Source organism: Leucoraja erinacea, chromosome 3, assembly GCF_028641065.1.
Source record: "Leucoraja erinacea ecotype New England chromosome 3, Leri_hhj_1, whole genome shotgun sequence".
Classification (NCBI taxonomy): domain Eukaryota; kingdom Metazoa; phylum Chordata; class Chondrichthyes; order Rajiformes; family Rajidae; genus Leucoraja; species Leucoraja erinaceus.
Window position 1 is genome coordinate 33,910,072 of NC_073379.1, and position 288,358 is coordinate 34,198,429.

Below are 288,358 nucleotides of genomic sequence, written 5' to 3' on the forward strand. Positions count from 1 at the left end.
AAAACAGTTAATTTTTACACTGTTAAAATATATATTTTGAATTTACTGTTTGCAAAATGCTGATACTTTGCACAGACTGTTTGTGGATCCACGAAAGAACATAACCCAGCTGAGTTTGTATGTGCAGAGAATATCAGTATGGTATAGATGCACAGAATTAGTATCGATCTGGAGAATTAAATGTTGATGTATTTTTCCTAGGGTATTTAATTATTCAACAATATCCAATTTTGCCAAAATGCTAAAATGATTTAATTAAACAAAAATAAAATATTTAGATTCAACCTCCACACACAAAAAAACATTTGGGTTGTGTAATGACAGGGTTATGGGCAATGGTCTGTTTTTGTAACTCTCCTGAGCTATTGCTAGTAACTGAGTCACTGATGGGATTCTACTTCAGAGCTGATGGCTGCTATTAATGGGAGAGATGTTAGGTTCAAACCAGACACTAAGTGATCTGTACAAAGATTTAGACATGAAAACAGTAAAGAGATGGAAATAGTTGACTTTGTGAAGTCACTGGCCATAGCTCCGACAGCAAATTATGTTCTTTTTCGCAGAGTGAAGAAGTGGCCAATGCGAAGTGTAGACAGGATAATTGGTGGCGTCGGTACTATCTTTTCCACAGACGTCACTTTTTGTGCATGTTCTAGAACAACATACAGTGGAGATTGAAGGTTGAAATGATAGTGTTCACCCTTCAAGAATGTTGTAAGGTATCTTGGATGGCACTATATTTTCAGCACTGAGATCAAAAGTACAAACCCAACAAAAATATGAAATGATTGAGGCACAACGTTCAAAGCTAACAAGTGCACCATCTATGCTCTCATTCCCCTCTGACCTTATTTAAAAGTGAGTTACAAGCATAGAAATGTAGACAACCATTTTCTTAAATATTCTTAAAAAGGTTTTACATGTGTTGGTGGTGTTAATTCAGTTACTAAATGAAATACAAAATCACCACAAATAATGTAACACAAACCTTTGCATAAAGATATACCATAGGTTTCAATCCTCAAAGATTCTCTTAAGGTTACATTCACTTAGGTCAAGATGGGAGCCAGTGAATATGCTCTTCAATGTTTCTGTCTGTTCTGCTACTCAGTGCGATGTTTATTTTAATTCCATCTCACTGTTCTGGCACTTTATATTCTTGTCCAGGAATTTTACAAAAACCTATCAATCAGTGACATAAAATAATGACAAATAACTTATCTATAAATATTAACAATTTTTTGCTGAGATCGATAATATTGGGTGGAAAGGCTCCAATAATTTTCAAGCCCAGATTTGCGGCAGGAAAGATTTTGGGCTCCCCATTCGTGATTCAATAATCTTTATATTGAATCACGATTCAATTTCAGGCTTCAGCAAGCTCGCTGACAATCAGGAAAGTAGGTGTGGAAGTATTAATAAACTAGCTGACAGGAATCTAAACACAAGTAGATATGAGTGGATGTGTAGGACGGAACTGCAGATGTTAGTTTACACTGAAGATAGACAAAATGCTGGTGTAACTCAGCGGGACAGACAGTATCTCTGGAGGGAAGGAATGGGTGACGTTTCGGGTCATCTTGGATATGAGTGAAGGAAGCAGAACTTCAAAGCAGCAGTTATTGACACTCTTGCTGGAGCATTGAGGATGAATTGGGAGAGGGATTAATTGGGAGACAAAAGATCTTCATTATCCAGGTAAAGAAATGCACATATTTATTAGTAGTTGTTATCAGAAATAAAGACAGAGTGATTGAATTTTGCAAACACAGTTAGTTGCAAATCCTACCATAAGTTCATTTCATCTTAACAAGTTTAGACCCTTTTCTTTATTCTCTAAATTGCATTTTGTCTGAAGTAATCTGAGCTATTTTTGGTTATGGATGTGCATCTGTTATCCAATATCTTTACAGTCGCATTATCTGAAAGATATCAATAGGGTCACCTTCAGATATAAGCCAGATTTTTTGTTTCAACATGTCCCTAAATCCTCCTATCCAATTTCTTAGAATACAGATGAAGAAAGCACCCAGTTAAACAAACTCTGTTAAACTGTCTCCTTATAGAGGAGGCAGACATATCAAGGAAGTTTCAATGCTGAGCAAGTTTCAATCAATATCAGTTCACTGAGTTAGCACCATACACTTCTTATGACAGTTTTCAGTTCAGGTTTAGATTTATTATTGTCACGTGTATTGAGATAGAGTAAAAAGCTTCATTGTGCATGCTCTCCAATCAGATCAGATAATACGATACATTAGTACAATCAAGTCACATGTACAATAGGTAGAGCAAAGGAGAAAATACAGGGTGCGGAATACAGTTTTTAATATTGTTGCACATGAGTGAATCCTTGCTTTTCCTCATTGCAACACTTCCCGTCTGAGTTTGGATAAAGATTGTTTTTCAGCTTTCGGTTCAAGAAAATTGGCGTGAATGAATCTGACTTTGTTTTACATTCCATTCCAACAATAAGATGACAGGATTATCATAAACAATCCAGCCCAGAGCCCAGTCCTAAGTATATGTTTATTAAACACTGGGAAATGATAAGTGTTTGCATATTTTTACACTTAGAATTACAGAAGTATAGAAACCAAGATCAAGTATCGTCCATACAACCATTAGAGTTTGCTCTGTCGTTCAATACCACCATGGCTAATCCTCCTTTTTATTACCATATACTCACTCATTCCTTGATCCCATTGTGTCCAGAAATCTGTCTACCTTAAGAGGCATAGAGGCATACGGCATGGAAACAGGCCCTTCAGCCCAACTCGTCCATGCTGACCAAGATGTCCCATCTAAGATAGTTCTATTTGCCTGTATTTGGCCCATGTCCCTTCACGCTTTTCATATTCATGTAATTGCCCAAGTGTCTTTTAAATGATTTTATAGTACCTGCCTCAACTAACTCCTCCACCTCTCACATGATATAACCACCACCTTCTGAGTGAAAATGTCATTAAATGTTTGTATTAAATCTTGTCCCTTTCACCTTAAACATATGTCGCCTTGTTTTTGTTTCCCCTACTGTGGGTAAAAAAAATCTCTGTGCATTCACCCCTACCTATTCCCCCCATGATTGAATAACTTTGTCCTAAATATAATCAGAATTTTATCCTGCACTGGTTTCTACATTTCTACATGAAATCCCAGGAATCAGCCTGACAAGCCGACACTGTACCTCGTAATGGCAATTGTAACTTTTCTTAGATTAATGGGCCTGACCCACTTAGGCGACTCTTTAAGCGACTGCCAGGGACTAGTTTGAATGGAATTCACCTACAACACCTGGCGACAACCTACGTCAACCTACGACAGCAAAAATTGTCGCCACTGTCGCCAACATTTTTCAACATGTTGAATATTTTGCGGCTGTCGCCTGCAGTCACCTGCAGTCACCCAAAAAATTGCCTAAGTAGGACAGGCCCATTATGTTTTTTGCTGTCGTAGATTGTCGTAGGTGGTGTTGTAGGTTGTCGCAGGTGAATTCCATTAAAACGAGTCCCTGGCAGTCATCTAAAGAGTCGCCTAAGTGGGACAGGCCCATAAGGAGACACAAAGCTATACATAGCATCCCAGATGCTGTCTTGCTAAGACCCAACGTAATTGTAGCAAGACATATTTATTTGTGTATTCAACGCCCGTGCAAAGAAGACCAAAAACTATTTGCCTTGTTAATTATTTGCTACACCTGCATTCTTGTTGATAGTAACTGGTGTATGGAGATATCATGATCTCTTTATATCTTAATCAATGGCAAGGCAAACATTTATTGGTAATCCCTAATTGTTGGCAGATGGGGACAGTGGGACCCGGTGGGAGGAGTGGGATGCTTTTAAAAACGTGCTAGTTAGAATTGAAGACGTACATCTTCCAGTTAAAGCAAAGGGCAAAGCAGATTTTAGTAAGGACATATGGATGGCAAGAGAAATTGAAGCTCATGTCAGGAAAAAGGAGGCATGGGTCAGTTATAGATAGCTGGGATCACGTGTAACCTTGGAAGTTTAAAGGACTGAAGAGCATACGCAAGAAGGAAATCATGATGGCAAAAAGGGGGCAGGACATATGTAGCTCTGGCAGATAGTAAGACCGAGGTAATTTAAGATATTTTATAAGTACATTAAGGGAACAAGTGTAACTGGAGAAAGAATAAGTCCCCTCAGAAACTAAAGCAGTCATCTATGTGTGGAGCTGAAGTAGATGGGAAAGTCCCCAATGAGTATTTCTCCTCTGTTTTTACCACGGAGAAAGACTTGAAGAATAAGCAGCCTGAGACAGATAATGGAGATGTCTTGAGTACAGATCATATTACACTTGAGGAGTGCTGGATGTCCTAACATGTATGAAGATAGATAAACCTCCCGAGCCTGATTGGATATAGCCAAGGACACTGGGAAGCTATAGAAGAAATTGCAGGAACCTTTGCTGATATACACAAATCAACATTAGACACGGTGAGGTGCTGAATGACTGGAGGCTGCTTAACATTGTGCCTCTATTTAAGGAAAAGCCTGGGAAGTATAGACCAGTGAGCCTAACATCCGTTGTAGGTACATTACTAAACAAGATTCTGAGGAATAAGCTGTATTTGGACAGACAAAGGCTGATTAGGAATAGTCATCATAGTTCTGCACAAGTGAGATCATCTCATGAATTTGATTGAGTTTTTTGAAGAAGTAACCAAGAAAGGTGACGAGGGCAAGGCCATAGACATTGTTTATGTGGACTTCAGCAAAACCGTTGATAAGGTTCCAGATGGTAGACTGCTCGGGAAGGTCAGATTGTATGGGATTAAGTGAGAGCTAGCTCACTGGGTACAGAATTGGCTTTGTGGCTTCTCCATACATTTTTAACCATCAAAACATTGGACAAGGCTATTTTTGCCAAGAAGCATTCCAACATTGTTTCAATTTTCCCCACTATATTTGCACTTGTGATGACACCTTCAGCATGCATGACATGTTTTAATTACCTAATCACCGAAAATGGTTCAAAAAGTCATAACTTAGAAGTTCTAAGTCAGAACCTTCATATATAACTTACAATTAAGATGAGGAATGTACCCTATTGAAAGTAGTGGACAAGGGAAACATTAAAGAGACTGGGGAAAATCTATGTGGATTAGGCAGCCATGATCCCATACCTGGCTGGCAAGGTGATAAGAGTTGTGTGCACATCATAGACCATCAGTTCAGGTGCAGTAGGACGTCATGAATAGCTACTGCATCCAGATTCATCTGCATCTCAACATTAGAGTACCACTGGATTCTGATGGCCTAGAGACAAGAGGAGGGTCAATATTCCAGCATTTACATCCATTTTAAACGTAAGCCTTGCTGTACTCATTCACACATGAAGAACTGTGGTGACATGTTGCAGTGTAGCTGCATCATGACAGCAAGAGGTGCAAAAGGAACAACTGAAGAAAGGGCTAATAACCTTCATGATGACATCGTAGTCTTTTTGTTCCAACAAAGCAAGCGAGAAATGTTTACATTGCTATTTCATCTTAGTTTAAACGGAATTTTCCCCCAGAAAGTGGCAAAGGAATTTTAAATAGCACTAGAACAGGAGAAAGTGGGTAGGAACAAGCACAGGCTTTCATCTAAATGAACCTATTCCAATATCCACTTTAGCTCTCGCTAGCTGCGTTGATCTGTAAACCTTAGAACCAGTGCTTAACAAAATTCCTGCCGTTTTACTAGCTGTATTTTTATGGGGGAGTAGCTTTATATTTCTGTGACTTTTTATGTTGGAGAAGATTACCTCAAATATTATAAAGACTTGTTGACACAAACTATCTGCCAGTTCTGACTGCCAGTTATTTGTGGTGCCTCATCCAAGCTTATTGCTTTTAATTCCAATCCTCAAAATTTCTCATCATAGTTTTTTCTTCCACCAAAAGTAGGATTTCAATGTGATAGCCATCACACACATATAAAATTACAATTGAGGCCATTCATTTCATTATAGTCTTGTTGAAGATAAGAGAGCTCGCTAGCCAAATCCCACTCCCAGTTCTCGGTCCATAGCATCAAAAGGCCAGGCTCTTCAAATGCCCAGTCTGGGGATTTCATAAGATCATAAGACATAGGGACAGAATTCAGCCATTCGGCCCATCATTTCTGCTCCACCATTATGGTGATATAATTTTTCCCTCCCAACCCCATTCTTCTGCCTTCTCTCCGTAACCTTTGGCAGCCTTACTAATCATGAATCTATTAAATCTCCATATTAATGGCCTCCAGAATTGTTAGTGGCAATGAATTCCACAGATTCATCACCCCCCTCCCATTAGTACGGAGATTTTGCATTTTTCAGCTTGAAATTGTGCAATCTGGTGCATACTGTAGTGAGTTTTTTAACTTACACTTCAATGTAATATTTATGCTTTAAATTGGATTAGCTATGAATAAGGTTAGGCTAAATTACATTCCTAATTACATTCCACAGTAATGTCAGGCTCTAATCAACAGATGCAGCACATGAATGATCTTTGTGTATTCATGTATGGAAATCAGATTATAATCAAGCATTTGACCCATGTTGACCAACCTGGGTCTCACTGCACACTGGGTACTACTCCTGACCCTGACTCCAGTTGCATACCTTCTCTCATTCCTGACCCTGAGTCCAGCCTTACACCTGGCCTCCTATTCTACCCTGATCATAGCTGCTTACCTGCTTAGGTTCTCAGTGCTGAACACTCCCATTGTCCCTGCTTTGACTGCACACCTAGTACTATTCCAGAACTTGACTCTGGATGCACACTTGGCCTTGCTCCTAGCCACTCTGCCCTGACAATATCTCTGGCCCACACATAAAGCCCCATATCTGACCCCCTGGACTTAACCTATTATGTCCAAGTCCACAGGTGCTTAACTAATGCAGTAATCATTTATGGGGCATTTCTCTGACCAAATTTTGTATAACATAATTTGCTACATCAATTGGCTTCCTTGTTATCTAACATGCTAGTTATATTGTCAAATAAGTCATCAATTAGTTGAACACAATTTCTCATCCATAAAATTATACTCACTCAGCTGTATGTATTCTGTTACCCTTTCCTTCATTTTCTTAACAAACTGTCCTGAAGTCACTTCACCCCCAATATTTCCAGTATTTTGCCGTCTTCCTCTCAACTGGGACTTTTCCGAAATGCAAAGTCCAATAACAATATATATTTAACCAATAATATTATATTTAATGTGATCTTGAGACTACATAATATTTATGTGATGTTCATAAATCAGCAATGATAAAAAGATCTTTGTTTTGATTGCACCTACCAACATGCATCCATTATTATATTACAGTTAATATATACTGAGGGCAAATTTTTGTTCCAATGGCCCCCATTCCCAATTACTTTTACATTGAAGTGATTGAAATCCAAGTGAAGTTTAAATGGCATCAGAAAAATAAAACCTCCAGAATGGATGATATTCATTAAGCGGTTGGTTGGAGTCAGTATCAGCACAATTACTATATTAAACTTTGAATCTTCAGATGACCTGGTTCAAGCTAAAACTAAAGACAAATAATAACCTCCTCACACATTCCCCTGCAAGTGTCTCTGGGGGGGGGGGGGGGGGGGGGGGGGGGGGGGGGGGGGGGGGTTAGAAATAGTCAGTGAGGTAAACAAACATAATAGTTGAGTGGCAAATGACAATAGTGCTACCTTCACAATATTTAACTGAAGGAACTAATGGGTTATCTGGGCTGTATGTTGTGACAGCCAGCCTGACACCTTGCATTTTATTTTAATAGCACACTTATCCCATCCCCCTGGATATTCCGCATTAATATATTAAGGTTTTGTCATCTAATTACAAATCAGGCTAATTACAAATCAATAACATTAGCCAACTCTGAAACACGAAGCGCTGAGCATTGGGATCCAGACATCACGGACAACTGGCCTCAGTTCCCCGCTCATGCCTGGCAGTGCTCGAGGAGGTAGTTGAGGCAGGGACTATCCCAACATTTAAGAAACAGTTAGATTGATACATGGATAGGACAGGTTTGGAGGGATATGGACCAAAAGCAGGTAGTGTAGCTGGGACATGTTGGCGGGTGTGGGCAAGTTGCGCCGAAGAGGCAGTTTTCATGCTGTATCACTCTATGACTACATTATACCTCCCCAATGCCTGAATGGTTCAAGATCAAGTGGTCGAGTTTTATTGCCATATACGCAAGCTTAGAAACATAGAAAATAGGTGCAGGAATAGGCCATTTGGCCTTTCGAGACGAATATTCAATATGATCATGGCCGTTCATCTAAATTAGTACCTCTTTCCTGTTTTTTCCCCATATCCCTTGATTTAGCTAGCCCCATGAGCTAAATGTGACTCTCTTGAAAATTTCCAGCAAATTGGCCTCCATTGCCTTCTATGGCAGAGAATTCCACAGATTCACAACTCTCTGGTTGAAGAACGTTTGTCCTCACCTCAGTCTTAAATGGCCAACCATGTATTTTTAAACGGTGTGTGGCCCCTGGTTCTGGACTCTCCCAACATCGGAAACATTTTTCCTGCAGTTACAGTAAGTGAAAATCTAGCAGGCAAGCAGGATGCTTTCTCCAACCATCCCCATTTGAAGGCCAGTATCTTCCACCGGTTCTACCCAGTGCTTGGAACCTCCTTCCAGCAGCCACTGGTTGTCCTCCAGGATGCAATAAGCCGCAGCCTGGTCCATGCCAGTCACCAGAGCGAATTCAGCACAGAGACTCTCACGGCAGCGGTGAAATGCATCCGACGCCTCCGACAGCCCGGGAATCTTGCACTGAAGCTGCTCCATGGCCGGAGCTACAGCAATTGACTTGCCAGCCCAGCAAACACTCGCCAGTCCCGGATCCCTGTATGCATCTGCTCCTGCCTCTGCTTCCATCCCTCCCTCCCTCCGTCACGGCTCTCCAGCATCCTCAACCAGGTTGCTCAGAACACAGCAGCGCCTCGTCCAAAGCCGGAGATATTGGAACATGTCTTGCCAAAGTGCCCCCCCCCCCAGCCCCCCCCCCCTGTTCCACAGCCATGTACCTCTCTCCTGCCACTCCCCCGCCTCGCTCATGTCAGCCGCTCGCCCGCCTCGCTCTTGTCAGCCTCTTCCCGCAAATCCTTAAATTCCGAATGCCACCAGGAGCAGGACATGGCCTTACTTGCGGCGCTGGGTGACATTTATTCACTGCCTGGTCCTCCAGGATGCACCAAGCCACAGCCTGATCCATGCCGTCACCTGGACGAATTCGGCAAAGAGACTCTCACAGCAGCGACGAAGCACTTCCGACGCCTCCGACGGCCCAGGACTGTTGCACTGAGGCTGCTCCATGGCCGGAGCTGCAGTGAGCGCCTCGCCAGCCCGGCAAACACTCGCCAGCCCCAGATCCCTGCTGCTGCTTCTGCTTCCATTCCTCCCTCGGCCCCGGCTCTCCAACACTCGCGGCCCATGCAATTGATATGAGTTTTGACATTTTCGTAGATCACAGAATTTCTCACGACAGAACGTGAGAAATTTGTGATCAGCGTGAGAGTGTGAGAATTTGGCCAAATGCGTGATTCTCACGCTCAATGCGTGAGAGTTGGCAGCCCTGAGTCTATCTAGGCCTTTCATTATTCAATAGATATCAGTAAGATATCCCCTCATCCTTCTAAACTCCAGCGAGTACGAGCCCAGAACCTCACCCTATCAAATTATCCTCATACTTTAACCCAATCATCCCCGGGATCATTCACGTAATCCTCCTCTGAACCTCCTCTCCAACACAGGTGCATCCTTCCTCAGGTATGGGGCCCCAAACTGCTCACAAAATTCCAAATGTGGTCTGACCAGCGCCTTATAAAGTTCGTGTTACATACTTGCTTTTATATCCCAATATCTCCATGTCTGGTCTACTGTTGGACTCTGAACTCGAGATGTGTTATGAAATGCTTTGCAATGTTAAAGAAATGCAAGAAGATGTTCCCTTATTAGATGCTGGCTTATTTGCAGCATAAGGTATCTTCTGGTTTTGTCGTGTCTTTCATTTGCACTACTGTATTTCTGTGAACCCTGAATGGAAATTCCTTTAATCATACACTCTGCTCCAAGATAAAAAAAGTATTTTACTCAAATTTCAACTTTCCGTCTGAAGGGATGGAACCCAACCCTCATGTCAACGTCACGTATTGTTTTTCTCCAGAGACGTTGCTGAGTTACTCCTGCACTTTGTGTCTATCTACAATTTTCTGAAGTATTTCTCACCAAATGAGGCAAACATTCTGATGCAAAATATTGCTTGGTTTCGTGCCTCGTAGGCTTCGGCATGTCATAAAAACAGAGGATAGACACCTATAGCTGGATAAACTCAGCGGGTCAGGTAGCATCTCTGGAGAAAAAAAGAGCAGGTGACGTTTCGAGTAAGAGACCCTTCTTCAGACCTAGGACTTGAACTTCCTGAATTCTCAGACCAGCATAAAGGGCATCGAAAATAAGAGGAGGGAGGCATATAATCCCCGCGATAAACCCTGTTCAACTTGCATATTAACAATGTTTATGGTATTTTTGCAACATGCACCGCGTAGTCTTGCATGTGCAGGGTGGCTGATAAACCCTCTAACGCTGGGACTGATTAGCAGAGATGTTTCCCTTGTTCTATCCACTCCTCTTCCCCCCTCACCATTGCCACAACATTTTTCTGAAGTATTTCTCAGTAAATGAAGCAAACATTCGGAGGCTGAGGCAACTTTTACCCCGGGTTAAAACCGATTGAATCTTTCCCCTTCCCTTCAGCTCACCACGTGCTTCCTCCAGCAGATAGCGAACACCAAAACATATGAGTCTGCAGCGCTGGGAGCGCGTCTGACCGATAGTAACCTCGCGATTTCGATCAGCTGTAGGCGAGCTACTGGAGGTTAAAAAAAACCTCGCTTGTGCTTGTAACGGAGGGAGAGAGGCAGACGCACAACGGAGGTTGTACAACCTGCAGCCCTTCGCGTTTATTCACCGGCACTTCTCACTGGAAATGACAAGGGACTGAAAACAAACCTGTATAGAAAGGTGAGAGATTCCGTCTTTTACCGCTTGTGCTGGATTTCTTAAAACAAAGAAACTTTAACATCGCTCCTATTAAAATGGGAAGGGGAACCTTTTGTTTCAGTTGGGATGAATTCTCCTCCATCTGAAGGACATTAATGCAAAGGATTTTATTTTTTTTCTTGTTTTAAGGCGTGGATTAAATTGTGTTTTAAAGAACAATGGAGATGTTGTATTTGGTTGATAAAAGCTTACTGATTCTTGAGTGCTCATCACTGTTAAACAAAGCCATGCTAATCGGCACCCTGTTTCATCAGAAGTGTGGGAAGTTTTTTAATTAAACTTTGTCGGTCGAAATGATTTGCTGCATTTTCTAACCCTGCGAACAACAGTCCAAGTTCATTTCATCATTTTGTGTTTCTGTGCCATTATTATTTTAAAGAAAACACACCAGCCTCTAGTTTTAATGATGATGAAACTAGAAGCTGTGTTGGCATTAGCGAGGAAATGGCTTGGCACTTCGCGATGTTTTGGTTCCTACAGTCGGGGTGAGAGGGGACATAAATATCACCAATTCTTGCTATGTCGTCGTGTCGAAAGAATAAAGTGGTTCCATAGAATCACTCCGAGTTGCAAAGAGGAGCCTGTGAAAAAGTAACTCAAATACTTTAGTTGGCTTTCCCTTCTTTATTCTATTCCCATTGCAAAATATCCTCAGTTCCTCTTTGGTGCAAACTTCTTGTGAAACTACAGAATGTATTTAAGTATAAGGGGTACTGGAGTTGAAGTGCCTTTGAAAATGTCTGGTGCGGAGAGGGGGGCATCTTTCTTACAATTAATCATTTCTTGAAGCGGCAACTGTGTGGGAAGAAACTGCAGGTGCTGGTTTAAACCGAAGATAGACACAAAATGCTGGAGTAACTCAGTGAGACAGGCATCATCTCTGGAAAGAAGGAATGGGTGACTTTTCGGGTCGAGACCTTCTTCTGAATTTTGTGTCTATCTTGAAGCATTAAATCATTTATCGGGTTTTGCCAGTTGCACAGCCCCTGATCAATTTAGTAACCAGACACGTGGTTTGCTGCTGGTCAATGTTTGCGTTATTGGTTTTTTTTCAAGATGCCTGTCGCGTTCTAAAGTAAAAGACAATTATATAAAGAAAGGAAAGAGAGATTGAGGATCACAGGTGACAATGCTGAGAATGTGCACATTCTAATCCATGTTTTACAATTGTCCGGGAATAATTTTGCACTCCCTTCCTGGGATCTGAGTAGATGCGTGGGAAAGTCCTCAGTTAAATCTTTTTTTTAACGTTGAGCAATTCATAAAGTATTTGAAAAGCCATTTAAAAACCATGATTTTGCCAATGTAAGTGAATGGGGAAAACTGCAAATAAATAATATTTAGACTTGCTAAGTAAAGCCCCAAGAATTATTATTTGGTATTTATAATAAATTGTCTAATATTATAATTTTACCAAATGATTTACTATGTACTTGTATGCAAACATGTATTTGTCCATTGATTCGGTGATACAAGTATTTAAAACAAACTGAAGAGCTATTTAACTCGCTGAACCCATCATCTCTCCAAATAACTATCTGTAATGGCCATGCAAATGTTCCTTTCCTGAGTTTGTACCTGGATCATAGCTGAAGCTTAGCATTGACCATACACTATCTGAAATGGTGGTGGTTGTATTTCAAACTGTAACATTACGATTGGGATAGATACTGGTTTCAGATGAAGACAACGCATTGTCATTGGAACAACCAAAATGGTGATTGATTGGAACAAAAAATGTTTTAAAGAATATTTTGCATTTATAGAACATCACTCACAATTTCCCAAAAGGTTTTGCAGCCATGATCACATTTTTCCATTGTCCCTTTTGTACTGTCAAAATGAGAGTTGATCTATTCACAGCAAGGTCCCAGAAATAACACTGTGATAATAATCATCTGTATTCTGTAATATTGTGAGAAGAATGAAGATTGGACCACATAGAAAATTACCACGTGTTCTCTGAAATATTGCGATGTGATCTGTACGTTAAGCAGAGAAAGACTAATGAGCCCCAGTATAACATCTCATCTGAATGGTAATACTTCTGGCAATGTGGCGCTCTTCCCACCTCGTTGTATTAGCCTGCCTACTCGAGGCTTCAAGTTGGATCTTGACCCCACAGATTTCCAGCTCAAACGTCAAGGTTATTCGTAACTTAGCCACAGCTGTCAGCCAAATACAATTTTTTAATAATACTTTTAATGAGGTTATTTCTGGTTGGGAAAAAAAAAAAAATATTCCGTAGGATGGGAAAACTCATTCCAGGATAACATCCGGTAAACTATCAGGGTAAGATAGATTCTAAAATCGGAATTACAAAAACTTGGGGGGGAGGGGGGGGGGGGGAGATGTCTTCTCTGCCCCCCCCGGGTTTTCCGCCCCTATCTGCTACCATCGGTAAACTACCACATTTTCAGCAGATTCAGCAAATCATGGGTCGTCGGGCTGGTAGCCCTGCCGGGGAAGTGGCACCTCGGCCCCATGGGCAGCCGGAAGCCTCGGTACAACAAACAATAGGTGCAGGAGTAGGCCATTCGCCCCTTCGAGCCAGCACTGCCATTCAATGTGATTATGGCAGATCATCCCCAATCAGTACCCCATTCTTGCCTTCTCCCAAAATAACCTGACTCCGTTATCTATAAGAGCCCTATCTAGCTCTCTTGGAAATATCCAAAGAATTGGCCTCCACCGCCCTCTGAGGCAGAGAATTCCACAGAATCACAACTGTGTGGTTAAAGTATTTCCTCGTCTCTGTTCTAAATGGCTTACCCCTTATTTTTAAACTGTGGCCCCTGGTTCTGGACTCCCCCAACATCGGGAACATGTTTCCTGCCTCTAGCGTGTCCAAACCCTTAATAATCTTGTATGTTTCAATAAGATTCCCTCTCATTTTTCTAAACTCCAGAGTATACAAGCCCAGTCGCTCCATTCTCTCAGCTTATGACTGTTCCGCCATCCCGGGAATTAACCTTGTAAACCTACAATGCACTCCCTCAATAGCAAGAATGTCCTTCCTCAAATTATGGGACCAAAACCCTAATTTCAATGTGATCTTGGTTGATCATCCCCAATCAGTATCCCGTTCCTGCCTTCTCCCCTTATAGAAAATAGGTGCAGGAGTAGGCCATTCGGCCCTTCGAGCCTGAACTGCCATTCAATATGATCATGGCTGATCATCCAACTCAGTATCCCGTACCTGCCTTCTCTCCATACCCCGTGATCCCTTTAGCCACAAGGGCCACATCTAAGTCCCTCTTAAATATAGCCAATGGACTGGCCTCAACTACCTTCTGCGGCAGTGAATTCCAGAGATTCGCCACTCTCTGTGTGAAAAATGTTTTCCTCATCTGACCCCTTGTTCTGGACTTGACTCTGCTATATTGACTATGCCCTGACTGCTATTTTTAAGAGTCCTATCGAGCTCCCTCTTGAAAGCATCCAGAGAACATGCCTCCACCGCCCTCTGAGGCAGAGAATTCCACAGACTCACCACTCTCTGTGAGGAAAAAGTGTTTCCTCATCTCCGTTCCAAATGGCTCACTCCTTATTCATAAACTGTGGCCCCTGGTTCTGGACTCCCACAACATCGGGAACATGTTTCCTGCCTCTAGCGTGTCCAAGCCCTTAACAATCTTGTATGTTTCAATGAGATGCCCTCTCATCCTTCTAAACTCCAGAGTGTACAAGCCCAGCTACTCCATTCTCTCAGCATATGACAGTCCAGTCATCCCAGGAATTAACCTTGTAAACCTACGCTGCACTCCCTCAATAGCATGAATATTCTTCCTCAAATTAGGGGACCAAAACTGCACACAATACTCCAGGTGTTGTCTCACTAGGGCTCTGCACAACTGCATAAGGACATCTTTGCTCCTATATTCGATTCCTCTTGTTATAAAGGCCAACATGCCATTTGCTTTCTTCACTGCCTGCTGTACCTGCATGAGTTTTATTGTATTGGATATTGCTGCATTGGATATTGTAAAGTAAGAGAGGGAGTTAGGGCGATTTAAGGGAAACAAATCTTCTGTAGCTGTTGTCAGTGGCAGTGTATCCCAAGCAAAACATGGACAGAAAGAGAGAACTTTTGGAATACAGTTCAGCTTTCATTTGTAATTAAAAAGCGCTGGTCACACCTTCAGAGACATGGGTTCAGTCCTGACATTGTGTCTTCTGTGTGGAGTTTGCATGTTATCAATGCAACCTTGTGTGTTTGCATTGAATTGCTCCAGTTTCCTCCTGCATTCAAAGATGTATAGGTTGGAAAGTTAATTGACCACTATAAAGCGATGCTTGCGGATAGATGAGTGCTAGAATCTAGAAGAAGTTGATGGGAATGTGGGAAGAATGAAAAATTGAATTAATATAGATTTATTATAATGGACGGTTGATGATAGAGTGCGGTCTTGCCTCCCGTTTCGGCATTGGGGACCTTTTGAACTAGCTTTATTTGGACTTAATTGGAGTTTATCTTGCACTAAATGTTGTGTACTTTATCTGTACACAGTGAACGGGTTGATTGTAATCATGCATAGCTTTTTTGACTGGATAGCATCCAGACATAGCTTTACACTGTTCCTTGGTACTCACAACAGTAATAAACTAAACCAAATGTTTGGCATGAACCTGGTGGGCCAAAGGGTCCGTTGCCATGCTGTATCTCCTTATAACAGAGATCTTGGAAGATTGTGGGGCCAAAGATGTTTACAGTAATTGGGTGGGTAAGCCCTTGGAGTGGATCAGTGAGCTCTGGGGTGAAGAAAATTTGAGCACGTTATGTTTGGGTAACTGACTTTTGGGTATGCTCAAGCTCAAGGAGGTTGCACGATAGGATGCTAGTCACGAGTGTATGGAAATAATTAAATCTAGTGGTAACAAAGTCATGATTCAGGTTTTCAGTAGAACATAAGCAAAAACGAAATCTTAAATTGAAGGAAAATGCTGTGCATCTGCACACCAAGCATGCAGTTTGTCTCATGCAAGAAAGGGGCCTAGTTTGGATAATGAACAAGTGTCACATGTTGTACAACCTTTGCAGAGAAATCAAAGGTAAAAGCAAAGAAAGGCCATGAGTGGTGTGGAAGATGGAGTATTGAACTAAAGAACCAGAGTTTAACTAGCTAGTACAAGCCCAGATTAGGTTTGGAATTCCATGTCCAATTTTGATCCATAATGAATTCAAAAAGACTGCCAAGTACCATTAATTGAAGCATTTAAAATGGTAAACATCCTGTGTCAACTTTGGTTAGATCTTATTTGGAGTAATGTGTCCCATTACAGAGATATGAAGTCCTTTGAGGATGCAAGAGTTTATCAGCATGCCGCCTGGGTTAGAGGGTATTGCCTGTAAGGAGAGATTGAGCACTATTGAGATTATTTTTGCTGGAGTGTAGAGGCTTCGGGGAGATCTGATAGAAGTTTATAAAAATAGGAGAAGCATAGAGTACAGTCATTTTACCCAGGGTAGAAATGTCAAGTGCTTGTGGGGATAGCTTTAAGATGAGGGGGGAAAGTTTAAAGGTGATGTATGGGGAAGTTCTTTGTACAGAGAGTGGTAGGTGTCTGGAACACACTGCCAGGAATGTTGGTGGAAACAGTGTTTTAAGAAATTTCAAATGGCACATGGATATGTAGGGAATGGAAAGATATGGATCGTGTGCAGGCAGAATTGATTAGTTTATGTTGACATCATGTGGGGCAGAGACATCATGGGCTAAAGTGTCTGTTCCTGTGTTGTATTGTTCTGTGTTCTATGTCTTTGTGGCAGACTATCTCAATTGGGCAGCTTACAGAAAATGAGCCATATGCCACAGAAGCATAAGAAGGTTTGTTCTTTTGACAAGGGGTTTCAACATGTGGAATAAATTAGTAGATTGTGTGATGAGCGGTGATTTTCTGTAACAGTAAATAGAGTTGGGTGATTTCCTTGTTGTGACTAATTTTGTATAGTAGAGAAAAATATATATAAATTGTTTGGGTATGTAGCTCATGGTCATAGTTTATTTTACTTGTTTCAGTGAGCTGGTAGGATTTTCCCAGAACTATATCGCTTTTGCCTTGGCCTAGAATTTTCTTATCTGTCTTTCACCTTTCCCAGGAGATTATTTGATTTTTTTTTTTGCTGAAGAAAGTACTGTGGGCATGATGTTGAGGTGTGCAGTGACTATTTGTGCCAGGTTTAATTTGCTGACTAGCAGTTTTCAATCTGCCATTTTATATTTCAATAGGTTTATAGAACATTTTACCAACTATGATAATCTTATTTTCATTCCAATGAGGCATCCCACATGCAACTGCAGTTAAACATTCCATGGTGTATGTAGAAATATAATTATTTTGGGAACAACTTCAAGAAAACAATGATATTTTACTTAGTTATTTTTCTGAAAAATAAACTTGGCGTAGAACTTTTTAATTGTTTTAATTTTATGAACAAGAAATATATTGGAATACTTTCATGATTTATGCCAATTAAATTAAAACAATATTACAAAATGTAATGGGTATTATAATATTACATTGGAATTTTACATTGCCAGCCGTATTTGCCTTCGTTCTGGATCCCATCCTGATGACTGTGTCTCTGATACTGCAGTGCTCCATCAGCACTGTGTTGGAGTGGCAGCATAGGTTTCTGTCCTTAAGTTGATGAAGTCAGTCTTGAACCAAATGAGGTGAGAGTATTTCTTTACTCACAGAACCACAATTATTTCTCCTTTTTATTCTTTCACTGTTGTGGGCCTCACTGCCAAGGTGGTGGCATCTGCCTTCTTGGCAATTAGGTAGGTTTCTGGGAAGTTAAGAATGAGACATGTCATGCTCGTGATTCTCTCCACCAGAATCCATCTTTAAAGACCAATAATGAACCACATGAAATGTTATATCTGAGAGTCGGGTAGCTTCATGATCACTAGCACGGACACTGTTAAAAATTGTATTTATTTAATTAATGCCTTTTATGTTTACCAGCTGCATTGCTGGGATTTGACCTCCTGTCTGGTTCATTTGTCAACATGTATGGATTAGTAGATTGGTAAATGACTTACTGATACAGTGCGGAAACAGGCCTTTCGGCCCACCGAATGTGCGGCAACCAAAAATCCACATACAGCAGCCCTGTCCTACTCACGAGGGACAATTTACAATGTTTAACTAAGACAATTAATAGTACATCTTTGGAATGTTGAAGGAGCCAGGGAAAACCCACTTGGTCACGGGGAAAACATACAAGCTCCATACAGATAGCATCTGTAGTCAGGATCGAACCTGGGTGTCTGGTGCTCTAAGGCAGCAATTCTACTGCTGCATCGCTGTGCTGCTCCCTTTTTACAATTTTGCCAGATGAAGATGGGATTATTTTGCACTGATTTATGGATTTATTGGATGAATGGATTTATTCTACTTCTTGCACAATTCCCTCAAATCTCATACAGCCATAATACACACAGTCTGAGTATGATCAGGGATCCACAGGGTGCACATTTTTAAATGTAGGGCTGAGTTGAGAGTGCTGCTTAAAAAGGACACATGGAGATCTTAGCTATTTTGATAGAACAATGGTGAACAAAAGCAATGATGATACTGTAAGTCTTGAACTGAATACGATACACCAGTTGAGACTTAAATCTTAGTTGGGTCTCATTTATTGCATTCAGCCTGAATTGTTTCCGTCCGATCTGGGAAGAGGGTTGAGACAATTTTTTTAATAATTGGGCAAAATTGTGAAGGGAATTGCTTTAGTATACATTGAGAAGCTGCTTATATTGGCAGATGGTTTGACAATTAGAGAACATCGATAATTGGCAAAGAGCAGATGAAGAATCAATTTGTTTGAGGGTGAAGTTATTATGAATCGAAATATCACAGTGAAAGAAACACCAGTAACTTTCTAAAGAAGTTGAAAGCAACTGCAGATACTGGAATTTTTTGCGAAGAAACTAAATGCTGGAGTAACTCAACAGGTCAGGCAGCTTCTGTAGAGGGAAAAGAACAGACGATATTTTGCTCACCAAGCTTCTCTAGCACAATATTTTTCTCTTCTAAAGGAAATTGGGTTTAAACTGAAAAAAAGTTGCTGTTTCTTTTTAACTCTACTTATTACTTTATTGTCATTGTGGTGCATACAATGAAATTCAGGCACACTTCCTGAGTGGAGCTCAAATGTACAAGATAAAAAAATACCAATAAAATAACAGCAAAATAGTGAGAAAAATAAAAATTGTTCATACTCGCATGCACATGCTGTGACATATACACACAGTATCATACACATTATGCCTACATATGCACCCTTACCAGAATATAAGATATTGCACTCAGGAGGTCATTGTCAGAATATAAGATATTGCACAGAAGAGTATTATAATAATAGATATTTTAAAGGAATATATCAGTATTGCACAAAGGTAGGTATTGTACAGTATAAATATTGACATGGGAGGGGGGGGGAGGGTTGTTTAAGAAGGAACTTCAGATGCTGGAAAAATTGAAAGTAGACAAAAAATGCTGGAGGAACTCAGCAGGTGAGTGTCACACTCATTTCACAAAAAGGGTCTTGATCTGGAATGTCGCCTATTCCTTCTCTCCATAGATGCTGCCTCACCCGCTGAGTTTCTCCAGCAATTTTTTTACTGGGGGAGGGGCTTTCAGTGCAGAGTTCAGTGTGGTAATGGCCTTGGGGTAGAAACTGTTTGTTACGTCACTGTTTGAAACTGTGTGGTGTGCGCTTTGATGGACCTGCAGTGCTTTCCTGTGGACAGAAGGGCAAACAAGTGATGTGCGGGGTGAGATGGGTCCTTTAGGATGCAGGATGCCTTCCGCAGGCAACGGAAGCTATTGATGTCTTCCAGGGCAGGCAGATGTGGAAAGGGTAATGGCAGAAGGCACTTTCAAAGCGATAGCACAGGCATAATGAGGAGAATGGCCTCCTCTCTGCCATCAGATCCCATGATTCTTTAACCACTTGAATGAATGCGCAGTTGAGATATTCCACAGTGGCGATAATGTCTTGGGCAATGCTGCACTTCCTCTTTACAGTAATAGAATATTAGACTTGCTTTGCATTTGTCCATAGCTAAATTGGACTATATGATCCGCCAGATGAGAGACTATTACAATACACTGGAAGCTGTCTCACTCAGAGTTATAAGTATCTTGCTGCACAGTAACAAATTTGATCATGAAGTAAATTACTGAGGCAGGAAAATTTGCTGCTAATGGACTCCCTGATGGTATTGGATAAAATGCAATCCGAAAACGCAAAGAAGAGAAGATAATTTAATTATATTAAATGCAAATTTTATTAAACGCAAAGAAGACAAGATTATTTAATTGCATCTACATGTGTATACAGCTATGTTAATAATTTTTTGTAAGTCTGTATGTTTTCTGAATTCCTGATTATAGGTTAGTTGAGGTATGACAGAATGGCACAAACACTCACTCCAGATTGCTTTAAATTATGACCTTTGTAAGCAATCCTTAACTTGCTTGGGATAACTAAGCAGCTATGTGTGATAATTACACAATCAAAGCTTGATAACAGCATTGGTTGCTTAAAACTTAAATGCTTAGATTAGAACTTTTGTACATCCACAAGGAAAGCAGATCTGATATGTTTGCAAATCATCCCATGACCTCTTTCCACACTCATCCAGCCATTTCCACAAAGCAAGACAAGACCATTGCCTTGATTTGCAGCATTATTTTTGGAAAGAAAGCAATTGTTTAAAATGTGTTGGTAGTGGATTGATTATTTTTAATTTGATGAAAATTAAGATTACCAATTGAAAAACGGTGCCTGCTAAGGTGCCTATAGTTGCCTGTACATCTGAACTGAAGATGTGAATCTCAGTGAAAAATGATAGGCTTGTATACAGTACTCATTATCTTGCAAGACAGCCCATGGTGCTTTCCAACTGGGGTGTTACTTTTTGAAGTACAGGTGCACAACCTTTTATCCGAAAGCCTTGGGACCAGACACTTTTCGTAATTCGGAATTTTTCGGCTTTCGGATTGGAAGATTTTTAGCGTAGATTTTAATGGCTGGCTTAGTGGTAGCCTTTACAATTCCTCAACACAATCCACAGTGACTATACCTCATCAGTCCCTATGTCTTCCCTCGCAAGGGACTGAATTCCATCCCTCACCAGCAGGGCTACCCCACCTCCTCTTCCCACCTGCCTGTCCTTTCTATGGGATGTATAACCCTGAATATTAATTTCCCAGGCCCGATCCTCCTGCAGCCACGTCTCAGTAATCCCCACAATGTCATATCTACCAACCTCTAACTGAGCCTCAAGCTCATCTACTTCTTATACTTTGCGCATTCATATACAATACTTTTAATTCCTTACGCATCTCACCTTTCACATCGATCCCTATTACACTTGGCCATACTCTCCTATCCCTTTGTGAGCTTCCTTTCCGGTTAATTCTGGGGTCATTAACCATCCCTTTACTCTCTTTCCCTTTAACTCCATCCTTGACTATCTCATTTGACACCCCACCCCCGTTATTCAGTTTAAAACCACCTGTATAGCAGTCGCAAACTTGCCTGCCAGAATGCTGGTCCCCCATCAGTTACGATGCAATCCGTCCCTTTTGTGCAGTTCCCCTTTACCCCAAAACCGATCCCAGTGATCTAAGAATCTAAATCCCTGCCCCCTGCACCAGTTCCTCAGCCATTCATTCAGGTCCCGTATTCCCTGTTCCTGCTCATGCCAGCAAGAGGAAGCAAACTGGAGAAAACAACCCTGGAGATCCTGCTTTTCAGCATTTTTCCGAGCTCTCAAAAGTCACGCTGCAGAATAATCTTCCCCCTTTCCAACATCGTTTGTGCCAACATGCACTACCACTTCCCGCTGTTCATCTATGCCCTTGAGGATTTTCTGCACTCTGTCCATGGCATCCTGGATCCTGGCACCAGGAAGGCAGCACACCATCCTCGAATCCCGTCTGTTCCTGCTGAAACCCCTGTCCGTACCTCTCCTAATGAACTCTCCAACTACAATAGCGTTGCCTGACGTTGGCCTCTTTGGTTTTGGCTTAACAGCCCTTTTTGCTTTGCAAGCCAGTCCACCGCTCAGTGTGATAACGTCTTCTGTCTCGACAGCTTCTAAGTGTGTGAACTTGTTCACAAGAGGTACAAGACCCGGGGACCTTTGCATTCCCTGTTTCCCTCCCTTTCTCACTGTCTCCCACCTTCTCTCTTCCAGTACCTTAGGTGTAACAATCTTACTGTAGGACTTGTCAAGGAACGACTCAGTTTCTCGGATGAACCTGAGGTCATTCACTTGCTTCTCCAGTTCCCCAACACGGTCCTTCAGGAGCTGTAGCTGGATGCACTTCTCCCATTTGAAGCAGCCGGAGGCACCAGCAGTGTCCTTGACCTCCCACATACTGCAAGCATCACACTGAATCAGCTTGCTTGACATCTCCTTTTTCGTCTTTCCCTCTCCTGTATTTTGCATAGCCGCCTCTCCCCAGCCTCCTCGCCGAAGACTCTCAAGCCAAAGACTCCCAAGGCACATCCCACACAAGGCCGCTCCCTCACTGCTGCTCCCTAAGAGCCGTCCTGCTTATATTGACTGAAAAATTGCCTAATTTACCAATTTACAAACCAAATTCCTCCTTTTTAAACTGTTTTCCCCCTCTGACTCACTTCTAACTCTCCTCCCACTCTGGCTAGAGCCAATCAGTGCTTTCTCCTGCTTCTCTTTGTTGCTGTTGCTTCAAAATCCACGGGGGTTCTTGTGTTGGTTGAGGCATGCGTATTGATCAGGACACATTGGAGACATCCCATGATGTCTTTTAAATAGATGAACAGCATTATTTTGGAGTTAAATAGAATTGTGGAATTACCTTTGGACACAAAGACTTTTTGTCCTATTACCTCAATGCCAACTCGTGGTGGAGCTCTCTTATTGTTATAATCCTCTCATTACCTGATAACCCTGTCAATTATTTTCCCTTGAGTGCCATTCCCCTTTTTCAAAGCTGGTGTTGACTCCATTTCTGCCACATTTAAAAAGCAGTGCCAAGGGCCTGTCCCACTATGGGGACCTAATTGGCGAGTTTAGAAGAGTTTGAGCTCAACACAAACTCTCAGCATGATCGACACGTGGTCCTAGGAGCACAGTAACTCTCCTGCATGCTCGAGAGAAGTTCCCGCATACTCGTGGCCTCCGTTTGGTCGGGATGCACAAAAGCATATTTTATTCACAGCGTTAAATAATAGGATTAATGGCCAGTGAATTTAACCCAGACTGTTGAAACCAGCTGCTGTTTGGTTGGGCGCAGTTTTAAATTATAATAGCAATTATTGTATCTATCTACTGTAGATGTGTGGTGTTAAGGAGTATTTTTTAGTATGCTGAAAAATTGTCCACGAGTAAAAATTGGTCGGCATGGAAAAAATCGATATTGCTTTACTCGTAGGTTTGGTCAAAGTAGGTCGTAGTAGGTTGGCATGTTATTTGTAGTAAATCAAAGGTAGTCGTAGATAGTGTTAGTATAGTCAAAGGTGGTCGTCTTCACTCTCCACTTTCGGCGTCCAATTTTCCTGTGAGAATCGGCGAGTAAATCATAGATAGTCGAAGCTAGTCTTCAACATAGTCGAAGGAGGTCTTTTATGTGGTCGTAGGAGGTCTTCTACATATTCGTAGGAGGTTCTCTACACAGTCGAAGGAGGTTGTAGGAGGTGTTCTACTTCAGCGATACAACAAGACCATGACACTCTCCTAAACTCGCAAATTAGGTCCCCACAGTGGGACAGGCCCACACACCCTGTGCAAAATTACTCTCTACAAAAAAGGATTTCCTCCCTTTGTGTCTTTTGCCCTAAACATTAAAGCTGTGCCTCCGTTCCTTAAACAATCCACTAATGGGAATGTTTTCCCTCCGTTTATATATCATTTTGCATCACTTCAGAAAATCAGCTGAGCAACTTGCATTATTCATATGACCCAATTTTATTGATCGGCACACATGAAGTGATGTCGGCCATTGTGCAATTCTCCTCATGCCAATGGTCCAGTTTCCTGTGGCTCTGCCATCAATCGCTCACTCCAGCCCTCTTCAGAGCATTGCCTAGAAAGTAAGCCCTTTGTTCTCCTGGGAATGCCTGTCATCGGTTGCTCTTTGAGGAACTGTGTTTTTGCAGTGAAGCATCAGATTTTGAAAGAGAGCAGTAGGGGCCTCGTGCTACTGTCAAATCCAGAAGACCACACTTCCAAAAGTTCAGCAACTTCTCAATGCTACCACTGGATTCTGGAGGCCAAGGAAAGTTTTGTCCAATGACAGTATTTCTGGACTGATTTCTGTGGTGGAGTGGCCACATTTGTAAGGAAGGGACTGGATCTCAATGTTTGTTTCATTCCTTTCATTGGGCAGACAATTTGGCATCATCAGGTCTGAGACTTTAAGGAATCACTCTTTAGTAGACAAGCACTGGTACATTAAAGCAGAAATTGTGCATAACACTCGTATGCTTCAGTAGCTTAATTTGTAATCTCAAATTGTTGACATGGTTAATAATCAACTTAAAATTCTGACTACGCTCTAACAGAAAGTACACAACATAGGCATCCTCCTCCCCCAAGGATTTAAAAAAACCCCTGCAAATAATGAAAACCAAAATAAAAATCGAATGCCCAGCAGATCCGGCAGCATCAGTGGAGAGAGAAACGAAGTTACAGCTCAGATTGATGAAAAGTCTTTCGCCTGAACCATTAACTCTTTCTCTCTCCATAACTCTGTCTGAACTCTGAATATTTGCAACATTTTCCATTTTTTTTCCTCCTCAAAATGTGGTTAATATAATATTACAACTTTTAGCAGTCCTTTTTAAAGGTGTGACCATTCCTTCTTGATTAAGCTAAACAATCATGGCAGTATAATTGGCTAGCCATCTATTTTGTAAGGGCAACTTTAATGAAATAACTTATCTAAATGGATTATTTGCACATTTAAAACAACATTTCCTTGTCCATTATAGGTACACCAATCAAAAAGATTAAAACATTTATTTGAAACATTTTTAACTAGTGTATAATAAAGATTTAAAAACAATAATAAAAATGGACAAGAAAAGGCCATGCAGTCCCCTAAAGGGCCTGTCCCACTTTCACGACCTCTGCCAAGTTTGCCCTAGACTCATACTCGCAGCATGGTCGTCACGAGGTCGTAGCAGGCCATGATGCTAGTCGTAGGTACTAGTGGCATCAAGTAGGTCGGGTCGTTTTTTCTCACATGATGAAAAATGTCCACGAGCTAAAAAGGTCGTGAATTAGGTCGTGATAGTGGGACAGGCCCTTAACTCACCTCGACTATTTAGTACTGTAACTGATCTATAATTCCACTTGGCTGCATTGATTTATATTCCTTCGTGTCAAACAAATTCTTTAACATCCCATTAAGAAAGCAGTTCTGTGCATGAAAATGTTTTTTATCTTCATTCCTGAAAGTCTTGGCTCCAAATTCTAAGTTAGTTCAAGAATCAATAATAGTTGAAATAATTTACCTAACTATTCAGTCGTTTTCCTCCTTAATATCTTGATTTTTTTTAAATCAAATTGCTCTTTAATAAAAAAATTCCAGAGACTTAATTCCTAGCATGTACAATCCCTCCTAATTTAACCTTTGGAGTTCAGGTGCCTTTGAGATAAATCTGTGTTGTAATTTCCCCATTATCAATATTTCACACCTAAGGTGCAATGGATTTAAAGTACTCTAGGGGAGGTGTAACCAGGGATTTGTGCATCTTCAGTGAAATGTCTACCCAGGTGATTTTCTTGTGGTGCCAGCTTGGTGTCAAATTGATATGCAGCTCCATTATCTTTTCAAAATGGATCTCCGAAAAATGTTTTAAAATTGGCCTTGTAGACTGCTTCCCAAAAATCAATGACCAAGCAAGTTACATCAGTGTAGGAAGGAACTACAGATGCTGGTTTAAACCGAAGATCGATACGAAATGCCGGAGTGACTCAGCGGGATAGGCAGCATCCCCTAAGAGAAGGAATGGGTGACATTTCGGGTCAAGACCCTTCTTCATCTTTATCTAAGTTATCATTAGCATAGCTGGTTTGAAAAACACAAATTATTGATCATCCTTTTTCTCCAAATGATTTCAAGCCCTCTGCAAAACATTACATTTGGATAAGTTGTGGGAATGTTGTTTATTTACTGAAATATAAAGATTGGTGATATAGTTAATTGAGTAGTAATTGGTGGAAAATTCATACAATTAACTTACTGCAAGTGATAGTGTCCAGATGTGGAAGTAATCATGGGCATCATGTGATAGAAATACATCCTTAACTTCACCTGTGCTATTACTGATCCATTGTCAAAATGTAATCTGGATGCAGAAATAACTCATTCATGTACATGGCATGAATAGATAGTCTAAATACTGTTGTCAACACACGTTGATCGGTAGTTTTGACAGGAGCATTGTCCAAGCACAAAGTAACTGCTTTGCTTTGTAAGTTGCTGTAAGCCATGGGCAGTTTGAAAACAGTTAGAAATTGCAAGCTGTCCTTAATATTTTGGACTGATTTTGAGGTCTCACTTCTGTTACAATTACTGGCGAGCCACAGTTCAGTGGGCTAGGCTGTACTGATTAGTGGCTGCATCTCTGACTTCCAGTCGAGACTCTTGTCCTGATGAACACTCAGCTTGAGTATTTGCAAATTATTATGGGAAGGGCGGATCACTTGTTTCCGCTGCCCTTCTGCCATCTCCCACAAGTGAATTTGTCCTAAGTACCTGCAATATGTGGCCATAAAGCTAAATTACGTAAAACTGGCTGGAAAGTTCAAAATGTTACAGTGTGATTCCAGATAGAGCAAAAGTGGCCTGATTTGCATCTACTGATCTTGGAGGCAGTCAAAATATGGAAACTGGAGGAAATATGAGCTTCTGATTCATTGTACATTTTCCCCTGACTCCAGATGTGTGCAAAGTGCATCATCTGCCTATGAATATGTGACTAAGAACTTGGGCTTGTGAACAATGACCCTGAGCCTCATTACAACAAGGCAGGAAACCACAGACAGAGGAGTGGGAGTGAGCTGGAGAATTTGTGGCAGGCATCTGGATGATCACAGTCACTTCTGCAAATAGAACAAAAGGTCTAATGTAAGCTTGAGGAACATCATCTAATTGTCCTCATTTTGGCATGTTGCAGTCTTAATAACTTGATCCATGCTTTCCTGAGTAAGGCTTTCATCAATGGGTTGTCCAAACCTCAAAGGGAATCCTATCGTCAAAATCCCTAATGATATTGAATTAGTGTTGATCGGCATTAATTTTAATGGTAAACAACTAGCAATGTAATTTGATCTAGCATCTGAAAGATAAGCTAATAATGAAAGACGTCAGGTAGACAATGCTGGAGAAACTCAGCGGGTGAGGCAGCATCTATGGAGCGAAGGAAATGGGCAACGTTTTGGGCCGAAACCCTTCTTCAGACTCGTCAGATGAAAGATGTCAGTATTGTCAAAGTGTAACAAGTTGTATATGCATCACTTAGTGTTGTTTTCAAGCTACATCCAAAGAGAGAGGTTTTCTAAAATGGATCGAGGTGCAAGGGAGAACCAATGAATAAAGAAACTAAAACAAATATACCATAACATATCATCCTCAAAAATGTAAACAAAATTGATCTTCAATAGATATACAGATAACTTCTATATTCATATAATGAATATTTGTCACTGTTAATGTCTTGGCCAAGACATTCGGCACCACAGTGACCAATTTTGGATGATATATGGACAATGCGTGGTCTGTTATGACACTGTCACTGATCATGTACTGCTGCACCACAGGTACATGCCACATTATAGAAATATCATTGGCATTTAAGCTGCTTTAAATTTCTTCACACTTGCATGCTATATTGCTCATGGTCCAGAGCTGATGAGAAGTTGCGCAGATACAGAAGTGATAATAAAACCAAAGCAACACTATGCAAACTTGGAACTGTTCTAATAACAGATGCATTGGGAAGGACTTAGCAGGTCAGGAAGGAGAAACATAGTTTATGTTTCATCAATGCTAATGGTGGGCATTTATTCCGCATTGCAAACTGATGAGAGCTTCCATCAGTGCCACCATATTTTTATTTCAGATTTCCAGCATCTGCAGTTTATTTTTTAAACTTTCATTTCTTGTTATTTTGTATCTGGACAATGTTACAGTTAATTTCTGGTTTATTCAGCTCCTCAGTGTCACAGTGCTGGGGCTTCATAGAGAGGGAATATGTCAATAAAATATGCATGTGTCCTAAACTGTCAATAGCTAACAAAACTCTTTGCATCAGGGGGATGGAGTATCAGGGCGTTTGAAAACATGGTAATGCCTCCCACTACAGTATGGGTATGTTTCTTCCAAAGCAAGGTGGGGGTCCCAAAGGAGATAAGGTCATAAATAATAGGAGCAGAATTAGGCCATTCGGCCCATCAACTCCACCATTCAATCATGGCTGATATATCTCTCCCTCCTAACCCCATTCTCCTGCCTTCTTCCCATAACCCCTGGCACCCGTACTAATCAGATGTGGTTTGGATCCAGAGTAATTGCTGAGATTCAGATTTAGATCAACGTGTTAAATTCCCCAGCATGCAAAGAAAATCCTTGTTCACATGACACCCACAAAGAAAACAGTATGATAAACACAACAATAAATACAATGACGAGTGCAAAACAGCAGAATGGTGCGAGATTGTAGTGCAAAAAATATTAAAGCACAATAATGGAATAAGTGAAACAGAGTTATGAGTAAGAGTATGTGGCAGCCCCTCTAGGATTGGAGCGTGAAAGAGGTGACAGGTTCAAGTCTGATAGGAGTGTTGAAGAAGCTGTTGTCTGGACATCTCAACTTTCAAGCTCCTCGGAAGGTAGGAATGAGAAAAGGGAAAGTCCGGTGTGGCAGGCATCCTTGATGACACTTCCAGCCTTCCTGGTGTGAGGCACTGTGAAGATGGATTTGATGGAAGGAAATGATGAACTGTTCATTACTCCGAGTAGGTTCAGGTGCTCAAGAACTCCCTATATCATGCTGAAAAGTAGTAGTTAGAATAGTTTCTATACCACATCTTTAGAGGTTTGAGGTTCTTCATGGGCATGCCAAATCTTCTTGAATGCCTTCGAAAGTAAATATGCCAATGTACTTTCTGTATCACTGCATTATTGTTAAGGGACCAGGCAAGGTTGCTGGTGAAATGGATGCCTCGGAACTTGAAGCTGTCAACTATCTCTACAGCAGGTCGGTAGATGGGGACCGGATTGTTTTCACCCCCGCGTTTCAGAATTAGGTTATCATCCTGACACCAAGCTGCAAAGATCTCAATCTGTTTTTCTCTACTGCATCTCATCATCATTGCTGTTCCTGGATTTCAGTTATGTAGAAGATGTCAGAACAAGGTTTGTTCCCTTTTTCTGACAGTTTGATTGGTCTTAGTGATTTCGGTCATTTTCTTCTGTCTCTATTGTACCACTTTGCTGTTAAATATAGATTTTCATCTTGGCCCTTTGATCAGGAAGCCAAATTATGTGGCCAAATTAATTTAGTTTAAAAAAAAAAATTAAAAAATGTAATGGAAAGAGCACTTAGAAGTGAAATTATACAGAAGTCATCAGTGGTGGTGACCACAGAGTTGCGTTATGTCATTGTCAATTACTGGGAAATTCTTGGCACTGATTTCACTGACATATCAATATCAATTGACACTATTGTGTCATCCAGTAAGTGGAGGAAGAATGAAATAGTATGGACGGGCTCATAGTAAACAGTTGACTTTAAACCCAATGCAACACGGAGACTGTAGCATTGTGCTGTCTTTCAAACAGGTTTTTTAAAGGGAGTTAATGCTCTCTTCTCCGTTAAGTGTATGTTAGCATAGTTGTTTACTTGTTTGATTTGGACCATTTCATCTGGGGATATTTCCAAATCTCACCATTGCAAACAGAGGATTCAATTTCAAGTATATAAATACATTTGAAATAAAATCCATCATCAGTACTGGTGATAACAAAGTCAGGGAAATGTTATATTAAAAAACCGTTCCCAAAAAAAAAGTTCCCAAATGAAAGCAAATCTGTGGTATATGAATTGCAAATATGCTTATGTCTTACTTGCCCTCCGAAACGGGCAATAAATGCTGGCGTTGTTAGCAGTACTAATATACAGTGAAAGAACCCACTGCACAAACTGAAGAAACATTGGCCGATAAATGCTGGTGCCCTGTCAATAGGAAATGTTTCCGGTGATGGGAATCAAGAGCTGCTCTTCCAGTTCAATTATCGCCTCAGCATAGCTTCACACAGTATGACTCTAAAATGAAGGAATTTAGCAGAGATCGACATGGCTTCCAGCAAACCTTGGCGTTCTTTTACGTGTGTTCGGATCATACATATCTGCAGTGATATGATGAAAGGTGGGGTGAATCCCATTGTGCTCGGAATTATTCCATTTACTAAATGCCATCTATGTCCTCGCTATTATTGAACCGGAAATTTGCTGAAAGCTTGCACCACGTTTAAAAGCCTGAAAATTATGCATTTTTTTGTTTGAGGTACAAAGCCAGAGTCAAGTTTGGATGTTTGGATGGTGCTTTCAGAAGCCAGTATTGGCACTGAGATTTTTGTTCTTTATCATATTCTGGCTGTCAAATGGCTCTGGTCCCTTAATCACCTAAGAAAAAATAATAGTATTTTTTAGCCCCAGCCAATTGTTCGTGAAACTTTAATATGATCTACTGTACCTTTACTATCAGTAGCAAAGAGATGATAATAAACTGCAGTTTGTTTAATTCAGTCAGGTGAGATAACAGCCTATTTGAAACTTAGCAGAGCTACACGTTCATGCCAGAGTCCATAGTCTAACGCAACTGCAGTGTTGAAGTAAAAGATTTATTTCACTGGAAGGGTGACCGATGAGAAGAACATAGTGTTAGCATGCAATGGTAATTTCAAGAATTTATTTTCTGATTTTGTTATGCGATTTATGATTGGAAACTGTTTAATCCAGGTATAACATGAATGATATTGAATTAGGAGCTTATCTAATGCCATTGTATGTTACTTGCATTTTCATTTCATAGATGTGAAAATTGGTGGATAATATGCAGCTAATCTATTACCTATTTTCTAGTATTGCACTGTTAAAATGCTCCTCTTTTGTTAAAGTTAATTTAAAAATCATCATGGAAAGTCTTTCTTTCTAAATGTAGGGCTGCTTCACTGGAATATGCATGCTGATGCTATAATCTAACTATATAATTGCGAAGTAGTTATCCTGAAGAGCCCAGGTTGTGATCAGTTCACATTAGCACAGCCTCGCTGTACCCTGAGGAATAATTGTGGAGGTGAGCCACACAGCTTCTGTGCTCAGTTCTAAGACAATTGGGTGTCATGAGACATTTTAGTTGGACATCTCATGGTAGGAAATATAAGATAATTGCCATTGAAGTGTGTTTTTATTTGGTTCAGACTGAGGAGCCACCAGAAAGTTTAAGATTTGTTTGCTTTGGAACAAAAGCCAGATTTTCATGAACATTATTTATTACGCATAGGAAATGTAGCTGGTCAGAATCATTTTCCAATGTGGCCTTTTTAATCTTCTGTCTGACTTTATCTCAGTATCATGGATTATTCTATCGGTTCCCCTTGCCTTAAAACACTGACTACACTTCATTGACTCTAAAGCTCTATGAGACATCCAATGACAATAGAAATGCACAACCTGATTTTTTTTGATCTTTTTTTTATGCTTTAATTATTATCTCAGCCTGATAGTTGTAGCTGAATCTGAACTTGATTCTCAAATTGCTCTGCTCTAGTAGATGTCAATGAGTAAGGATCAGGCATGGGAGGGTTGGTGGTTGGGCTTGACTGATATTTGCTGACCAGCCAAACATGAGTAGAAAAGTAAGATGTGAAGAGGATATAAGGACGCCACAAAGAATCATTGGTGAGTTAAATGAGTGAATACAGATGCAGCAAATGGAGTACATAGGAACATTGTCCATGTTGGCAGGATGAATGTAGAAGGAGCATATTATCTAAATGGTGAGAGTTTGTTAAGCTCTGAGATATAAAGTGACATGGGCCTCCTGATGCATGATGTGCATGATTATTTTGGAGATACAATAAGTATTTAGGAAAGCTAACAGTATGTTATTTATTGGTAGGAAATTGAATATAAAGGGAGAGATTCTGCTTCAGTTATATAGAGTATTGTTGAGACCATATTTGGTGAACTGCTTTTGATACTTAATGTGCTGGAAGCAGCTCCGACAAGATTTACTAGACTGAGCAAACCACTAAAGGAACTCGGCATCTGTGCACGGGAATGTACAGACAACACTTTGTGTTGGAAACCTTCTTAAGACTGATGGACAATGCTTCGGGTCAGGACTTTTCCTCCGACTGATAGCCAAGACTGATATCTGGAATGGTGGAGGATTGGGTGAATGTAGAAAGGATGTTTACTGTATTTGGATGGGTTAAAAACAAGGGAGGCATTATTTAAAAATAAGAAGAAGCTCTTTTAAAATCAAGATGAGGAGAGTTTTTTTTTTTTACTGAAGTGCGATAAATCATTGAAACATTATTCTTCAAAGGGCAGTGGAAAACCTTAATATTTTTAACGCAGAGGAAGGGAGATGCTTAATATAACTGAGGGTTGAAACTTTATTGTGGTTAGATGAGAATGTGGAGACTATATTCAGATCTTCCATGATCTTATTTAATGTTGGAGAAGGCTCAAGGAGCTAATTGGCCTACTTTGTATGAATGTTTTTTTACCCCACCCAATGTAACCAAGGACATTGTGATTAGTTGTTGTTCTTGTCCTAATTTCAGCTGAGGCCGGGACATGCTGTGCTTGGAAAAATAATGAACAAATATCCTACTATCTGGCATTTAGCAAAAATCTGTGAAAATCAATTGGCTTCACCAGTGAGAATTCAGTTTGTAAACTGGATGACAGAACTTCTTCAAAGGTGTAATAAGCCCAAGGGAAATGTTTGTTCCATGCTGAACCTGAATCAAAAGTTTTGATCAACCAGGATACTGTGTGCTTAATTAAATGGGGAAACACAATGGCACATCTAGTAGAGCTGCTGCCTCATATTACCGGAGAATGGGGCTTGGGTGCTGTCTGTACAAAGTTTGCACATTCTTCCTGTGACCATATGGGTTTTCCACAAATGACATCCAAATGACTTGCTAGCCAGGTGGTTAATTGTCTACTGCACATTGCTCTAGTGTGTAGGTGAGTTGTGGAATCAGGGGAGGGTGGGGGGGGGGGGGGGGGGGGGGGGGGGGGAGGGGTCAGTACAATGTGAGGATAATTAAAACATTTAGTTAATGTATGATTAAAGTAAAATGAGTGGTCTCTGCTCAGTGTGGACTTGATGTGGTGAAGGGCCTGTTTCCAGGCTATATCTCCGTACAATTTTCTGATTGCACTTAGAATAGAATAGAATGCCTTTTATTGTCATTGAAACAGCTTGGTTTGAACAAAATTGCATTTTCTACAGTCTTAACATTGCAACAAAAAAAACAAGACCCACACATAACACACTTTACACAAACATCCATCACAGTGAATCTCCAACACCTCCTCACTGTGATGGAACGCAAAAGTTTTATCTCTTCCCTTTGTTCTTCTCCCGCGGTCCAGCAGTCCAACGGCAGCATCGAGGCGACTGGGGCTCTCGATGTTAAAGCCCCTGGCGGGCGAAGGTAAGTCCCGCGGCTGTTAAGCCGCGCCGGGCGATGTTAGGCCCCGCTCCAAGTCATTTAACCCTGCGATTCCGGCGGGAGTAGTTGCCGTTGCGGGAGCTCCGAAAAGCGATCTCCCACCAGGGACCTGCGAGCTCCCGATGTTACCGTCCACCAGGCCTGCGGCCAGAGCCTCTGAAGCTCCGAAGTTGTGTCACAGCCACGCGCCACCACAGCTCTTCCCGTTCTGAAGACGGCCAGCTCCGCGATGGCAAATCCGCAGGCTCCGTGACTGGAATCCTCATGCTGGTTCCGGCCGGAGGCCGCCGCCGGCTCCACGATGTTGGTCCCAATGACATCGGAGACCCGACAGGAAAAAAGTCGGGTCCCCATACAGGGAAGAGATTAAACAGCCTAACCCCCACCCTCCACATATACACAGCGAAGAAAATAATAAAAACTAGACTCAAAACATACATTTAACGAGACACAAATTTAAAAAAAAGACAAAAACGGACTGCAGTCGAGCCGCTGCCGTTGGGCGCCACCGCACCACAAGAGTGAATGAACAGAGAAATGTTTTCTGAACTCCAATTATCCACCTAACCTTTTCTGTATTTCATATTGAATTTGAGCAACTAGACCTGATATGCTCAGCTTATGGTCATGAACAGCTTAAATGGCCTGTCCCACGAGCATTCGACTCCATGCGGCAAGCACGGCGTAAAGGGCCGGTCCCACCAGCATGCGCTTGCATGCGGCAAGCACGACCAAACCAGAAGCGGGGGCCGCGCGGAGGTCGAGTGAGTGACATGAAGTTCGAGTGAAGTCCGCTGGAAGTTTGCGCGTGACGTATGGCGTCGAGGTGGCTGCGGGCCGGCAGGCCATTGCCGCGCGGAATTTTTGGACAGTATTCAGTTTTTCGGAGCCCCGCGCGATGTCGGGATCAGCTCCGCGCAACTCCACACGGCTCCGGCGATCGAAGTGGGACCAGCCCCACGAGGCCGTGCGGCTCAAGCGACCACGTTGGGTCACGCTTGCCGCATGCAGGCGCATGCTGGTGGGACCAGCCCTTTAGGTCACGCTTGCCGCATGGAGTCGCATGGTCGTGGGACAGGCCCTTAAGGGGATAATAAAATCAACATTGCTCCATCTTTTAATCACCTCCTTTAATACCTCGTGGTGCCAATCTCCATTTGATAATACTTGGGAGAATTTAAAATGTTACGGGTCCAATGAATATATGATGTTGTTATTCTCCATCGAGTCTTCTGACTAGCAGAAGTATTATTGATACATTGTTGGGTGGGTAAATTTAGATGGCTTGGCTCCCTGCCTCTATAATATTCTGTTATTCTAGATGTTTAATTGTTTTAATACTGGACATAGACCTTGTTCGCCCCTCTCAACACATGCAATATCCTCCAGAAACATCACTTTACTTACTGCCCAGAAGACAGACTATTTCTAACATACAGGCTTGCTTCATTTCTGCTACACCAGTTTGGCTGCAAAATATAAATTCTCAAAAATAATAATTTGTTGACTACAAACTATTTTAGAATACTTTTTGAAAGAACTCCAGAATAAAATCTTGAGAAAGTGAACGGTGTATTATGTCTAATTTTCTACTTTTCTAAAGGGTGGAAATCTGTAGAAATTATCAACCCTAATCAATGATGAATTCACAAAGGACCATTTGATATTCCAAGAAGGACAATTACAATGGTAACATGGTTTAATTTGGCAATTAACACAAATCTATGGGCAACAGCATCTTATACTTGTAACAAAATACACTGGAGGGAAGACTTTACAATGGTTATCATTGGCTCTTTGGATGACAACCGATAACGGATTACAATCTTTGCTGATATTGCTTAATATATGGGTGCTTATGATTCTTTAGTTACAATTGATGTTGGAGAAATGTTGTTGAGCTTGCCAGCGTTGAGAGGTATTTGCCCATAGGTATTACATGATGTTCTTTTGTTCTTGCAGTGAATGAGCGGCAAACTCTCTTCTACACCTGGTGCAGCTGGTTGGAAGACATGGCTGGCTTCTGGACCCAGTTGGGTCTATTACTGTGGAAGAATTTCACATATAGACGAAGACAGACAGTAAGTCAGTCTATACTTATGATCTCAATAATGTGAAGTTACTGGAATTAATATTAAACAATGCAGTAATTCTCTAAACTGATCAACTGCACTATTTCCTGCACTATTCTTTGAGGTAGCCTCTGAGCTGCTGGTGTGTTGATGGCCCTTCAGTGGGAGATATTGGGGGGGGGGGGGGGGGGGGGCTATTCTGCTATTTACTGCTATTTACACTTGACCTTCACGTGTTCTCAATGTAGAGACTTGAGGTGTTCCATACCATTCCATTAATTTCTTCCCCTATTTTGAGTGGCCATAGGCCAGACATTTCCATAACAATGTTACAATGTTTGAAGGAGATTTTGAAAATGTCCTTGATGTGAAATGAAATGTAAACAATGAGCAATAATCCCTGGTCCACCCATCCTGTCTCACAGTTCTGATCTGTTGTGTATTACAATATATCCTCAGTGATCTTTTGGAAAAGGTTTCAAACCAAATTAAAAACCCAGCCCTAATTTGGTGATATAAAAAGTGGAAATAAGTGGATATCTGTGTGATTGTTTCCCTCCACCACCCTCATCTTTTACTTTTACCCTCTCCAATTGTGTTTTTTATACCTCCCTCTTTGACAAAGTCTTTGGTAATCTGCTCTGGAGCTTTTTGGTTGGTAAAACCTTTTCAGATGTTTTAACCATGTTAAAGATATGATGTTATTGGTGTAAGTGTCACTGTGCAATTTATTTTGGTTGCAGAAGGGAAGAAAACATATAAATGTAATTGAAATAAATCACTGCTGTAAACCTTTGTCTTGGATAACAAATACTTCAAATTGTGTTTAAATCCTGAAAAAAAAGGTATTGGAGTTTGGTAATGCAAACAGGAGTCTTCATATTTTGCTGAGCTTTATTGTAATGTGTGATCAACTAGATATATTTTTTGTTTGATTTACTCAAAGTAATGACAAGCCATTGACCTCCTCAATGTATGCACAGAATCAAACCATACATGGCTATTGAACGAGAGGCTTTATGTGGTGAGAGGGGAATGTTAACCTAAGGATTGCTAAGAGGATTGTAGGAGGGGGGATTGGGATGAAAGGACAGCTATAATAATATAGTTGGGAACTCATGGGCAGCGAATTGTGTGATGGTCTGGACAACATCCACAATCTAATCGCCCTTCCATTTATACTTTGTGCTGCCTCGGCAAGGCCAGCAGCATAACCAAAGGCGAGTCGCACCCTGGCCACTCCCTCTTATCCCCTCTGCCCTCAGGTAAAAAGAATAGAAGTGTGAAAACTCTCGCCACCAGATTCAGGGACAGTTTCTTCCCAGCAGGCAACTGAATTGGTCTACCTCAACCAGAGAGCAGTTTTGAACTACTATCTACATCTTTGGTGACCCACGAACTATCCTTGTTCGGAATTTGCTGGCTTTACCTTGAACTAACATTATTCCCTTATCATGTATCTATACACTGTAAATTGATCGATTGTAATCAAGTATTGTCTTTTTGGTGACTGGTTAGCACAAAACAAAAGCTTTTCACTGTACCTCAGTACACGTGACAATAAACCAAACTGAACTGAAATTGCTGTTCCTTTTGCTTGGCCCATATTTCAGTCTCAGCAGGTAGACAGAGATGTGTTGTCTTGGTTTGAGAGTGGGTTTAACCTGTGGGACTCCACATAAAGGAGAGGACTAAATGTTCCTTTTTTTGAGTTTTACTCTTATTTTCAACCTGTCTGGATTTTGAGGTGTATGATCAGTTATGCAGCTCAGACACTAAACTTTCTATTTTGTGATACAAGGCAGTGATGCTGCATATCATGAGTTATGGTTTTTTTTTAAAATATGAGCCAGTTTTTTGTCCATAATAAACCAAATGCCATTATAGCTTGGGAACTGAAATTCAATAGCTTAAATAAATTTGCAGAATACATGGTTCTTATTATTAAAATTGGCCATGATATGATTAACAACAATCACACAATCTCAAATGGTTCTCCAAAGTTATCATTGTCTGCAGTCTGTGATTACAGACCCAAACAGGTAAGAACAAAGAATAATTGAGATGGCAAATAATTCCAGAGGCAATAGTCTTGTAATTTTTTCCAAGTTGGACCTTGGGATGGGGAAATGTTACTGTGATATGTCAGCTACAGAGTTACCACCTCTGTCATTGCTCACTTCTAGAGGCGACAACACTGGGGAAATATGAATGCATTGGAGCCGTCTCCGAACATTTGAGGAACCTAATTGTGCTTGAGCCTCATGTTGCAGACCTAAAATCCCACTCTATTGAAGCCTTCAACCACTCACATTATACTTGACCTATGGATAGTATGTTACTGCCTGCTGGCAACTGTACTAAAGTTGCCCAAACTCAGAATGCTTGAACTCTGCTAGTTACAATAAAGACCCATCTATATACCTTCATTGGATTCAGACATGGGTCAATGATGCTAAAAGGGCAAAAACAACATCCCAGATTTCGAATCCATCCATGAACATTGAGCTTACAGATGTTCTCTTTGTTCAGTGTAAACAACTAATTTCTATTTAAAGAATCCAGATTTGCTGACAACATTTTCCATGGTTGCCTTTTATTCTGAGGATAGCCTCTTATGTACTCTAAATTGTATATGTTTTTGCAAAATAAAATAAACAGAGGTAATTATATGGTATACTTGCTGTATTTTCTTGCAGAATATGCAGATATAGAGAGATGAAATCATTCATGCCTTTTGAGGAATATGAAGCAAGCAGAAAATAACTTAAGTGGGCAATTAGAAGTGCCAAAGGGGCCATGAAATGGCGCTGGCTAGTCAAAATTCCAAGGCTTTCTATTAAAACACAAGAGTAACCAGGGAGTAACAAGGAAAAAGGAAGGAATTGATGCATGGAGTTCATGAGGAGAATTTTGTGTCTATATCACCAAGAAAGAACAGATGGAGGTTTGTGAGATCAGTGTGGGAATAACAATGTCTTTCTGCTTGGACAGATGAAGGTCAGGAACTAGGTGGAGTTGGGGCTCTTGACGAGCATCAAGGTGAAGTCCCCTATGGAAGGCAGGTCCAGAAGATTAAAATGCATGGGATCTATGGAGACTACACCTGGCGATCACTGGCGAACATGTGGCGACAAACTAGTCACCTGTAGTTGCCTAATCGTCTAAGTGGGACAGGCCGATAAGAGTCAGGAAGTCTTATTGCAGTTTTCTAGGACTTTGGTTAGGCAGCATTTAGAATATTCTGTGCAGTTTTGGTCAGCTCATTATCAGTAGGATGCGGGGGCTTTGGAAACAGTGTAGAAATGGTTCACCATAATGCTGCCTAGATTAAAGGGCATTAACTGCAAGGAGAGGTTAGAGGCTTTTTAATATGCACATAGATGTACAGCGAAAGGAGGATATGGATCATGAGCAAGTTGAGGAGATTAGTGTAGACTGGGCATCATGTTCAGCATATAGATTGTAGCCCAAAGGGCCTATTCCCATGCTGTAATATTCTATGTTAGCATTCAGAGCAAAATGATATGAGTATAGGAGCAAGGAGGTTCTACTGCAGTTGTACAGGGTCTTGGTGAGACCACACCTGGAGTATTGCATACAGTTTTGGTCTCCTAATCTGAGGAAAGACATTCTTGCCATAGAAGGAGTACAGAGAAGGTTCACCTGACTGATTCTTGGGATGTCAGGACTTTCATATGAAGAAAGACTGGATAGACTCGGCTTGTACTCCCTAGAATTTAGAAGATTGAGGGGGGGACCTTATAGAAACTTACAAAATTCTTAAGGGGTTGGACAGGCTAGATGCAGGAAGATTGTTCCCGATGTTGGGGAAGTCCAGAACAAGGGGTCACAGTTTAAGGAGAAGGGGGAAATCTTTTTGGACCGAGATGAGGAAAACATTTTTTTCACACAGAGAGTGGTGAATCTCTGGAATTCTCTGCCACAGAAGGTAGTTGAGACCAGTTCATTGGCTATATTTAAGAGGGAATTAGATGTGGCCCTTGTGGCTAAAGGGATCAGGGGGTATGGAGAGAAGGCAGGGTCAGGATACCGAGTTGGATGATCAGCCATGGTCATATTGAATGGCCGTGCAGGCTCGAAGGGCCGAATGGCCTACTCCTGCACCTATTTTCTATGTTTCTATGTCATTGTGCAGATTCAGTGGGTTGGTGACATTCCAGACAACTGCATGCACTGGTGAACCAGGGTGCGAGGTTTTAGGCTGGAAGCTATTTCACCGGGTTCTGTATCGGAATTACTCACTGAACTTGCCATAAATTTTCCCTTTCATTTACACATAAAGTAGATAAAACATATTTGAAGATTCAGAGACTAATCAGAATGCAAAGCTCTGATTGCAAAGCTCCTGAGATGCTAAAAATAAGGAGATTGTGTTTATCTGTTAGTTTTCCTGTTTGCTGCCTATGGAATTGTACAATTTCCTGTGTTCGCTGAGCACATCCTTAAATTATACACTCTGGCATATGTCCCATAAAAGGGTCAGCTACTGCCTGAAAGGAAGGGGAAGACTCTTGATAGTTCAGCCAGTCAGTGAGTGTGAACTGTATAGTGGTGGGCAACCCACTTCCATGTTGTAGATAACAACATCCATTTTCTTCAAGTTATTAAATCAGTAGAAAATGAGTCCTTTCAGCCATTGTGCTTGTGCTGGCTCTTATTACTAAGTAATATATTTGAATTACCCTTTCAGCCGTCCAGACCGTTTCAGCTCATGAAATAAAAACATTTCTGTTCTAATTCTTTTTAAAATTATGTTGATTCAGAATCATCTGGTTTCAGACTGAACAGTTACAATATGATGGCAGACAAAAATGCTGGAGAAACTCAGCGGGTGAGGCAGCATCTATGGAGCGAAGGAATAGACAACATTTCGGGTCAAGACCCTTCTTCAGACTGATGTGGTGGGGGGGGGGGGGGGGGGGGGGGCAGGTAAAAAGAAAGGAAGAGGCGGAGTCAGTAGGCTGTGGGAGAGCTGGGGTGGGGAAGGAGGGAGAAAGCAAGGACTACCTGAAATTGGAGAAATCAATGTTCATACCGCTGGGATGTGAACTACGCATCCGAAATATGAGGTGCTGCTCCTGCAATTTGTGATGGGACTCACTCTGGCCATGGAGGAGGCCCAGGACAGAAAGGTCGGATTCGGAATGGGAGGAGGAGTTGAAGTGCTGAGTCACCGGGAGATCTGGTTGGTTATTGTGAACTGAGAGGAGGTGTTGGGTGAAGCGATCGCCAAGCCTGCGCTTGGTCTCACCGATGTAGAGCAGTTGACACCTGGAACAGCGGATGTATAGATGAGATTGGAGGAGGTGCAGATGAACCTTTGCCTCACCTGGAAAGACTGCTTGGGTCCTTGAATGGAATTGAGGGGGGGGGAGGTAAAGCGACAAGTGTGGTATTTCCTGCGGTTGCAAGGGAAAGTACCAGAGTGGTTTGGGTGGGAAAGGACTAATTGACCAGGGAGTTACGGAGGGAACGGTCTCTGCGGAAAGCCGAAAAGGGATGAGATGGGAAGATGTTGCCAGTGGTGGGACCCCGTTGGAGGTGGCGAAAATGTCGGAGGATTATCTGTTGTATGTGACGGCTGGTAGGGTGGATGGTGAGGACAAGGGGGACTCTGTCCTTGTTACGAATGGGGGGGGGGGCTGGGGGATGGGGAGTGAGAGCATAGTTACGGGATATAGAGGAGACCCTGGTGAGAGCCTCATCTATAGTTGAAGAGGGGAACCCTTGTTCCCTAAAGAATGAGGACATCTCTGATCCTCATCCTGGGTGCAGATGCTGTGTAGACGGAGGAATTGGGAGTAGGGGATTGAGTCCTTACAGGAAATAGGGTGGGAAGAAGCGTAGTCCAGATAGTCATGGGAGTCAGTGGGTTCCATCGTAAAGGAGTACAATATGAAACTCCTTTATGATTTTGAATGCCTCTGTTAATTTTTTGTTTAACCTTCTTCTCTTAGCTCAGATTTCATGAATTTAGTGCCATTTCAATGCCTGACCACTAGCACCACTGATTCAAGCTTCTCAGTTTTTTAATTTATGAATAACGTCACAGTGGCTAGGTTGGAAAACTTTTGAGGTCATGTTGCTGTAATAGGCATAATCTTTGCAAAATGTACAGAAAAAAACCTCAGATTAGATCCACAAGGATGTTGCCAAATCTGGACATGTTTAGTCATGAGGAGAGATCTGGACAAGTTTAGTTATGAGGAGCGATTGGCTAAAGCACCAATGTTTTCTTTCTCGCAAAAAGGCTGAGAATGTATTTAAAAGTTTATAAAATCGGGACTAGACAGAGTACAGAGTAAAGGCACAGTTCCCTTAGCAATGAGGTTAACAACCAGTGGACATTGAAGCAAATAAATGGAAGGATTAAAGGAAGATTATAACAAACAATTATTTGGTCATTGCGTGTCAGTGTCCAGAACCTGAAAAGAAGTGCCTGAAACCACCTTGTGTTTATTAACATCATAATTGAGAATTTGTGCTGTAATCTGGACATGTTATAGACTGAAAATTAGTCTAAATAATTATTTATTGAATAATAAACCGTATATGGATATGTTGTTCCTCTTGTAAAATTGAGAAAATATGTTTTTATTGAAGATCAGGCATATATCTGGTCGATACATTTTGTGGGGTTTTTTTGGCTGGGAAGTGATATCAAAGGCCACATTAAAATTTATAATTTTCACTTTGAAGTAATCTGACTTTTTTTTTCCATATTAAGAGATGAATCAATCCTGAAACACATCCATAAGATTAGCTATAACTTTGCTCCTGTATATGTGACGGAACTTGGGCAAAGGTCATGCTACACGCAGCATTCTTCAGTTCATCTTTATAGTCTTAGAACCTATAAAGAATATATCAGAAAAACAATTAAGTGGAGACACAAGGAACTGCAAATGCTAGTTTACAAGGAAAAACAGGGGGTCAGACAGCTTCCTAGAAGGCATGAATAGGTGGGGAGCCTTCAGTTTGATTGTAGTAGGGGGGAGAAATGTTCTTCACTTCGACGGATGCATAAGAATTGGTACAGCCATTATATAGAACTATACGTGTTGTAGCTTATTTTCATTGTGTTCTATTCATGATCATTGGATTTAATTTTTGTCAATTTTATTCTCAACATGATGTTGAGTCGGAAGGTTGAGCAGTGTAAACCCTGTATTACTCCTGCATTAAAGAGGTGATCTGCCCTCACTGTATCTTTGATGTGCACTATATTCTACTTATCCCTTGTTTAGTTTTATAGTTTTTATTTTACTATGTAAGAAGCAACAGATTTCAAAACATTTACTTACTAAAGCCTTTTCCAGGGACCACGTGAAGATTCACTCAGAAGTACTCTATTGTATGAATATTGTTTCTCTAACCAAGTAATTCCCTCTCCCTGATCATCATCTGCTTTGATCTGTGCTTTTTGTGTATTGTACGTTCTTTCAAACCTTCCATATCTCACTTTCCTTTCTTCTGACTAGTCTGAAGAAGGGTCTCGACCCGAAACATCACAAATTCCTTCTCTCCAGAGATGCTGCCCATCCTGCTGAGTTACTCCACCATTTTGTCTATCTAGAGTCTATTGGAGTTCAGCAAACTATTCCTCAGTAGGTTAGCTAATGTCTATTTATATGCCTACTGTTTATATACCGAATATTGATTTATGTGCTGAATTTAATGTTCGTTATGGCACAGTTTGGAATTAATAGTGACTCTCTTTTAAACACAATGAAATGGCAGTCTGCTTTCAGCAGGAAGGAGGACATTGGATATTTTTGTAATGGTATTTCACCGGCTAGGTTAAGGAAAGAGTATTTGCAAGGGGCCAGTGAAGCCTACTTATACATTTTTGGGTATTAAATGGGGCATTATTCATAAAAGCCAAGAAAAGTACTGAGACACTCGGTTTGTATTTTTCAGTGAGCCCCAGAATGATCTGCATGTTCGCAGGCTAAATTGTTGGAATGACAATCCGCCAGGGATATTATGCAATGGTCTCTGTTAAAGTTGTTTAGTTTGTAAAAGGAAAGGTGGGCTCAATCACGATGAGTATCTTTGTCAATTGTTTGCAGATATTCAGTGTCTATGCTAGCGTGGGCATTTTGTGACCTGTCATCTCACCTTCTCTTCAAGAGGAGGCAAACCTGAGCAAAATGGCTGCCAGGTTGGTGGGCTGGTTGGTGGTGGTGATGAAGAGAGTTATCCAGTTAGCGATCTTAAATGATAAGTGCCACCAACTCCTTGTGTGAATTCTTCCAGAAAGCATGCATCTCACTATATTAATGTTTTTTTTTGTATTGTTTTCAGTTTCAGCTGATGATTGAGATAGCGTGGCCACTTTTTCTGTTCTTCATATTGATCTCCGTACGACTCTCCTTTCCTCCTCATGAACAACATGAATGTAAGTGCTAATTATCTCAGTGGCCGGGTATTTCCAGCCACAACCTTCCTATGATGGGCACTCATTCAATTTTTGTTCTAAACTTTTGATTAAATGTTTGATTGCTTTCATGTCATATCACATGCAAATTGGGACATTTCTGGACAATTCTGAAGTCAAACTGTGCTAGTTCTGTCTTCAGTGATAGCTAGAATCTGGTTAAGCTCTATATGGCTCCAGACACACCAACATCATTGCTTTTAACAGTCCTCTGATATGTCTTGTTGGTTAACAAGACTGGGCCGCAGGTCATCCAGGCCAACAACATCCACATCTACTGAAGAGTGAAATAATACATTAAGAAATACTTTAGTTTTTGGTGTTTACTACAGGAATGACAGTCATACACTGATCACAGACAGTCTAATTGTAGCGTAGTGATTTACAGGTTGGTATTGCCCGTATTTTGTGCAGTCGGACAGTACAATACTGACCTTGTACATTGCTCTCAGCACTTTGCCTTCTGCGTGACACGCTGTACAAAAAGGGTAAGCAATTAGATAAGCAATTACAGATAGCTGATATTTATGACTATTGGAAAAGGGCTGGGAGGAGTGGCTTCTAAATGCTGTGCTAACCTTTCATATTTAACCTACTTTAATCAATTTCACCAAAGCAATTTAGTATGGAGCTATGTTAATAGTCAACCTGCTGAGTTGGCTGTTATTAATCAAAAAGGATTGTGTCTAAAGGGAATGTCTGTCCTCATTCCCAAATATAATTGAGAATAAACCAGCTTTGACCCTTCCAAATAGTACACTGTTTAGAACATGTACTCCAACCAGAGGCTTCCTTGTATATGACCATTTAGTGTGTTGCATCATTTTGTTATTCTAAGTTTTCATGAGTCTGTAGAAATTTCAAGAAAGGTGCAAAAGGAATGAATTGGGAAGATAGATTTTAACAGTGTTGAATGTGATGTATCTTGTAGTGATAGTAGATGGATGATGTTTTCACTTCTTCAAAGGTGTGGAATAGAAATCGATGTAATTACTGAAAGGAATATTATCAAGAATTATAAAATCAACATGTCATGGAAAGGGATACTTTGATCCTTCAAGAATATGCTGGTTCCTTGCATCCATCCTGCATCGTGTCCTCATCACTTAAAGACCATACCCCATTGTCCTCAAACCATAATTATTGGGAATATCACATATGTGAATCAATCTAGACTTATCACGTTGTGCACCTTGTTCAAACCTCCTCTCAACCTTCTTGGTTCCAATGAGAACATCCCAGTCTCTCCAGTCTAACCCCAGAACACAAATGCTTAATTCCTGCAATTATTCCAGTAAATCTTTTATTTCCCCACTACAGAACTTTTACATCTTTCTTAAAGTGCAGCAGCCATAATTAGGCTCAGGACACTAGTTGTCTCTGTGTGTGTCTCTCTCTCTGCGCCTCTCTCTGCCTGTCCCTGCCTCCCCCCCCCGCCCCTATTTCAGGACTAAGTTCCAAAACGGAGAAAGTGAGATGAAAAAGTTATTTAAAATTGCAAGCAAGTAGTAGGATGAATAGATATGACAAAGGGAACATCTGCAAGAGTGAGACTATTACATGGGTTAATAAGGCAGATAGAGTGTTATTATCCTTCTTTATATATAGTCTATGTCACTAATAGGGCAATGGCACATGGCCAGCTGGTTAGGCTATAAAAAGTAAGGGAGAACACCTGAACCTAAATCACAGATTGACAATGGGAAGGAAAGGCTGGTTCTGAAAGAGAGAACGAGTTACAAAAGGCTGGTGAATTTGATGTTGAGTTTGAAAGACTGCAGTGTGCCCAGTTGGAGGATGAGGTGTTGTGGTATCTTGCTGTTAACTGCAATTCTCCTCATTGTTTACCACATCTGTGTCATGCACAAGTTTTGAAATTGTGCCCCACGCAACATTATACGAATGATTAATATAGAAACAGCATCGCTATCCAGCATTTACCACTGATCACACCTTCCACCAATTGGTACAACAGGAATGAATGAATGCATTCTATCTATAACTGGAGCAAGCAGTTATATGATATAGATACATCACCCATTTCTGGGGAGCATCACTATCTAATTCCTTGTGAAGTGAGGAAAATCCCCAGTAATAGAAATCTCTGGTGTAAATGCCTTTCCATATAATGAGTCACTGATCTGTGCACTGACTGGACAGCATAATATGCATGGCAAAGGAATACCATCCCCTTAATAACCAAAATAAATGGATCTGGATGTAAAAACAAAAACGGGCCAAGACAAACTCAACTGCAATAATTTTCTATTCTTTTTTTTTTGCTTAGGCCACTTCCCAAATAAGGCAATGCCTTCTGCCGGGACTCTGCCATGGATACAAGGCATCATCTGTAATGCAAACAACCCCTGCTTTCGCTATCCAACGCCCGGTGAATCTCCTGGAGTTATTGGAAACTTTGACAAATCAATGTGAGTCAACTTTCGAGACACTAATACATAGTTTGCAAGTTGATAATTCTGCATATTAAATGTCTCAAAGATCTTTGGCAGCTTTTCTGTTTAATTAAAAACCATTTCATTATGATGGAGACACAAGGAATTGCAGATGCTGGAATCGTGAGCAAAACCTGAAGTACCGGAGTAACTCAAACAGTCAGGTAGCGTCTGTAGGGAGAATGGACAGGCAACATTTTAGGTCAGGACCCTCGTTCAGTCCTGACCCAAAATGTTGCCTATCCATACCCTCCACAGATGCTGCCTGACCCACTGCGTTATTCCAGCACTTTGTTTTTCTCAAGCTTTAAGATTGCTGCATTAAAAATATAGTTTTTTACCAAAGACTCATTCATCTGGGTGATATGCACGCTAAAGTTGATAATTTGAAATCTTACTTGGTAATGTAGACCACATCAAGATGTACATGATTCTTGTTCACATCATTCGTACCAATTCATCTTTATGTGATTAAAGACAAATAGGTGGGAAAACCCGTTGGGTCAGGCAGCATCTGTAGAGAAAAATGGACAAATGACATTTCAAGGCTGAGACCGTTCTACAAAACTCTTGAAGGTTGTGGAATTGAAATGTCTGTCTATTTCCTTCCACAATGGTGCCTGACCTGCTGATTTCTTCCAGTAGTTTTTATTTTGCTCCAGATTAGTTCAGATAAATTAGTGGTGTCAAAAATATGGGATCCTGAGGTGGATTATCCCCAGTTCCCCATAAAATAAAGTCCTCTACGTAATATAGAGTTTAGGGAAACAGCGTTATTAGAGAAATAGGCCCATCAGCCCAGCGAGTCCACATCGACCATTAATCACCCATTCACACGAGTTGTAGGTTATCCCACTTTCTCATCCACATCTACACACTAGGAGCAATTTACAGAGGCCAATTAATCTACAAACCCACATATATTTGGATTGGGAGGAAACCCATATGGTCACAGGGAGAATGTGAAAACATGTATACAACACCTAAGGTCAGGATCAATCCCAGGTCTCTGGCATTGTGAGGCAGCAGCTCTTTCCGCTGCACCACTGTTTTGCCAACTGTGGTAGGGCTTAAACTCTAGTTTTCCGAGCATTCCAACACTCGTTATGGGAATCTGAAGCCGTCTGCATTTGGTCACATGACCAACACGGACCAGAGCTCCAATAGACAGAAGAACTTTATCTCAGTTGCCTGAGCAAAACTTGAATATATTGATTCATGTTTGCCTGTCATCTGTACTCCATTTTCAATATTTGGTCCCATTGAGATTTTTGAACTTTGGCAGCAGATTAGTGGAAGCAATTGAGGGTGAATAGAAACAGATGGGAATTATTTTTTATGAAATGAATAACTGTAATCAGTGATCATTTCTTTTTCCAACATTTGTTTTTTTCTTAACAAGAATCTATCTGTTCATGTTAAATTAAAGAAATTAGCTTAAGTATAAAAACAAAGTAATGCAAAAAAAGTATATAGAACTAATCTGTATTAGGGTGACTAAGTGGCTTTTCTCATTCATTTCAAGATCCCGTTGAAATGTGGGAGATTTGGCAGACTACCAGCTATTCATATTTTAAACTAAAGCCAAGGAATCTACAATATTGCATGAACAATTCTCAAATGAATAATCTTTGCAAAGCTGAGGCTCCATGCAATCCATGATTCAATTTGAACTCTATTGATAGAAATTACTTCTTTTGACAGGAAGGGGATTCAATCTGTACGTGTTCTGACCTGTATTTGTGTTTATAGAGATGGGGTTGGTTACTTTAGGAGTGAATTTAGGCAATTAAATAATTTTCCATAATTAATTTCGCAAAGAATATCAGTACACAGCAGTGTCTGACTGCAGAAAATATTAAGCAATAGAAATCGCCAATTTTTAAAATCATTTTAAACTTAAATCATATTGAAAATGTAATGTTATTAAAATTTTAGATTATCAGACTGTGTAAGAGTGTGCATAAAATGTGTGGAATGCAAAAGGCAAGACGACAGTTGTGTTTTAGTGATCAGCCGTTGTTAAAAAGATATTTGTGTCGGTTTTCAAGAAAAGGTATGTAATACCAAGTTGATCTTTCTATTTTGCATGAAGCCATTCAATCATTATTTTTCCCATTCTTTGCAGCATTTCCCGCCTGTTTCTCGATGCCAAGAAGATAATACTGTACAGCCAGAGGGATGGCAACATGGGAGCCTTCCACAAGCTATTTGAAGCTCTGAAAAGATTCAGCAACTCTACTCCAGGTACTTTGTTCAATAATTGCTTGTTCTTATCCAGGCTAACTAGTTACCTTAAGTCTTTATCTGGATTTAAAACCAGTGTTTGGTGCCTCTGACACAGTAGTCAATCAAGACAATGCAGGGGGCAGAAAGATGGTTTAACATCATATGTACACAGAGCTATTTGGACAGGTGACTAAAGTCTTTACGAGAGTGGTTCTAAGCAGTATTCTGAGCAGGATATAAGAGAGGTAGAGAGATTAAGCTTTAGACCCAGGAATCTGAAATGACAATGGTGGAGTAATGAACATTTGGGATTCTAAAGTGTCCAGATTTTTGAGGCTTGGAAAATCCTGAGGATTGCAGAACTATTATTCAATAAGTCATTGTATTTTCATATTCACAGGCAAAAATGTTTTGTGTGCTGTTGGGGGAAAACTCCCCTCCAGATTTGACCAACTTACAAAATTCCTAAGGGGTTGGACAGGCTAGATACAGGAAGATTGCTCCCGATGTTGGGGAAGTCCAGGACAAGGGGTCACAACTTAAGGATAAGGGGGAAATCCTTTGAAACCGAGATGAGAAGAACTTTTTTCACACAGAGAGTGGTGAATCTCTGGAACTCTCTGCCACAGAGGGTAGTCGAGGCCAGTTCATTGGCTATATTTAAGAGGGAGTTAGATGTGGCCCTTGTGGCTAAGAGGATCAGAGGGTATGGAGAGAAGGCAGGTACGGGATACTGAGTTGGATGATCAGCCATGATCATATTGAATGGCGGTGCAGGCTCGAAGGGCCGAATGGCCTACTCCTGCACCTAATTTCTATGTTTCTATGTAACTGTTGTTTGACTCTCCCAACCTTTTGATTGCTACATTTCATTTTTGTGTGCACTATCCTACTTGACTTCTCTATTATAAGTTAGGATGGAAAGCAGAGGACTCTTCCATTCCAGATAGTTATGTCCTAGTTTCAGCCCAACTATCTTGTGTGCCACTGAGAGAACATAACACTGTCAGATATTGCATCTATTAAAGGAATTGCTAACACACGGTTCAATGTATTTTCTCAACTGGACATTAGGCATTATTTTGAAGAAGAATAGGAGAATCAGAATTAAAGGACAGTCTTATAGGAAAGAGATGAGGATGAATTTATTTCATCAGGAGGTGGTGAATGTGTGGAATTCTTGGCCACAGAAGGTTGTGGAGGCTTTTGGTGGATAGATTTAGGGCTAAGCAGGGCTCTCACTTAACTTTTTTTCCCTGTTGCCAGCCGGGCAACCTTGGCAGCTTTTTATGTTGCCAAATGACAGTTTAGGTGGTCATTTAAGACGGTTTGCATGACGCGTGTGATAATGTGCTTGTACGAAGTGCGTAGTTAACAGACGGAATTATGCTCAATGAAGCATTCACATATTATTTTTGCTTCAAATAAAGTCACAAACTAAACATATTCACCAATCAAGACATGATATATACCACAATGACATGCAGAAAATTATAATACAGTATCCCGACTCTTTTTACACATTGCAATTCATGCAATTTCTATTAGTTCTTTCCACTTCCAAACAAAAATGTGGTTGGATTATTCAGTGTATAATCAACCCGTGTCAATAAATCCTGGACCATGGTCACGTATATGCTTAACCATGCACACTACAGATTGATGCAAGCATGTTTTCTGTGAAGGACCAAACATTACCATGACATGGCCATAGCATGGGTCGTTATTGCTATTGTTACAGAAACACTCTCACTTCCCACATAATTTATCCATAACATTTTATGATAATAGCTGTTAAAACCGACTATACCCATCTGACAGGTTAAACATTACACTAACTGACAAGAGATGGCCAAAGGACATAGCTGCAGCAAATGTTCTTTTGGTAACATGTTTAAATGTGTCAAAACGCCACATTACCGGACATTCAGATTAGATGTATGTGTTGTGAACAGTAATGAAGATACACAGTTTGTACGCAAAAAAAATATATTGATAAACGCTGTTTTCATCATTCCAACTTCAGAATTAACGTTAAAATTTCAACTGAAATATCTCCTGACCAAATTTATGATGTATATGACCGACTGTAGAAGTAAAACCTGGATAAATCCAATGTATAGTTGTGAATGTTGCTCATTAAACAACTAGAGTACTGATACTCCATATTAAGACCATTGATTTGCCTTTAAAATGAATTCTGTAATAACGTGTCAATGGTAGCAGTGACAATCGAACACTGCTGTTTTAATGTTTCACGTTTTCACAATTTAATTCATCCATCTTTATGGACTAAAGCAAATAATAACATTGGGATTGCATTTGATTGCATTCCATTATAAAACATAGTCAATGTTCACACTGAAAACATTTCCAGCACAATAGGGTCGGGGGTGGGGGGGGTTGTGAATCGGTGTGGGGTGGATAGATGGCGGTGGGGGAGGAGGGGAATGAGGGCAATTGGTGCAGAATGGATGGATTGAGGCAGGTGAATTAGTATGTGTGTGTGTTGGAGTATGTAAAATTATAAGGAGAGAGCACGGGGCATGTCAGTGGTGTTGAATGGGGGGGAACAGTACAGGATGAATGGGGTAGACAAAAATGCTGGAGAAACTCAGCGGATGAGGCAGCATCTATAGAGCGAAGGAAATAGGCAATGTTTTGGATCGAGATCCTTCTTCAGACTGTTCCCCCCCCATTCTTCTTAAATGGGGGGGATCAGTACAGGATGGGTGGAGGGGGGGGACAGCGCAGGATAAATGGGGGGGGGGGGCACAGGATGAATGGGGGGAATCACGCAGGATGAATGGGGGGGGGAGCGTGCTGATAATGGGGGGGGGAGGGGTATAGGATGAATGAGGGGATCAGTATAAGATGAATGGGTGATCAGTAGAGGATGATTGGGAGGTTGGCAGGAGAATCAATGCGAGGTGCATCGGGTGGAGGGGGCCATACGAGAGAGAGAGAGAGGGGAAGGGGCAGAGGAGATGGGGAGGAAGGAAGGCAAGCGCTCCTCAGACAACATTGCCCCGCTGCCTTGGGATCTCCTTGCCACCGCCTCCCCTCCTCCTCCTCCTCCAGCCATCAGCAATGTGTGGGGCCGAGCGGTGCATCTCAAAGATCCTATAGCTATAGAATCTTTGGTGTAGCTGCTTCAGACGGCGGAAGGAGGCCTCCCCCTCCCTCCCTGCGAGAGGGTTTGTTTTGAAAGTGGTTATTGCCGTTAGCGGATTTGCAAGCAGCGGTCACTATCGGGGCGTGCGGGAAGAGGAGGAGATGGAGCCGCTGTCGCGGCTACTTCTGCTGCTGTGTGGGGCCTGTCATTCGCTCTGACCCTTCATCACCACGCACCTAGTATCTTTGCCCCGCAATTCAGCCGTCGCCGACACAAAATATCACGTCCCTTTTCTCCAGAGATGCTGCCTGACCCGCTAAGTTACTCCAGTTTTTTTTATGTTCATCTTCGGTATAAACCAGCATCTGCAGTGCCAAGCCGGGCAAAATGACTCGCCGTTTAGGTTGCCCGGTGGAACATTGGGTGGTCATTGATACCTGGGCAACCATTAATTTCGAGCCCTGCAGAGATAGATAGATTTGTGATTAGTACGCGTGTTAAAGGTTATGGGGATTATGCAGGAGAATGGGGTTAGGAGGGAGATAAAGATCAGCCATGATTTAATGGTGTAGGCTTGATGGGCTGAATAGCCTAATTCTGCTCATCTGTTTAGATCTTATTACGTTATCTGGTGATGATCATGTTGGTGTTAATAGGATGTTACTGTGTCTCAATTTCCAACATTGCAATGCCTGTACTTTACAATGACTAATTTGCTTGCTATGGGGAAATGTTGACCTGAAAGTCACATTATAATGAAAACACTGTAAATAATCAGCAGGACAGGCAGCATTTGTGAAGAGAGAAAAACCTGAGTTAATGTTTCAGACGATGACCTTGTATCCGTTTTGACTCAAACAGGGAAGATTAGATATCTTGGCAATTTCTAACAGACCATCTCTCATCGTTCCAATAATGGTTTTCCATCTCTACCGCCCTCATTCATCTCCCCTCTATTTATACTCCTGCAGACAGATTGGTTTTGACTAAGCAAACATTCATCAACCTTTCTTGGATGGTGCAAACCATATTAGTACCACCTAAATCTGTTTGTCTCCTTCCTCTCTTCTGTTCTCTCCATCTTTTCTCTCTTTGTTTTCTCATTTTTAATCAACATATAAAATCATTTTCTTTCTCTACTTGTTGAATACATCCACTTTTTCCTGCTATTATTTTCAGTTTCCAACATCATTAGTCGAGTTGTTTATCTGTAATTAGAAATGCTTCTTTCTGTGCCTGACACTACTGGAGTCACACAGCACAGAACCAAGCCCTTTGGCCCAACTTGTCTATGCCAACCATGATTCCCCATCTGAGTTAATCCCACCTCCCTGTATTTAGCCTTAAACCTTTTTGTTGTGTCCATGTACCTGTCCAAATGGCTTTTGAATGTTGATATAGTACCTGCTTCAACCACATCCTCTGACATCATGTTCAAGAAGGAACTGCATATGCTGGAAGATCAAAGGTACACAAAAATGCTGGAGAAACTTCCGTCTGAAAAAAGGGTTTCGGCCCGAAACGTCACCTATTTCTTTTGCTCCATAGATGCTGCTGCATCCGCTGAGTTCCTCTGACATCATGTTCCATACATCCACCGTCCTCTGTGGAAACATTTGCCCCTTGGTTTTGTATTAAATCTTGCCCCTCTCGCCTTAAACCTATGCCGTCTAGTATTTGACATTTCCATCAAGGAGGCGAAAAACCTGAGACTTTCTACATTGTGAGGTTATCCACTTTGGTAGCAACAACAGGAAGGCAGATTACTATCTAAATGGCGTCGTTGAGAAAAGGGGAAGTACACAGGATCTGGGGGTCCTTGTTCATCAGTCTATGAAAGTAAGCATGCAGATACAGCAGGCAGTGAGGAAAGCAAATGGCATGTGGGCCTTCATAACAAGAGGAATCGAATATTGGAGCAAATAGGTCCTTCTGCAGTTGTACAGAGCCCTAGTGTGACCACACCTGGAGTATTGTGTGTAGTTTTGGTCCCCTAATTTGAGGAAGAACATTCTTACTATTGAGGGAGTGCAGCGTAGGTTTTCAAGGTTAAATCCAGGATGGAGGTTCTGTCATATGCTGAGAGAATGGAGCAGCTGGGCTTGTACACTCTGGAGTTCAGAAGGATGAGAGGATATCTCATTGAAACATATAAGATTGTTAAGGGTTTGGACACGCTCGAGGCAGGAAACATGTTCCTGACGTTGGGGGAGTCCAGAACCAGGGGCCACAGTTTAAGAATAAGGAGTAAGCCATTTGGAACGGAGATGAGGAAACACTTTTTCTCACAGAGAGTTGTGAGTCTGTGGAATTCTCTGCCTCAGAGGGCGGTGGAGGCAGGTTCTCTGGATGCTTTCAAGAGAGAGCTAGATAGGGCTCCTAAAAATAGTGGAGTTGGGGGATATGGGGAGAAGGCAGGAACGGGGTACTGATTGGGGATGATCAGCCATGATCACATTGAATGGTGGTGCTGGCTCGAAAGGCCAAATGGCCTACTCCTGCACCTATTGTCTTTGGCTATTGTCATTGCTCTGGTCATTTTATAACTTTCTTGGCTTCTCCAAAGAACACTCCAAAGAAAACAATCTACACAGTATTAGCTTTATCCTACCTTGCCCTTCCCTGTGCTCATCATGTTGAGATTTTTTATAGAACAGGGTGAACCTTAACTCTTGAAATATTTCAACTTTACCTGTATCCACATGCCATAAACAACTTGGGAAGCCACTTTAGCCCATCAGATCTGTGCCAGTTCACAGAACAGTCCCATTGCCCAATAATATTCCTTGCAGCTTATTTTCCTCATGCTCTCATCAAGGCTCCCCAGACTGTTACCTATCACCCGCACCATGGGCAATTTACAGTGGCCAATTAACCTTCCAACCTGCATGTTTTTGGGATGTGGGTGGAGGCTGAAGCACTTGGGGCAAGCTCTCATGGTAACTGGAAGAACATGCAAACTACAAACGGATGGCACTGGAGGTCAGTATTGAACCTGGGTCACTGTAGCTTTAAGCCCGCAGCTCTGCTTGCTGAGCCACTGTGCAAACCACTTGCAATTAAAGCAAGTGTAGAATAACTCGGAAAGGATTAAGGGCCAAGCCATTTGCTCCCATCAGTTTCTGGCTTGTGGTGCAAGTTAAAGCTATCCTTTTCCTGAAAAGACGTGACACATAACCTAATGTGATTTAAAAAATAATAGTTTCTAGAAGGGATGTTTATCTAAGTCCACTGTCCTTGCCCTTAAACCCTTTGACTGATTTGAGATAAAGAAGGCATAGCATGGTATGATCTTTGTGTACACATCCAGCTACTTCTGCTTTGTAATATCAGTCAAATAAAGTACGGGGTTTGTGTGCTCTTTTATCTAATTTATTTATTTATTTATGTTAGAAGTACAATAATGTGGTACCACAGTACCTAATACTTACTAACATATTACATTTCCTATCCAACTTCTTATTTTTAATTTAATAATAAAACAGAAGGAAGAAAAAGAGAGATTATCAGAGTGTTGCGTGAAATAGTAAGATAGCCCAAAAGAAGAAAGAAGTATGCGAAAAGAGAGAGAGATGGAAAAGAAGAAGTAAAAAGAGAAAGAAACAAGTAGAGAAAAAAAAAGATTGAAAGCGATATACCTAAAATGTTACCTATTTAATGTAACCTAATGTGATTAAACTAGTTCCTAGAAGGGATGTTTATCCCAGTCCACTGTCCTTGCCCTTAAACCCTTTGACTGATTTGAGATAAAGAAGGAGGCGTAGCATGGTATGATCTTTGTATACACATCCAGCTACTTCTGCTTTGTAATTATCAGTCAAATAAAGTACGGGGTTTGTATGCTCAGTAGAATTCTGGCCAAAGTACATCCGGTCCAGATTTGAGGAACAAACCCTCAGCAAAATGCTATGTTGTGTAATCTGTTATCTTGAGTTTGTGCTGACTGGACAGTAAACATCCCAGGACACAGTTTGCTTCCATGCCAAGAATAACACTGCATTCTGCAAAACTAACAAGAGTGTGGGTGGATTTTAATTCCCCCCATTTAAAATTATGAATGTCGATTGTGGTAGAGGAGGATTGGCAGATTTGGGACACACTTCCACCTTATCCAGTATTCCAACTTGTTTGTGATCTCTTTCTCTCCATTGTGAGCAGAAAGTGAAAGGTTCTGGCACTCATATGGTGCTTTTAATGACCTCCCATGAAATAGCTGTGAAGATCGGAAACTTGGAAATAGGACAATTAATTTTCATCTCTGAAGTCCATAATGCACCAATGACCATATGAAGTTCTTTATGATGTCAATTATGGGATAACTATCAACTCTGGACTTTGGGATCCCTGTTTTTTCGTTTACGTCCAACATGAGCAGATGTGACTTCAGTTTAACATACAGTAATGTACAAATGGCAGCAGCTCTTCAGTACAACCTACTGAGTATTTTCTGTGTTCAAAACACTTGAATGGCACTGAACCTCAATGTGCTGATTTAGAGGTTTTAGGTGCCTTGGACTGGGTCACAGTTAACACTGCCAGTGGAGCATTAATGCCATTGACATGTGGCTTGCCAATGTATACCTAGGGTTTTCTGTATTTGTCTTCCATCTACATGCTGATGATTACTTGAGATGAAAATCCACCCCAGTGTTGTAGAATAGAGATGCTTCCAGGTTCCACTCAATTTCTTCTTGAATCGACAAATAGGCAGGGATAGAGATAAAGTGTTGCAGTAACTCAGCGGGTCAGGCAGCATCTCTAGAGAAAATTATTAGGTGATGTTTCATGTCAGGACCCTTCTTCAGACGGGGATGGAACTCTCAATTCCCTCGGACATTGAGGGAAGTTAGTGTAGAAATAGCAGGGGCTATGACAGAAATATTTCAAATGTCATTAGAAACGGGAATAGTGCCGGAGAATTGGCGTACTGCGCATGTTGTTCCATTGTTTAAAAAGGGGTCTAAGAGTAAACCTAGCAATTATAGACCTGTTAGTTTGACATCAGTGGTGGGCAAATTAATGGAAAGGATACTTAGAGATAATATATATAAGCATCTGGATAAACAGAGTCTGATTAGGAACAGTCAACATGGATTTGTGCCTGGAAGGTCATGTTTAACTAATCTTCTTGAATTTTTTGAGGAGGTTACTCTGGAAATTGATGAGGGCAAAGCAGTGGATGTTGTATATATGGACTTCAGTAAGGCCTTTGACAAGGTTCCTCACGGAAGGTTGGTTAAGAAGGTTCAATTGTTGGGTATTAATGGTGGAGTAGCAAGATGGATTCAACAGTGGCTGAATGGGAGATGCCAGAGAATAATGGTGGATGGTTGTTTGTCAGGTTGGAGGCCAGTGACTAGTGGGGTGCCACAGGGATCTGTGTTGGGTCCACTGTTGTTTGTCATGTACATCAATGATCTGGATGATGGTGTGGTAAATTGGATTAGTAAGTATGCAGATGATATTAAGATAGGTGGGGTTGTGGATAATGAAGTAGATTTTCAAAGTCTACAGAGAGATTTATGCCAGTTGGAAGAGTGGGCTGAAAGATGGCAGATGGAGTTTAATGCTGATAAGTGTGAGGTGCTACACCTTGGCAGGACAAATCAAAATAGGACGTACATGGTAAATGGTAGGGAATTGAAGAATGCAGGTGAACAGAGGGATCTGGGAATAACTGTGCACAGTTCCCTGAAAGTGGAATCTCATGTAGATAGGGTGGTAAAGAAAGCTTTTGGTGTGCTGGCCTTTATAAATCAGAGCATTAAGTATAGAAGTTGGGATGTAATGTTAAAATTGTACAAGGCATTGGTGAGGCCAATTCTGGAGTATGGTGTACAATTTTAGTCGCCTAATTATAGGAAGGATGTCAACAAAATAAATAGAGTACAGAGGAGATTTACTAGAATGTTGCCTGGGTTTCAGCAACTAAGTTACAGAGAAAGGTTGAACAAGTTAGGGCTTTATTCTTTGGTGTGCAGAAGGCTAAAGGGGGAACTTGATAGAGGTCTTTAAAATGATGAGAGGGATAGACAGAGTTGACGTGGATAAGCTTTTCCCACTGAGAGTAGGCAAGATTCAAACAAGGGGACATGACTTGAGAATTAAGGGACAGAAGTTTAGGGGTAACATAAGGGGGAACTTCTTTACTCAGAGTGGTGGCTGTGTGGAATGAGCTTCCAATGAAGGTGGTGGAGGCAGGTTCGTTTTTATCATTTAAAAATAAATTGGATAGTTATATGGACGGGAAAGGAATGGAGGGTTATGGTCTGAGCGCAGGGGTATGGGACTAGAGGAGAATACGTGTTCGGCACGGACAAGAAGGGTCGAGATGGCCTGTTTCCGTGCTGTAATTGTTATATGTTATATGTTATAATTGAACTATTTTTGAAGGTAGTAACTCGCATTCAAGCCACGGTGCCTGGTACCACAAATGTATCAGGACCATTTATTTATATACAAAGACCAATACAATCAGTTAGGTTATATACATACCAGCTTCTACAATTAGTTAACTATTTGCATTTAAATGTATTTTTTAAATTCAGTCAGTCATGAGATTATGCAATCATTTTACCTATTCAATCACTAGCCTTCAACAAGCTGTGCTACAACAATTACAATTGTAAATGGTATTTGTTGCAATGCTGGAATTCTGTCTCTTTAGCAGCCCCTCAGTACATGGGATCAGTTGTTTCCACTCAGAGCTTTCAGGAGACTGATGAGGCTAATCTGCGGCCTCTACCTTGGAGGAGTTGGGAGTTGGCAGATGGGATGGGTGGATTGGGTGATCTGTGAGGTGGTGTGCTCATTCTGTCATTATGTTGGGGTTCCATGTGCTACCTGCTGAAGGAACCATGGTTCTCCGTGCAGTCCCAAAAACACATTAAGCAGCTGTTGGCCTGGGAATCCCAAGTGTCAATGGGGATGTTTCATTTTACTACGTAGCTTTACTGAATACCATAAACAATCACAACAATCTTTGGCTTGTAGAGACAAGGAACTGCAGATGCTGTCTTACAGAAAAGGACACACAGTGCTGGAGTAACTTAACGGGTTGGGCAGCGTATATGGAGAACACGAATGGTCTGAAAAAGGGTCCCGACCCGAAACGTCACCTATCCGTGTTCTCTAGAGGTGCTGCCTGACCCGCTGAGTTACTCTGGAACTTTGTCTACCAATCTCTGCTTTGATTACTTCCTCAGGCTCCATCTTTGTGCTTCTACTTTTGCCCCATCTTTCATCCTGATTCCCACCTTGTGTTGTTGCCTTCAGATTTATCCCTTCTTAAGCCCCTGTCCCACTTAGGAGACCTAATCAGCAACCTCTGGTGACCTTGCCCGCCACCCAAGGTTTCTATGAGGCCACCGGAGGTTTTGGTCACTCGCCCTAATGGTCGAAAGTGGTTTCCGCGTGGTCGAGGCTTCATCTAGTTTGCTGCTATTTTTTCATCATGATTAAAACCAGCCTCTACTAAAAATAGGTTGCCGTTTTAAAAATCGATAATTTTTTAGTCGCAGGTCTAGTCGAAGCTGGTTTTCTTCATAGTCGAGGAAGGTTTTCAACATATGCGTGGGAAGTGGTAGGAGGTTGCAGGTCACCTCGACCCTGTTTTTTTTTTTTTGGGTGGTGGGCAAGGTCACCAGAGGTTGCTGTTTAGGTCTCCTAAGTGGGACAGGGGCTTTACTCTCTTTCTAGATCACCTCCATGGCTTTCACTCTGGTATGTTTCTTTTCCTGTCTGTCCTATGCACTCTGGTTATGCTGTGCTGGGACAAAATTAAAAACTACCTGTCTATGGTGTATGATCCACAGAGCCTTGGAACTACACTCTCACTTCAATGGTGTCCTTTTGCAAACATTCTGCACATGATTCAGTCTATTCAATAATAGTGTAAACATGAAAAAGCTAAGAGGAGCTAAATTATTTCTGATAAATCGCCCTGTATTAACATCTGCAGGCTCGATCATTATCACCTCACTGCAGGACTGCAGTGCTGACTCTGCAGTTTCTGCCTTACTTTTAATCTCCTGTGATGACGTATCTATTTTTGGTTCTTGCCTCCTGTTCAAATAGATTGCAAACTCTTTCGCCTGCTCTTGGGGATTGTGATTAACCCAATGGGGGTCAGGAATTGCTGCATCACTTTTGATAATATTACTCCGAATCAAATGTGTTCCATTGGAGAAGAAGTGTCAATTAAATGCCATGTAATGACGACTTTCATCTGTAACTATTTCTTCTGCCGACTTGTTACATTTTCTGTTCTCGATTTGGACAATGATCAAGGTGTGAATTGGATTGTGTTTGTGTTTTCTGAGACCCTTGCTCATCAAGTATCACATTTTAATAGGTCGGTATTTTGGTGAGATCGCTGTAGGAAGTCATGCCAGTCAGAGAAGCACATTTCAACGATTGTGTAAGGTGTTGGTACAAGACATATTCATAATTACTCGTTAATCTAACTCTTAAGTTCTATGTGGTTTGCCATGCAAATGATGTTAAGAGAATCAAGAATATATGGATAAAGCAGGAAAGGGGTATTGAGATAAAAGGTCAGCCAAGATCCTGCTGTAGAGTGGTAAGGCCGAACCTTCTGATTTTCAAAAGAAGGCCTTGCTGGGTCAGCCATGATGTCTGTGATCTTTACAAAAGTAGCCATTTATCCCACATCCCGAACATGTGCTGCTGGTTCCGATTCACCTTCCAAATCTACTGCTATTATTTTAGCCACACTTGGTGCTAACATTAGTCTAGTAATAGAAGTTGGGCTAATTGGCCCATAGTTGCCTGCTTCTTGCCTCCTCTCCTTTCTGAATAAGATTATCTCACTGGAAGTGTTCCAATCCTTTGACCTCCACATTGCCCCTCTGCACAGAGGAGGGATGGCAGAAGAAATAGTTACAGAAGAAAGAATTGTTTTATTGAAAGCCAAAATCTGAATTTCAGAATTTAAATGGTTGCAAACTATAAGATGACAAGCAGATTTTCTGAATGCACTAAGATCCTATCACCACTAGTTTGAACAATCCACGTCTATTAGAACATTAGATTCTGGAATGTTCCTCAGCAGTGCTTTGCCAGATGTTTCCCAATCGTTCTCCAGAAAATGTTCTAATATAATAAAAAGCTTTTTGCCGCCTGTCGAAATCCAGTTGCAATCTGCTTAATCATGGACTCATCCCCATCAATAAAGATATTGAGCAACCCTTCATCACAAGGAGAACAGCGTTCCAATATTTTGTTCGTTTCTGCATCTTGTTTATTAGGATACAGAAGACTATTGCATCGGGTTCATGCAAACACCAAGTAAAACATTCCCAATTGTCCCATTCAACCTTTGTACCCCTGCAAATTATTCTTCCTCGCATCACCAGCAAGTTCACTGTGGTTGTTTTGCCACCTACCTGCGTTAAACTGTAAATTATAGCAGCTAATTAAACTACCAGCATGTTTTGGATGTGGGAGGACCCAGAGCACCTTGGGGAAGATGACACGGTCATGGGGGGAATGTGTAAACTCCACATATGCAACTTCAGAGGTCAGGATCAAACCTGGATCCCTAGCACTGTGAAGCTTGAACAAGAGGAAATGACTGGATACTGTTCTCAGTATGATGGAGTCGCCAAGCTATGTCGAAGAGGGCATGGCCACAATTGGATTGGTGGTGCAAGCAAGAGATGTTTTCCTTTGTATTAGAGAGGAAATATTCTGAAGAAATATATTCTGTGAGAAGAAACAAAGTCTCAACAGCAATTGAAAATGCCACTGTTGTAACTGTTGTGCCGCTGCGCTGAGAAATTTAAAATAAATTAAAAGATTCAATATCAGAGGAAGTGGTCTGCTGTTTAAAATCTTGCTGCGTTATAGATAGAGATAGAGTGAGTGATACAGTGTGGAAACAGGCTCTTCAGCCCAACTTGCCCACACCGGCCAACATGTCCCAGCTACACTAGTCCCACTTGCCTGCGCTCGGTCCATATCCCTCCAAACCTGCCCTATCCATGAGTCACTCATGCAGCCCCAGGGTAACTTACGCAAGCATTTATTATCACATCCTTGCATAAAACACTCGCATTTTCAGGAAAAGGCTTGCTGGGGGTCTATTGGAGAAGGTCTCATCTTCCAGTGTGATTTGCCTATCTAAACCACTGGTTACAGACATTGGCCTTAGGTGGGATTCGGTACAGGTGCATCCACGCAAGTTTAGAGAAGGAAAAGTAAAATAAGAGCCAACATAAATGGAAGTGAAAATAGGGATCCTGGGGACCAGGTTGTGGTGGAAGGATGTTATTCTGGCTGGAGGACCTGTGGATTTTCGCAGGGATCTCTGCTGGGACCTCCTTCTGTGCTGTGATACATACAAATGACTAAGGCCTAAATGTAGATGGGTTGGTGAAAACATTTGCAGACAACACCAGCATTGCTTGAGTTATACACAGTGAGGAAGGATGTCAAAGTGTACTGTGGGATATATATATATATATATATCAACTACAGAAATGGACGGACAAATGACAGATGGTATTTAATCTGTGGAAATGTGAGGTATTGCTAGGAGATCGAATGTAAGGCAAAGTTACATAGTTGATGGCAAGTTGCTTGATGTATGGGGGATTTGGGGGTACAGATCCATTGCTCCCTGAAGGTGGCAATGCAAGTAGATAGAAGGTGTATTGTATGGTATGCCCAGCTTCATTAGTTCTTGCATGGATTGCAAGAGTCAGGAAGTCATGTAACTGTTTCATAAAACTTTGTCCGCATTTGGAATTGCATGTCGTTCTGGTGGCGCCATTACAGGAAGGGTGTGAAGGATTTAGTGCAGAGGAGGTTTACCAGTATGTTATCTGGATTAGTGGGTATTAGCTACAACGAGAGGTTGGACAGACTTGGATTATTTTCTCTGGGGTGCTGGAGATTGAGTGAGACCCAATAGGAGTATATAAAGTTATGAGAGCCACAGTTAGGGTAGACATTCAGAACCTTTTCACAGGGCGGAAATGTCAAAGATTAAAGAGCACAGCTATAAGGTGAGGGGACCAGTGTTTATAGGGGGCTTGTGGGGCAGTTTTTTGATACAGAGGGTGGTTGGTGCCTGGAATGGACTGCCATTATTGGTGGTGGAGGTTGATATGACAGTGACATTAAAGAGGATTTTAAATTGACATATTTATGGAGAGGAATGTATTGTGTGCATGGAATTGGGTTATCTTGTCATCATGTCCGGCACATAATCTGTGGTCTGAAGGACCATTTCAGTTCTGTACAGTTCTATGTTCTATGAATAGATATAGGCCACTCAGCCCCTCGTGTCTGTCCTGCCATTCAATGTGATTTTGGCTGATTTATGCTGGCATGAACTCCAGTTCCCCATAACCTCAAATTCCATGATCTTTAAACATCAATCTATCTTCTCCTTAACTACATCTAACGATCTGGCCTCCATCATCGAAAGATTCACTACCTAATAAAAATAAATGTTTCTGGTACCTCCATTTTAAATGACTGGGCCCTCATCTTTCAGTTATGTTCTCTTGTCCATGACTCTCCCACTCGTGATGCCCTTTCAACATCTACCCTGCCAAGCCCCCTTAGATCTTTTATATTTCAATAAGGTCACCACTATTTCTTCTAAACTCCAAGGAATACAGATTCCAACTCTCTAGCCTCGCTTCAAAGGACAACCATGTAATCCCAGCAATTAGATGTGTGAGTCTTCTTTGAACTGCTTCCAATGCTACTATATCTTATTTAGGTAAGGGAACCAAAACTGTGCATTGTATTGCAGATGTGACTTCAGCAACACTCTGTACAACTGTAATTAAACCTCCCTAAACTTTGTAATAGAGGCCACTTGTGGACCTGCCTGCCAAGCTTTTGCGATTCATGCACAAGTACACAGATCTCTGAACCACTCATAATATGTGTTTTGATTCCTCGTGTCTAAGTGCACGACTTGCACCTCTCCACATTAAACTCTATTTGCCTGTTTTTCAATGTATCTATTTGCCATTTACAGTCTATCTGTATCCCATTTGCAGAATCACAATGTCCTCGTCTCAATTTCCATCTCTCTTTGGAGCATCGGCAAACTTGGAAACCTTACATTTTGTTCCTTCCTCGGGTCACTAATGTAACAAATAAACATTTGAGGGCCAAAAATCAATCCCCGGGGTGCACCACGAATATATCCCGTCAGAATGAAAAGGACCCATTTATTCAAACTCATATTTCTTTTTATGTCATAGCCAGTTTTCAATGCCAAGTTGCATAAATGTGGTCTGCATTTCATTGTTTCAAGCAAATCGAATCAAGATGTTTTAAGTTTGCCGCCTTTCATATGAGAAAGTAAGTTTCTCAGACTTTTGCAAGAGATTCCACAGTACAGATCTGTAGGAGAAAAGGTTAATAGTGCAAATAATTATTTCTACCACAGTTACTTATAGAATCTCTCTGATCATTATCAAAATACATATTATGGGGGCTTCCATTGTATAAAATGGCTGCCTTACTTGCAATATTGAAATCATCATGACACCTCAAAGACAAGTTTCAAGCACATGCCGAATGGATCACACTGCGACAGAGCAGGATGAATAACATCCCAGAAAGGACCACTTGGGTTATTGGGCAGGGCCCTTAAAGCACGACAGGGCAGGATGGGAGTTGAGCAAAGATTTGGAAGGGGGGGAGATTAAATGAACTTGAACTGCATTTAGAAGAACATTTTTCCCCAGTGTGTGGCCAATATTTTGTGGATCAATATGGGAGGTGTGAGTGAGATGGGATGGGGATGCATTTCTTTGTTTGATTTTTGTGAATGAGGCTGAAAAGTCAGATTGAACGTAGAATAAATACTTTTGTAAAAATGATCATAATTCAGTTAGGTTTGGCATGGTTATAGAAAAAAGCAACGGTAAAATAGGAGGAAAAAAGGTTTTGAATGCAACAGGAAAGCATTTAATGATGAGATGCAAGGGGCTTGGGGTAAACATTCTTCCAAAGAGAAAGGATCAGACTGCCAAATCCAATAAACCCTGATGGTAAGATGCATAGAGATTAAGATAAGGCAGAAAATTGAAGTTTACGTCCGACCCTCAACACAGGACCACCTCGAGGCATTATGCGCAGTCCCCTGCTCTCTTCTCTCTACACCCATGACTGCAAAACCAGGTACAGCCTCAACACCAATTTTAGACTCACCAACGATGCCACCATTGTTGAGCGAATAATGGATGACGATGAATCAGAGTCATGTGCCAAAGGGAGATTGCAATCTGATTGAATGGTGCCAGAACAATAATGTTCCTGTTAGTGTTAGCAAAACCATGGATCTGATGACTTAAGAAGGAGAAAGCCGAGGATCCATGAAGCTGTCTTTATCGATAGGACGATGGTGGAGAGAGTCAACAGCTTCAAGTTCCTGGGCATGCGTATCGGTGAAGATCTGTCCTGGTCCCAGCATGTTATTGTAATTATAAACAAAGCTCAAGAACATCACTACTTCCTTCGAAGATTGCGGTGATTTGCTATGTCACTGAATACTCTATCGAACCTCTAGAGGTGTATAGGAGACGGCAAACAGACTGGTTGCATCCTGGCCTGGGTTCAGTAACTTGAACAGGAACTAAGGTGACTGCAGAAAGGAGATACTGCTTGGTCCATTACCTGTGTGGATCTCCCGATCATCGAAAGGGATCCATTGGAATCTTCTTAAATCCCTTCACTAAAAAGGTGATAACGTGATTCAGATAAACACAAATGAAATATTGGATAGGATAAACAAAGTGGAAGAGGAATTATTAATGGGCTTACCATCTTTGTAAGTAAATAATGCACCAGGCCCAGATTATGTATTCACCACGATGTTAAAGAATCAGGAAGACATTGCAAAGTTTGTGACTCCTTTTATTTGTCAATACCTTCTGGCAATAGAAGTGGTGTTAGAGGATTAGGGGTGAACAAAATTGCTGGAAAAACTCAGCGGGCGAGGCAGCATCTATGGAGCGGAGGAAATAGGCAAAGTTTCGGCCCTTCTTCAGATTGAAAATTTGGGTTCTGTTAACATTGTATTGTTGTCACAATAAGGTAGACAAGAAAAATCATATTATTAATAGCCAGATAGATTATCTTTGTTGGTGGAAAATCATTGGAATCCATTCTAAGAGAGCATATGAACCATCTGGAAAGAACTGATTAATCATGGGCAGCCAATATGGATATCTTTCAAGAGGACATTGTGCTCAATTAACTATTGCATTATTGGTGACAGCAATGAGGAGATGCATGAGGCTTTTAATGTCATCAATGTATTTGACAAGGTCTCACGTGGATAGCTGATTGCAAAGTATAAACCTGTGAAATTCAAGAGAGTGTGGCAGATGAGATACAATATTGTGTCAGTGGCCAGAAGAAAAATATTAAGGTTAATGTGTGTTTTGTGACAGGAAGTCCTGTGAAGTTCTGTGGGTTTCAATGTTTGGTACTTTGCTTTCCGTAGCATTTTTATGTGATTCAAAACTAAAAGTAAGAAGCAAAACAAAGACGTTTGCAGAAAATGCAAAAATTGTGTGTTTGATTGTATTGCATTTGTATTGTATTTTAATGACCACACAGCCAGGCTGGTGGAATTTGGGTTGTCAGCAGCGATACAATGATAAAGAACACACAACCACAATAAAAAATGTAACACAAACATCCACCACAGCATTCATCACTGTAGTGGAAGGCACACAAATTTGGCCAGTCCTCCTCCATTACCCCCCCCGTGGACAGGACCAGAGTCCAGAGTCAGTCCAGGATCGGGTCTTCCTCACCGGAGACCGCGGCTTTAAGTTGTTGTAGGCCGGAGGCCGGCGGTCGAGATTTAAAGTCTTCGCCGCAGCCAGAAGCACCAAAGACTGCAGGGCCGGCAGTCGAAGCTCCCCTCCAGGGGTGTTGGTAAGTCCATGCCGGCCCCGCGGTAGAAGTTGGCCGCGGGCCGGCAGTGATGGCTTCTTCTTCCCCCGGGAGCTCTGCAGACCGCGATTTCAGGCTGCCGGCTGCCCCGGGCCAGCGAAACGGAGAGCGCTCCCCTCCAGCGAGCCCCAGTGAGGGCTCACCCGCTCCACGCCGAGAGTCCACGCTGCGCCCGCCGCTGAAGCCCCGGGCGCGTCTCCGGGAAAGGCCGCGCCGATCCTTGATGTTAGGCCAGGCGGGGGAGACGACCTGGAAAAAAAGTCGTCTCTCCATGGAGGAGGCGACCAAAGCGGTTTCCCCCTTACCCCCCCCACACCACCCCCTACACAAAACACACAAAGAAACACTAAATACATACTTTAAAACATACTAAAAAATAAGAACAGAAGAGATTGAGGGGAGACGCAATTCAAGAGTCATATTGTCATGTGTCCCAGATAGAATAATTAAATTCTTAACGACCTGTCCCACTTGGGCCGTCACTTATGCAACAGGCCGGTAGTGACTGACGCACGACAGTCCCGCGAGAGTTGCGTACGTCATCATGCATCCGCATGGAGCATCCAACCGCCTGGAGCGGGTGACGTCATTTGAAGATAGGAATGGATGATGTTTCGGGTCGAGACTTTTCTTCAGTCTGAACGAAGGGTCTTGACCCGAAACGTCACCCATTGCTTCTCTCAAGAGATGCAGCCGGTCCCGCTGAGTTACACCAGCATTTTGTGTCTATCTTCAATCTTCTTATCCCCGCTCCGGGAATAGGAGTGGGGGAGGATTCGGATCTGCAACGGCTGTGAGCCCCAGGCCGAGTTCGATGATCACTTGACTGCTTCTGCTGCTGTTGGAGGTGAGGCGTTGCGCCATGCCAGGGTCTTGGGCCTGTCCCACTTTAGCCGTCAGTTACGCGACGGGCCGGTGGCACGCAAAGATTTCATTCAGGTTGAAGTCCACACTCCTCCACACCACTCCATGCGCCCATCCCGCACTACCCATGCACTACCCACACGCTAGCAGGTCGTGTAAATGGCGCGCGCGAAAGACAGCCAAGTGGGACAGGCCCTTTACTTGCTGCAGCACAACAGAATATGTAAACATAGTACACTATAAACAATATGATAAACGAGAGAGAGAAAATAAATCAGTTTTTGTATACACACACACACACACACACACACACACACACACACACACACACACACACACACATACATGCACACACACTTATTTTTGAGGTTGGGGTGTGTAGTTATTGAAAAACATTTTCACACAGAGTTGTGAGTCTGTGGATTTCTCTGCCTCAGAAGGCGGTGGAGGCCGATTCTCTGGATGCTTTCAAGAGAGAGTTAGATAGAGCTCTTAAAGATAGTGGAGTCAGGGTATATGAGGAGAAGGCAGGAATGGGGTACTGATTGTGGATGATCCACTATGATCACATTGAATGGCGGTGCTGGCTCGAAGGGCCGAATGGCCTACTCCTGCACCTATTGTCTATTGTCTAATAGCCTGAAAGCTGAAGGGAAGAAGCTGTTCCAGAACTTGAACGTTACAGTTTTCATGCTCCTGTATCTTCTTCCTGATGGCAGGGGTGAAATGAGTGTGTGGCCAGGATGGTGTGGGTCTCTGATGATGCTGGCTGCCTTTTTGAGGCAGCGACTCCAGTAAATCCCTTCGATGGTGGGGAGGTCAGAGCCAATGATGGACTGGAGTTCAAGTTGCCAAACCAGGCCATGATGCAACCAGTCAATATGTTCTCTACTATACACCTGTAAAGGTTCAAGAAAATCCTCTCTGATGCATCAAATCTCCGCAATCTTCTCAGGAAGTAGAGGCGTTGAGATGCATTGAGATATATAGAATTAGCTGGGACTAGATAGATGAACTCTTACCAGAGTGGTCAAATATCAGGGGCGTAGATTTAAAGTAACTGGAAGGAGGAATTGTTTTTTCTCCTACAAAGAGTGTTGTAGGTTTGGAATTTGCTGCCTTTAAGGGTGACGGAGGTGGAAATATTACATTTAAACAGTGTCTGAGTGTGTATTTGAAGAGCTGTGACCTACGGTGCATTAGATTTAGTTAGAATGTGGGATTAGATGGGGCAGCCCTTCTGAGCCAGTAGAGAAGTGTGAGCTGAATTGTCTGTGGTGTTAATTTTGCACGATTGAAACTCAATTGGTTGAAACATGCTTTTGGATTTGCGATTCTCCCATACATGTTGTTTTAATCACAGTCATCTGCAGTGCAGGTCAGGTCAGGTTGGTGAGGTTGTTGTTATATGTAAGGAGCCCATTCGTGTGGCGTAGTTCAGCAGTTTTTGTGCCAGTGTTTTGGGGAGCATGCTCTTCTGTGTTCTCTCAGCTCAAGCTTAGAAAACTGCAGAATATGACAAGATGGGAAGAAGCTACTTCCTCTGCTGTTCACACGAGATGAGGTGCTGTGGTAAAACATACAAACATTGAATGCTGCTTCGGAAGTGTGGTTCTGGAGTGGTCAAAACCAAAAACTCAGAAGGGAATTTTAACTTGCGTTCGTTGCTGCACTATATTATTAAATCATGCAACAAGAGATGTATTTCTGCTTCAACCAAAATAAATTTAGGCCTTTAACATTTCAGTGAAATCGCCATTTTTAGAACGATCGCGTGAGAAATAATGATCGGTAAGTGGATGACATAATGGTGCAGCTAGTAGAGCCACTGCTTCATAGCTCAGTGGTTAAGGCTCAGTCCTAACATCCGAAACAGTCCATGTGGTATTTGCACATTCTTCCTGTGAGCACTTTGTTTTCCTTCTGGTACTCCAATACCCTCCCACATCACAAAGATATGCGGATTGTAGGTGAATCGGCCACTGCAAATTGTCCCTGGTGTGTAGGTGAGTGGTGGAATCTGTGTGGAGTTTGGGGGGAACATTAGGAGAATTACATGGGATTAGTGTAAATGGGTGGTTGATAATTGGTGTAGATGATCAGCTGTCGGGCTTGTTTCCAGGGCGATGTAGCCCTATGAGAATCTTATTTGGGAACATTAAATAAAAAAGCTTTTATGGTTTGAAAGCTGAAAGAAATTTGTCATCTGTCATAAGGCTGTGCAAATGTGTTATCACTGCAAACGAGTCATGTTTGTAGAACAAAGGTTGGAGGGTGATTGTGATAGACGCTGACACTAGCACTTTTATCAAAAAGCAGGAACAATGAGTTCATGCCATCAGCTGATGTTGAGGTCAGTATGGCCAGTTTGTTGGTGTTTCATGTGAATCATAGGGTCACAGTACAGGAGGACACTGTCCTGCTGGTCCTATCAAACAGCAGAGGGGCTTGAAGTATTTTCAAGGTGTTTTCCCTGGTGTGTTGCTCCCTCTCAAACATTTTTTTGAACCTCTGTTGGACGTCAATAGACTTCCAGTAATGGACAGAAATGTTAGCGGCCAGATGGAATAACTTGAATATGAGGAAGATTACCCTATTTAGATGAGTGCAAAATATCTCATGGAGTGGGTGTAGTGTTAGTGAAAGTTTAAAAAAACTTGTAATACCTGGTTGTTTCTAACTTAAGCCAGCTGCTTCTTCTCCTCATAATTGATGGAAAATTGCTTAGCCAGAGCAACAATTGTGATTGCATTATAAAGGTCATGTATGTATTCATAAAGTGCATATACTGTAAATCACACATTGGTCATCTCAGAATCCATAGAATTGGAATGGAAGCAAGTTTTGCTTAATCTCTTGTATCTGTGCAAATACAAGTCTGAAGAAGAGTCTCGACCTGAAACATCACCCGTTCCTACTCCAGACATGCTGCCTGTCCCACTGAGCTACTCCAGCATTTTGTGTCTATCCTAAATACAAGGGATTATCATTCATAAGCAGTGTATTCATAAAGCACTGGAGAGATACAGCTGTCTGCGTAAAATTTTCCAAATCCACCAAAAGACTAAGATAATCAATATTGCCATCCCCTTCCTAATCAATGTCCTCAGCACTAAGGTCCCAGTTGCATTCAATCAGTCCACTGTACAGGTCTCAGTGCATGCATGCAACATCGAACTCTCATTCTGAGCTACTCCATGACAGGAGATTTCCAGAAGAGAGATAAAACAACATGTGTCTTCATTAAGAAAGTGCAATGTCCCAACCAATCTGTGGAAAGTCCTGGCCCTTGCCTGCTCAAAATGGAGAAGAAACGTTCAGGTTTAGTACTGAGAATGTCCAGTTCCTATTGCCACAAGCAAGCAGAAATCCAGTTGAAGAGTGTGTTCCACCACTCAAACTACCCACCCACCTATGCCATCAAACATGTCCCACTCCGCCTGTGTCACCCTCATTGCAGTACCGTCATTGGCCTCATCAGCTACCTCAGAAACCGTAAAGCAGAAGTTGAAACAAACCGTTCAAAGCAATGACCGATAATAATCTCCTCTCTCGTTCTGACGAATTGTAAGAAGAAATGTTATCATGGACTAGAAGGGGAATGAATGCACACAGTCTTTTTTCCCCATGGGTTAGGAAACCAAGGCCTAAAGGATATAAATTTAATGTGAGTGAGTAAATAGGAACCTGAGAGGCAACGTTTCATACAGAGAGTGGTATGTATAGAAAACAAGCTGCCAGAGGAAGTGATTGAGGCAGGTACGATAACAAAATTAGATTAGATTAGATTAGATTAGATTAGATTAGATTAGATTCCTTTATTGTCAACATTTAAAAGACATTTGTACAGGTACAGGATAGGACAGGTTTAAAGGGATATGGGCCAATTGTGGGGAAATGAGTCTAGAAGGACACCTTGATCAGCATGGACGAGTTGGGCCAAAGGGCTATTAGATGAGAACGTGGAAGGTGAAGATTCCATCACAATCCAGGATGGATCCCAGGTATGGACAAAGTGAAGATAGAAGGAACTGCAGATGCAGTTTTACAAAAATGGATACAAAGTGTTGGAGCACCCTGTGGGTCGGTCAGCATCCAAACCGAAACGTTACCTATCCATGTTCTCCAGATCTGCCTCCTGATCTGCTGATTTACTCCAGCACTTTGTGTGTTTTTTCTTATGGACATAGTGAAGGTTGGTAAGAACAGGAAGAATGGACAAGTACCTCTAATGAGAAGCAGGGTGGGATGCTTCACCGTATTAAAGACACAACACGCAAGCTGTAATTGTAAACAGATGCCATTTTAGCAATCTGTTTCCCTGTGATCACCAACATGTTTTGATTTGCATGATGATTCGCAAGGATTCTGCCTCGTAAGCATTGAAGAGTTGAACAAGGCTTCAGTGACTTGTAGGTCTCCTGCTGTTCATATAATGAACAATTGTTTTCCCATCAAAGTTGCTTGAATTCAAATTGAACTGACTCGGCTATCGAGACTCGCTCCATCGCCCAGGCAGAGAACTAAGCTTGGGTGTAATCTGATAGCGGCAAATGTAGGCTGGAGAGCAATGACCGATAGTAACCTCCTCTCTCGTTCACATTGCTCAGCTCCAGGGAACGAGGCGTGTTGCTCCTTCAATCATCAGCTGAGCTGCCAGACTGGGACCGCTGCCAAAAACTGCTTCGAGCAGCAGCACAAAGGAAGCGCTGACTGGCTGAAGCTGTTATGTTCGAGCAACATGCACTTTCCTCCCACATAGAATCTTCAGAACAGCAATGCCATGAAACATTTATGAACACTAATGCAAATATATTTTAAACAGAAGTCCCACTTCCCTCATTCCATCAAGCTGTTCATTCCTTAAACTGCTTTGCCTCGCGTTTTTCGGTTGGGACACTCCAATTAGACAAACTCTTTTAAAATATTTTGGGCACCTGTCCCTATAACTTTAGAGATACAACATGGAAACAGGCCCTTCGGCCCACCATGTCCACGCCGACCAGCGATCCCCACACACTTACACTATCCAACACACACTAGGGATAATTTACAATTTTAGCAAGCCAATTAACCTGCAAACCTGTACATCTTTGGAATGTGGGAGGAGCTCCCGGAGAAAGCCCACACAGGTCAAAGGGAGAACATACAGGTCAAAGGGAGAACCCCCCGGGTCTCTGGCACTGTAAGGCAGCAACTCTACCGGTGCACCACCATGCCGCCTTTGGTGTCAGGTCAAGAAGTCATATGCTCCCTACTGGCCCCTATATCTTCATGCTTCCTGGAAATGACTTGGGCATTAAAGATGCTCTCTACTTATGACCAAGAGTCTCTCGGGGTTGAGGGTAATTTACTTATATGCCATTTCCATGGGTTGCGAGGTGGCTGCTGAGGCTAATGTGTGACCTACAAACTCTGCCACAATAGTGCATATCAGGTTAGATAGCTTATGCAATGATCCTTCCACCATTTTTCCTTGACTACCTTATGTTCCCAGCAGTGGGATCTCAGTGCTACTTTGAAGGTTCCCTCTATATTTTGCTCAATCATAGGCGAGGAGTTATTCGGGATTTACACATTGTCAAGGAGGCTTTGAGAACATCCTTGTAGTTTCCGTCTGGCAATCTCTTGCCATGAAGAAGCTCAAAATAGAATGCTTGTTTTGGGAGTCTCGTGCTGAGTATGTCTGCCCATTGAAGCAGACTGAACATAATTTGAGCCTCACTGCTCGATCGTTGACCTCGGAGGATTTACTTATCCTGCTAGCGGATATGTCCGGTTTTCCCAGGACAACAATGGTGGCTCTTCGTCTGTTCTTTAAGGTGATCGCTTTAAGTAATTCATGGCCTCATAACATGAGGACAAGGATCACTGTAGCTCGTGGTGAGGTTAGTGTTAGTTTGGAGATCTTGATCACCAGACATTTTTTCATCTTCTATCCAGAGTTGGCATACTGAAGGCAATGGTGAATTTCATCATCTGCCTTTACTGAGACATGGTACCCAAAACATGGGAAGTGGCTGATATTTTCCAGGTTTCCATGTAGACGGTTATTGTTGGAGGCAGATGTTTTACAGTTGGACCAATGTGGTAGAGGATTATTGCATCGTGGGTAATAAGTGTGTAGTACAACTCCTCAAATGCTTCAGTAAATGAGTCAAATGTGACATGGTATGTGATCTCCAATATGCAAACGGAGACGGCTATTGTCTGTGTTCTGCACCTCCGTGATGGAAGTTCGGATGACCTTGCTTGTAGAGTGAAAGTCTCCTTTGGATTACTTACACTCCAATGGGAAACTTGCTGGAGACAAGATGCAGCATTAAGGCATCAATTATTGAGAGGGGATATAGGGCAATGACATAGGTCTGCCTGACTGAGTGTTATAGACTATTTGGTTATGGATAGAATTGTATACAAAAGCAAATAATCATTACTGTAAGGAGTGCCAATAATCCCTTTCAAACTGCCGGAAACAACTGCACACTCCTGTTTGGGGGTGGTTAATGCCAGTTGAAAAACGTGAAGATGTTTTGATACTGTGCTGAATGTCCTACTCTCCCATCCCACCTGTATCCTAGGCCACTCTATCCCAATCCCCCCCCTCCCTCCCTTCCTCCCCTGTGCACAATTCCTATTTGCTTGCCGTTACTGACATGCAACTTTGCAAAATGCTTGGCATGGTAATTTTCTTATGATGTAATCTGAAGCTGTGGATCATCATACATGGAAAAAGTATACAGCTGGAATCCAGCCGACCAGATTCTGTTCTGTATTTACCCAGTATGTTGGATACAGCCAAGTTCAGTGGCCTTCCTTTCTCCCCGATATTGAGTCAAGTTATTTTTAAGCGGAACAGCAGCAATCTGACAGTAGTGCATGCTGTTGTGTAAATACTGTATCTTGAGGCTGAATTTCTACCTTGACTTAAACTGCTAAACCTGTTTCAGAGGTTTTACACCTTTGCAACTTCACAGATTGTGAAGTTACTGTTAAAACATGCAACTGCTCTTGAAGGAAATGCAGGCTGCGAGGTTACTGTCGGTCATTTCACATGCTTGTACAAGTGACTGGCATCTTCCTGCGCATGGTCCATCTGTTGCTATGAATATTAATGAGTTTCTGTTTGAGTCTAAGCGACGAACACAGCCGCTGTGTAAACTATAGTAACCCCAAAGAAGTATGCAGAGATCATACACTCAATTCTTTAATTGGCTTAATGTCAGAAGTTTTTCATTTATTTTTTCTTAACTTGCCAGAAATTCAGTTACATTGGAGAATAGCTAGGAATGCTCTTCTGAATGTGCCAACTTCTTATTTTAAACTGAGATTTAACCGGTTCTCTCAAGGGGTTGTGAAAGATCCGTGGCATTGTTTTAAAAAGCTGTAAGAGCATTATTGTGAATGCCACTGTCCCTATTTAAAGCTGACATCACAACACTGGAAGTAAAGGTCTATCACCTTCACATTGTTGCTGCGTGCAAGCTGGCTTCCTACATCACAACCACGACTGCACTTCTAAAATACTTAATAATTGGTATTATTAAGTGAAGCCCAAAAATGCAGGGGTAAAGATAAGTTTACAAAGATTTTCTTTTCAAACCATTCCCCGAACTCAAAGCTAAAGCTTGGTCTCATCAGCTGGTAACAACAGCCCAGAGTTAAGGTTACTTGTTGGGGTGCTCTAAAGGAGAGACCTAATGCATAACTTGAAAAGCTGTATAGGATCCTAAGAGGACTTGAAAGGGTAGGAAGGAACTGCAGATGCTGGTTTACAGCGAGGATGGACACAAAATGCTGGAGTAACTCAGCGGGACAGGCAGCATCTCTGGAGAGAAGGAATAGGTGACGATTGGGTTGAGACCATTCTTCAGTCTGAAGAAAGGTCTCAACCTGAAACAATAGGCAATAGGTGCAGCAGTAGGCCATTCCGCCCTTCGAGCCAGCACCGCCATTCAATGTGATCATGGCTGATCATCCCCAATCAGTACCCTGTTCCTGCCTTCTCCTCATATCCCCTGACTCCGCTATTTTTAAGAGCCCTATCTAGCTCTCTCTTAAAAGCATCCAGAGAACCTGCCTCCACCACCCTCTGAGGCAGAGAATTCCACAGACTCACTACTTTCTGAGAAAAAGTGTTTCCTCGTCTCCGTTCTAAACATCCCCTATTCCTTTTATCCAGGGCAGATGCTGAGATATTTTCACTTGTGGGAGTGTCCGCTTTTCTCATCAACAAATTTTAGATCACTTGTTCCGTAACATACTGTTCTAAAAGCAATCCCTGGCACACTCCACATATTCTTCTTAAACAATGCTCTTGCCAGTGAAACACAGAAAACTGCAGCTGCTGAAAATCTTGAACAAAAATAAATTTAATTTCTTAATGATATGCTTGCCAGATGATATGTCCAAACAAAATGTAGATTAACATTTCCCATGGCAATTACAGTTCCCTTCAAATATGCCCCAGTAATGGTCCAACCTATTGAGAGGTCACATTTATGTCCTCTAGATTACTTTTATCTGTGTTGTCTTTCCTCTGCCATTTCCTGATTTTCACCCCAAAATGTTTTTACATAACTAGCTTCTTTAACATGACTCGACACCACTCTGATACCTTCCTTGTTTAACAATGTTACTCTACCTTCTTTCTCTTTTGTTCTGTTCTTTTGGAACATTGTATAACCTGTAATATTGAACACCCAGTATGGCTTATTAGTTTAGTTTAAATGAGCAAGGGACGCAGTGAGGTGAGTAGGGAGAAGACGTTTTCCTCCATAGAACTTGAGAGTTCCAAGCAAGAGTGATAACGGCGGGAAAGAATATGTTCTTTCAAGCCTTTGTACCTTCTGCCTGATGAAAGAGGGGAAGGCGGGGGGACGTGAGTGTTCCTTGATTATGTTGGCTGCTTTCCCGAGTCAGTGTGAAGGTGTGGGGGATGTTTGGTTTGTGTGATGGACTGGGCTGTGTTTGCAACTCTGCAATTTCCTGCCATCTTGGGCAGAGCAGTAGCCATACCAAGCTGTGATGCGACTGGATAGTATACTTTAGTCACCCCTCAGCATGTCTTTGTTATAGCAATTGGATCATATTAATATATTGCTATCCGTGTTGTCAACTCATCTCTCTTATTGCAAATGTAATATGCCTTTTGATAGATCTAATTTTCGGTGGGACCTATGGTATTGCATTCAGTGTAATAGTGATTCATTTTGTTGGGGGGTATCGGCCCTGCTCTTATTATTTGATCACTGATTGTGTATTATTATTTGTGCAGATCTCAGGCTCCAGGATTTCTTAATCGAGAATGAGACTCTATCGGAATTTCTGTACCAAAATATGTCATTTGATCGTTCCACGGTGGATAACATCCTGGATGCTGATGTAAATTTTGGAAAGGTAAAAACAAATGATAATAATCCCAACAACAATAACCACTTTTAGCTGTCTACAATCCACCATAAGACTTTGCGTCTGCTTACAGTACTTTGCATTTGCACTAATCTTGCGTAAAAGGAAAACAAACCAGGATTAAGTCAGTGGGCCAGGCAGCATAGTTCCTGACTCGAAATGTCATTTATATCATTTCCCTCACTGATGCTGCCTGACCCGCTGAGTTCATCCAGCCATTAGTTTTTTTTAGGAAGGGGGGGACGGGACTGCATCTCTTTGTAGATCTTCTTGCAAATATACGCTGCACACTGGGAGATAGATGATAAGCCCATGACCAATCTTGAGTTACAGTGCTACCTGCTGAGCCAAACACACCTTCAGAAATACTAAATTCTGCTTGGATCGGATCTTTTACAAATGGTTGTTAAAACCAATGAAGCCAATCATTTTGCAAGAGCTCACCTAGTAGACATTAATTCAGTAATTCAATGTGTATTTTATGTGGGATACATACAACAAATAATTACTGGTCAGAAATAAATAGCAACAATGCTTTTAAAACTCTTTAACTTGCAACCACACAATATGAAATGTGGAAGTAGATTAATTCAACTTAATATTTACATGACTGTGAAAAATTGCAGGTTTACCTTGGGTCATTTGGACATCTTTTTAATTAACTATCATGCTGTATTCTCATTTCAAGTCTAAGGTGGCAGTTAAACTCTGCCATGACATAATTAGTATCAATTCTGCCCACTTGGAGGTCATGTTAACCTTGCAGCTAACAAATGATGCTATATAATCATTATGTTTTAAATTTTTACTCAAACAAGATTTGCCACGTGTGATAAAGGTTTGGAGTTGGTAGATTGTGTAAGATTAAATGATTGGATAATTATGTTTATGGTGCAATTAATTTTGATTTGGACGCACTAAGTTAAATGGTTGTCAATTTGATTTTCAAAGCTACAGAAGATTATCCATTTTTGTTGTACAAGGATGTTAAAGAATATTATGTAAATTATGATAAATATGGTGGAATTAAAGACTAGTCAGAATTCAATTTGAATAGAGGATCAAGCTCGGAGTTCTATCAATTTATTATATTCCTTAACATGTTCAGTATACTGTCATTCACTGACTTTATTGCATGGAGCACTAATCACAGTGACAGTAGTGCCATAGTAAAATCATGAAACATAAGCTTTCTGCGCACTCCGGACATAGAAAGCATTAAGTATTATGTCATTCATTTCAGGTTATTACAGTTGGGCAAGGGTTGCAGCTGAAAGACCTTTGCAATGACACGAAGCTGGATGACTTTGTTATCATTGGAGATCCTGCTACTGCCACACGCGCTCAATCTCTCATTTGCACACTGCCTGACAAGGAGCTAAGAAGAGTGGAAAGAGCTTTTTTTTCCAACTTGGATATCCTAATGTTAACCAAAGTAAGTGATTGAGTCCATTACTCGGCCTGTACATCAAACAGGGATACAATTGGAGAGAGAGAGAGGCCCATAATGCTGGAGTAACTCAGCAAGACAGGCAGCATCTCTGGAGAGAAGGAATGGGTGAAGAAGGAGTCTCAACCTGATATGTCACCATTTCTTCTCTCCGGAGATGCTGCCTGTCACACTGAGTTACTCCAGCATTTTGTGTCTATCTTTGGTTTAAACCAGCATCTGCAGTTCCGTCCCACATAGGGATGCAACTGGACTTTCTATGATAAAGGTTTGGAGTCCTGTTGGTCTACATACTTTAGGCTTCCACTGGGACCGGGGAAAGAACAAGGGATGAGGAAAGCTGGGGAAATGGAATTCTATTTCAATGGCTATTTCTTGCTGAGAAACACAATATATCAAGAATGAGGACATGCCTGAAGGAGCTAAAGATGGCTAGCGTTACGTAAAGGTGCCAAGGGTGAGACAGGTATTTAAGGCATTGTCCCAAAGACAGGTGCTGCCTCTTTTCAATTGATTGATGACCCAGCAGTGCAACTTCTTCATCCATCGAGTGGGTCACATAGATAGTGACACAGGAGAGTGCAGATGCAGGAATGCTGGAATATAGAACAGTACAGCACAGGAACACGGGCCACAATGTCTGTGCCCAACACAATGCCAAGATCAACTAATCTCATCTGCCTGCACACTGTAGATCCCTCCAACATATCCATATCTAAAAGCCTCATAAATGTCACAATCGTATCTGCCTCCACCACCACCCTTGGCAGAGTGAATCTTGAGCAAAACACAAAGTACTGGAGGAACTCAGTGGGTAAGGCAGCATCTGTGGAAGGGAATGGATTCAGGCTGGGACCCTTCTTCAGAGCGATGGACTAGGGGTGAAAACTCTGAAGAAAAGTCCCAACCTGAAACATTGTGTGTCCATTTCCATCCACGGATGCTGCCCGACCTGCTGTGTTCCTCCCTCACTTCCTGATTTGAAGACAATGGTGTTGTTACATGATAGAGAGGCTCAATATGGGCAGCACATCGGCGCAGTGGTAGAGTTGCTGCCTCACAGTGCCAGAGCCCAGGATCTCAGGTTCGATCCTGACTACGGGTGCTTGTATGTACGGAGTTGGTACGTTCTCCCCTTGACCTGTGTGGGTTTTCTCCGGGAGCTCCGGTTTCCTCCCACATGTCAAAGACATACTGGTTTGTCGGCTAATTGGCTTGGCATAATTGTAAGTTGTCCCATGTGTGTATAGGATAGTGTTAGTGTGCAGAGATCACTGGTTGGCATAACCTCGCTCTGCCTAAGGGCCCGTTTCCACGCTATATCTCTAAACTAAACACTAGACTCTTAGTTACTAAATTGAAATGACATAGATGGACATCACCAAGGAAGAGCTGCAATGTCAGAGGAGCCTGTCTTTGGACAAGGCATCAGAGATACCACAGAGCTGTTTTGAAGAAGATGAGAGATATTCTCCCTACTGTACGATTGAATATTCCCATCAGACTAATTACAACATTCATGGTGGATGAAGAACTGCTGGTTTGAGCATTTTCAATGCACCAGTGGTGAGGGAATCAATATTCAGAAAGGAAGTTAATCAAGAGAGAGTTTATGTGAATATGTAAACAGGAAGGTGGCAACAAAGGTAAGTAAGACCTGGAAGGAACAAGGCTGGTGAATTAAAAGCAGTAAACAAAGAAAGGGCAGATATGTTAAATCAATCTTTTGTGCCAGTCTTCACCATTGAGGACACTAAGGTTAAAGATGGTTTAATTTCAAATTGCAGGGAGGAACTTACAAAAATCCCGAACACAATGAATAAAGTATGAGAGAAAGGCATGGTGCCAAAGGGGAATAGATCACCGGACTGATGGCTTGTGTCCCAGTGTTTCTCTTGTGTTCTTGTGCTGAACTTTAATGCATGCTTAAAGTTAAAGACAGGCTGGACACTCTCTAATGGATGGTTGTCATTACCTGTGCACATTTGTTGTTATTTTCCTTCCTTTCTTTTACAGAAGGGAATGGCCATTGATCCTCCTGCAACATTAGAAGTTGTTAATGCCATGGACTCGGTGTTTAAAAATCTCATGATTCTCACTCAAGAGGTACGATGACCTAGCAGCTAAATTAGTAAGTTTGGGAACTGGTAATAGATGGTGCCCAGGAGACCATTGTTGATATCCGCAATACTTTATTTTACACTTGGTGTTCCTTTTGTGAAGAGGTATGCATGGGTTCCTGTGCCATGTGATAGTATGTTTGTGTGTGGCAGAGTTAGTCGGCTGGTCTCATAATGTAACTGCACCTTTCTGAGATGTTTGTTGTTTTTCTTTCTTTTTGGTGAACTTCTGAAACAATTAAAGTGAAGATGATATTTTCCCCTCCATTCCAGTGGTTCAGTCTGCCACAGAGATATCCAGAGCACCCCAAGCATAATCCACAAACAATGGTTTCGATCCAATCATTAGAAAACGTGTCTTGCCAGTTGATCCTTCCCATTTCCAACAGCTGTGCCTCTCCTTAGGAATGCCAATTTAGTGTTATGGTATTACAGTTCCCGACTACAGACTCGGGCCTTTGGGAAATTCATTTATAATGAAACCAAAAAATGCTGGAAATACTCAGCAGGTCAGATTGCACCCATTGGAAAAACAATCAGAGTTATTGTTTCAGTTCCAAAACCCAAATTGCATTAACTTTGCCCAAACACAATGCATATGGATCCTTCACAACGTCAGCACAGATTGTTTTTCTGCCTGTATAAAGTAGATTTAGGCAAAAGGGCAAGGTACAAAAGATCATGGGTAGGTCTTCCCATTGTGGAACTCGCCTAATTTGTCCTCTTGGATATCAATGGGCTTTACATAAGGTTTGCTTGAAAACAGGCCATTTATCTGCTCAGGTAAACTAACTGATAGCACTCGGTATAAAGGTCAAACCTATGCAACTCTGCTGCAATATAATGGGGGCAATTTTAACCTGACACAGCTAACAGGAATCTGATCAAAGTGGCATTCCTTTCAATGTGTGGGTTTTAAGGCTAGTGCATTGCTTAAAAATGCCCGTATGGTAGCCTTTACCTTTGCTACTAATTTGACATACCTAATTAACCCATGCATGAAGAAAATACAGTTGCTTGGCTACAGGAGGACAGTTCCTGCTTACTTGACTTAAAACTGCTGTGACTCGAGTGAAAAACAAAATGTTCTTGCCAAATGTCAGTGATGTAATGAGTTTGGGGTTTGTGATTGTTCGTCTGGCCTTCTTGCTGCTTTCCTCGGGTTGCGATACAATATAGTTCATGAGTTCATATGTCACAGGAAATTGTCATTCAAAAAAATAAAGTGGATATGCACAAAATACCGATTGGCCCACATTTATGTATGAGGCAAATTCTTCTCCCCTCAGTCTTTAAGATTCAGCACGGAAACAGGCCCTTCGGTCCATCGAGTCCGCGCCAACCAGCGATTACACTGTGCACTAAGGCTATTCTGCACACTAGGGACAATTTACTGAGGGCAATTAACCTACAAACCTGTATGTCTTTGGAGTGTGGAAGGAAACCGGAGCACTGAGTGAAAATCCACGCAGTCACAGGGAGAATGTACAACCTCCATACACACAGCAACCGTAGTTAGGATCTCTGGCGCTGTAAGGCAGCAACTCTACCACTGCGCCATTGTGCCGCCCTAGTTTTTGTGTAAACCATCATCTGCAGTTTGTTGTTTCCATATTCCTTGAATCCCTTCCTTTTTGAAACAAGTGATGGAAATCCTAAAGGAAACCAGGAAATGCTGCAACTGCTCAAACGTGGAAAAAGAAACTGAAATGTTGACTGTTCCTCTCCCCGGAGAAGCTGCTTGACTGGCTGACTGCTCCCAGCACATTTTGTTTACATTTTAATTTTCTCTTCTGTTATCCTTCCTATATTTATTGAGCTTTTCCTCAGAAACATATTCTTATCAAATACAAGTTTTCATAAGGTCATCGGGAATAGGAGTAGAATTAGGCAATATAACCCATCAAGTCTACTCCGCTATTCAATCATGGCTGATCTATCTCTCCATCCTAACCCTATTCTCCGGCCTTCTCCCCATAAACTCTGTCACCAATACTAATCAAAAATCTATCTGTCTCTGCCTTAAAAATATCCATTTACTTGGCCTCCACAGCCTTCTATGGAGAGGAAATTCCACAGATTCACCACCCTCTGACTAAAAAAAATCTTCCCCATCTCCTTCCTAAAAGAACGTCCTTTAATTCTGGAGCTATGACTTCTAGTCCTAGACTCTCTCACTTGTGGAAACATCCTCTCCACATCCACTCTAACCAAGCCTTTCACTATTGTGTATGTTTCAATGAGCTATGTTGGAGGGTTCACTCCCATAGTGAAGACAGTGCTACTAAATTTCCTGTTGGATTTGTTAGTGACCGCCTTACAGCGATGGCCCTTGGATCTCCCTGTTGGCGGAAACATTATTTGGTTAGTCTGCTCTGTGAAGAAAACCTGAACTGAACTTTGTTGCCTTCCCTCTCAGTGGGAAACATTGATTTCCGCTGTGGGGGGATGTTTTTATGTTTTATGTTAAATTCTATTGTGTTGTGTTTATCTTATTTGTGTGCTGCATGGTAACTCAAATTTCACTGCACCAATTGGTGTATGTGACAATAAATGTCCTTTGTCCTTTGTACATCACCGTTTATATCTCTTGTTTCCCTTTACCCGGACTCTAGTCTGGAGATGGGTCTCGACCCAAAACGTCACCCATTCCTTCTCTCCTGAGATGCTGCCTGTCCCGCTGAGTTACTCCAGCATTTTGTGTCTATCTTCGGTTTAAACCAGCATCTGCAGTTCCTTCCTACACATCTCAGCCTTTTCTGATCTGTTCCCTTGTTTGTTGTTCTTTTGCCTGCTCCCTGTTGGCACACTGTTTGCATGTTTCGACACATTACACTGGTGCTATACTCTATCGTGTCTGCAACATTTCTTTGTTTGATCTTTCATTAATTGAATAGTGGCTATTATCCCAGCACCTCCCCTCCCTTCAACACGAGGTTTATGAATTATGCATTTTAATTGGGCAGGAGCCTTCTGTCAAATGAACTTTAGTAACCCTGCAGTACAACAGAGGCTGACAAGCCACAAGGTTATTTCTGGATTAAGATTTTACAATGTGGTTCCATATCCTTTTCCTTTCTGGTCCATGTCACAGAAAATAAAAACACCAAAAACAAGTAAACCGGCTACAAACACTGCTGCATAAAATGTTGAATATATCTATTTTTTCTCTCTGTTGCATGAGTGTAAATGAGCAGAAGTAGGCTTTCAGTATAAGCATGCTGCAGTGTCAGGTTACACTTTTCCTGTTACACCACTTTGGCTTGCCTTTGTCTGTTAAGAATAATTGAAGCCATGTGATATCAAATCAGCTGACGTGGCCACGTTGTCCCAGAAAACACTATCAAGGAGAACTTGCTTTTCATTTGGACTTCTGCCAACTGCCAGTTAACTACATTTCTTGTACTGTCAATCAGACCATAAGACATGAGCTGGTGTTAACTAAAACAAAAAATGCTGGAGGTACCCAGCAGGTTGTGTGGCTTATGTGCAGAGAGAATCAGATTCAAAAATTCAGGTCAATCACCTATCACTGATTCCAACTTAAAATATTGACACTGTCCTCCCTCTCCCCCTATCCCTTTTCCTGCCTCTCTCTGTCTGTCCGCCTCTCTCTGTCTGTCCATCTGTCTCTGTCTCTCCCTCTCCCTCTCCCTCTCCCCCTCCCCCTCCCCCTCGGCATTTAGACTCAGACAATACACAGAAACACAAATTATATGTAGGTTGCATGTAAATTACACATAAATTCTACCAGAGAGAGAACAGAAAAAGACTGTATAAAAAAGATATTATTGCAAAAGCACAATTTATAAAATAAATCTATGGTAAGACAACATGGAACTGTGCAGCACATGAACAGGCTCTTCAGCCCACAATGTCTATGTTGAACATGATGCCAAGACCAAATCTTATCTGCCTGTTGTACATATTCTATATCCCGCCATTCCCTATGTATCCATATGCCTATCTAAAAGTCTCCTAAATGCCTCTATCGTATCTGTCTCAACCACCAAACACAGCAACGCATTCCATGCATTCACCATCCTATGTGTGAAAAATAAAAATGCCCCACAGATCATTTAAAAACTTTGCCCCTCTAAACTGCTTCACTGATGAAGGATTTTGGCCTAAAACTTCACCCATTCCTTCTCTCCAGGGATGCTGCCTGTTCTGCTGAGTTACTCCAGCACTTTGTGTCCATCTTTGGGTTAAAACTAATCTGTCCTGCAGTTCGGTGGACGGGGAGGTACCAGCTTTGCTCCTGGGTACACAGAGTTGCTAAACCTCTCGATTCCCTGTCTCTCTGTCTGTGTACAGCTGACTGAGGTTAAGAGTTGGAGCGATATGAGAAGAGAGGTGATGCTGCTGAACAACGACAGCTTGACGGGGTCACCACAGGAGCTGTACCAAGCCGTGTCGAGGATTGTGTGTGGGCACCCAGAGGGCGGAGGCTTAAAAATCAAATCCCTGAATTGGTACGAAGACAACAACTACAAGTTCCTCCTGGGCAGAAATAGCACGGATGAAGAGTCCTCGCAATATGACAATTCAACAAGTGAGTGTCTGCCAGTAGTCTTTGCCACACAAGTAAAAGTTCTTGTGTAATAAATAACTGATGTGACAGGCTGAACTATATTGCAGAAGGTAAGAGAGAGAGAGGGGGTGTGCCAAATTAATCATAAATAATTGCCAACTTTGCAGGAATGCTGTGGAGCTACTAAGAATTTAAAAAAAAATCAGAAAGTAGATCAACTTGTAGGGGGGGGTGACAGTGTGTGTGTGTGTGTGTGTGTGTGCGTGCGCGTGTGTGTGTGTGTGCGTGCGTGTGTGTGTGTGTGTGTGTGTGTGTGTGTGTGTGGTGAGGGGGGGCAGGGAAGTTGAAGTCAAGGAACATTACTACAAAATGGATGATTTGGACAAATTCCTTCATTGGTGCGAAAGACTTTTGAAATGGGAGATAGGCTACTTGATCAGGTTGGGCTGTTAAAGGCAGGAGGTCAAGTGATGTAACCTCCTACAATATATCCAGTCAGAGATGGTGACCCTCACTATAGAGAATCAAGGAAGAATCTTAATGTTACACAAAAAAGCTGGAGAAACTCAGCGGGTGCAGCAGCATCTATGGAGCGAAGGAAATAGGCAACGTTTCGGGCCGAAACCCTTCTTCAGACTGGATCTTAATGTGTCGTTCAGAATACACATTAAGCAAAGGCCCCATCTTTCCTCAGTTAGCAGTTGCAGTTTACAGTTTAGGTGACTGTCGCATATACTGAGGTACAGTGAAAAGCGTTTGTTTCGTGCTGTCCAGTCAGCGGAAAGACAATACATGATTACAATCGAGCCATTCACAGTGCATAGATACATGATAAGGGAATAACATTTAGTGCAAGGTAGTGCCAGCAAAATCCGATCAAGGATAGTCCGAGGGTCGCCAACGAGGCAGATAGTAGTTCAGCACTGCTCTCTGGTTATGGTACCACAATCAGAGGTGGATGCAAAATACCTCACAGCCAAATTTTGATGAACAAGGCTGATGTTGAATCCCTCAACCAATGTTAAATAAATGCTTTTGCTGGAGTTTGATATTTGCATATTGGATGTTGTACTTACACCACTACTGTGGTGCCTCAATTGATTCAAAGGAAAGGTTCTCACTGTCCCGCACAGGGGCATCCTGAGGTCATGGCAGGTGCGACTGGAAAATAAGTATGTTGTCTTTCTTTTCCCTAACCTACCTTCTTTCTCGTTTTCTTTTATATTAATTTTTCTCTCATGCCCTCCTTCCTTTCCCTCTCTCTCTCTCTCTCATCATTTATTTTATCTTCGTTTCTTTCACTTGCAACATATTTTCGATGAGAAATATCACAAAGTTAAGTTGCAAATCATTTCCAAGAATAAAAGTTGTTTTTCCTTTTAAGCTCCATACTGCAATGATTTAATGAAGACGTTGGAATCCAATCCCATGTCAAAAATGATCTGGAGGGCGATGAAACCATTGTTGATTGGTAAAGTTCTGTACACTCCAGATACTCCTGTAACCCGGAATATTGTCAAAGAGGTAAGCTTTCTTATCTTATGGGAGAGATAACCATGACCTTTTTTTTACATTTTTAATTCAATTTTGTCTCAATCTACCCATGTTTCTTTTGGATACTTTTCCTATTGGGAAAGCAACCTAATGTGATAAAATGCACTCAGTTAGGGCAAGTTTCAGTGTGATTGATTACCTTCAGGATACCAAGCTATCAACCCATGTATAGTCATAGAGTGATACTGTGTGGAAACGGGCCCTTCGGCCCAACTTGCCTACACCAGCCAACATGTCCCAGCTACACTAGTCCCACCTGCCTGCACTTAGTCCATATCCCTCCAATGATGGGGTACTTACTTGTCCATAATGCAATCCGAGCTTTCAGTTGTTTTGAAAAGATAATTGGCCTCAGAGTGATTACATGAGTGTAGAATGTACTGACATTGTGAACGATGTAGACAAGCGCTTTAAATTACAAAGAGATATTAATGGATTGAATGAATAACCAAAACTGTCGTAAATTTAATACAAAGACATATGGACCGACAAATGACAGAACAGAGTTTAAGAGGGAACTGCAGATGCTGGAGAATCGAAGGTTACACAAAAAAGCTGGAGAAACTCAGCGGGTGCAGCAGCATCTATGGAGCGAAGGAAATAGGCAACGTTTCAGGCCGAAACCCTTCTTCAGAAGAAGGGTTTCGGCCCGAAACGTTGCCTATTTCCTTCGCTCCATAGATGCTGCTGCACCCGCTGAGTTTCTCCAGCTTTTTTGTGTAACCAATGACAGAACAGAGTTCTATCTAAAAAGTGAAATGTTACAAACAGTTGAGTTCCAAAGAGTCTTGAGAGTCCATTTTTATTGCTCATAACAATATAATGAATGATACAGAAGGTAATCAGAAGAGCTATTCAGAAACTGATTTTCTATTCCAAACTGCAAGGCAGTAGAAGCTATATTGCAGCTGAGACCACATCTAGAACATCAGTGAGCATTCCAGGCACCGTACCTTTAGTAGATACTGTATATTGCCCTTGGAGAGAGACGAGCATAGATTGCCAGTATAACATCTGGGCTCCAAAAATCAGATTATGAAAGATCATGCATATTCTCTGGAATTTAGAAAATATAGGAATAATTTAATTGAAATATCTAGGATATTAAGGGGAACCAATAAGTTAGAGAGCACATAATTATTTAGACTAAAGATAGACATAAAAAGCTGGAGTAACTCAGCGGGACAGGCAGCATCTCTGGAGAGAAGGAATGGGTGACGTTTCGGGTCAAGACCCTTCTTCGGACTCTAACTTCAGACTGGTTGGACAGTCAAAGACATGTGGGCAAAGTGAGCTGTGAAGGTAGGAAACATTCTTACACACAGACGGTGGTAGAAATTTGGAATTCTCTTCTGCAAATTATACTAGTGTTAATTTAAAATTTGCGAGATAAAAGATTTATTTAACCAAAAGTATTAAAGGATATGAGAAAGGGACAAATATCATATAATTGAACGGGAGCAAGTTTGATGACCCATATGGCCTTTTTCTCCCTTATTTTCCCATCTTATTTCAAGGCTCCTTCAATGCTATAACTACAATCTAAGCTTAGATTAGATCACTAGTGATTAAACTGTAAATGTTTTTTTTTTGTATATTGTAAATATTATTTATTATTTTCGACACTCTAAAATCAAGAAACCAAATAATATTTGTTTTTTGTTCCATGCTCATGCCACAATTTTTGGAATGAGATGGCAGTGATCATTTAAGCAAAATTCATCCATCTATGGCTGTCACAAGTATGTCTGTTTCTCATGTATATCAATAGTGTTTTTTTTAAATTAATTTTAGGTTAACAAGACTTTTCACGAGCTTAGTGTCTTCAGGGAAGCTGGAGGGATGTGGGAAGAAGCGGGACCAAAGATCTGGGAATTTATGGAAAAAAGTCAAGCCATGGATCTGATTCGAGTGAGTACTGGTTTTGTAATATCGATCAGATAGGTCAACCTGCTTATGTTGTCAATATTTGTCATCAAATCATTGATTAATTCTGGCATGTCCACATGTCCACCCTGTCATGACCCCTCAGTATTCCCTGTTTTGAACAAGTGTCCTCTCACCTTTTGTGCTGCAACAGAATCACGCCCAGTCTATCCGACCTTTCCTCTTAAGCCACCGTTCAGTTCAGAATGGTCTACCTTCCCTGAACTAATTTGAAAGCACTAACATCATTAAAATAAGGAAATTGATATTTGACAATACTCTAGATGTGATTTTGATATAACAAGGAGAAAGGAACTGTCCCAGTGGTAGGATGGACAATAACAGTTAAGTTCAGTTAATGTGTAATTTCCTCTTCTGCTTCTTTTAAGAAAGTGGGTTAAGAACTTACTCGGGCTTAGCAATATATCCAATTTCTCCCTCTCTCTCTCTCTCTCTCTCTCTCTCTCTCTCTCTCTCTCTCTCTCTCTCTCTCTCTCTCTCTCTCTCTCTCTCCCTCTCTCTCTCTCTCTCTCTCTCTCTCTCTCTCTCTCTCTCTCTCTCTCTCTCTCTCTCTCTCATTCTAAATGATCATGGCTATATCATCCCTTTCCCCAATGAAAGAGAAGGTGGATCCAAAGTATTTGTCCAAAACGTTATACACACCATCTACCTCTATACTCAGGGAGTATACTTTAAGCATCCCCCCTCTTTAATTCTTGTTCTGTAGTAATAGAGTACCTCAGTGCTTTGCTCCCCATTGTTTATTTTTATATTGTAGCCTCTTTGTAATTTCTCTTTGAATTTCTCCCTTGCAATACTGCACTCCAGGCTTTCTGCTGCGTTGTCATAAGTATTTGTCATAAGCTTCCCATTTTTAGTTTTTATTTTATCCATTTCATTTTATACATTTTCCTCATCATCGCGGGCTCTACCACTGCTTAATTCTCTTTGTTTAATGGCTATATTTCGGTTGTGAACCTTCATGGTCAACTCCAACTTCTCTGAAACATTTCTTTGAAGATATTGTTCCCAGTCTGCTTGTGCTAAATCGCATCTCCACCAAACTTTTGTTATACCCCTCATTTGTAGTGTATATTCCCATCTTATTTTAATCTTTTTCAATAACTATACTGAATGTAATTGGATTATGATTTATACTGAAGTTCTTTGCTGGTCATTTTTCCATATGCCAATCTCCACTCCTTAAATCTATCCACTACTGTCTTTTTTATTGGGATTTTCACATACTGATTAAAGCAGTTCTCTTGAAAGCACCTAAAGAATTGTGTTCCATTAGCCCTCTTTGCACAGGTACTGATCCAGCTAATTTTGTTGCTTTTGGATCTCAGAAATTTGAACTTTTACTTCCCTCCTTTAGTTAGGGAGACCCATCGTGCACTGTGAAGCCCCTTTGTTCATTCTTCAGTTCATCCCATACAAGCCTCATTTGTTGATCCTTGTGTCTTGTATAATTTCTAAAAGAAACACCATTCTGCCGTGTAATTTAATTAATAGAGGCATAGAATTAATCAGTTTATTGAATCTGCATCTCCCCAGCTAGTTGTGCTGGCGTACATGTGTGCTTGAGTTTGATAGTGTTGGTGCCAACATTGTGGCAATCTGTGATCACTGAGATACACCGGAGCTTCATTATAATACCCACAGCTGCGAACATTGGCAATTAATCAATGGGAGCTGCTGTGGATCATGATTGAAGGCATATTCTTTAGAAACCAGCTTTTTAACTATATTACTAATATAATGTTTTCTTCATTATTATTTTCTGAGGGTCCATTGCAGACAAGCTCATCTGTCCTTCTTCATTAAGCCTTGTGGGTTTTTTTTTACTTCTAATCTGGAAGAAAATATCTCAAATGAAAATCAGCACATACAATAATGCAGCATTCCCTCAGTGTCAATCTAGTCTTCTCGTGAAGTGTCTGGAGTGGTGCTTCAACCCCACAACATTCTGACTCGGAGGCTAGGGAAGGAATTCTGCTATTCTAACCCAACTTGTTCTAGATGGGACTCCAATCCCTACATTCACAGGAATTTAGAAGGATGAGAGGGCATCTTATAGAAACATATAAAATTCTTAATGGATTGGACAGGCTAGATGCAGGAAAAATGTTCCCGATGTTGGGGGAGTCCAGAACCAGGGGTCATAGTGTAAGAATAAGGGGTAGGCCATTAAGGACTGAGATGAGGAAAAACTTTTTCACCCAGAGAGGTTTGTGAATCTGTGGAATTCTCTAACACAGAAGGCAATGGAGGCCAATTTGCTTGATGTATTCAAGAGAGAGTTAGATATAGCTCTTAGGGCTAACGGAATCAAGGGATATGTGAAGAAAGCAGGAATGGGGTACTGATTTTGGATGATCAGCCATGATCATATTGAATGGTGGTGCTGGCTCGAAGTGGAGAATAATAATAATAATAATAATAATAATAATAATAATAATAATAATAATAATATATTTTATTGTCATTGCACATCAGTGCAACGAGATTTAGTATGCAGCTTCAACCGATGAAAAAGAAAAGTAAAATAAATAAATAAGCTGTGTGTCGTGACCATCCGAGGGAGACAGTCCAGGGGGGATGGGGGCACTCAGCAGGGCCGGTTCAGAGCTGCTATAGCTCTTGGAATAAAGCTGTTTGTGAGTCTGGAGGTTCGGGCGTAGAAGGCCTTGCAACGTCTGCCGGAGGGAAGTAGTTCGAACAGTCCGTTACAGGGGTGTGATGAGTCTTTATGGATGCTGGCGGCCTTCCTGAGGCACCGTGTGTGGTAGATGCCCTCCAAGGCTGGTAGCTCTGTCTCAATGATCCTCTGCGCTCTGTGGACGACGCGCTGAAGAGCTCTCCTCTCCGCCTCCGTGCAGCTGAGATATCACACAGAGATGCCATATGTTAATATGCTCTCTGTGGTGCAGCGGTAGAACGTTGTCTGCAGCTGGGGGGCAGACCAGTCTTTTTTAATGTCCTCAGGAAGAACAGTCGTTGCTGTGCCTTCTTGACCAGTGCAGCGGTGTTGGTGGACCATGTGAGGTCCTCTGAAATGTGAGTTCCCAGAAACTTAAAGCTGGACACTCTCTCCACACTTTCCCCGTAAATGGAGATTGGGGCGTATTCTCCATTACGGGACCTCCTGAAGTCAATAATCAGCTCCTTGGTCTTGGAGGTGTTTAGTGACAAGTTGTTACGTGCGCACCAGTCCGCCAGGTTCTGCACCTCCGCCCTGTATTTTGTTTCATCACCGTTGGTGATCAGCCCAATCTCTGTTGTGTCGTCTGCAAACTTCACGATGGTGTTGGTGTTGAATGCAGGAACACAGTCGTGAGTGAAGAGGGAGTAGAGCATGGGGCTTAGTACACAGCCCTGTGGTGTGCCGGTGCTCAAGGGTGATAGTGGAGGACAGGTGCGGGCCCAGTTCCACTGCCTGCGGTCGCTCCGTCAGAAAATTCAGGATCCAATCGCATATCGGCGTGCTAAGGCCTAGCTGGTGGAGTTTGGTGGTGAGCCTGGTGGGGATGACCTTATTGAATGCAGAGCTATAGTCAACAAAGAGCATCCTCACATATGTGCCCTGTCTGTCCAGGTGAGTCAGGACAGTGTGATGAGCCAATGGCCTACTCCTGCACCTATTGTCTATGTTTCTATGTTTACATCACATGTGGTTCATGGATTGTAGACCCAATGCTACTCTGTCTTTAGAGTTCTAACCAGAGGTCTACGATTTCAGATTTCCATTGTCTGCAGTTTTTTTTTATTTCCACTGGCTTCTTTGCACCATGACCCACAGCATCCTCCCCCCCCCCCCCCCCCCCCCCCCCCCCCCCCCCCAAATTACCATTTACTCAGCTGTCAGCCGTGGAGTGTTAGAATGAAAGCTCCGATGTGCATCTCAGTGATTACAGATTGCATCAACGTTGGTGCTAACGTTAGGTTTTTGAAAAGGTTCAGCAAACCTGTTGTGCAAAAGCACAACTCAGGAGGCAGCTCAGATCTAAGCCTTTCAGCTTAAAGAGAGATAGCAACAAGTGTTTGCTAGCACACAATCCATAACGGTCTGAGCAGAAAGTCTATGACTGATTGCCACCAAAGTGAAAATATAGGGTGAGCACACAAAACGTCAGGCAAGTTAGTGTAGCTTGTTTACCATTGTTAACCTTTACCCTAGTTACCATACAACACCAAGTGCGGGGAAAATAAGTCATGGAACTTAAAGTTCTTTAGTTCAATCATTAACAAGTTGATAAACAGTAAATATTGCAAGAGTATTTGTAGGGTGGTTCCATTTGTGAGCTGTTGGTCAGAAAGCCGAAGATTTGGGGAATGGGTGAATGGGAAGAGTCAGCAGAATGACATGAAATTTGGGAATGTGAAACATAGATGGGGGCTGCCCCTCCCATTGTCCTGAGGCCACACTGAGCCATTGCGTATTTTCCTGCCCTGGAGTCCCATGACTTACTGCATTGTGAATGTTTACACACACAGACATGCTGAGCAGGTGTGTGCACATACAAAACAGACCCCTACCAACCCTCACCTATACCACACTGCCTAACAACAACCTCACCAAACTGTTGTTAAAGAAAACCGTATTACCATATTAATACACATTGTACATGGAATCAAGGAATATGGGGAGAAAGTGGGAATGGGGTACTGATTTTGGATGATCAGCCATGATCATATTGGATGGCGGTGCTGGCTCAAAGGGCCAAATGGCCTACCCCGGCCTACTTTCTATGTTTCTGTTTCTATGATAACAAAATATAATGTTAGCTTCATTCACCATTAACTAATGCATTGTAGATCACCAACAAGCATTTCATGTTCTAAGGACAAATGTGTTTCCCTCATTCCCTAGCTTTGCTCAAGAAGGGATTTGAGATCCTAAGTTATTTGGTTTTATTTAGAAGTCGGTTGTCTGGTGAAAAACCCATTTCGAAATCTAAAAGTATGTATTCTGTTGCATTTAAAACAAGCCTAGTTAAAGAAAGGCAGGTGTGAAATCAGGTTTAATGTTGATTTTTCAGGCATGATATTTTCTCAGTATACTCTTTCTTTGAGTAAGTAGGCACCCAAGTTAAGTCTGGGTTGTAACCGAAGAGCATATCGTGCACCAAGCAGGGATTCTTTATGCTCAGTGGACTTAGTTCAACGGCTTCTTGTCCCTGGCCCTCTGCCTTGTATTGCCCTCTGCTGGACAATGCAAATAATGTATGTTGCAAATTTAAAGGCATTGCTGCTTTTCGGTAATAGCTTCCTTACTTTGCTCCTTTAACAAAACAAGACAAAACATATTGAAGTATGCGGCAGATTGCTATCAAATTGGTGCCATGCCTCACACTAAAATAGGGTGAATTTCTACTGATGGAATGAATTATGACTGAATTTCCTAACGGTTCAATAAGCCTAGGAGTATTGCGTACAGATTGCTCCATCAGGAAGGACATTTGCCATAGCCAGTGCAGAGAAGGTCACCAGACTAAACTGTCTTATAGGAAGACTGGAATTTCTTTACTCTCTAGAATTTAGGAGATTGAGAGGGGATTGTAGAAACTGACATAGATGCCTAAGATTGCTCCCGAAAAGCCCAGGACATTGGGTTTAAGGATAAGGGGGAAATCCTCAATACAGAGGGAGTTTATGCTAAGCTGGGAAGGTCTCAAGTGGCAGATCTCTTCCAAAGCTGAGATGGTGGGAACTTCCTTGTCCTGCAGAAATGAGGAAAGAAAGTCAGAGGTTTCCACTGAAAAGTGTTTGTGAGTGTACTTTGATATGATTCCTTCTCCAGTCCTTTAGCACTCCATGAGATGACATGAAGAATAGGCACTTTGTCAAACCATCAGCAACAGTTTTTAATATCATTGCCAGAAGAAGGGAAATTAGTGTTTTTTTTGTTGTACAATATACTTAAATAATCAGGAAAGCACTACCTAAAATGTGATGGAAGCTAATTCAATCGTATCTTCCAAAGGGACCAGGATAAATGATAGGGTGGCACGGTGGCGCAGCGGTAGAGTTGCTGCCTTACAGCGCTTTCAGCACCAGAGATCCAGGTTCGATCCTGACTACGGTTGCTGTCTGTATGGAGTTTGTACATTCTCCCCATGACCACATGGCTTTTTTCCGAGTCATCGGCTTCCTCCTACACTCCAAAGACATACAGGTTTGTAGGTTAATTCGCTTTGTATAAGTGTAAATTGATAGTGTTAATGTGCGGGGATTGTTGGTCGGTGCAAACCTGATGGGCCGAAGAGCCTGTTACCGTGCTGCATCTCTACTAAGCTACACTAAATATTTGAAAAGAACAATTTCCAAATATGTCTTATAGCCATTGCCCACTGTAAAGATGTAATTTGTTTCTCAACCTTGCTTATCTTCGCAGAGTCTATTGAAGAAGCAGGCTATGGCTGATTACTTTGATGCAAAGTTGGCTGGAACCTCTTGGACAGTCAATGACATCTCCAACTTCATTGCTAAATACCCAGAGGAGGCTCAACATTCAAATAAGTCAACATATACCTGGAGGGAGGCATACAATGAGACCGAACAGGCAATTCACACAATTTCGCTTGTGATGGAGGTGAGTTGTAAGAGGTTTAAGGTATGCTTCTTGGACAACACAATAGAATCATTTGTTTTGTGGTTTGTGGGTGCTGTTTGGTTTTGGGTTCCAGAGATAAAACTACTCTACCACAGAGGAGAGCCAGGTTTAATACCAGGCTAATAAATGGTACCAGAACTGAGAGGTATTATTTATTAGCAACAACTGAAGAGGTTTGGCACTTTTCTGTTGAAATTTGAATGGTTGGGGAGAGGTTGTAAGTGTTTCATATTCTAAAAGAGCAGACTCTCATGTTGTGAAAACTAGAGTAATGGTCAGAAAGATACTGTAGTTACTAAAAATCTAATAAGGGTTTCAGAAGAAACAAATCTACCCAGACAGTAGTTGGAATGCGTATTTAGAAAAAAGTTAGACATATTTGAAGCAAATATTGTTCAAAGGTAAGTGAGCTAAATATATGAATGAGAAAGGAATAAAAGACTATGTTGTTTGATGAGATCTAGAAAGGTTTAAAGAGACTAGTGTAGAGAATTAACATTAACATGACCATTTTAGCCAAACAGCCTGTTTATGTGCTGTACATTCTATGTAATTCCAAATGCAGTTCTGAGAATTTACCCTTAGACTTAATTGCTACAAATCTAAGGGTTTAGAACACATTTTGCCAACTCTTGCCATGTGTAGTAGTGTTCTTCAGGAGGGAGAAGGCTCCTTATTACAAGCAAGTCTTTAGATTTAACAGCTCAGAGTGATAATTGTGCTCACAGTAATCATCACTTGTTACTGCCCGCAGTGTATAAAATGGGACAAATTGGAACCCGTGTCCACTGAGGAGAAACTAATCAACAAATCCATGGAATTGCTGGATGAGAGTAAGTTCTGGGCTGGAATTGTGTTCCTTGGCTCTAACTCCAACAGTACAAAGCCATCAGAGCACATGAAGTACAAGATTCGGATGGATATAGACAACGTAGAACGGACAAACAAGATAATGGATGGGTAAGGGCTCAGATAGCTGCAATTAAGGCATTTTAAGATGCAACAATTTTAGTTAAAAATAAAACAAAATTTCATAGTCATGGCAGCTTGCTGCATTGTCTTGCCCTTATTGTTCAGAATCACTCATGTTCCTAATGTGGCGTTTTTCCTGAAGGTACTGGGATCCAGGTCCACGTGCTGACCCTTTTGAAGATCTCCGTTACATCTGGGGCGGCTTTTCCTACCTGCAGGATATAATAGAGCATGCAATTATCCGCACTGTAACAGGCAACAAGGAGGAGACGGGTGTATACATTCAGCAAATGCCATACCCCTGCTACGTGGATGACCTGTAAGTTCAAGAGCATTAGTAATAACTTGGCATCCTGTTCTCATGAACATTGAGAGTGGAAGGGCCTGTTCCTGTGCTGTACTGTTCTATGTAAAGTTCCATGTTCCAATTGAGTGGGTGCTGTTTTGCCCAGCCGACCTCCCATAATATAAATTTCCCAAGATGTAGGAAAGAGTAGACAGCTTCCCCCTTCTGCACTGACTTAACAGTCTGAAACATACGAGAGAGCAGAATGCAGTGCTCCTCCTGAATTTTCTTGCAGGGAACTGTTTGGCACTTCCATCCAACACTCCACGTGCACCTGCATCTGATGCAGACCAGTAGATTGATGTTTTCATTATGTTTACCTGACTTAAGGGATCACAAGAAAGTTCACTCACTCAGCAATTGTTTGAAGAATTCCAAAATAAACAAATTGTTCTTCTTCTGCCATCTTACCTTAGGTTTCTTCGTGTTTTGAGTCAGTCCCTTCCTCTATTCACCACTCTGGCCTGGATATATTCGGTGGCCGTGATAATCAAGGGGATAGTGTATGAGAAGGAAACAAGGCTGAAGGAAACCATGCGGATCATGGGACTGAGCAGTGGCACCCTGTGGCTCAGCTGGTTCATCAGCAGTTTGATCCCTCTGCTCATCAGTGCCGGCTTGCTGGTAGTAATTCTAAAGGTAGGTGGAAATCTACCAGATGGTGGTTAATTGAATAAAAATATTTTGCATGAACTTCATCCTTTATTAACTCATTTCCATTAATTTGGCATCATGGGTAGCATGGACGTTCAGGGCCGATAGGGATGTACCTGTCCTGTATTTTCAACTGGCATCAGTGGATGTTTCTATGGACTTGAAGGTGACTGCAAGGATGCATGTCATTGATGCTGATACTGTTTTGATGTTACAGATCTGTTGATAGTTCAGATGGGTACCCATGGATGTTCCCCCACCTTCATAGTCCAGATATTCAGAATACTGGTGTTGAGAAACAGTCACAGATTGCTATAGAGTCAGGCAAACATGGGAATTCAGAGCAGGAGTAGGCCACACAACCATATAAGCCTGCTCGACTATTAAGTAAAATCAAAGCTGATCTGATTGTAACCTTAACTCTGCATTCTCATCTACTCTTAGTAAATGCTTTCCCTAGCTTATATGTTTTCTACCTCAACCTTAAAAATATTCTAAAATTATGCTTGCACCAACCTTTAAGTTAGAAAGACTCGTGGCCCTCACAAAGCCAAAAGATTTCCATGTACATCTTAGAAGGATGACCTCTTACTTTTTGTAAACAGTGACCCCCCCCCCCCCCACCGTTACTTTATCCTGTGAGAACAGAAAGGGTCTTGATTAAACCTCTCAACTGAGACTCGTAACTGTGCAGTATTCCCACAGTATTGCACTGGAAACAATACTATGGCTTTTTGACACAATGAGATTGAAATGTTAACCTGGATGCTGCCATGGTTAATGCAATCAGCTCTACTATTGTGTCATATTTCAACATTCTAATTTCATGGCAGGTTTTGAAAATACTTGATGTGCAATTTAAGTAAATGTACCTTTTAAACAATCAGTTATTTGGTTTTGGAAAGAAAATAGTTCCTTCTTTCCAAGCTATTATTTGGAATTCACCTGGAATCAATGACGTTGTTTGTGCTTGCATCCAAATATGACACTTACTTTTATTGCATTTACAGAACAATTCAAATGTATTTGGAGTTTTTTGCTTCTTGGTGTTGCATTTAAAGCATTAATTAAATTTGAAGGCTGTTTCTTTCTACTTGTTCTTTCAGGAAGGGAATATCTTGCCTTACAGTAACCCATTTGCTGTCTTCACGTTTCTCGCGGTGTTTGCAGTGGTCACCATCTTACAGTGTTTCGTGATCAGCACAATATTCTCAAAGGCGAACTTGGCAGCAGCCTGTGGAGGGATTATCTACTTCACTCTCTACCTTCCTTATGTGCTGTGTATGGCCTGGCAGGAATACATTACCTACCCGGTCAAAATCTTTGCTGTAAGTAGGTCATTTCACCAAAATTACAAATGCTGCTACACAATCAGTTTTTGAGGTAGCGTTAGCTCTAGGGAGAGATTATGTAGTATTGTAATTCAGTAGTATTGTGTGGATCATCTTCTGATTCAAATATCTCTAAATCAGTAGAAGCATGAAAGCGCATATTCCCTCAGGTTACAACAACAATCTGCATCCAACTGTGCAGATTGGATAATGCCTTGCTGAAGTACATTAAAAGTGATCACTGATAACAGGAGTTAAAAGTATCCTTCATTAGATGTACTCAATGTAAAATGAGTACATGCTTATTTAATAACACTTCATGAGAGCGCACGCACTTTTATTTTCCTACACATGAAGGGGCCCTCATTCAGACCATTAAACAAGGCTGTATCTGATGATGATATAATGTGGTTCCTGAAGATGGTGGTTACAAACACACTTGTCAATGTTTCTGTTACTTTTCCCACTCACCCTCTTGCACTATTCATTTTGTTGAAAGCAAAGTTGAGACGACTGAGCTTGTTTTGTGGTGCTACTGCGTTAGAATCAAAACACCTTGTCATTTAAATGTTGGAAACACTCTAGAACAGTGAAGATATTGTTTATTCACCATTGTAATGTACTGTGTACGGCATGGCAGCCAATATATAACTAATGCATTCACACAAGGCACAAAAAATATAATGGGCAGATGGTCTTTTCGTCGTGTTAATTGAGGAATGCAAATTTGCCATGCCTACTATGTGTACCACTGGTGACTAGTGGTGAAAGATCTAGCCACCACCTCTGAATTTTTTTTTTTTAAATGGTTAATTCAGCATCAGACACCCCCTCATTTTCGCACAACAATGTCAGGGCAAGATTGTGCTCAAGGCTATGGAGTGAGACTCCAAATACACAAACTTTGGAATATTTTCTAGCTTCTCCATGAGTGATTTTAGTTGTGCCCAAAGATATTCTGGGACCCATTTTCAAAGGAACTCTATCATTACCAAGATGGTTGTGCATCCACTTGGCACTGCAAGATCACTTGACTGGCTGGCTGACCATAATTCCATCATCATCTTGTGTTTGCAGAGTCTCCTGTCACCAGTTGCATTTGGCTTTGGCTTTGACTATTTTGCGCAGTTTGAGGAGCAGGGAATCGGCGTCCAGTGGACCAATCTCTTTGTACGCCCATCGAAAGGCAATGAGTATAACATCACCACATCCATGATCCTCATGATGGTCGACACTTTCCTCTATGCAGTTATGACCTGGTACATTGAGGCCGTGTTCCCAGGTATGGAAATATTCTTATACCTCTCCCTTCTAACAAATTGTAGTCATCATGTAAAGGCCATTGTATCCTGGAATAATTTTGGCCATTTACCATTCCTGTGTTTTGCGCATGCATTTCTAAATCATTTTGCGCCACAATATATAAAATTATTTTTGACATCACTGCATGAGCCAATGTGTTGGAGGTGGACAGGATTTGTGGCAAGACTCACAGCAGCATCTATTTCAAAGCAAACCATGTCTGTTTGTTACAGATCATATGGCTGTAAATGGTTATCACCCAACATTTAATATGAATAAAAGAAGTTGGGTTTTTAATCTAGGAGCACAATGCAGGTACTCTTATGACTCATTCTTCGTAATGATTTTGTGGCTTGTTTCTTATGCAGGTCAATATGGTATTCCCAAACCTTGGTACTTTCCTTTCACCAAGTCCTATTGGTGTGGAGATCCAGTTCAGAACATCAGTCAGTCTACATATGCAAAGAGCGCAGATTCACGAAGTAAGTGGTTCAGAACAACTTTAAGAATGTAACATTCAATTTTTTTGTTGTTGATATATTCTTAATATAATTATTTCTGTTGTAGTATCTCCAGCCATGATTCATAATCAAAACAGACATAAATGTAATTGGATTCTTCACAGCTCACCCTCCTGGTCCAGTTTGGTGTCTTTAATGAAATAGTAAAGTATGGAATACTCTGCAGGTCAGGCAGAGTTATGGTTTCAAGTCAAAAACATTTGGATTCTGTTCGTCTCTCGTTAGATGCAGTCTGGTCTGCCAACTGTTAACGTCATTTTGGTTTACTCCATAAGTTTTCACAAAGGTTACACAGCAAAATAGTTGTTAATGGGTTTGTATTCCCACAGTCTTGATAAACATGATTAAAGCTCTCCATATATTCAGCACTAAAACTCATTACAATCAGTTCCAAGTCAAGGGGAATGAGGGTTTTGATGTAAGTTTATCAAATCACTAGAATAAGGACTAGGAGTTACTAATGGTGACTATAAAGCAAGTGCACTATCATAAAGCTAAATCTGATTTGGTATGCCCATTAGCAAAACATATATCTCTTGTTATTATGTTATTTAACTATCCTCTGAAGTGTTATAGGAATCTGTTCAGCTCAGGGAATAGGCATCATATGTTGGCCTTGCATTCAATTCTGTGAATTAAAAAAATGTATCTGCACCTGAGGAAAGTTTCATTTTTTTCAAACGTACAAAATGCAAGCCACTCATCTTATGATTTAAACCATGCTATTCTCATAGGAAATGGTATTTATGAAGATAAACCTGAACGGGTTTATCTTCCCTCAACCCTGACTCAAAATTTGCTTACAGCACTCAGTGGGCCATGTCTTAGCTGTGGAAAGAGAAACTAATCCAAGCTTCAGGGGCAGTGATTATTCATCTGAACTTTGTTTTGTTTTTCTCTCCAGAGGTACGAATGACCCATCGTATATTTCCAACATTTTCTGATTTTACTTCAGATTTCCAACACCTGTGGAGTTTTTATCCTGTGCCATGAAGTATTGTTTGGGATGAAGTTACTCAGTGGTTGCATGCTATATGACCTCTTGTTCTCTTTCAGTCTGCATGGAGGAGGAACCAACTCATCTTAAACTTGGTGTGTCCATTCAAAACCTGGTCAAAATTTACCGAGATGGCAAGAAGCTGGCAGTGGATGGGCTCTCACTGGGCTTTTATGAAGGGCAGATCACATCGTTCCTTGGACATAATGGTGCTGGCAAGACTACCACAATGTAAGGAGACGGGAGAATCAAATTGTCATACGCATTGGGGCCGGAACAATAAAATCTATCTTTGCTGCAGCTTAGCAGGCACATTAATGCAACACTACAAATACATATACAATAAACAATAATGCAATAAATTATGTTATTCTAGGTAATCAGACTATAATTGTGCAAACTAAGGTCTATACAGCAGTGTAATCTTATACAAGGTCCATATTGGTTCAGTACTGAGGTAAGGTTATGGTTAGGGTTGTGCAGTGTGGTTCAAGAGCATGGGAGGGAGCTGTTCTCGAACCCGGAGAGAACCTGGCCGGCACAGTGGCGTAACTGGCAGAGCTGCAGCCTCACTGCACCAGAGACCTGGGCTTGATCATGATCTCGGGTGCTGTTTGTGTGGATTTTGCATGTTCTCTCTGTGTCCGCGAGGGTTTTCCCCCATTTACTCCAATTTCGCCCCACATTGTCATCTGTATATTGCCCCTGGTGTGCCGGAAGTAGATGCAAAAAGTACTGTGTCCCGAAACAGTGTTTAGGCTCTTGTATCTTCTTCCCAATAATTGCAGCGAGATGAGAGTGTGGCCAGGGATGTGCGGGTCTTTAATGATATTAGCTGTCTTCTTGAGGCAGCAGTTGTTGTAGATCACATGTTCTTGTAGATCAATGGGGATAAATGGATGCTGTCTGGCAAGTTACCACCTCCAAGACTAGATTTAAAACAGCCTTTGCATTAAAAATACACACTGCAAGGTTCTGTTATCCAGGACATGCCAGACATATTGGGTACATTTAATCAGATGTGCAGATTAATTAACAGTTATATTACCCAATAAATGTATCACATTAAAAATTAATAATTTACATAATAAGAATAGTCTGGATGTATAAAATCATAGGAGGAACACCAATATTAGTAGCAACATCTGAACTACACTCTGGGCTAAATTTACCATGGAAACACCATACACGTTCCTGCCCATATTGCTCTGCATCTGAAAGATATATCACTATTCCTTCATTGTCAGTGGATCCAGTCCTGAAATATTCTAATGAGCAATGTTTTATCTTCTGCTCTGTAAACAAAAAAGTTCATTACATAGGAAATCTTGTGATGTTGACATCATACTTGATAGAAAATGTTTCAGCAAGCCAAACCTGATTTAAAACAAATAGCAAATAATGAGGGGGATTGAAGTGTTTACATTCAAATGCTTAAGTTTGTTTAACATATATTGTAAGATGGTTTTTGGTTATGTAGAACATTTATTTTGATGCAATTCCTTACGTTGTCAATTCTTGATGCAGATCAATACTGACAGGATTATTCCCACCAACCTCTGGAACAGCCTATATACTAGGCAAAGATATTTGTTCTGACCTGAATTCCATCCGGCAAAGCCTGGGAGTGTGTCCGCAGCACAATGTCCTCTTTGATCTGTGAGTACAGTTAATGTATCTCTCTCTCTCGCTCTCGCTCTCGTTCTCACTCTCGCTCTCGTGCGAAACAATATTGCTGGCAAGGCCGAGAATTATTGCCCTACTCCAAATGCTCATTGGAAGGTGGTGGGGTGGGCCATTTTGTGAACCACTACAACCCGTCTGGTGAAGACATTCCCACATTGCTGTTGGAGAGGGAATCACAGAGGCTTAACACAACACTGTGGCTTGACAAGGCATTTCAGATCAAAACTTTGCACTAACCACATCGCTGTGGGCCTGGAATAACAAATGCCAGTCTGAGGAAGGAAGAGGATAGCAGTGATTCATTTGTGTTCTATAAATCAAACCTTACCACCTTATGTATTTGTCATATGATTCCCACTACACATCGGTAATTTTAAATATATCAAACGGTCAGCCATTTCTCTGTACAAATTCTCCCTGTGAAGCCCTTTTGGTTCGATCCCTCCAGTTTATAACATCTCTTCAAATAATGATCCCATTGATTGTCCCTAAATAGTGCTATTCTTCTGCGACTTCTCCACTAAATAACGCTGGTGGAAACCATAAAACTGTCAACAGTGATGATCATGTGTTGTAAGACTTGTTTTAGGTGCAATCTTAATTACAATATAATGGATTATGGTTTAACATTGACTCCTCTGTGTGAGCTTTAAATGCGGGCAACAGTGGTTAATACAGCAGCCGGAAACACCAGATCAATATCACATAAATGCCTGGGATACTGCTAAGTTAGGCAGGAACTTCTTTATAAGCAGTCACTACCACAAACACTCCCACTTTAGACCACCTGAGATCAAGCCCAGGCTGCATTTCAATACCAAAATGCATCTCTTGCTCCCATTTCTTGCCACTCAGGGAGTGGACAGTGGCAGTCTGGGCTCAGGTTGTCACCTACTACTGGGATCCCTTTCTGGCTTAATCCCTCCCTTCACCACCTCCAGTTTAAATTCCAGTTGGAATATTTTGGAGGACCAAGTAACCAAGAATCAAGAACCAAGATCAGCTCCTCTCAGCTTGATTTCCAACCACATTGCTGGAGCTGTGGCCCAGCATTACCCAATAGATGATGCAACAGAAAAGCCACTAACATACTAAAGAACAAAACATGGAGTAAATATATGAAATTGTTGGGATTTATGTCAACAGATTTTGTTTTGTTTTTCACGGTGCCTCCTGCCAACTTTCTGTTAATTGCACATTTTAACTTAAGCAAGAGAATGGACAGCCATATTGTCTTGTGTAACCACAACCAATTCAACTATCTAACTGAGGTGATGAGAAAAGGATCTTAAATGAACCTCGTTGGTTTCTGATATTTTTCTCTGCTGTGCCTCGCCACAGCTGAAATGAAGACTTACGTTACTAATTTGTTGGAAGTCGCTCAGTTTTCCAACAAATAAACATTGTTTGTGTGTTGGAAAATTGACCATCTGTAATTGGTCCCTGAGCAGAGTGCTTGTCAGGGCATCAACAGAGGGCAGCTGAGAATCAACCACATTGAATAGATTTGGAATTACACATAGACGAGGGAAGGATTGCTTATTTTCTTCCATGAACTGAATAGGTTTTTAACAACAAACCCATAGTTTGTTGGTCAGCTTTACTGGTAATAGCTTTTTTTTTACATTAAAGTAATCTATAATTGAATTGAAGTCCTCAGCTGTTGCAATAATTATTTGATTTCTGCATATTAGTCCAGAATGTAACCTCTATGCTGCCGCACCTCTGTGCATCATAAGAGTTCACAGGGTCTAACATTAAGACTGTTGTGAATCAATAAGGCTTACTGTCGAGGAGCACGTCTGGTTTTATGCACGGCTCAAGGGGCTGTCGGCAAAAGAAGTGAAGAGAGAAGTGGAGCAGATGGTCCTGGATGTGAAGCTGCTAAACAAACGCAAAGAAACGACCAACAAGCTTTCAGGTAGGTTATTTCTCTTTACAGTGCAAAAAGTGACAAGAACGGCAGTCCATTTATTTATTTGACATTTCTACACTGTAACCAGTCAATTGTCTTTGATTAAGACAATGTTTTACATGTGAAGCATCACATCTATTCCTCTATTCAAAGTATACCAAAGTATAGCAAGGTACCCTGAGGTCTTATTGGTTCCAAGTTAAGCTTAACACATCTTGTTCTCAGAAATGCCTTAAAACATTAAAGGCACATTAATCTCCCACTGTTGATAGCTGTCATTTGAATCCATGTCTCCCCATCCTACCATCATTGCTTAATATAGGCAATGTCTAAATTAGTTTTCATGATACCATTGGTCTAAACCTACACAACCTCATCTCAAGTTTACTTCCCAATTATCACACATTCAAGTCTTAGTCTCTCCTCAATAGTTCAATGTACTGGGGATCAGTGCGACTGCTTTATGTTCCACTCTGCCAAGTGCCTGAGGGCTGCCAATATAACCAATTTTAGGTGCATTTTGTAATTTAATTGTTTAAATAAGGAACAGTAGCAATGAGTGTAGAAAAATCTAAATCCGCACCCATGACCTCCCATGTCAAAAGCAACCCCAAAGTCAGAACCTGCTGGTCACTTCAATCAGGTTCATATCCATCCCTGGGTTTTATGTTGGATAGCTTGAAAAAGCTAGTGCTCTGTTTACTTAAAGTTGGGGTGTGCATGGGATCTTTGTGATGTTGGAGAGGATCAGTAGGGCAATCATAGAGAAGCTGTATCCATTTAGAGTCATAGAGACTTATAGTTGAGAAACAGGGCAAATCATCAAGTATCTAACTGTACTAATCATATTTATCAGCGACAATTTTGTCTACAGCTGTCTGACGAATATTCAAGTACTTAAATGTTGTGGGAGTGCCTGTGTCCTACCTCAAAGAGTAGGTAAACACAATAGCATAAATGCGTTTAAGGGGAATGGAACAGGAGGTTTGCGCTGGTAGAGTGAGAGGAAGCTTGCGTGTAGCATTAAATGTCCGGTACCATTATACCTGTTGGGTAATGGCCCGTTTCAGTGGTGTACCGTCTGTGCAGTCCCATGAGTCCTTACAAAATGGTTCTAACTCCTTCACTACATCACTCTTTCTGAACAGCTTTATACGATTAGTTTCAGTTTAGTTTATGGGCAGTTTAGTTTATTGTCAATACAGTGAAAAGCTTCACTGAAGGTTTGAGGATTTATTATGCAGAAGGAACTCATTTTTAATCACGCGCACTAAAAGTGCATGCAAGTATGTCGGACACTGGTTGCACCCAAGTCTGTACAAAGATCCATTGAATTGACTAATTCAACAACTAATAAAACACTCTTGACTTAACTAAAAGAGTGTTTTATTGTCATATGTCCCAGATAAGACAATTAAATTCTTGCTTGCTGCAGCACAAAAGAATAGGTAAACATAGCACATAACGGAAGATTAATGCTGACTGTTGGAAGGTGAACCTCCCCCCCCCCCGCCCCACCACCACAGTGCAGTGTACTGAGATATAACCCGAACAAACAAAGGAAATGGAGCAGGCAGGAAATATCCCTTGTCTGAAGACATGCATGGGGCCATTGTTTAATGCATAATAGTTGTTGAAATATGTTTATTAAAGCTGTGCAGATAATCCACAAGGTTGTTGCAAATTTCACATAAGTAAATGAAGTACTCTCTTATCCCCGGCTTGATCTGACGCAAATGCCAATGTTCCCTCAGTTCCCAGAAGCAGCCCAATGGTTGTGACGAAAACGTTTGCTCACAGTAGAGGCTGGAAAGAAAGAAACTGGCCGGCCTCCAGTTGATGTCTTTACTCTCCCACTTGGCAGGGACCCAACATTTAGAATGCTGGGAGCCCCATTGTGGCATCTCTCCAGGTCCTACTGGAGCAGTCTCCTCCATGAAATACTGCTTGGAATTAAGTCACAAATCATTTGCAGCTGCCAGCTTTATTAAGTGTACAAAGTGTGCAGCCATAGGACTGCTTGTCCCTGGTGTACTTACAGTACTCTTACAAGGGTTACTTGAGTTCATTGGCAGCAGAAACTGAGGATGGAGTGTCTTTCCTTTCAGTCAACGGACTTCATTTATTGTGTAGGAAAGAACTGCAGATGCTGGTTTAAATCGAAGGTAGACACAAAATGCTGCAGTAACTCAGCATGTCAGGCAGCATCTCTGGAGAGAAGGAATGGGCGACATTTCGGGTCGAGACCCTTCTTCAGACTGACGTCAGGGGAGGGGGTGGCACAAAGATAGAATGTAAAGACTTCATTTATTTATGGGAACAGAATTTGCATTGTCATTTTCATTGTACTGATGTTGATCATTAAAACACTTTACATTTCATGATCATTTTAACTTTCATTTCCCTCAACTAGTTTTCTAATTACTCTTTTCGTACAATACTGGCCATTGCTCGTGTGCAATGCATTGAACGAGTCAGGGCCATTCTTTCCATTAATAGCACCTGTCAATTTACACTCTACTGGAGGAACAGTGGAGCTCATACCCAAAGTCAAATGACACCCAGTCTCTGCCATAAAAAAGATTTGTTTTGAAAAGTCTTCCCCTTCCCTGCTTGAGCAATCTAGCTTTATCATTCAGGTTAGCTACAGCACCCTCCCTCACTAGGCCTTTCTTGGTATTTATCACTCATGTATATTCAATCTAGTCGGTGTACTCCATATTTATACCACACACTGACCTTCGCCCTATTCCTCTGCAACTGTAAATATACCCTATCTTTCCTTTAACTCAATTGCCCCTCTTTGTAGCACATGGCCAAGCCATTAGGCATGGGAATTAAGTATTGGCCTTTCCAGTTATACCCACAACCAGTGACTTCTTAGAAAGAATCCTACACCATGCCTTCAGTCTTTCCTCTGGATGGCATCTCATACGGTCATAAGGAATAGGAGTGGAATTAGGCCATTCGGCCCAACATCTACTCCGCCATTCAATCATGGGAATTGTTCTGTCGGAACATTAAAGCGCAATTCTTGTATATTTTGGAGTTCATAAAGTGTTCTTTATTCGTTTTGGTAATTTAACTTCACATTGAGATTAACGCAGTGACTTTTGTTTGTCTAACAGGCGGGATGCAACGCAAACTTTCAGTGGCCCTCGCTTTTGTTGGTGGCTCAAAAGTTGTCATCTTGGATGAACCAACTGCGGGAGTGGACCCATACTCCCGCCGAGGAATATGGGATTTGCTGCTCAAATATCGCCAGGGTAAGACCACAGCAAAGGTGCAAAGTGATTGTGTTTTTAATATGCGTCCTTTAAAAAGGCCATACAGCATAAAATATGGTCACTCAGTTCATCATGCCTGTGTTAATGCCCTGTCCCACGATGCGAGTTTACCCAAGAGCTCTCCCAAGTTTAAAAAAAAAATCAAACTCGTGGTAAGTATGTAGAATGTACGTAGCGGGTACGTCGGAGCTCGTGGATCTCTAGTAGCAGCTCGTAATGCTAATGGTAGGTACTCGGGAAACGAGGAAACTCGTGAAGTTTTTTCAACAGTGTGAAACATTTCCAAAAGTAAAAAAAAATACTCGTGATGAATTATCACGAGTTTGATTTTTTTTTTAAACTCGGGCGATCTCTTGGGTAAACTCCTATCGTGGGGCAGGGGCTTTAGTTGGAAAATAGTTCTCTGGCCTCATCTCACCTTCAGGCACTTCATCCAATCATTCTGCAGGTCAAGGCTTTCCAAGTATACACTCGGGCACTTTTAATGTGCTGAAAATTTCTTTGTGGTGGCTTTTGGCTCCTCTGCTAAAGGATATAGGGCTCTTTATCAGAGCGCCTGCTTATTTTAAGCACCTCAGTTGACTATCCTCAGCCTCTGTTCTACAGAGAGCAATACCAGTTTATCCAATCTTTCTTCACAGCTGCAATCTTCCAATCCTGGCAACATCCTTGTAAATCTCCCCTGCACTGTTTCCTGTGCAATCATTTCTGTGCTGTGATGTGGTGATCAAGATTCAGTCTGTAAATTAACAAGTGCTGAGTACAGTAGAGACAAGGAACTGCAGATGGTGGTTTACAAAAGACAATTATAACGAGCCAATTAACTTACAAACCTCTACGTCTCTGGCGTGTGGGAGGAAATCGGAGCACCCGGACGAAAACCCACAGTTACAAGGAGAATGTACAAACTCCATATAGACAGTATCGATAGTCAGGATTGAACCTAGGTCTCTGGCGCTGTAAGGCAGCAACTCTACTGCTGCATCACTGCTTTACCCAAAACTTAACTCACTAGGTTTGCAATGAGGCACCAAGATACGAGGGTGAAATTCACACACATATGGCTTAAATGCATGTATATGAAAGCATGTTCGTCATGGTGTGTGATGTTTCTACAGGGAGGTAAGGCCCTTCATGAGAGATACAATCATACAACCTAATTCATGATGAAGGGCCCAGTACTGATTCTGACCTTCAATGCAATACAGTAGCTTAAATGTCTGCAGATTTGTACAGAATGTCTTCAGGTGAATAATCAAAGTAAAAATATGCTGCATCGAGGAAGTATCCCAAATCCATTGCTTCCCCCAGGTCGGACTATCATCCTCTGCACTCATCATATGGATGAGGCGGATTTGCTGGGAGATCGGATTGCCATCATTTCCAATGGAAAGTTATGTTGCTGTGGGTCATCACTGTACCTGAAAAACCAGTTGGGAACGGGTTACTACCTCACCCTGGTCAAGAAGGATTTGGAGCCATCTCTCAGCTCCTGCAGGAACAGCAGCAGCACCGTGTCCTACCTGAAAAAGGTAAGTGGGCCTTACATGGTTAATGTGTGAGGAGTCGGTGGCCAGAGTTTCCAAGACAATTCTTGTAGTTGGACTGAAGATGGAGGCGCACCTTTGCTCAGTCCGCCTTGGCCTATGCGATCTTCCGGTTGCCAAACACCGTAACTCCTCTTCCCATTCCCACACTGCCCTTTCGGTCCTGGGCCTCCTCCATTGTCAGTGTGAGGTCAAATGCAAATTGGAGGAACAGCACCTCATATTTCGGCTGGGCAACTTACAACCCAGCAGTATGAATATTGATTTCTCTAACTTCAAGTATCCCTTGCATCCCCTCTCTCTTCATTTATCCCCTCCCCATGTCATTGTACTAGTTTCACTGTCTTCCTGGGGAGTTTCATTGTCTGTATAACTCGTTATTCCCTAGCCCACAGCCAACCATGGACTGTTTCCTTGATCAACGTTACATGTTTGCATTTCTTTCAATCATTTATTCAATATCTAACTGTATCACCGTCTATATCTCTAATTTCCCTTTCCCCGACACTTATTCTGAAGAAGGATCTCGATCTGAAACATCACCTAGTCCTTTTTTCCAGAGCTGTTGCCTGGCCCAATGAGTTGCTCCAGCTTTTTGTGTCTATCTTCTTTTATTTGGACTGATTGGTATATATTCTATTGGTTTCTTTCGCAGGATGACAGTGTTTCTCAAAGTAGTTCAGACGCTGGACTTGGCAGTGATCAAGACAGTGACACTACGACAATAGGTAAGCACAACCCATTCGGTAGCAATTCAGTGGGTCCTATTTACAGCAGCACAGAATGGGTTGGGCATTTTTATAGTTATATTATTTTAGTACTTCTAAAGAAACAAATAAATATCAGCATTAATTAAATGCTGTTCAGAACATCAGCCCATTTACGAGTTTTATATAGCTACTTCCGCAATGTAGCCACAGTTGTAATACAGGAAAGGCAACACAGTTATGCACCAGCAAGCTCCTGCAAATGCCAATGTAATAATGCTAATGCAATTTCATTTTGTAACTTGGAGTGATGAATAAATATCATACAGGACACCTGAGATAATTACCCCTTCTTCAAAATCAAGCTATTTTTTTTGTGTCAGCATGAAGAGAAGTGGCTTTTCTGACAGAAGGCATTTCCAGTTGTGAAGCAATCCCTCAGTCCTTAATGCTAGTCTGGGTGTGTCAGACCTGAGTGCGTTGGACATCTGTTGAAAGGAGGAGAGGCGTCCAATCCCTCAAATCTTATCTTTTAGGTTGCAGAATAATATAAGCATAAGGTAGTCCAAATAGATGCCAGTGTTGGCTGTGACCCCACGCTCACCATGGCTGTCCTCTTCTCAAGAGTCAAGAGTGTTTTATTGTCATATGTCCCAGATAGAACAATAAAATTCTTACTTGCAGCAGCACAACAGAATATGTAAACAAAGTACTCTGCAAACAATGTAATAAACGAGAAAAACAGTGCAGTATGTGTATATATATATATATATTATATATATATATATATTATACACACACACACACACACACACACACACAATCTGCCTTTCAAAGCACTCTTAATCGAAGGATGATGTGGTCTATCAAGCTCAGTCCTTTAATTTATTAAAACTTAATGGGATTGCCAGTAAGACCAGTACTGTCGTCCTCCAGCATTATTAATAACTATCCTCTTTTACTCTCCGTTTTCTAGATGTTTCGGCAATCTCCAATCTGATCTTAAAGCACGTGGCAAATGCTCGATTGGTCGAAGACATTGGCCATGAATTGACGTACGTGTTACCTTATGAGGCTGCCAAAGATGGTGCTTTTGTGGAACTTTTCCATGAGATGGATGACAGGCTCACTGACCTGGGAATTTCTAGTTACGGAATTTCTGACACCACCCTGGAAGAAGTAAGCATTCTAAACTCTCCGCTGCATGTTCGGTTTTAGCCCAGCCATCTGCTCTTTAATCCATCAGCACTGACAAGGACCACACCTGACTGCGTTTGGTATTGTCTTTGGGTAGTGTCATGAAAGTGCTGCGAAAAGGGTTTCCGCTCTTCGATCTGTTGCGACATTCCCTTTACAATCTGCAACGTTTGATCGTGTTTGATGCCTGAAGCAAAATCACGCAAGCTTTCTGTGCCTTCTGCTGAGACTGATTTAGACTCAGACATGAGGCCCCTGCAATAGAATAGCTGTTCAAACTTCATATTCTAGGATGACAAATGATAAAGTGCCACTGGGAAACTAAAAGGATTCCAGCATTTAAAGCATTGCATCACTATTCGGGAAAATGCAACAAAAGCATGATGTTGGTGAGGAGGATGGACGGGGAATTATTTTCAGCATGGTTGTAGAAAAATTGTAATGATCATGAATCAACCCACTGCTTTTGAAAATCCTGTTCAGAAGACTTCAAAGTTTAAATATTTTGCATTCACACCAAGGAGCCAAGACCTATCCACACAGAAATACAGTTTGCAAGAAAATTCCTTCCCTAATTAATATTTAACACTCAGTATGGAAGAAGAATGCTTTATTGCTTTTCCGAGCCTAATGGTTTATAGCCCCCTATGTAACTCTCACCTTTGCCCGGCCTATCTGTGATTTTACCCGCTCATTACATATTAATCATGCTGTCTAAGCAAAAATATATCTCCAATTTTATCTAACATGACAAGAACTGAAAGATTTAAATGTCAAACTTTTTACGATGTGTAAAACCAGCAATACCACTTTATACATCAGTGTAACCCCTTCCCTCTCCCCCACCACCCAGTTTCCCATTACTCCTGCATACAGGTCTCTATCCACTACTACTGCTCGTGTTCCTTTCCTTGATCTCCAACCCTTTCCTCCACTGGGAACCCCATTTTTCTTCTTGCCCCACTCCCTCATTCCCTTCCACCCAATTCTTCTCCCTCCGATTCCACATTTCACTCCCCATTTTACTTATCAGATTCCATATCTGCACCCTTTTGTTTGGAGTTTGTCTATAAATGCCATTGCAGTGGCTGCAGGCTTTCTGATGGGCAAAGTGGGAACAATCATAAAACACATCTTGCCTGGAGCAGAGCTTGACAAGTTAGGTGCAGAAAGGCAACATCTTCTGAAACAAGGATCATAACCTTAGAACGAGGGTTGTTATGTATGGGGATTTATTCATTGAAAATGTCTTAGTAGTGTCTTAGAGGAACAGGAGTGAGAAGCTGCACTGTTTAAATAATGAAAACTAGGCGATAACCATTATGCACATTTCCAGAAAATACATTAAAATGTATTTCTAATGTTCTTTATCTTTTCTATCTGCAGATATTTCTTAAGGTTGCAGAAGATCATGGAGTGGATGCTGAAATCTCAGGTAACCTCATGTGTGCCGAGTTATTTGACAATCCACACTCTTCCCTGCCTCAAAAAACAAACAGACTGCCGGCTGGGCAGCCACCGTACAGCACCCCTAGTGGTATTTCAGAATAAGGTGAACAAGAAGGGTCTCGACCCAAATGTCAACCATTTCTTCTATCCAGAGATGCTGCCTGTCCTGCTGAGTTACTCCTGCATTTTGTGTCTAAATAGTAGCAGAGTTGTCCTTTAGGCTTTTGCCTCTGACTTCATAAGTGCCCATCAAAATTTGCCTGTATTCTCCAAATCATTGCCATGAATCGTTAAGTGAAGGTGGCTGTTACGAAGTCCACCTACTTCTTTAAAATGTGATGGTTGTAATCTGTTTTTTTATTTTATTGGATTGGATTAGCTTTCTTCTAAAACACAGCTATAGCTCTTACCTCTGATACACTTTCTTTTCGTTTTAGGGACAGTTCAGATCTTTTGGACTTAACCACATGGTTGGGCTGCCCTTGTAAAGTCACAGAAAATATGTCACATTCAGAAGCATATCATAGTCCTTGATCAGTATCCCCTTGTAATCAAGTATTGAAACATTAATTTGTTAATTATTCTTTGTTTCATGGAGCCTAAACAAGAAACAAAAATTGGCAAAATTCTAAATTATAACTAGCACTTCTTTTATTTTATAATTTTCAGAAAGAGGCGCAATAGGTGATACCAGTATCTATTTGCCATCCCTAATTTCTTTGAAGGGGTTGGGATGAGCCTTCTCTCTAGTTAAGGTGCAACAACGGAGATGATGTGATCACGTTCAGGATTTAGGCCCAGTGTCAATGAAGGATTTGAAGATGTTTCCATTTTCTTGAAGCCCTTGTCCCCTTTGGTGTTAGGTGTGGAAGTTGCTGATGAAGAAACCTTAGCTAGTTGGTGTCATGCATTTTTTAGATAGCATGTATACCGTAGCCAATGTTTATATTCGCAACTGCAACATTAACAGCTTCTAATCCTTGGTCACCCGCAGCATTTACAGGGCAAAAAGGCAGCAGCTATAATGTCACTGAGTGTCTTGGTAGTTAGCTAGCTTTTTCTCATTTAAGATTGTCCTTTTCAAGTTTTGTAAATATAAAAACCAAGCTCGCACACTGTATCTCACTGAGTTAAGGCTGCCCTAACCAATTAATGTGATTTCACTTCAGATGGCACAATCCCTGCCTGCCGAAACAGGAGATCAAGGTTTGCTGACAGACAGAGTTGCCTCCGACCATTTACCGATGATGACGATGTCAATGAAGTGAATGATTCAGAAGCTGACCAAGGTAAATACAGAGCTGAAAGATGGTGTATTGTCATAACATGTCTTCCAAGGGTACATAAACCCATGGCAACCTCTCATTTGTTAAGCTCCATTTTAAATTATATATAGATGATCTTTCCTTACCACATGCTAACACAGAGCCCTGACAGTCAGGAAAGTCCTGCAATGATGAGGCTTACTGTTCATCTCATTACTGTACAACCAATTTGATGCTCCTATGGACACTTTGAAAGGACCGTCAAAAGAAAACAAAAACCTTGGCAGATCAGCCATATTAAAGTGAAAGGTACACTTAAAGCCAAGAAATACTTGCATTTGTAAATACTTACATTTCATGTCCCTCACAGCCCAGTGCAAAACACCAGTGAAGTACTTTTTAAAATAAGGTCTCTCTTGCAATGTATGAACGAACCATGGCAACCAACTCCTATATCACATAGAGTGAGTTCACGAGCAAAGAGCAAGGAAATATATCCACAAGTTACCCTTGCATTCCCTCTCTCCCCATACCTCCTCCACCCAAGTCGTACCAGCATCCAAGTTGTCTTGTTGAGTCTGATTTTCTGCACTCTTTCTCACCGAGGACACAGCTAACAATGGCCTATTTCCTTTATCATCATTATTTTTTTGCATATCCTTCATTATTTGTTCTTTATCTCACTACATCACCATCTATATCTCTTGTTTCCCTTTCCCCTGACTCTCAGTCTGAAGAAGTGTCTTGACCCGAAACATCACCTATTCCTTTTCTCCAGAGATGCTGACTAACCCGTTGAATTCCTCCAGCTTTTTGTGTCTATCCACATTTCACCCTCATTTCACTCACCTTTTGGGAAAGTAGGGGAGTGAAAAATTACCCTGGTGTCAGTTTGTGTAACCAGAATAGTCCAAGTGCACTTTTTTTATACACCACTACTGTATGTGGAAAATGTTGTTAATCGTCTCTCAACTCCCATTGCTCACAGTTACGTAGACAGTCCACTTAAAGATAAAATAATTGAAGATAGTTGAGCATTTGTTCTTAATGCCTTTGATATCATTCAATTAATTCATGGCAAATATTTAACCTCAGCGCCACTTCCTTACACTTAACCTCATATCTCTAGCTTCTCTTTAATGGCCTGTGATTACATTAGGCGGAGAAGAAAGTAGACTGCCACAGTTCTCCTGTTATCTCGACATTCTTTCACTGCTTTATTGAGGTGGTTTATGATCTTTTCCATTCACCCTCAACTTTATCATTCTCGTGTTTCACAGGAATTAGTGTAAAGTGGAAATTAGGCCATAGATACACTCTCTGTGATATTGATCCTTACACTCAGTTTTTAGCAGCTTGACCGTGGAGCACAAATGTTTCCAGGTACAGCACCTCAAATGTTACACCCCCGCGGTATGAACATTGACTTCTCTAACTTCAAATAGCCCTTGCTTTCTCTCTCTCTCCATCCGTCCCCCTTACCCGTTTTCCTACCAGTCTCTTACTGGCTCTGACTACATTCTATCTCTGTCCCGCCCACTCCCCTGACACCAGTCTGAAGGGTCTCGACCCGAAACGTCACCAATTCCTTCTTTCCAGAGATGCTGCCTGTCTGAGTTACTTCCGCAATTTGTGTCCACAAATGTTTCCAGTTTCTTCTGTTCTACCCTTCCACTCTGTTTAAACTATCATCATTTAGCTGTCTTTATTGGCACTAACAGAGTTTCAGTCACAAGTGTTAACTCTTGGATAATTCATTAAACCAAAGACCCCAACGACCATATGTGTGCCCTTTAACCAACTTCTCCATTATAGATTATTTTGTGATCATAATGTTACTTCTGGAACAAGTTAGCTACGGTGTTTCTGATATCATAAGAGTGATTAAGTTTCAAACATACATTGGCTGTAAAACTCCTTGAAATATTTTTGAGGGATAAATTACACTACATTATTTTTAAAGAAAATAAGTAATTTTAGTGTTACTTCTTTATCATTATGTTTCAAGATCATTGAGATTGTTATGGAGTAACAAATATGCACGTGAATTGTTTTATTTCGAGTGATTACATTTTGTTGCACAACAGGAATTGGTACTTCTGTGTGCAGTTAAAAGTGAGCAATTGGTTATATTTGAAACATTCTTGGATGTAGTTGCAGAGTCTCGGGAAACCGACTTCTTGAATGGGCTGGATGGGAAAGGATCCTATTCTGTGCAAGGCTGGAATCTCATGAGACAACAGTTTGTGGCATTGTTCTGGAAGCGACTGATTTATGCCAAGCGTAGCAGGAAAGGAATCTTTGCTCAGGTAAGCCTGCTTCCTGTTAGAATTGATGGAACGGGGTGTGTAGACCGCTGTCAAAGGTTTCAAAGGTCTTTTATTGTCACGTGTACCAAATAAGAAAAAGTGATATACAAATTAAAATACAGCCATACTAAAAAAGCAACAAGACACGCAACTACATAAAAGTTAACATAAACATCCACCACAACGGATTCCCCACATTCCTCACTATGATGGAAGGCAGGCAATAAAGTCTAATCTTCTTCCCTCACTTCCCCCAAGCTTCCACATCGAGGCGATCAAAGCCCCCGTGGCTTGGAGTTCCTGATGTCTGTCTCCAACCAGTTCGAGAGCTCCACGATGTTAGAGTCCACAGGCTCCAGCGGTAGAGCTCAGAGGTTGATCCTTGGCAATGGGGCCACAAGCTCACTACGACTACTAGTAAAAAAACGACTAATCTTTGTCTGACAATACCATAAAGATGCATTTGTCTAAAACAAAACACATCATCTACTAAACACAATCACCCCCCGATCGCAAATCCCTCTTCTTGGAGATCCTCTGCTGTTGTAGCAACTGGAAACTGCTTATTTTCCAATAAGCTATCTTTAGAGTACAGTTGTGACCATAATGTTAGTCAAATATTTGCATTGTTAGTCTGGTGTTAAAGCAAAGAAGGTCAATTAACTCAGAGGAGAAACAGGGAACTGCAGATTTGATTACAAAAAAAAGACACGAATTTCTCGAGTAACTCATTGGGCCAGGTAGCATATCTGAAAAACATGGATAGATGACGTTTTGGGTCAGGACCCTTCATCAGACTGATTGTGATCAAGTGTGGGAGAGAGGAAAACTAGAAGAGAGGAGGGTAATGACAAAGCCTGGCAAGTGAGAGGTAGATACAAGTCAGTGGGCGTTGATAGGCAGATGGGTGGGGAAAAGCAGAGGTGAAAAGAAAAAAGGTGTGAAATAAGGCCAGAAGGAGTGTGAATTGTGAAGCCAGAGGAAGGAATATAGATGGAAGAGGAGAGGGCAGAAATGGGTGTGCATCCTGGTAGGGCACAAGTGGGGGGGTGAGGGGGGGAGAGTTATTGATGGACTGAGCATATGTGTTCGACAAAACAGTTGCCGAGTCTATGCTTGGTTTTGAAGATGTAAAGGAGGCTACGTCAGGAACGGTGTGTACAGTCGAGGAGGTTAGACGAGTTGTCTCTCTGTCTTGTTTAAAGACAATAGGTTATGTTAAGGAACATCAAATTTTAAATGAGAGGATGGGACAAATCTCATGTAAACTGCGTGCAGTAATGCTTTGGAATATCAAATGGACCAGTCTGATTTTTGCATAAAAGAAGAAATTTGTTGTTTTCTAGATTGTGCTTCCAGCTGTCTTTGTGTGCATTGCGCTGGTGTTCAGCCTGATCGTGCCTCCATTCGGTAAATATCCCAGCCTGGAGCTGCATCCCTGGATGTACGGAGAGCAGTACACATTCATTAGGTACGTCTTCAAATGCACACACCGGTTACAATGGGCTGAGTGCATTCCTGTTAAACCAAGGCCATTTGTTCAATGGATCTCAGAAAGAATCACTGCTGCTCAATTTGGAAAATGATTTCCAAGCTATTTAGGATGAGCAATAACAACAGACAAAACAACAGTTGTGAAGAGCTGAGATTTAAATGTTCTGACTATGGCTCCAGAGTTGGTTGTCATGAATTTCAACCAACCTGATATCTGCACAACTGTCATGAATTTCTGTTTTATGAAATTGCACACTGCTGCTTTATAACATTGGAACTGCAGGGGAGCTAGTTGCTTTGAGTCAAGCTCCTGCCAAATTAATAATGGTGGTTCCACATAATCCGGGTTCTTATATCAAAGGATGGATAATGGATCCCTAAAGTCATTGGCAGCATGGATTATGAAGAGGATTTGGGGAAGCTCTAGGAGGATGCCAAATTAAGGAGTGAGGATGTGGCAAGTGGAATAGAACGTGGAAATAAAATGTATCTGAGACCTGTTGTAGGGTTGACAATAATAAAACAGTGTTCAATAACCATGTTAGAATATTTTCCTAAGCACTCCATAAAGGAGCAAAGCAGCTATTCATACATATCTGGCATGCAAGTTGCATCTGGTTGAGCATTGAAAGTGTCCATTTTGTTTGAATTATTGAAGCTCTTGTGTTATGTTTGGCTCTAATGGGAAATAGTTACACATCTAAATTTATAATAGGCCCTGTAAAACAGCGATGGACTGAGACGGTGCAGAAAATTATGGTTTCGCTGAGTGAAGATAGTAAGCGCATATAATTTGAATCCTTAGATGTGGATGCCAATTATCTTTCTGCCAACTAGGTTACCCCCTCCATGGTCAGACATACCACTGACTAAGAACCTTCAGTTCATAATATAAGAACCATTGAGGTATACAGCACAGATGGAGACCAGATGCTGCAAAGTTACTCCAAATGTACCTAATCAACTGAATAAAAATTATCCCGCTGCTAGAGTAGGATTGGAGCGTACGTCTCCAGATCACTAATCCGCTGGAGTTTACCACTGGATGAATGAGATTTGAACGTCCGCTTTGATCTGCAGTTAACTGGCCTTCCAGTGAGTTAGAGTGTTAGGAAAGCTAACTCAGCCAGAAGATAAGAAAGAACAGTCAACAAAAAAACAGGTGAAGAAACATACAACAATAACTGTATGATTGATATTTGCCAAATGATTGTGCAGGAAAGGGTGAGGTTGATTTTATTGTTTGTGCAGATCTTATTGCTTGCGTAGCTTACCTTGAGATCACTGATCTTCCTGTTTATCTTCTTTGCAGTAATGATGCCCCTGGAGATGCGAGTATAGCAAAACTGATGGATTCTCTTGTTAATAAACCAGGATTTGGGACGCGGTGCATGAGAGGAGACCCTATTCTGTGAGTACATTGCTGATGCTGCGATATGCATATCTTATAAAGCACACATTGGATTTTGTGTGGAAAGAGGATCTAATCCTAGACATATTAATACCTGAACCCGTGTAGATTTAGTTCTGACTCAATTACTGAAAGTCATATCAATTAGCCATTCCCAATGCAAATTGATTTAAGCATAACTTACTTTAGACAACTCCCACCCTCCCTCCCCCCACCCCCCAACCTCAGTATGTTGCCAGGAGTGATGGTGGAAGCAAATGTGATAGTTGTGTTTGAGGGTTTTAGATAGGCAGATAAATGTGGAAGGAATGGAGGGATATGGATCACATGCAGGCAGAGGAGATTAGATTAACTTGACATTATGTTCGGCACAGACACAGCGGGCCAAGAGGCTGGTTCCTGTGCTGTACTGTTCTATGTTCAATGTTCCTCTCGTGCAGCACGATGCAGTTCCCAGAATGTGTATTAATCACTGTCCCAAAATTACCCCGTAAATCCCTCCAACTTTATCCCAAGTTGGGAAGAACAAATCCAAGTGATTCTCTTACATCATATTTATCCTCAATTTATATCCATCTCCATGGAAACTGGCCTTCGGGCATAATTTTGCTCAAACCAATCAGTTTGATGAAGGTAGAGCTGATGTTCTTACTCTGAATCCTGATCCACATTGTGACTTCCCAATAAAAATATATAACAGGGACTGAGCAGATTGCTAATCTCTCTGCAAGAAAAGTGGCATCTGAGACTTGATCTGATGCAGTTCTGTGAAATTAGAACATAGTCATAGAGAAGGTCCTGCCTGTAGGTAATCTAAAATATGGGAGAAAAAGCGTAAGACTATCATTGATAAGTCAGCAGAAAAGTGAGAGCATGCAACTTTGTGCCAAAAGAGATGAGACAAAAGCACCAATGCATGTATTGGAAGGTAAACTGATATGTGAGAGAAAAATGAAGGATATATTGAAATGAAGTCATTGTGGAAGAGAATCACATGAAGAATCAACCCGAATGGCCTGTTTTTGTGCTCTCCAACCACAAATGGCACATCTGAGTATTTATTCAATGAATGGTCTCCTGTCCTTTGGATCATATGAATAGCAGTGGATTGTGTTGATTAATGGGCTGCTCATTGCCTTTTTGCCTGTGTTGTCAACTGCACCATGATGCTTCTCTACTAAACCCAGGCTGTGTAATTATAACTAAACTGTCTGACCAAATGCTGGGAGATGTCAAGATAAATAGTTGTTTGTCTTGTTTATTGCTTGTCTCAGGGATGTTCCATGTAAGCCCACAAATGAGGAATGGATTACACCACCTGTATCAGATTCCGTAATGGACATCTTCCTCAAAGGGAACTGGACAATGGAAAACCCTTCACCTTCATGCCAATGTAGTGATAATGATGTGAAGACGATGCTTCCATCATGTCCTCCAGCAGCTGGTGGGCTCCCTCCTCCTCAGGTTTGGAAACTGTTATTTTTGATAAAGCTAACCTAGTTTAAGAGTGCTAAGAACCAGGGGCCACAGTCTCAGAATAAAGGGGAGGTCATTTAAGACTGAGGTGAGAAAAAAAAAATTCACCCAGAGAGTTGTGAATTTATGGAATTCTCTGCCATAGAGGGCAGTGGATGCCAAGTCACTGGATGGATTTAAGAGAGAGTTAGATAGAGCTCTAGGGGCTAGTGAAGTCAAGGCATATGGGGAGAAGGCAGGCATAGGTTATTGATAGGGGACGATCAGCCATGATCAAAATAAATGGCGGTGCTGGCTCGATGGGCCAAATGCCCTCCTCCTGCATCTATGTTTCTATGTTTCTAATTGACTTCATGACTATTTGGTCATTCAGCTTCAGTTAGATCTTGAGTATAGTTTGGATTAATGAGTTTTTTGGCAAATTAAGAGCCATCACCAAGAAGGTGAATTGTGTTTGAATTGGGTGTGCATTATAATATTATTAATCATGCTCTGAATACCTGAAGATGGGCCCTGACCTGAAACACAGCTGTCCATTTCCCTCCACCGATGCTGCCAGGCCAGTTGAGTTCCTGTAACACTTTGTTTTTTGCTCAGAATACCTTTCTTTTGAGGGTAAAATATTAATAGAAAATGAAAAATATAGACACAAGGAACTGCAGATGTTCGTTTGCAAAAAGGACGCAAGATGGTGGGTAACTCAACAGATCAGGCAGCATCTCTAGAGAACATGGATAGGCAATGTTTCATGTCGGGACCTTTCATCAGACTTCTCCAATGATGCTTCTTGACTGTTACTCCAGCCATTTATGTCCTTTTTAGAGAAATATATATTTTGGTTAGAAATATAGCTTTTTTGTCCACCATTAATAATATGATATTTCTGCCTATGATTTGTACCATAGGGTGCACTGCTTAAATTGATGGATATAATTAGTTTAATTTTATGTCAAACTGTTCATTCTTGTGCATATTGCAAATGCTTAGGTTTCTGCAGCATTAAACCTCCGCAAATCCAGCCATAAACCCCACTTCCGGAAAGTTAAGGGGCTGTCCCACTTTCACAACCTAATTCACGACCTCTGCCGAGTTTGCCCTTGACTCGTACTCGCAGCATGGTCATCACAAGGTCGTAGGTAGGTCATAGCAGGCCGTGATGCTAGTCGTAGGCACTCATGGTATCAAGTAGGTCAGGGTGTTTTTCTAGCATGATGAAAAATGTCCACAAGTAAAAAAGGTCATGAATTAGGTCGTGAAAGTGAGACAGGCCCTTTAAGCTATTTTCAGCTCTATCTTAAAATGCGTGCTTTACTTATGTAGATTATTGGAAGTAAATATGACAGCAACGTGCCTACAATGAACTGTTTTGCAATCACTGAGACGATTAACATTCTTTATTCCTTTCCCATCCTTCTAGATTAAATTGAACTCTACGGACATCCTTCAGAACGTGTCAGGCAGAAATGTGTCAGACTACCTGGTGAAAACATATGCACAGATCATTGGTAGAAGGTAAGGTGAAAATCTTTTTCAAATCATGTTGTTGATGCACAGTGAGAAAAGGGTTGCACCAGATATAACATAATTGGTCACAAGTTCACGCTATAGTAGAATTAGACCTTTCAACCAATCGAATCCACTCCACCATTCAATCATGGATCTCTGCCTCCTGAAGCCATTTTCTTGCCATCTCCCCATAATCCTTGACACCTGCTCTAATCAAGAATTTGTCTATCTTTGCCTTAAAAATATCCACTGACTTGGCCTTCACAGCCCGCCATGGCAATGAGCTCCACAGATTAACTACACTCTGACTAAAGATATTCCTCGCCACCTCCTTTGTAAAAGAGCGTCCTTTAATTCTGAGTCCTAGACTCTCCCGCCAGTGGAAACATCCTTTCCACATCCACTCTATGCCTTTTATTAATAAGGTTCCCCCCCCACTCAACCTTCTAAACTTCAGCGAGTAGAGGCCCAGTGCTGTCAAACGCAAAAATGTTGAAGTTGTAGTATTCACATTTAATTAATATTTGGCTTGGTGCCTTTAGTTTAGTTTAGAGATGTCTTTAGAGCTGTTTGTTTAGTTGAGAGATGACAGAGATATAGTTTAGAGCCTTTGAGTGTCTTAATCCCATTTTTGTTTTGTATTTACAGTTTGAAGAACAAGTTATGGGTGAATGAGTTCAGGTAGGTCTGCATCTAATTGCTATACCTTATGGGCTTGTCCCACTTAGGCGACTTTTTAGGCGACTGCAGTAGACTATGCGGTCGCCACATGTTCGCGGGTGGTTGCTGGGCAGTCGCCTTCATGGTCGTGAGGTGTTCCTGCATTCTGGGAACTAGTCGTGGCCTCATTATGGTCGCCGTGAGTTTTGCAATATGTTGAAAAATTAGCGGCGACCAGAATGAAGCTGCCATGGAGAGTCGCGAGAATTCTCGTGCTTTAGGTGGGTCGCCAGGAGGTCGAAGGTTCTCGTAGGTCGTGGCCGGTGCTGATCGGTGAATTTCATTGGTTCATTGGGGGGGAAAAAAAGTAAGCAGTAGTTTTCAGAACCAATGATAACCAACCGGTAATGTTAAATGTCTGCCGAACTTCACAGCCATGTATCTCTGGCTTATTAAAAGTTGCCTCCACTCCTTCTCCAACCCCCGTCTACTCATCTCTTTGAAAGGACTTACGTGACCCTTCCTGTACACTGTGCTTTCACCATGTTAATTACAGCGCCCACCTTCTTTTCATCGCGGTGTGTGTCTGTATCACATTGGCTTTGCACCGTATGAATTTCACTCAGACAGCGCTCCACCCGTTTGACCTGTCCCCCGCCCGCATAACTGGCTGGTAAAGGAAGCAATGTGTGTGTGTTCCACTCTGACAGTCGCAATTCCAGTCGCCAGAAAAATCGCCTAAGTGGGACAGGCCCATTAATTGATATTATTTTAAAATCTTTAAAAATAGAGCAGGAGATATAAAGCAGATTGTACTTATAAGGGAGATAAATATAGTTAAAAAAAAAGTTAAATCTATCCAATAATAATAACTGGACTGAAAGAATATATTAATTGACTGGTGTGGTTCACTACCAATACAGTTATCCCAGGTGGTGCCTTTTTAACACTCATTCTCACATTTCAATTTACTACTTCATATTATCTTTCAGTCCGTGGCCTCAATTTTCCTGACAGAATGTTGCACATTTACTCTAAAGTTGGAGCATCCACGGCCCCAAGGGTATAACATTCTAAAGTTTCATAGACTTGGAGCAAATAATTGGCCCTGTATTTCTCAATCGCCGTTCCCTTACGTGCAACATAGCTTTCAGATTTAGAATCACCAGCCCAAAGAAAATTTGTCTCAGCTTTTACCCCCTCTATTATATGCTCACACTCTTGGGTGGCTCAAAGAGGACACTTTTTCTTCTCAATCAGGTCAGTGTTGAACATGGAAGATCTTACAGTTTGTGTGTGTGTGTGGAGTGATTCCGCACAGAGCATTATCTGAATATATTTAGTTTAGCTGAGAGATACAGCATGGAAACAGACCCTTCTGCCCACTAGCGATCACTGCATATTAACACTCTCCTACACACACCAGGAACAATTTTCACATTTACTAAGCCAATTAACTTACAACCTGTACATCTTTGGAATGTGAGAGGAAACCAAAGATATTTGAGAAAACCCACGCAGGGCACGGGGAGAACGTACAAGCTCCGTACAGACAGTACCCGGAGTCTGGATCAAACCCGGGTCTCCAGCGCTGCAAGCACTGTAATGCAGCAACTCTACTGCAGTGCCACTGTGCCACCTCTAAAATATCAAAATATTTGAGGGCTTGTTGTGACAAAGGAACTTCCACTCAACCAGGCAGAGAAGCAACTAATGATATGTACTTGTTTCCTAGGTATGGCGGGTTTTCACTAGGAGGAGAGAGCTCTCCATTGCTGGGTTCACGTGAAGAGATTACACAAGCCATACTTCACTTAAAGCAAGCACTTGATTTACCGCAGGTTAGTATTGGATATTTTGCAGTCAAACCCTCTGTGACATTATTAGCCATAGTGAAAAAAACAAAACTGTTTTGCCAACAGAAACACAGTTTCTACAGTGTATACTGAATTATGAGTTGAGTTACTGCTGCTCCTAAGCCTTGCTGGAATGCCCCTTTGTTCCCTGCAGCTTGTTCCCAGCACTTGTGCCATGGGTGCTTTAGGCAGGTATGCAGACCAATGATAATGGACCTTCAAGTTGGATAATCAACATTTATTTCAATCTCTACGAATGTGTAGGAAGGAACTGCAGATGCTGGTTTAAACTGAAGATAGACACAAAATGCTGCAGTAACTCAGTGGGATGGGCAGCATCTCTGGAGCGTATGAATGGGTGATTTTTCGGGTCGAGACCTTTCTTCAGACTGAGTCCATTCCTTCTCCCCAGTGATGCTGCCTGTCCTGCTGAGTTACTCCAGCGTTTTGTGTCAACCTTTATTTCAATCTCCTTGAGGGAAATTAATCCTCCCTCTTCCCATGTTTATGGTACTGACAGTTAGTGCTGTGATAATCAATGCTGCAGCCACAATATCATGGACCAATTACAATTACTTTCTTTGTTTTCTCAATGTTAAGACTGCTGATGAGGCCAGGAGTTGGTCCCTGGCTGCCCAGATGCAATATAATAATAAAAAGCACATGCGCTGCTGTTTTAATAATCAGAATGCAAAAGCAAGAACGCGAAGGAAACATTTTAGAACAATATTGAACTGACAGCAATTGGGGAATTGCAGTTGAGAGGGCTTTGGTTCAATGAGTCCTGATGTAGGTTCTCAACCCGATATGTTGACAACTCCTTTCCCTCCATAAATGCTGCTTGACCCACTGAAATCTTCCAGTGGTTTTTTTTTTTTTTTTATTTGCTCCAGATTACAGCATCTGCAGTCATTTATGTTTCCATGGTTCAATATCTTCTCTGGTTAGAATGATATTCTTGTGATCTGATTAAACCAGTAACTGCAATGATGAAGGGAAGGGAGTTTAAACAAACTGTTCTGTTTCCAGCTAAAATACGAAGCGATGTATATATTGTGCACAAAGGACATGTTACCAAGGAAGAATTTCTAAACTTTCATAGATCACTTTTGGAGATAGTCTGTACAATCTTTGAGATTGTGCACTAATCAAACTTGGCGATTCAGTTTCATAATATCATACCAATCTCTCGAATGCAAATCATGTAATGCCCTCCAATCCATTGTTTATTTCCTTGTTGTACCACTGGCATGCTCTTTTACTGGGGGAAGGTGAGTGGCTATTTATTTCTGCATCCCACTGATAAGCAACCTCACCTGGAGATATTAACAGGATTGAGACCTGCTAAAGCTTATGCTTTTTGTCTACAGGGCAGTGCTTCAGAACGATTTATGAGTCAGCTCCCCAAGTTTATGTCTGGACTAGACACAAAAGACAACGTGAAGGTAAGACGTCACCTCTTGAATCCAGCTGTTCTTCCAGTCAATCATTTAAAAGCCTGTGTCCTCCAAAACACATTTGGAGTTTAGAAACAGAACAAAGCTGAAATTTAGAGAAATAATAACATTTGTCCATAATGTTAAGTTAGTACTGTCATTCAATGTGATCATGGCTGATCATCTAAAATCAGTACCCCATTCCTGCATTCTCCCCATATCCCTTGATTCTGTTGGCCTTTAGAGCTATCTCTAACTCTCTCTTGAATACATCCAGTGATTTGGCCTCCACTGACTTCTGTGGCAGAGAATTCCACACATTCACAACTCTGGGTGAAAATGTTTTTCCACATCTCAGTCCTAAATGGCCTACCCCTTATTCTTAAACTGTGACCCCCTTCTTCTGGGGATTTTTTTCCTGCATCTAGCCTGTCCAATCCCTTAAGAATTTTATATGTTTCTATAAGATATCCCCTCATCCTTCTAAATTCCAGTGAGTATAAGCCCATTCTTTCATCATACAGTATGTCGGTCCCGGGATTTAACCTGGTGAACCTACGCTTCACTCTCTCAAGAGCAAGAATGCCCTTCCTCAAATTATGAGACCAAAACTGCACACAATACTCCAGGTGTGGTCTAACCTAGGTCCTGTACAATTGCAGTTGGACCTCTTTGCTCCTATACTCAAATCCGCTCACTATGAAGGCCAACATGCCATTTGCTTTCTTCACTGCCTGTTGTACCTGTATGCTTACTTTTAGTGACTGATGTGCATGGATTACAGGGCTTATTTTGCATTTTGCCACCTGTATCAGCATTACTAGGGCAAAGCAAAGATTTCTTCTACTCTGTTTGAGTAATCCAACCAGAACTACTGAGTTTGTGGGATTGCCCAAATCCCGATCCAGTTCAAGAAGAAATGTCCCATTGCCTTTTTAGGTTGAGAGTTTGGATTGAGTGGATAGAATGATATTTTCTTCGGAGGCAAGGTGATTCATAACCACAATGGGGGAAAAAAGGATGATTATTTCAGTCTAGATTGCACTGTCCAAAATTAGTGGTGGAAGCCGTTTCATCAGTAACTTGTATTACTTTTGTTTTACCAAATTACTGCAAAATGCCTTAATGCTCATGTAAATGTGATGTGCTTATAATTTCTGAAAATAAATTAGAGAAAAACCTGTTGGGAACCGCAGAACTGAAGATGTGATCTAAACATTAGAGTCGAATCGTTGAGGTGTGAAGTTAGGAATCTCATCGACAGAGAAGTAGAGAATGCAAACATACATCTCTCTTCAATTGATGGCAGCTGATGCTGCGTCTGTTATTAACTTTAGACTTTGCTGGCTCATGCTATTGAGTGAGGAGGAGGGTTGAGGAAGAATGGTCATAGTGATGGCAGAGGTGGCGATATGTCACATCACACACAAATCTGTCATGATCTTTTGGAACAGCAGAACAGACATAAGCGATGGATGGTCTAATTGTGGTGACCTCCAAGTAGTCTACTGCCAGTCATCACTAGGTTCAGAGTTATCGATAGCAACACTGAAGATAGACACAAAATGCTGGCGTGACTCAGCGGGACAGGCAGCATCTCTGGATAGGAGGAATGGGTGACGTTTCAGGTCATGATCCTTCTTTGGATCTCGACCTGAAACCATAGATAGGCAGTCTAATAACCGATTAAACTGGAACCAATCTAGAACTGGAACTGGCTACATAAGAAGAGAAAAGAAAATGGGTAATGAGGCAAAATACTTGATAAATCAAAGTGCAAGAAAATTGGGGCAGGTTAAATAAAACTTGCTAGGCACTTGCAATGTACAGCCCTACCTCTGTCACACTCCCCTCTCCCTACCACATCATTCATCCTTGTGTTCACCATGCTGCAGAGATAATGTTTTAAATTGTTTATTTGGCTTTGCCCTTCAGATCTGGTTTAATAACAAAGGCTGGCACGCCATAGGAGCGTTCCTGAACATCATGAACAATGCCATACTGCGCACTAATTTACCAGAAGGAGAAGATCCAAGTATGTATGGAATCACTGCCATCAACCACCCACTCAATCTGACCAAGGAACAGATCTCTGAGGCTGCCCTGTAAGTATCTGCTTCACTTTGAACCGCCTCAAGATAAATTAAATCATTCTCGCTTAAGACCAAAATCATGCTTAATAAATATTGCATGGATTTTTTTAATTTATTTTTTTAGTCAATTTTAATATCTGCCCTGGATTACCCTCAGCAGAAACTTGAAGAAAAAGACTGTCGGTACAAGACATATTTTAATCTGTTCATGGAATATGCAGTAAAAGTCAAATGCTTTCAATGGTAGAAATCTGAAATAAAACTGTAAATACTTAGCAAATCAATCAGCATTAATGGAGCGAGGGACAGATTTATGATCAATGGCTTACATCAGAATAGCTGTGATGAAAAATCACTGAACTGAAATATTGACTTTGTTTTTGTTACTACAGATACTGCTTAGCCTGCTGATTATTTCCAACATTTTATTGTGAAGTAGGAATAGTCCAAACTCCTTGTGCTGCCAACGATAGTGATATCTATGTAACAGTGATAGTAAAAGGACAACAAGCTAGTCTGTTTCCCTTCGACCTCTCTGTCGTGACATTCCTTTCGCACTGATCTGTCATAGAGTGATACAGTGTGGAAACAGGCCCTTCGGCTCAAGTGCCCACACTGGCCAACATGTCCCAGCTACACTAGTCCCACCTGCCTGCGCTTGGTCCATATCCCTCCAAACCTGTCCTATCCATGTATCTGTCTAACTATTTCTTAAACATTGGGATAGCCCCAGCCTCAACTACCTCCTCTGTCATCTGAAAATTGAAGTTCATTGGCAGACATTAATCCACAGGATTCTTTTGATTGACCAATAATTATACAAAAATCAGAAGGCAAAAGCAACCAACGAGTTATAGAAATGTGCGTTTGATCGAATTAGCATGGTGTTATATGAGGATAACTCACTTTGCTGATCTGCAGAAAATGTAACAACAATATTTTACCAAGAGAAGAGCCCTTTTAAATGTCATCATAATCAGGGCAGTGTGTTGGCACATAGCATTCGAAAACTGACAGAATAAGAAGAAATATAGATCTAACAATAGCATTAGAGGGGAGGGCCTCAGGCTTTGAATGCTGCTCAATTGTAAGAGGAGATTTGCAGCTATGTTTATAACTCCTTCTCTGGGCTTCACCGGCGTACTATTATAGCCACTCCAACATTTGTTTCATGTTAATACCTATTTGATAGAAAAGCAAAAAAGTTTAGATATTGTAAAAATGGAAGCAGACAACACTGGAAATGCTCAACAGAATAGGCACTATCTACAGCAGTGGTTCTTAACCGTTTTGGCACCAGTACGTGCATATGCAAACAAAATACTGTATGTGGTATGTACCTTTGTTAGGTTCCTAAACATGGGCTCAACAAATTGATATCTTATTTGTGTCCTATTCATGACCCCTGGCAAAGCCCCAAATGACCCCCCATAGGGGGTCACGACCCCCAGGTTTAGAACCGCTGATCTACAGAGGGAAAACCCAATTTGGTGTTTCAGCTTTCATGACTGTATGGCAAATCAAATTCCTTGTATGTTGGAAAACATAATTGGCTAATACATTATGATCTAAACTCTCTTCATTGCCTAACTTTGGATGGTGTGCTTGTTGCAGAATGACTACTTCCGTGGATGTTTTAGTTTCCATCTGCGTGATCTTCGCCATGTCCTTTGTTCCGGCGAGTTTTGTAGTTTTCCTGATTCAGGAGCGCGTCACCAAAGCCAAGCACCTGCAGATCATCAGCGGAGTGAAGCCAGCCATCTACTGGCTAGCCAACTACATGTGGGATATGGTAAGTCAGTAACTTTAATCACCCCTATCGCTCAGAAAAAAAACTCTTACTCAACCATGTGCAGCTTGTTCCAGGGGGAATTGGACAGATATTTGAAAGGAAATATTTGCAAGGCAATGGGAATAAAGGGAATAATACCCCAACTTTCCTTCATTGGTGCTCGACGACTGTGCGGTTTTATTGCAAATTATCATCCCACCTAGGCTTTTCCTACTTGAATAAAGGCCCATGGAAGAGCTGAAAAGGTGGACTTTATAAACATTATAAAGGCAGGTGCACAGACCAAATGGGAGAAATCCACCAGATGTTTGTCAGCCTTTGAGGACAAATGCACAGTTAAATATTTTCTTGATACAGTGTGAAGCCAGCGTATAGTCCTTAATTCACTGACATTTGAAATAGATGAAAACACAGTCCTTGATCTCTTGAGGTAGGAGAGCACTGCTGTATTCTTCATAACTATTGGATGGCTAGGTATTGCGCATGTTACCAAAAGTACTCATGTGTAGCGATGAGTTTTGTGTCCTAGTATTTATCCAAAAGTCCATTGAGGATCAAGAAATATTACTCTCTGGAGGATGCCCAACGAGTGCCACACATTGTGAACAATTTCAATTCATTCTTGACTCTTGATCATCTCCAAAGTGACTTGCTCCTTTAATGATGTCCATGTGTCCAGTTGCTAATGACCCAAACCTCTTCATTCCATTTATCTCCTTTAAATTACTCTCTTAAAGCTAACTCTTTAAGAAATCCTGTATAGCACCTGCAAAACATCCTCTTAGCCTCATCGTCATTTTTTGTTTGATGGCATTCTTTGAATGCACCGCAGGACATTTTGTTTTGTTAATAGCTTTGCATGAATATGCCTGCGATTTGCAGTTCAGTATTATAAAATAAATTGAATGGATGATCATTGGATGCTTATTCGTATTTAATTAAGGCACACATGGTTCAAAGAACTGTTTACAGTGAATGATTTCTATTTAGTCATGTATGGTAGAAATTTCTCCTCTTGCTAAACGCATGATGTAGATCTACTGCCAACCATTTCTGAAACTAAATGAATGTCATTGGATTTCAGATGTGGAGTTCATTGTGGGAATGTTGCTACATCATCCATTTGGGTCAGGCATCTAAGGATGAGCTTCGATTCCATGAGTGATCATGGTTTCATCAAACTGAAACATATTAACACTGAAATTTTAATAGAAAATGTTGCAAACATTCAGTATTTACAGACGGAGAAACAGGGTTGCTGTTTCACTTTGGAGACTCCTCAACGACTGCAATGTTGACTTTGGTTCTCTCTCCACAGACGCTGCCTGGTCTGTTGAGTGTTTACAACATTTTTATTTTTTACTACAGACTTTCAGCATCTGCAGCTTTTGATTTTCTGCACAATATTGCAAGTGAGCTAAGAGTGTAGAATTAGAATCCAAAATATTTTATGTAAGATAAACCTGTCGATGGATGTCTGACTAACAAAATGTTGTGCTTGTGCTTCTTCATAGTGTAACTATGTTGTTCCTGCCATCCTCGTCGTCATCATTTTCATCTGCTTCCAACAAAAATCATACGTTTCCTCCACCAACCTACCCGCGCTGGCTCTGCTTCTCTTGCTATATGGGTAAGTCAGGATGTTGTGGTCTGGAATATTGAGCTTGCATGTGAACGAACAAAATACCAATAGTGCTTCAAAAAGCACACTCATAACTTTCATTCAGATATTCACTTGTTATAGGAAAATCTTGGCTTTGCCGCACTTTTTTAGGAAGGTTTGACCTTGTACTCCCATTATCTCCCACAATGCTCAACATCCTCCACTTATGGCAGAATTCACCAAGGTTGTCACTTCATTGAACATCACTTTTAAACTCTGCACTGACTTCGTTCTCAGGCGGGGAAAAAAAATCATCCAAGGAAATGCCCTGAAAATTCATCCAAAAAAGGAGACAACAGGATGTAAAGGATGGCATCAATTTTCATTCAGCTGTCCCTCTATCTTCTATTGTGTTTAATTGTTTTAAATCTAACCATGTGGAAGAGCAAGCATCGGACCCATCACTCTCTGCTTCAGAAGCAGGAATGACAGCACTCAGCATGCCATCAGAAATGCTAAGATGGAGTAATTTGTTTAGTCTGCACCAACCATCAGTCATCCTATTACACTAATTCTACATTCATTATTTTCTTTATTCTCCCTACATTCTCATCCCAGATTCTACCTCTCATCTATACAGGAGGGGCAATTTACAATGGCTATTTAACATACCAACCCACATGACTAGGAGGTGGGAGGGAATTAGAGCACCCAGGGAAATCCCACACAGTCACAGGGAGAACTTGCAAACCACATGAAGATAGCACCTGAGATCAGGATTACAATCAAGTCTCTGGACCTGTGTGGCAATGGCAATACTATCTGTGCACTATGTCGCCCCGGTTTGTCAGTTCCTTACAAATGTTTATCTCTACTTACAGGTGGTCCATCACACCTTTGATGTACCCAGCGTCCTTTATATTCAGAATCCCCAGCACTGCCTATGTAATTTTAACCAGTGTGAACTTGTTCATCGGGATCAATGGCAGTGTGGCAACTTTTGTCCTTGAGCTGTTCAGCAACAATGTGAGTCATTAAACACTTATTGTTATTAAATGATCAACTTTTCATCACATGGAACAGCATTAAGCTATCCGTAGAATATTAATATTAACTAATATATAAAGAGATGTCCTTAATCATATGATTTGGGAAACTGTCTGTTGACACAATTTAATTATTGTAAAAATGGAATCCTGTTTCAGATTTATCTGTTAGATGAATGAATGAATGCATGATTGAATGAATGATTGAATGAATGAATGAATGAATGAGTTTATTGGCCAAGTATTCACATACAAGGAATTTGCCTTGGTGCTCCACCCACAAGTGACAACATGACATACAGTGACAGTTAGGAATGATACATAAAACATTAAACATTAATAATATAACATTATTGATTAAACATGTGCATTAAATAAAATACCAGAGCAAAAAGAGGCTACGGATTTTTGGTTATTAAGTAGAGCTACTACTCGTGACAGCTTTGACAGTCCGGAGTCACTTTCCAGAGGGAAGTAATTAAAAGAGTTTGTGGCCAGGGTGAGAGGGATCAGAGATGATTTTACCCGCTCACTTCCTGGCCCTTGCAGTGTACAGTTCGTCAATGGAGGGAAGGTTGCAGCCAATAACCTTCTCAGCTGATCGGGCGATTTGCTGCAGGATGGCGTGCTTGGTGGCTGAGCCAAACCAGATCATGATGGAGAAAGTGAGGATAGACTCTATGATGGCCATATAGAATTGAACCATCATTGCCTGTGGCAGATTGTTCTTCCTCAGCTGTCGCAGGAAATACATCCTCTGTTGTGCCTCTTTGACTGTGGAGTCGATGGTAGCCCCCCACTTAAGGTCCTTGAAGATGATTGTACCCAGGAACTTAAAAGACTCCACAGATGTGACTGTGGTGTTGTTGATGGTGAGTGGGGTCAGGGGAGGGGGAGCTCTCCTAAGTCTACTATCAATTCCACTGTCTTAAGAGCATTGAGCTCCAGATTGTTGCGATGTCACCAGGATGCCAGCTGTGTCACTTCCTGTCTGTAGGCAGATTCCTCCCCATCCTGGATCAGTCCAATCAGGGTTGTGTCATCCGCAAACTTGAGAAGCTTGACAGAGGAGTCAGTGGAGGTGCAGTCGTTGGTGTAGAGAGTAGAGGAGAGGGGAGAGTACGCAACCTTGCGGTGCTCTTATGCTGAGCGTTTGTGGGTCAGAGGTGTGCTTTCCCAGCCTCACATGCTGCTTCGTGTCTGTCAGGAATCTGGTGATCCACCGACAAAGGGGTTCAAGCACAGTCAACTCGGAACGTTTGGAGTGTAGTAGCTCTGGCACAATGGTGTTGAATGCAGAGCTAAAATCAACATACAAAATCCTCACATATGATGTATGATTGTGTGCAAAGTACCATTTTCTGATTTGACCCACTGCAATCAGCAAGAGTTATATGCATAATTTACCTTAAGCAATTTGTACATATGATCAATGTGTGATAGTATGATAGTAATAACTGCCAACAACACACATAGTCATATAACATTGGGACAAGATTTTACAAATAATTCAGTAATACTGGAAATGAAAATAAATCATTGTTAGATTATTCTTGTAATAATGCAAACTAAATGCATGATAATATCATTATCATTGGAACAAGTTAGATGCCTGATAATATAAGATTATAGGCATGACATATATGATAGAATAGCATCATATCACCTGTGGCAGTAGGACTTATGCATGGATAAACATAAGCAGCACAGAAAAACCTGGTGTTCTTTGAGCTAGCCAATTAATTTAGTTTAGTTACACGACTGCCTTTTGATTCTGCTATTATTGAGCTTGGTAATTACAGATATCTCCCTTTCAGTCTCTGAAACTGGCAAATGCTTACAATTTCAAGGTTGTCACTTCAAATCTGCTTCACTGCCACTTTCTGGCCTGTGTGGTCATACAGTATGACTCGAGGCAATGGAATACGTGTCTTTGGTTGTGGCTGTCTTAATGAAGATAATGCGCATCAAATCCCTATTTCAATATTTCAGCACAACAAATAAAAGTTGATAATAATTTTCTGCCTTCTTGTACACATGGCACTTACAATAGATGGTAATTAAACACATTTTCAAACATTTATTTGAATTAATGAAAGAGTTGCTTCTTGTTTCAGAAACTGAACAGCATTAATGAGGTTCTGAAGTCTGTGTTCCTGATCTTCCCTCACTTCTGCCTGGGTCGTGGGCTGATAGACATGGTGAAAAATCAGGCAATGGCAGATGCCTTGGAAAGATTTGGTGCGTATTGATTATTTTATTTTTGAAACCCTAATTCTGTTAAATTTTGAAAAGAAACTGTCTTAAACTATAATCATTGTACTGGACACATTGACATTTGATTTTGGTCTAGTATTTAAATGTCTTGGAAATTTTAAAGAGCTGACTGTAACACAAGTGTGACTATTTACCATTTCCATGTCGTTGCCCCCAACAATCACCCAAACCCTTGCTCCCAACAATCACCCACCTCACCCCATCAACTTACTTTTTTCCAGCAACCTCATAGAGTCATAGGGAGATACAGCACATAAACTGGCCCTATGGCCATCAAGACTCATTGATACGTGCACATGTTTGCAATGTGGATCGCCCAGGGAAAAGCCACACATTCACAGTGAAAATGTGCAATCCCCAACCAGACATCTCCAGAGGACAGAATTGATCCTGGATCGCTGCAGTTGAGAGACAACATCTCAACCAGCTGCACCACTGTGCTACCCAATATGCTCTTGGTCATCTTCGAACATTAAGTAGCCCGGTTGCTCAGTACTTCAACTCCCCCTCCCATTCCCAATCTGACCTTTCTGACCTGGCCTCCTCCATTTCCAGAGTGAGGCCCAGCGCAAATTGGAGGAATTGCACCTCATAATTTGCTTGGGTAGTTTACACCCCAGTGGTATGAACATTGACTTCTCTGATTTTAGATAGCCCGTACTTTCTCCCGCCTTCCCCCCTCCCCTTCCCAGTTCTCCCTGAAGTCCTACTGTCTCCGCCCATTTCCTTTCTTTCCAACCCCCCCCCCCCCCCCGACATTTGTCTGAAGAAGGGTCTCAACCCGAAACGTTGCCAATTCCTTCTCTTCATAGACCCCGCCTCACCCGCTGAGTTTCTCCAGCATTTTTTGTCTACCTTTGATTTTTCCAGCATCTGCATTTCTTTCTCAAACTTGAAGTAGCTTGGGATGGTTTATGATGTGGGGTCTGCCTTATAGGTCCATGGTGCTATTGTTAAATGTTCTGTTATTGTGCAGGAGAGAATCGTTTTGTCTCCCCACTTTCCTGGGATCTGGTCGGAAGGAACCTATTTGCCATGGCTGTGGAGGGAGTGGTTTTTTTCATCATCACAGTGCTGATTCAGTACCGATTCTTTATAAAACCAAGGTAAATGTTGCCAAAAGTTCATATAGTTTGATAAAGCAGAGAGGGAGGAGATTTATGTGGAGCCTCACACCCATTTAGAATAATTGGAACAAAATGCCTTCTACAGTGCTTCAGTGTAATAATGCAATGTTTGGAAAGACTCTAACCGTTATATCACTACTTTTAAAACAAAACTAGAAAAAAAAGATTAAATAACTTTTGTTATCAATTAATATGTTTGTTCATAGTTATGCTTGTTTTATCAAACAAAGGACGCAATCCAGTAAGTTAATGTGCATATGGAAGCCATTATGAAGGGAAATTGCTACCTATTTGAAAACATTTGGTTAATACAAGGTTATATTGAAGAATAAAATGTTGGTAAAACAAAAGTAGCAGACAGAGAAGATGTCTGGTTTGCAGCCATCCAGTTAAATCATTCACTAGTATATGGTGTTGTTGATCATGGAGCGACAGGCGGACATGAAGTGTTCTTACCTTTTTTGATGTTTGTCTAGACCCTCATCCGTAAAGCTCCCAATGTTGACTGATGAAGATGAGGACGTGGCGAAGGAGAGGCAGAGGGTTTTGAGTGGTGGGTGCCAGAATGATATCCTGGAGCTGAAAAACCTCACCAAGGTGAGTCACACACTGTGCTTTTTGAGTAAAACAGCAGGACAAGTTCTAATTGACACCTTTGTAAATGTATCACGCCTCATAACATGTATGTTTCTGTTCCAGATCTACAGGATGAAGCAGAAACCTGCTGTTGACAGACTTTGTGTGGGCATCCCTCCTGGAGAGGTAAGAAGTGACTAGAGACATAGTCTGTACAGCCGAGAAAGAAGGCATTTAGCCATGCATTGCTCAACCTCCAAAATAGCCGCATCATTTTCCCATAACCCTTGGAAATAACTTGTCTTCAATTGAATGTCCAATTGCATTTGAAAAATGTTAAATCTAACTTAGCCACCCTTACAGAAAGAGCATTCCAGGTCTGCCACTCCTTCTGGCAGCTCATTGCATACACCCTCTGTATGAAGAAGTTGCCCCTCAGGTTCCCCTTAAAATGTCCCTCTCTCAGCTCAAATCAATGCCCTCTGGTTTTAAAGTTCCCAACCCTTGGAAAAAAACTGTAACCAGTCACCTTATGCATGCCCCTCATGTTTTTATATACCTCTTTGAGGCCACTCTCAACCTTCTACGTTCCATAGACCAAAGCCCCAGTCTATCAAGTCTCTCCAGTCCTGGTAACATTGTTGTGAATCTTTTCTGTAATATTTACTGCTTAATGACCTCCTACCTACATGTAGTAAGGTGACTAGAACTGTACACACGAGTCCATATCTTGTACAGTTGTAAAATGAAAAGCTTCTTGTATCAAGCCTTTACTCCACATTTGTTATCACGGAACTTATTCCTGGGATATTCACATAAAAGCCCAATGATTATACTAAGAATGAAAGAAAGTGATTACATTTCCACTTGGCCTTATGATCTGGAATGAAGGAATTTAACACATTGAGTTTATATCAGCGCACAGAACAACTGAATTCCCTCGCAAATTTTCCCTACAACCTATTCTCCCTACATGCCCACCTGTAATGACAAGATTCTATCAACTTAGAATTTACAATGACTACTGTGTGAGGTAGGAGAAAAATGGAGTACATGGAGAAACCTGTGTGGTTACAGTGAAAAGATGCATAATCCTCACAGATAGCCTCAAAGCTGAGAATCAAACCTGCGTTGTTGACTTTGTGAGGCAGCAGCTCCACTAGCTGTGTGACTGAGCTGTACATGATTATATGATTCATTTCAAGTTCAAGTTCAAGTTAAGGTTAATAGTCTGATAGCTGTGGAGAAGAAGCTGTTCCTGAACCTGGATGTTACAGATTGCAGGGTCCTGCACCTTCTGCCTTCCACCTGAAAGCAGCGGAGAGATGAGTGTGTAGCCAGGATGGTGTGAGTCCTCGATGATGCTGCCAGCCTTTTTGAGGCAGTGACTTGGTAGATTCCCTCGATGGTAGGGAGGTCAGAGCCAATGATGGACGTTTTATCAAAGCAAAATAATCTGCCAATGTAGAATTAGGAATCTGAGCAAGTTCTGATGCTGATATTTCTTTTATTCCAGTGCTTTGGGCTTCTGGGGGTGAATGGTGCTGGGAAATCCACAACCTTCAAAATGTTGACAGGTGATAGTTATGTCACAGGAGGGGAAGCTTTCCTGAAAGGATCCAGGTAGGACTGTGTGGCATTCATCTTATATTTTTACTGTTCAAAGTTCATTGGTATACAGTGCCCTCCATAATGGTTGGTACAAAGACCTATCATTTATTTATTTGCCTCTGTATTCCATAATTTGAGATTTGTCATAGAAAAAAATTACATGTGGTTAAAGTGCATATTGTCAGATTTTAACAAAAGGCAATTTTTATACATTTTGGTTTCACAATGTGTGTTCCCCCCATTTCAGGGCACCATAATGTTTGGGACACAGCAATGTAATGTAAATGAAAGTAGTCATGTTTAGTATTTTGTTGCATATCATTTGCATGCAATAACTGCTTGAAGTCTGCGATTCATGGACATCACCAGTTGCTAGGTGTCTTCTCTGGTGATGCTTTGCCAGGCCTGTATTGCAGCCATCTTTAGCTTATGCTTGTTTTGCGGGCTAGTATCTTCAGTTTTCTCTTCAGCATATAAAAGGCATGCTCAATTGGGTTCAGATCGGGTGATTTGCTTGGCCACTCAAGAATTGACCTTTTTTAGCTTTGAAAACCTCTTTGTTGCTTTAACAGTATGTTTGGGATCTTTGTCTTGCTGTAGAATGAACCGCCAGCTAATGAATTTTGAGGCATTTATTTGAACTTGAGCAGATAAATGTGTCTATACACGTCAGAATTCATTATGCAACTTCCATCAGCAGTTGTATCATCAATGACGATAAGTGAGCCAGTACCTTCAGCAGCCATACATGCCCAGGCCATAACACCCCCACCACCATGTTTCACAGATGAGGTGGTATGCTTTGGATCTTGGGTAGTTCTTTCTCTCCTCTAGTCTTTACTCTTGCCATCACTCTGATATGTTAATCTTCATCTCATCTGTCCACAAAATCTTTTTCCAGAACTGTGGTTGCTCTTTTAAGTACTTCTTGGCAAACTGTAACATGGCTAACCAGTGGTTTGCATATTGCAGAGTAGCCTCTATTCCTGTTCATGAAGTCTTCTGTAGACAATGGTCACTGACAAATCCACACATGGCTCCTGAAGAGTGTTTCTGATCTGTTGAACAGGTGTTTGAGGATTTTTCTTTATAGAGAGAATTCATCTGACATCAGCTGTGGAGGTCTTGGCCTGCCAGTCCCTTTGCGATTAGTAAGCTCACCTTTCTTCTTAATGATGTTCCAAACAGTTTATTTTGGTAAGCCTAAGGTTTGGCTGATGTCTCTAACAGTTTTATTCTTGTTTCTGAGACTCATAATGGCTTATTTGACTTTCATTGGCACAATTTTGGTCCTCATGTTGATAAACGGCAATAAAAGTTTCCAAAGGTGATGGAAAGACTGGAGGAAAGACTAGGTGCTGAGAGCTCTCTTATACCTGCATTATTGAGGCAATTAAACATACCTGAGAATTACAAATGCTTGTGAAGTCATGTGGCCTAAACATTATGGTTCCCTTCTTCTTGCGTACGACATGCAGAGCCTAAAGTTCTATTTGATCTTATTTGATTGTGCACGCCAGGTTGATTGCATTCGTTGAAACAGGGCGGACCACATGAAGGTTGCAATCTCCCACCCCATGGTGCTCTGAAATGGGGGAAACTATGTAAAACACAGCTGTAATTTTTACATGGTGAAACCAAAATGTATAAAAATGGCCTTTATTAAAATCTGACATTGTGCACTTTAACCACATGTGATTTATTGTTTTCCTATTACATATCTCAAATTGTGACGTACAGAGGCAAATAATGTCCCAAACATTATGAAGGGCACTGTATACAGCCATACAGCATGGAAACAGGCTCTTTGGCCCAACTCGTCCATGCCGACAAAGACGCTCCATCTAAGCTAGTCCCATGATTTCATTATTTATCTGCTCTGTAATATTTGGTAAATGTACTTTATTGCTTGGCTTGTAGCACAAAGTTTGATAAATTAATTTAGCTAAAATCACTGGCTACTTTCAGGATCCCTTCAGTAACTGTGCCTTCATCCGTTCCTTGCCCATATCCTGTGTAATGTGAGGATGGTGTCAGCTGGTGCACCAGTGCATGAAAACTGTTCACACAAAGCCACGATGATCATCCAACATGCCAAGTACAACCTCTGGAGCTTGCCAAAGGCTCAGATTCCTGTATATTCTATTTGCCGGACTGGGCCAAGGCACTTTCTGGCAGAGTATAACGTGCAGACCACAGCCTTGGATAGAAGCAGTTGGATACTTTAATGGATTAGCACAGCAAATCAGGAGGGAGAGGAATGGAAAGCGGTCACCTAAGCGCCAGTTGTTATGGAGGATGGTTGCAGTATGATTAATTAAGGCATGTTTCAATAGCCATTTTGGAAACGGGACTTAATTTTTCATATGTATAACCATTTCTCCAATAAAGGTAGAAGATGTGAGATGGCCTGCTTTTCAGGTCTTGCGGTTAATTTCTCCCTTGGTATTTAGACCAGCTGTCAGCCCCTGAGAACACAGGCTTGGTCGATGAGTTTAAACTGTGGCCAAGCCAAATCTGTCTTTTCTATCAGTGCAAAGCTAATTAGATTTGTAGATAATATACCAGAGAACAGGAGATACAGGAGGAATGTGTATGAACTTCTCATAGCAGTGCATCTCAGATTCCCTTTATTGTAAGGATGACATGTGCACCACGAGCAGGCTTCTGAATTAGAGTCAAAATTGCTTTCCAAAATTACTTTATCTTTACCTAATTTAGTTGATGTAACACAACATGATCCTAAACATGAAAAAGGGTCTCAACCCAAAACGTCGCCTATTTCCTTCCCTCCATAGATGCTGCCTCACCCACTGAGTTTCTCCAGCATTTTTGTCTACCTTCGATTTTCCAGCATCTGCTGTTCCTTCATAAAAATGATCCTAAACATGATGATTTTTCATCTCAAGCTTAGAGATTGCTCTGTCTTGTACTATATTCCCATACAGTAGATTATGGGGTTTTTTTTCAAAAGGAAAGCATGTTACAAAGAACTCATTAAAAACAAATGGCTTCATCTTGCTTTTTTTGTTGTTCCTGCAGTATTTTATCCAATATGCAAGATGTCCATCAGAACATGGGTTACTGCCCTCAGTTTGATGCCATCAACGAACTGCTGACTGGCCGGGAACATCTGGAGCTTTATGCTCTCCTCCGTGGAATTCCCGAAAAGGAAATCTGCAAGGTAAAGTAGTGTGCAACAGGCAACATCTGAATACACATCATCTCTCCGAGTAGCATTTTGCTCAGAGTTTGTATGATTTATTGTCTATTGTCTATCAGATCTCACTGATTAGCAGTTTTGGGAAAAGAGTGCAAGTAATTTGGGACTACTCACATCTTTGTGGGTTGTATGATGATTTGTAGCAAATTATCTGTGTGCACTGACGTATTTTCTGCCCTCCAGATCGCTGAGTGGGGGATCCGAAAGTTGGGAATCATTCAATATGCTGACAAGAGGGCTGGTACCTACAGCGGAGGCAACCGGCGCAAGCTCTCCACTGCCATGGCCTTGATTGGGGGTCCTCCTGTTTTATTTCTGGTGAGTAGTTTCTACCATTCACTGACTTTTATTTCCTTATGATATGAAATTGAAGGAGGTCACTTCAGCCCATCAAGTTTGTGCTAGATCTGAGACCAATCCCATATCCTCTTTAATTTTCCCTATAACCTGTTCACACCGTGTTCTCATCAATACCTTACCGAGATCTAACACCTAAATACACATTAGGGGCACGTCTTAAAGTTGCCAATTAATGCACTAACCTGCGCCTCTCTGGGATGTAGAAGGAAACCAGGGCCACTGGGAAAATCCACAGTGAGAATGTGCAAACTCAGCACAGACCACACGAAAGGTGAGGATCAAATCCACATTGTTGGTGATGTCTGGCGGCAGCTCGACTGGCTGCGGCACTGCTAGCCATTTTGCCCGCAGAGCTGAACCTAATGCATCAAAAACGAAGGATCAATGCATCTAAATATAACACTCACAATGAAGATATTTTGATAGAGATTATAAAAATAAATCAATTCTATGGGCAAGAAAATCACCCAATGAGCAATACCCATTTAATTGCTACAAGATTTGAAGCAAAATAAGAAGACGGCAAATTTCTATAATCTGTAGTACATTTTCCAAAAGGGTGAAGAAATGAAACAACTAGGAGATGATTAATGTGACCATCAAATTTATCTTTTAAATTTCAATCTACTCGTTTCTCTAAATTCACCATTGGGGAAACATAACACCTGTTAGGTGACCTAAACTATCTATGAATCCACTTCTTTTGAATATGTTGGGTTCACAATCACTGACTGATATTTAATCAGAGCCTGCGTTGTTGTCAAAAACAGGATGAACCCACAACGGGGATGGATCCAAAGGCACGGAGATTCCTGTGGAACATAATTCTCCATATCATTAAAGGAGGTCGGTCGGTGGTTTTAACGTCACACAGGTGAGTGGCAAACACCAGAAATATTACATCTATTTTCTCCTCTGTAATTATTCCCAGCAATGTGCCTCATGGAACTTCATAGTGAAGATCCTGGAGGTGCTGAGGACATGATGGTTCTGGGCAGGAAGAAGTCCTGCATTTATATTAAATATTGCACCTTGTAGAATATATACCAATCTGCATTTCACTATCACCTGTTTTTTATGCTTGCCAAGGAATTTGCACTTACTGAGTAGCACTGAGAACACTCTATAGTAGCCATTCACCATGGAACATAATTATTTCCTCAGTTGCTGCAAATATTTTGTTAGTTGTTTGATTCAGTTAAAAGAGGACAAGGCGTATGATGATTCTGTAGTTATTCACCTCGAGTGTGGCATCACATACCCCAGCAGCACTGAATAGTGAGCAATATCAGCAGAACCACTTCCCGAGTTATATATATATTTATTCTTCATTGTGCCAGCCTCTATGCTGTACCTGCATTCTAGTCCTTAGAGCAGCATGGCATCAGAATTATGTTGATGTAGGGCTATTAATATTTAGCTAACACTATTAACAACCACTGCCTGATTATATTTGTATTTTCTCTGTACGTTTTCAATGTACAGAAAGGGAATTGAAAAAAGGGGAGCAGTGGGAGGAACTTAGCAGGTCAGGCAGCATCTGTGAAGGGAAATGGACAGTCGACATTTCTGATCGAAACCCTTCATCTGGACGGAAAGAGTGGACAAAGTAACCAGTATAAACAGATCTGGGAAGGGGTGAGACAAGAGCTAGTAAGTTATAGCTGGATACAGCTGAGGATGGGTTAATTGGAAGGTAACAGTCAGTTAGCGAAGGGGAGGGTGGAGATAGCAATAGAGGCTGGTAGGTGATGTGGAGAACCAATGGCTGTAGATTCTGTAGGAAAGGAGGGTGAAGAATGGAACTGAATGATGAGGGGTGGTGGCAGATAGGAACAGAGGGAGTGGAGTGGTGAGCAGCAGGGGAGAACTGGATCTAGTGACGAGTGTGTGGAAGAAGGGAGAATGAAACGGGTTGATAGAGAGCTGGCGTTTGAGGTAGGAAGAAGGGTGTGTGAGAGAGAACCCAGGGTGCATAGGAGGAGAGAGAAAGGGACAGAGGGGATATGAATTATCTGAAATTGGAGAATTCATTCTTCATGCTGTTGAGTTGTCAACTACCCAGGTGGAATATGAGGTGTTGTTGTCTAGTTTGCACTTGGCCTCCTCCCGACAGTGAAGGAGTCTGAGGACTGACAGCTCAGTATTGGAATGGAAAGGGAAATTGCTTGCAACCATAAAACATGCTGTGTTTTTCCAGCAGCTCTTTATTGTTGCAACAGATTCCATCATTTGCAGCCTCCTATGCCTTCAGGAAAAGATAATGTTTTCCCTGCACAACGGAGAGGATTATTATTAACATATACTTTTAAGATGTATGTTGTGTGAGTGTACGTACATACACTTGTGTAACAGAATATATGTATGCAGAAATCAATATACACCAAGTTAAACATTAGCTGTATAACATATGTATATAATAGCATTTATTTATGTATAATATGCATGACTATTTAATGTAAATACAAACATATAAACTTTTATTCATTGCATGTCTGTGAATGGTATTCAGTTTTAAAACTTGAGACTCTTCTGCGGTGCTTGGGGTAGAACTTGCAAAAAGTATTAGGCATCCCCAAATCACTGACATAATTGATGTGTTGTTTATCAATATGCAGCAACTCAGCCCTTGCCCCAAATAATTCTGAATTCAAATTGACTGCTTATAACAAAATGTAGAGCAGTGTCTCCACTGAAGTTGCAAACCTAATGGCCTTCACGATTTGTTTCCATACAGCATGGAGGAGTGCGAGGCACTATGCACACGAATGGCAATAATGGTTAATGGCAAATTCCGATGTCTGGGCAGCGTACAGCATCTCAAGAACAGGTAAACCCCTCAATCTTCTTTTAACACTGAAGCTGATGCATCTCAGAAAGAGGATTATTGTCTCCTGCTTATATTTGTTCAAAGCATCTCTCATTATTTATCATTGGGGGAAAATATCAAATTGATAGAAAGTATTAAAAATAGGTTTAAAAATATTTAAAAGTACAGGTGCACAACCTTTTATCCGAAAGCCTTGGGACCAGACACTTGTCGGATTTCGGACATTTTCGGATTTCAGAATGGAAGATTTTTAGCGTAGATTAGGTAGGTAGCGCGGGCGGCTTGAAAAGTCTGGAGCAGCTGCCTCCTCCCCGGAGACCGGGAGAATCATTGCATAAATGTTAGTCAGTTAGTTTGGAGGGATTTTATGTGGTGGTGGTGGTGTAGGGGTGAAGGGGGAAACTTTAATTCTTAGTCCCCTACCTACCTGGTCGGCGACTCCCAACCTCGCGGAGCTGGGGGCTCCGTCCGGCCGCGGGCGGCGCCGGTTGTAGCTCCGACCCCGGCAACTCTACCCCTGGCTGCGAGGCGCTCCAAATCCAGCGCGGCCCGCGGCCGGACGTCCCAGCTCCGAGAATGTCGGGAGTCGGCGGAGTCGCAGCGCTGGGATACCAGCGGGGAGCAGGCAATGCCTTACCGGGTCGCCGTGCGGCAAGCTCCGGAGCGCTGTGGCCGCCTTCTTCCAACATTCGCGGAGCGTCGCTGGATTTGGAGCCGCGGAGCTGGGGGCTCCGTCCGGCCGCGGGCGGCGCCGGTTGGAGCTCCGACCCCGGCAACTCTACCCCTGGCTGCGCGGCTCCAAATCCAGCGACGCTCCGCGATGTTGTGTGTCGGCGGCCACAGCGCTCCGGAGCTTGCCGCACGGCGACCCGGTAAGGCATTGCCCGCACCCCGTTGGTATCCCAGCGCTGCGATGCCGCCGACTCCCGACATTCGCGGAGCTGGGGCGTCCGGCCGCGCGGCCGCGCTGGATTTGGAGCGCCTCGCAGCCAGGGGTAGAGTTGCCGGGGTCGGAGCTACAACCGGCGCCGCCCGCGGCCCCACCGGCCACAGCGCTGCGGAGCTTACTGCACAGCGACCCGGTAAGGTATTGACCGCTCCCCGCCTCTCCGACCAGGTAGGGGACTAAGAATTAAAGTTTACCCCTTCACCCCCCTTCACATAAAAGCCCTCCAAACTAACTGACTAACATTTAAGCAATGATTTACAGATGTTTAAGCGTCTCCCGGTCTCCAGGGAGGAGGCAGCCGCTACAGTAGTACAGACCTGGGTTGACTGTGGGTCGTTTTGGGTCAAGTTTGGCGCCAAATGCGAGCTTTGGTGCGCAGACGACATCTGGAAAAAATGGCCGGCTTTCGGAGCTTTTCGGTTTCTGGAACTCCGGATAAAAGGTTGTGCACCTGTATTAAAAATAACCTACTGAAAATAGCAGGTCAGGAGAGTATTGAGTTAATTTTCGGGCTGCTAACCTTTTTTCAGAATGCTACTGTGAAAATATAGTAACTCAGCAATTTCCAAACATTGAATTGAGGAGCATTGGAATATCAAAGAAAACCAAACAATAGTTCATCTGCAAAATTATAGGCTTATCCAGTCAAACAATTGAAAATAATTAAAATTATTTCACAGGGCCAAATTGGATAGCAGTTAGGTCTTGTTGTGCTAGGATTAAGGAATTAAGTTGTGCTAGGATTGGATAGCACAACCTGATATATTAGAGGAGGTGGCCATCTGTATATATACATGCTAAGGAAAATACACTTAACCATTAGTTCCTCGTGTTAAGTTGTGACATACCGGTCTTCAAATTGTACTAGGGGTTTTCCTTTACCAGTAACTTATTCACTAAAACTGCCTTCTTTCCAGGTTTGGTGATGGATACACGATAATTGTGCGGATAGCTGGTCCAAACCCAGACCTGGGTCCCATGGTGCAGTTCTTTAAGCGGGCTTTCCCTGGTAGCATTCTCAAGGAGAGGCACCACAGCATGCTCCAGTACCAGTTGCCTTCGTATCAGTCATCCTTATCAAGGATCTTTAGTATTCTCTCCAACAACAAGGAGAAGCTTCACATTGAGGACTACTCCGTCTCACAAACCACGTTAGACCAAGTAAGTGCTTGTTTTTTTTGTTCATTGATGCTTCAATGCCATGGGCATACATTATCACTGATTTAGAATAGTATGTGAAGCAGGAACATCACAAGTGTAATATCTCTTCATGTGGTGGCACATTGGCTCTGCTGGTAGAGCTGCTGCTTCACAGCACTGTGGACCTGGCTTTGATCCTGCCCTCAGGTGCTGTCTGTGTGGAGTTTGCATGTTCTCCCTCGGGCCATGTAGGTTTCCTCTGGGTGCTCCAGTTTCCTTGCGCAATCTAATGACATGCAGGTGAGTAGGTTAATTGGCACATTGCCCATGGTGTGTAGAGAGTTAATGTGAAAGTGGCATAGAATTAAACTAAACTAAACTAGTGTGAATAGGTGATCGATTGACAGACTCGATGGGCTGAGGGGCCTATTTCCATGCTGTATCTCTGAACTAAACTAACCCAAATGTTGTGCTTCCGTTTCCATGTAACACCCTCCAGACAAGATAACTTTTTCTTCCCTCCCCACTTTAAGATTCTTGCATTCCCAGCTTCCACTTTGCCAATTTCTCTTCCCCACTTTTGGTGAGTTAATCTTGGCCCCTCAGTTGTGTAATCCTTTTCCAATCTGATGTTCTTGACCATTCTCAAACTCATATCCGGAATCCAAAGACTTTGAACAACCATTTGATCCCCTCTTTTCCTATTATTTCCTGATAAAGATCAATGTTGAATTTCAACTGAGTATTTGATTACATTTCTGGTGGTAGTAACTTGGGAAATGTTATTATGTTGCAGACACTGTGTAAGCACAAAGTTACTATTGTCGGTTTATTTAAACTATGTTTACTGGCCTGTTACCACATTCATAAAATATGTCTACTGGCCTGTTACCACATCCCTATCTTTGTTAATTGTAATAAATTGACAATTATTGTATGTGCAGCCTTGCAAAGCACACCATGTTTGGAACAGAGTAAAGTGCAGTTAGGTCTTGTTGTGCTAGGATTAAGGAATAGAGCTCTGAGGTCGATATTTGTACTCTCTATTCTTACTCTCTTCGTTCATCAGTTGGTCTGGTGAAGCCCAGGCATGTTAGAAAGTTCAGCTTAAAATGGCACTGAGGATAGGAAATGCGTCCTTTGGCTGGGGATCTCAGTCCATCTGCTACTGTGAATCAGAAGGCCATGGTTTATATCACTCGAGAGGTTTGAGCTAAGATATAAAGGCATGTAGCAGGCGTGTTCCTGTACTGATGATGATGTTGCCTTTCAGATAAGATGTTAATCCTGGATTCTGTGTGCTTTCGCAGGTGGTTAAAGGAGATCTTGGGTCACTATTTGAAGGAAGGGTGAGGTGATTGTCTCACCCAATATTTATAACTCAACCGGTTCATTCCATGAAGAAAGGTTGTACAGGGTAGGCTTGTAGGCGCTGCCGTTTAGAGCAGCAAGAGGGGATTTGATTGTAACGTAAGATCTGATGGAACTTGAAAGGGTAGATGCGGAGAGGATGCCTTTGCTTAAGAGAGAATCTAGAACTGGGAATCACTGTTTAAAAAATAAGCAGTCGCCCACTTAAGACAGAGATTAGGCATTGTTTTAGTCTCTGTAGGTTGGGACTCATTGCAATGCGCATTCTCGAAAGGCAATGAAAGCAATGTATTTTTAGTATTAATATGCAAGAGGATAAAATATTACTGTGGTAGCTCGTGATGTAGAGTTGAAATTATGGTTGGATTAGCCATGATCTTATTAGGTCATGGAGCAGGCTTCAGTGGCTGTATGACCTACTCCTGATCCTAGTTCTTGTGTCCATACGTAACTCGACAGAAGATTCTTGAGTAGAGGATCAGAGAGAGATACGGTGCAAAAACAGACCCTATAGGCCACCAAGTCCATGCCAACCATTAGTCATCCATTCACACAAATCTATATCAATAGTAGTGGTAGGGCTGCTGCCTCACACCATCAGAGACCTAGGTTTGATCCTGAACTTGGGTGATATCTGGATGGAGTTTGCATGGTCTCCATGTAACTGCGTGTGTTTCCTTCTTCACATGTTGTGGTATCCTTCCATATCCCAAAGAAATGCAGGTTTGTAGATTAATTGCCCTCTGTGAATTGCCCTTAACATACAGAATGAGAAAGTAGGATAAAATAGCACTAGTGTGAATGGGTGATCGATAGTTGGCATAGAAGTGGTGGGCTGTAGGGCCTGTTTCCACACTATATAACTAAACTAAACTACATACAACTAATGTGTAGGAAAGAACTGCAGATGCTGGTTTAAACCGAAGATAGACAAAAAATGCTAGAGTACCTCAGCAGGACAGGGAATATCACTGGAGAGAAGGAATCGGTGATGTTTCGGGTTGAGACCCTTCTTCTGAAGAAGGGTATCGACCCAAAATATCACTCAATCCTTCTCTCCAGAGATGCTGCATGTCCCGCTTAGTTACTCTAGCTTTTTGTGTTTATCTACATTAAACGAATCTCATTTATTATTCTCACCACATTTTCATAAATTCTCCTCAGATTCTACAACTCACCTGTGCACTGTGGCCAATTTACGATGGTCAATTAACCTACTGACCATCTTGCCTTTTGGAGAACCTGGTGGAAGCCCACACCATCACAATCTACGCCTGTTAATATTTCTGTTTGTGCGACCTGACTATAAGCAAGTTGGTTGCCAAAGTTCTTTCTTTAAATGTAGGGATAAACTTCATCAATATTCTGTTGACCCTAAAGCATTTGCTTGAAGTTATGAAATGTTCTATGCAAGTACAGATATTCTCCTTAAAATGTAACGTTATAAAGTAAGTTCAGTTCTTTGACCCGTGTTCTCTGTAATTCATTGTGTGTTTGTTTTCAGGTATTTGTAAACTTTGCCAAGGACCAAAGTGATGATGACCTGTTAAAGGACATGTCCATTCACAGAAATGAAACTGTCCTGAATGTTGCACTCCTGAACACATTTTTACATGACAACAATGTGAAGGAAAGCTGTGTGTGAACTGATGAAAAGAATGCCAGATCTGAACGGAAATTGTTCTTCCCTTCAGACTCTGAACTTTCCTTTAGAAAGAAGGAGAAAGAATAAAACTGGACTCTCTACTGATGCCATTCAATGCAATCCAATGCAACAATTCCACTATTTTGTGACAGGGCAGTGCCTCTGTTTGTGGTTGATTTGTACTGAGGTTAAATTTAAAACTTGAATATAGTTTGTATTACAATATGACCTTGTGAAACTCTAGTATTATATTCAATTACAGTTTAACAAAACAGTGCGACAATCTTGCAGTTACTGATAACTCATCACCGGTAACTAAGTTAGTTAATCAATAACACCCACATATACTGCACTCCGACCTCTCCAAATGGATGACAAAATATTTACCAAATTCTGAAGCTTTCAGAATACATAACCAAAGCTGGGCTCATTTTCAAAAATCCCTCTATGGGCCAACTTTACAGATATTAACACAAATCTTAATGCAGTATTTATTTACCAACTACAGGTATGAATAGTTAAAACAGAAGTGTTTACATTGTATTCTTTCAAGAATGATTTTGTACACTTCCATGAGTACTAGAGTTTTATAATGGTCATCTTTAAATATACTTTGTTCGTTTCATTCCAAGCACTTTATACAGAATGTTCTGGAACATATTGTTTTGTTTTTGTTTGCACTGTAAAACCAAGTTAGTCTTTATAAATGCAAACAAAGGAAAAGAAATAGCTCTGCTTGGAGAAGACAAAGCCTTGATGTTTATAACGTCATTTTTCATATCAAAATGTTACAGTACCAAAAAAACCAACTTGCTTGAGGGAATATTAATGTCTAAATGTTTTTGTATGTTTTTTTCCTCTGTTTCCTGTGCATTAAGTAAGAAATTAAAATTGTATTAACATTGATATAATTTAGTTATCTGTGAGAAATAGAGGCAGGAGTGGACTATTTGTTCCCTTGTGCCTGCTCCACTATCTGGTAAATTCATGGCTAATCTCTCAGCGCCACTTCCTGCATTGGCCCCAAGCGATCTACTGTCAGGCTTTTTATGTTCATGATCAATCCCTTCCATTGATTTCATCTGGTTTGGGGACTAGATGTTCGGGATCTGGGTTGCGAGCGAATTGAGCTATAAGAAACATAGATAAGTCTTCCTAAACCCGATGTGCAAGGAAAGGGTCAGTGTCAGGCAATGTTACGGAGAAAGGGTTGGTAGTTTTATTTTCCAAAGGCTTTATGTACAGACTGATGTTTCAAAGGTCAGCACATTTAGTGCTAAGTTCATTCTCATTATTAGCTAATACTTAACTAAGTTTAGTCCCACAAGTGAAAGCTTAAAAATTGGAAATGGAGCTTTTATGAGGGGTTTATCATGCTTTAGAGAGCACGTTGGTTTTATTGTGCTATAGAGAACAGATTGTGCATCTCACCCGCATTTACCCTTTGATGGCTTCTGCATCTAGTCATAATGAACAATGGTGCTGGGTGAATCTGCAAGCTTTCTCAGCTATTGACCTTGAGAGTCAGCCTTAATCTGACCTCAATACTTGACCACAGACTTGACCGCAGAGTCTGGGCCAACATACTCAGGCGGTAGCGAAGAAGTCTTCTAGTACCAGTGATGTTATTCACTGGATAAGCTGTTTAAGCAAAGCCCTATCCACCCTCTGACTTAATCCCCTTTCTCTGCCTGGAGTAAGGATTCATCCTCAAGTGCCCTTACCAACATTTATCTCTTCATGTGATGTCGTGAGAAGAGAATATCTGAGCATTATCCTTCTGGGATGTTGCTCTGCATAAAATTGCTGAATTTAACCACATTACAATATTGTCTGCCGTTCAAACAAACTACATTTTCTTTGGAGTATTTTGAAACTGAAAGATGATATGTAAATGCATCTTTCCTTTTTTACAAAATCTGCATCAAGGCCCATGTGAATGTGTGTGTGTGTGTGTGTGTGAGTCCCTGTTATGTGCACCTAGCCAACTCATTGTACGGTGAATTTGTTGAAAAGGCTTATATAGGTGAAGACACTTTAATATGTTAAAATATTTTAAAATTTAGCTTTGATAAACCAACATTGACCTGAAATGTTAACTTTGTTGCTTTTTCCACAAATACTTCAGCATTTTCTATTTTATTTAATATTCGTGTCTGGGATTGCAAATTCCATGGCCTCATCATAATTAAATCTTTTAAAATTTGTATCTTGAGTTTTGAATTTACTCTTGGCTTCACTGTTTACTTTCTCTACCACTTTTCCAGAGGAAAAAAACTGCAAATGCTGGAAATCTGAAGTAAAACCAGAAAATACTGGAATCACTCAGCAGGCCAGGCAGCATTGGTGAAAAGAGAAGTAGAGTTGCGGATGAAACACACTTTGTCAGAACTGGGAAAGAGAGGGAACTCCGCCATTTCGGCCACCTCCAACGTGACCCCACCACTCGCCACATCTTCCCATCTCCCCCTATGTCTGCCTTCCGCAAAGACCATTCCCTCCGCAACTCCCTTGTCAATTTTTCCCTTCCCTCCCATACCACCCCGTCCCCGGGCACTTTCCGTTGCAACCGCAAGAAATGCAACACCTGTCCCTTCACCTCCCCACTCGACTCCATTCAAGGACCCAAGCAGTCGTTCCAGGTGCGACAAAGGTTCACCTGTATCTCCTCCAACCTCATCTACTGCACCGGCTGCTCTAGATGTCAGCTGATTTACATCGGGGAGACTAAGCGGAGGTTGGGCGATCGCTTCGCCGAACACCTCCGCTCAGTCCGCAATAACTTACCCAAAATCCCGGTGGCTGAGCACTTCAACTCCCCCTCCCATTCCCAATCCGACCTCTCGGTCCTGGGTCTCCTCCATTGCCAGAGTGAGCAACACCGGAAATTGGAGGAACAGCACCTCGTATTCCGCCTGGGTTGCTTGCGTCCGGTGGCATGAACGTTGAATTCTCCCAATTTTCCTAGCCCTTGCTGTCTCCTCCCCTTCCTTAACCCTTGAGCTGTCTCCTCCCATCCCCCCGCCATCGGGCTCCTCCTCCTCCCTTTTTCCTTCCTTCTCCCCCCACCCCCCATCAGTCTGAAGAAGGGTTTCGGCCCGAAACGTCGCCTATTTCCTTCGCTCCATAGATGCTGCTGCACCCGCTGAGTTTCTCCAGCATTTTTGTGTACCCAAGAGAGGGAACAAGTTGGTTTTAGTTGCAAAGGGGATGGAAGAGGGATAGATGGAACATTCTCTGAACTGAATCTTACCTGCTGCTTGACTTGCTGAGTGTTTCAGGCATTTTTCTTTTTAATACAACATGGAGATGTCTGAACTCCAATTCCTGTAGCTTCCTTGATTTTCAACACTCCAGTGCTGGTGACAATAGCTGCTGCTTCATGTGCCCCAAGTTGAAGTTCCCTTCTAAAATCACTCCACCTCTTTCCTCTCAGATGCTCTTCAACCAGTCGTTGTTCACCTGACGTCATACATTGAGTTTTGTCGGATGATGCTCCATAAAGAACCTAGGACATATCATCTTTCTATTCATTAGCAAATGCAGAAATAAAGTTAATGGATCTAGTCTTCAGCCACATTAATGACCATTCATTAGGCTGTAAGAGACTGTGGTAATGTGGGAGCTCCATATATAGAACATGATTTTTCTCGATCTTGCCAGATTTTGTTCTACAGTAGATAGTAGCTTTGTGAGTATCAACAAGTAGTCCAATAGTTATTTTGATGATAAATGGCAGTCTGGCAAATTTCACAGCCTGAGGAGGGATACCTGGGCATGTAATATTACTTCCTGAAATTGGTCTTCTCTTGGTTATTTTTGCATTCAGAAGGCACATAATAAAGATACATTTTTCTGCAAGGCTATAAATTAGGAAAGATGGAAACACAAAGAGAGAATGGGGAATGAGATAAATATGTACTGAACAAACTTGTGAAATATAATGATAATGTATTATAATATGTTAAACAGCAGGTTTTAAACTTACCGAATGGAGGAAAATGCCATTGCACACGGAATATGAGATTTGCTGCCACATAATGCCACATCAGCACCTTGTGTTTTGTTAAATATTCAACGTGTTAAATACACATTTTGTTAAATATTCAAGAGTAAAATCTTTTCCCAGTTCAATTAGAATCTGAAATAAATATTAATCAATATAGAATAGAATAGAATAGAATAGTTTCTTTATTGTCATTGTAACATGGACCATGTACAACGAAATTTAAAATGTCAGCCAGTCAGTGCAGCATACAAACATTTCTAAAAGCTAACGAAACATACACGGTAAAATAATAAAGATAAACAACTAAATAAATATCACGAACAAAGCACGCATACACACCCAACCCTCCATCCTTCTGTCGATTTCACAGTTACCACAGTTCCTTAGTCTGTATCGCCCCTGCGTTCCTTGGCGGCTACATTTAGTGCTTTTATAGCAGTGGGGTAAAAACTGTTTTTTAGTCTATTTGTCCTTGTCCTTGTAGATCTGTACCGTCTGCCTGACGGCAACAGTTCAAACAGGGAGTGTCCGGGGTGGGAAATGTCCTTTATGATATTCTGGGTTTTTTTGGTGCAGCGGGAACTGTGTAAGTCCTCCAAGGTAAGGAGAGGGCAGCCGACAATCCTCTGGGCGTTGTCAATGGCCCTCTGGAGCGCTTTCCTCTGAGCCGCTGTGCAGCTGGTGTACCACACGCATACACAGTATGTTAGTATGCTCTCAATGGAGCACCGATAAAAGGACAGCAGCAGTCTCTGAGTGATGTTATTCTTCCTGAGCACCCTCAGGAAGTGCAGTCTCTGCTGGACCTTTTTCAGCAGCGCAGTGGTGTTCACGCTCCACTTCAGGTCCTCCTCAATATGGATTCCCAGGAAGCGGAAATCCGCCACCCTCTCTACACAGTCCCCTCTGATAGTCAATGGTACCATGTCCGTTTTGTTCTTCCTGAAGTCTATTATTACTTCCTTTGTCTTTAAGGTGTTGAGGAGCAGGTTATTTTCTTTGCACCACACTGTCAGCTGCTCCACCTCATCCCGGTAGGCGTACTCGTCCCCCCCGGAGATGAGTCCCACCACTGTAGTGTCATCTTTCCCTCCCGTAGTCCATTCTCTCCCGACCTATGTCCAAGATACCTCACATGCCCTTGGTCTCTTTAATGACTTCTGCTTTCCGAGCCCCCACTCCCTCATCTTTATTATAGACTCTACACCTCCATCCCCCACCAGGAAGGCCTTAAAGCCCTCCGTTTCTTCCTCGACCAATTTCCTTCTATTAACACTCCGCTCCGCCTAGCATAGCTGGTCCTCACCCTCAACAACTTCTCCTTTGACACCTCCCACTTCCTCCAAGTCCAAGGCATAGCTATGGGCATCCACATGGTCGCCAGCTATGCCTACGATGAACAATCCCTGTTCCAGGCATACACTGGCCCTATCCCCGAACTCTATCTTCGTTACACTGATGACTGCATCGGTGCTACCTCCTGCACCCATGCACAACTCATGGACTTCATCAACTTCATCACCAATTTTCATCCTGCACTCAAATTTACTTCAACCATCTCCCACACCTCCCTCCCCTTTCTTGATCTCACAGTCTCCATCACAGGAAATAGACTATTGACTGACGTCTATTACAAACCCACTGACTACCACAACTATCTTGACTGCACTTCTTCCCACCCTGCTTCTTGCAAAGATTGTCCCCTACTCCCAATTCCTCTGTCTACACTGCATCTGCACCAAAGATGAGGTGCTCCATACTAGAACATCCGAGATGTCACCATTCTTTATGGAACGGGGATTCCCCTCTCCCATCAAAGATGAGGCCCTCCGTCGTGTCTCCTTGGTGCCCCGCAGCTCTGCCCTTGCTCCCCTTCCCCCTGGTCGCAACAGAGACAGAGTCCCCCTGGTCCTTACCTGCCATCCCATCAGCCGTCCCATACAACACATAATCCTTCTAAATTTCCGCCACCTCCAATGGGATCCCACCACTAGCCACATTTTCCCATCTCCATCCCTTTCAGCCTTCTGCAGAGACCATTCTCTCCGCAACCCTGGTTATCTCACCCCTTCACACCCAAACCAACCCTCCCCAGGTACCTTCTCCTACAACCGCAGAAGATGCAACACTTGTCGCTATATCTCCTCCCTTGACTCTGACCAGGGACCCCGACAGTCCTTTCAGTTTAGGCAGAGGTTCACTTGCACCTCCTCCTACCTCATCTACTGTATCCATTGTTCAAGATGTGGACTCTTATGCAAAGGCAAGACCAAACACGGACTGGGGAATCGTTTTGTGGAACACCTTTGCTCAGTCTGCCTGAACCAACCTGATCTCCCAGTTGCCGGTCACTTTAATTCTCCTTCCCATTCTAGCAATGTTACAAAACTTACCTTTTAATCACTAGACAATTTAATAATTGAATTAAAATAAAAAGCGACTCTAACGCCCTCAACGCCTACGACATGACTGATCGCAAGAACGGGACAAAACAAAGGGTAAGTCGTTTATTTTACATATAATCTTGTTTCCTGGGATGGCTTTAATCTAATTTTGCAAAAATGTTATTTGGGCCCCATACGATTCGGCAATGTCTATCCTGCCGACATGGGGTTCAAATTCACTGCAAATGCAACGTTCCAATCGATCGCGTTCAAGAAATGCCCAGTCGCAAGATGATTAAAATGCTCTCTTTTTGGACAATCATGTCATAAGAGCATCTAAATCGTCTATATTTTGTGTTATTGGCAGGGGATCCTGTATCTCACCAACTATAAGACCAACCTTGGAGCTGTTGAAGGTGACGCCTCGTTGGCAGAGGAGCTGAACCACTTCTTTGCTCGCTTTGAAGTGGAGCCACCCGAGACAGCCACATCACAGCACTTGGTCCACAGCAGCCTAACCCTCAAGATAGAGGAGCATGAGGTGAGGCGCACGCTGCGGGCCATCAATCCAAGGAAGGCTACTGGACCTGACGGCGTCTCTGGACGCGTGTTGAAGGACTGCGCAGACCAGCTGGCTGGAGTCTTTACGAGGATTTTTAACCAGTCTCTGGCCCAGTCCACTGTTCCACCCTGTCTGAAGTCCTCCACCATAGTCCCCTTGCCCAAAAAAACCAACATCTCCAGCCTCAACGACTACCGGCCAGTCGCACTCACACCAGTGGTGATGAAGTGTTTTGAAAAACTGGTCCGGGGTCATATCACATCACTCCTGCCCCGAAGCTTTGACCCCCACCAGTTTGCGTACAGAGCAAATAGATCTACAGAGGACGCTGTAGCCACAGCTCTCCATGCTGCACTGTCTCACCTGGAGCAGCGGGGGAGCTACGTGCGGATGCTCTTTGTGGACTACAGCTCTGCTTTTAATACCATCCTTCCCCACAAACTGGTGGACAAACTGGGGGACTTGGGACTTCCACACTCCACCTGTACGTGGATAAATAGCTTCCTGTCGGGTCGCAGCCAGAGAGTCAGAGTGGGCCATCATACATCCACGGCCCTCAGCCTCAGTACCGGCTCTCCACAGGGCTGCGTACTGAGCCCCCTGCTCTACACCATCTACACACATGACTGCACCCCCGCCCACCACAGCAACACCATTGTCAAATTTGCGGATGACACTACGGTGGTGGGACTCATCTCCGGGGGGGACGAGTACGCCTACCGGGATGAGGTGGAGCAGCTGACAGTGTGGTGTGAAGAAAATAACCTGCTCCTCAACACCTTAAAGACAAAGGAATTAATAATAGACTTTAGGAAGAATAAAACGGACATGGTACCATTGACTATCAGAGGGGACTGTGTGGAGAGGGTGGCGGATTTCCGCTTCCTGGGAATCCATATTGAGGAGGACCTGACGTGGAGCGTGAACACCACTGTGCTGCTGAAAAAGGTCCAGCAGAGACTGCACTTCCTGAGGGTGCTCAGGAAGAATAACATCACTCAGAGACTGCTGCTGTCCTTTTATCGGTGCTCCATTGAGAGCATACTAACATACTGTGTATGCGTGTGGTACACCAGCTGCACAGCGGCTCAGAGGAAAGCGCTCCAGAGGGCCATTGACAACGCCCAGAGGATTGTCGGCTGCCCTCTCCTTACCTTGGAAACATAGAAACATAGAAACATAGAAATTAGGTGCAGGAGTAGGCCATTCGGCCCTTCGAGCCTGCACCGCCATTCAATATGATCATGGCTGATCATCCAACTCTGTATCCCGTACCTGCCTTCTCTCCATACCCCCTGATCCCCTTAGCCACAAGGGCCACATCTAACTCCCTCTTAAATATAGCCAATGAACTGGCCTCAACTACCCTCTGTGGCAGAGAGTTCCAGAGAGCGTGAAAAAAGTTCTTCTCATCTCGGTTTTAAAGGATTTCCCCTTTATCCTTAAGCTGTGACCCCTTGTCCTGGACTTCCCTAACATCGGGAACAATCTTCCTGCATCTAGCCTGTCCAACCCCTTAAGAATTTTGTAAGTTTCTATAAGAGAGGACTTACACAGTTCCCGCTGCACCAAAAAATCCCAGAGTATCATAAAGGACATTTCCCACCCCGGACACTCCCTGTTTGAACTGTTGCCGTCAGGCAGACGGTACAGATCTACAAGGACAAGGACGAACAGACTAAAAAACAGTTTTTACCCCACTGCTATAAAGGCACTAAATGTAGCCGCCAAGGAACGCAGGGGCGATACATACTAAGGGACTGTGGTACACTGTGAAATCGACAGAAGGATGGAGGGTTGGGTGTTTATGCGTGCTATTTTCGTGATATTTATTTTAGTTGTTTATCTTTTAATATTTTACCTCGTATGTATCGTTAGCTTTTAGAAATGTTTGAATGGTGCACTGACTGGCTGACATTTTTTAATTTCGTTGTACATGGTTCATGTTACAATGACAATAAAGAAACTATTCTATTCTATTCTATTGTCTATCCATAGTCAATATTTTTATACTAAATATCAGTTTTAGTCCCATGTATTGTGCAAAAAAATAGTAATTTTGATTATATTGAGTGGATATTTCTAGATTAATTTATGGGAATTAAACATTAAATTCCTTCCATCTGGCATATAAATTCATGATAGTGAGATTTAAAAATCATGTTATATTGTGAATTCTTGTGTAAATGGATTTAGTTTGTTATTTGGATAGGCTATTTTTAAAATTATCCTTTTCTTAAGAAATTGAATCTACAGGACATTCTTAATGGGAAAGTAGTGGGCAGAAAGGCATGCCACGTGTGGTTTGAAGAGCAAAAACTTGTAGTTTACAATGCTAAAATTGAAAAGTTGAGGAAAAACAAGGTGTACAGAGTTGCTTAATGGTTACAATCTGAGGAGTATGATGATGCTACTGATTATGATATTGCCAATGTATCAGCTAGCAACTGATATTCTCCATAAAGACTTGGTCTATTGCTAGAAATTGTAATTTATTTATCAATCTGTTATGGACTTACAGCATATAATACTATAATATTAAAGTTCTGATCTTGAGAATATCACATTTTTGAATTTTCAACACAGTCTGGGTGTTTATTACTATTTCCGTCACAACGGTCAATTTTGTAATCAGCTACAATTGGGTAATTAACTAATTATATGCTTTAATTTCAGGTCATCCAAGTAGATATTTTATATTTGTTTCAGAATGCTTCAATCTATAATAACTGAAAATTTCATTCAGTTCTCTTAATTTTTAAGAAGGTTATGGGCTTTTGACTGTCCTCGATCACAGCTTTTGTGTTAAGTCAATGGAAAAGCAATAGGGAACAAGATGCTAATTTCCGAGTATGAAAATGGCCATTTAAAAAAAAAATACTGAAGATATGAAAATGAATTAGGTGTCAAATTACACTTAATTTTATGCTTTAACTGATGGGATAAATTGCAGACTTGATTTTGAAAATCTCAAAATGTTGTAACATTGCTACCCATTCCTACACAGAACTTTCTGCCCTAGGTCTCCTTCGTTGTCAGAGTGAGGCTAACTGCAAATTGGAGGAACAGCATCTTATATTTTGCTTGGGCAGCTTGCAGCCCAGTGATATGAATATTGATTTATCTCACTTCTGGTAGCCCCTGCATTCCCTCCTTCTCTCTCTCTCTATCCCTCCCCCACCCAAGTCACACTATCTTCCCATTTACACCCTACAAACAGCTAACAATGGCCTGTTTCCTTTATCCTTTACTTTATTCATCCTTTACTGTTTCCTTTAACTTTTTGTATATCTTTCATTCATTGTTCTTTATCTCTTCACATCACCGTCTATATCTCTCGTTTCCCTTATCCCTAACCAGTCTGGAGAAGGGTCTCAATCAGAAACATCACCAATTTCTTCTCTCCAGAGATGCTGCTGGTCCTGCTGAGTTATTCTAGCTTTTTGTGTCTATCTTCGATTTAAACCAGCATCTGCAGTTCCTTCTTACACATTATATAATTTTAATTTGACGTGGCAAGCATGGTCTCATTTTCCAGTGACATTGATTTCTCGGACAATAGGCTGGATAATGCCGTAGACAAGACAATAGTTCCTGGCCACATTGAACTGTATCAGTTAATTCCAGACTTCAGCGCATATGTACTGCAACATAGATTTAAACAATGCTTTAGAGGTAAGATGTATCTAACCTTTTACCCTTTCCCTTTGCTACAGAATTTGATACTGAGTCCAGAAGGTATTGTTTCTGATCCCTCTGCCTTATGCCAGCCACTAAGCTCTCGTTCATTTAATTGGTGATGCCATCCTTCTCTGGAAAGATTACTATTTTGTGTTAATTTTATTTTAATTAATATGAATGTGTTTAATCTAATGTGATTTCTTTTTTAAACATTATTTTCATCTGTTTCTTAATATCTTCCATCATCAGTGAAGGGGGCGCTGTTCTGGCGGCAGCCATGGCAGCAGCGCGTCAGCCTTTCAATTTTATTTTTTATTTTTAGTATGTTTTAAAGTGTGTATTTAGTGGGGTTTTTTGTGTTTTGTGTGGGGGGTGGTGTGGGTGGTGTAAGGGGGAAACCGCTTTGGTCGCCTCCTCCATGGAGAGGCGACTTTTTCCAGGTCGCCTCCCCCGTGGCCTACCATCAAGGATCGGCGAGGTCTTTCCCGGAGACGTGCCCGGGGCTTCAGCGGCAGGCGCAGCGTGGACTCGGCGTGGAGCGGGTGAGCCCTCGCTGGGGCTCGCCGGAGGGGAGTGCTCCATTTCACTGGCCCGGGGTAGCCGGCAGCCTGAAGTCGCAGCCTGAAGCCGTGCGCGGTCTGCAGAGTTCCAGCTGCTGTGGCGTCTACAGCCCGGGATCCCTCGTGGGGGACCCGGGGGAAGAAGAAGCCGCCATTGCCGGCCCGCGGATAACTTCTACCGCGGGCCCGGCATGGACTCACCATCACCCCTGGAGGGGAGCTTCGACCGCCGGCCCTGCAGTCTACGGGGCTTCTGGCTGCGGCGGGGACTTTAAATCTCAACCGCCAGCCTGCGGCCTACACAATCTTGAAGCCGCGGTCTCCGGTGAGGAAAGACCGATCCTGGACTGGACTCTGGACTCTGGTCTTGTCCACGGGAGGGGGGGGGGGGGGGGGGGGGGGGGGGGAGGAGGAGGAGAACGGCCAAAATGTTTTGTGCCTTCCACCACAGTGATGAATGCTGTGGTGGATGTTTATGTTACATGTTGTGTCCTGTTTATGCATTTTATTATTTTATTAACCCATCTTTATGCTTTGTATGGAACTGAGTTTTAAATTATGTAAAGCACTTTGGGGTCAATGAAAATTGACTATAAATGTGCTATATAAATAAACTTATTATTATTATTATTATTATTATTATTATTATCAGAGACATAGACATAATGAAAATGTTTTTGACAGATCCGTTGTCCGCACGTCCATGGATGGGACCATGCTTCCTATCACCTGGAAATGAGTTGTTGCTTGTGGGACTAGTACTTGGGTCAATGAGATCAGGCTGTGAACATGATCCAGCCCTGTGATTTGTGGGCATGTTATATGTACACACATTGGCATAGGAACCTCCATTGGTTCCTAAAGTATTAATATTGAAATGTCCAGGTTACCTTGGATACTTTTGTCTTCGGAGTCCCTTAGTGTGCTGTCAGTGGTAGAATCTGGGGAAGTTAATGAGGAATTGCTGGGAATTAAAAATGGGGTTAACATAGGATTAGGTTAAATGGGTGGTTGATGGTTACCGTGGGCTCAGTGAGCCAAATCATCCATGCTATCTCCATGATTCAATAATCAATTCTAAGTGGGGAGAATCCAGAAATCAGAGGTGCAAAGGGGCTTGGGACTGCTGGTGCGGCATTCCCAAAAAGTTAATTTGCAAGTCAAATCGGTAGTAAGGAAGGTAAATGCAATGATAGCATTTATTTCACGATGACTAGAATACAAATGCAGTTTTATAATGCTGAGGCTCTATAAGGTGCTGGTCAGGCTGCATTTGGAATATGGTGAGCAATTTTGGGCCCTATATCTAAGCAAAGATTTGCTTGCGCTGGAGAGGGTCCAGAGGAGGTTTAGGAGAATGATCACAGGGATGAATGGGTTAACATATAATGAGTGTTTGACGGCACTGGGCCTCTACACGCTGGAGTTTAGAAGGATGGGGAGAGACCTCATTGAAACTTATCAAATATGAAAGGCCTGTACAGAGTGGATGTAGAGAGAATGTTTCCACTAGTGGGAGAGTCTAGAACCAGATGTCAGAGCCGCAGAATTAAAGGAGGTTCCTTTAGGAAGAAACATAGAAAATAGGTGCAGGAGTAGGCCATTCAGCCCTTTGAGCCTGCACCACCATTCAATATGATCATGGCTGATCATCCAACTCAGTATCCTGTACCTGCCTTCTCTCCATACCCCCTGATCCCTTTAGCCACAAGAGCCACATCTAACTCCCTCTTAAATATAGCCAATGAACTGGCCTCAACTACCTTCTGTGGCAGAGAATTCCAGAGATTCACTACTCTCTATGTGAAAAATGTTTTCCTCATCTCAGTCCTAAAAGATTTCCCCCTTATCCTTAAACTGTGACCCCTTGTTCTGGACTTCCCCAACATCAGGAACATCTTCCTGCATCTAGCCTGTCCAACCCCTTAAGAATTTTGTAAGTTTCTATAAGAAAGAATTTTCTAAATTCTAGCGAGTACAAACCGAGTCTATCCAGTCTTTCTTCATATGAAAGTCCTGATATCCCAGGAATCAGTCTAGAAAGATGAGGACTAATTTGTTTCCTTAGACCTCAGATTGTACAGATATCCAGTTACAGCAATCCAAGTTGATTGAGGTGTCTTGCTGATGATTCCTGGATGAACGGCAGAGAATTCCTTACAGTTTCTATAATTTGTTTTCTTTTAAAGGAAGTCCACCATCGATAAAATACTTTATGGGCAAATATTTCAAAGCCATGCAGTAGTTACCCAAAGCTCTAACTGGCTTCTGTGCTTGGAAGGCTACACACACACAGATAAGGCATGCATTAAAGCTAAATGCCAACCCTTTAATTCATTACATCATGGAAGACTGGTCTTTCTTTGAAGACCGTGCCAAATTCATTGCACTCTTGAAAGTCCCCTGTGGCTGTCATTGCACACTGACTTGTATCGGCTCATGTGTTGGGCAAACAATTATTGTTTGTTTCAAAGTGGTTATCCAGTATCTGAGAACCTGAAGCTTATAACTCTGAATCCAATTTATAGACAAATGTTATGATTGTAGTATTTTATAGGCATCATTAAGAAGACAATTTACAAAATACTGTTTAACATTAATGGACTCTTGCATCTGTTAAAGTAACAATTCTGACCATATTCATATCAAAGCATATGGCGATAACCATATTTTTCTGCTGGATGAAATGCAGAGTGACAGTAAATGCATCACACTAATGCAATCTCTTAGCTGGTAACTAAAGGCATTGACACACTATGGGCTAGTTGATCTGACAGATACTTAAAGAATTATTCTCTGATTTGGGCAAGGGGAAGGGATGGAAATTAGTGTGTGGATTCCATCAAATACGAATCATTTTATTCCTGCTGTCCTCAGTAGAGTTGATATTATTGGGGTCCAGTTTCTCAGACATCAAATATAATTCCAGCACAGCAACTAACTTAATCTCCTGAACTGGCATCTCCCTTTTTTATGTCTAACACAGGAGACCAAGGCCAATGTTAATGTTTCTTTACTTCTTTCAGCTCAGATCTCACGTTTCTATTGTGAAACAGAAGAAGCCCATTCTGCCCTTCAGGTGCATGTCCTCTCCTAAGGGAGTAATCGTACAAGCCCCATCCTTCCCTCTCATTTTCCTGTATCTCTGCAAAGTATTGTCTCTCACTTGCCTATCACCTCACCTTTGGTTCTTCTGTCAATTACCTACTACCTACATTAGGGGGAATTTACAGCAGCCAATTAACCTATCAGCACGCATTTGGTATATCGGTGAAAACTGGAGCACCGGGGAGAAACCCTAAAATACTTCATCACCTGCTGTTGAAAATCGGAGCTTGAAGTTTAGTTTAGTACAGTGTGGGAACAGGCCCTTCAATCCACTGAATACATACCAACCAGCGACAACGTGCCAACCAACGTTATCAACAATACTCGACAACCTTCATGTTTTGCATTTCCACTCAGTTGTTAGAACCAATTACTCATTACCGTTGCAGTTGCAAATTGTATCTTGCTTGTCAAATTCATTTTCATTGTAGACAAAATAATTGAATTTTGGAACTAGCGGAATACATGTACAGAAAAAGTTTACAAAAAAACTGCAGACACAGACACTGAAAATCTGGAATAAAATAATGTGCCAGATACTCAGTGGGTCAGGCAGCACTTGTGAAGAGAATATTTCAGAACAATTAGCCTTCATCAGAGCAACCACAGAAATATTACTTCTGTTTCTTGCTTCACATTTGCTACCTGACTTACAGAACAGTGCCAGTGTTTTCTGTTTTTTAATAATTTATACATGCAAATACATGCATATCATGCTCTTATCACATACTTCTCTTTTTTTTTGTCATGTTTCCTTATAAAATAAAAGGTTACCATTTGTCTTATCCAGTCTATTTTACTAAGCAAAATATGGAGTCTCTGTAACCTTTTCTTTCACATAAGCTGATTGTTCTCCTATGCACTTGCATGAAGAGCAATTTACTGTTGCCAAGTCACCAACAATGTGACCATGTATACATTTCTATTTTATCTGCAAAAAATATTTTGATTGTCAGGTTTAATACCAATAAAGAAAATAATGCTAAGTGATCCAAGGTTTATTGTTTAGCCAATGTTACCAAAAGTCAGGAAGAATATTATTTTTGCTCATCATCTAATACTTGCTTACATTTTCCTAACATTTTCATTTTTTCTGATTTTCAAACTATTAATATAGTTAGGTAAGTAAATATTCAAAAGATGTGGGAAACTGCAGTTCAGATAAAATATTAGCCATGATCTAGCTGAATAACAAGTTGGGTTTGAGAACGTTATGGCTTATTCCCCTTTCTATTTCTTGTGATTATCTGGAAATGAGGCTTGTAATTCATATGGTGCTCCTTAACCATGGATGAAATGAAAGGAGAAATGAAAGGAGATAATTTCATTATTTTGGAAAATGGCCTTTCAAAATTGTATCTTTTTAATACGTCTTCAAACTAAAGTTAATTATTTTATTCTATACTTTATTGTATTGCCTAACAGCTAATTTTAAAGTCCTCTCAAATTACTTATTTAACTCACAATTCTTAATTATCAAAGTGGCTTCCAGGTTGCAATTAATTTATAGATGATGGGAATATAATTGGCATTACATCACTCCAAGCTTGTTGCATTTATAAACCTTCCTGTTACTAACTTGGAATTGTGATTTTTGCTAAAATGAGATGCTGGTTAGAAGCTGTGCTGGACATTGTGGACTATGCTCATGATTGTGTTCTAGTGCACTATTTTTGGAACATAACAGCATCTATATTTGTGGCACAGTGACTTTAATCTGAGTACAATGTTGACCTTTTGGATTTAGTTTTGGATTATTTTACCATTCAAAATACTGTCTTGATCATATTATATTATACTGAGTCCCTTCATCTAATTAATTAATACAGATTATAAATAGCTAAGGGTCAAGCATCAATCACTTTAGTACAGTACCCTATACCTGTTACAGCTTGCCGACCAGAAAAGAATAAACCTGCATTTACTTTCTTATCTGCCCTTTAACTAATCTTCTCACCTTGCAATTATATTACACTAATAATATCTACTTCTGTGTCATAACCTGGAATTATTAAAAAATAAATAATAGCAAGGAAATAGGCCAATCAGCCCATCAAAACCATGACAGAATAACAGTTAATCTCATGTATGCATCACTGCAAATGATTTGACCTCTTGGTTACCCAATTTCCTTTCGAAAACACAGATTCCATGGCTTCTTCGGGTCCTGTTCCAGTTCATAACCACTTTATGTAAAATAATTATTTCACCCAAATGCCCAATTGGCAAACAACATTTTTGAACAATCTTTTCATTACATCTCATCAACTGCTTCATATGAATTCAAATTATGTTGTGGCTACCTCTAAACAGGTGTGTCAAACTTAATTTCAAATTCACGTTCATGTTGAATCTGACCAACCATATTATGATCTAAGTACTGTATATTAATTTTGCTAAATCACAGTATTTTCCCTCCTACTACTGTAGTTCTCTGCATTTTACATTGAATAGTGCGGGTATGTCCACTGTAAATACTGCACATCTTATGAAAGCAGATGACTATAATGATCTCAAGGAACGATAGGTCCATGATGTCTGGGCTTAACAACCACTGAGTGAGCTAGTGGTAAGAAGTAAGAGTTACCTATGGCCTCACTTCAGCTTTGGGAGGAAAAAAAACCCGGCATGTTATCAATACAATTAAATTTGTCCTGAATTTGACATTTTTCCAGTGAAAACAGAAACTGCCAGAAATGCCCAGCACATCAGGCAGCATGTACAGATGCTGATCAAAGGTTGTCAACCTGATATGTTAACTGACCCCTTTCTTTCTTCCTTTCTTCCTTCCTTCCTTCCTTCCTTCCTTCCTTCCTTCCTTCCTCCCTTATCCCTTCCCCCCTGATTATTCCCTCCCCCCACAACTACCTGAACTGCTGAGCATTTCTAGCATTATTTTGATTATTCTAACATCTGCTGGGGGTTTTTTTTTGCTCAAAACCTTGCTAGCAAAATTAAAACAGCAGATTCAATGACGAGGCTGACAATCTGAACTATGTTTTTAACTGCACAGAAAATTACAATTTTGTGCTGGTTACAGACTACCAGATAAATTAACTCCAAAGGCTTAATTATTCTCAAAGGCTTAATTATTCTGAAGAAATGTACACCCATAATTGCTCTGCCATCAAGCATTCGGGTTAATGGAAATTTCTGATTTACTTTACATACTACTTTGCGCCAAGTAAATACATCTGCTGCTGTGCAGCTTTATTTTAAATAAGACGGGTAGAGTTGTTTCTGGAGAATATAAATTTGGGAAAATTGGTAAGCTGCCAATGGGCAAACATTTGTATGCCAGTGAAAACTACAGCAACAACTTACTTTATCAATTTCAAGACAGCATTATCAATCTTAGATTCATAGAATCATAGCTTCATACTGCATGGAAACAGACCCTTATCTACTGTAGTCCTGATTGCCTGCATTTTGCCCATCTATATTACTAAAAGTCTGATCTTGACCACTTTCTGTTGTTCTGTATATTGACTTCAGAAACAAAACGCTGTCACTTACGGCTGTGATTTTTGGCCATCTTACTCAGAGTCCACCTCCACTAGGCAGGACAAGAGGATTTTTCCCATCGATGAAAAATAAAAGAGTTATTAGTGTTTAAAAAAATGTTGAGATTCTCTCTCCTGAAGGCCACGCCCCTTCCCGAGGGACTATAAAACACAGAAGTGTTGAGTGCCTCAGTCAGTCTCTGCAAGATGGGGGAGCGAGAGGGTCATGTCTCTCAGTCTGAGCTGTGAATAACACTGAACACATGTCTACTAAACTGTGAGTGGTTTTACTGCCCTGTCAGTGCCCTTAATGTGGTTTGAAAATATAGTTAGGAAATGCTAAAGCTGCGTTGCCTTTGGTTTGGAAATGTTAATGCTGTGTTGCCTTTGGTTTGGATATGCTAACGCTGTGTTGCCTTTGGTTTGGAAATGCTAAAGCTGTGTTGCCTTTCGTTTGGAAATGCTAAAGCTGTGTTGCCTAATTAAAGTTGCCTTTCCTAATTAAAGTTGCCTTGCCTAATTATAGTTGCCTTGTCTAATTAAAGTTGCCTTGTCTAATTAAAGTCACCTTGCCTAATTAAAGTCGCCTTGCCTTCTATATAATTAAAAGTCTAATCTTGACCACTTCCTGTTTGTGCTTTATATTGATTTTATAACAAACGCTACCATGTATGGCTGTAATGTTTGGCCATCTTACTCAGAATCCTCCTCCACTCATCAGGTGTCGAAGATTTTTCCCATCGATGAAAAATAAAAAAATTATTAGTGTTTTAAAAAAGTTGAGATTCTCTCTCCTGTCGACTATAAAACCCAGAAGTGTGGGCGTGGCTCTGTCTCTGCAAGATAGAGGAAGGAGAGGTCAACGACTTGCTGTCTTTAGTGGCCTTGCACCCTGCTTGAAATGGTATAAAACTGCACTTGAATTTGGTGGCCTTGCACCCTGCTTGAAGTGGTAAGAAACTGTCCTTGAATTTGGTGGCCTTGCACCTTGCTTGAAATGGAATTTCAAGGAATAGCCGTGAGTCAACTGCCAGCCCATCAGCCGTGAGTGAGTGAGCTGCCAGCACAACAGTCTTGAGTGACTGAGCCGCAAGCCCAAGAATCCATTCGGCCCACAATGTCCATACTAACCCTCTTGAAACCAGCCCCTTCAGCCCACAACACCCATACTAATGCTCCAGAACCCCCCCCCCCCCCCCCCCCCACTGGCCACCAATATTGGAATTGGTGGAGAGGTGGAAAATTGCGTTGGGGGAACCAGCCCTCCCCGTGTGATGCCTGGACTCAACGGGTCCCACTTAGTCTAGTATCCCTCTAAATTTTTCATATGCTTGTAACTGTCTAAAGGTTTTTTTTTAATGTTGCTCTAGTACCTGCTTTGACCACTTCTTCTGGCAGCTCGTTCCATATATCCACCACCCTTTGTGTGAAAAGTTGCCCCACAAGTTCCTATTAAATCTTTCCCCTCTAAACTTATACCTATGTTCTCTGGTTAATTCCCCTACTCTGGGTAAAAGGCTATGTGCATTCCCCCTAACTATTCCCCTCATGATTTTATACATCTCTGCAAGTTTACCCCTCCATGTGCTCCAAGAAATAAAGTCCTAGCCTGCCCTACCTCTCACGATTGCACAAGTCCTTGAATCCTGGCGATATCCTTGTAAATCTTCTTCTAACTCTTTTGAGCTTAATTACATCTTTCCTAAAGTAGGGTGACCAAAACGGAACACTGTACTCCAAATGCAGCCTCACCAACGTGTAAGACCCATCCCAACTTCTATATTCATTCCCGACTGCTGAAGGTTATTGAACCTAAATCAAGGCAGTCACGGTGGAACAGCAGTAGAGCTGCTGCCTTACAGCGAATGCAACGCCAGAGACCTGGGTCGATCCCAATTACGGTTGTTGTCTGTACGGAGTATGTACATTCTCCCCGTGACCTGCGGGGTTTTCTCTGAGATCTTCGGTTTCCTCCCACATTCCAAATGCTTACAGGTTTGTAGGTTAATTGGCTTGGTAATTGTAAAAATTGTCCCTAGTGGGTGTAGGATAGTGTTAATGTGTGGGGATCGCTGGTCGGCGCAGACCCGGTTGGCAGAAGGCCTGTTTCTGTGCTGTATCTCTTAACTAAAAAGCCTTCTTGACCACTTTCAAGGAATTATGTACCTGCGCTCCTAGATCACTCTGCCCTACCATTCACTGTGAAGGTCCTGATCTAGTTTGAATTCCCAAGATGGAACATCTCGTACTTTTCTCCATTAAACTCCCGTTATTTATTCTTCCATCTACTTATTCTGCTGTACATAGATACATAGACAATAGGAGGAGTCCATTCAGCCATTCAAGCCAGCACCGCCATTTAATGTGATCATGGCTGATCATCCACAATTCCTGCCTTCTCCCCATACTCCTTGATTCCGCGAGCCCTAAGAACTGTAACTCTCTTTTGAATGCTTCCACTGAATCGGCCCCCACTGCCTTCTGAGGCAGAGAATTGCACAAATTCCCAACTCTCTGTGTGGAAAACTTTTTCCTCATCTCAGTTCTAAATGCCTTTCTGAAAGTCCAGGTACACAACATCCCCTGGCTCTCCCTTGTCTATTTTACATTACATCCTCAAAAAATTCAGATTTGTCAAGCATGATTTCCCCTTCGTAAATCCATGCTGACTTGGACCGATCCTGTTACTGCTATTCAATTGCGCCACTATTACATCTTAGATAATCGACTCCAGCATCTTCCCCACCACTGATATCAGACTAATTGGTTTATAATTCCCTGCTTTCTTGAAAAGTGGGATAACATTAGTTCCCATCCAATCCACTAGAACTGATCCAGAATCTATAGAACATTGGAAAATGATCATCAATGCATCCATAATTTCTAGAGCTACCTCCTTGAGTATCCTGGGATGCAGACCATCAGGCTCTGGGGATTTATTAGCCTTCAGTCCCATCAGTCTACGCAACACCATTTTCTGACATGTGAATTTCCTTCAGTTCCTCTGTCCCCTTGTACATTGTTTGTGTGTGTCCTCCTTAATGAAGACAGAACTGAAGTACCTGTTCAACATCGTCTGCCATTTCCTTGTTCCCCATAATAAAAGTTCACCTGTTTCTGTCTTCAAGGGACCCTCATTTATCTTAACTATTTTTTTTCTCTTCACATACCTAAAGAAGCTTTTATTATTCTTGGCTAGCTTCATACTTCAATTTTTCTCCATGTATTACCTTTTTAGTTATCTTCTGTTGCTCTTTAAGTTACCCAATCCTCTGGCTTTCCGCTCATCTTTGCTGTTATTCTCTTTTACTTTTACACTGATCTTGACTTCCCTTGTCAGCACGGTCGCCACTTACTCCCCTCAGAATCTTCCTTCCTCTTTGTAATGAAATTACCCTGCATCTTCTGTATTATTCCCAGAAACACCTGCAATTGCTGTTCCATCGTCATCCCTACTAGGGTCCCTTTCAGTCAACTTTGGCCAGCTCCTCCCTCATGCCAACATCGTTCCCTTTGTTCAACTGCAATACTGACTTGATTATACCTTCTCCCTCTCAAATTGCAGTTTAAATTTATCATGTTATTGTCACTGCCTCCTAATGGTTCCTTGACCCTGAGTTCCCTTATAAAATTCAATTCATTACACAACACTAAATCCAGAATTACCTTCTCCCTGGTAGGCTTCAGTACAAGCTTCTCCAAGAATCCAATTTTTTGGTCCAGTACCAACCTGAATTTTCCCAGTCTACCTGCATGTTAAAATCTCCCATAACCACTGTAGCCTTTGTTACATGCTAATTTTAACTCCTGCTGCAACTTGCACCCTACCTCCAGGCTACTGTTTGGGGGCCTGCAGATAACTCCTATTAGGGTATTTTTATCCTGACAATTTTTCTCAGTTCTATCCACAATGACTCTTTGGTAATGAATTGTTGATAATCTTTGATAATGAACTGTCTATGATGCAAAGTACTTTAGTGTCATCTGAGAGCTCACTGATAATGATGCAACATGGCCAAGATCCCCATTGAATTCAGTGTGGTGAAAGAAAACATAGCAGTACAAGTGGTTCTTAGTAGAGAAGCAAAAACATCTTACTTAAATTCCCACGGACCCTTGGCGAGACCACAACTGGAGTATTGTCCTTTATTTTGGTCCCCTGGCCCACAAAATAATACACTTGTCAGCTCACCAGTCTCATTCCAAGAATGCAAGACTATTTGATGCCTGAAGGAAGATTGGTTTGACCAAACCTGCATTCACTATCATTTTTTAGAAGAATGAATTTGGATTTCATTGAAATGACAGATGACAAAGTTCTGGCAGATTACATATGCATAAAATAGCTGGGGATCAAAAATAAGGGGCCAGTCTCAGCATATAGGGCAAAACATTCAGGGATATGAGGAGAAATTTATTTGCATTTTAAAAAAATGAACCTGTGGAATTCTCAATCACATGGAGCGCTGAATGTACTTGGGAGATACATTTCCAGTTATTATTAGATGCATTTGTGGGTACATAGAGAAAATAGGTTTACCGTAGTGAGACTAATGTTCAGCTATGACTACACTGAATGTCCTGCTCAAAATATTCTATCTTTACACACTGGTTGGGTCACCCTTTTCCTCAGCAGGAGATCGAAAGCATCTGGTATTCCCCTTGGTGGTCTCCCATCTGTAGGTTCTGTTTCTCTGGGTACTTGGGCACCAGAAGAGCACTCACCGATTCATATCAAGAGGTATGAAGGCAATTTATCACAAATGTTGAATAAAGATTTCGAAGAGCATCTTAAACGTAGACACAAGCTCACTGAGGAAAACTGACCACATTAAATCCAGTTGAAAGTTATGAATGAGAATGGAAACTATAGAAGAGCAAGTAGCCAGATTTGAAGGATCTGTTGGCAGAGGCAGGGAGATGGAAGATTTGATTATTAAGGTTTGGAATTGTCAGGCAGATAGGCAACCACTGTCAGCCTGGAAACATTGCATGGACTGGACATGATGCAAGTTAGGATGTAGACTGTATCATTTTTGAGTTGTTCAGTTGCCATACTTCAACTACTGGGGCACTAATTGGAAGACTAATCGGAATAACAAAACCATTGTCTTATTGGGATCACTTTTTAATGTGGGCTTATAGCTATTTGTGACAATTATTATTAATTTCCTGTAATATTCCTAGTGCCCTGGGAAATACGAGCAAGGCAGGCAAATGGTACTTGCTGGAGAAAGCAGCCAAAGGTCGAGTCAGATTATTCTGTACCTTTATATCTGGCTACCATCTGAACCAAAGTACTACTGCTAAGGTGACAGCACTTAGTTCACATGCTTAATTGATAATGTGTTATTATTAATGTTTTATGTGTCATTCCTAACTGTCACTGTATGTTAAGTTGTCACTTGCGGGCAGAGCACCAAGGCAAATTTGTTGTATGTGAATACTTGGCCAATGAACTTATTCATAAACATAAACTTCATAAACTTACAATTTGAATTGTGACCTTTAAATTCCAACGGGTATCATCACCTGGGTATTATTCCATGGAATTTCAGCCCCAGTGGATGGTGCTCCACAAAATCATTTTCATTGTGGGAACATAGGAAGGCCAAACCATTCAGGCATTAGCAGATGTTCTGACTTACAACAGGTCATAGCTGATCTCAATCCAACTCCATATTCTCTTAAGATATACACAAAATGCTGAAGAGGCAGCATCTCTGTAGAGAATAAATGGGTGACTTTTTGGGTCAAGAACCGTCTTCACATTTTGTCTGGCCTATATATTCTTATTTGGCCCACTACGTTGATTCAAATATACATCTAAGTTGCAGCACAACTGAGGAGCTTATTGAGCATTTATTTAATTAGTTTGCTAATGTAAAGGAACTGTCCCACCTACGTGTCCTTGGCACGCAAATTACGCGACCTCGTGGTCGCGTTGAGCCGAGACGGTCGAGCGAAGGTCGGGCGCGATTACATGCGTACGCACAGCCGTCTGGAGCGCGTGATGTCATTTGAAGATGAACACAAAGCTGGAGTAACTCAGCGGGACTGGCAGCATCTCTGGAGAGAAGGAATGGGTGACGTTTCGTGTCGAGACTCTTCTTCAGTCTGAAAAGGGCCTTGACCCGAAACATCACCCATTGCTTCTCTCCAGAGATGCTGCTGGTCCCGCTGAGTTACTGCTGCATTTTGTGTCTATCTTCAATTTTCTTGGCCCCGCTCTGGAAGTAGAAGTGGGGGCGGATCCGGACCGCAACGGCCGTGAGCCCCAGGCCGAGCTCGGCGATTGGTTACCTGCTTCTGCTGCTGTTGAAGGTGGGACGTTGCGTCGCGCCAGGTTCTTGGGCCTGTCCCACTTTGGCCGTCAGTTCCACGACAGGCTGTTGGCGAGCGACGATTTCGTTCACTGCAAGAATTTCGGAGCCCCGCATGATGCCGGGACCGGCCCCGCACAACTCCATACCCCTCCGCGCTTCTAAGTGGGACCGGCCCCGCGCAGTCATACGGTGCCCGTATGCCTCAAGCTACCACGAGGTCGCGTAATTTGCGAGCCAAGGACGCGCAAGTGGGACAGGCCCTTAACTTCTCTACAGCAACATTTCAAATCTAATTTGTCCACACAAACTATCTCAGCATACTTGACAATAAACTAAACTACAAAGCTCTGCAATTCTTTACATACTGAATATTTATTTTCTAAATTGTAATCTCTTGTTCTTTAAAATGTTGGGACACCAAAGTGTTCTCTTAGAATTTCACACATGCTTGCAACTCCTGGTCAGAATAATGATTAGATAATTTGTCTGTAATTTGCACCAACACTGTTGGAAGTGACTGAGGCTGCATATTTTTTTTAATTTAAAAGGACTAGAATTACAGTAATCTCCAATTACTACCTTGGTGAAAATAAATTATGCTGCCTTCATCAGTTTAATGCATTTTGGACATAGAAAAAAAAAGCTTGATTACATAGAAAAATCGAAAATAGGTGCAGGAGTAGGCCATTCGAGCCAGCAGCACCATTCAATATGATCATGGCTGATCATCCAGAATCAGTACCCCGTTCCTGTTTTCTCCCTATATCCCATCATTCTGTTAGCCCTAAAAGCTATATCCAACTCTCTCTTGAATTCTTCCAGTGAATTGGCCTCCTCTGCCTCCTGTGGCAGAGAATTCCGTAGACTCACAGCTCTTTGGCTGAAAAAGTTTTTCCTCATCTCAGTCCTAAATGGCCTATCCCTTATTCTTAAAGTGTGACCCCTGGTTCTGGACTCTCCCAAGATCTGAAACATTTTTCCTGCCTCAAACCTGTCCAATCCCTTAATAATTTTATATGTTTCTGTAAGACTCCCTCTCATCCTTCTAAATTCCAGTGAATATAAGCCCAATCGATCCATTCTTTAATCATATGTCAGTCCCGCCAATCTGGGAATTATCCTACTGTACCTACGCTGCACTCCCACAATAGCAATGTCCTTCTTCAAACTATGAGCCCAAAGCTGCACACAATATTCCAGTATTAATTACTGTCCCCCATTACCATGGTGACAACATTTATTACGTTAAGTATTCCTCAGAGCATTAGAGATGTGAGATGAAAATGAGAAAATAATGACTTCACAGAACAAAAATTTGAAGTTGATTTTTTAATTTAACCAGTACTGACTTGTTAAAAAATATATATAAAATAAAAGCAAGGAATAACGAAAGCATTCATGAGCAAAAATCAAATTGCTGGAGGAACGCAGCGGGCCAGACAGCATCTCTGGAGAGAAATAGACACGAGCACGTTTCGATTCGGGACCCTTCATCAGACACTCTGGAATTCTGTAGGATGACTTGAATAACAGGATGGCATCATTGCAGAGGCGAAAAAGACGTAGGAACAAGGAGTTTGTTGTTCTGGGATACCAGGTAGTTAACACTATCCCTCACTGTAAAAGACATTGGATGTTAAATTCTATTTAGGATTAAAAGTTATTAGTGCACATCACAAATAACACCCAAAAATTGGTGGTTTCAGATTTGCAGACATCACAAGCTATGCATTCAGCACTGAATAAACAAATATAAACAATAAACAAATTCAGCTTTAACCAAACTCATTCATTCAATTCTACAGAAATGCTTACAATGTGCACATTAACATCTTTAACTATAACATTTAGGCAAAACATGGATATAAATACAGTATTTGAGGCAAAAGAATGTAAAGACAATACTTAAGATTGTTGGGATTCAGAATATTGCTTTATACTGTGTGTTGAACCTTAATCCTGACAGCTCACCAATGCACATGTTCCTTTTGTTTTTAGATAGCACACAACAGGGCATTCAGCTGCACAGGTCTATGCTGGAACTAACAGTCCACACAAATCTTCTTCCACCTGCTGTTATACCAGGATGAAGTCGAGTTTTAAGCACATATCCCGGTGCCATCATTAAGGTCATCCATTGAAACTGATGTGACATTAAACAACCAGCACTAATCTCTGCTGCTGAGACCCTGATCAAGCATTTGTTACCTCTAGTTTTGACAAAACCCACCACACTCCAGACCTGCCTCCCGTCTTCAACTCTGCATAACAGAGGCCAATTCTGCACACGTTAACTCCAACCAACTTGTTTAGGAAGGAACTGCAGATGCTGGTTTACACCGAACATAAACACAGAATGCTGGAGTAACACATTGGGTTAGACAGCATCTCTGGAGAAAAGGAATAGGTGACGTTAATAGGTATAGGAAACTCATCTATTCCTTTTCTCCAGAGATGCTGCCTGGCCCACTGAGTTACTCCAGCAGATTGTGTCCATCATCCCTCCCTTGTTCACCTAAACTCGCTATTAATGATTCAACACCTTTTCAATCCCAATTACCTTGTTTCAAACCCCTTTCCAGTCTCAACCTTCCCTGATCTCCTCCAGTCCTTCAATCCATTTTAAATTTGATTTGACTGTTAAGAAGGCACACCAACACTGCTACTTCCTTAGGAGACTGAGGAAATTCAGCATGTCTCCAATGACTCTTACAAACTTCTACAGCTACACCGTAGAAAGCATACTGTTCCAATGCATCACAGCTCAGTTTGGGAACAGTTCTGCCCAAGACCGCAAGAAATTGCAGAGTTGTAAATGTAGCCCAGTCTATCACACCACACAGACCAGACTTCTCACATTGACTCCATCTACACTTCATGCTGCCTTGAAAAAGTAGTCAACAAAGTCAGACTTGTCCTATACCAGTCATTCCTTCTTATCCTTGCTCCCATCTGGCAGAAAGTACAGAGGCTCAAAAGCGCGCACACCATCAGTCTGAGTAACAGCTTCTTCCCATCTGTTATCAGGCATCTGAACAGCCCTTTCATAACCTAGGGAACTGTCCAATTCACCTCTACACCATTGTGAACAATGGCCTTTGTCTATAGATCTGATGTGGGGAACTATCTTCTGTACTCTGTATCCTACACTTTGGCATTGAGTTTGACTAGATGGTATTTATGTTTAGTACAACCTGATCCGATTAGATGCATGAAATACAACGCATTTCATTGGACCTTAGTACACATGACAATAAGCAGCCTATAGCCACACCTAAATCCTTCATATAAGACTCCTCAAACACCCCCAGTTTTAATCACTCTATGACATCAGTCCCAAGCATTGGATTTCTTAGACCAGTCTAGAGAAGCACTGTAGCCACACAAGGAGCATTTGTAATCTGGAATTTGCTGCTTGCAAAGACGGTGAAAGCAGATGCAATTATTTCTTGCAAATTGAAATGAAACAAGACGCTTCAAAAAGAAAAAGATAACTGCAAGGCTGAGGCAACAGCCAAGGAACAAGAGCGTGGAATGTTTCAGTAAAGAAATGACTTGGGTTCAATGGGTCAAACTTCCTCATCCTGTGCTTCTGACATTCCTTTATCCCAATTATATGACTTTGCTACAGCTCCTGTCACGAGTTCTATTCACTGTAGTTCAATGAGACTTTTGATTGCAACCTTCATGTGGTCCACCCTGTTTCGACAAATGTAATCAACCTGGCATGCACAAACAGAAGATCAAACAGAACAAGTTGTCTTACATCTTTAGGCTGTGCACGCCATACGCAAGAGGACTTTGTTCAAGTAGCCTCAATGCTTGGTGTGAAATAGAACCTTTCCGGGAAATCCTATCCCGCCTCCATCACACCGTTCAGGCCAGAAGCAAATCATGTGGCCATCGGTTTCTGAAGTTAATATTCAATGGAGGAAGCAAATAAAGAAATTCTTACCTGCTGCCACCACCCTGACATCCTCGTGCGCTCTGTGCCTTCCAGCTGCCCGTGCATCGCAGTCCTCATGCCACCAGAGGGCGTGGACTGTTAAATTAGAGCACAGCACATTAGAACAATATTAGCTGGTGACTCACAAGAAGTAACTTTTGGAGTTCAATACAGTACATAGAAAATAGGTGCAGGTGTAGGCCATTCGGCCCTTCGAGCCAGCACCACCATTCAATATGATCATGACTGATCATCTCAAATTAGTACCCCTTTCCGGCTTTTTCCTCATAACCCTCGATTCCCATAGCCCGAAGAGCTAAATCTAACTCTCTCTTCAAAACATCCAGTGAATTGGCCTCCACTGCCTTCTGTGGCAGAGAATTCTACAGATTCATAACTCTCTGGATGAAGTCCTCATTCCTGTCCTAAATGGTCTACCCCTTATTCTTAAACTGGTTCTGGACTCCCAACATGGGGACCATTTTTCCTGCATCTACCCTGTCAAATCCTCTACGAATTTTATATGTTTTTATAAGATCTCCTCTCTTCCTAAATTCCAGTGAATACAAGCCCAGCCTACCCATTCTTTCATCATATGTCAGTCCTACCATCCCGGGAATTAACCTGGTGAACCTACGTTGCACACCCTCAATATCAATAAAGTCCTTCCTCAAATTAGGAGACCAAAATTGCACACAATACTCCAAGACCCTGTACAACTGCAGTAGGACCTCCTTGCTCCTAAACTCAAGTCCTCTCGCAATGAAGGCCAACTGGTTTTCTTCACTGCCTGCTGTACCTGCATGCTTACTTTCAGTGACTGATGTACAAGGACACCCAGGTCTCGTTGCACCTCCATTTTTCCTGATCTAACACCATTCCCATAATAATCTGCCTTCTTATTCTTGCCACAAAAGTGGATAACCTCACATTTATCCACATTATGCTGCATCTGCCATGCTTCTGCCCACTCACCCAACCTATCCAAGTCACCCTGCGGCGTCATAGCATCCTCCTCACAGCTCACACTGCCACCCAGCTTTGTGTCATCCGCAAACTGAGAGATGTTACATTTAATTCCCACGTCTAAATCGTTTATATTGTACACAATTGGAGTCCCAGCAACAAGCCTTGCGGCACCTCACCAGTTACTGCCTGCCATTCTGAAAAGGACCCGTTAATTCCTACTCTTTGATTTCTGTCTGCCAACCAGTTCTCTATCCAAGTCAATACCCTACCACCAATATCATGTGCTCTAATTTTGCACACTGATCTCTTGTGTGGGACCTTGTCAAATGCTTTTTGAAAGTCCAGATACACATCCACTGGCTCTCCCTTATCCATTCTACTTGTTACATCCTCAAAAAATTCTGAAAGATTAGTCAAGTATGATTTTCCCTTCATCAATCCATGCTGACTTTGACCGATCCCATCACTGCTTTCCAAATGCGCTGCCATAACATTTTTAATAATCAACTCTAGCACCTTCCCCACTACTGATGTAAGGCTAACTGGTCTATAATTCCCCGTTTTCTCTCTACCTCCTTTCTTAAAAAGTGGAGCCACATTGGCTACCCTCCAGTCCACTGGAACTGATCCAGAGTGAAGAGAACGTTGGAAAATGATCACCAATGCATCCAAATTTTCTAGGGCCACCTCCTTGAGTACTCTGGGATGCAGACCATCAGGCCCTGGGGATTTATCTGCCTTCAGTCCCAACAGTTTACCTAACACAATTTCCTGACTACCATGGATTTCCTTCAGTTCCTCCCGCCCACTAGGTCCTCGGTCGCCTAGTATTTCCGGGAGATTGTTTGTGTCTTCCTTAATGAAGACAGAAACTAAGTACTCGTTTAACTGTTCTGCCATTTCCTTGTTTCCCAACATAAATTCACCTGTCCCTGACTATAAGGGACCTACATTCGCTTTCACTAATCTTTTCCTTTTTACATACCAAAATAAACTTTTACATGCTTTCTCTGGCTGGGACATCAAGGACAAATAATCTGTATCTTAAAATAAGGGCCAGCATTTCAGGACAAAGGAGAAGGATATCTTCGCTCATCATAGGAATTCCAATTCCAAGGTTTGTGGAAGATCAGTTGCCAAGTATATTGAAGAGACCTTTTGTACATTCAGGGGATCAATAGATATGGAGTAGGCACAGGAGTGGGCAAAATACAAGAACAGTCATAGTCTTATTGAATGGTGGAGTAGGCATAAGGAGCCGAATGGCAAACTAATGGTTCTTTTATTTATGTTCATGCTAATTATTCTTTGATATTGAGTTGAGGGGTGACATACAAATGTTTGTTAACATGATTTTATAACATTTTACTCCTTAGGGACAGCATGCTATAATTTAACTCATTGCTTGACACAAGCTTCATTGTATCTCCAGTTCCTAAATTTGTAAATAAGGTGTACAAATTCATTCCCCGACATACCGGTAGTTTATTTACATGAGGATCCTCAGATGCTGATTTACCCAAAAAAAAGTTTATATTCAGGGCCGATAATTAGTTTGACTGCCCAAAATGCAAAAAGGTGTACTCGGACATAACATAGGTGGGCCTGAATATTCAAGAGCATCTCTCAAGCAGGCATCCCATAGCAGCACAAAGGGCCAAAATTGAAAGGTTTGTTATTTGGTCTCTAAGGGACACAAGAATCACAATGCAAGAACCAAGTGACCCATCAGATGGTAGCAAATACAAGAACAATGCATGTGGGTTTACAGAGTTGCCACCTTGCAGCGCTAGAGACCCAGGTTCAATCTCGACTATGGGTCTTGCATGTATGAAGTTTGTATTTTCTCTGTGACTACGTGAGTTTTTCCCAGGTGCTCCGGTTTAATCCCACATTCCCAAGATGTGCAGATTTGTAGGTTAACCGATTTATGTAAATTGTCCCCAGTGTGTAAAACTAGCGTATGGGTGATAGCTGGTTGGCACGGATTTGGTGGGCCATAGGGCATGCTTCCACATTGTTTTCTTTAAAAAAAACAAATTGTCCATGCGTTGTTATTTAAAGACAAACACTCATGCACTCAGCAGATGATCCTATACCTCAATCCCACTGGATACTCCTACCCTTTCATTCCCCGAGTGTCTGAAAATGTATTGGCCATAACCTTGAGCATACCCTTGAGCATACTCCGCACCCACTGGTCTCCATGGTAACCAACTCCAAAGCTTCACAACCAGCAGAGTGAAGACATTTCTCATTTCAGTCCTGAAGAGCCACCTCTACTCCCAGGAATTTACTTCCTGGGCCACCCAGTCTGAGGATACAACCATAAAGCAGAATCTTGCACATTTCAAAGAGTTTGCCTCAACAAACCACGTGATTTCTCAGTGAATAATTGAGTGGATTTAATCCATTGAATGATCATGGGTTTTAAATAAAAACTCAGCGTTACCTCTGTTGAGCTGGCCAAATTCACTGTGGAATGCGCCAATTAGTTTGCAATATCCAACATGGTCATGTGCGCTCAAGGCTTTCTGGAAGGCCTTTCCCCACACAGCAGGCCCGCCTGCCACCATCTGGTAACTTACTAATTCATATACACCTGGTATCAGGAAAAAAGATATATTCAAAGTTAGTGTGAGATGATAGTCGATCTAATGAATACCAATTTCCCTCCTGGCATATACAAAGTTCTATCATGTCATTGTTTCATATCACATCAATGAACAAGATGGAACATTACTGCACAGGCAGAGACCAATGTGTGGATCCAACTTGCTACTAGGGTACAGTCCGATCCATCTTGACCCTAAAGTACATTGGACTTAGGTGTAGGAGTAGGCCATTCGGCCCTTCGAGCCAGCAACGCCATTCAGTATGATCATGGCTGATCATCCAAAATCGGTACCCCGTTCCTGCTTTCTCCCCATATCCCTTGATTCCGTTAGCCCTAGGAGCTATACCTAACTCTTCCTTCAACTACATTAGTGAAGAGGAGGTTTTTAAACATTTTAATCATTTCTCAGTGACCATTAGGGAAAAGCATATAATTTTATTCCAGGATTGCCTAATTTAAATTTCCTACTTCCATGCTGGGATTCCATCTCGCTTCCAGATCACATCCCCGCCCTGCCCTAACAAAGAATTTGATAAAACGAGACTTGATGTGGAAAATAAAGTTTTTCAACATACCTGGTTTTGACGATGTATGCATCTGTGCCCAAGGCACCAGGTAGGTGACTTCGCTGATCTGATGGTTGAGCATTGGCATCATTTTTGAAATATAATCATGTTGCCATTCCTTCTCCTGCATTAAAGATCTTCTCACTGCAGTTCGCTCCTTGTAACTGCCTGAGGGAAAAGTCATTTGATAAACTCTGTTACTCAGACACCCCATGTTAAAGTTTGTGCATCTTCATTACGTCTCATGTTACATATAAAAATTGTATTACTTAAAGGTTGACAATATGCAAACCCCAGTTCGCCTGGATCATAGCTCTGTGGATGGAAATGTGGCTCATAGAGACATCATCTAACCTCAAAGATATAGCAGATAACAAGATGTATCCCCAAGCTTATGAATATTGGGAATGAAAGAGGAGGATTCCATCATTAGCCCATGAAGGCTGCCTGCCATTTGATTGGACCCTGGTTGCTTTGTTTCTTAACCCCAGCGCCTTTCTTTCTCTCGCATCCCTTAAGGGTTTCGGCATCAGATGAAATGCAATCTTTACCACTTGTCCCTCTGCACCACAAGCTTCAACACCCAGGTCCAACTCCAGGACACAAAAGTCTAGATTGATATTTGGGTAGTGCTGCATAAGCTATCTTTCTGTGTAGGAAGGAACTGCAGATGCTGGTTTAAACCAAAGATAGACACAAAATGTTGGAGTAACTCAGCGGTCCAGACAGCATCTCTGGAGAGAACGAATGGGGGAAGTTTCGGGTCGAGATCCTTCTCCAGACTGAGAGTCACAGGAAAGGGGAACGAGACAGAGAAGATGATGTAGAGATAAAGAACAAACGAATGAAAGATATGTAAGAAAGTGACGATGATAAAGGAAACATGTCATTGTTAGCTGTAGCTTGGTGAGAACGAAAGACTTGGGTGGAGAGAGAACAGGAACTGTCAAAGTCAAACCCTTCAATAAGACTTGTGGACGACTTGATTAACCATCAGCAGTGAGTTTATTTTACTTGCACAAGGAGAGAGTCACAGCCAAAGGTTGCGATCACAACTCTAAAACTGAGTCGGTATAACAGAGCATTTATACACCAAAAAGATAATTACTAAGGAAGTACAAGGGTGAGGTAGATCAATATGTGAATTACCAGATCTATACTTTACTTTTACATTACACAAAGGTCGTGACTCCTTGGCTCTGCACTTGACTGGGTACAAAAGGCAAGGATAATTAATATGTTAATAATCCCGACACTAGATCGCAACCTGGCCCAAGAGGATCCATGGATAATAAAGGAACCTGTGCTCAATAGTGGTTTCCGAGTGCTGCAATGAACTAAGGGCAATGTGTATGGTAACTGACTGATATTAGCTGGCATCTTTGGAGTTTGACCAAGAACGGAACACAAAGGTGAGGGAACAATGTGTTAATGATATGTGCGTCAGGGCTGGGCATTGTGGAGATAGTGGTGAGTATTGGAACTCACTGCAGAACCCAAGAGATGCAGCACGGGGCGTAGCAGTGTTGGAAATGGTTTTGTGGCATGGAAGGTGCTCGCTGGTGACTTTATTAAATGTATTTAATAAATAAAGCACCATCAACAGCTTTGGGACTTCCACAGAATGCAAGGGTTACTTGAAGTTAGAGAAATCAATATTCAATATCCATGCATTGTAAGCTGCCCAAGCAAAATATGAGGTTCTGTTCCTCCAATTTGCATTTAGCCTCACTCTGACAATGGGGGAGGCTTAGGATTAGTACATCTTCGCTCTGGCTGCCCGATCTCCTGGTTGCTAAACATTTTAATTCCCCTTCCCATTCCCACACTGACCTTTCTGTCCAAGGCATCCTCCACTGCCAGAGTGAAGTTATCTTTCTGATGAAACATCAAAACTTAAGTCATGTCTGCTCTTTTAATGTGTCTTGGTCAATCTATACATTTTACAAATAGATAATCTGATCATTGTTGTGGGAGACTGATGTCTATACGTCAGCTGCCACATTTCCTAGGTTACAATAGCAACAATAAACAAAAGTTAATTATTGGCACGAAATGCTTGATGTAGATCCAGAGTTCTTCTTTCTGATGTCTGCAAACCTTTCTAATCCAAAGATGCATTGATCTCAGATTTGGAAGTGGCGATGTTTGAAGCCAGCAAAACCTTTTAAAAGATGCCAGAAAATTTAAAAAAAAATACACGCTCACCAGCTATTGCTAAATGCAGCCATGTTCATCGTGATGACTCAGTCAATTAAAGCATTATGCCATTGACACTCTGTCAATGAAAGCACAGTGCAAAGTGAACTCTTTAGAGCTAAATCAGTTGGCATCTTTGTTCCCTGGAATGCGTCCCGAGTGTTAACTGACCTAATTGCAAATTTCTAATATTCCTACAGAAAATACCCCCCGCCATTTTGCTTAAAAGTGGCTAACATGATATTCTCTTTGTTCTGAATTCTAACCCCATCCCTCAAGGGAATTATTTTTTATTTGTATGTCCTCCTTAGAAGAGTCGCTTTCTACTTGAACCGTCTAAACTTACTGAATTGCACATCATGCACATTAGGCTTCTGGTCAACTTGTGACACTATCCAAAACTAATATATTCTTCCCGAAATGTAGTGCTCACAGCGGAAGTGCACCCAATGGTCCAGTATATTTATGAGGCAATCTCCTCCCTTTTGAGCCCCCTTAAGATAAAGGTCTCAAGGTCATCAATCAGACTGCTCCTGTACATCATCTTTTAATAAATTATGTAATACCATTCAAAATCCTCTTGCTATTTAGAGAGTATTGTCATGCCTATTTTGAATCTGAAGTGAATGACCTTGCATTCCTCCATACTAACCTCCACTTGCCTGTGCAGCAAACGGATCTGTCTAGACTCTCGAGCAAAGATCTTATAGCAGAGCAAGATAGGCTACTCCTGCTAAATGCAATGGGCTGACGTGTAGTACGCTATGGAGGGGATCATGGGCATTTTTCTACGCCCATTTTAGCAACCTGAGCCTACCTAACCCGACCCGACTCGCACTGTAATCAATGTTGCGGGGCAACAGTTTGTGTGGGTTAGATTCATAAATCTGTCAGTTCAAACTTCTTGTCAAGAATAAAATTTGATTCTGGTAATTGTCTTTTTTAATGTTTTTTAAATCATTTCTTTTTAAATGGCTCACAAGCAGTGTTTGAGTTGATTTTGTAGTAACCGGAACTGACCCGACTCGCAGGGTGATTGACAGGGGGGGACTTTTTGTGCGTGATTATAGGGTTAGATTCATAATTCTGTTAGTTCATATTTCTGTTGATTCTTGTTAAAGAATAAACAGACATACATGAAAATTATATAAATGTATATAACACACACAATTATATTTCTTCTAATCCAATAATGAACTTTATTTCAGACTAGACAAGGGACATTAAATAAGAAACATTGTAAATAAGAAACATTGTCTTGGGGCACTCTCTCTCCCCGCTGCCCCGCACTCTCTCTCCCCGCTGCCCCGGACCCCGCACTCTCTCTCCCCGCTGCCCCACACTCTCTCTCCTTGCTGCCCCGCACTCTCTCTCCCCGCTGCCCCGGGCCCCGCACTCCTTCTCCCCGCTGCCCCGGGCCCCGCACTCCTTCTCCCCGCTGCCCCGGGCCCCGCACTCCTTCTCCGGAAGCAAGAAGGCGGGAGCAAGAAAGCGGAACAAGATGGCGGAACAAGATGGCGGAGTCAGGTTGCTAAAATGTGTCCTATAATCACCCATGAATCCGCCCATGAGCGTACCTCACGTTTGCGTGAGAGTAATCCATCTTGCTTCGCTATAAGATCTTTGCTCTCGAGCACTCTCCACCATCCTGTGCTCCTCTACCTGGCTTCAAATGCAGTATAACCTGAAGATGGCAGCGGTAGAAGACAAAGGGGCAAGATTGTGGCTGTGAGCTCATCTCTCACACCCCCTCAGAAAGAGATCGAGTTTTGTGGCAGTTCAGGGCAGCGGTACATGGCGACCGTGGAGGAGAGAGACAGAGGGGTGGCTGTGGGAGGTGACGGCTAGTGCGGCGGCAGTGGCTGCAGGTCGTGGTGAGGGAATGGGAAGACGAGGCGGCCGCTGGAGGTCCTGTAGCCGTCGGGTGAGCGAGCAGATCAAGCGCAGCCTGTAGCAGCTGCACAGCATAGGAGTGGCCGTGACAAGAAACTTGCCGCGGCGCGCAGGTGCAGGATGACCCTGACATCTTTGACCAGTGCCGCCAGGATTTTATGCAGTGTCATGCACTTTAATAATCTCTTCAATGTAACTTCATGAAATGTCTTTAGACGAGTGTTCAATGCCTGTGATTCATTTTCTAAAATGCCAAAAGCAGGTCTCGTGCATGAGCACTATCACAATTAATGAAAACAAAAATTAATTTACTAATTTAGTCTTCCTGCAAGCAATGCATGATGAAACTGAACAAATCTCACTAGAGCACTACCAATCCCTGCTGTTCAACTAGTCATAAAAAAAGTATCCTCTTGTTCCAGAGCTTCCTTTCACAGCAAACTGCTTGATCCCGCGTAAACCTCAATTTCAAAACACTAAATCTTCTCTTAACCTTCACTGCTGTAATGAGAACCATGGAGACACAAGAGACTGCAGATGTTGTAATTTTGAGCCAAAAAAAAAAATAAATAAAAATTGTTGGAGGAAGTCAGCAGGTCAGGTAGCATCTTCCCACACCACGTTTTTTGGTATACAAGATGAACAATGCTAAGCCATCAAACATATCTTCCAGTGCGCTCACTAAGTGCGTAGTTACCAGTCGGAATTATACTCAATGAAGCATTCGCATATTATTTCTGCTTCAAATAAAGTCATAAACTAAACATATTCACCAATCAAGGCATGATATATCCCACAATGACATGCAGCAAAATTATAAGACAGTATCTCAACTCTTTTTACACATTACAATTAATGCAATTTCTATTAGTTCTTTCCACTTACAAACAAAAATGTGGTTGGATTATTCAGCGTATCATCAACCTGTGTCAATAAATCCTGGACCATGGTAACATATATGCGTACGTATAGTTGTGAATGTTGCTCATTAAATAACTACAGTACTGATACTCCATATTAAGAGCATTGATTTGCCGTTAAAATGAATTCTGTAATAACTTGTCAATGGCAGCAGTCTTAATCGACAATCGAACACTGCGGTTTTAATGTTCCACGTGTTCACAATTTAATTAATCCATCTTTATGGATTAAAACAAATAATAACATTGGGAATTAAAACACATTTGATTGCATTCCGTTATCAAACAGTCAATGTTCGCTCTGAAGACATTCCCAGGACAATAGGGTCACGGAGAAGAGTGTGTGTGTGAATCAGTGCGGGGTTGATAGATGGCGGGAGAGGGAGTGGAGTTAGAAGGCAGTCGGTGCAGAATGGATGGATTGAGGCAGGTGACGTGTTGGTTAGAGTAGGTAAAATTGTGAGGGGAGAGCACGGGGATCAGTACGGGATGGATGGGGTAAACAAAAGTGCTGGAGAAACTCAGCGTGTGAGGCAGCATCTATGGAGCGAAGGAAATAGGCAACGTTTCCAGTCGAGACCCTTCTTCAGACTGAATTCTTCTTGAATGGGAGGATCAGTACAGGATGGAGGGGGGGGGGGGGGGGGGGGGGGGGGGGGGGTGGGGGGGGGGGGGGGGGGGGGGGGGGGGGGGGGGTTTTAATGTTCAGTACGTGGGTCCGTGCAGGATGAATGGTGAATTATTACAGGATGAATGAGGGAGGGAAAGGGTAAATGGAGGGTGGATCATTACGGGATGAATGCGTGGAATTAGCACAGGATGGATGGAGGATCAGTACGTTATGGAAAGAGTCAGGATGTTGGGAAAGGGGTAATGACAGGGTGAATAGGGTTAGGGAGGGGGATGGATGTGGCAAGAGAATCAATGCGAGGTGGATGGGTGATCAGCGCAGGAAGAATAGATTGGGGGGGGGGGGGGGATGTGGAGGGCAGCACAGGGGATGTCAGTGAGGACTGAATAGAGGCGGCAAATGGGGATCAGTGCGGGATGGAGAGGAGGGGTCCCAGGATAGTGGGGGGGGTGGGCGTACAAGAGAGAGAGAAAAAGAGGGAGAAGTGGGGGCGAGGTATGGAGGAAGGAAGGTCAGCTCTCCTCGGACCACATTGACCCGCTGCCTTGGCCGTTATAATTCCCTCACCACCGTCTTCCACCTCCGCCAGCCAACAGCAAGGTGCGGGGCCGAGCGGTGCAGCTCAAAGATCCTATAGCTATAGTATCTTTTGTGCAGCTGCTTCAGAAGGGTCGGAGCGAATGACGAGCCCCGAACAGCGGCAGCAGCGCCCGCGACAGCAACTCCATCTCCTCCACCCGCAACCCGCCCGCCCATATAGCAGGCAGCGGCCGCTATCCGGGCGGGCGGGGAGTGGAAGGAGATGGAGCCGCTGTTCGGGGCCCGTCATTCGCTCCGACCCTTCCTCACCCCGCACCTAGTATCTTCCCCACGCAATACAGCCGTCACCTCCAACACAAAACGTCGTGTTACTTTTCTCCAGAGATGCTGCCTGACCCGCGTAGTTACCCCAGTTTTTTTGTGTCTATCTTCGGTACAAATCAGTATCTGGTTGCCAAGCCGGGCAAAATGACTCGGTGTTTAGGTTGCCCGGCGGCACTTTGAGTGGTCAGTGGCACCCGGGCAACCGTTAATTTCGAGCCCTGTCTTCCCCCTTCGAGTCGTAGCAATCCTCTAATCCCCCTGTTTTACTGTCTTGCAGAAGCAGAACCAAATGGGTTGGGGCATTGAGACCCAAATGCAATAAGTTAATTATTTTAACCATCTATCTGGCTTTACATTGATGCCCCCTTTAAGGACAAAAAACACTCTTGGGCCCTTCTGAGATGAAAAGCTCAGCGTAAAAGCTTTGTGAATTTATCTTTTGTATCAATGACATTACCTGAGGAATATTACTTTTTCTTACCATATTTCCAAATATGAAAGACTTCATTCATATTCCCAAACTCCATAAACCAGTAGCCAACCAATTCTGATATGGCAGTACGCAGGTGAATCTTATCTTCTGTAAGGTTTAAAAAGTCAGCCATCTTGCCTGGCTTTATATTGTATGTGCGAAATTCGTAAAATGTGCCATGTTTCTGCTGGGGTCCTGTGGATGTTCCTACAGATCTGTGGAGCTGAGAAAAGAAGATTATATAATAACATTGAAATATGGCTTTGCTATTTTAGAACTTCAAATCAGCATCCACCTCCCCATTGCACCATCTGCAAATAAAGGAGAGTGTGCCGAAATCCCTCTAGAATTAATTTACAACTAAGTGTCTTCAATTTGTGCACACATCATTTTGAGCCTCTTATGGGATCACAAATTAAAAGATGATCTTTCGCCAGCATGAGAAAACAAGGCACATTTTAAGACATCTGCAAACTGACTCAAGCATTGGAAAATTCCATATGGTACGCCAAGGCAGAAATTATATATTGAGTGCTTTGTGGTCAGAATCATACAGCAGGGAAGCACAGGCCCTTTGGCGCAACTCGTCCATTGAATAAAATTGAATACATTTTATTAGCCATGTATACATACAAGGAATTTGCTTTGGTGCTTTGCTCGCAAGTAACAACATGATATACAGTAGACAATTAAAAAATAAAACATTATAATTCAAACATGTGAAGAATGAAATAAAATACCAGAGCAAAAGGAGGCTACAGACTTTTGGCTGTTGAGTATTGTATTGTATTGTATATCTTTATTGTCATTTCCTGAGTATTCGCATACGCAGAGGAAACAAAAAAACGTTGCTCAACCAGTGTCCATTCAGTGTGCATTAAAAAATAAATAGAAATAAAAAATACATGTATCATGAACAAATTTAACACTCTACTAAACATTCAACAGGCGTTCCGATCGGCAGCGGCACAACAGTGGCTCTGCTGCAGTGTGTCCAGGTTGGCGGTTTGTGCGCGATACTTGGCAGGGGGCAAAGTCCATTTAGCAGTCTTATAGCCTGTGGGAAGAAGCTGAGGAGCATCCTGCTGGTTTTGCAGCTAATGCTCCTGTACCTCTTCCCAGATGGCAGGATGGAGAAAATGTCATGCGATGGGTGGTAGGGGTCTTTGATGATGGAGATGGCTCTGCTGATACATCTCTTCCTGTATATGTCCAGCAGGAAGGGGAGTGGAGCACCAATAATCCTGCTGGCGGTCTTCACAATCCTGTCTAGTTGGTGCCGTTCGTACGCCTTGCAGCTCCCGAACCAGGAAGTGATGCCGTAGGTCAATGTGCTCTCGAAAGTCCCCCTATAAAAAGTCCGTAGGTGTGTAGTGTAGTGTAGAGCTACTGCTCATGGAAAAAAGTTGTTTTTATGTCTGTCTGTTGCGGCTTTGACAGTCCGGAGTCGCCCTCCAGAGGGAAGTGCTACAAAGAGTTTGTGGCCAGCGTGAGAGGGGTCAGAGATGATCTTACCCGCTCGCTTCCTGGCCCTTACAGTGTACAGTTCGTCAATGGGGGGGGGGGGGGGGGGGGTGGAAAGTTTGCAGCCAACAAACTTCTCGGCTGATCGAACGATGCGCTGCAGCCTCCGGATGTCATGCTTGGTGGCTGAGCAAAACCAGACCATCATGGAGAAGATGAGGCCAGGCTCTATGATGGCAGTATAAAACTGGACCATCATTGCCTGTAGCAGATTGTGTTTTCTCAGCTGCCGCAGGAAGTACATCCTCTGTTGGGCCTTTTTGGCTGTGGAGTCGATGGTGGCCTCCCATTTAAGGTCCCTGGAGATGATGGTTCTAAGGAACTTAAATGACATCACAGATGAGACTGTGGTGTTGGTGATGATTAGTGGGGGGGAGAGTAAGGGGAGCTAGTTTAAAGCCTACAATCAATTCCACCGTCTTAAGAGCATTGAGCTCATGCCAACCATGCCGACTAAGATGCCCCATCTAAGCAAATCCTACTTGCCTATGTTCGACCCATATTCTTCTAAACCTTCCCATTCTAATACCTATCCCAAGTGTTGTTGTTAAATGCTGCTATAGTACCTGCCTCAACTTCTTCCTGCAGCTCGTTCCATAAGCCACCACACCCCGTGTGAAAACATTGCTCCTCACGTTTCTATTAAATATTTCCCCTCTCACTTTAAACCTATGTCCTCTGGGTCTTGATTCTCATATCCTAGGTAAAAGACTGTGCATTCACCTTATCTATTTCCAACATGATTTCATATCCCTCCATAAGATCACCCTTCAGCCTCATATGCTCTAAGGAATAAAGTCTGAGCATGTTCAACCTTTCACTATAGATCAGGTCCTCAAGTCATGAAAACATCTCCAATGGTTTCTTAAGAAGTTTTAAGTTGGGTTGTATGCCTTTGAGCAAAAAATATTTGAGAGGAGACTTGAGAGTTGGACAAGATCACAGCTGGTTTGGATAAGGTGGCGAGAAGATGGTCCACTTAGTAGATGGATTAAGAACCAGATGTCCAGATTCAGACATCGGAGACTGGGTGATGGGAGAAAAAGACTTGTTGAGATGGAATACTCAAGGAGTAGTGGAAATAGAGCCAATCAGGGATTCCAAATGGGGTACTGGATAGGTGCAAGATTTAAAAAAAATTGTACGGGAACAAGCAGGAGAATGGAACCAAATGAACTGTCCACTGTAAATTACACAAAAATGTGGGGAATTGATAGCCATGTGAAAAAGAATAGGTCAAGGAAAGGTGGTGGAAAGTGATTGAAGATACTTCTCTGACTCAGCAAAGACTTGGGTGAATGGCAAGCATCTCTATCATATTGGAAAAGAAGATGATTATTCAGCAAAGATACAGCATGGACTCAAAAGGCCAAAGGGACTATTTCTGTGCCATTACAATTCTAATGAAGACTACACATTCCAAGAACTCCTGTGTTAAGTTAAAATACACTAGCAGATTTAAATAATGCATCACACATCATGCTCTCTGGAAAACATGCTTCATAGACAAACATTTACAATACCAGTCAAAATTCACTGTAGCAGAGAGCACAGGTGGGGGCTGTGCATACTTGTGCATGGATATTTTGGCATCAGAGATATATTATGTGCAACTGCAGCAAGTCTACTATTGGAGACTTCCTCAGTGCTAAAGCACATTAGGATAATGGAAGCTGCAGTGCATTTTCATTTGGACAATGTATGAGGAACTACAAGGATGAAAATAAACCCGAAAATAATTAGCTCTGTTGGAGAGAAATTGAATGATTTGTTAAGAGTTGGTCAAAGTTAGAAATAGGATGTTTGGAAGAAGCATTCTGATTTAAAGGAGGATGAAGTGACCCCATGGAAACATGACCCTTAGTAGTGTGAGAAGAATAGTGGGCTGGTTGATGCCATGTAAATCCTCAAAAAGGCAGCGAACATCATCAAGGACCACACCACCCTGATCACACTCTCATTTCACTCCTGCCAACAGGAACAAGGCATAGGCGCTTGAAAACTGTAACATCCAGGTTCAGGAACAGCTTCATCCTAACAACCATCAGGCTATTGAAAACTATTAACTCCAAACTACCTTGATTGCACCAGGGAATTTGTGTTGTCAGGACATAAAACACTCTTGACTGTTTACCCTCACACACTCAACAACTTCCACTAAACTCACAATGACTTCTCCACTTCCTCTTGCCTCCACCATCGATGCTACCCTAGGATTTAATCTGCAGTAGTAGTGGTATTTTACAATATGTCCTCACTCTTTTCCCTTAAATGTTCTAGCTCTCTTGGAGTAGAGCAACTTGGAACCACAAGCTATTGATTTCATCCTTTCCTATTCCCTTTACATTGCTGATCTTTGTCCTTCTTTTCCGGGTCCCTCGGACAATTTAGGATTAAGAAGGCGTGGGACCAACTTTTCCTGAAGATGTACCTACACTTGTTCTTAACCTTATCAAGCACCAACCCACCAGTTGACACCCCAGATGGTGTGATCTATAAGCAATCAGATGATTCATTTAAAACTTAAATGCAAGTGGAAAGGCCAGCCAAGGATCTTGTTGAGATGAAAACTTGGAAGATGAGTGGACTCTCTGTGATCCACTCTGTAGACCATCAGCTGCTCAATAGATTCACCATTAGCCAGGAAACATCTGCATCACACCAGAGGGTTAGGAGGAGCCCATTACCAGCATTAGTGTGGATTAGCTGGATCGTAACTAAACTTTTCAACAGTGGAGTGTACAGTCGCTTTCATCAATGCCATAGCTGATCACTTCTGAGTCCACTGGAGAGCTTCTCAGTGCTGCAATTATATAATTTTAACCCCACAACTTTCCTCCAACTTGAACGGGTTCCTTAACCAACCAAACAAACCAAGCAACTTCCTCCTCAAAATGTATCTGTTTCATTACCTCACTCCCTGCAAGATGCATTAAAACTTTAGCCACTCTTTTGGTCAAGTATCCTAAAACATTATGTTCATGGGTGTTAAATGAACCATGCAGCACCATAGGACGTTTTACCACATTCGATGTAAATGTTGCTTTGCTGTTTAATTGCCCACCCCGTCATGGATCAACAAGTGCAGTCATTTAGTGGGAGCAAAGTGCAATGTCCTTTTCAGTGAACAGACCTGGATCATATAATTATCGAGCTATAAAGCATGAAAATAGGCCATTCAGCTAATTTGTCCATACAGACCAAGTTAGCATTTTGGCCCAGATCCATTTGCCAGGATTTGACTCATTTCCCTCTAAAACCATCCTATCCATATATCTGTCCAAATGCCTCTTGAAAATCAGAATTATATATCCGCTTCTATAATTTCCTTTGGCAGGTAATTCCAGATACGGACTACACTCCGAGTGAAAAATTGCTCCAAAGCTTTTTCTTACATCTCTCTCCTCTCAACTTAAGTCTATGCCCTGTAGTTTTAGAATCCTCTACCATGGGAAAATGACTGTAGCGTTCACTTTATACATACCCCTCATGATTTTGTATACTTCAATATGGTCATCCCTTAACCTTCTACACTCCAAAGGAAGACATCCCTGACCCTCATAATTCAAGCTCATAAGTCCCAGTAACATCCACGTTAGTTTCTTCTGCGCCCTTTCCAAATTAATAACATCCTTCCAATAAGTGGGCGACCAGACCTGTACACCAAGTGTGAGTCACTGATGACATGTGCATGGTGGCCCAGCTTTTGCACTTAGTACCCTTCCCAATGAAGGCAAGCGTGCCAAATGCCTTCTTCACCACCTTGTCCACTTGATTCACAACTTTCAGGGAAGCATGCACCTGTACTCCTAGATCTCTTTGTTCCACAACATTCTCCAAGGCGTTTTCATATATTGTGTAAGACGTACCAAAGACAATTATCAGATCTTCTCAATAGATTCACATCCTGTTGTAAATGTAGATATCTTCCTCGCTGTCCACTATGTCAATAATTTTAGTGTCATCTGCAAATTACAAACTACATTGTTATCCAAATCGTTGAAGTAAATAACGAACAACATTGGACCCAGAATCAACCCCGGAGCAGACTACTGGTGACAGGCTTCCAAAGCTAAAACTACCTGAGACTTCTTACTCCAAACAAATTTTGAATCCAATTGACTAGCTCACATTGGATTCCTAAGGATCAAATCTTCAAGACAAGCCCACCACGTGGGACCTCGTCAAAGACCTTGCCAAAGTCCATGTAGACAATATCCACCATCCTACCCATATCAATGCTCTTGAAACCTCTTCAAAAAATCTCAGGTTTTTAAGACACAATTTCCCATGCAAAAAGGCATGCTGACTATCTCTAATCAGTCCTTGCCAAATGTTGGTAGATCCAGTGTCTCAAAATCCCCTTGAAAAAAACATTTCCACTATTGATGTCAGGTTCCCCACATTGCCCTTATAAAACATTACCCATCCTACAGAACTACATCAGAGGCTGAAGGTGATGCAAATATCTCTGCCAAATGCCTTTGAAATTTCTTCCTTAAATTTCCATAAGTCCGAGGATGCACTTAGTCAGGCACTGGGGGTTTATCTACCTTAATGTCTTTTTAAAATGCCTAAATTGAAGAAGAGTCTCAACCCGAAACGTCACCAATTCCTTCCCTCCATAGATGCTACCTCACCCGCTAAGTTTCTCCAGCATTTTTGTCTACCTTCGATTTTTCAAGAAACTGCAGTTCTTTCTTAAACTCCCTCTTTGATAATTTGTATATTGTCCAAGACATAGCAACTCATATGCTTCAATTCTTCAGTAAAAACTGACGAAAAATATTAATTTAATATCTTCCCCCATCTCTTATGGCTATCACAACAATGACCATGTTGATCTTTAAGGGGACCTATCCTCTGCCTAGCCACCCTTTTACTCTTAATATATCTGTAGAATGCCTCAGGATTTTCCTGTACCTTGCCTGCCTGCCAGGTCAATTTCATGTCCTCCTTTTGCCCGCCCGATTGCCTTCTCCTCCAACACTCCAGCAGCAGAGCGACTCACTTCACCCCAACTGCCTAAATCTGACATAGGCCTCCGTCTTTTTCCTTCCTCAACATCTTCCATCAACCATCTCTCTTGTGATGTGCTGCTGTGTACATTTAGGTCTTCCTAATGAACCTTGAATTATTGACTGATTATTGGCATTTCAAAAGCAATGTCAGTTTTCACATTGCCAGAACATTGGATACAATTCACCTCATAAATTGTGGGATACAGTGGACTACGCTCTTGCTTTAGACATTAAGTTGTGTGACTACCGACACTTGGCCACAAAATTCATGTTTGACGCTACGGTATTAGGTGAATGTTGGAAGTGCCTTATTTCCATTAGATTATTATCTTCTCTCAGTGGATGCAAATATATCAAGGAAACCGGGCCTCACGGGTCGGAGCTCCTCGGGACGAAGCCTCGCGGGTCAGACGTGGAGCATCGCAGGTCATTGAAGCCCAGGACCAACTGCGCCTGGGTCAGCGCCACGGGGGTGTCTGGAGAGGACCCGGCAACAATGGTGGAGAGATCGGTGTGGCGGTCGATGATGGCACCGACCGACGGACGAGGACAGACATGTGGAAGTGCGGATGCTGCTGCCAGGAGAAGGAACAAAGGAGGACTCAGCGTGGGGGGACCGCCGCGAAGAGGGGAAGGGGGGGAAGAACAAAGGGGATCCTGGCACAGGGATACTTTGTATCTTAGACTATTGACTAATGACAATTAAATAGACTATTGACTATTAAGCACCCTTTATGAGCGAGTATTTGCATACCTTGGGTATGCAAGCAAAGAATTTCACTGTGACAATAAAGCATTCATTCATCCAAGAAAATTGGGGCTTTTTAACTAGTGTCATGATCAACGTACAATCATCAAATTAAGATTGCCAAAACAGAAACCACAGATCATAGGATCGTAGTCAACATGTTCACCTAACTTCAGCTGTTGTTCTCCCTGTTATGATCTGTCCTTTCTATAAGTGACAATATCACCCATTTTTAAATTGAAACTATATTTTCACAAGTTGTTTTTGTAAATAAGCTCAAAGAACAAATATAATTTCTTTCTTTTTTTAATGTTATAATGGAACTTGGAACATATTTTACTTTTTTTTTCAAAAATAGATCCAATCAGCGGCTACTTTGCATATCAAGCTTTCATTAACTGATATCACTCACTAGTCCTCGCTGAAGTCTTTAATGAACAAGGATTTCTTCGGACACGTTCCCTTACCCAGCGCCTGGATTCCCAGGAAATGCTACGTGCAGCTGGTCTGGCTCCATTGCTCGACAACCGGAGCTGCTGACTTGCTCCACCGTATGTAACTTGAAGTAACTTATCCTGGCCCAGGAAAAAAATAATTCTTCAGCGTTAGCATATCGAGCCATCAAGCGGGTGAAAAATAATAAATAAGCATGCAATAGGAAATCGCGTCGGTTTATGCGTGAAGCAAAGCCTCAGAAAATACAATGGCTAACTAGAAGGGTCAAAGTTGCAAAGTCAGATGACCGTAGACAATGAAACGCCAATGTCGCCCTTCGGCCTGGTGACTGTTGCATGCTTTACCTGCAGTCCGGGGACGAGGCAGCGTGCAGCGGCCACCCGGACTTGGCCCAGCTTGCTGCCGAGGCCCAACATGATCCTGGCGAGGGCAAGGCGAGGAAACAGCAGCGGGCGAACGCGGTGACAGCGCCGCGGAACGTTGCGACACCGCTACCGAACGTTGCTACAGTTGCTCGGAGCCTGCGGCCGCTGGGACTGGGCGCACGGCGCTGCACCGCCCCCCGCCCCCCGCCTCACACTCTCTTCCCTTCACCCCAGCCTGCAAAGCAAAGCCCCAAGCCCCACTGTCCTGCACGCACGTATTGCACGTTGGCATTGCTTTGTTATTATCACGTGGACCGAGAGAAAGTGAAATACTTTATTTTTTGCCTGTTATCCGGGTAAATTATACCATGCACGAGTACATCAGAAGGTGCAAAATAGAAAATATACAGTGTGTCAGCTACAGAGAACGCGCAGATTATAATAAAGTGCAAATAAAGTTTAAAGTAGATTGGACGATTCAGAATGTTGTCTCTAGCACAGGAGAGGTCAATTCAGGAGACTGATAACTGCTTTTGAATCTTGGTATGTTCATTGCCACATTTATACCACCTAATCTCTTGAAACTATAATAACATTTAAAAGATGTTTGGATAGGTACATGGAAAGGAACGGTTTAGAGGGATATGGGCCAAGCACGTGCAAGTGGGACTAGTCGAGATGGAGCATCTTGGTCGACATAGGCAAGCTGGGCCGAAGGGTCTGTTTCCATGCTGTATGACTCCATGACTATCTCTTCTGCCTGATGAGAGAAGGGAAAAGAGGGAACGACTGGAGTGAAAATTACCTTTAATTATGTTGGTTGCTTACCCGAGGCAGCATGAAGTGTAAATGCAGTTGATAGTGCGGAGGCTGGTTTGTGTGATGGATTGGGCCATATCCATAACTCCACCGGTCTTGGGCAGCGTAGTTGTCATACAAGCTGTGTTGTATCCAGATAGGATGTTTTCCATAGTGCATCTGTATAAATTGGAAAGAGTCTTTGTAGAGACGTCAAATAGCCTGCTGAGAAAATAGAGACATTGGTGTGTTTTCTTGGCTGCAGAGTAATTGTTGCATAGAGCATTGCACTTTTCCCCTTTATAATCATTGAATCCTTTAGAGATCTTACAGGCTGTCCCCGAGTTACAGATGCCTGAATTCTGGACCGTCCTGCCAAGGAACAAACACCTATAATATTAAATTCAAACTCTACATATGTACATATGTTTGTTTTTTATGAATGACAAAATTAGTTTTCTTTCTCTCCACTTTTGGTAATTGTTCTTTCTTATTGTCTTGTGTCCTTTTGCTGCCATTCATTGTAATACAGTGGAGGTATGGTTGCCATATCAGGCAACTGAATCTTCCTACCACAACCAGAGAGCAGTGCTGAACTACTATCTACCTCTTTGATGTCCCTCAGATTATTCTTGATTTGACTTTGTTGGCTTTATCTTGCACTAAACGTCATCCCCTTATCATGTATCTATACACTGTAAATGAATCGATTGTAATCATGTTTTGTCTTAGAAACATAGAAAATAGGTGCAGGAGTAGGCCATTCGGCCCTTCGAGCTTGCATCGCCATTCAATATGATCATGGCTGATCATCCAACTCAGTATCCCGTACCTGCCTTTTCTCCATTCCCACTGATCCCTTTAGCCACAAGGGCCACATCTAACCCTCTTAAATATAGCCAATGAACTGGACTCAACTGCCTTCTGTGGCAGAGAGTTCCAGAGATTCACCACTCTCTGTATGAAAAATATTTTTCTCATCTCAGTCCTAAATGCTTTCTCCTCTATCCTTAAGCTGTGACCCTTTGTCCTGGACTTCCCCAACGTTGGGAACAATCTTCCTGCATCTAGCCTGTCCAACCCCTTAAGAATTTTGTAAGTTTCTATAAGATCCCCCCTCAATCTCCTAAATTCTAGTCTTTCTATTGGCTGGTTAAGCACACAACAAAAGCTTTTCACTGTACCTTGGTACACTTGACCATAAACTAAACTGATCAGTTACCAGGTGATTTTTGTGTATTTTCGGACTTCCAGACAAAATTAACTAATGTAAAAGCGAATCCATTTGTCAGCCAGGGTCACCTGTATAGAAACATAGAAAAATAGGTGCAGGAGTAGGCCATGCGGCCCTTTCGAGCCAATACCGCCATTCAATATGATCATGGTTGATCATCTAAAATCAGTACCCCATTCATGCTTTTCCCCATATCCCTTGATCCCCTTAGCCCTAAGAGTTAAATTTAACTACCTCTTGAAAACATCCAGTGAATTGGCCTCCACTGGCTTCTGTGGTAGAGAATTGCACAGATTCACAACTCTCGGGGTGAAAATGTTTTTTTCTCATCTCTGCTGAATGGCCTACCCCTTATTCTTAAACTATGACCCCTGGTCCTGGACTCCCCCAACATCGGGAACATTTTTCCTGCATCGAGCCTGTCCAATCCTTTAAGAATTTTATATGTTTCTATGGGATCTCCTCTCATCCCTCTAAAGTCCAGTGAATACAATCCCAGTAGACCCATTCTGTCATCATATGCCAGTCCCGCCATCCCGGGAATTAACCTGGTAAACCTACGTTGCACTCCCTCAATAGCAATAATGTCCTTCCTCAAATTAGGAGACCAAAATTGCACACAATACACGTGCGGTCTCACCAGTGCCCTATACAACTGCAGTAGGACTTCCTTGCTCCTAAACTCAAATCCTCTCGCAATGAAGGCCAACATGCCATTAGCTTTCTTCACTGCCTGCTGTACCTGCATGCTTACTTTCAGTGACTGATGTACAAGCACACCTAGGTCTCGTTGCACCTCCCCATTTCCTAATTTGACACCATTCAGATAATAATCTGCCTTCCTGTTCTTGCCACCAAATTGGATAATCTCACATTTATCCACATTATACTGCGTCTCCCATGCATTGCCCACTCATTCAACTGATCCAAGTCACCCTGCAGCCTCATAACATCCCCCTTGCAGCTCACACTGCCACCCAGCTTTGTTTCATCTGCAAATATATATTGTTAATATATATTCAGTGTGAGGTTTGCAACGCGAGTTTAGAGAGTTAGGAAGAAGACTGAAAAGCAGGACTTCTAGGGTGGTTATCTCTGGATTGCTTCCAGTACCTCATGCTGGTGAGGGCAGGAACAGAGAGATAGCGGATCTGAATGTGTGGCTGAGGGACTGGTTTAGGGAGCAGGGATTTAGATTTATAGACCACTGGGATCTCTTCTGGGGTAGGGGTGACCTGTACAAAAGGGAGGGGTTACACCTTGACTGGAGGGGGACCATTGGTTTGCTGGTGTTACATATGTGGGTTTAAAACTAAATAGTGGGGGGGTGGGGTAACGATTGACAAATTGAGAGTATAAAGATGGAGTTAAAGGGGAAGTGAGTATAGGAAAAGTTACAAAAGACTCCTGAATTAATGGGAAGGAAAGTTTCAGAAGGGATAAGAGAGTAAGGTCAGTGCCAATAGTGACTGGTGTGAGAGGGGAGGTGAATATATTGGTCAAAGTGATGTATATGAATGTGCAAAATATAAGAAATAAAGTGGATGAGCTTGAGACTCAGTTAGAAATTGGCAAGTATGATGTTATGGAAATTACAGAGACATGGCAGCAAGAGGACCAGGGGTAGGAACTGAATATTCAAAGGTATATATCCTATCGAAAAGACAGACAGGTGGGCAGAGGGGGTGGGTAGCTCTGTTGGTGAGAAATGAAATTCAGTCCCTTGTGAGGGATGACATAGAATCAGGTGTAGAGTCAGTATGGAAATAATTGAGGAATTGTTAGGGTAAAATGACCTTAATGGGAGTTATCTACAGACCTCCAAACACTAGCCTGGATATAGGATCCAAGTTGAATCAAGAGTTAAAATTGGCATGTCATAAAGGTAATGCTACGGTTGTTATGGGAGATTTCAACATGCAGGTAGACTGGAAAATCAGGTTGGTGCTGGACCCCAAGAAAGGGAGTTTGTGGAGTACCTGGAATCCATGATGGATTCTTAGAGCAGCTTGTACTGGAGCCTACCAGGGTGAAGGCAATTCTGTATTTAGTGTTGTGTGGTGAACCAGATTTGATAAGGGAACTCAAGGTAAAGGAGCCAAGAGGAGGTAGTGACCATAATATGATACGTTTTAATCTACAATTTGAGAGGGAGAAGGGAAAATTGGAGGTTTCAGTATTACAGTTGAACAAAAGGGACCATGGAGCCATGAGGGAGGAGCTGGTCAAAGTTGACTGGAAAGATAAACCAGCAGGGATGACAGTGGAACAACAATGGCAGGTATTTCTGGGAATAATACAGAAGGTGCAGGATCAGTTCATTCCAAAGAGGAAGAAAGATTCCAAGGGGAGTAGGGTTACCGTAGCTGACAAGGAAAGTCAAGGACAGTATAAAATAAAATATAAGAAGCCTGAGGATTGGGTAACTTTTAAAGAGTAGCAGAAGATAACTAAAAAGGCAATACGGGGAGAAACGATGAGGTACAAAGGTAAGCTACCCAAGAATATAAAGGAGGGTAGTAAAAGTTTATTTAGGTATGTGAAAAGGAAAAAATTAGTTAAGACCAAAGTTGGACCATTGAAGACGAGAAAGGTGAATTTATTATGGGGAACAAGGAGATGGCAGACGAGTTGAACAGGTACTTTGGATCCATCTTCACTAAGGAGTGCACAACCAATTTCCCTGATGTACTAGTGCCCAGAGGATCTGGGGTGACGGAGGAACTGAAGAAAATGCACATTAGGCAGGAAATGGTGTAGGGTAGACTGATGGGACTGAAGACTGATAAATCCCCTGGGCCTGATGGTCTGCATCCCAGGGTACTTAAGGAGGTGGCTCTGGAAATCGGACATGCATTGGTGATCATTTTCCAATGTTCTATAGATTCAGGATCAGTTCCTGTGGATTGGATGGTAGGTTAATTTCCGGGATGGCGGGTCTGTCATATGTTGATAGAATGGAACGGCTGGGCTAGTATACTCTGGAATTCAGAAGGATGAGAGGGATACGTATTGAAACATTTAAGATTATTAAGGGTTTGGACACGCTAGAGGCAAGAAACGTGTTCCTGACGTTGGGGGAAGTCCAGAACCAGGGGCCACAGTTTAAGAATAAGGGGTAAGCCATTTAGAACTGAGATGAGGAAAAACATTTTCACAGAGAGTTGTGAGTCTGTGCAATTCTCTGCCTCAGAAGGTGGTGGAGGCCGGTTCTCTAAATGCTTTCAAGAGAGAGTTAGATAGAGCTCTTAAAGATAGCAAAGTCAGGGGTTATGGGGAGAAGGCATGAATGGGGTGCTGATTGTGGATGTTCAGCCATGATCACATTGAATGGCAGTGCTGGCTCGAAGGGCCGAATGGCCTACTCCTGCACCTATTGCCTATTGTCTAAATAACTGGGGTCCCAGCACCGAGCCCTGTTGCACCCCACTATTCACTGCCTGCCATTCTGAAAGTATGTGGAATGCTTTTGAATTATTTCAATTAACAAATGTATTTAGCAGTTTTTAATTGTTGTGAATTCTTCTGGTGTGGCGTTCATATTATTATTTTTTTTAATTTTAAATACATTCAAAGGTGTAATTTAAATAAAAACGTTAAAAAATGTAATTTTTAATTAAATAGTTTTGAATGTCAGAATCATTTGTTGCCATTTGACGACTTTAGCCATCTTGACAGCTGGTAAATTTGGAGCTGTGGTTTATTTCCTTATAAGGTTGTGAAACTAGTTTTTTATAGGAGGATTTTTATGGACCTGTAGACTTTTTATGGACCCATCAGGAGCCAGCCTCAGGAACTACATAGCTGGTGTAATAAGGTGAAATGCAGACTGAATGGATCCATGAAGCAACCCAAAGGTCTCCTGGGTTGCTTGTTGTGGACCATGACAAAGGATTTAATTTCCATTATATCTATTCCACCACCTGGATGCAAAATCAAATCAATTGGATTTCTTCGTGAAAAGATGCTGTTAAAAATGTGATTGTCTGACAAGAGTCAACCGTTTGGCCGTGAAGAGGCTGTTGACATTGAAACATGGAAATGACTGCTTAAAAATCGTGGGATTTTAGGATAGCTAGGTTGAGTGGTATCTGATGAAGCCTCCAGGAATAGATTATCCTTAGGGAACTTTGATATACTTTCAAAAGTATCAAATTGAAGAAGAGTCCAAACCTGAAACCTCACCTATCCATGTTCCGTTTGGATGCTGCCTGACCTGCAGAGTTACTCCAGCATATTGCGTCTTTCCTTAATACCAGATATTGTTTGTTTTTATTAACATGTAACCGAAGGCGTGATGCATATATTTTTTGTTAATTTTAATGAAATCTGAAATGGAAAATGTGAATATGTGCAGAAGAGCTCACAGGGGAACAGAGAAAGTATCTAACCTACTGCGCTGAATTGAATTTTCTAGCAACAACTGCTCATGAATGTGATTTAAAATGTCATCATTATTTCCCAACGAAGAATGTTTCTGCGCCTTGCAATCCGAAAGTGGTTATCTCCAAATTTGTTTTCACCATACCACTTGAGCATCTAATCATTGTCCTGCTGAAATTGAGTTTTACTTATCAGACACATAGCAAATAATCAGCGATGGTATTTTTTCCAGCCTATTCTACCGATGGGTGGCTTTTATATTTGATGCTATCACTGCACTTTTTCCACGTTGGGGTTTATTGAGCATTAAAGATTGCATTAAAGTTTGCAAAATGTTAGCCATGTTCATTATAATTTTTGCAGGTAGCATTTTAAATACATTTTTTCACACCAATCTTATAGGTGATTTAGTTTATTGTCACGTGTACCGAGGTACGGTGAAAAGTTTTGGTTGCGTGCTATCCAGCCATCGGAAAGAAAATACATGATTACAATCTAACCATATACAGTGCATAGATACATGATAAGGGAATAATGTTTAGTGCAAGATCAAGCCAGCAAAGTTCAATCAAGGATAGTCTGAGGGTCACCAACGAGGTAGATAGTAGTTCAGGGCTGCTCTCTGGTTGTGGTAACAGCTGGGAAGAAACTGTCCCTGAATCTGGAGGTGTGCGTGTTTACACTTCTATACATTTTGCCCGATGGGAGAGCGGAGAAGAGGGAATGGCCAGCGTGCGACTCGAACTTGATTATGCTGCTGGCCTTGCCGATGCAGCGTGAGGTATAAATGGAGTCGATGGAAGGGAGGTTGGCTTGTGTGATGGTCTGGACTGGACTGCGTCCACAATTCGCTGCAATTTCTTAAGGTGTTGGATCTTTATTCTTCTCCTAAGGCCATGATGTCTCTTGAGGAAATGTAGGATAATTTAACCTTCATATTAGACCTTGTTCAGCCCTACATTGAAATGGCGTCTGGTTTTGGTCTGCTCATGTCACTGGAGCTATTGAGCCATTTGAAAAGGCAGAAAGGAAGCCTAATATTTCATTGTCCTATCAGGGACACATGACAATAAACTCTCGAATCTACTAGATTAATTCATACTTTAAAATATCATAAGAATTGAAAGAGGGGGGGGAGAGAGAGAGGGAGAGAGGGGGGAAGGGAGAGGGAGAGGGAGGAGGGGGAGAGGAGGGGGGGAGAGAGAGAGAGGAGAGGGGGGGAGGGAGGAGAGAGGGATGGGGAGAGGGGGGCGGGGGAGGGGTGGGGGAGAGGGAGGAGGAGGTAGGGAGGGGGGGGAGGGAGGGGGGGGGGGAGGGGGGAGGGAGGGGGGGGGGGGGGGGGGGGAGGGGGGGGGGGGGAGAGGGGGGGGGGAGAGGGGAGGGGGGGGGGGGAGGGGAGGGGGGGGGGGGAGGGGGGGGGGGGGAGAGGAGGGGGAGAGGGGGGGGGGGAGGGAAGGGGGAGGGGGAGGGGGGGGGGAGAGGGGGGGAGGAGGGAGGGAGAGGGAGGGGGGAGGGGGAGGGTTGGGGGGGGGAGGGGGGAGGGGGGGGAGAGAGAGTACCTTTTTACTTCAACCCAAAAACCCAAACAACCATTTGCAGGCAGTGCTTATTTACCTCTAACCATATTATCATTTTCAAACCAAATTAAGGGTACTCACAGTGCTGTAGACATTTGTCAGTGTCATTCAAAGCTCTGATTGAGGCACACCACTTGCAGAGACTGATTGAGGCACACCACTTGCAGAAACTGATTGAGGCACACCACTTGCAGTGATTGAGGCACACCACTTCCTGGTTTTATAGTCCCTCCCCCTCCCTCCAGCAGGGGCAGCAGAGAGAATGGGGAATGTTGTAAAAACATTAATATCTCTGTCAATTTTTATCGACGGGAAAAGTCCTCGGCACACATGTGGCGGAGGGGGGCTCTGAGCGAAGTGGCCAAAAATGACGGCCGTAGGTGGCGGCGTACTCTCGGAAACTGCAGCACAGAAAGCCAAAACCGGTCAAGAACAGAGTTTTAGTAATATAGATAACTACAGTACGTCTGTTTTATAAGATACTGAAGGGAATAGATTGTGTTGAGCTGATCGAGTTACAATCAAGTAGACGTTTGAAGATCAATGGTGACAATATTTTGTTGTCCAAAGTCAAATCTTGGTTAGATGATGGGAGATGCTACCTTTCCTTGAGAAATGTTGGCCCTCAAACAGACTGCCATTATTCTGTGAATTCTGGCCTCCTGACTGTTAGCCACTATGTTAAATTACTGGATTATACTGGATCGAAGAAGCATGGACTAATGATCCAGAATCATGAGTGCCACTCCCAACTTGGTAGAAAGTGGGTTTAAATTTTGTTTATTTATTAGTTTATTTATTTTTCATTGCCAAAAAAGATAATGTCAGTTGACCATAACATACTGGGTTGTTGTCAATTCCATCTGGTTCACTAATTTCCTTCACAATGTGGCCTGCTTGGGAATGCAGTGATAGCATGGTGAGAGCAAGTGGTTGATTCATGGTAACCATCTGATCTAACACTTTGAATCGCTCTGTTTCAATACAGCAAGAATGAAAGCAGATTGACCATCTGGTATACTAATCTGCCAATGGGAGCACCATCACCAGCCTGACTGGTGGCTGAAGAAGGTGTCTCATCACCACCTTCTCAAGATCAACTACGAATGAGCAATAAGTCATTCATGTCGAGTAAATGATTACAAATAAAATAAATGGGCTGGACAAAATGGCCACTGAATGTGGTCCAGTACCTTGTTTGAATTAGACAATTTTATATTATTTTTATATTTTTGGTTTGTGTCAAATACAGGCAGTCCCTGGGTTATATAAGGATTTCATTCCTTATCAATTTATCCATAAGACGGAAACATCAATTTTCTATACCTATCTATACACCGCAGTTCTATGTAAACTTACAATTATCCTTTCTTTCCAATGCATTCCTTAAAATGTACTATTATTCTTATTATTTGCTTGATTTATACCATACAAACACACACACACACACACACACACACACACACTGTCAAAAAGAGACTTTTGGATGCTTCATCAGAACATTCAACTTGTCAACAGTCAGCTATTGTTATAACCAACATCACTTACCTTAATTTATGTTCAGAAGAGGCAGGCTGACATAATGTTCATCAAGTTGGCAAATCTCTGATGTCCACTCACTGGTGAAGATGGTGCTTTACCACAATGCAAATATTTCTTGCGCCCTCAGTGACTGAGGGAGAGGGGCCATAAGTTGAATGAGAAGTATCAAGGTCTCTGGCTCAATCTGGTTCTAGTGTTGATATGCTGGCGAGAAGTTCAGGAGCTCTTTGCTAGAATAAGATAACATCGAAGTAGCTTTCATTGCAAAAGTGGGCAAACTAATACCTACCATTTCAGGTTACATGCACATGTTAAATTATACTTTTCCGCTCACCAATCATGGCTACAAAAGCAGTTATTTAAATCAAGGAAATTAAACAAGAAAGCATATGAATTGGAAATGAAACTCAAAGCAATACAGAAAGTGGAAATCTGAAATTAAACAAGGTATGCTGAAAATATTCAGGTTTAGTTTGGAGATACATTGCAAAAACCGGCCCGATGGCACACGTCGACCATCGATCACCCGCACACTAATTCCATGTTATCCCACTTTTGTATCCAAGCACCCGTGGCAATTCACAGACCCAATAAACCTACAAACCCACACAAATTTGGAATGCACTGGTTTCAAGTGCAAATTCTGCACAGACAGCACCCATAGTCACAATGGAAGTTGAGTGATGCTGTGAGGCAGCAGCTCTACTACTGCCCTGCCCTAATATACTCAATTAACTAAACTAAACCTGGAAATAATAGTTCTCCTCAATTGTAAGGCTCTGTCTTCCCCTGATCCCCAGATAGAGGAAGTGAGTGGTGCTCCACGCATAAGATGTCATCTCCTCCGGCAGGCAGTCCACCTGTCACTGGCCCACTAAAACTCTGGAATAATTACTCCAGTTAATCCTAGCGGACGATGCAACCGAGAAAACCTGCTGGCATTCACGCATCTTCCACAGGTCACCAGGGTCAGTGAACAAAAGGAGCACATCATAGACATAGGTCGAAAGAACCACCTCCACCCCCGGTCCTGGTAGAGCCAGGCCTGTCAACTGCCTCCGAAAAAGACACAGGAACGGCTCCACACAGACCGAGTACAACTGACCAGACATGGGACACCCATGGCGTACCCCCCTCACAAAGTGAATGAGAGCCAACAACACACCATTAACCTGCACGAGACACTCTGCTGCAGCATAGAAAAGCCGGACCTGGGCCACAAACTGCGGTCCAAACCCGAATGCTTTCAGCGTCCTGAAAAGGTAGTCATGATCTACCCTGTCAAAAGCCTTCTCCTGATCAAGAGACAGAAAAGCAGCTGACTGACCAGTTCTCTGGGATAGATGAATCAGGTCCCTAACCAGGTGGATGTTATCCTGAATGGACCGGCCAGGGACCGCATAGGACTGGTCTGGGTGGATCAGTTGGGACAGCACGGAGCCCAAGTGATCTGCCATCGCCCGTGCAAAAACGTTATACTTTGTACAGAGGAGAGAGGAGGCAGTTCTTCAACAGGCGGAGTTCACTGTCACCCCCCCCAACCCACCCCCCCCCCCCCCCCCCCCCCCCCCCCGAGGTGGTGCAGGGTACGAGTCAACTCCTCCAATAATAAGGGGTCATCACGGAGTTCAAACACTTCTCTATCTACAGTTGGTAATCCCTCCCACAGGACCTGCTGAGCCACCCCGCTAAATCTCTCTGCGGAGAACAGACCCATAAAAGGACCGAACCAAAGCACTGATCCTCTCTGGATCTGTGAGAGGAGCCATCATCCACAAGCAGCTCGACGAGCTGTCTACGGGCTCCCCGCCCTTTCTCCAGGGAGAAAAAGAAAGGTGAAGCTTGGTCCAGATCACGTAAGCACGTAAGAACCTCGGGTCCGCTCAAGCTGCAGGTCCCTCAGTGCTTCCTTCCACTCCTGATACTCTCCCCACTCACAGGAGTCCTCACCAATCCGGCCCAAGCGAGACTCCACGTCGAGTAACCCTCTCGAGTAACCCTCTCCACGTCGAGTAACCCTCTCGAGTCATCCCGCCTTCCGGTCGACCTCCACGTGTTCTGATAAAAGAGACGGATGTAAGCCTTTCCAACATCCCACCACTGCCGAAGGGAAGGGAATGGAAGCCCCTCTGCCTCTCTCTCCACTTCACCCAAAACCGACTGAATCACTCCTGGAATTGGCGACCCCCCAGCAGCTGGTTATTAAAGTGCCAGTACACACTCTCTCTCTCTCTCTCACTTTTTCTTCACAGCTGGGTCAAAGCATGCATTTATATAATAAAATGAGCTTGCCTATCTTGCACAACAGATGAGGCTATGGTTGAAAACTAGCTTTTTCCCTTTGTGCTGAAATAACGTGTTGATTCTCCTATCAGACGCTGAGGCAGCAAAACTTTTATCTGAATGACCTTGCAAGACATAATGATTTACTTGTCCCTCGAAGTTAGCCTAAGCATTATTCCAAAACATCTAAATGTTTTCCAAAGCAAGGTTTGGCACGTGGTGCTGCAAATTTAGATGACAACTCCATTTTAGGTGACAAAGTCTGTTTGACCCTTGCATTACATTCCACCCCTTAGTGTTGTCAGCCTACAGCACATATCTAACTATATATTATTAAGCATACAAATATAAGCAGGAATTGCCAAAAGGCAGGTTATCTGAAATTGTTGAATTCAGCACTAAGTCCTGAAGATTGCATTGTGTCAAGACAGCTAATGATGTTCTTTAAATTTATATTGGGTCATTCAGGTGGCAACAGAAAAGTAGTGTAGTGGGAGAGGCACAGAGAATTATAATTATGACAGACTTATCCCTTGCTCACTGTTCTCTGTATTTTTTACCATCCCATTTTCCATTTGATTTTGATTCTTAATTATCCCATCCTCTTGAATTCCCTTCCTTTCCAGCATTCTTTAATATCCCCACCACTCCTAGTCTCTCTCCTTTCGCTCTCTTTACTCATTAATACCTCATCCACTCTAATTCCACTCTCCCATTCTCCTTGTGCCCTCTAATAGTCTACGCAGTTTATTAATTCTACTCTTTTTTTTTAACTCTTTAATAATCCACCCAATCTGATCTAAGATAGACACAAGGTACCGAAATAACTCAGCGGGTCAGGCAGCATCCTTGGAGAAAAAGGATGGGCGATGTTTCTCAGGATGGAATCACCACTTATCATTTTTCTCCAGAGATGCTGCCTGACCCGCTGAGTTACTCCAGCACTTTGTGTGTATCTTTGGTATAAACCAGCAGCTGCAGTTCCTTTCTACAGTTTCATGTATCTTGTGTTTTATGACTGTTGGCAGATCAGTTTCCCTCCTGGGATAAATAAAGTCATATCGTATCGCACCCAATTTAATCTATGTGTCCCTTCTCGCCCTCTGTACAATCTAAGACATCGAGACCCTGCCCCCACCACTCTACCTCCTAGACTAACTTGCTTTCTCTCTATCTCAGTTCTGATGTAGGGCCTTTGGGCTGAAACATTTCCCTATCAACAGATGCTACCTGATCTGCTAAGAGTTCCAGCACAGCACTTACTGTTCTTACTTCACATGTGCAGCACGGGCAGTCTTTTATACATTTTTATTTACTTTAGGAGCGAGTCACACTGCTCTGTAGCTAACTTCATCCCCTAAAACCTATCTTCCACCTCTGTACCTTCACCAGAACCTTTCCCACCCTCGACCCGAAACGTCACCCATTCCTTCTCTCCAGAGATGCTGCCTATCCCGCTGAGTCACTCCAGCTTTTTGTGTCTGTCCCATGCTCTCTGCTGTTTTTTGGCCAAACTACTGGTCAAATGATCCACTGAGTTACTCTTGCACTTCTGTGTATTAACCATTATCTGCAATTTTCTGTTTCAACTGCGTGCAATGATAATGCCCTACTTGGATAAAACGGACAATCAGCAATAACGGACACCACGTTATTACCATGGTCCGTTATAATGAAGGTTTACGATATATACAAACCATGATCAAATTGTTTATACATTCTTAGTGTCCATACTTGCACGTGCATAGCCAGTAGTATAATCATATCTCTTTTTCTGTCACATCATCATTGCTACTCATTTGGGTTCCTGATGTTTTGTCTCTTCCCTTGTATGAGGGGTGCCCCCACCGGACTTTGCCCTCAATGTCCAGCAATGGAAAAAACCCTCAGCTGTGGACCTTCCCCACAGAGCCTTCTCATTCGCTGCACCATGCTTCAATGTGTCCCTCAGCACCTACTCCTGCAATCTGAAATAGGCCAGCTGGCAGCATTCCCTAATGGACATGTTGGGATCGGGATCAGGACTCCATTATTGTGTATCAAGAAGTCCCAATGAATTTATTCTGAAGTCTGAAGAAGGGTTTCGGCCTGAAACTTCGCCTATTTTCTTCGCTCCATAGATGCTCCTGCACCCGCTGAGTTTCTCCAGCAATTTTATGTATCTCCAATGAATTTATTGTTTAGGAAATCTGTAGTAAGCAAACCACTTGCTGGTGATTGGGTCATATTCAAGTCAGATACTTTACTGATATGCAGTCAATATATCTCTGGAGCAAATGCATTTGAGAAAAAAAACAACAGCTTTTTAACCCGATTTCTGGCTTGCTGCATGAAAAACAATTAGATTTGGCCTAACCCCTCTGCAGCATAAGCCCTTATCAGTTCCATTCTGATTAGCCCTAGCAGTCTGTTTACGTAACAACATTTCCATTGAAGGTGACAATGACTGATTAAATAGTTTCTATATTCTGTTTGAAAGAAGCACTGACTGATGGAGGTCACTGTGTGGAATTTGCAGGGTGGATTGGTAATGGAAGTGTGCGGGTTGGGGGAGGTTATTTGCCAGTTGAAAACAGATTTTAACCAACACAAATTTCACTCTGTGCATCTCTAATCCTATTCCAAAATTCCACGTCCCTTTAAGAAAGTCAAAGTGGATCACAGGACCCTCCAAGTGTTAACCATGTCTGTCAGACATTATTAATTACTGTTTTTCACATGGACAGTTATAACCAAAGCTTTCCTATCATGTCTGTCAACTAATTATGTAGTGATCTAAAACTAGAAAATGATTGACTGAACAGTAATGTTTCAGGTCAATGTCCTGTCATCAGAAATGTGAGCAATCTGAGCCTTTAACTGAGCCTATCTATTTTCCACAGATGCTGCTGCACCTGTTGAGTATCTCAAGTATTTTCTGGTTGTTTTCCAGATTTCTAACATCTGTAGATTTTTTTGTTGACATAAAATGACCCATACGTATGCTCCTAGCTGCCTGGCAGAACGTTTCATCCCATTTACCAGCCCTAACTTAGCATTTAGGCTCCGTAACTGCATGCAGACTTATGAAAGGCATACTGTAGTGTAGGTGGATGGACGGTAGGATATCTCTCCCTGCAGAAGAGGGATCTAAACTTGGTGGTACATTATTAACTGGGAAGAAATTGGAGATGGTGGTTTATACCGAAGATAGACACAAAGTGTTGGACTAACTCAACAGGTCAGGTGGATTCTCTGGAGAAAAAAGGATGGGTGACGTTTCAGGTCGGAACCCTTCTTCAGACTAAGAATACCGACTGACCCACAGAGTTACCCCAGCATTTTGTGTCTATCTTCAGTCGAGTTTTAGGGTAAAGATAAGAGTTCTGGGGAAGATTTATTTTCATACGGATACATTTATTTTCATACAGGTACTCTCACAATATGTCAGAAATATCTGTGATGAAATTACTGAGGCTTAGGCGGCTACAGACCAAGTGCCTACTTCCACGCTATATGACTCTTTGATAGGATCTGGAGAAGGCTCTTGAGCCCTAGTTATTAATTAAATCTAAGGTTAACGTAAACTTTCCAGGAGCCCTCTGATGAAGATCTGCAAGAGCGGTTTTCTCATATGGTTTGAGTGAAACGAGGAATGTTGTGAAATGGATTTATCTGTATGGTTAGCCCAAGGCAGTTTGTATAAGTTTCCTAGACTTAGAGAAAAATTCAAATAATTTTGAGGCTCCATTTATTTTTCTGTCACTTACTGTGTGAGCAGGGATTAAACTGTGCTGTGTGCTATGCTGTAATGTAATTAGGCCTTTCTTCTGCTTGCGTTTGAGGCAGTAGAAGTTATGTAACGCCCTCCAGGTTCTGAGGCCAGTTCGATGTGTTGTTGTCGAGGGGCGTGAAGTCTACCCCTCCACCAGGGAGCGGAGGACAGCGCAGTCGAAAATGACGTACTGCGCTGTTTGCTGGTCTGCTCCACACACGCAGGCTGCTGATGGACACCGCCGCCAGCGATGCATGTTGGCGTTGAACCGGCCAACCCCTGAACGGAGCCGGGTCAGGGCGACCCACTCTTTGCAGGGCAGGTCCGAGCCGGGTGGGGCTATAGTGTTCGATGCAACAGTGAATTGAAGAGGCCCTGGTTTTGCATCACAAAGTCCACAAATTCCACTTGCCAATATGATGCACAGTAATAGTCAATGAAATGGTGAGACGTAGTCAGCTGCTACCATTATCAGCCACCTCTTGTTGGTCAATGTGAGACGCAAGTGCTAAAAGCAGGGCACATTTAAAATGCACATTTCATAACTTTTCAACATGGAGTTTCAGATTGTACCACAAGATGTCAGTCTATGGCTATCTAAAGATGTCGGGTTATTTTCTAAGTACCAAGGTACTGTGTTCCTGGAGGAAAAGATTGGCTTGAGATCCACCTATCTACAAGGTCCCTCCTGAGCATGCTACCCAGACGTGAAAAAACAACCCATAGCCTCCACTACCTACTGGTTCCCTCTGCAAGTCAATATCAATATCAATATCATTTTTATTCGTCACTTGCACATAAAATGCAAGTAAAATGAATTTTCCAGCAGCGGTACAATGAAAAAAGAACGCAAAAATACACAATCAAAATTTAACACAAACATCCACCACAGCATTCACCACTGTGGTGGAAGGCACACAGAATTTGGCCAGTCCTCCTCCATTTCCCCCCGTGGTCGGGACCTCAACCCTCCGCAGCCGACGTTGCGGGCGTCCAGGTGTGTAGACAAGGCAAAGTCCAGATAAAGTCCAGGTAAGTCTTGAAACGGTGCCTCCAGACCGGAGACCGCGGCTTCAGTTGGTGCAGGCTGCAGGCCATCGGTCGAAGATCTAAAGACCCCGCAGCGCTGCAGCCGGAAACACCACAGACCACAGGACAGGTGGTCGGAGTTCCTCTCCAGGCATCCCCGGCGAGGGACCCCGCTCCTGATGGTAAGTCCCCGCCGCACCAGCGGTAGAAGTAGGCCGTGGGCCGGTGGTCGGAGCTCTTCTCCTCCCGGGTCCCCAACGAGGGATCCCAGGCTGCGGACACTGCGCCAGCTGGAGCTCTGCAGACCGCGGCTTCAGGCTGCCGTGGGCCAGCAAACGGAGCGCTACCCTCCAGCAACCCCTGGTGAAGGCACGCTCGCTCCACGACGAGAGTCCACGCTGCGCCCGCCGCTGAAGCCCCCGGCACGTCTCCGGGAAAGGAAAGGCTGCACCGATCCTCGATGTTAGGCCACGGGGGAGGTCACATGGAAAAAGTCGCCTCTCCGTGGAGGAGGCGACCAAAACAGTTTCCCCCTTACCCCACCACACCACCCCCACACAAGACACACAGAGAGACACCAAAAACACACGTTAGGACACACTAAAAAAAAAATGTAGAAAAAATTAACACGCTGCTGGCAGGGCTGCCGGCTTGCAGTGCCCCCACCGACCTATTATGCTCCAAGTTAGAAATATATCACTCATTATAACAGACAGTGGGGGGAGGGGTGGTGGGGGGAATGGCATCTGTTATTGCCAATTGCTATAACCGAGTAGGTTATAACTGGATAGGTAACATCGGGACCCTTTTTGAGTGATTCAGGCTGCTGAATTACTCCAGCACTTTGTGCCATTTTACCAATGCTGCTGGTCTTCTTCACCACTTCAAGCGGCTGTTATTGCAGCTCGTGTTGTAGTCCCAGGCCGTTGCCAATGCCAGGACTTGCTCTGTTACTGTGGGGCTCCTACCCCTCTCACCTGCTGCCGCTTCCAAGGTGGAGTATGTTGGCAACTCTGAGGGAGAAGGAGGAGATGGCAGTGGATGGGGGGAGAGGCAGAGTGGACAGAGCGACGTGAGGGGGAGCCGACGGCAGTCGAGTGGGGCGTTGTCAAAGCCATCGCCGACAACAAGAGGCCACAGCAAGTGACAGGAGTGGGAACCTCACAGTTACCGAGGGCGTCCTGTTGGTGGTGGCCGCTGAAGAAAGAGCTGTCCTCAGGGGCTGCAAAGTGAGCTGCAACAAATGTCGTGTCAACCGGACTGTGCGGTGGGGGAAGAAGGGCTCGCTGGTGCACCTTGCGAATCAGGGGTGATGTGGGACTCCGGGGCTCAAAACTACCGGCATGGCAGTGCGGGCTGGGGAGGCACCAGCATTTCTATCGGTTACAGTGTGTCTGAAATCTGTTATAAGGGGGTCCGATAAAACAAGGGTTGCCTGTATCTTCACTATCACTGGGTCTCAGTGCTGGAACTCTTTCCTCAACACCTCAGTGGTGCAGCTAGTAGAGCCACTGCCTCACAGCCCCCAGCGACCCGAGTTCAATCCTGACCTTGGGTGCTGTGCGTGTGGAGTTTGTACATTCTAAGGAACCACATGGGTTTCATTTGGGGTTCTCCAGTTCCCTCCCACATCCCAAAGACAGGCAAGGTAGTAGGTTAATTGGCCTCTGTAAACTTCCTCCAGTGTGTCGGCAGTAGATGTGAGATAGGCGGAGAGTTTAATAATAGAGCCACGTCCTGACCAAAAGCATTGCAGAAATGCATCCATAGACTGAATTACTCCAGCACTTTGTGTTTTAGTTTCACAGTGGAAGCAGGATGAGACCTCATTTTGCAGGCATTCTTATGATTCACCATGCCGCCAAAGAGATTATTAATCTCCTTCCAGGCCTACACTTATGTACTTCTTGGCCTCATGCTGTTAATCTGTTTCATCCCTGTGGTTTAGTTGAGAGCGAAATATATTTATGGTGATTTATATGAGGACTCATTGAGGAAATACATTTAGCATAACTTTGATAAAATCATCCTGTCCCAACAGCAGGAAATGTGAAATAGCTTTGTTCTTTTACTTTACTGTTGTTAAAAAAGACGATTGATTGTGAAAAGAATAAGAGTCATAGAGTGGTACAGTGTGGATACAGGCCCTTCGGCCCAACTTACCCACACCAGCCAACTTGTCCCAGCTACACTAGATCCACTTGCCTGCGTTTGGTCCATATCCCTCCAAACTTGTCCTATCCATGTACATGTCTAACTGTTTCTTAAACGTTGTGATAGTCCCAGCCGCAACTACCTCCTCTGACAGCTTGTTCCATACACCCACCAGCCTTTGTGTGAAAAAGTTACCCCTCAGATTCCTATTAAATCTTTTCCCCTTCACCATGATGCTATGTCCTCTGGTCCTCAATTCCCCTACTCGGGGCAAGAGATTCTACCCGATCTATTCCTCTCATTATTTTATAATAAGGAATAACTGATTGCTAACTTATCACAGAGTTAATGGATACTTGACATAACCATCACAGAGAAGTGAAGAAGAGTGAAATGTTTAGCAGATGTGGGAAGGAGATGCAGTTGCAGGTTTACACCAAAGATAGACACAAAATGCTGGAGTAACTCAGCGGGACAGGCAGCTTCTCTGTATTGAAGGAATGGGTGACATTTTGTGTCGAGCCCCTTCTTCAGATTGCATTGATTTAAAAGACACATCTATTTTTGTGCTGGTCTTTTACACTGTGCTTGCACTTGTAATAACATTGATTGGACTATAATGACAGCAAACATGGGAGGCTTGTCGAAAAACTATCCTGCTGGTAACATGGGAAATGATAGAATGGCTTCCTTATGCAATCTAATTTAAATAATGTACTTCAGGCAAATTAATTGATTTTAATCTTTCGGCACCAACTCCTTGTTCAGTTTGGAAAAAACTAAATACAGGCAATTTTAACGTGTCTTTCATGTGTCTCCTTACTACTTGGAACAAAGGATTTCACATCTGGATTGGCATTCTATGATGAAAATAAACCAAAAGCAGGGGATCAATGGAGAATTTAAAATTATAATGTATATTTCTTTACTCTGTCTTTCCATCAATTTATCAGCTAATAATCACCACTGGCTTCTATAGCACCTTGAGGAACCAGTCATTACTTTTCTTTGCTCCTTTTAGATCTGATGATCATTCCAGGTGCTGCCTGTCCCGCTGAATTACTCCAGCGTCTTGTGCCTGTCTTCTGTTTAAACCAGCATCTGCAGTTCCTTCCTACATATTCCATCTCTCCCTCTGATTGAAAAGCTCCACTCCAGGCAACATCCTGGTAAATCTTCTCTGCACTCCTGCAAAATCACATGATCCTATGATGTGGTGACTAAAACTGTGCACAGTACTTCAGCTGAGGCCAACCCAGTGTTTCATAAAGTTGTGCCATAATTTCTCTGTTCTTATGTAGAAACAGGGAACTGTAAAGGTCATTTACAAAAAAAGACACACAGTGCTAGAGCAATTTGGCGAGTCAGGCAGCATCCCTGCAGAACATGGATCAGTGACATTTTGAGTTGGAACCCCTATACCATATGAATGAAGACAAATATCCCATATGGCTTTATCCAGCTGAACTGAAGAACAACTGTTCTCTTCAGTTATGACGTAATGTCCTTCACCTCCAAAACATTTCTGCTTTTATTTGACATTTTCGTGTGCATATTTCCTTAAGACAATGATGCAAGATCATGCTTAGCTGGTCATTCAACTACCCAAGCCTGTTATGACATTAAATGAGATCATGGCTTCATCATACCCTACAACCCACATTAATTTATTTGGTTTAAATCACACATTTAAAATTAACAACTCTATCAATTGTTGTTGGGCTTTTGGCAAGAGTTACAAATTTATGCACCCGTTGTTTGCTGATATTTTTCTCTTAAGTTAACTTCTGAAAGATCTCTTCAATTTTAGTCTATACTCCTTGATTTCTCTGTCCTATCCTTTCTTTGTCAACCAGCAGAAATTGTTTCCTACCAATTGTCTCTTCAGTTTTTCTCAATGTATTGAAAATGTCATCAAACCACCCATTGACCTCGTTACTTCAAGGGAACACAAAAATAGTCTGTGTATCTCCAGCAATTTAACTCTACATCTTATCCCCATAAATCTAAACTGCACTCATGAAGAACAATCCATCTTGCCCGAGGACTGATAATCAAAACTGCTCTCTAGAACACATGGGATATTATTCATATTTTCATGATAACCAATGGTTCCATTGGTTTTCAGGGGGATTTAGCTGTTCCCAGCAGTTGCTTCATGCTTGGAACTGTCAATCGATAGTGTCGTCCAAGTGGTCCTTTCAACACTTCTTCTGTCTCCGCTGAAAAAAACACATGTTGTTTGGATGTAAACCCAATTGGCTGTTGTGCCAAATGGTGCTTTGATGAATATTTTCAGATGTATGGAGAAGTAAATTAGCATCAGATCAAGGGGGAAAAAAATCCCTAGTTGTTGCACGTAGCAGCTGTTTGAGCTTATTAGCAACTGAAAAAGAAAGTTTGACTCGAGCAGACTTTTTAATTGCTCTCTTGCTATTTCTCACTATCAGATTTGATAATGAGGAGCAGACTAGCATTAAGCTAGCCGTTGTTTTAAATGTATTTCAAACACATGTGATCTTAATAACCTGGTCAGCTTTTTAATAATTAACAAGGGCTTTTACAAAGTTGAGCAGGTGGGCAAGTGGTGCAATTTGGAACCATTAACCCCTTCTATCCACAATAATCATTTAAAATGTTGAAATTATAGATGGAAACACATGCATTTAAGCGGTAACATAGCAGGCATGCAACTCGGAACTCCTGTACATTTCACTGTTAATTAAAGATTGTACAAATTACATTGACACTTATTATTGGTGCTATTTTATGAAGCTATGTACAAATGTCTACATTAATTCATTCAACAGATTTTATTAGTTACTTAATGAAGAGAGACGTGTAGCGATACCCCCACTTGTCTTCCACTTCCGATTATTGAGGTACTCTAATGGACTAAAATGAGGCTTTCACTTTTCATGTTTCAGATCTTTCATTGGAAATTTGAGTTGTGCAGACTGTCAGCAACTTGCTACAAATTGTACATGTTCTTATCTGTTTCTTATTGATCCAGATCTGTGACTCCACAAACTCCAATGTCTTTATTTTGCCAGACTGTTTGTCTGATGTGTATTGCGCCTTAACTTACTCCCATTAAAATGTGGTGAAACTGAAGCCAGTGTCATTAATCTCCTCCAGTGGCTGCATATTCTCCCCACAGACTCTATCATCTTTTAGGTCTCTGCCTTGAGATTAATCAGTTTGTTTGCACCCTTTGGGTCCATTCCTTATAAACCTGCATCCAAACAATCATCTATTTCCACCTGTTGATATGTCCATATGCCGCTATAACCATAATATCCTTTACTTTAAAACCTCGTCATTCATGCTGATTGCTGCACAAATAACAACTTATCCAAAATGCATTTATTCACATTTAATTGTACACAGAAGCTATTATAAACACAAGGAACTGCAGATGTTAGTTTACAAAAAAAAAGATACAAAGTGCTGGAGTAATTCAGTGGATCATGCAGCATCTTTGGAGAATATGTAGAGACAACATTTTGGGTTGGGACCTTTCCTCATTCTGAATGTCCTGACCCGAAGCGTCGCCTATCCATTTTCTCCAGACCTGACCAGCTTTCTCCCTCTTTCCCCTCCCCTTCCCAGCTCTCCCACAGCCCACTGTCTCTGCCTCTTCCTTTCTTCTTCCCACCCCACCCCCACATCAGTCTGAAGAAGGGTTTTGACCGGAAACGTCACCTATTCCTTCCCTCCATAGATGCTGCCTCACCTACTGAGTTTATCCGGCATTTTTGTCTACCAGCTGAGTTACTGCAGCACTTTGTGCCTTTTTCTGAAGTTTTATGTATATGTTACCTGCCTTCACTGACCAGTATTGAATGCTGATTCCCCAGCATTTCTAATGCCATATTTCTGTTCTAGTCTTTAATTGAACTTAAAAAAACAAATTCAATCCATTATCTAAATGGTGTCAAGTTCGGAAAAGGGGAAGTACAATGGGATCTGGGGGTCCTTGTTCATCAGCCAATGAAAGTAAGCATGCAGATACAGCAGGCAGTGAAGAAAGCTGATGGCATGTTGGCCTTCATAACAAGAGAAGTTGAGTATAGGAGTAACGAGGTCCTTCTGCAATTGTACAGGGCCCTAGTGAGACCACACCTGGAGTAATGTGTGCAGTTTTGGTCTCTAAATTTGAGGAAGGACATTCTTGTTGTTGAGGGAGTGCAGCATAGGTTCACAAGGTTAATTCCCGGGATGGTGGAACTGTCGTTTGCTGAGAGAATGGGGCTTCTGGGCTTGTATACTCTGGAATTTAGAAGGATGAGAGGATATCTTATTGAAACATATAAGATTATTAAGGGTTTGGACACACTAGAGGCAGGAAACATGTTCCGATGTTGGGGGAAGTCCAGAAACAGGGGCCACAGTTTAAGAATAAGGGGTAAGCCATTAGAACAGAGACGAGGAAACACTTTTTCACTCAGAGTTGTGAGTCTGTGGAATTCTCTGCCTCAGAGGGCGGTGGAGGCCGGTTCTCTCTTGCAAGAGAGAGCTAGATAGGGCTCTTAAAGATAGCAGAGTCAGGGGATATGGGGAGAAGGCAAGAACGGGGTACTGATTGTGGTTGATCAGCTATGATCACATTGAATGGCGGTGCTGTCTCGAAGGGCCGAATGGCCTCCTCCTGCACCTATTGTCTATTGTCTAATACCTCTCATACTATATTGCCCCACTTATCTTCTCTGTTTCTTTGGTTGCTACATTTTAGCATTGTTGCCATCTGCCAACAATTTCATTATTCATACTGAAATCCTGCCCATGGTCGTTTTGCTCCATTTTAAATCTAAGTCTTTTGATCACCTCTTATTATTTGATGAAGCAATTATCATTTAATATTCCCTGCTGATGCACCTTGAAGTTCTTTTTTTGCATTCAAGGTGCCATAAATGACAAACTATTGTTAATGTAATAATTCTATCTTGCACTAGTGACATGATGTTTTCTAGCACAGTAAACCCTTGTTCTGATGGGCCATGGGTGGGGGGGGGGGGGATCTGTTAATGCCGATTGCCTGCTATAACTGAGTAAGGTATTATCATTGTATATATTTGCATCTGTGCTATTGTCTCGCACAGCAGGAAATGACCTTGAACTGAGCCTGAAGCCGAACACAATCTCCAGTCCAGTGATGCTTGGTCCAGACTGTCCATTTTGTCTATCAGTGCAGTATTTTATATCAGACACTTTTTTTTTTAAATTATGAAACTACTTTTATTCAAAAAATAAAAATAAACACAATCAATTAACACAAAATATTAACACAATCAAAGACTGCCTATGTTGACAGTCTACAAATAAACGATCATCAAATTAATATAACGTCAACTTTATCAACAAAACACTCGACCTCCAACGGCGACCAGCATTCACGGAGGCCTCCAAAGTCCCCACGGACACCGCGTGTTCCCTCTCCAGGGACAGGCGTGCACGGACGTAGACCCGGAAAAAGCTCAAGCAATTTAAACAAAATTATCAAATTAAAATATTAACATTTTTATCTATAATATATTCAACCTCCTGTGGTGACCAGCGTTCACAGAAGGCCTCCACAGTCCCCATGGACACCGCATGTTCCTTTTCTAGGGACACGCGAGCTCGGACGTAACCCCGGAAAAGGGGCAGGCAGGCGACCGCTGTGCGGCCATCGACTGCCCGCTGCCTGGACCCGCGAATGGCCATCTTGGCCAGGCCCAGGAGCAGACCGACAGGGAGACCCCCTCCTCCCTCCCATCCATCCCTCCTCTGTACCGGGTGCCCATAAATTAATAGCGTTGGACTAAAATGTAGCCAAAACTTGAGGAGCAGCCCTTTCAGATACTCGAACAGTGGCTGCAACCTCTCACACTCTATGTACACATGGAACACGGTCTCTTCCTCACCGCAGAAATGACAAGCAGGGGAAGAGTCCATGAACCGGCTCAAGTACCTATTACAGGCCACGGCTTTGTGTAACACTCTCCACCCCAGGTCCCCGATGTAAAGGGGGAGGACTCCCTTGTAGAGAGACCTCCACTGGGGACCGCTCCCCTCGTCAGGTGGTAACACGGACCGCCAGGGTGTGTCTGGACGGAAGACGAGGGCGAGGAAGTGGAGAGTGTGCAAGAGCAGCCTGTACAGTACGCGCCTCTCCGCGTCACAGAACGGCACGCTGGGCATCTCGGAAAGGCGGCTCATGTTGCATGGGGCTGGCTCTCGGGGAGGGACCCGGGCCGTGGGCCCTATGAACAATTCCGACTGAGCGGGGGTAAGCTCGTCCGGAATCGCTCCATGCACACGCCTCTCCTCAACACCCACCGTCACAGCCACGACACCCCCCTCCCCCTGAGGAGCAGTGACCTGGCTGAAGGTGACCAAATTCCTGGCCTTCAGGAGGTCATGGTAAAAGCCAGGCATCTCCCGCCTATCCCGCCTATCCCGCCTAGCGTCGAATCATGCCCGCTACCGGGAGCCGTGAGCCCTCCTGAAGGCAGCGCCCCTGGCGGAAAAAATACGTTGCCAGCACGTGCCATTTAGGAGGGTAGTCCGAGTAGACATACCTCCGCAGGGTCCTGAGTCGGAGAGCCGCCACCTGGGTACGGATACAGAACTGCGCCTGACCGCCCTCCTCCAACGGGAGACTCAGAACCCCAGCAGAGACCCAGTGATTCCTCTCACCCCAGAAGAAGTTTACCAATCTCCTCTGTAACATGGTTATAAAATAAGAGGACGGGACCATAGTGGCCACCGGTACCACAGCAGAGAGGCCACCAGCTGGTTTATAACTACAGCCCTGCCCCGGTAAGAGAGCACACCAAGTAGGCCGGACCAACGTCCCAGCCAGGCAATCACCTTCACCTCCAGCTCCTGCCAGTTCGCCGGCCACTCCCCCTCATCGGGACTCAGGTAGACCCCCAGATAGAGGAGGTGTGTGGTATTCCACGCAAAACCTGCCATCTCCTCCGGCAGGGAGTCCACCTGCCACCCACCCACCAAGAGACCAGAACACTTCCCCCAGTTGATCTTGACGGAGGAAGCAGCCGAGAAAACCTGCTGGCACTCACGCATCCTCCGCAGGTCAACAGGGTCGGTGAACATCAGAATGTCATCATCAGCGTAGGCCGAGAGGACCACCTCCATCCCTGGCCCCGGTAAAGCCAGGCCTGTCAACTGCCTCCGGAGAAGGCACAGGAAAGGCTCAACACAGATGGAGTACAGCTGGCCGGACAAGGAACATCCCTGATGAACCCCCCTCTCAAAGGGAATGGGGGCCAACAAAGAGCCGTTGACCTTAACAAGGTATTATATCAGACACTGGGCACAGGGAGGGTCCAGCGAATGTTAGCGAATTACGAAGGATCCCCAATGATGGAAATTATCACCCCCTGGCATTGAGCCCGATCCCGGATTGCTTACGTTGCGTTCAGCTCTTTCGTGAGAGACGAGGGTGGCTCTGAGAAGAACCGTAGGATTCAAGTCTTGACAAGATTCGTTTTTTAATTCCGCTTTGACCGCTCCTTCTTGGGTTTCACTGACTACGGATTCATCTGGGTTTTTGTCGACTTCTTTGCCATCTTCACCTTGTTGACGGCAGCGGGGGAGGTGGTGGGAGCCAGTGCTTTAAGCATCAGGGAAGGCGGTGTGAGCTGAGGGTAGCGTGGGCAGCCGGGGCTATAACTGGCAGGGGAGGTGGTAGGAGCCGCGGATGGAGTTAGCGACCATCGGTAGGTCTGCCCACTCTAACCAAAATCCATTGTGAAGAAGTCCGTTAAAACATGTGCGTACTATACTCTCTTCATTTAGATACATCTTTATAGCAATGTTACAAAACTTACCTTCAGCGACGCTGCAGTTCTGCCACTTAGCGCCTTTGAGGGGGATTGAAATGTAATTTTCTCCTACTTATCGGAGGCGGCTTTCCTCGGGCTGCTAAGCCGCTGAAGAACAATCAATCAGACTTCCATTGCCGATTTTTAAATTTATTTAATCGCGAGACAATTCAATAATTACATTAATTACATTAAAATAAAAGGCAACTTCTAACGCCCTCAATGCTTACAATGGGACGGATCGCATGAAGGGGACAAACCATAATGTAAATAGTTTATTTTACATATAAACTTGTTTCTCGGAATGCCTTTAATCTAATTTTCATTTGCAAAAATGTGATTTGGGCCCCATATGAACCGGCAGTGTTTTTCCTGCCGTTATGGGGTTCAAATTCACCGCAAATGCAACGTTCCAATCGATCGCGTTCCAGAAAAACCCACTTGAAAGGATTTTAATGCTCTCTTTTTTGGACAATCATGTCATAAGAGCATCTAAATCGTCTATATTTTGTGTTATTGTCTACCCATAGTCAATATTTTTAGACTAAATATCAGTTTTAGTCCCATGTATTATGCAAAAAAAAATAATAATTTTAATTATATTGAGTGGATGTTTCTAGATTAATTTATGGGAATTAAACATTAAATTCCTTCCATCTGGCATATAAATTCATGACAGTGAGATTTTAAAATCATGTTATATTGTGAATTCTTGTGTGAATGGGATTAGTTTGTTATTTGGATACATGGTCCATGTTACAATGACAATAAAGAAATTATTCTATTCTATTCTATTCTGTTTTAAAAAAATATCATTTTCTTAAGAAATGGAATCTACAGGACATTCTTAATGGGAAAGTAGTGGGCAGAAAGGCATGTCGTGCGTGGTTTAAAGAGCAAAAACGTGTAGTTTACAATGCCAAAATTGAAAAGTTGAGGAAAAACAAGGTGTACAGAGTTGCTTATTGGTTACAATCTGAGGATACTACTGATTATGATATGCCAATGTACCAGCTAGCAACTGATCTTCTCCATAAAGACTTGGTCTATTGCTAGAAATTGTAATTTATTTACCTATCTGTTACGGATTTACAGCATATAATACAATAATATTAAAGTTCTGATCTTGAGAATATCACATTTTTGAATTTTCAAGGCAGTCTGGTGTTTATTACTATTTCCGTCACAACAGTCAATTTTGTAATCAACTACAATTAGGTAATTAACTAATTATATGCTTTAATTTCAGATCATCCAAGTAAGACATTTTATATTTGTTTCAGAATGCTTCGATCTATAATAACTGAAAATTTCATTCAGTTCTCTTGTTTTTAAGAAAGTTATGGGCTTTTGACTGGCCTCAATCACAGCTTTTGTGTAAAGTCAATGGAAAAGCAATAGGGAACAAGATGCTAATTTCTGAGTATGTAAATGGCCAAAACATTTTTAATACTGAAGATATGAAAGTGAATTAAGTGTCAAATTAAACTTATTTTAATTCTTTATCTGATGGGATAAATTGCAGACTTGATTTTTACAATCTCAAAATTTTGTAACATTGCTAATCTCTACTCCGAACTCAAAAACAATTGGCAAAATGAAAACCTCAATGGAAATGATGGAGGAAGATTAGGAATTAAATCCAGAATGCTCATTAAATGAGGAGGTCCACATGAACATTTTCATCTGTGCCACTGGCACTGATGCTGCCAAAGATTAGCTGAAGATCATATACAGAGAATATTGTAAACCCGTACAAACCCAAATCCACATTTTTTTATTGGTAATCTATAATGGAATAATATCCCTTATACCTATCTTAGCTTACCTTCCTCATGTAATCACTTTGTTGACAATCCAGGAGATCAGTAGACTCTTGACATGAGATCATAAAGGGCCTCTTGCATTCCTTGAGGTACCACCTGTTCTACTTACAGTTCCTCATGGAAAGGCAAAGAGCTTAAACAAACCAAATTTTATTGTGACAAAGACATCTTTCTCATCTCCTGTACAATCACACATTTGCACAGCAAGAAGAGCCTGAGGCACACGAGGGACACAAGCCCATTTAAACAGATGGTAGTTGGCCACCACTGGGAACTGGAGAAATAGCTTCTCATTCTTGCAGTGGGCTCGTTCAAAACGAACTGCAGTAGAAATCCAGTCGTGATTATGAAGAGTGGCAATGCTAACGCTCAGAAATACTGCGGTGCAGCATTATCCACAGGGATAATCATTCTCCAGAAACCAAGATCCTACAAATATTCTCAATCCCTTGATTTTTATTGTTCTTAATCACCCTCGAAAACTTGATGTAGCAGTGAATTCTTCCCTGAGTGCCATGTTGTCAAAATGTATGCATTCTGAAATAACATTGCAAAATGTACACCTTTGGAGAATTAGTTGGAGGAAATAAAGAGCGGAACATTAACCACCATTGGAACTGAAAGTAAATTCCATAAATATGATGCCAGTGCTGTTCTCCCAGGAGTCTTCTCCACAACCAAAGCAAATGGTATGCAACTACAAACCCTGCAAACAGATCAGGCAGCACTGATCATCCACAGCAGTTCCAAGTTAGCGATTTGTGGGGAATAAAAATGTTAAAGTACTGGTAGTTTACAAAGAATGGATCTATCAGATGAAGCAAATAGAAAACTGCTGGAGGTATTCAGTGGGTTAATCAACATAACCTATTGAGTTTCTCCAGCAGTTTTTTGCTACAGATTCCAGCATTTGCAGTCTTTTACGTGCCGCTATCCCAGAAGACGTGTGCAATGGAGATTTAAATCCAGGTTGTGATATCTCGTGACGATTGACCACATTGTAAATGTAGTTGCCAGATTGACAGCTGTCTAATGAGAGGAAGCTTAAGTTGCAAGAAAGACTATTCACAATTCATTACATTGAATAATTTGTAACAAAATTAAAGTTAATGTTTGTTAAGTTGTTCTTTTTTGTGTGCATTTTCCTGTATGTGGCGGATTATAACCAAAGATCATAATGCGGAGCAAGATACTCCACTCGGCGAAAAAGCCATAGTACATCATGGGTAATATTTGTGCGCCATCTTAATGTGCTTGCGATTACCATCTTGACATCCAAATCTACAGCTCACTTACTGAATGATACAGATGTCCTGTGAAAATCACACTCTTCCGATCAATTATTTTAGGATAAGCCTTTCCAGAGGACATGCTAATTTTTACTTCGTCCCTTTTTCAAAATATAGAATTTTGAATTGGCATTTGATTGGTACAAGGAGACTACAAAGCTCGTAATATCTATTTTTTTACACACTGTAACTTTCTACATTGCTACATTTTGGGTATGTATGTGGCAATTATGGCCCATGGAATTTTCTCCCACACTACTAGTTATATTCGTAACAACATATTTAAATACACGTGAAATTTTCGATCTTTCCGAACCCTTTAAAAAATGTCTGAAGAAGGGACCCGACCCTAAATGTCGCCTAGTCATATCCTCCATAGATAGACACAAAATGCTGGAGTAACTCAGCGGGACAGGCCGCATCTCTGGAGAGAAGGAGTAGGTGATGTTTTAGGTCCTTCTTCGGACCCTCCAGAGATCCAGCCTGACCTGCTGAGTTCTCCTGCACTTTATATATAATTATATATAAATTTGTGGTCCGCTGAAGAAACTACACGATAGACCACTCTAGAAGTGCAAGTTTTCCTGTACACTTCATACAGTAGAACACATCATAATACACCCTGAGTGAATAAATCGTGTTAGATTATTTTCTTACTCTGTTGTCTAGAATCCATCGATACCCACCCTATGTACCTTATATCAGCTTTATTGTGTGAAACATTCATAAATGTGGTGGCGCAGATATCATTTACAATTATCCATAGTGTTTATAGGTGTGTGTTTTCAATAGCCACGGTTTCCAACTCTGACCAGATGTCACATCAGTGAATGAAAACCAGGATTTAAATATGTGCATCATACATTTTGTAAAAGGGAAACAATACTTTGCCAGCTTTGTTCTCAGCAAAGATCATTGAGCGAGCGGAGTTCTCAGAGCGCAGCGCCACACCGAAGGAGAACAAAATAATTTTGTTCAAATGTTGCCGTTTGACATTAATTAATGTACATCATACACATCCAGAGAAGACTACATGGGTACAATATTTCTTAGTTTTACGGGAAAATATGAGACTAATTTCTCCTTATGATTCAGGAAGAAATGTGCAGTCTACAACAACTACTACAAAAATAGGTTGCTAATATTAATTAGAAGCTAGTGGCAAATGTAAATGGTAATGTATATGTAGTACATAGGAATGGAAATAGAATTCATAAGCTCTGTTCACAGTCCTATTTATTTTTACTCCAACCTAAGAACAAATAAAGGTGGAAACTGAATAGATTCATAGCAAAGATAGACACAAACAGCTGGAGTAACTCAGCGGATCAAACAGCGTCTCCGGAGAAAAGGATGTGGTGACGTTTCAGGTCCAGATCTTCTCTCCAGGGATGCAATCTGCCCCACTGAGTTATTCCAGATTTTGTGTGTCTATATTCAGTTTAAACCAGCATCTACATTTCCTTCCTACACATGGATTCATAGCAACTTGTTTCAGCAACTTTTTCAGCACTTTAAAGTTTGGCATATAGTTTGGGCGGCACGGTGGTGCAACGGTAGAGTTGCTGTTTTACAGCACCAGAGACCTGGGTTCGATCCTAACTAGGTTTGCTGTCTGTACGGAGTTTGTACGTTCTCCCGCATTATATAATTCTATACGATGCCTCCACGGGGTCTATATTCCACAGAGATACAAAGAGTACTTGTGAATAGACACAAAATGCTGGAGTAAGCGGGACAGGCAGCGACCCTGGAGAGAAGGAAAGGGTGATGTTTCGGGTCAAGACCCTTCTTCAGACTGAACTGAACTCTTGTCGGTGAGAGTACTTGTGATTGTCTGAAGAAGGGTCTCCACCCGAAGCGTTACCCATTCCTTCTCTCCAGAGATGCTGCCTAGATCAACGCTTACAAAAATAATCATCCAGATCTTGAAATTTAAAATACTAATAGATTTAATCTGCTATAATTTTTAGAGGTACAGTATGACTTTTTATATTCTTGCATTTTTTAAGCCGCAAGATCTTGTCAATTTCACCGGGTTGTTACTTTTCCGTTGGCGAGTGGTATTTTAATGAAACAGAAAGTCGGGTTGAACATTCCAAGATGGTGGCCGTTACATACTACACACAGTGCATTGGATTACGCAGGAGTGGAGTATCTTGCTCCGCTCTATGATCTTTGATTATAACCATATGCTAGATTTGCAATTGGCAACAAAGTTAGTTCAATTTCTTTGTAAGTTCACCTGGATATCAAGTGTTATTCATTAACAGAACATTGCCCTTTCCATTTTAGTATTCCTTAATGACAAATGGCAAAGTAAGACATTTAATGTGAGAGATTGGATTTAAAAATAAAGGCATTTTTACCACACTTAAAATAATAATGAGGTAAGTTGACTGAATAAGGAAATTTTAGTTTTCAAAACTTAACACCATTAAAAGAAAAGCCCCCGAAACATTCATTCCCTCCACAAGTGGAGCACTATGGCTGTGCTAGTGCACTATCCACAAAATGTACTGCATTTACTCACCCAAGCTGCTCCAAGAACACCTTTCAATCCTCTGATTTCTCCCAACAAGAAGTTCAATGTAAAGGGCCTGTCCCACTTTCCCGAGTTATTCACGAATTCTCCCGAGTTTTCCCCTTGATTCAAACTCACAGAATGTTCGTAACAAGTCAGTAGGAGTCCGTGGATATATCGTAGCGGCTCGTTATGCCATCCGTAGGTACTCGGGGCTATTGTTTTACTCGTGGACATTATTTATCAAGCTGGAAAAAACGTCCCGACTTACCTGATGCCCCGAGTACCTACGTGAACTCGGGAAAGTGGGACAGGCCCTTTAGGAGGTTCATTGGTGCCCTATTATTGCAAGTTCTCCAAATCCTCAAGGAATTTGTAACTATAATGTTTTTCCTGCATTTTTGCTTACCTAAACACTGGCTAAAATATGATACGATACGATAGAACTTTATTTATCCCAGGAGGGAAATTAATTTGCAAACAGTCATAAAAAATTAAAAAAAAACACATAAATACATGAAATATAGCTAGAGCACTATCCCCACAGTAGTTTAAGAAGGCAGCTTACCATTGCTTTCACAAAGGCAATCAGCAATGGACAATGAATGTTAGCCTTGCCATTGAAACCTTTATGCTATAAATAAGTTAAAACCTAAAAAATAGAGAATAGATTTTTCAAGATGCACTGCATTGGTTTGGTGAAAGGATGGGTATTCAGGGCCAACTCATTTTTAGAAACCTCCTGAGTAGAACATTTTGCGATCTTTCATTTTACAATGTAGGAAACGAGAGGATTGAAATGGTAGTGTAGTAAATCATTTTGGGTTTTTTTTTGTTCTAGAGTTCCTCGTAAGCAGATCCTAAGCAGTGAAACACTAGCATTTACAGGAAATGCATTTACAGTGCACAATATTGTACTGTGTTACAGCAGTAGGCAGAATTAAAAATCAGTTGATGGTGAGACGGACATGATCAATATATTTATGTTTTCCCACTTTGCCTCTGGAGGTGAGTGCAAATGCTAAAGCAGTAGAAATTAATGAATAATAACATTCTCCTTAATTAACCTCTGGCATCATCTGCTGCGTCTAACAGATCTCTCCCCAGGTCGGCATCACAGGATAAGATATTTTGTCAATTGAATTGATGAAAGGCTAACTGACCTGAATCATAAGCTCCATTTCTACCTCCACAAAGGCTGCACGACCTGCTTAATATTTTGCAGCATTTTTAACATTTATATAGGCACCAATGGTTTCCAGATTTTAAGATCCTCATGTGTATTTATCAACACATCACGTTGTGGCAGGCATAAAATTTGCTAACTACTTTGCCAAGAAATAGACTGCTGGGTAGAGGTTTTCTTTCAAAGTCGGGAAAAAAAGCCAATTGAGAAATCATCCTGCTGCAGCCCACTTCATCATTCATTCCCTTTCAATCCAACAAAAATGATTAGATTTACAACATATGTCACTGTTGGGTGAGGCATGGCACTAGATTGATCATATTCTGCATACTGTGCATTGAAAGTAGAAGTCTGGAGAATTCATCACACTTTGAAAGAATGCTGGGATTTAAGCATTGGGCTTGGAGAAAAAAAGTAGAATGAAAATCTTACAGGACTGTTGAAATGGAATATACTCTGTGTGATTTGTCACTGTAAATTATACAGTCCCTACTTTAGTTGTGTGCTAGGAGAATCAAAGAGTGGTTGACAGGTATGTGAGAGATAATAGTTTATAGCAAAGCAAGTTGGGCAATAGGATTGTTATAATGCTGAGTCCGCACCGACCAACGATCCCCGCACAAGATCGAACCCGGGTTTCCGGCACTGCAAGCACTGTAAGGCAGCAACTCTACCGCTGCACCACCATGCCGTCCAAATTTGTTGTTGTGCCAACTTTTTATGCATAGTGTGGTTTATATACGGCAGTTACAATATTATGGTTCATATTATTGAACCATATTATATAATAACACGGTTCATATACAGCAGATACAATCATAAAATGCAGCAGTTAAAATAATAACATAAAATATAATAATATACAGCAGTTACAATAATGTACAGCAGTTGCAATAACATGTAGATACTACAAATTTGATAACTACATTGTGACGTTCAGTGAAAAGTTAAAAGAATGTCATTGCCACGGAGAATGTTTAAAATGTTTATCCATATGTCTGTGTTATATTTCCACATTTCCGCACCGCCCAAATTTCCTGGCATAATGGAATCCGTTTTGACTCATTGAGTCTAAGCCAAATCACAAGGCAGTTCCACACCACAATACTTTTCCCTGTAACTTATTCTCCCTACATTTCCTTCAACTTCCCCAAGATTCTACCACACGCCTACATTAAGGACAATTTACAGTGGCCAATTAATGAAACAACTTGCATGTCTTTAGAACGTGGGAGGGAAATGGAGAATCCCAGAGGAAATCCATAGATTCCCTGCAGACGGCACTGGAGGTCAAGACCAAATCGAGGTCACTGGATCTATGAGGCTGCAGCTCCTTTAGCTGTTCCACAGTGCTGCCATAAGACAGTCATTTGTAGCAATAATATTCAGAAGGCCTACAGGATCTCCCGGCTGCTATCCATTTTAACTCCTCTTCCCATTCCCATAATTAACTTTCAGTCCTGGGCCTTCTCCATCACCAGAGTGAGGGCACATGCAAACTGGAGGAACAAAACCTTATATTCCGTTTAGGTAGCTTACAACCCAATGGTATAAACATTGAATTCTCCAATTTTAGGAAACTACATATCACTCTTTTCTTCCCCCGTATATCCCCCCCCCCCCCCCCCCCCCCCCCCTCCCCCCCCCACCCCCCCCCCCCCCCCCCCCCACCTCCTCCTCCTCCTCTCTACCCCATCTCCCCTGTGGTACATTTATCCCCCCTTCTCCCCTTCCACCTACATTAATTTCTCTACTTTCACAATTTGCAAATCTTCAAATCTTTTGTCTCACAACTTCTGTCCTTTCATCTCTGGCCTGTCTCAACCATCTGCCCATCATTAGCCCTCCTCACCTGTGCCAGCCTAGTACCAGCCAGACTTTGTCCTGCCTCCTCTCTTCCAGCTTCTCCCACCCACCCCTCACAATCAGTCGGAAGAAAAGTCCCAACCTGATACATCAATTATCTATGTTCTGCTGAGATTCTGCCTGATCTACCCCTGCGCTCTTTAGTTTCACCAACATTCCCAGCACTGTCGTGGGTATCAAAGAGTTGTAAAGAAATATTATATTTCCTTACTGAGTTAAAGTACGATGTCCATTATGTTTTTTAACATCACATTCAGAGATGGTTGTTTTAAACAGTGGTTGATTTTGAACTTCTACCCATAAATGGATGAGCATAGAAATGCATATTCAGGATCATTAGATTTGCCATTGATTCATCATTAACTTCAACTCTCATGGCATGGTTTATGTTCAGATAAATTGGGTCTGCTGAATGACAAACTCCTACAAAATAGGTGAATATTCCCATATGACGTAGAGTATGCTAATTTCCTATGTAGGGCTTTCTTCCTACTGGATAAGCCACCACCACACAAAAATATATTCTTTTGAGCTCTGCTTATCTCATGAACGCTGACCATTTTTGGTAGCTTTGAGTTTAGTTTAGAGATACAGTGCGGAAACAGGCCTTTCAGCCCACCGAGTCCGCGCTGACCAGCGATCCCCACACACTAACACTATCCTACACTCTAGGGACATCTTTGGAGTGTGTGAGGAAACCGGAACACCCGGAGAAACCCCACGTGGCCACAGGGAGAATCTACAAATGCAATACAGACAGCACCCGTAGTCAGGATCGAACCTAGGTCCCTGGCGCTGTAAGGCAGCAACTCTACCGCTGCACTACCTTGTCGCCCTAGCGTGGGGACTAGAATTACACGACTACAAGTGTGGCCAATTGAAGGTTTTGCATAAGTTATACATAATATTTCCATGCATTTTAATTTATTCCTTGAAGTTTAACTCTCTCTAGCATCCATTAAAAGTTTTGAATACAGAATAATCCTTTGAAGTTTCCTGCAAATTGATGAGACATTAATTTCATGCATTTAAATTCATGCTTGAATCCAACAGCTTCCTGGCCTACGTGAGCTCAGTTACGTCCCTGCCCAGAACATATTTCTGATGAGCAGTCTGGGGAATTACAGAGGATGTTGTAAAAAAAGATGTAACTAGCAAAATATTAGGAACAGACAATTGATTCCCATTGCCAATGAAAATCAAATTTGCTGCATTGAAAGTCTGCTGGTTTAATCAGCTTTTAAGTTAGACAAAATGAGTTTATAGCTTTCTCTGAAATGCTATAGTATATTAACATTTAAATAAAGATAAGTTCAAGGTTACCCATCATCTGCATATGGTGTCCATCCATTATTAATACTGGGAATCCTCACATACTAGGAGTGACAATGTGCACTGTCAGCATGTGAGAAATGAAAAGGTTACTGCTGAAAAGCTGACATTTCAGTTTTTAACATAAGACTTGGTTAAAGGAATGCTGACTGCCAGAGCTGGTGGCTGGAAGCTCTGTGCCTCTGAACTGTTATTCATCTTGTAAACTCTCGTCATCAAACAAAAGAATTCTCCATCCAGCGATATTGCATGATATACATTTCTGTGATGCTATTTTGAGCACTGCTGCAGTGCTTGGTGCATCTTTCATGAACCATTGCTCTACCCTTCGCTTCTATTTGAATGGATTACCATGACAGAGATTTCTGATAAGGAAAGAACAGGAAAGGAAGAGTGAAGGATCAAGAAAGTCCTTATTTCTTTGTGGAAATGCTGCCATGGCCAAAAGATAAACTTCCTCATGCTCACTGATAATGGCCTGTCCTCCATCATCGCCATTGATCCTAAAGCTTTCTAAGTGTTTTCAGACTGCTAGCCTGGTACCCAGACCTGGAGGAGTTGTAATCTCCTGATCAAATAACGGATGCATCAAGACCATTGCATTTTTTATTCTCCAGTCCAAATCTAAATCCTCAAACCTCCAAAACAATGTCCATTCTTGATCACTGCTTCAGACTGAAGCAGACAGGTCCCATCTCTACCATTCATAAGGTCATAGATCATAAGGAATAGGAGTAGAATTAGTCAATTTGGCCCATCAAGTCTACTCTGCCATTCAATCATGGCTGATCTATCTCTCCTTTCTAACCCCATTCTCCTGCCTTCTCCCCATAACCTCTGACACCCGTACTAATCAAGAATCTATCTATCTCTGCCTTAAAAATATCAACTGACGGCCTCCACAGCCTTCTGTGGCAAAGAATTCCACAGATTCACAACCATCTGACTAAATAAATTTCTCCTCATCTCCTTCCTAAAAGACCGTTCTTTACTTCTGAGGCTATGACCTCCATTCCATTCCATCCTCTTCATTATAAAAATCTCGTACCTCCAAAAGAGAACAAAGCAGCACCAATGAATAGATCTCGAAAAGAAGTATAGGGGAGTCTTGACATGGAAATTGTATGCTTCCTCAGAGTTTGAGATTAACGGTGATTAATGGGTGATTGGACTGATAATATGACTGAAGAATGATTCTGATTGTTTTTTACATTATACAGTTGTCTTTTCCTTACTTTTTTCTCCAACCTCTAACTGTGTCAACTTCCCAATCAAGGGACACAAAGAGCTTGTCAATGTATCTTCCTGTAGAAACAAGGAATTGCAGATGCTGGTTTACCAAAATGAGGACACCCAGTGCTGGAGTACCTCAGCGAAACGAGCAGCATCTCTGGAGAACAAGCATGGGTGAGGTTTCAGGTCAGGACCCTTCTTCAAATTGATTGTGGGTGCGGGGGAGGAAAGCTGCGAGAGAGGTGAAAGTTTAGCAGATAATAGGTAGACACAGGTGGGGGGACGGCTGAAGGCAGATGGTTGGAACAAAAGCCAGAGATTAAAACCGAAGGTGTGAGACCAAAAAGATTGAAGAGTTGTGAATGGTGAAGCCAGTGGAAGGAGAGTGGGTGGAGGAGAAGGGGGAGGGAAGAAATAGGTTCAAATTCAGATGAAGTACAGAGGAGGGGGAATGGATGAGGAGTGTGATGGTGAATGGGGGGAGGGTGTTGTAGGGATCAATTAGTTGGCATTTATGGTAAAGTGTACGCCATTGTGCCAATTGCATATCTGGCATTGATTTAGTGGTTCGGTGGTTCTTTTTTTTTATCACATGTACAGAAGTAAAGTAACATTCTTTTCTTGCCTACAGCTCAACAAAGTATTGCCATAGCTAAGTACTATCCTTGATTAGCATAAAGTGCAAAGAAAGAATCCAATGCAAGCATGGCCATTTTGGTGCCATTTGTAAAGTCCAGCCTGCGGCGGCGTGCCTGGTCCAGTCGAGCCCCAGGCTGCTGCAGGGCCTCCAGCTGTCGCCTCCATCCGCATCGTCCAGCGAACCATCATCCCTCTCTTCACCTGGCCACCTTCAGTCTTTGTGCCCTAGGGGCGCCTCGCACAGCTGAGCTTGCAGGCGTGGAAGGTAAGACTCTGGGTCACTCTCTTACCTGCCCTTACCCTTAAGTCTGCCATCGCCGACTCCCTCCATCCTTCTCTCCGGTCCTCAGGGGTTGAGTAGGCGCCGGCTTCATTTTACAGGCCCCAGTCCACCGCTCCTGCCTTCCCAAAGTCCACTCCACAGACTTGAGCCCTTTAATTCCGTCCAGCACTTCTACACAGCATTACGTACAGTCTGAGATGCTGCTGTATCAGATACACCGAATAGTGAAAGGCCTGGATAGGATGAATGTGGAGTGGATGTTTCCACTAATGGGAGAGTCTAGAACCAGAGGCCATAGCTTCAGAATAAATGGATGTACCTTTGGAAAGGAGATGAGGAGGAATTTATTTTATCAGAGGGTGATGAATTTGTGTGATTCTTTGCCACAGGCGGCTGTGGAGGCCAAGTCAATGGATATTTTTAAGGTGAAGATTGAAAGTTGCTCGATTAGTATGGGTGTCAGGTTATGGGGAGAAGGCAGGAGAATGGGGTTGAGAGGGAAAGATAGATCAGCCATGATTGAATGACGGAGTAGACTTGATGGGCCGAATGACTTAAATCGGCTCCTAGAACTCATTAACTCATGAGATACAGCAGAGACGCTGTCAATCTGTTTCCATGCTGTATCTTTCAATCAATTAATTAATCACAAAAATCCATTTTGATGAGTGCAAGTTTTACGCGTCACAAAACTAAGAGCAGGAAAATTCTTCTTGGTGTCCTGGCCAGTATATGTCCACAACTGTCAAATAAACAGTTTTTTCACTCAGTGATCAGTGATGTTCTGATTCCCCTTCGGCTATCATTGACCAGACCTCAAAGTCCTCCACTTATATCTGCTTCCTGGCCTGTAGATTAGACGGCAAAGTGAAAGATATTATTAATGATTTTACTTTCATGTTTTTAATTAATTCTAAGTGTTTTATGTTAACTTTTTAAGTTAAGTTATGTTTAAGTCATTTTTATTTTAAATAGCATGAAACAATTTTAATTTATAGTCATAATGCAGTCAGCATGAAACAGGACCTTTGGCCCATCTTGTCCATGCAAAACAAATTGGCACATTTGGCTAATTTTCCTGCATTTGACTCATTGTGCCCTAAACCCTTCCTATCCATACATCTGTCCAAATGCCTTTTAAAAGTTATAATTGTATCTACTTCTATGACATCCATCGGTCGCTCGTTCCAGATACGGACCACCTTCTCAGTGAAATTTCCTGTTAAATCTCCCCTCTCTTACCTTATCCTATGGCCTCTCATTTTAGAATCCTCTATTTTATCTTTAGAAAAAGACTAGCTCGCCTTGGATTCCATGCGATTTAACCTTCCAGACAAGCCTACCATGTGGACTTGTCAAAACCTTGCTAAAATCTATGTAGACAACGTCCATTCCTCTTTCTTCATCAATCTTCACGGTGAGCTCTTCCAAAAATTTCTATCAGATATGTGTGACAATTTACCATGCAGGATGATTATCCCAAATCAGGCCGATTCAAATCCTGTTAGATCCTGTCCTTCACAATCCCCTCTAACAACTTTCCCACTAATGCCATCAGGCTCACCAGCCTTTAGGGTCCTGGTTTGTCATTGCTGCCCCATAAATAATGGCAAGTGTTCAAATATTTTCTTCTACTTCAGTAGATTTTTGATATCTTGCTATACATTTTTATATATTCATTTGCACAATGCAGACATTGCTGACAATGCTTACATTTGCTGTCTGGCCCCAACTAATTCTGGGAATTCAACCACATTGATGGGTCCAGTGTCATATAATGACCAAACTGTGAAGGGACAGCAGATTTGTTCCTCTGTAGATAAGTGTTCACATAAATGCAGTAATATTTGTTTTACCATTTAAACATTTTTTTTTACATTTCCAAATTAATGAAGTAGTTGTTGGATTTGAATTCCCTGGTGGGATTTGAACTCATGTTTCAATATCAATAGCCCTACAGCCTGGCTGCTTGTCCAGAAGCTATTATGAAATGGGGGTTCCCCTCTTTGACTATTGATGAGGCTCTCACCAGGGTTTCTTCTATATCCCGTAGCTCTCACTCCCCATCCCCCACTCATAACAAGGGCAGAGTCCCCCTTGTCCTCCACATCCACCCTACCAACTGTCACATACAACAGATAATCCTCCGACATTTTCGCCACCTCCAACGGGATCCTACCACTGGCCACATCTTCTCATCTCCTCCCCTTTCGGCTTTCTGTAGAGATCGCTCCCTCCGTAAATCCCTGGTCAATTCACCCCGTCCCTCCCAAACCACACCCTGGTACTTTCCCTTGCAACCGCAGGAAATGCTACACTTGCCGCTTTACCTCTCCCCTTGACTTCATTCAAGGACCTAAGCAGTCTTTCCAGGTGAGGCAGAGGTTCACCTGCACCTCTTCCAACCTCATCTATTGCATCCGCTGCTCTAGGTGTCAGCAGCTCTACATCGGTGAGACCAAGCGTCGACTTGGTGATCGCTTCGCCCAACACCTCCGCACAGTTTGCATTAGCCAACCTGATCTCCCGGTGGCTCTGCACTTCAACTCCCCCTCCCATTCCGAATCCAACCTTTCTGTCCTGGGCCTTCTCCAAGGCCAGAGTGAGTCCCACTACAAATTGGAGGAGCAGCACCTCATATTTTGCTTGGCTATTTTACACCCCAGCGGTATGAACATTTACTTCTCCAATTTCAGGTAGTCCTTGCTTTCTCCTTCCTTCCCCTCGCCTCCCAGCACTCCCACAGCTCAGTCTCCACCTCTTCCTTTTGTCTTCCCACCCCCACCCCCACCCCCACATCAGTTTGAAGAAGGGTCTCGACCCGAATCGTCACCTATTCCTTCGCGCCATAGATTCTGCCTCACCCGTTGACTTTCTCCAGCATTTTTGTCTACCTTCGTTTTTTTCAGCATCTGCAGTTCTTTCTTGAACAGAAACCATTAGATATATTTAAGAGCATTCAATATGCTTCACAGCTTTGACAGTTACCAAAGCTCTGAATCCAGCTCCATGTTCTGTCAAAGCCTGTCAGGCCATTCAGGGCGATAGGTTTCAGGTATATTTTGTCTACTCTCTCCAGGCAATGGACTGACAACATGCTCCTCTGCACATCAACCATTAAGGATAGAGTCATAACGCCATATTCATGGATGCATACAGCATGGAAACATACCCTCTAGCCCAACTACCTACCCGACCAACATGCCCCATCTATACCAGTCCCACACACCTGCATTTGGCCCTTATCCCTCTCAACCTATCCTATCCTTGTAGATCAAGAAGTTTTTGATAATTTAGGTGAGAATATTGTTGGCAGCAACCAGAGGAGGCAACTGAGTCCAGGAAGTTCGGGCCAAAACGATTAAACATGGTAAGTGATGTAAAGGCAGATTCACTATATCCCACCTTATACTATTGCCAGAACATCAGCATTATCCCAGAAGGAGGGATTACTGCAGATAATGTTCACTGTAATACTAACATGTTCCCTTTCATTATTCATCGGTTGCCTTAGCGATTACATTTTATGTAAAATAAAACATTCCTTCCTTAATTCTAACATGCAGTTTTAAAGTCAACATATTAATGTGATGGAATTTTCAATTCCAAAATCTCACATTATAGCCTTCTCATGAAAGAAATTTACATTTCCTGACATTCCACAAAGCATCCACTTATGTATTGTGACCAAACTAATCAGATCAGTGGCTGAAAAGGGCCTGATCTATGGTTCTATTACACTTTTGTGACAGCTTGTTTTGATTTGGCGTCCATTGCACAATTCCATTGAGCTCCCAAAGCCCACCATGGCCCGTACCTCAAGCTATTATCATGAACTAATCTCTAAAAATTGGCTGTTTACTCTGCAGAGAGCATTGCGTTCGGCCGAACGCACTATGGGAACTACACTCGCCCCACTGCAGGACCTATACATCAGGAGGTGCAGATCCAGAGCCAGCAACATAATGAAGGACCCCTTCCACCCCAGCAACAGACTGTTCCAGCCATACGGTCAGGCAAACGCCTCCGCTGTCATGCTGTGAAAACAGAGAGTATGAGGGAGTTTCTTCCCACAGGCCATCAGGACTGTAAACTCTTATCTCACCAGAGACTAATTTACTGTACTAATTTACTGTTGTGTTGTGTCTTTTGTAAAAAAATTATTTTCTAACATGTAAATACTGATTCTGTTCTATTCTGTTCTGTAGTTTTTGCACAATCCTCAGGCATTGCCACTTTCATTTCACTGCACATCTTGTATGTGTATGTGACAAATAAAGTTGACTTGACTTGTTTATTTCACTGCTACACAATTGAGAACATTTTTCCGGAGCTAAACTGGATAGCAATCAATTCTAGGTAATACATTTTTCTCTTGAAATTTGATTTGGCTCTTTGCGGTGTGACCTTGTTGCAATGGCCAGGAACTCCATTTTGTCCTTCAGCTCTCTGGTGAAATCTGTCTGGTGAAAGTCCTCCCAAACTATATTTTTGGAAAAGGAGTCCAGAATGTTGTGTTAATAACGATGAAGGATGAGGATAATGTTTGTAATTTGGGTGCGAAATTCATTCTTCTCTCTAATCCTGTCAAGCAAAAGGTACAGAAGTTTTAAAGTGCTCACCATGGGACTCAGGAACACCTTCTTTATCCCCTGTCATTAGACTTGTGAAAGGTCTTTCCATAAAGTTTGGATACTGTCCAATTCCCATCTGCCCTGTTCCATAGACATTGGATCTTGTCTGTGGAACGAATATCCTACAATGCTCAGAACCATATTCTGCCTTCTGTATCTTCCCGTTTGCTCGACCTAGTGTACATGAGTTTGACTTGATTGTATTAATGTATAGTATTATTTGATCTAATTGGATAGCTTGCACATGACAAGCACATGACAATAAACCTAAACCTAATCCCAAATTTGTTGGAGATAGCATTCCCATTCATCTTTGTTCTATCTAAAACAAATCAGTAGCTTAATATGAGCTTACTATGGGCAATAGACAAGAGACAATTGTTGCAGTAGGCCATGCGGCCTTTAAAGCCAGCACCGCCATTCAATGTGATCATGGCTGATCATCCGCAATCAGTATCCCGTTTCTTCTCTCCATATTCCCTGACTCCGCTATCTTCAAGAGCTATCCGCCATCTATTAAATCCTGCATCTCAGAATTATTCCTGCATTACAGTATTTCTTCAGTATACAAATGTTCAATTAAACCAGTATCTGCAGTTTCTTTTATATTTCAAATTTAAAAACATATTCATTTACAATACCTTTTGGCATTTTGCAGTACATGCCTTTGATTTACAAAGTTGTTTCTTGCTCTAACAAAGAGAGTGCCACTATCTATGCATTGGTATACATTGTGCCTAAGGTCCAAAATGCATTTTGCTCAACTACCTCCATTTACAAATTTTGCTTTATGAAATATTTTCCTGGAAATTGAGAAATTACTGTATCTTCCATTAATACTCCAGCACTGCTGATATGCATAAAATGCTATCTTCATCATTGTCTCCTATTTCCCTGAGATACAATGTTTTTTTCTCTTGCTTGACATAAATAAGAGTCTGGTAAACACAAAATGCTGAAGTAAAGGGGCTGTCCCACTGCGGCAACCTAATCCGCGAGTTCAGAAGAGTTTGCTCTCGACTCATACTCACAGCATGGTCGACACGAGGTCCTAGGAGCTTTGTAACTCTCCTTCATGCTCAAGAGTAGTCCCTGCGTACACGAGGCCTCAGCTAGGTCGCGGCGTATTTTTCAACATGCTGAAAAATGTTCGGGATTATAAAAAGGTTGCCATGGAAAAAATCAATATTTTATTTACTCGTAGGTTTAGTCAAGTTAGGTCGTAGTAGGTCGGCATGTTATTCGTAGGTAATTGAGGGTAGTCGAAGGTAGTCATAGATAGTCTTCAACATAGTCGAAGGGAGATCGAAGGAGATCGAAGGTAGTTGTCTTCACTCTCCACTATTCGGTGTCCAATTTTTCCGAAGCTAGTCAAAGCTAGTCTTCAACATAGTCGAAGGAGGTTGAAGGAGGTCTTCCACATAGTTGAAGGATGTTTTCAACATGACACTTTTTTAAACTCTCCTAAAGTCTTCTAAACTCGGCAATTAGGTTTCCGCAGTCTCGACCCGAAACATCGCCAATTACTTCTCTCCATAGATGCTGCCTCACCCACTGAGTTACTCCAGCATTTTGTGTCTACCTTCGATTTACCAGCATCTGCAATTCTTAAACATAAATAAGTCTTCTACCAAAGCTAATGTTATACAGGATCTCCTGCAACTAAGTGCTTATGTATAGTGGTACTTGCACCGAACTGTATACAAAAATGAATTTCACTGTAGCTCAGTACATGTGACAATAAAATACCATTGAACATTGATATTATTTTATCGTTATGCTTCGTGGTGCATATATTTATTTGCTGCGCAGGGAATCGGCAACTTTAAGGTGTAGTGGGGAGAAAGCAGGTCTCCCCACTACACATCTACGAACTTTTTATAGGGGGACAGTCGAGAGCACATTAACCAACGGCATCACTTCCTGGTACGGGAGCTGCAAGGTGTACGAACGGCACCAACTTGACAGGATTGTGAAGACCGCCAGCAGGATTATTGGTGCTCCACTCCCTTTCTTGCTGGACATATACAGGAAGAGATGTCTCAACAGCCATCTCCATCATCAAAGACCCCTACCACCCATCGCATCACATATTCTCCATCCTGCCATCTGGGAAGAGGTACAGGAGCATTAGCTGCAAAACCAGCAGGATGCTCCTCAGCTTCTTCCCGCAGGCTATAAGACTGATAAACGGACTTAGCCCCCTGCCAAGTATCGCGCACCAACCACCAACCTGGACACACTGCAGCAGCTGTCGATCGGAACGCCTGTTGATGTTTAGCAGAGAGTAGAGTGTTTAATCTAATTTGTTCATGATATATGTATTTTTATTTCTATTTACTTGTTGTTATTTGTACTGCACACTGAACGGACACTGGTTGAGCAACGTTTTTTTGTTTCCTCTGGGTATGCGAGTACTCAGGAAATAACAATAAAGATATACTGATACTGATACTGATACTGGTTGGCTGCTGCTACATTGAAAGATTGTGGTGTGTTGCATTATATCTTGCAATATTGCTTAATATTATCATGTTAGCAGTTCAAAGCCTGCCATAAATAAAGATTGATGTAATTTCAACTTATCACATCACTTATGAATTTATGAACTTCCATGTTCAACTGAGTAAATGAGTGTGATGCCCAGCTTCAGGGACCAACTTAGGAGAGCCCAAAGAATTCCTGCACTGGCGATGTGGACGGGTTATCCAGAAATTATAGTTTGTGGGAAGTAAAAGTGAATGAATTTCCAAATTTGCTACGTGGCAAAACAGAAGGCATTCCTAAATACTAAAATAAGATTAGCAATGCAAAAGGGGGTCGTGCTAAAATGTACAAGAGTGGCATTTATTAGGTTCCTCGCTCCTTTTTACAAAACAGAGGAAACATTTAACCACATCTTAGACAAAGTGAAGCCTTTCTTCATGCATACTAATAACACAACAGAAGTAACAAGAGAAAATGCCAAAGAACATAATGGAGGAATTTGGACCAGTTACTATGGTAGTATGGCATATTCAATGTCTGCTTCTTTTGATGAAGTTACTGAAATGTATGGAGCCATAAAGATCCCAGATGCATGTGAGGGCAGCACTGGTGTCCTGGTGAGGGCAGCACTGGTGAAAAGCTAATTTAGGTGAGAAACCAACATGTCACGTGGCCTTCAAAGAGAGAATTCACCCTGTTAGAGTTGACAGTATTCTGTAAATATAGAAGAGAAAACAATGTCTTCTGCAAAGCATTCATGCCACTGAGAATGATATGGGAGAGGATCACATGCTCCCAGCTCTTCCTCTGATGATACCCGGTGAAGAGGGCACACTGCCAGTCATTAAAACCTGCTGCTTTGACGATCAGTGTGGAGGATTCAGAAGAGGAAGAGATTGATCTGCAAATTAGGATGAAATGTCATATTACACACCTTGAGAGGTGTGAAAATGAATGCCTTCAGAAGCAGCTCATTTCAAATTTGAAGGAAAAATTGAAACTAAATATGCACGTCCATCAATTGGAACCACATCACACAGTGGTGAAGGTGCCGTATGTGGAAGTCACAGACCGCAGAGAGACGATTTGGCAAGTTCGGCTGGGAAACAAATTGTATGACAGATCTGGGAAAGAAAATGAGCAAAATAACTCCATTGCTCTCCAAAGTCATGGTTGCAAGGGGATAAAACAGAGCTTTGGAAAAGCATCTGATTATATGCATGAGAAGCTTTCAGAAAAGTCAGCTCAATTACTGAATAGTGCAAATGCCCAAAGCACCAAAATGTGCTGGTGTCAGACTTAAAGTAGAAAATTGTTGCAATGCAGACTTGGCCACGTAAATTATCAGTTTGGATTTTTGGCAGTGAGAAAGTAAAGCAACTTTTTCTGAGACAATAAAGTAACTGTGTGAGAAAATAAAGCAACTCTACAAAAGGAAAAGGAGGTTGAGAACCTGCAGGTAAATACATGCCTTTGAAGAAGAAAAGGTTTTTTACTACAGAACATTTTGAGCTAGCTCCAATTTATAATAATTTGGAGCTGCAAATTTCACAGATACAAGTGACTGAGTGTCAGGAAATGCAAGAGCAATTGTTCAGCTCAATAAAGAGAAAGACATTTTTTGTCAGACGAGAGCTTAAAATAACTGGATGGATCCAGGGCTTGAGTAAGTCAATGCTTCCGAGTAAGAATCCAAAAAGAAATCCCAGAAGCTGGGAAATACAATGGGACAAAAATACATTGTACAAATACTGTCAGCTCTAACAGGGTGAATTATTTCTTTGAAGGCCACGTGACATGTTGGTTTCTCACCTAAATTAGTTTTTGTTCATGTGACCACGTCTTGAGGAAGAAGCACACCAGTGCTGCCCTCGCATGCATCTGTGCTCTTTATAGCTCCATACATTTCAGTAACTTCATCAAAGGGAGCAGGTTTTGAATATGCAACACTACCATAGTAACAAATACAATACTTGAGGGATTTGCTCAAGTAGTTTATTTACGTTGTCTGATTGATAAGAGCAAACTGATGGAGGCAGGCAGCAGAGACAACACAGGAAAACTCTGCAGAATATTTCTCAAGAGTCTTTCACACAAGATAAACTCGAAAAATTCTTCAAGGTCATTGCAGTCATTAGAATTCCAGTTTCAGTTCCCTCAGAGTCTTTCACTATCTTGGCAATGTTGAAAATGAAGTGTCTGCAGAATCAGTATTGAAACAGACCCTAGGTACTGTAGTTAGGGGTTTAATCCATCATTATCCATTTGCAGAGAGCATAGCGAAGGACAGGAAAGCAAGAAAGATACTAAGGTGATGAAGTGATGATTTTTGAAGTGATGGCAAATTTTGACTGATATTCCATCTTTAAGTGTATGAGTGGTTGTGGCGAGGATGTTTCCACTAGTGGGAGAGTCTAAGTCTTGAGGTCATAGCCTCAGAATTAAAGGATGTTCCTTTAGGAAGGAGAGAAGGAGTTTCTTTAGTCTGTGAAGAGGGTGGTGAATCTGTGGAATTCTTTGAAACAGAAGGCTGTGGAGGCCAAGTTAATGGATATTTTTAAGATAGATAGATAGATTCTTGACTAGCACGAGTATCAGGGGTTATGGGGAGAAGGCTGGGGAATGGGGTTAGGAGGGAGAGATAGATCAGTCATGATTGAATGGTGGAACAGACTTAATGGGCTGAATGGCCTGTTTCTGTTCCTATAATTTATGACAGTTTCCTTCCGCAGATGCTGTTGGACCCACTGAATTCCTACAGCAGTTTTTTTTTACTTGCGATTCCAGCATCTGCAGTCTCATGTGTCTAGAAGTTTACAACTGACTTGTGCTGATTCATCAATGACTATAAACCTCCAGCGTAAGTATACTTACTTGTCTTTAGAGTGTTGTTCACCTATTTTTTGAAAGATCATTTTTATATTAGCTGCTTAAAAAAAACTGCTACTCAAGAATAGCTTCTTCCCAGCAATCAATAGGCTCTTGAATACTACACAACAATAACATATGAACTGCCTTTGGTTCCACGAAATATATTGGGCTCTTTTGCCAGTATTGTGGTTACTAATTTATAGAATTTTAGTTTGTGATATATTATCAATGTGTTTTGTGTTACAGGCCTGTTATGCTGCTGCAAGTAAAAATTTCATTGATGGTACATATGACAATTAAACACACTTGACTCTTGATTCTCTTAACTACCTTAAGCTTGGTTGGTGTTACAATCTTAAGAGCCCATGTCATGAGGTAAAACCTCGTAACGTTGTTTATACTTTGGCGGATGAGACGAGAGTCGATTGTTCAAATGAGTTTTATTAACAAAACAAATAAACTGACAAAATTTCTCAACACAGCCAATAAACAGATCAGTCACAATGGTGGTCTAGAACGACTGACTAAAGGGGCATCACCCAGAAAGCATGTGAAACACAACTCCTCCCCTGAGTCACATGTCCAAGGCACCCGACCGCAGGGTTCGACTGCCTGCGAGCACCAGCAGGTGCCGCTACAGTACCATATTTGTAGTTGAGAATTTAGAAAATTAAAGTGCTGGAGGTACTTAGTCAGTCAAGCAGCTTCAATGGAGGAAAGGACAGTCAACGTTTCACGCTGAGACCCTTCTGCAGAACGATGGAGTAGACAGGAAGCGACTGGTAAAGAGACACTCTTTGGTCTGAGGTCGACGCAAAATGGTGGACCAACTCAGCGGGTCAGGCAGTATCTCTGGAGAACAAGGTGACATTTCAAGATGGAATTCTCCTTCAGACTGATGGCGGGGGGGTGTTCGAACAGGAAAGAAAGCTGGAAAATGGGAGGGGCAGGGCAGAGCATGGCCGGTAATAGGTGAGCACAGGTGAGGGTTTATTTTTGTTCAACAAAGACCAGAGATGAAAAGACAGGTGTAAGCCCATAAAATATTAAAAACTCAGAATCATTGCTCCACAGAAGCTGCCTGACCTGTTGAGCAATTCCACCATTCTGTCTTCACATTTGTTATTCCCAACTGCCTACACTGAATTGGAACAGACTATTTCCTTTAGGAGCTCACCGATTTAGATTCCAATTATCCCACAAAATAATAGAAATGTCATCCGATAATATTTAGCCACTTAGCACCTAGCAACACACATTAAAGTGCTGCAATTCATTTGGATAATAAAACATGAATCTTGAAATTTAGGTTAAGCAGTCTAAATGTTTAGCATTCCTTGCATAACATAATCACTTTACGCATCACAGTCACAAGTTTGTATGTTCTGTCAACACAGAAGCAAACAAATGAAATGAAACAAACCTTTCATTTCAATCTATCCCGATTAATTTGTGACAAGAAACTGCAATCTCGGCTGATTTAATTCGATTCATGGTATTTAAAATCAGATTTGCAGTCTCTTTACATTGGTAAGACACATTAAGCAAGATGGCAAATTACTAATCTTCTTAAACTTTAAGCAAGGAGCAAACAGTGGCTATTTAAATAACAGGAGTCATTTGGGAAAATACATTGTTTATAATGAACACATTTGTAACCATGTAAACCAGTGCACAGGCTGGGGTGAGAGGAAGGTAGCCCAAGCCAGCAAGAGGCAAAAGTCCTACGCTGGATTAATGCTGGAACTCAGGTGGCTGAGCAGCATCGACTAAAACAAAAAACATTTGTTAAGAGGTATGGGCCTCTTATGGGCCTGTCCCACTTAGACGACTCTTTAGGCGACTGCCAGGGACTAGTTTTAATGGAATTAACCTACGACACCTGGTGACAACCTACAACAGCATCTACGACAACCTACGACAACATACGACAACACCTAAGTCGACCTATGACAACCTACGACAGCAAAAATTGTCTCAAGTCGGCGAAAGTGTTTCAACATGTTGAAAATTTTGTGGCAGTAGCCTGTAGTAGCACAAAAAATTGCCTAAGTGGGACAGGCTCATTAGTATCGCCAATATTAGCCTGCACATTGGTAACATTTACACCAGGCTTTTCTAATCTTCACATTGCAGAGAATTGTGGACTATTATACTTGAGTATGACAATTGTATTTATATATAGCATTATCTGATCATTAGTTTAGTTTAGTTTATTATTGACGCATGTACCAATGTACAATGAAAGTCTTTTTCTTGCGTGGTATACAGTCAATGAAAAGACTATACATGATTAATTGCTTACAATGAAGCCGTTCAGGATAAAGGGTATAACATTGAGTGCAAGATAAGGTCCGATAAAGTCCATTAAATATAGTCCGAGGGTCTCCAATGAGGTAGATGGGAGGTCGGGACCGCACTCTAGGATGATTCAGTTGCATGATAACAGCCGGGAAGAAACTATTCCTGAGTTTGGAGGTATGTGTTTTCACACTTCTGTACCTCTTGCCTGACGGGAGAAGGAAGAAGAGGGAGTGACTGCAGAATGACCGCTGGCTGCAGAATCACTGAATATGGACCAGTCCACTAATTCACAGTGGTCGCTTAGGATGTTATCTATTTCTGCAGACCAGCACCAGACAACTTTCTGAACTGGATCTTCCTCCTTCAGTTTCTGATTGTGGGCAGTGTGTGAAAGCACAGCTAGATGATCAGATTTCCTGGAAGTACCCAGGAAATGGAGGGCTAGGGTTTTTAATGGAAGTGCAGTAGTGGTTGAGAGTGTCCTCTGTTTCACAGAGATGTGGCTCACCCCCGTTATACCTGACTGTGTCAGATGAACCCAAGGGGTTCTCTGTTCACCAGATGGAACGCGCGGTATCTACAGGCAAGATGGGACAAGAGTCCCATGGTGGGACAGGAGACATGCAGACAGTATTTTGGTTGTACGCTCTTGAGATTGGCATGATTGAAGTCCCCAGCTACAATGACCAGGGCTTTGTGGTGTTTTGTCTCAAGGCTATCAGTAGCGGAGTATAGTTCCTTCAGAGCAAGTTTGACATCTGCACAAGGAGGGATATAGGCTGCTGTGAGGAGAGCCGCGGCGAATTCCCATGACAGGTAGTTGGGATGGCACTTCACAGTTGGATATTCCAAGTCTGGGGTGCATGAAATCGCCAGGACCAGCACGTCTGAGCACCAGGAGGTATTGATTAGGAAGCTGAACCCTCTGCTTCTAACCTTGCCTGAAGAAGCCGTACAGTCCATCCAGTGAAGGGAGAAGCCCTCTGGTTGGATGGCACAGTCACGTACATTGGGCGGGAGCCATGTCTCTGTGAAAGTGAGGACGCAGCAGTCTCTGACTTCTCCGAGGTAGGTCAGTCTGCCTTTAAATTCTTCCATTTCGTACTTCCTAGACTGCACATTAGCCAGAAGTATGTTGGGGAGAGGGGGTCTTGAAACCCGGCTGTTGCAGCTTACCTGTATCCCAGAGTATTTCCCTAATTTCTTCACTAGGTGGCAGCACTTTGGCCCCATGAGTCAGGCCGCTGGCCTGGTGTTGGTGTTGGTGTTGGTGTTGGTGTTGGTGTTGGTGTTGGTGTTGGTGTTGGTGTTGGTGTTGGTGTTGGTTGGCTTGGGAGGAGAGTGTCTGCATTCGGATGGGGTGTCGGGTGCTTCCGAGTGTCAGGCCTTTGGCCAGGCCGGCTCCTTTTGGCCAGTGTGCTGGGTCTGATTGGATAGCATGCAAAATAAAACGCACTGTATCTTAGTGCACAAAACAATAATAAAATCTAAACCTAAAACCCTTTTCTTGTGAGACCCTACCTTCCCTTTCCCAACCATGATTCTTTCCAAGGTTACTCAAGACCAATTTGTGTTAATGAACTCAAGTGCCTGAACATCGTCTATGAAAACAAAAACAATTTATTAAAATGAACTGGGGAGATTAGCTCTGATCACTTGCATTATAAGCTGCCACGAGTCGTCCTTGGTTTTGCACTCTTGGTTCTATTATCTTTCATGGAAAAGACCTCTCACAGGTAATAAGACCACACACATGTGTTCAATGCTACTAATTTCACACATATCCATGTTCCAACCAGAATTGTGAATAAGGTATTTATGTTTTGTCAATTTGACACAATATAGATGCAGTTTACGTTTTTTTAAATTATGAGGGCATTATACAGGTAAATCTATTTTAGTGCAAAGTACATTTTTACCATGTTAACCAATGATTTTGAACATAGATGTCCTTTGTGTTCCAGGGGTTGGGGGTGGGGTAGGGGGTGTGTGGAGAGGGTGGATCATGTTCATATCAAATGGTCTATATTTTGATTTTCCAGAATGTGAAGCTGCATCATATGGACTTTTTTTACTTTAATTTCCTTATTTTACATCATATAAATTCAGTAAAAGGATATGTTATTTTACTTTGGAGTCACGTGATTGAATACGTGAAGAACCTGCCAGGACGCATGCGTGTCATATCGCTTCACGCATTGCGAAACGACAGGCGGGGTGGAACGTTCCCCCGCAGCGATAATTTTGAAACCGAGACCGCAGGTAAGTGAATTACTCTGCGGTCGTTCTTTGTTTCCCGCGTTGTTTTTTACAGGGGGAAACTGGACAAAAATAGAGTCCACAAGGGCTGCGTCTAAAGCTGGCTGGGGAGGACCGCGGAGTTGTGGGCAGCCAGCAGCAGATAAAGGTTGTGGTCGTGTTTTGTTTCCCGTGTCTGTTTCTTACAGGGGGAAACTATGGACAAGAGTCCACAAGGGCTGCACTGGCTGTAACGAACCGCGGAGTTGCGGGCAGCCAGCAGCAGCTTAAGGCACCAGCATCACCGTGAGTGGGATCAGCTGTGCCCGACTTGGCACCCGCACCGGCCAGATCAACACCACAGCCGGGCGGGAAGACTACACAAAACAGAGCCGTTGACTCTGACAAATCAAAACGGCAAGCGGAGGGAGCGTTCCCCCGCAGCGGCAAGTTTAAAACCGAGAACGACAGGTAAGGGAATTACTCTGCGGTCGTTTTTTGTTTCCCGTGCTGTTTTTCACAGGGCTGCAAGAAATGCCGCGAGGACCAGCACTGCTGGGGCCAAATGGAGCGGCTTATGGAGCAGATGCTCCAACGTAACAAACTCCGGGAGATGGAGTCTAGTCACCATGGGTTATACAGAACACCCACAGCAGCACCTTAAGTAGGGCAGCACAGTGCATCTCCCTCGACAGAGGGGAGTACTGGGGGGTCAATTCTGGGCTGACCCTGAAGAGGGGTTTGCTGAACAAACAACTAGTGTGCAGGGGGTGCAGGAAGGAGAAAAAAAGGAGGCAAAAATCCTGGGGCTCATAAAGGCGACAACAGGAAGGACCTCCTACACTCAAAGACAGCACCCTTACACACCCATCAGCAGAGCAAGACAATCAGAAGCTGGTGAAAGCTCAAAGGCCAGACATACAGGGCAGCGGTCTTTTTTAGGCCATGGCCCAGACCGGCCTTTGTGGAAAATGCGCAAACCCCAAACCCCAAACACCGGCGCCTCAACCTCCTCGAAGCCTACACAGGAAGAAGTAAACTTTCCACTGGTAACCATGGAGGTAGGTGGGTCTGGTCCCTTACAAATTATAGGAAGTGTGAATAATACACATATCGGTGGAGATTACACTTCTTTTGGGAGGCATGGAGTGCATTAACAACATACACTTATATCCTAAACAGTATCCAGGGATATACCATTGAATTTATGAACAAAAATAGCCCCAGTTCAGCATGTACCAAACCGAACGTTCGTACTTTCACAAAAAGAAAAATTGGAAGCACATGCTGAACTGGTGAGACTCCACGCTAAGGGGGTTATTGAAAAAACCCAACACGATTCTCTGGAATTTGTGTCTAATATCTTTACCAAAAACAAAAAAGATGGTGGTTGTCGCATCATCATAGATTTGACCAAATTGAATACATTTGTGCAGTATATTCATTTCAAAATGGAAACCTTTGTTACTGCCAAAGAATTGATTTCCACAGGCTACTTCATGGCTAGCATCGACCTAAAAGATGCTTACTATTCAGTGCCTATACGGATTGATCACAGACGTTATTTAAAATTCAACTGGATGGGGCAGCTCTGGCAGTATAGAGCTCTACCAAATGGATTAACATCAGCCCCAGGCTGTTTACAAAAATGTTGAAGCCAGCCCTAGCGTTTCTTCGGAAACAAAAACATATGATCATGGCCTATCTAGATGACATATTGATTGTGGGCTAAACTTTGGAATTAGCCAAACTAGCTGTATCAGCCACCAAACAATTGTTTGAGAAACAGGGGTTTATCATCGATCCAGTTAAGTCTAAACTAATGCCTTTCCACCATAATGGATTATTTGGGGTTCACTATTGACTCAGTTCACATGTCGGTGACTTTACCAAAGGACAAGGCTACAGTCTTAACTGAGGCCTGCAACAACCTCATTGACATCAGTGAACCATCTATCAGACTGGTAGCAAGGGTGATTGGCAAAAAAGTGGCTGCTTTTCCAGCCACACAATTTGAACCTTTGTATTATCAAACATTACAAAGGGCAAAAATACAAGCACTCTAAATTAATGCCGGTCATTTAGACAGACCAATTAATCTACCAATCAAAGCAATTATGGAATTAAAATGGTGGAGGGATAACATTCGGCATTGTTCCAGCCCTATCATTATCAGCAACCCCTCAGTGGTGCTACAAACTGATGCCTGTGCACTTGGTTGGGGTGCTACCAACTCCATCTCCAGCTGTGGAGGTAGTTGGAATGCACAGGAGGCATCATTACTACAGACACTTGGCATAAACTACCTGGAAATGTTGGCTGCGTTCTATGGCCTAAAGTCATACTGTTCTGGAATATATCACCAGCATGTTAGACTACAGATTGACAATACCACGGTGGTGGCATATATTAACCATATGGGTGGAATCAAATCGACATCATGTGACAATCCGGCTAATACAATTTGGCAATGGTGTATCCAGAGAAATATTTGGATATCAGCTACTTACCTACCAGGTAACCTAAATTCAGTGGCAGACACCAGGTCATGCAAATTCAATGAAAACATCGAATGGATGTTGGATATAAAAGTATTTGCTGATATTGTAGCATGGTATGGAACACCAGATATCGATCTATTTGCATCTAGACTCAATCACCAATTACCAAACTATGTTTCTTGGGAACCAGACCCTGGGGCATCAGCGATAGATGTTTTTTCGCTGCATTGGGGGGAAATTGTTTTTCTATGCATTCCCTCCTTTCTGCCTCATCAGTCGGGTATTACGCAAAACACAGCAAGACTCGGCGTCTGGTATTTTGGTAGTGCCCGATTGGCCTACTCAACCATGGTTCCCTGTGATACTCGACATGGTCCTAGAACCATGTATCACCATCCTGAAACGACCAGATTTGTTGGTTCATCCCGTAACTGGGGATAGCCATCCATGTCATAATACGACAAACTTATTAATTTGTAGAGTTAAAAGAAACCTCTACTGGAACTGGGACTGGCGGACCGAACATTGAACATTATCTCAGCGGCTCACAGGCAGTCCACCAAAAAACAAAATCTGGTATACATCAGGAAATGGGAGATATATTGTCACAGAAACAACATCACTTACAGCTCGATGAACATAACGTCTGTTCTGGAATTCCTGGCAGGCCTCCATTATGATGAGGGGCTCAGTTACAGTGCCATTAACTGTGCCAGAAGTGCCCTTTCAGCATATCTATGGCTTCTTCAACAAGAAATATAACTTTTCATATTCACGAATTAGTCAAACAGAACAGATCGGGACCATCAGGCCTCAAAATAGAATTTAGGGCTTACCCTATAGATGATCGTCTCTGTATAATAGGACATTTATTGTTATATATGGAGAACACCAAAAACATCAGAGGCTATGAGATGGCACTACTAATCAGCCACAAGCAACCCCACTAAAAAGTGGCGGTTCAAACTATTTCCAGATGGCTAAAACAGGTTTTAACAACAGCTGGAGTGGATACTAACATATTCAAATCTCATTCCACCAGGGCTGCAGCTACATCGGCAGCTATGGAGTTGGACATACCGATGGACCAAATCCTGGAGACAGCAGGATGGTCAAGGGAAAAAACGTTCCAACAATTCTACCATAAACCAGTGGTTTAAAACTACATCGGCAGCTATGGAGTTGGACATACCGATGGACCAAATCCTGGAGACAGCAGGATGGTCAAGGGAAAAAACGTTCCAACAATTCTACCATAAAGCAGAGGTAGTGCTGTCTAAAAAATTCACATGGTGCAAAGCCAAGGTGATACAGACTCACACTGCGATGAACAGGAAGGTTGGCGCTGTAATTAAGATGGCTAAGCACAGTGTACGGTAAGTATTTTGAAAGAGGGGTGAGAGGGGGCAGAAGGAGTGGAGATAACATTTCAGTAGCCAGAGATACACGGCTGTGAAGCTCGGCAGACATTAACATTACCGGTCGGTTATCCATGGTTCTGAAAACTACTGCTTACTTTTTTTTTCCCCAATGAGACAATGAAATTTGCAGTTCAGCACCGGCTCCAACCTACAAGAACATTCAACCTCCTGGCAACCTATTAGGACCTCCTGGCGACCTACGGTTGGGATGTGCGAGGAAACTGGGGCTGCTGGAAGAAACCCACGGGAACACAGAGAGAATGTGCAAACTCCACATAGACAGTGCCCAACATCAGGATCGAACCCGGGTCTCTGGCACCATGAGGCAGCAGTTCTACCAGCTGCCGCACTGTGCCAATAATCTTTGATTGGGTTAGCTGCTTTCCTGAGGCAGCAATATGAAGTATGGATGAAGTTGTTGGGGTGAGGCTGATCGGGGGAAGGATTAGTATACTTCAATGTGAATGCAGCTCTGTTTCATTTGCCATCCCGCAGATGAGGCATTATTTATTTTTTTCTTAACCTATATTGCCATTACTTTTGTATGTTCATCTCATCAGAGCAACACAATAAATACCAAAATAAAACTCTTCTGATGACTTGTCAGTTGTTAATCCCAGACTGCACTAACATTTTTAAACACAGGGTAGATGCTCAGAGTCTCAGAGTCTCTTGTCCAGAGAAGGTGAATCAAAGACCCGAGGACATAGGTTTAAGGTGAAGGGAAAAAGATGTAACAGGAATCTGAGAGGTAATTTTTTAAAACAAAGGCTGGTGGATGAATGGAACAAACTGCTAAATGAGATAGTGGAGGCAGGGACTATCCCAACATTTACGAAACAGTTCGACAGGCACATGGATAGGACAGGTTTGAAGGGATATGAACCAAATGCAGGCAGGTGGGACTAGTGTAGCTGGGACATGTAGGCCAGTATGGGCAAGTTGTGCCGAAGGGCCTGTTTCCACACTGTATCACTCTATGATTCTATGACTCAGGTCAAAGAGAAGTTTCTGCAACATGAAATGTAAATGCTGTCTGCTAGCCAATCCTGATTTTAAGGTTTGAACATAAGGTCGGGCATAAAATCATCATCTTATCAAAGGAGCACTTTCCAGGTTGAGATCTAATCCCCACTTTGGGAGCCAAAACCAGTCCCAGGAGCAGATGTATGAACGTGACCACACCACTCGCCACATCTTTCCATCTCCCCCAATGTCTGCCTTCCGCAAAGACCGTTCCCTCCGCAACTCCCTTGTCAATTCTTCCCTTCCCTCCCGTACCACCCCCTCGCCGGTCACTTTCCGTTGCAACCGCAAGAAATGCAACACCTGTCCCTTTACCTCCCCCCTTGACTCCATTCGAGGACTCAAGCAGTCGTTCCAGGTGCGACAGAGGTTCACCTGCATCTCCTCCAACCTCATTTACTCCATCCGCTGCACTAGATGTCAGCTGATCTACATCGGTGAGACTAAGCGGAGGTTGGGCGATCATTGATCTCCCGGTGTCTCAGCACTTCAACTCCCCCTCCCATTCCCAATCCAACCTCTCTGTCCTGGGTCTCCTCCGTTGCCAGAGTGAGCAACACCGGAAATTGGAGGAACAGCACCTCATATTCCGCTTGGGGAGCCTGCATCCGGCGGGCATGAACATTGAATTCTCCCAATTTTGTTAGCCCTTGCTGTCTCCTCCGCTTCCTTAGCCCTCGAGCTGTCCCTTCCCATCCCCTAGCCCTCGGGATCCTCCCCCTCCTCCTTTCTTTTCCTTCCTTCTCCCTGCCACCCCCTATCAGTCTGAAGAAGGGTTTCGGCCTGAAACGTTACCTATTTCCTTCGCTCCATGGATGCTGCTGCACCCGCTGAGTTTCTCCAGCATTTTTGTGTACCTTTGATTTTCCAGCATCTGCAGTTCTTTCTTGAATGCAGATGTGTGAATGTCAGGCATGGCTTGCCTTGGTTTCAACAATAACACGGACAAGGGAGGTAGCATCTACAGATGCTGTAGACGGAGAAACATTGTTAATGGATCAGGTTGATAATCGGTTAACAGGCATGATGCAAATGAGAAAAGCTTGTTACCTAAATTGGATAGAACTCATCATTAAAATTCTGGGCCTCCTCCATTGTCAGAGTGAGGCCAAACACAAATTGGAGGAACATCACCTTTTATTTTGATTGGACAGCTTACAATAGTGATTGCTAACTTAAAGTAACCCTTGCCTTCCCTCTATTGTCCCTCCCCCCCCACCCCTCACAACTAGTTTCACTGCCCTCCTGATTAATTTTACTGTTGTATGCCTCATCTTCTCCACAGCCAACAATTAACTGTTGTACATCTCCTTGATCATCGTCTACTTTGATCTGTCCTTTTCCCACCTTACATGCTTTTTGTCAGAGTATAGAAGTGTAGAAGTATAGAGTCAGAATATAGAAGTGGGATCGACCGATTGATCAAATGGTGCCAGCACAACAACCTGGCTCTCAATATCAGTAAAACCAAGGAAATGATTGTGGACTTTGGAAGGGGAAGGATGAGAACCCACAATCCTATTTAAATCAACGGGTCGAGGGTGGAGAGAGTCAAAAACTTTAAATTCCTGGGCGTGCATATTTCCGAAGATTCTTCCTGGACCCAGCACTGATGCAATTATAAAGAATTCATCATTCATCATTCATAATTCATGATTCATAATTTATCAGCTCCTGAGAAGACTACGAAGATTCGGTATGTCAAACAGGATTGAACTTCTGCAGGTGCATAGTAGAGAGCATATTGACTGGTTGCATCGTGGCCTGGTTCGGCAACTTGAACGTCCAGGAGCGGAAAAAAACTGCAAAAGTTGTGAACATGGCTCAGTCCATCACCGGCTTTGACCTCCCCACCATTGAAGGGATCTATCTAAGTCGCTGCCTCAAAAAGGCAGCCAACATCGTCAAAGGCCCACACCATCCTGGCCACACACTTATTTCACTATTATATTCGGGAAGAAGGTATAGGAGCCTGAAAACTGTAATGCCCAAGTTCAGGAACAGCTTCTTCCCTACAGCCATCAGGCTATTAAACACAACAACAAATAAGCTCTGAGCTACAACAGACTATTATTATTATTGCACGATATTTGTTTATTCATTGAGTGTGTATGCATGTGTATATATACACACTGAACTTTTTTTCTCCCGTTATGTACCATGTTTCCATATTCTGCTGTGCTGCAGTGAGCAAGCATTTCATTGTCCTATCTGGAACATATGACAATAAATCGTTCTTGACTCCATATCTCTAGTCTCCCTCTCCCCTGCCTCTCAGTCTGAAGAAGGTTCTCATCCCGAAAAATCACCCATTCCTTCTCTCCATAGATGCTGCCTGTCCCGCTGAGTTACACCAGAATTTTGTGTCTACCTTTGGTGTAAACCAGCATCTGCAGTTCTTTCCTGCACATTACAATCTAAGGGTTTTCATGTCCCATTACTAAAGATGAGTTGCCGATCCTTGAGCTTACCTTGGGAAATATTGCTTCAGTGCAGTGGTTTTCAGATATGTTTTTCATTATCCAGGAAGTGGCGTGTGAGGTGTCATTGGCTTCTGGGATACAAACAGTGAAGTGCTGAGAAATTATAGAAATACTCGCGAAATACCACTATACTAAGAACACCTGATTTTATTGATCCAGGCAAATTAAACAGACACACGTTACAATTATAAGCCACTTAATTTTACTTATGCTCTTTACAGAGCCATAGAAATGAATGAAAATTATATAATTGTCACCTGCATATCTAAACTATCAGAGACCATATTGCATGAATTAAATTTGGCTCAGGTGTTCCCCTGCAAATGCAGGTAACAGACTATCTGGCACCCATAGGTCTTTGGTGATGCAGGATAGGCACATTTTCTGGTTTATTGGATATTATCTATAGTCCAACACAATTTTAATTCAAATATTTTAGATGCTATCTAGCAGCATAATATGTTGTCCAGTGAACATGGTTTGAATAAAAGGACCCAAGGCCCCAATTACTTTAAAAGGGTAAAGAATACAAAGTGCTGGAGGAACAAAGAATTGTACACATCTGTGGAGGGAGATGGACAGATATCCCACCTGCCTGCGGTTAGCCCATATTCCTCTAAACCTATTCTATTCGTGTGCATGTCTAAATAATTCTTAATTGTTACAATAGTATCTGCCTCAACTACCTCCTCTGAGAACTTATTCCATACACCCACCACCCTTTATGTAAAAACATTATGCCTCAGATTCCTATTAAATCTTTCCTCCTCATCTTAAACCCGTGTCCTCCAGTCCTCACTTTCTTTACTCTGGGCAAATTACTCTGGGCAATTGAGTATTTACCCAACTTATTCCTCCTACAAAGATCACCCCTCATCCTCCTGCGCTCCAAACAATAAAGTCCTAACCTGCTCAACCTATCCCTATAACTCAGGCCCTCAAGTCCTGGTAACATCTTCGTAAACGTTCTCTGCACCTTATCCAGCTTGACAACATCTTTCCTATAACATGGTGACCAAAACTGAACACAATACTCTAAATGCAGTCTCACCGATGTCTTATACGACTGCAACATGACCTCCCAATGTCTATACTCAATAGCCTGACTGTTTTGTAAGCATTGCGAAGATAGGGACATGGAGGGATTCGAGAACAAGAGGATATATTTTCAGATTTATTTCAATGTTTTATTTCACATTTATTGTTTCTAATCCTTTAACTGTTTTACACACTGCTTGGCACAACCCCACATTCATCTTCTGCTGATACTGACTGCCTGCTTCTCTTGGGCATCAAATCCGTGTATGCATTTTAGATAATTTAACTGATATTTTAATTATTGAGAAATTTGAGAGAATTGCAAACCATTACTTCACACACTGGAAAGCCCTAGCTTCCGAGCCTCATTCTCAAATCTATATCACTAAGGAGCATTCCCATGGCTCTGCCTAACACTGCCTCAAGGTTTTGAATATCTCAGAGACTGAACATTTTCACTACAGCTTCCTCTAATTTATATTCTGTTATTTCAGCTAAAAAATTTATGTTCTTTGCCGATTGCCATTCTGTTTTGTATGGATAGTTTCCCAGAACATCAGCCCTGGTAAGTAATAGTAAATGAGTCGCATAGTACTGTTGCATGATTTACTCTGAAATGTAGTTTCACTGAAGTGAAAGGAAGAGAATTTTATCATTAAACTGCCTTGTGCTGCCTTTATATGCATTTTTTGCAGGTGATCAGGGATTAATTTATAGGGATTTACTAGGTTAAATCTACAGCAGCTTCAAGATCCTTTTCAGTATTATTTTTCCACAGGTTATTTGTAAAGAATTTGTGTAGTTTAATTTTCACTTCGAAAATGTGCAGCTTTGTCCCAGAAGTGTGGAATTACTAATCAATGCACCCACGGAAAACTATCAAACCTGTTTCCAACCTTGAGTTAAATACCATATCACGAGAGCAAAAGAGGAATGGGCAGTACCATGCTACCCCAGTGCATGCTTCATCACTCAATAAGATCACGGAGAGCCTTTTACTTCAGTACTATTTTCTTGCATTAAGCCATTTGTTTGTGTCAATTATTATCTAAAATGCCATTATTCTCTGAACAAAATAATGTTTTAATTGATGGAATGATTTTCACATACTCAAGATGTCCTGAACTGCTTCACAGCCTTTTAAGAATCAACACAACAATAATGAATGAAGCAGTGCTTCCAATATTCACAGAGCCAACTCTACACAATGAGAAATAGCTTAACACCTGATAATCAATTTTTTATTCATGGCAATTGAGTCCAAGCTAATCACTGATCACCCATTCACACGAGTTTTACGCTATTCCTCTTTCGTATCCACTCCTGACAAACTAGGGACATTTTTTTGTTCACAGAGGCAATTCAGCTACAAACCTGCATGTCCTTGGAATGTGGAAGGAAACTGGCGCACCAACATCAAATCCACACAGTCACAGGGAGAACGTGCAAAGTCCACACAGACAGCATCTGAGGTGTGGATTGAATCTGAGTCTCTGACTGAGGCAGCAGCTTCATTAGCTGCTCCACTATAGGGCCTGTCCCACCAGCATGCGATTGCATACGTCTAGCGCGACCAAACGTGGTCGCTTGAGGCATACGGCCTCGCGGGGCCGGTCCCACTTCGATCGACGGAGACGTATGGAGTTGTGTGGGGCTGGCCCCGACATCGCGCGGAGCTGGTCCCGACATCACGCAGGGCTCAGAAAATCCTGCACTGTCCGAAAATCCCGTGTGCCAACGACCTGTCGGCCCGTAGGTGCATTGAGAGCGTACGCAGCGTCTTGACGTCGTACGCAGCGTCTTGGCGGCGTACGCTTTGCACGTGGCGTTGCGTAATGACGTCACCACCTGGCGTGCCGATGCGTGATGACGTCACCACCCGATGCCGTGTGACGTCCAAATTCAGTCGGCCTGCCTCCTGCCCAGCTGATTGGTTAGTATGATGTCGGTACCAGGCCCGCACAACTCCATACGCCTCCGCGGTTCGAATTGGGACCGGCACCGTGAGGCCGTACGCCTCAAGCGACCACGTTTGATCGCACTAGACGCATGCAATTGCATACTGGTGGGACAGGCCCATAAGAGCCCTTATTTTAAATCACTTAGGTGAGGTGCAGTGATTGGTCCTTGTCTAATACAGTATCACAGTCAAAGGACTACTATTCTGACACTATATCTGCCTCTTAGTACACTGTGCTTACATCTGCAATAGCATTTCAATTCATGGGTGTGGGAATGTTTTATAATTTTTAAGCTGCCTCCATTAATTCCCCTGACATATGGATCCAGTTTGGTATCTTCTGAAAATTTGAACAACTGGCTTTGAGAATTTTACACCATGCCATTGAAATAAACAGTTGGTAGCTTCAAGACTGAGAAACTCCACACAGTGAAGCCCTTCACCCCACCCTATTAGAACGCATCCTTTATAAATAAAAGAAAAATTGAAAGTGAGTCTGAGGGGATATGTGGAGGTGGAAACAGAGTTAATGTATCAGGCCAAAAACCTTTTGAAACTACTACTCTCCTCATTATTTTTCTACCATTACGTCAATCTCTTCCATTGCTCAGGATTGTAGTTACACTGCTTTTGATATTTTGTCCCATTCAACTCAATGAAACTGTTTTTTGAAAGTGAATTGCAATATTTGTTTTTGTCAATATCGTGTGTAACCATGACCTTTTCTCTGATATAGTGTGATACTGTTTCATGGACGTTTCTATTGCCAACTTGAGGTCTATCTTTAGAAAAAATTGACAACTATTTCTCACAACAGCTAGCCAACCACATGATACCATGGTGTACTAGATAAATTGCTTATTAGAGATATTGAGAGTGTTAAAATATTGAGTTTTCACAGTGGAGGAATCGAGAAGAAGACAAGAATGATTTTTATGTGGCTTTTTTTGCAAGGGCTGAAAAAACTTGCTTTTCTTTAGTATCACTGCTGGATAACTTACCATTTCACTGGACCTTAACTGGTACATGTATCAAGAAACTGACCCTTCAAACCTGTTTATTGAACGCAGCATTCGTGATGCAAGGATATGTGAAGACAGCAGAAATGGTCGACATTAATTGCTTTGCTAAAGATGTACAATAAACGTTACAAAAAAACATACAGGTTCAAAGCAAGATATTGTATAAAAAGATGAGACTTCGTGAAAGATGTGTAACCTAGGTTTTGTCAAGTTTGCTATGGAATCAGAGGACAGAAACTGATTGGAAGCTGCACTAGGGATGATTGGACCTTAGATGAATGTTTAGATAATAATGATTAAAAAAGAGACTTCCTGGTACGATTTTCTTCAAATCTTGTAAAAGGAGTACAATTGAGGGAATAGGAAGAGTCCCGTTTGGACGCATTCTTTCATTCTTCAAAGTAGCGGTGTGTGAAAAAGGGATAACTGTAATGAGCTGTAAAAATAGTAAGTTTTAGAGTTCCTTGGTTTGTTTTATGTGAGTATATGATCATGGGTGGGAGCGGAGGGCACGTATTCCCTCAACGTAAAATAATGATCAAACTTCGAACTGGTAAGTTCTCATTTAATCTTACTATTGTACTTCGGAGTCACGTGAGTGACTACGTGAAGATTTCAAAGCTCTGTGATTTCATGCCGTGGAAACGAGTCCATGCATTACATCTGCCTTAATGACTGTAGGAGGAATTGTGTCAACATATTTTAGACATGAATCCGACATTGAAATCCATGAATTGATTAACACAAATTATAGCCCCTATTTATGGGGTAATTAAATTACAGAACTTAAATTGTTTCTGCAAATGTTCCAGGTTTAATGACTGGCTTATGATAAAATAGTTGGAGTGTTTTTTCCCCTGACCATCCTGCCGCCTTGAGGATTTGGTCCATTGGTACATCCAACTGCATAGCTGCCGATGTAGCTGCAGCCCTGGTGGAATGAGATTTAAAATATTAGTATCCACCCCAGCCTGTGTTAGAACCTGTTTCAGCCATCTTGAGATGGTCTGGACCGACACTTTTTTGTGTGGTTGCTTATGGCTGACTAAAAGTGCCTTCTCATTGCCTCTGATTATTTTCCTTTTCTCCATATGTAACAACAAATGTTTTACTATACAGAGACGATCATCTGTTAGGTAAGATCTAAATTCGATATTGAGGTCCGCTGATCCCTGTCTGTTCTGTTTCACTAATTCATAAATATGAAACATAATGTTTTCAGATGAAGAAGTCATGTTGTCCAGTCTTAATTTATGTAATGACTGTACCCTTTGTGCCGTGACCAATGCCATTAGCATGACTGTTTTTAATGTCAGTCTATGTAGGGACAGAGCTGTTGCTGGAGACCAATTCCTGAGCATCTTCAGGACAATACTCACATCCCATATTTGGGAGTACCTGGTTCTTGGGGGGATTGGTATTAAAAATTCCCCTCATAAGTTTTGTTACCAGTGGGTGAGTTCCAACAGAGTGACGCTCTGTTCTTTGCCATAGATGTCGATAAGGCACTTCTGGTGCAGTTGATGGCACTATAACTGAGCCCCTCATCATAATGGAGGCCTGCCAGGTATTCCAGAACAGACGGGATGTTCATATCTCTGTAGGTGATGCTGTTTTTGTTTCAATACAACTCCCACTTCCTGATATAGACCAGATACTGTTTTTTGGTGGACTGTCTTTGGGCCGCCAAAATCATATTCACTGTTCGGTCCGTCAGTCCCAGCTGTAGTAGAGGTATTTTTAAACTCTACAAATTAATAAATTCAAATAGTTATGGCATGGGTGGCTATCCCTTGTTAAGGGATGAACCAACAAGTCTGGTCTATTCGGGATGGTGATACATGGTTCTAATACCATGTTCATTATCACTGGGAACCATGGTTGAGTAGGCCAATCGGGTACTACCAAAATACCAGACGCAGAGTCCTGCTGTATTTTCCTTAATACCCGACTGATGAGGCAGAAAGGAGGGAATGCATAAATAAACAATTTCCACCCCCAATGCAGCAAAAATGCATTTGTCGCCGCTGCCCCAGGGTCTGGGTCCCATGAAACATAATTTGATAACTGGTGATTAAGCCTGGATGTGAATAGATTGATATCTGGTGTTCCATATCGTGCTGTAATATTATCAGCAAATACTTTTTATTCAACATCCATTCGGTGTTTTCATTAAATTTGCATGACCTGGTGTCTGCCACTAAATTTAGTTTACCTGGTAGGTAAGTAGCTGATATCCAAATATCTCTCTGGATACACCACTGCCAAATTGTATTAGCCAGATTGTCACATGATGTCGATTTGTTTCCACCCATGTGGTTGATATATGCTACCACGGTGGTATTATCAATCTGTAGTCTAACATGTTGGTGATATGACCCAGTACAATATGACTTTAGGCCATAGAATGCACCCAACATTTCCAGGTAGTTTATGCCCAGTGTTAGTAATAATGATGCCTCCTGAGCAGTCCATCTACCTCCACAGCTGGAGATGGAATTGGTGGCACCCCAACCAAGTGCACTGGCATCAGTTTGTAGCACCATAGAAGGGTTGCTGATAATGATTGGATTGAAACAAAGCCAAATGTTATCTATCCACCATTTTAGTTCCATTATAGCTTTGATTGGTAGCTTCATTGGTCTGTCAAAATGACCAGCATTGATTTTGAGTGCTTGTATTTTTGCTCTCTGTAAATTTTGGTAATGTAAAGGTCCAAATTGTGTGGCTGGAAAAGCAGCCACCATTTTGCCAATTACTTTTGCTACCAATCTGATGGATGGTTACTGATGTCAATGAGGTTATTGCAAGCCTCTATTAAGTCTATAGCCTTTCCCTTTGGCAAAGTCACCGACATGTGAACTGAGTCAATGGTGAACCCAAAATAGTCCATACTAGTGGAAGGCGTTAATTTAGATTTAACTGGATGGATAATAAACCCCAGTTTTTCAAATAACTGTTTTGTGGCTGTTACAGTTTGTTTGGCCAATTCCAAAGTTTTGCCCACAATAAGTATGTCATCTAGATATGCCATGACCATGTGTTTTCGTTTCCGTAGAAACGCTAGGGCTGGTTTCAAAATTGTAGTGAACAGCCTGGGGGCTGATGTTAACCCATTTGGCAGTGCTCTATATTGCCATTGCTGTCCCATCCAGTTGAATTTTAAGTAACATCTGTGGTCACCTCGTATAGGCACTGAATAGTAAGCATTTTTTAATCGATGCTAGCCATGAAGTAACCTTTGGAAATCAATTGTTTAGCAGTAAAAAATGTTTCCATTTTAAAATGAATATATTGTACAAATGTATTCAATTTGGTCAGATCTATGATGATGCGACAACCACCATCTTTTTTGATTTTGGTAAAGATATTGGACACGTATTCTAGTGGTTCGTGTTGAGATTTTTCAATTACCCCTTTTGCGTAAGGCCACTCCAGTCCTCCAGGTTTTGGCCAGTCTGGTCTGGCTGTATGAAGTTGGACACCATGTCCAGTAGATTTTCACATTCCTGCACCCCCTGCACACTTGATTTCTGTTCTGCAAACCCCTCTTCAGGATCAGCCCAGAACTGACCCCCAGTACTCACCTCTGACGAGGGAGAAGCACTGTGCAGCCCTACAAGAGGTGCTGCTGTGGGTTTTACATAGAGCCCACAGTGACTCGATTCCATCTCCCGGAGCCTGTCACGTTGGAGCAAATGCTCCACACACCGCTCCATCCGGCTCCAGCACTCACGGTCGCTGGCCGCCCGCGGCTGCTCAAAAGCCGGACTCCTCTGAGTCCACGACTTTGATGGTTTTTTGTCTTGCCTTACCGCCCGGCCGCGGAGTGGATCTGGCCGGTGCGGAGGCGACATCGGGCACAGCTGATCCCATTATAGGTGATTCAAGTGCCGCTGGCCGCTGCTAGCCCACCAGCTTTGTCGCAGCCCGTTGGTTTCTCCACCTGTAATCAGCATGGGAAAACACAAAAAGACCGCAGCTCTTATCTGCAGGTCCTGGTTTAAATTGTCGCTACGGGGGAACGTCGTTCCACCCCACCTCCTGCCGTTTTCGACTTGTCAAAAGTCGACGGCCCCATCTGAATAGTCTCCCGCCCGGCCATGGTGTTCTGGCCGGCGCGGGACCAAAAGTTGGCACAGCTGATCCCTTACGAGGCTTGTGCCTTCAGCTGCTGCTGGCTCCCGCAACTTCGCGGTCCTCCCCAGCCAGCTTTACTCGCAGCACTTGTGGACACTATTTTGTCCAGATTCCCCCCCGTGTAAAAACAGCGCGGGGACAAAAACTACCGCAGAGTAAATCACTTACCTGCAGGTCGCGGTTTCAAACTTACCGCTGCGGGGGAACGCTCCACCCCGACTGTCGTTTCGCAAGCGTGAAAGCGATATGGCACGCATGCGTCCTGGCGGGGTTCTTCACGTAGTCACTCACGTGACTCCAAAGTAAAATGGAAATTATTAGGCAAAGGCTAAACACAGGCAGGTTGGACCCGTGTTAGATGGGACATCTTGATCAACAGTCAAGATGTTTCTGTGTTGTATGTATCTATGACTATTAGCAAACGAGATCAATGAATAGTGGGAGCCGCCATAAAGACCAGTGGACTCCACATCCCAGAAACTGGCTTAACTAGTTAACAAACAACCAGGAACTAGACTGCTGGATCAGTCACTCCCCCAATCACACCTTCCAACCTGAAACGAAGGCTATACCTGGAAATTATTGCAATAAGTCTATGAATTTCCTGTCAGCATGTTTGACCAGACAGTTCATTGTAATTCCTCACGGCTCATGTTATGGTATGAATTCAGCCCATTTCACCATATTTAATCTCGGGATTTAGTCCAGTTTGTCCTTATTGGCTGCTCTAGCCACTATTGCAGATACATTATCATTTAAAGTCAATCTTTATAACACCAGGCGTACTGAAAATGATGACAGCAAGTTAATACCCGGTTCATCAGCCGTAAAATAAATGCTTCCAACAATCATCCTCTGCAGAGCTCACTGCTTCTGCACAACCAATTAAAACTTGTGCATCGCACACTAATCTGAAGAGCCTTATTGAAAAATCTCCTGCAGTGAGAGAGTAAAACTGCATGACTTACAATGTTCTCCACCTAATACATTTAATTGATTCTGCTGCCGATCACTACCTCAGTTTGCATGCTGTTCTTTAATTTTGAATCATCCAACTTGCTGAATAATGTAAAGTTTCTGCTTGAACTTACTTTACTCTCTGGGGTGATTAGAGGGAAGTCTAGCCAATGGTTTAAAGATTCCCAACAATTGATTGTTATGAACATAATAAAGTATAAGGCATTTTACAGCTAAGAGAATTAATTGGAAGTGGATCTCAGTTCTTGCACTGGATAATTCTTAAGCTTCAAAAGACTGAAAAGTTCATAATCCCTCAACATCATGCATGATATGCCTCTGGACTGCCTTCTGAATACTCTCATGGGCTGTCTGTCTTTGTTCACTTTAGAAAAGTTGGTCTTGTTGATTAAAAGCAGGTTTTATGGGCCAGGAATTTGCTGTTATCAGCAAAGTAGTAGAGTCATAGTCATACTGCATGGAAATAGACCCTTCAGCCCAACCTGTCAATGCTGAACATGATGTCCCATCTAAGCTAGTACCATTTGCCCACGTATGACATTTCCTATCTGTGTACCTGTCCAAGTGTCTTCTAAATGCTGATAGAGTACCTGCCGCAACCACCTCTTCCATATACCCACCACCGTCTGAGTGATCCAATTAAATCTTGCCCCTCTCACATTAAACATATGTCCAGTGTTTTTTTTATTCTCCTGCCCTTGGTTAAAGACTCTGTGCATTCACCCTATCTATTCCCCTCATAATTGTATACACCTCGATAAGATGACTCCTCAGTCCCCTGTGCTCCAAGGAATAGAGACTTAACCTGCCCAACCTCTCCCTATACTTCAGCCTCTCTAATCTTGACAACATGCTTGTAAATCCTATCTGCACTCTTTGGAGCTTAATGACATGTTGCTTGTTGTTATGATTGAAAATTGAATCTGAATCTGAATCTGAATTTGATGAGCTCAGATCCTTTGGCCCTTCTGGTGACAACCACCCTTACCTGGCTGCTTGTCCTTGGCTCAGTTCAGGAGGATGCTTAGTGTTCATTCACTGAGATGTTATCATGCAGGCTGAGCAGTCCATTACACCAGAAAAAGAAAATCCAGTACTTAACTTGTTGGTTCCTCTGGACATGGTCAAAAATTGAGCTATGAAGGATTCAAACTGGCCTGTGAGGTGGTTCACATCTTGTTTTAATTATGGAAAATTCCACCAAAAGTAGTTGGAAAATTCTGACAAAGATCCTACTTTATGAGAACAGCATCTGAACATGATGGCATACTTGCTGGAAATCTCAAAACCAGCGTGGACCAACTGGCTGGAGATTTTGCAGATATCTTTAACCTCCCATTACTGAGGTGTGAGGTTCCAACCTGCTTTAAAAGGGCATCCATAAAGTCGATGCTCAAGAAGACTAAGGTGACGTGCCTTAATCTGTACCATCTGGCACTAACCTACCTGCTGATAAAGTGCTTTGCAAGGCTGGTTGTAACGCATATTAACTCCTACCTCAGCAAGAATCTGGACCCACTACAATTTGCCTACCACCACAATAGATCAATGGGGGATGCAATCTCACTGGCTCTCCACTCTACACTGGACCACTTGGAAAATTAAAAAAATATATGATTAGGCATGGAAACCCTATGAACCTCTTGTTCATCGACAACAGCTCAGCATTCAACACCAGCATTCCTTCCAAACCTGTTAACAAGCTTGTGGAACTATGTGTCTGTGTATCCCTTTGCAACTGAATCTTCAACTTCTTCATCGCAGAACACAATCGGTATGAATTGGCAACAACACTTCCTTCTCGATAACCATCAGCTCTGGGGCACCTTATGGCCATGTGATCAGCCCCCTGCTCTATTTATTCTCTACCCATTATTGTGTAGCTGGACACAGTTTCAATTCCATCTTCAAGGCTGCCGACAACACCACCGTTGTTGGACAAATTATAGATGATGATGAGTCAGAATATAGGAGGGAGATCACACGACTCACTAAATGGTGCCAGAACAACAACCTTTTTCTCAGCGTCAGTAAAAACAATGAGCTGAATGTGGTATTTAGAAGAGCAAGGCTGAGCATCGACAATCTGTCTTAATTGATGGGATCGTGTGAGGTGAATCAACAATTTCAAGTTCCTGGTCGTTTTTCCTCTGAAGATCTTTTCTGGACCCAACATATTGATGCAATCATAAAGAAAGCCCATCAATGCCTCTACTTCCTTAATAGATTGAGGAGATTCAGTATGTCAATAAATACTCTCTTGAACTTCTACAGGTGTACAGTAGAGAGCATATTGACTGGTTGCATCACAGTCATGTTCGGCAGCTTGAACTTCAAGGAATGAAGGAGATTACATCAATTGATGAACACTGCCCAGTCTTTCACAGGTACCTCCCATCATCGAAGGGATCTATCGGATGCACAGCCTCAAAAAGGCAACCAGCATCATCAAGGACCCTTATCACCTGGCTAGATTCTAATTTCACTCCTCCATTGGGAAGAAGGTATAGGAGTCTGAACACTGTGACCTCTAGATTCTGGAACAACCATCAGGCTATTGAACACTACAAACACCAACTAAAGTACTAGCTATAAACTGCCTTAGTTGCACTTGGGACTGACATTTTGGTATTGCATTTTGTTTTACACTATATGGGTTTTTCTTTATTTTTTAAACTTTTTTTGTTTGTTTATTATGTTATCAATTGAGTAATGTGTTCTAAACCTGGTGTGCTGGAAGTAAGGATTTTATTATTTCATTTTGGTACATATGACAATTAAACACTCTCAACTTACTCTTGAAGCAGAATTTATGGCGCCTGTAAATACAAAAATAAACCTCAGGAATCGACTTGACCTTCAGTGTAATTTGTGCTGTGCATTTTGTATGAAAACTCTTCCAAGAATAATGTGTTGGCTGAAAGAATTCAGCACCAAAGAATCACTAATTATGTTGGATGCTTTAATTTGATTTCTATTTGAGGCCTTGAATTTTGTATTGAAAACTTTAATTACATTTAATATCATTTATGTTTGATGCTTTAATTTTGTATTTAATAATTTAATCTGATTTCTATTTGATGTTGTAATATTTTGTTCAACAATTTAATTTGAATTTATTTCATGCTTTAATTTTGTTTTGAACAAATGAATTTGATTTTTATTTAATGGTTTAATTTTGTGATTAATATTATGCAAAGCCCAAATTAAATGTTCATAAGGTCATAAGTTCATAAGTGATAGAAGCAGTATTAGTCCATTCAGCCCATCAAGTCTACTATTCAATCAGGGCTGATCTATCTTTCCCTCTTAACCCCATTCTCCTGTCTTCTCCCCACAACTCCTGACAACCATATTAATCAAGAATCTATCGGCCTCTGCCTTAAAAATATACATTGACTTTGCCTCCACAGTTTTCTGTGGTAAAGAATTCCACAGATTCACCACCCTCTGACTAAAGACATTCCTCCTCATCTCCTTCCTTAAGGAAGGTCCTTTTATTCTGAAGCTGTGACCTCTGGTCCTAGACTCTTCCACTAGTGGGCCCGGTGCGGAGACTGCAGGACCTGGAGCTGGGGCGGCGGCCCGTTGCGGAGACTGCGGGACCTGGAGCTGGTGCGGCGGCCCGGAGCTGATGCTGTGGCGGGCCGTCTCGGAGCGGAGGCGGCATTCCGGCTTTCGGCGGCGGCGACATCACCACGGAGGTCCGCTGGACTGGAGAGAGCGGCATCTCCTCTCCACAGAAACATCCTCTCCACATCCACTCTATACAAGCCTTTCACTATTTGTAAAAACTCAAAACATTTTGACAGAATTATCAACTAGTTTTTCGTGCCATCTTAAAATATGAGTTGTAAATCCAAATATTTGATCAGTTTTCGGCCCCTGGTCATAAGGTTTAGGAGCCACTGACTTAATTGTACTTTTAACATTTGACAGGGTGGGAAATGAAGCTGGAGTGTTGATCATGACTCCGTTGGTAGGATTCTTGCCACTAAGTGAAAGGCTTTGGTGTTCAAACTGGGAATATGAGCTTGCAAATCTGAGATGGTGCTTCAGTGCAGTGCTCTATAACTGCTGCTTAGTGATAGGTGCTGTCTGTCAGCTTTCAGAGATGGATATAAAAGATCTTACAACATAGAAGTATATTCTTTGCATATTCATGTCTGCTCCCACTGGCAGCACGTTCCAGGCACCAACCACTTTCTGCCAACTAAAGTATTGCCCCACACAACTCCTTCAGACATCCCCCTCTGATCTTAAATCTATGTCCTCAAGTATTTGATATTTCCACCTTTGGAAAAAGGTTCTGACTGTCTACCCAATTTAATAATTTAATAAACCATCATATTCTGGAAAATATTTAACCTTGCCTTGTTGGAATAGTTAATCAGCTGAAATGTTCACTCTCATTCTACACAGCAAATACCTGACCTGCAGAGGATGTAAAAAAAAATCTATTTTTTATTATGATTAAAAGAAAGTTTTATAGTTTAACTTTCATTACATTTTTCAAGAAACACAAGGAGTTACAAGCCACATGCATGTTAGAGTAGAAAGATTGCCAAGCTGTAAAGTTAGCTTGGAGACACAAGGAACTGCAGGTACTGGAATCTTGAGCAAAACACAAAGTGCTGGAGGAACTGTGGAGGAAATTGATAGGTGATATTTTGGGTTGAGACGCTTTGAGTTACTCCAGCACTTTGTGTTTTAGCTGAACTTATATGGAGGGGAAAATCTGACCATTATGTTCTTAATGTTGAATCTATTAATTAATTTGCTTCACTGCAACTTTTTTATCTGCCTGTCAGTGAAGTGAAGCTTTTTTTGTGTATTCCTGATTTATTTATTATGAGAATAAATTGGTCCCTTGTATTTCATCTTCATGCCATATCTAAATATTCCATTTCATAGAGGTACACCGGCCACTTTAAACCACTCACAGTGGATCCATTGGCACAAATGGATGCTGTTGGGAAGCCTTAAATAAAAATGCATAGAAGGAACTCTTTCACTCTCTTTCATTCTACACAGCAAATAGCTGACCTGCAAAGTTTTTTTAAATTCTATTTTTTATTCTGAGTTTTATAATTTAAACTTTCATGACAGAAAAAAAACACAAGGAGTTACAAGCCACATACATTAGTTCTAAATCTAGCCAGTTAGAGTTAGTCACATTGACCTATAGGGAATGGAGTGCAGAGGTCTATCTAACAACATTGGAAGCCACATAATAGTTCTTAGAATGCAGAATGACACAACCATTAGACACAAAGCAACTGACTACTTTACGAGGTTGCTGCCAGCACTTGAGAATCTGAGCTATAAGGAGAGGTTGGGTAGGCTGGGTCTCTATTCCTTGGAGCACAGGAGGATGAGGGGTGATCTTATAGAGGTGTATAAGATCATGAGAGGAATAAATGGGGTAGATGCACAGAGTCTCTTGCCCAGAGTATGGGAATCAAGGACCAGAGGACATAGATTCAAGGTTAATGGGAAAAGATTTAATAGGAATCTGAGGGGTAACTTTTTCACATAAAGGGTGGCGGGTGTATGAAATAAGCTGCTAGAGGAGGTAGTTGAGGCTGGGACTATCCCAACGTTTAAGAAACAGTTGGACGGGTACATGGATAGGACAAGTTTGGAGGGATATGGACCAAGCGCAGGGAGGTGGGACTAATGTAGGTGGAACATGTTGGCTGGTGTGGGCAAGTTGGGCTGAAGAGCCTGTTTCCACACTGTATCTCTCTGTGACTCAATGACTGTCATTCATGAATGAAGCCTGTCCTGCCAATCTGTGGAATTAACTAATATCTTATTTAAGTTATGTCGGATTGTATGGGGTAGATTTGTTCAGACGTACAGCTGAATCTGATTTGAAATGTACTTTATTTATGAGTTCTGATACGAGGTGATCTGCAAGTCCTCAATGGCAAGACCAAATCTTTATATGCATAGACCATTTGAAATAGACAAGCTAAGAGCAATGCATTGTTTGTTTAAGAAAGAACTGCAGATGCTGGAAAAATCGAAGGTAGACAAAAAGCTAAAGCAAAAAGCAAAAGAGCGAAGTATAGATGCTGCTTCACCCGATGAGTTTCTTCAGAATTTATGTCTACCAAAGCATTGTTTGTAATCTTTTGATGGTTAGAGCAGCCAACAAAGATACTATTAGTAGATGAACAATTCCCATGAGCTATGTACATACCTGGAGTTTTGTTAAATCAACTCATAAGTAGTCTGGTGAGCTCCTATTGTCAGAGACATGAATTAACATGGTTACATCAATTGCCTGAAGAAGGGTTTCAACCTGAAACGTTGCCTATTTCCTTCGCTCCATAGATGCTGCCTCACTCGCTGAGTTTCTCCAGCATTTTTGTCTACCTACATCATTAGCTAGCTTTGATTTGAGGTCCTTTGATCTCCTTGCTGAGGCAATGGGTAGCACTGGGTTGAAGCTTTACTGGTCTGTGGATGCATACTGATGTTTTTACACAGTACTTAGGAGAAAATAAAAACTGATTCCTTTTGATGGAGTTGTGGGCAGGGGTGGGGAACAGCATACAGATTTAATACAAGAATAAAGTGCATCAAGGAATGAGAATATTGGAAGACACCAGAAAATAAAGCATATCGGACAGAAACAAACTAAGAAAGACTGCAGGAAAACACAAAGGTATGATTGGAAGCCCTATATTTTGCATAAGTGCAACAGTGAGCAAGAATCTGTGTGGGGATATGATGCTTTGACAAAAACAGACACGTTGCAGACTTGGGACATTATTCATGGATACAAAATGTTTGTAAGGATGAAAGGCAAATGAATGGCAATGATGATGAGGGAAGACGGTGTACTATTGGAAACAAGGGTGTTGAAGGGGCAAGGATAGAGTTCCCTTCAGCTCGGGCCAGCAAGCAAAAAAGAACTACAGAGTGGTGATAGCGGAGATCTTTCACTGCTGAGGTATTGATTCGGGTGTTATGACTGGTGAACTGTGTCTCCTGGAGATATTAACGTTGGATATATGAAGTCAGTATTCATCAGAAGAATCAGCCATTCAATTGGTGATCCTCTCAGTACAATCTCCCTGAACTCAAAGTGTGTAAAACCTACATACACTGTAGAACAAAGATAACAGCAGGTGATGCAACACAATTTCAATAGTTACAACGCCATTGTTTACTTCAATATTTTAAGTCTAAAAAAATGGTTTAATTGAATTGAACATCTGGAACGTGAGCACACACAAACCGACAAGGCACCTCTGAATGTTCAAACAGCTTTGCTGGGATTCTTTCCATTTCTGGTCCCCACATTTAATGGTATGGGGTGTAAAGGTTCTCAAGATGGTGCAGAGGAGATGTACTAGAGGTTCCAGGGATGGAGATCACAACTGCAGTGTTAGATTTGATATTATCCTCATAGAGCCATAGAGTGATACAGTGGGAACAGGCCCTTCGGCCCAACTTTTGTACACCGGCCAACATATCCCAGCTACACTAGTCCCACCTGCCCCAATTTGGTCCATATCCCTCCAAACCTGTCCTATCCATGTACCTGCTTGCAAATCTTCTCTGTACCCTTTCCAGCTTGACAACCATCTTTCCTATAACATGGTGCCCAGAACTGAACACAATGCTCTAAATGCAGCCTCAACAACATCTTATACAACTGCAACATGACCTCCCAACTTCTATACTCTGATTGATGAAGGCCAATGTGCCAAACACCTTTTTGACCACCCTATCTATCTGCGACTTCACCTTCAACGACCATGCACCTGCACTCCTAGATCCCTCTACTCTATAACACTCTCCAGAGCCCTACCATTCACTGTGTAGGTCCTGCCCATGTTAGAGTTTCCAATATGCAACACCTCCTTATTGGAGCAAAGGAATTTGAAGGGAGCTTTGATATTTGTGTCTAAGACTACAACATGTCCAGATACAATAGACACAGAAAAATATGTCCCCATTAGCTGATGGAGGAATGACTCGGGGTTCACATGTGAAGTTTTGGACAGCAGAGACGTGAAGAGCTTTTCTACCCAGGGACTGGTGATGACCTGCAACTTACTGCCTCTGAGGTGGGCAGAAGTGGAGATACTCAATGATCTTGGAAGAAAATTGGTTGAGCTTTTGAGGAAAGGAAACTCACAAGAAAGAATGGGACTGCGTGAATTGTCCTACAGAACTTTCTACCGCGTGGACTTGAAGTGCCAAACAACTTCTTTCTGCACCATAACTTTATGTAAGCATCTTTTTACCATTAAGCAGCCGAGGTTACTGGAACTAGTAACAGGTGTTAACGAGACAGTAATGTACAAGTTTTCAAACACATACGGTTAAAAATTATGGTGGGTGAATTAACTTGTGGATAAGATGTAAGCAGCTGAGTTTTGTTGAGTTGACTTTCACAGCATTGGGAGAATGGGGGTCTGCCCAGGGGAGCTGTCAACTCTGAATGTGACTAAGCGAGGAATGTATAGCATTGACAGATAGACGAGAGCAGAATTAGAGGCAGATTATGTTATTGAGGAGGAATTAGATGGTGTTTGTGAAAGAGCGTACATGGGGTGACAGCTAAGCTAAGGGTTGATTAGGTTACAGTGATTGCAAACTGTTCTCAGAGGAGAATGGAGCGATGGAAAGGATACATCGAATCCTCGAATCACCGCTACACACAATGAATGACAAATTGCAGTAATTTGAGCTATTATTCTTGCTACCTAATATTTACATGTCAGCTCTAAGGATAAACTAATGTTAACAACTATGCATCACTCTTTGACTGGTCTTAATATCAATTTATAAACAACAAATTCAGCTTGTGCAGATTTACTGTGGTATGGATGAACTGTCCTGATTTTCTTTCTGTCTCACAGCCCGTGCTCCCCAAAAAATTCCCCATGATCCACTCTCGCCACAGTGCCTGAGCTAACAAAGGCTTTAGGATTCATTAGACATGCAAGGGCTATATGACACACACAAAGTCTTGGGATTTGCACTTGTGAACTCTTTGCTAACCACACACACACACACATAATGCAACAACCGACAGTGTGCTTTTGGAATCATTGAAGATATTCCATGCTATAGACCCTACGTATCAACATTCCTTCTGTGTTTTACTATGCATACTATTTCCATCCTGAGAATGCAGCAATATTTGGAACCTTCCGTACAGAAGGTAACGAACATTGTGGAAGTTTTCCAGTGTGATTAAAATTTAAAGGAAGTATAATTTGTATAATTAAGATTATTGCATGGTGTCCCAAATTGGTGTCTTAATGTTAAATTACCATATGAAAAGGCTGAAATTACCATTTAATGTTTGGGTGATAATTACTTATACTTACTGTGCCATTTATGCACAAATTGCTTCAAATGTACTGACATGGTAATTCCAGCCTAATGCTATTGGAAGGCCGTTAGGGAAATTACTGCTCATCTCTATTAACTGTTTCAGTCAAAAACATTTACACTTCTGTACTTATTATGCAGGATAAACCTTATCAGAATAGCATTCCAATAAATACTGCATTGGGACACGAGACTCCAGATCCTGGGAATCTTGACCTCAGTCTGAAGAAGGGTCCTGACCAGAAACATTGTCTTGCCATATAGAGTCATAGAATCATAGTCATAGAGTGATACAGTGTGGAAACAGGCCCTTCAGCCCAACTTGCCCACACTGGCCAACATGTCCCAGCTACACTAGTCCCACCTGCCCGCATTTGGTCCATATCCCTCCAAACCTGTCCTATCCATGTACATGTCTAACTGTCAGACTGCTGCTCCTCTGTCTACCTTCGTGTTAATATCTCTCCCCAGATGCTGTATGTCCTGTTGGGTTTCCCCAGCAATTTGTATTTTTATGCAGCTAATATCTTTGCACGCCAGTTTACAGAAGAAGCAATCTGAGAACCAGAGATTGGTTCTCTGAGGTTGATATCTGCCTGGACTTTTCAAAGTCAGATGCTCACCTGCAAGTGGCGAATTGATGACAGCAGGTGAAGCCAATTGGGCAACAGAAAGTTTTGTGAATGTTTAAACCAACTGGTAAATGGTTTCTTTACCTCTATATGCACACACTTGCCATGGAGAGATTGCAGCAAAGGTTCATCAGACTGATTTCTGCAATGATGGCACCACTGTGTGAGATAAGATGTAGTTGATTACGTTTGTATTCACTAGAGTTCATAAGAATTGAAACGTGGAGGATTCTTACAAGGGTGGATAAACGTTGTCATTGATAGGGGGTCTTGTGTGTTTAAAATACTTAGGATGTCCAGCAGAATGGGGGAGGATGAGGATGGGGTTTTCATATATTCAAATTATGGGTCAAGGGATTTATTATCAATGTGAAGATATTTCCTCATTCAAAGGGAGGGAAAGGTAAATCTGTGAAATCTGCTCTGCCAGAGGGTGCTGTAGTGACCAAGTTGCTCAGTATATTGCAGAAGATTCAAGAAGCAAAAGGCATCCAGAGGTTTGGGGTGAGTGTGGGAATATGACATTGAGATAGGGGATCAACAATGATTGTATTGAATGGTTTGCAATCTCAACCTGCTGAATGTCCTACTCTTGCTCCTGCTTTCTTTTGGCCCTGTCTCACGGTGCGAGTCTACCCACGAGTGATCCCAAGTTTAAAACAAATCAAACTCGTGGTAATCACGTAGAATTAATGTAGCGGGATCGTCGGAACTCGTAACACTAACGGCAGATACTCGTGAAACTTGTTAACTTCTGAAAATCTTTCAACATGATGAAAGATTTCCACGAGTCAAATTTACTCTTGAAGTAAACATGTTAAACTTTTAAACTCGTTGTAAGAACGTAGTAGCCCGTGAGTTTACCGTAGTGACATGCACGGCTAGCGGCATTGTCGCGCTGCAGCACCCCAGCGCTGATGGAAATAGCACCAGCGCCTCATGTTGGTGTTACTTGGAGCTTGCCTGCTCCCGCTGGTGGTGCCTGCAGCTTGCTGGCGCTGGACTGCAGGTGCAGTACCCCTCACTGCCGCTGGGGGGGGGGGGGGTGATCGTACGGGCCGTCGGGCTGGAGCTGTCACTCCTTCCATAGCTCCCCTGACCCACCGGAGGAAATCGGGAGCTGCCGGGGTGACGTCATCGACGTGCCTGCCGACGGCCAGCGCGTTGACGTCATCAGGGCGCGTCGGCCTCAGCACGACCCCGTCTCTGCTGACGGCAGTGCGCTGATGTCATCAGGGCGCGCCATCCACAGCGCATCGGCGCGACTCCCGAGGGCCCTGAGGTCGGCAAACTAGGCGTCTGTGAGCTGCAGACGGATGTAGGCCGGCAGCAGATGCAGGTATGTATATTCGAACAACAGGCACGGCGTGTGCCCATCCAGTAGAGCCACCATCTCCTTTAGGAGGCTAGATGGCCGTCGGTCGCCTAAGCCCTCCATATGCAGGATCCTAGCAGCACGCTCCATCCTGCTTGGGCCATAAATCTGGAGCAGGAGCTCCTTAAGGCCGAGATATTTATCAGTGTCCGGGGGGGGGCTGCGAGGAAGTCCGTGACCTCTTGAACCGTGTCCTGGTCGAGGGCCCCCACCAGGTAATAGAAGCGGGTGGCATCGACCGTGATGCCCCACAGGTTGAACTGGGCCTCCGCCTGCTGGAACCAGATGAGCGGCCGGGTGGTCCAGACGTTGGGCAGTTTCACCGAGACCGCGTCCAGAGACAGGGCCGGGCCAGCCTGTGAGGAGGTAGGGCTTTCTCTTCTCTCCATCATGACGCCAATGGAGCGTCGGGGGTCACCAATGTAGTGCGTGGGTCTCAAAAGGAAGCACGAAGTCCAGTGTTTTGAGAGGCACCTTTAATTATGTTCCTCCCGGTTGTAGGGAAGACCAAACAAGAGAAAGATGGCACCCAAACCCCTGCCTTTAAACCCTCTGGCTAAGGGCCGCCTCCGGACTGAACCACTCCCGTGCCGAGGGGTTCGACAGTATGATGGCACGACCCTTGGGAGCCGCCACAATACTGACGATGTCTGGCAGTGAATCTCACTCTCTCAAATCCGTAGAGAGACACGAAGAGCTGCAGTAACTCAGCGGGTCAGACAACATCTCTGGAGAAATGGACTAGGTGACTGCAGATTGCAGTCTGAAGCAGGGCCTCGACCCAAACTCTCGCCCATTCCTTTTCTGCAGGGATGCTGCCTGTACCACTGCGCTACCCCAGCTTTTTGAGCCTATCTTTGGTTTAAACCAGCATATGCAGTTCCTTCCTGCACCTCTCAAATCTGTGCCATTATTCAGTACTCCAATGTTTGTTTTATTTTACTAATGCTGGATAATATTGCCCCGTTCATTGGTTGTACGCCTCTACCCCACCCCTGGTGCTTTAAGTGCATATGTTTTTTCTTTTACCCCCGGGAGGAAAAAAATCAAACCCAGGAGTTAATTTGGAGCAGTTCTCGGATATAACAGGGAATTAAGAGAAATTGGCTGGTTATTTGGAAATTAATCCTTAAAGAGAGCGTAACTCGTTGGATAAATGAGATCGTCAATAGGCAGCATCTCCCCCCTCCCTCCCGACCCCCTGGGAAACTGAAGGGAGCGACAATCAACTGCCAGGGATACAAATAATGTCATACACAAGAAAGGGCAGATGCTGGTTGACAAAAGGTGAACACACAGTGCTGGAGTAACACAAAGACGCAGCAGAATTTTGGAAATGTCATCCCGTCACCCATTCCTTCTCTCCAGAGATGCTGCCTGTCCCGCTGAGTTAAAGAGTGCCCACGGTAAACTCACGAGTCACTACGGTAAACTCACGGGCTACTACATTCTTAAAAAAAGTTTAACATTTTTACTTCAATAGTAAATTTGACTCGTGGAAATCTTTCTTCATGTTGAAAACTTTTCACGAGTTAACAAGTTTCCCGAGTACCTGCCGTTAGCGTTACGAGTTCCGACGTTCCCGCTACATTAATTCTACATGATTACCACGAGTTTGATTTGTTTTAAACTCGGGATCACTCGTGGGTGAACTCGCACTGTGAGACAGGGGTTTTTGTCTCCATTCATCAAAAGAGAGACCGAAATAGAGAAAGGAAGAGAGCAGTGATAAAAGTTTTGCCACACATCTCATGGAAGAGCTCTGGGACCAACAATGAAGTGCTAGAAACTGCCTCATCCATCATTGTATTCAGGTTTCTGCCACCTTCTACCACAATTACGATAGACTTGGCTGCCCCTGAATTACAGCTACAAGGCAACACAAGGTGAACATTGCTTCCAACTTAACAACAGCAGTACATTGTGATTCAGCAAGGGAATGATGTGAAAGTATTATAGATCTTTCATGGTGATGAAAGGTCATTGTAAAGGCACATCAGCTTCATTCAGCCATATCTCTTTCTGCAAATCAATAGTTATTAGTTTGCTCCAACCTTACTCCAGAGATTTAAACACAACAAAATTAATGCTGGCATTCCTTTGAATAATGTAATATTGGGAAGTGCTGTGAAGGGGAGATCTCTTCAATGAGATGCAAGACCAAGGTTCCAGGTAAGGAATGATTGGATGGGTCGAATGGCCTAATTCTACTCCTACCCCTTATGAACTTATCAAATGGAAATATAGAAAGTAAACGGAAAACTAGGCCGTTTGACTTTCAAAGCTGGCTGTGTCATGTAATGTGATAATGGCCACTCCATTAACTCAGTACCATATTCCTGCAATCTCCTCATACCCCTCAAAGGCTTTTTCATCAGCATCTTCCAAAATGTATTTAGTGGGCTGCCCTCTGCATGCTCTCTAGTACAGCATTCCACAAGTACATTATCTGACAAGAAAGATCACATTCCATTGTGATCACAGCCATTGGCCTGTGAGCAGAGACTGTCCTCTCATTTTCCCTGAATCCACTCTGTTGAGCCCTAAAATGGATTGAAAAGATCTCATGAAACAATTTCATAGAAAATCTTCCCTGCAGTACTGACTGATATTTACCCCTCAATCAATGTCACTTAACCCTCAATCAATGTCACTTACTGTTTGCGACTTTTCTAATGCATTGCTATGAGTTCACCTTTACTATAAGAGTTTCGTATTCTGAAAAACGCAAGGAATCATGGGATTTGTCAAAGGTCATTTGCGATAAAGAAAAAGCGAACCAAGCGCTGGCAGTATAAACTGTGTATAAATTCTTATCTTTATTCATAATTTACGTGTAAAAATGTGTTTAATCTGAGTAACGTGGGTGCCAGGTAGTGGGAGAGCAGGGTGTAACAGAGAGAGAGAGGGGGCAGTTGCGAGTGGGAGACAGGGATGGAGAGACTGGACCGGCGGAGATAAGTTTTCGGCAGCTACACTACTGCGCGCACACAAACCCGTGCCTCATCCGCAGCCAGGATCGAACCCGGGTCCACGGCGCCGAAAACGCTACCAAACTGCCACTGGACCGTTCCCATCCCCATCCCCGAGTGTCCCACGCCAGCACGGGGGGAGACCGGAGACGTCCAGGGTGACCCCGGATTGATGGGACACCGACCCGGAGCAGCGGTGGCCTCAGGCCCACACCCAGCGTGGAAAAGAAGCGCCAAGCCCAGCACACCTCTGTCTGCCCTGCCAGGCCAACCGACTGCCCCAGACCGAAGGGACATCAGCCCGGAGCAGCAGCGGCCCCAGGCCCACAGCCAGCGCGGAGAAGAAACGCCAACTCCATCCCAACCCCGCTCCAACACCCGATGAACCCGCTCTGTGATTGGCTGGGGACCGCTAGCTGCACCCAGTGGCCGCCAGCCAACCCTCCCCCGGTGTCGGCTGAGCACCAGCCATCAATGGGGACACACATAAAACGCTGCAGCAACTCAGCGGGACAGGCAGCATACCCGGAGAAAAGGAATGGGTAACGTTTCGGCTCGAGACCCTTCTCCAGAGATGTTGCCTGACCCGCCGAGCCACCGCAGCACCCCATGTGCATCCCCGCCGATGACTGGCGTCTAGCCCCCGCCGGCACTGAGGGGGCCAACCGACAGCCACTGGACAAGGTGGGAGGCGCAGCCGATGGCCCCCAGCCCACTGGGGAACGGGCCCCCTGGGAGCCGGAGCCAGCGTCCCCCCCCCTACATGCTGGCTGCAAGCCTGGGGCAGCCACCACTCCGGGCCGACATCCCGCCAGTCCAGGGTTGCCGGCCAACCCGCCGGGACAGGCAGAGCCGAGCTGGAGCCAGCACCTCCCCCCGCACCGACTGCAATCCCGGGGCCGTCGCCAGCCCGGACACCTCCAGCCGCCTCCGGACAGGGACGGGACATACGGGAGGCGTTGGAGATGGCCCAACAGCAACTCAACATTCGCAGCGCCGGAGACCTGGGCCTGACCCTGACCATGGATGAAACACAGGCCTGCACATATGCAGCAGCACAGTTGCCACAAATGTTTATCGCGAATGACCTATGACCTGGGCATGCGCAGTCTGAATACCAAACTCGCTTATTGGCTGGTGTAGAAAGGAACTGCAGATGTAGCTTTATACCAAAGATCGTTACAAGGTGCTGGAGTAACTCTGCGGTTCAGGCAGCCATCTCTGGTGAAAAAGGCTGGTACCATTTGGCACCATATGGTTAAATTACTGCACCAGTAATTCAGAGTTCTGGAAAACAATGCAGAAATATGTTCAAATCGTACTTGGAATTTAAATTTAGTTAACCTTTAGAAACTTGGAACAATGTTAACTTATCTAAGTAAAGTTGACATTATCAATGGATAATGTAATGTAAATCCCCACTGTACAATTGTGTAAGACGTGTGATTCTCTATGGAGTTTTCCATCTGTATGTAACTTGGCTGATTACGTGACTCCTGATCTACTATTGTGGTTGGCTTTAAATTTCCTCTGAAGTGATCTTACAAGCCATTCAGCTGTAATTGTCTCTCCACCACCTCCGCAGGGGGCAATTAAGGATGGGCAATAAATGCTGCCAGTTGCAGCAATGCTCTGATCTCCAAAGTGAATTACATCTTTAATAAAAGTCCATGAGCAACTGGTCTCTGTGTGTCGAACCATAGAGAACTGGTTTGCCTGGGGTTATGAAGCACACCCTGGAGAAAGAGTGCTTGTCTTATGTTTAATAAAGCACATTATTAGTTTGACTTATCTCAGGTATTTCAGAAGTTGAATGAGAGACAAAGATACTGAGACATGGTGTCGATAGATCTGGTGAATGAAACCACAACATTTAGATTCAGTGCCTGAAGTGGAATACTGCTGCCAACCATGTTTCTCCAAACTGAGACAATATGGATAGGTACACCAAGAATCACCAACCTTCATGGTGCAATTAAGGGAGAACACACTGGAACACATAAGGCCACCCAACCTGCTGCCTGAAGTATTAGGAGTAAAAGCAAGAGTTTACCTGCTATATTTAGTTTGCCTTAGGAGATAACCTGAACTGATGAAAGATGTTATTAGATTTCATCAGTTAAAATCAGGGAAAATTTTACCATTCCAGGAATCACTGAAATAAAAGCCGAAGGAAATCATTGACACGAACACAGCAAATTCACCTTGTAATGGAACAGTTGTCTGGTTCCGAGCCAGTACAGACCAGAAACAAGGAGAATCCTTTAATACTTTCTTAATGGAGCTAAAGCTGCTGTAGATAATGCCGCCTTTCAAATCTGGTCAATATGTTTGCCCAACATTCTTGAACAAGGAAGGATATTCTTGCCATAGAGGGAGTACAGAGAAGGTTCACCAGCCTGATTCCTGGGATGTCAGGACTTTCATATGAAGAAAGACTGGATAGACTCGGCTTGTACTCGCTAGAATTTAGAAGATTGGGGGGGATCTTATAGAAAATTACAAAATTCTTAAGGGGTTGGACAGGCTAGATGCAGGAAGATTGTTCCCGGTGTTGGGGAAGTCCAGAACAAGGTGTCACAGTTTAAGGATAAAGGGGAAATCTTTTAGGACTGAGATGAGAAAAACATTTTTTATACAGAGAGCAGTGAATCTCTGGAATTCTATGCCACAGAATGTAGTTGAGGCCAGTTCATTGGCTATATTTAAGAGGGAGTTAGATGTGGCCCTTGTGGCTAAAGGGATCAGGGGGTATGGAGAGAAAGCAGGTACAGGATACTGAGTTGGATGATCAGCCATGATCATATTGAATGGCGGGCTCGAAGGGCCGAATTGCCTACTCCTGCACCTATTTTCTATGTTCTATTTTTCTAACACTTGGTGAACAAAGATCGGTTGTGTACATTCAGCTTGAAGAAAGGGTTACCTCCCAAATGATCGACCAATGTGGTGCAGTTAAAATTATCGACTCCAATATTATCAATGGGCAACAAGATTGCATTGGCACTTGCTGACCATGCCCACTGATGGCGATGAGCCAAAGAGTTTAAAGGACTGCTAAGGATGACACAGTGGTGCAGCTGGTAGAGCTGCTGTCTCACAGCACCAGAGAGCCAGGTTTGATCCTGATCTCGGGTGCCCTCTGTGCTTAGTTTGCATATTTTACCTGTGACTGGTAAGTTTTGTTCGGGTGCTCCTGTTTCCTTCCACATTCCAAAGACATGCGGGTGTGTAAGTTAATTGGCCTCTATAAATAAGTGAGATAACATAGAACTAATGAGAATGGGTGATCAATGGTCGGTGCAGACGCAATAGTCAAAGGGACTGTTTCCATGCTGTACCTTTCAATCAATTCAAAAACTATGAGGCAGATTTCACCATAAGGTTGTCATATCGGGTCTTGGAAATAGCACAGTGCAGTATATGGAACCAATAAACAAGGAGCATGTTAGAAGCATGAATATTGTTTCAACGCAATCTAATGCTTCAGTCATGGAACAAAATAAATGATACAGTACATATCCTGTTCATGCAGTGGAGAAACCAGAACTGTACAACATAGTTTGGAAGACTAGTGGGGGTTATCAAAAAAAGGCAGACCTATAATTACCTTTGAGAAGCATTGAAGGTAGACAAAAATGCTGGAGAAACTCAGCGGGTGAGGCAGCATCTATGGAGCGAAGGAATAGGTGACGTTTCGAGACGAGGCCCTTCTTCGGTCTCACGTTGCGAGCACCCTCGAGTGATCCAGAGTTTAAAACAAATCAAACTCGTGGCAATCACGTAGAATTAACGTAGCAGAAACGTCGGAACTCTTAACGCTAACGGTAGGTACTCGGGAAACTTGTTAACTTGTGAAAAATTTTCAACATGATGAAAGATTTCCACGAGTCAAATTTACTCTTGAAGTAAAAATTTTAAACTTTTAAACTCGTTGTAAGAACGTAGTAGCCCGTGAGTTTACCGTGGTGACTCGTGAGTCTACCATTGGAGCTCAGCGGGACAGACAGCATCTCTGGAGAGAAGGAATGGGTGACAGGATGACGTTTCCAAAATTCTGCTGCGTTTTTGTGTTAGTCCAGCACTGTGTGTTCACTTTTAGTCAACCAACATCTGCCCTTTCTTGTGTATGACATTATTTGTATCTGTGGCAATTGATTGTCGCTCCCTTCAGTTTCCCAGGGAGTCGGGATGGGACTGGAGGGAAAGGTGGGGGTGGAGGGGGGGGGGGGGGGGGGTTGGGTGACTTAGTACGTTAGACAAGTGTAGGAGAGGTGTAAGATTTCAGACTTCAAATACACAATGCTTTGAAAAGTTTATCTCTTCTTATTCTAATTTGTTTTCCATTTTATTTTATACATAAGGCCTCTTGACCTAGATCACTCTACTAATAGGAACAGCCTCCCACTATCCACCCAATTTGCCATATTTTATATACATTATTTTATACAGATCCCCCCTAAGCTTTCAATTCTCTAAGGGAAATATTCCCAGCATCTCTAATCTAACTGCAGTATCTTATTCCAGAAACTATTTTCTTAAATATTTTCTGAATCCTCCCTAAATCTTCCTTTCCTATACTTAGGTGACTAGCAGTGGATATAAGACTCCCGTTGAGGCTGGACTAGTGTTATAAAAATGTTCAGCATAACTTCTTTGCTTTTATATTTCATATCCCTACTGAGTCCAGAATTGTGTTTGCATTATTAACTGCATTCTCATTTTGCCAGGCCTCTTTCAATGACCAGTGTACCCATATTGCAGCTCCCTCTGCTCCTGCACCCCTTTTAGAACAATATCCTTTATTGCAAAACACAAAGTGCTATTGGAACATGAATGGGTCAGACAAATACCTGTGGAGGAAATGGACAGGTAATGGTTTGAGTCGAGACCCTTCTTCAGACAGATCTTAAACGTCACATCTCCATTCCCTCCACAGATGCCTCCCGTTAAGTTCCTCCAGCACGTTGGGTTTTGATCAAGATTCCAAAGTCTGCAGTTCTTTGTGTCTCCATCCTCTACTGAATATTGTCTATCCTCATTCATCTAACCTAAATGCATCATGTGATATTTATCCAAGCATCTGCCATGCACATTCACTTTCCACCAATATCACCAGTAGCCTATATCCAGCTTCTACCAATCACAATCCTCTTTACAGTTCTCCACACCATGAATTTTGGTGTCATTTTGGAATTATAGATCAGAAAACATAATGGCCATCCCACCACTTGCCACATCTTCCCATCTCCTTCCCTGTCTGCTTTCCGCAGAGAGCGCTCCCTCCATAACTCCCTGGTCAATTCATCCCTTCCCACTCGAACAACCCCCTTTCCGGGCACTTCCCCTTGCAACTGCAAGAATTACTACACTTGTCGCTTTACCTTCCCCCTTGACTCCATTCAAGGACCCAAGCAGTCTTTCCAGGTGTGGCAGAGGTTCACCTGCACCTCCTCCAACCTCATCTGTTGCATCCGCTGCTCTAGATGTCAGTTGCTCTACATCGGTGAGACCAAGCATAGGCTTGGCGATCACTTCTCCGAACATCTCCGCTCAGTTCGCAATAACCAACCTAATCTCCCGGTGGCTCAGCACTTCAATTCCCCCTCGCATTCCGAATCCGACCTTTCTGTCCTGGGCCTCCTCCCTGGCCAGAATGAGGACTACTGTAAATTTGAGGAGCAGCACCCCATATTTCGCTTGGGCAGTTTGCACCTCAGCGGTATGAAGATTGACTTCTCTAATTTCAGGTAGCCCTTACTTCCTCCTCCTCTTGTCAGCTCTCCCTCAGCCCCCCCCCCCTTTTCCTCTCTTCTCCCCCCCCCCCCCCCCACACCCCCCTCACATCACCCTACATCATTCTGAAGAAGGATTTCAACCCAAAATTTTGCCTATTTCCTTCGCTCCATAGATGCCCTCTAGTTTAGTTTCCACCTACCTTCGATTTTCCAGCATCTGCAGTTCCTTCTTCAACATTGACTGTTTGAAGGGGTGGTTCAGCACTCACCATAGTCCAGATAATATAGAGCCATGACATAGGAGGGACATCACATATCAGAAGAACAAGTGTGGGGGGTTGGATCTGGAAGGACTTCCATTTGATTCAAATATCTGAACATTTTTGTGCCAAAATGCTGTGATTGGAAACTGGACAGTTATGTGGGATCTGTTTTCTGTTCTGCTTGCCCTTTAATTTATAACGGAGGATGTAACATCAGTAGTATTGATGACACC

At 42.3% G+C, this 288,358-nt stretch overlaps 2 protein-coding genes across 3 annotated transcripts; one reads left to right on the forward strand and one right to left on the reverse strand.

Annotated features, from left to right (window-relative positions):
• Positions 1–10,794: 10,794 nt before the first annotated feature.
• Positions 10,795–153,024, forward strand: LOC129695446 (phospholipid-transporting ATPase ABCA1-like). The gene is made up of 50 exons (XM_055632404.1): positions 10,795–11,043; positions 35,821–35,939; positions 44,262–44,355; positions 46,682–46,823; positions 48,976–49,094; positions 77,291–77,412; positions 78,668–78,859; positions 80,891–80,980; positions 85,312–85,549; positions 86,913–87,052; positions 88,877–88,993; positions 95,406–95,603; positions 96,379–96,584; positions 96,739–96,915; positions 97,359–97,581; positions 98,703–98,924; positions 100,005–100,209; positions 100,598–100,711; positions 101,807–101,978; positions 103,275–103,406; positions 105,215–105,354; positions 108,477–108,614; positions 109,947–110,167; positions 110,838–110,910; positions 111,866–112,068; positions 113,473–113,521; positions 114,705–114,824; positions 116,955–117,109; positions 118,456–118,580; positions 119,916–120,014; positions 121,289–121,478; positions 122,908–123,002; positions 123,645–123,677; positions 125,392–125,497; positions 126,883–126,957; positions 128,884–129,053; positions 130,656–130,833; positions 132,348–132,463; positions 133,318–133,462; positions 135,600–135,723; positions 136,736–136,865; positions 137,363–137,483; positions 137,586–137,648; positions 138,979–139,085; positions 142,116–142,257; positions 142,480–142,614; positions 143,427–143,530; positions 145,394–145,486; positions 147,353–147,596; positions 150,451–153,024. Exons 2-50 carry the CDS (start codon positions 35,871–35,873, stop codon positions 150,589–150,591), a joined length of 6,807 nt encoding a protein of 2,268 aa, XP_055488379.1. The 5' UTR covers positions 10,795–11,043; positions 35,821–35,870; the 3' UTR covers positions 150,592–153,024.
• Positions 153,025–176,038: 23,014 nt separating this feature from the next.
• On the reverse strand, positions 176,039–198,125 carry nipsnap3a (nipsnap homolog 3A (C. elegans)). Of its 2 annotated transcripts, XM_055632406.1 has the most exons (7): positions 197,895–198,125; positions 197,562–197,669; positions 189,811–190,024; positions 182,832–182,990; positions 182,092–182,241; positions 178,680–178,766; positions 176,039–176,341 (listed from the first exon to the last, which is right to left on the reverse strand). In XM_055632406.1, the coding sequence occupies exons 1-7, from the start codon at positions 197,964–197,966 to the stop codon at positions 176,265–176,267; spliced, it is 867 nt and encodes a 288-aa protein (XP_055488381.1). In that variant the 5' UTR covers positions 197,967–198,125; the 3' UTR covers positions 176,039–176,264. The 2 variants fall into 2 exon arrangements, with proteins under 2 accessions (XP_055488381.1, XP_055488382.1); XM_055632407.1 differs by lacking the exon at positions 197,562–197,669 and having other exon boundaries at positions 197,895–198,124.
• Positions 198,126–288,358: the final 90,233 nt, after the last annotated feature.

Coding starts and splice junctions, on each gene's coding strand:
- LOC129695446 (XM_055632404.1), top strand. CDS start 35,871: ATGGCTGGCTTCTGGACCCAGTTGGGTCTATTACTGTGGAAGAATTTC. Junction 78,860..80,890: donor ATATCCTAATGTTAACCAAA/GTAAGTGATTGA, acceptor TTTCTTTTACAG/AAGGGAATGGCCATTGATCC. Junction 135,724..136,735: donor AGATGCCTTGGAAAGATTTG/GTGCGTATTGAT, acceptor GTTATTGTGCAG/GAGAGAATCGTTTTGTCTCC.
- nipsnap3a (XM_055632406.1), bottom strand. CDS start 197,966: ATGTTGGGCCTCGGCAGCAAGCTGGGCCAAGTCCGGGTGGCCGCTGCA. Junction 197,670..197,894: donor GCCTCGTCCCCGGACTGCAG/GTAAAGCATGCA, acceptor TTCCTGGGCCAG/GATAAGTTACTTCAAGTTAC. Junction 178,767..182,091: donor ATTTGGCCAGCTCAACAGAG/GTAACGCTGAGT, acceptor CTAATTTAACAG/TCCACGCCCTCTGGTGGCAT.